A 210,006-nucleotide genomic window follows, 5' to 3' on the forward strand; every position below is an offset into this window, starting at 1 on the left:
ATGTTTCACACAGACAGGAAAAAAAAAAAACAAACTTTTTCCGCATAAAGGAACAATACAACTGGAAGTCAGATTGAGATGTTAAGTTCTGAAAACAGTAGTCAAATGAGAGTTTTCATTTCAGTGAATGAAAATGTCTTCACAGTACTGTCCAGAACTAAATTATGTTAGAAATAGAAAAATGCTCTGTGTCTAACACATATAGAAAAACCGCTATGGATATAAGGCCCACTTGTACTTTTCTCTATGAGATATACATATGTTAGAACATAAGAATACGGTTGACCAATATAGCCAACTCTAGAAAAATATTAACACACCTAAACTAGGTTACAGAAAACTAGCTGACATCTGGGACCATACGGGGTTAAGAAGACTGAAAAAGGAGATGTGAGAAAGGGAGAAGCAGGAGAGAAAATTTAGATGTTTTTCTGGCTTTTTTTTTAAGGTTAAAAAGTTGTTCCAAAATGTTTTGGACCCTACTACTCTCATAACACAGCTGGAATGATAATGGATTTTTTTAAAAGAAATTTCTCATATCCAGAAGACAGTATGCTCAAATAGCATACATTTCTTCTGGGATTTCAGTGTGCTTTAAATACAGTAACCAATTAATATAACTAAAATTACACGACTAAATATACACAGCTCCTTTACTATTCACAACACCGGCTGATAGGTATTATTACTTTCTGCCAGTAAAATGTTGGGTCCTGAAATTACCAGGATAATTCTCAGATTGACTGTCCCTAAAAGAAAAATCATAACCTTTTGAAACAGAAAAGGGTTGGGGGAAGAAGGGAGTACAGAGGAAACTGTGTAACATTCTTCAAAAAGAAACATAAACTTTTTCACAAATGAAACTTTTATCAGTGCCATGCAAATTTACAAGTCCTGAAGAAATTTCCCAGAGACATCTCTGAGTAGGGCAGCAATTATGTTTTTTGAAACCAGAGTGAATTACAACTAAATACCAAACAATAAATTCATGTAGTAAAATGCAGAACAGGAAAACATATAACCAAGTCTTACAGTATATGCTTAAAAAACTGCAATGCACTCCATTTTTTTTTTTGCAGGCAATCCATGTACAACAGAAGGCACTGTTATCCAAATATAAATCAACCAATTCTGCATGGCAAAAACCTGAGAAGTGCAATTCAATTCAAACCCACCTTAGTCAATCATCCTTTGGAGTATACAGTTGGTTTTTTAAGTCCAACATTTTTCTTTCTTAAAATTTCATACATTACTGTGGTTGTTTAAAATACTAGAAATAGGGTAAGGAGATAAAAGTGCTGCTTAAGGAAACTGGTAGAGCAGGCCACTTAAAAAGGAAAACTCCCCTCATTTCTTCCCCTTAACCCTCAAAAGTCAATAACCACTGTGAAATAAAATCTAATGATGAAATTCAGTCCTTGCATTTCTTTCTTCAATTGTTGCTAGGTACAGTCCCAAAGTTAAATGGTGAAAGCATGCCTTTATTATCAAAGGTGAAGGCTCCTTGTTCAATCTTCTTTGTCTCTAGAGTCAACAAAAAAAAGAAAGTAAAAAGAAAGTTGCAAAAATTGAAAATAACTTCCATATATTCTCTCCTCTTTTTAAAAATATTTTTTAAATACTTTATTCTTTTCCAATGACATAGAACTCATGAGGACTTCAAATGTTCTGGTGAATTTGACTTCTTTTTTAAAAAAAAAGTCCTATGCCAAAAAATTGACAATATACTACTTAACCTTGTAAAAAATATTTACTAAATGATGAGAAAAGTAAAAGCAAGTTTCAAAGTGGTTACACTAGATTTACTGTTTCTATTGCTGTGAAGAATAACATTAATAATGAACTATTGCTTAAATATTTTAGGAATCAATGATTTACAAAGCACTTTCCTTATATGGTCAATAAGGCATGACTATTAATGTCTATTAAATTCTAAGTTCTTATAAAGGATTGCATATTACACTTTGAAATTCGTCACTACTACAAGATATAACACCTAACACATACTATATATCCAATAAATGTTTATTTGGATGAATATGACACTTTCTAAAAAACTTCTTATAGATTAATAGGCCTCTAATCTTACTGAATAATTTAGTAAAAGAGGTACTTTTTTCAGACTAAAAAAAAAACAAAACAGTTTCCTAACTCTAAAGCCCAGGTTCCTATTTTCCTTTATGTTTTAAATTCTGAATAAGCATGCTTGTAGCTTGACTATTGTGCTTTTTCATTATAAAATAGTTCAGTAAAGTACTACTGCCTATTACTAACATTTTAGAATTATACTCTAATAACCTCAATATATATTTATTTCTCCAGTTCAAAAATCTACTTGTCAAGAAAATAACAATAAAAATTAAGCCCAAAGAACTAGACCATATTCTTGCATAAGACCCTGCACTTAAGAGTAATAAAAGTACTTTAACAACATATATATACTTCCAGAAATAACTTGTTACCCAGAGTTAACTTGCAGAACATCTAGCTCAGACTCTGCTTTATTCACAAAACAGAATACAAATTCTTTTGCCAATTCAGAATCAATCAGTCCACCAACAATCCTATCTTAGTGTACACACTTATAAATGATTTAACCACTTACCTGCAGCATTTCTCCGGTGTTCTGCCAAAGTGTAAATTTCCTGTAATGCTTTCTTCTGTTCTTCACTGAGTGGTGCTGTCAACAAATGGTACCAGGAAGCATCCCGTTGCTGCACATCTGTGAAATGGGTGTGGGGTGGGGGGTGGGGAAGGGGAGCCAGCCCCAAAAACAAAGTGATAAGTTATGTAACTGACAAATATTATTCCATGACTATAGCACCACAAGAAAATTATGATAGGAAATATTCTAAAAAGTAGTTAAAAGGTGCTAAACAACTACATGCTGGTGGCATTCAGGAAAACAATAAACCAATAAGTGCTTTTTATGTATCTAATCCATACCCAAAGATATAGGATAAGACTTTGCTAACTTACTTTTCCTCCCCTAACCCTATGTCCCCCTTGGCTGGCTATACTTCTTGCCTCTTAAATGGTAATGTTCCTCCAAGGTTTAGTACTTAGTCTTCTGTTCTTCTCTCTATATATACTCTCACCCTCAAAGATCTTACACTCAAAGCTTCAACCATAATCTCTACATAAAATAATTTGTAAATCTAAATTTATACCCCAAACCTCTGGTCTCATTGTCTCCAAATGCTTTTTCTACTTAGATGTTTTTGCATTAACTCAAACTAAATTTACCTACATTCAAATTCCTCACCTTCCCAATATGAGTTGCAGCCAATGAATTATTTGATTCATGATACCATTACTTTCTCAATCACCTTCTCTCAAATAACTGGCCTCATTTTCAAATTTTCCTTCTCCTTTGGATTTCACAGCTAATTAAACTATTCTTCCTCTGCAGTGTTTCTTAATCCACAGTTTAGTACCTGATTAATCAATCAACAAGCATTTATTAAGTGCTTATTATGGGCCAGGTACTGTGCTAAGTGATGAGGAAACAAAGAAAAGCAAAAATACAGACCCTAGCCTAAAGAAGCTAACATTCTAATGGAGGAAACAATATGTAAATAACTATGTACAAAGAAGATATATATAGTGTTTACAGAAGGTAATCTTAGAAGAAAGGTACTGGCAAGGAGGAGGACAAAGAAAGGCCTCTCGTATCAGGTGGGATTCAAGTTAAGTTTGGATGGAGGCCAGGAAATTGAAGAGGTAGAGATGATGGAGAACATTCTAGGTACAAGGAATGGCCACAGAAAAGGCTGGGAGACTGAGTGTCATATTTGAGGAGCAAGCAACCAGTATCATTGGAATTTACGGTATACCGAAGGGAGAAAAGCATAAAAAGACTGGAAAGGCAGGAGAGGGCAAGGTTGTGAAGGTCTTTAAATGCCAAATGAGCATTTCATATTTGATCTTGGAAACAACAGTGAGCCGCTGTATATAATACTGAGTGATATGGTCAGACCAGAGTTTGAGTCAAGACTATGTGAGTATAGATACAAATTTCAATCCCCAGTAATTAAAAAAAAAATCACATTTTTATTATATGCCTTTAAAAATCCAATATGATACTTTACTATAGAAATGAAAAGAGAATCAAATGCTCTTTGAGAACTGCAGTCTTAGTATAAATGCTCTATACAATGTTTACCATTTAATGGTATCTTTAAACATCTTTCAGAGAATCAAATTAAAATATGTACATATTATTTTGCTAATGATTCAAAACAAGAGGACATACTTAATAGGGCCTGTGTGAAAAATTGATATTCATCCACACTATCTTCGACATCAAGTGGAGTGCTGAATCCTTCAAGAGCAGTTTCTTCCAAAACATCTTCATCCCAATCATCATCATCTTCTTCCTCATCTTCATCTCGTCCTTCATTATTCTCATGCATTGCTTGATTAGTTTCATTTGTGTCTTCCTCATCACTTGGAATTTCCTCTGTAAACCCATTTAGTATTTAAAACAAAATTCACCCAAAATAAATGCATGACACACTGAACAATCTGAATAATGATGATTGTAATAATAACAAGAATAATAATAATTAACATTAATGTAGTACTTTAAAGTCTGCAAAGCACTTTATATATTATCTCATTTGAACCAAGCAACAATTTCAATAAATCAAATCCAGGGAGCCACTGTTCCATCATGGCTTATAGTAAAAACAATAAAAACCATTTTCAAAGAATGAGAATAGTATATAGCTTGTTAAAACTGTACACAAGAAATTATATAATCAATCTCTCAGGTAATTTTAAAAATAACTTTCCCCTCCTCCCCCAAGTTGTCAAACAACTCCTAAATCAGTGATCTATCTAGTTTGATGTTTCTACTTTTAACTTTCTATTGCTTCCTCATACTGATTACTGCAGGATTTCTTTTTAACAAGAGATTCTTTAATGAACTTCATTTGTCTTAAAAGAAACATGAAATGCTTGTGTTGTGCACTTTAAAGAATTAACTAATAATAACCACCATTTTTAACTGCATGCTATTTAACTACTAGCTAAGTTGTTCATGAACTGCCTGAAAATATTCAAATTAGGAGGTCACTACTACTACTAGAATGGTGAAAATACAAAAATTCGAAGAAAAAATAAAGTAGTTACCTTTGCGTGGGTTGAAAAGTTAAAAGCTGAATTGCATGTTACCATGGATTGGTTTCTGTTTTCAGTACCAGTCTGTTCATAGCAGTTAGACCAGTACTGTAACTAATAGGAAAGCAGCACTTCAGTCTCAACCTTCCATAAGGTATATAAAATACATATATGCAGTAAATGAACAACATGGACTATTGAAAAAAAAAAGCCCCACAATGAGAAAAAATCTGGAGATAACCCAAACTTCAAAGTACCAATTTTGAACCTAGCTCTAAAAATGCTACAGGAAGTACCCATGATATCTAATAAACTTAAGGGTAATTTTTGGTGTGAAGAAATCAACCAAAATAAGCTTGACCCAAATAATTAAAAATATGACACAGACACTAAAGAGTTTGCAACCAATACCTTCAACTATTATTTCTACTAAGAATATAAAATTAAGAAAAAGAAGCCTAAAAGTTACAAGTTACAGTATCTGTAGACAAAGAATGAATTGTAAAGAGGCTAAACAAAATCAGATCCAGAGAACTGTATACTGTAGTAAAAATAGCCTTCTCTGGCTTATAATGGTTTGCAATATTACTCAACTCAAAATATACTTTAAAGTAAAACTATATGACTACAAAATCATTATATAAGCAAGCTTAGGAAAATTTATCAATTAATAAGCACTTATTAAGCTTCTACTCTATGTCAAGCAATGTGGTAAGTACTAGGAAACAACAACAAAGATGGAACACTTCTTGCCTGCAAGGAGCTTGCATTCTATCAGAGGGAGTAAGACTTTTAAGAGGAGATGGATAGATAGATAGATAGATAGATAGATAGATAGATAGATAGATAGATAGATAGACAGATAGATACAAAGACTTTTTTGCATATGGAAGATAATCCAAAAAAATCTTCTTTAGGGAGTGGTACTTGACCTGAGCTTTGAAGGGAGCTGGGAATTCTAAGAAGGTGGTCATAAAGAAGGACAGCATTGTAGGCATGAGGGACAGCCTGTGTGAAGGCACAGAGACAGTAAATGAAACTGGTTCAGATAGTTCTTACTTTCCATACGTGAACTCTACAAAAAGTGATTTTTACAAAATGCGAATATGGTAAGGAAAGTGGGGTGGGGGAAGTAGGAAGGGAGCAGAATACCTTTGGAAGGAGGGTGTCAGCACACAGATCAAACACATGTTGGGGGCCAGGGACAGAGAAACAAGAGGAGAAGGAGGAATACTTTGGGACAGGGCCAGCCACCTGGGAGCCTGGCTGGAGCCAAGAGGAAGGGGTGAGAGTGGAGACACGTGGGGGCCAGACACACAGGATGGGTGAACAGAGCAAAGGTCTCTCCACAATGGAAGTCTCAAGGCAAACCAGGATCCAGAGGCAGTCTCTCTCACTCATCTGTTCTTCTGCTTTCACTTGCAGGGATTTTTTTGTTTAAAAGATTTTTGTTTATATGTTTGTTTGGGGAGTGGGGAGAGGAGAAAACCACACAGCACTGAGATAAAGGGTAGGAGCTAAATGAAAAAGCATGATACTATACAGTAAAGTTAATATATGTGGTTTCTTGGAAAGCTGTTTTCCTTTAGAATTCTTTATATGAACTCAAATTTACATAATGTGAATTTACATAAAGCAAGAACTGTCTGTATGAAGAAAACAGCAAGTAGACTAGATTAGAATGTAGAGTGTATGAAGGAGAGACAAAATCAAGCAGAAAAGATAGGTTGCAGCCATCCTGTGAAGGTTTTATGCCAAGTGGGAAAGTCTACTTCTGATCCTAGAAGTAACAGTAAGCTACAGAGCTCTTTGAGTAACATGGTTAAACCTGTGTTTGAGGACTATTACTCTGGCACCTATGTGGAGGATAAATTAAAGACAGAAAGTCTTTAGACAAATGTGAGAGATGTTGTGGAAGGAGAATCAGCAAAACTTGGCAATGAATGGACATGAAAGGTGAAGGAAAGGGAAGAGGTGATGATGATTACTCTAAGGTTGGAAAACTAGGTGGCGGCAAGACTGAAGTACCCTCAAAAGAAATAAGGAATTTAGGAAGATGAATAAATTTGGTATAAATAAACCAGGTGAAAGAGATGTGGTGTTTCTGAGAGATTATAGGTTAAACTCTTAGCACACTAATTCTTGGGATTTAAAACAACAAAAAAGTCTGTTTTCTGGAGTCACACTGATTATTCACAACCAGGAAAGAAAACGGAGCAGGGCTCCTCCTTGTTCTTACCCCAAAGAGCAAGCTCCCGAAAACTATGCTTTACAAAAAAGGCATCCTCATCTCTGCTGAGTACAATGCTGCCATTATTTCTCTATCCTCTATCCAACTGAAGGTTGTATCCAATATGGATAGTTTTCTTATCTCCCACAAAAGAGGACATAATAAGAATGGAAGGTCAACTCGTTTTAGATAAATGTGTCACTATATGACAATGAGCATGAGATCTCTAATTTGTATAATGAGGTTAAACTCTGAAATTCTGGGATTAAGTTCTATGGGAGAGTCAAACACCATTAGCTTAGAGAAAGAATTATTCAATTTCAGTATTAATGTGTGCCTTCAAATGTTTTCCTAGAAATGAATCTTAAAAAACTGATTCAGTTCGTTGTCTTTTATACCTATAATGATCTTATTCTATAGAGTCATGGTACTAATTAATCTCTCTTTTTTTAAACTATCTTCTCCCAAGTACTTAATCATTATAATTTGGTCCCAAATTCAAATTATACAAAGATAATAATCTTAATGATTCCCATTTATCAACTGTGAAGATGAGCTAGCCAATGTTAATTTAAAAAAAACAACAGGCATCTCTAGTAACTGCCATGTTGATGCTTTTGTTTTCAAAATAAGTACTCTGTCATCTCTAAAGATTTATTAAAGCAATCCAATTAGCAAAGTTCTAAAATATGTTGGTTTTCTGTTATTTACAAAAAAGCATTGCTTTGTTTATTATAAAAAATTCTAATAATTTAAAAATATTCAATAACTAAATTAATGAACTAGATATAAAAATAAATATTATAAGACTCAGTGAGACACATTTAATGGTGAGAAAGCCATTTGACTGATAACAAAGGTTCATGAGGTTAAAGGAAATTTACTCTATTTTAAGGTACCATGTGGATTAAAATTAAGATTGGAAGAAAATTTATGTTGAGTTGAAATTTAATTGTAGTAACAGGGTAAATTAGAGGAAATATGGAATTATAGCTTGAAAGCCAGCCTTGAACTCAGGAAGAATTGTGTTCAAATCCTACCTCTAATCCATACTGGCTCTATGACCCTGGATAAGTTGCTCAACTTCTCAGTGCCCTGAACAATAGTCTAAGACTCTAAGTCATAGAAAAAATTAGTCAACATACATTGGTAGAGGTAGTTTCATCACCAGTAGTTCCCTACATAACTGAATCCAAAAGTCCAGACCGAAAAACAAAAATGATGACTATCCTACAGTACAGTCAAAATGACTTTACCATTATCTTCTGCATCTGCCTTTTCCTCTTTAGAATGATCTCTTTGGTCAGTAAGTTGTCTAGTGGTACAGACTTGTTTGAGACCCAAGAAAAGGAAAAGGATTGAAGGAACTATTTGTCCAGCCACAGCATCTACTGCAGGAGGTCGATTTTGTAACTCCAGTAAGATGCTCAGTCCTATTATACACATCTTCCGGTCATGATGCCTAAAAAGAAACAAAATGATGGCATTAGCAATGATTTAGAAAACGAAATCATTAAAAATACTTTTAGGAAAAAAATTCATGAATGACAAAAAATGTCAAAGCTTTAAGCAATGCTTCACTTACCCAAAGAAAATGCCTCATATTATATAACAGATATATGTTGTTCCTTAAAAAGTCGCACATAACAAAACATTGGTTTTATAAACTGTGTTATATCTTTGATGTGCTAAAGAAGCTCACTATTTAAAGGAAACTTGTACCAAATCTTTTAATAATATTAATACTCAATTCATAAAGAATTTATGTGTTTGTATTTTGGCATAGTAATCATACTTGTATTTGAGACAATAAAATTTCTAGTACAATAGAAAGATATTTAGATAGTCTGCTGGAATTTGTTAAAATATGACTGATCTACATACAACCCAATCATATCCCTGTTCTGCATTTAATCTAAACACTCAAAGCTGTATCTTGGTTGTAATATGGGTACTAAGCACTGCTAACTAGCCTAGAGCAAATCTGAATTATCTGCCAATCTAAACATGAAAAATTTAACCCTGACAAAACAGTCGCACGAGATACAAAATACATGTTTTAAATTTTTAATTAAATTGGTATAAAACTATCAAAGACTAAAGGCTTATAAAATTAATACTCTCTATGGGGATGGGACAGAATTGGACTTGTACTCCTATTATTATAACTCTAGGTGAGGGAACTTCCCTTAACCAATGTAGATCAGCAATTCTTCTGCAACTAATAGTGAGAGCTGATTGGAGTACAGAGAGATTAAGTAATTTGGCCAAGGCCAATTATGTGTCAAAAGCCAAGGGCCATTGCCAGTCATCCTGACCTATGTCTTGCCACTAGATTCTGATGATTCTGAAGGAGAGAGTGGGACTGATGACTTTGCACAGCTCTAGCTCACTTAAATCCTATTCACTTTAAGAGAAGGAAAATTAAAACAAAATGTTTAAAGGGGAAAACTGGAGTGGCAGCTTCAAAAGGGAAAAACAGAATAAAACAGCTAATTAACTGAATATTAAAAGCTTCATTTATTATTCAATCGACTAATAAATATTTGTTAAATATCTAATATGTGCCAGGCACTGATCAACGTACCAGGAATTCAAGAACAAAGAAGGAAACAATGCCTACTCAAAGGGAAGCTAATGATGATATAAGACACCAAGAAATAAAACAAAATCAAAAAATGAAAATAGAAGATAATGTGAAACATCTCATCAGAAAAACAACTGACCTGGAGAACAGATCAAGGACAGAAAATATAAGAATAGTCAGACTACCTGAAAGTTACAACCATAAAAATGATCTTTACACAAGATTACAAAAAACTATTGAGAAAAATTACCCTGAAGTTTTAGAACAAGAAGGTAAAGCAGAAATAGAAAAGAAATCCACTGGTCACCACCTGAAAGAGACCCCAAGAGGAAAACTTACAGGATTATCATAGTCAAGTTTCAAAGCTCTCAGATTAAGGACAAAATATTACAGAAAACAAGAAAAAAAATGATTTAAATACCATGTAGCTACAATCCGGATCACACAACACCTAGCTGCTTCTACATTAAAAGACTATAGGTCTTAAAACACTATATTTCAAAGAGCAAAAAAGCTGCAGTGCAAAGAAAAATAATTTGCCCAGCAAAGGTAAGTATAATCCTGAATGAAAAAAAAAATGGATATTCAACAAACTGAAAGACTCTCTGGTATTTCTGATAAGATCAGAACTCAATGGAAAATTCAACATATATGATCCAGGAGAAATACAAGGTAAACATTAAAGACCAATTATAAGGGACTCAATAAGGTCAAACTGTTTACTTGTTATATGTGAAAATGTTACCAGTACTACCATCACTGTCATCATTACTTGGGTGGTTGTTAGGGCATGCAAAGTGGGATTTTTACTGTTTTTCCTTCTGGAATGCTTCTCAGCTCTAAGGCAATCAAGTGCTTTTGATTGAGTCTTGCCTTTGTAGGAAGGCCCATACACTTTTGCTAATTAGGTCACAAGAGGTGTGAAGCTCTCAGGCCCTGAAAAAGGGTATATATACTCTGAGGGTAGCCATTAAGCTAGAAATCTCAGAACTTTGGGAGGAGAGATTTTGCTTTGGGGGCTCACTCACTGGAAGAATGTCATGTGATTTGACCAGATGAGACTCTGGGTAGCTGTTAATGAGACCCCTGTCTTTGAAAAACCCAGATGTTGGTGCTTCTCTCTCTCTGGTAACTATGCATGTAATGTCTTGTTCAGACAACTAGAAGCCTGTTGATCTGTGTTATTTTGCTCTGTTTATTTAATTTCTGCTTGTAATTTCTGTTTCTGTTTTATCTGAAGTTCAGGATGCTGACTTTTCCCCTGGACTAAGTGAATGATATATGCATGTTTAATTGAAGTGAGATTGTAAACCCCTTAAAGTTGCTTTCCTTAGAAGAGCAGATCAAAGAACCTGTGCTAGCAGCCTTCCTGTGTGCTGGTGTTATTGGTCTTACACAGCCACAGTAGTGGCAAGTAGCATTGTTGTTATAGTAGTTTGAAAAAAGAAAGGCTTAAGCTGAGCTGAGTATGATGGGTTGATTCTAAAAAGTAAAAGTGGGTAGGGAAAGGTAAAAAGGAGCACACAAATGCCTCATACAAATGAGGCATGAAAGGAAGAACTGATACAGAAGAAACAAGTGGAGTGCTGGAAACTTACTCTCAAAGGAAAGGTGTTAAAGAGGGAACAACATATACATCTAGAAGGGTATAAAATTCTAAATTTATTTTTAAAATTAACCTTTTTATTTTATTATAAAGAAAATACACTTTTAGAAAGGTATAAAGAATTAGGAAGGTGGGAGAGAAGATAAGGGAGGGACTCTTAGAGGGGTAGGCAGATTAAAGTTGGGGGAAAAGATAAGGGATGGACTCTTAAATAGGTGGGTAGATTAAGGAACAGGAAGGCGAGGTAGAGGTTAGAAGTAAATTAGACATGTGAGGAGGGAGAAGGTATACAGGGCAAGAAGGATAGGAGGAAAAATAGGATAGAGGGAAATATACAACTAATAATTATAAGTTTGAGTGCAAATGGGATGAATTTTCCCATAAAATGGAAATGGATAGCAGAATGGATTAAAAATCTGAATTCAACAATATGTTGATACAGGAAATATATTAAAAAATGAGAGATACACACAGAGTTAAAAATAAGGGGCCTCCCCCTGAACTAAGTGAATGACACACACACGTGTGTGTGTGTGTGTGTGTGTGTGTGTGTGTATATACACGCATATATATATATGCATATGTCTGATTAAACTGAGATTATTAACCCCTTTAGTTGCTTTCTGTTTAAAAGCAGATCAAAGAACCTGTGTTAGCGGCCTTCTGTGTGCTGGTTGTTGTTTGTTTTACATAGCCACAGTAGCTGCTAGCAGATTGTTGCTACAAAATGGCATAGTTGTGCAGGATCTACAGATTAAAAGTATGGAGTTTTGGGGTACTGGGATGGTGGTTGAATGTTTCCCAGTTATTGGGTTGCTCTTTGCACTTGTGGTGACTATGGTTCTGTGGAGCCCCAAGAAGCCTGAAGAACAGGCAAGTGGCAGTGATGGGAGTGGTTTCCCAAGAGCCCAGAGCAAGGGCCCTGGGACATAACCTCTCCTTCCACCTCCCTGCCCCACTAGCACTCCAGAGGAGACAGGCCAGAGAAGAGGCTGTGGAGAACAAGTCGAGGCTTGGGGGAGGGTTGGATGGTTGCCAAGGGCTTGAGTCGATAAGCTTGGTTCTGGAGGACTGTGTTGAAAGGGTGAATATCTTGATATTGTATTGTATGTGGAGCTTTGAAACAGGAGTAGAGAATGGCCTTCGTGCAGATTTGGCAGGAGCGGCTGGTGAGGAGAGAGAAGAAGCAGACAGTCACTGCGAATATGTTAACCCAGACTGCTTGCATGAGAACTTTGGAAAGGTGAGAGCAGTGAGCTGCCTTCGAGCCAGCTTTAAGGTGAGACTTCAAGCCGATGGTGGCTGCTGACATACTGACAGCCTTCCTGAGAACTTTGGAAAGGAGAACAATTTGTAAAGAAACAAGAGACAGAAAGCATTGTGAATTGTAAAATGGATAATTTTGATTACATTAAATTTAAATGTTCTCATACAAATAAAATCAATGTGGCAAAGATTAGGGGGAAAGCAGAAAAATTGGGGGAGGGGGGTGGGAATTTCATAGACAATCTCTCAGATTGTATTGGTAATTAAGGTGGAACTTTTTTTACTGTTTTCTCTTTTGGAGCACTTAGGTAATCAAGTGCCTTTGATGAGTCTGGCCTTTGTTTCTTTGATTAAATCCAGGAGTCTTTGATGACCTGCTTAAGAAACAAGAAAGCCTAGTTCACAAAGGTTTGAGTCCCATGGTTGTGACACCCTTTGACCCTGAACAGGATATATAAATTCAGAGGTTAGCATTTTGTTTGGGGCTCTCACTTATTGGAAGAGTGTTTTGTGATTTAACCAGACAAGACTCTGGGTAGCCGCTGGTGCTTTTGTGGTAACTATGCATTGCTATGGATAGACTGGTTTGTGTTACTTGTTCTGTTTACATAACGTATGTTTGTAATTTCTGTTTATATTTGCTCCGAAGTTTAGGGTGCTGGCTTTTCCCCCTCAAACATATATGTATGTTTGATTAAAGTGAGGTTGTTAACTCCTTAAGGGTGCTTTCCTTAGAAAAACAGATCAAAGAACCTGTGCTGGTAGCTCTTCTGTGTGCTGGTGTTGTTGGTCTTACACAGCCACACCAGCGGCAAGCAGCAGTGTTCTTACACAGATAAAGGTCTCATTAATCAAATGAACAAACAACTTTTTCAATAAAAATACGAGTCATCCCCTAATTGTTAAGTGATTAAAGGATATGAACAGGAAGTTTTTCAATAAGAAATCAAAACTATATAGTTATATGAAAAAATGCTCTAAATCATTATTGATTGGAAAAATGCAAATCAAAACAACCTTTTGAGATCACCTTACACCTATGAGATTGGCTAAAATGATGGAGGCCCTTCAATTGGGGAATAGTTAAACAAGTTTAGTATACAATTGTGGATGGAATCCAACTGCGATATAAGAAATGATGAGCTGGTTGATTTTAGAAAAGCATAGAAGGACTTGGACCTATGAAGAAAGACACTTTCTACCTCCAGAGAAAGAACTGACAAATAGAAATATGTATAATATCGTCTTACCAACATGTATATGTGTGTATGTGTGTATATGTGTATATATATGTAAACATATACATATTCATATTTAATTCTAGCCTTCTCTAGGGTGGGGTAGGTAGGGAGGAATTAAAAAAAAAGTATACAGCAGAGAACAAAATAAAACTTAGAAGGACAGAAAAGCTTGCTTGCTTTGAAAACAATGTGCAGTATTTATTACATAGTTTTTCCAAAAAAAGTAAGTCTGAAATGGAAATATATGTTTTTATGTCGAATCCTCTCTTTATGTTCTGCTGTATACATGGAAATGTTTTTCCCCTCATTTTGTATTTAAGTTTAAGTGAATAAAAAATTTAAAAATAAAAACTAAATGATAGGACTCTATTATAGAGTGTAATACTATCCTAATGTCTATAAATCTATAAACTATGACAATCAGACTGTACTTTTGCACTCTCCTGACTCATTCTATCCCTATGTCAAGCATGTTGATCACAGCTTCTGATTGGATGAGCTAACTGTAGCAACTTCAGATTAGATGAGCTAACTGGAGAAACTTCAAACTGGATGAGCTGACTACAGCAGCTACAAGCCAACACTCATTCCTGGGGTCTCCAATTACCAACTCAAACCTTCAACCAATATCTGGTCCCAATTAGGAAACTTTCCTTCCTTCCACCCAAGGCTGGTATTGATAAGTGACCTGAAGAATTTCCCTACTACATCTGGTTCTGATTAGGAATGCCCCCTGCCACATCTGGTATATACTAACTGTTCTCAATGAAGCCCATTTTTAATGTATAAAAATCTCCCTGCTCAGAATCCATGTACTCTCAGCAAAATCTTTGCTACTGCTACTGTACAAGTCTCCTTCCCAGAGTGAGTGACCTGGCTCTGTTTAGTAGAACCTTTGTTTGGGGAGGGTGGGGGGTGGGGGGGGGAGCACATGCGTACTCCCCCCACCCCACTTACTGTGGCACACAGTAATAACACTTATGCTTCTGTCATGTACTAGCTTCTCAAGTACAATTTCCTGTCAATTTTTGAATGTAAGGCAGTATATTACAAATAGCTGATATAAAACATTCCTCCCAGACTCCCAGAAGTCAAAGGTATACTCAGAATACACAAATGTCTATGAAAATAGTGGGCTCAGACTTAAAGTATAGTAAGGTGCATATATTGAGTATGTATTGAGTAACGTATACAAACTCCTAACTTCTCACACTTTATTTTATTATTTATTTATTTTTTATTTTTAGTTTACAACACTCAGTTCCAAAAGTTCTTAAGCTCCAAATTTTCTCCTTCTCCCTCTCTTCCCCACTCCCCCCCAAGACGGCATGTAATCTGATAGAGGTTCTACATATACTCTCACATTGAACTTATTTACATAATAACAATAATAATAATAATTACAGTCTAGTTGTAAAGAAGAATCATAACCAATGGAATGAATCATGAGAAAGAAGAAATGCAACCAAAAAGAAGGAAAAAAGAAGAGCAAAGAGTTTGCCTCAATCTGCATTCAGATTCCACGATTCTTCCTCTGGATGTGCATAACTTTTTCCATCATGAGTCTCTTGGAGCTGTCTTTGAACATTGATGAGAAGAGCAAAGTCTATCAAAGTCAGTCCTTACAGATACAATGTGTCTGTAATTGTGTATAATGATCTACTGGCCAACCTGAATATCCTTTCTTGAATTCATAGATGATACTTTTCTCTGTTACATGGGAGAAAGGGTCAAGATCCTTGAAACCCCCTCCCCTCTTTGGGTGATTTTCTTTCCATAAACATTTGTCTTTATTATATGGCTCTACTCCCAGGTGAATATTCTCTTAGCCCAGTCTCTCTGATCCCAGTTGGTCTACTCCTGATACAATGACCAATGTTATCCACCAATGGTGCAAGCTGGGGAAAAGAGAGAGGACAGGAAAAGAGATAGAGAGAAATCCTTTCTTCCCTGCAAGAGAGATTTCCTCTCAAAAGCTTATCTCCAACTCTAAAACTGAAATTCTCAATTCTCAAACTTGCCCCTAGAATGGACCATCTCTTAACTGGCCATTATATTTGTTCAAAGGCCCAGTAGTGAGTCTGATTCTCTCAATCAAAAAATATGGCTGCTGTTTCATTTGCCTTTTATCCCAACTGCCAAACCCTTTTAATTGTCTCAAAATGACAGAGTACTTAATCACAGCTTTTTTGTTCACATTGTTAATTGATTCAAATGAGATGCTTGGGCCTTCCATAGATTACATACTAGGGTAGAGGTGAAACTTTTTCTTAACTTCTTAACTGTTTTACCTTTCCTTTCCTCCTATTCCAGTTAAGTAATCCCCTCCCCTCTCAAATTACCTTCATCTACTTTGTATATTCCTTGTCTGTACTTAGTCATGTTTGCTCTTCCATTACAACATGAGCTACTTGAGGACAGAAATTATTTTTAACTTTATATCCCCAGCATTTTACCACAGTGTCACACAGTAAAAGCTAAATAAATGTGTTGACTTATTTGCCTTAATAAAGCCAAAGTCATTAATCTCTTATTAAACATTAAACATAGCATGAAAACCATTCATATATGTTAGAAAAAACCCAACTCATACGTAGGTACGTAACTGATATTTTCTTTTAATTTCTTTTCAGATAAACTACATACAGAATGGTATAGTTAACAGGCAACAAGCCTCAATCAGGAAGATCAGTCTTTGACATATACTGGGTATGTGAGCCTGAGTTAGTCATTTAATTTCTCAGTACCCTGGGAAGTTCTCTAAGAGTCTAATTTTTAGGACATTGCCTTAGTAGAAAGTGTTTCCTCATTTGGAATTCTCCTGACCACTGAAATCAGACTCCAGGAACACTCACATAATCCTTCTCCCCAAATATAATAAAAAAAAACCCCATAATTTTATCCTTGTCATATTTTGAAACATTCAGCAGAAATGTCAGCAAAAAGTTTACATGAACTTATATACTATAACTTCATTACAATTAATTCGGTTAATTTTTAATTGACTATTTGTTATTGTTCAATCATTTGTAGTTCTGACTCTGTGACCCCATTAGAGGTTTTCTTGGCAAAGAAACTAGAGTGTTTTCCATTCCCTTCTCTAGTTCATTTTACAGATGAGGAAACAGCCAAACAGGGTTAAGTGACTTGCCCAAGGTTACACAACTAGTAAGTACCTAAGGCCAGATTTGAACTCAGGAAGTTGAGTCTGTCTGACTCCAGGGTCAACACTATTGACTGTGTCATCTACTTGCCCTCAGATGACTCTAAGGTTCTCTAAATGTACATCACATCACAAGCAAAAAGCAATAATTTTGTTATTTCCTTGCCTATAGTTACTCCCTCAATTTCTTTCTTATTAATTCTTTAGTTAGCTATGTCTACATCTGAAAAAGGTATGTTAATGCCGGCAGTACTATTAATTTATAATCTACTTCTCTCCCCAATTTAATTTTTTTTTGAGTTTAACTTTTTTAATTATTTAATATTTTCAGTTTTCAACATTGATTTCCCCAAGATTTTGAGTTACAAATTTTCTCCCCATTTCTACCTTCCCCTACACACCAAAATGGCATATATTCTGACTGCCCCTTTCCCTAGTCTGCCCACTCTTCTGTCACTCCACTCCACCAACAACAATCTCCTTTCCCCTTACTTTCTTGTAGGGCAAGATAAATTTCTATACCTCATTGCCTGTATATCTTATTTCCCAGTTGTATGTAAAAACTCTTTTACTTTTTTTGAGCATGTTTTTAGAACTTTGAGTTCCAAATTCTCTCCCTTCTTCCCTACCCACCCACCCTCCTTGAGAAGGCAAGCAATTCAACCTAAGCCATACATGTATCCTTATGCAAAACACTTCCATGACAGTCATGTTGTGAAAGAATAACTATATTTCCCTCCATCTTATTCCTGTCCCCCTTTATTCAACTTTCTCCCTTGACCCTGTCCCTTTGCAGAAGTGTTTGCTTTTGATTACCTACACCCCATGATCTGCCCTCCCTTCTATCATACCCCCTCTCTTATCCCCTCTCCCCCTACTTTCCTGAAAGTAGGTTAAGATACCCAGCTGAGTGTGTATGTCAAATCTCATGACAGCAAGATTCACTCATTCCCTTTAAACTGCCCCCTCTTCCCTTCCAACAGAACTGCTTTTTCTTGCCACCTTTATGTGAGATAATTTCCCCCATTCTATCTCTCCCTTTCTCTTTCTCCCAATATATTCCTGTCTCACCCCTTAATTTCACTTTATTTTTTTAGCTACCATCCCTTCATATTCAACTCACCCTGTGCCCTTTGTCTCTCTCTATATGTATATTCCCTTCAGCTACCCTAATACTGAGGCCTCATGAATTATACGCATCATCTTTTCAAGTAGGAATGTAACCGAAACAGCTCACCTTTAGTAACTCCCCTATGATTTCTCTTTCCTGTTTACCTTTTCATGCTTCTCTTGATTCTTGTGTATCTGAAAGTCAAATTTTACACTCAAGTCTGGTCTTTTCATTGGGAAATCTTGAAAGTCCTCTATTTGCTTGAAAAATCCATATTTTGACCTGAATTATTATACTCAGTTTTGCTGGGTAGGTGACTCTTGGTTTTAATCCTATCTCCTTTGACCTCTGGAGTATCATATTCCAAGCTCTTCGATCCCTTAATGTAGAAGTTGCTAGATCTTATATTATCCTGATTGTGTTTAGCCACTGCTCAAACTGTTTCTTTCTGGGGCAGCTAGGTGGCGCAGTGAGTAGTGCATGGGCCCTGGAATCAGGAGGACCTGAGTTCAAATGTGGCCCCAGACACTTGACACATATTCCAGCTGTGTGACCTTGGGCAAGTCACTTAACCCCAATTGCCCTGCCAAAAAACAAACAAAAAAAAACAAAACAAAAATTGTTTCTTTCTGGCTGCTTGCAATATTTTCTCCTTGATCTGGAAACTGGAATTTGGCGACAACATTCCTAGGAGTTTTCTTTTTGGGATCTTTTTCAAGAGGTGATTGGTGGATTCTCCCAATTTCTATTTTACCCTCTGGTTCTAGAATATCAGGGCAGTTTTCCTTGATAATTTCCTGAAAGATGATGTCTAGGATCTTTTTTTGATCATGGCTTTGAGGTGGTCCAATAATTTTTAAATTATCTCTCCTGGATCTATTCTCTAGATCAGTGGTTTTTCCAATGAGATATTTCACATTGTCTTCCACTTTTTCAATCTTTTGGTTCTATTTTATAATTTCTTGATTTCCCATAAAGTCACTAGCTTCCACTTGCTCCATTCTAATTTTTTTTTAAATAATTTATTTTTTGTCCTTTTGAATTTTATCATTTTTATTTAATATTTTAGTTTTCAACATTGATTTCCACAAGATTTTGAGTTACAAATTTTCTCCCCATTTCTACTCTCCCCCCCCATTCCAAGATGGCATATATTCTGATTGCCTCGTTCCCCAGTCAGCTTTCACTTCTGTCACTGCACTCCCCCCACCCCCATCTCGTTTCCCCTTACTTTCTTGTAGGGCAGAATAGATTTCTATGCTCCATTCCCTATACATCTTATTTCTCAGCAGCATGCAAAAAATAACTTTTTTTTGAGCATCTGCTTTTAAGACTTTGAGTTCCAAATATTCTCCCCTCTTCCCTTCCCAGCCACCCCCCCCTAGAAAGGCAAGAAATTCAACATAGATCACAGCTGTATCATTATGTAAAATACTTCTACAATGCTCATGCTGTGAAAGGCTAACTATATTTCCTTCTATCCTATCCTGTCCCCCTTTATTCAATTTTCTCCTTTGACCTTGTCCCTTTTCAAAAGTATTTGCTTTTCATTACCTCTTCTCCCTATCTGTCCTCCCTTCTATCATCCCCCCTTTTTTATCCCCTTCCCCTTACTTTCCTGTGGAGTAAGATACTCATTTGAGTGTGTATGTTATTCCCTCCTAAGGTTGAATATGATGAGAGTAAGATTCACTCATTCCCCCTCACCTGTCCCCTCTTCCCTTCCAACAGAACTGCTTGTTCTTGCCACTTTTATGTAAGATAATTTACCTCATTCTATCTCTGCCTTTCTCCCTCGCTCAATATATTCCTCTCTCACCCCTTAAGTTTATTTCATTTTCTTAGATATCATCCCTTCATACTCAACCCACCCATGTTGCGACAATCTGCTAGCAGCTGCTGAAGGGGGTAAGACCCACCAACAACCAGCACACAGAATGCTGCAAGCACAGGTTCTTTTGATCTGCTTTACTAAGGAAAGCAACGTTAAGGGGTTAACAATCTTACTTTAATCCAACATACAAATATCATTCACTCAGCTCAGGGGGAAAAGCCAGCACCCTGAGCTTCAGGGCAAATACAAACAGAGCAAATAAACATGAATCAACAGACAGATTTCTGTCTGACAAATTCACAATATACAGTTACCAGAGAAGCATCAATATCTGAGTTTTCTCCAAAGCCGGGGAGCTCATAACAATGGCTGGCCCATTTCAAGCGCCACTCCTGCTGTAGCTCAGAGCTCCAAAAGAGAAAGCCAACCTCTGGGTTTATATATCTTGTTCAGGGTCAAAGGTGAGTCACACATGCGACTCACCCACATGACCTAAAATCTTCAAAAAATGAGACTTAAACCCACGTGGTCCAAAAGCCTCTGATGTCACAAACATCACTCAAAACCAGGTAAACTAGGTTTTCCCTTGAGGCAAGTAGGTAGATCATCAACGACTCTTAATTTAATCAAGGAAACAAAGGCCAAACTCTTCAAGGGCAGTTGGTTGAATAAGTGCTAAGAGCCCATCTTGATTGCCAATACACCCTGTGCCCTCTGTCTATAAATATATGTGTGTATGTGTATACACACACACACACACACACACACACATTTCCTTCAACTACCCTAATACTGAGAAAGGTCTCATGAACTACACACATCATCCTTCCATGTAGGAATATAAACAAGACAGTTCAACTTTAGTAAGTCCCTTATGAATGCGTTTACTTTTTCATGCTTCTCTTGATTCTTGTGTTTGAAAGTCACATTTTCTATTCAGCTCTGGCCTTTTCACTGAGAAAGCTTGAAAGTCCTCTATTTTATTGAAAATCCATATTTTGCCTTGGAGCATTATACTCAGTTTTGATGGGTAGGTTTTAATCCTAGCTCCTTTGACCTCCAGAATATCATATTCCAAGCCCTTCAGTCCCTTAACGTAGAAGCTGCTAGATCTTGTGTTATCTTGATTATGATTCCACAATACTCAAATTGTTTCTTTCTGGCTGCTTGCACTATTTTCTCCTTGACCTAGGAACTCTGGAATTTGGCAACAATATTCCTAGGAGTTTTCTTTTGGGGATCTTTTTCAAGAGGTGATCAGTGGATTCTTCCAATTTCTATTTTACCCTCTGGTTCTAGAATATCAGGACAGTTTTCCTTGATAATTTCTTGAAAGATGATGTCTAGGCTCTTTTTTTTGATCAGGTAGTCCAATAATTTTAAAATTATCTCTCCTGGATCTATTCTCCAGGTCAGTGGTTTTTCCAATGAGATATTTCACCTTGTCTTCCATTTTTTCACACCTCGGGTTCTGTTTTACAGTATCTTGATTCTCATAAAGTCACTAGCTAACACTTGCTCCAATCTAATTTTTAAGGTGGTATTTTCTTCAGTGGTCTTTTGGACCTCCTTTTCCATTTGGCTAATTCTCTCTTTCAAGGCATTCTTCTCCTCATTGGCTTTTTGGAGCTCCTTTGACATTTGGGTTAGTCTATTCTTTAAGGTGGTATTTTCTTCAGTATTTTTTTGGGTCTCCTTTAGCAAGTCATTGACTTATTTTTCATGGTTTTCCCACATCACTCTCATTTCTCTTTCCAATTTTTCCTCTACTTCTCTTACTTGCTTTTCCAAATCCCTTTTGAGCTCTTCCATGGCCTGAGACCAATTCCTGTTTTACTTGGAGGCTTTTGATGTAGGCTCTTTGACTGTTTTCTTCTTATAGCTGTATGTTTTGATCTTCTTTGATCTTCTAGAATGTAAGTCCTTTTTTCCTGCCTGCTCATGTTCCCAGCCAACTAATTGACTCTTGAGCTTTTTGTCAGGGTATGACTGCCTTCAGAGTGGACAGTGCTTTGTCCCAAGCTTGAGGGGCCTTGCACCGCTCTTTTCAGAGCTACTTCTAAGCAACCACATGCTATACCACACCAGTTTCTTCCTCCTCCAAGAACTACCAACCAGGACCATGACCCAGATCCAAGCAGTATAATGCAAGAGAACCCTCTCTCTGTGCCAGCAAAGTGCTCCCTGCACTCCTGCTCTGATCCACCACTTGATTCCTCTCACCAGGTGGGCCACTGGCCAGGAAGCAGTCATAGCTGGAGCTCTGGAAGCAGCTCCAGGAGCTTTCTGCTGCTGCTGCCCTGCCACCTCTGCCACCCCCAGGGCTGGCACACTTCTCTAACCCATACCCAGCAGTTTTCCCACTGACCTGCTCCATGGTCTTTGGCGTTTGTGGGTTGAGATGCCTGTAATGGCTACAGCTCAGTGATTCATGGCCCTGATGCCTGCTCTGCCTGACTCCTAGTCTGTTTTGTTCTTGTGTGGCCCATGTTGGGCTGCGCTCCACTCCCAGTACAGTGTAATAGACCCTTCCCAGCCACCATGCAGGCCGTCCTGAGCTGGAGACCTGCTTCCCTCTGCTGTTTTGTGGGTTCTGTAACTCTAGAATCAGTTCAGAGCCACTTTTTACAGGTGTTTGGAAGGATCTGGGGGAGAGCTTGAGTGAGTCCCTGTTTTCCAGCTGCCATCTGGACTCCGCCCCCTCCCAATTTGATTTTCTTTAGATTTAGAAGCCATTCTATTTTCATATGTATGCATATATATATATGAATGTATTTAGATGCTATGTTATTAGGTACATAAATATTATATATTGGTAGTAATTTGTTATCTGTGGTGACTAAATATAATAATAATTCCCTGCTTATCTTTTATAGTAGTCCTTTTACACACAGTAATTCTATATACAACCAAACAAAACCAACCAAGAACAGCCAGATTTTCAGAATACATATGCTAGAAAATATTTGAGAGTTTAACCTCCAAGAATCATGCAAGGAATGTATGAATCAAACTATAAAACACTTTTTGCAGAAATAAAGACAGACCTAACACATTAATTGCTCAGGAGTAGATGAAGCTAATATGATAAAAATTACAACACTACCTAAATTAATTTACTTATTCAGTGTTGGTCCAAACCTCCAAAAGAGTATCTTATTAACTTAGGAAAAAAAAATAAAGTTCCTATAAAGAACAAAAGATCAAGAATTTCAAGGGTAATATAGAAAAAAAGAGGAAGAAGTGTAGGGGCCTGTCAAGAGCAGATTTCATACTACAAAGCTGCGACATTAATATGATTTGGTAACTAGACGTGGTAGTGACCTATTCCTATAATCATTGATTAGAGAAGGTGAAAGTGGTAGATCATTTGAATTTCAGAGTTCTGAGCTGTGGGCCAATAAAAAAAAATATGTCAATGTAATGTCTGCAATAAATCTGGCACAAGGAGCAGCCAGGTGGCATAGTGAGTAGAGCACCAGCCCTGGAGTCAGGAGGACCTGTGTTCAAATTCGGCCTCAGACACTTGACACACTTACTAGCTGTGTGACCTTGGGCAAGTCACTTAACCCCAAATTGCCCTGCCTTACCCCCTCCAAAAAAAAAATGTCTGGCACAAATGTAATGAGATTGCAGTAGTAAAGGGTCACCAGGATGCCAAAGGACAGATGAATCTATTCAGGCCTAAATAACACAAGTTAAAGCTTCCATGCCAGCAAGTATTGGGATCAGTCTTGTGACTGGCCACTGAACCTCCAACCTAAGCAAAACTGGGAAACCTAGTCACAAGAGAGATACAAAGAAAAACAGAAACAGAGAAATTTGGTACTGACTGAAAAGACAATAAACAGTTCAACTACACAATATATAGAAGTAAACAAATTAAGTAGCGTAATGCTTGATAAACCCAAAGACCCTAACTTGTGGGAGAAGAAGTCACTATTTGATGAAAACTGCTGGGAAACTGGATAGCAGTTTGGTAGAAATTAGGTTTAGAATAAATTCATATCATATACCAAAATAAACACCAAATGGATACATGACCCACATATAAAGTCATAATCATAAAAATCAGAGGAAAAAGGAAGAAATTACCTTTCACAACTATGGATAGGGGAAGAGTTCATGATTAAACAAGTGACAGAGAGAATCACATAAGATAAAATGAACAATCTTAATTATAAAAAATTGAAATATTTTCTACAAACAAAATCAAAGCAGGTAAAATTAGAAGAGAAACAGGTAACCGGGGGAAGTAGGGGAGGGCAGGGGCAGAGAAGAATCTCTGCAGCAAGTTTCTCTGATAAAGAAACCCTCTCATTTCCAAGATAAATAAGCAAGAGGTTAGCAATTCATCAATAGAAAAATTGTTAAAGAATATGAACAGGCAGTTTTCAAAAGAAATCCAAACCATGAACGATCATATAAAAATGCTCTAAATCATTAATAACTAGAGAAGTGCAAATTAAAAAAAATTTTACAAAATGATAAATATTAGAGGGGCTATGGAAAAATAGCTACAACAGTTTGCTGGGAACTGGAAACTATGGAACTATGCCCAGAAAGTTACCAAACTGAATACTTTTTGACCCAGCTCTACTGCTACTAGGCCTATCCTTGCAAGAAATTTTTAATAAGAGAAAAAGGAGGGGCAGCTAGGTGACACAGTGAGTAGAGCACTGGCTCTGGAGTCAGAAGGACCTGAGTTCAAATCTAACCCCAGACACTTGACATATTTACTAGCTGTGTGACCTTGGGCAAGTCACTTAACCCCAACTACCCTGTCTTCCACCCTCCAAAAAAAACAAATTTTAAAAAAAGAGAGAAAAAGGATCTACATGTACAAAAATATTTATAGCAGCTTTCTTTGTCATAGACAAAAGTCAGAAACTAAGGGGATATCCTACTGAGGAATGGCTGAACAAACTGTGGTATATGAATTTAATAGAATATTCCTGTGCTATAAGAAATGATGAAATACAAAATTTCAGAGGAAATTGAGATCCTTATGAATTGATATAGAGTCAAAGAGTTGAACTAGTAGAAAAATTCACAAAATGCTAATATTCAAGAAAAAAATCTGAAAGACTTTAGATCTCTGATCAATGCAATAATAAGCCACAAATCTAAAATGCAAAAATGAAACAAGCCACTCACTTCATCTCACTCAACTCCTGATAGAGGTGATAAATTTAAATCTAGAAAGAAACATAAATTTCTGGACCTGACTAATGTAAGAGGTTATATTTCCAAACTATGTAGTTATGAATTGAGGAATTTTCTAGAAACATATATGCTTAATGAAGAAAAAAAGGTTAATTGTAGCAACAGATTTTTTTTTAAACACTTTTTAAAACATTTTTTAAACACCTGTTAGCTGGAAAAATTTTTTTTTAAAAAGTAGGAGACCCCTAATTTTTTCATGTTCTAAGACTATCTCACATTTTTTCTGGCACTTATTCCTTTCAATGGGCTTTTTGCATATATATACATTATTTGATCTGTCCCTAGGGCCTAATCATGAAGCAAGAGTGAAATAAAATCAGCGTACCACCTGAATGCTCTGTTGGTTTAGGTCAAGAGACCTAGGAAAAGTCTCCAGCATGCTGAATGGACTCCTTATGGAAGCTTTATTGGAGGTCATGGAGTAGAGTCACATGATCAGAAGGTGTAGATGGTTTGTAACCAATATCATTTCATTTTTGCTTACCTTTGCAAATGTTTTCTTATAATGTGTTTAAATCTGCCTCTTTTCAACTTCTACCCACAAATTCTTGGTTCCACCCCTTAGGCAAAGCAGAATAAGTCTAATCCTTCTTCCACATGACAGCTTTTTAAACTAAATCTAGAAAGCCATCATGTCCTTCTTAAATATTCTCTTCTTCAGACAAACATTCTCAGTTCCTTAAACTAATCTTCATATAATATGGCTAATATTGGAATTTATTTTGCTTGCCTATGCACCTGTTACAAGGGTTTTGTTTTTCCTTTTTTTTATCACTGAAGTGAGGAGGTAGGTAAAGGTGAACAGGTAAGAGAGGGCCAGGTATATAATTCTATTTCCCCCAACCCCCCCCCCAAAAAAAGAAAAGAAGGAATGATAGAAGGAATTACAAAGAAACAACGCAGCTTTGAAGGTTATATTTTGAATATATCAATGATTAAAAAGTAAAATCAAGCTTTACGTAATGAATTTGCAGCTTTATGTACGTTTCCTATTCTACGACGTATGTGAAAATGCTTTTTACGTGGCACTGAAGTTCAGAATAAAAATTAAAATTAAGTTAAAAATATTTTTAGAAGAAAGTATTTAGAATTCTGTCTCCCCAAATCACTGAGCTGTACATAAACTTGCCCTGCAATATCAGTAATAATTATATAACACAAAGAGATCAAAGAGGAAAGGTACCTATACGTATAAGTATAAATACTAATACAGTACTTCTTTTTGTCGTAGCATAGAACTAGAAACAAATAGGGTGTCCATCTATAGTGGTATGACTGAAAAAATTATGTCTTATGAATATAATGAAATATTGCCACAGTTAGAAATGATGAAAGGGACGGTTTCAATAGGAACCTGGTAAGACTTGCATGAACTAATGAAGAGGGATGTGAAAAGAATCGAAAGAACAATTTAAATAATAATATTGTGAAGAAAAACATGTAGGAAAGATTTAAGAACTCTTATGATATGAGAATTTCTGGCTCAAGCTTCTTTGCTAAGAAAAACGCTTTCCAGTCTGTATCTTGAACTTCTAAACATTGTTGCCAAAACCTAGAAAGTCACACAACCTGCTGAAGTTTGCCAAAATCAAGCTTAGGATATAAACTACAGCTTCAGTTTTGACCTTGACCTTCCTGATACAGATAGAGCCTTATTTTCCCCTTCTGTTGTTTGTTTCCTAATGTGTAATCCTTTCCCTTTCCATTCTGCTTTCAGTAAAATTTCACCGTACCCTTTCATTCATTCTGAATTTCTAATGAAACTGTTGCTCTATGCTCAATGACTTTATGTACAGTGAAGACTTCTCTGAGCATAACAAAACTGCACCAACTACTTCTGCATCACTGATTCAGTGACTGACAACAGGACCTAATCAATGAATGCTCAGATAATTTTATCTCAATTATTGGTGACCCCAAATATGACAGACTAGGTTGGATCAAGACTGAGTTTTCCAATCTAGTAACTTCCAGCATGCAAAAGGTAGATTTTACCTAGGGAGATTTATAGGCAGAAAAAATAGACTGGCTGCGTAAGTTGTAATCTTATCTAGAAAACTGCAGAGACAGATTAGTGTTCCGTGTACTTGTCAATATCATCCTGTCTACTTCACCTGAATAATTTATTAGACAGAAACTACTGAACTCTGGAGTGACCAGTCTGGCCATCACTCCAATGCCCTGAGGAGTATGGCATTGGATCGAAAACAAGGGCTGGGCTGAGAGAGTTTGTGTCTTAACAGGAAGGCCTCTTGTTTCTTCATTTTTCTGATTAAATACTTGGGATAGGACTCAGATTCTTCTAAACCTTGTACTCTCACTGTTATTTCCTACAGGGAAATAAGAGACTTGTTTGTCATTTGTAATTACCGTATTGTCTTGGCTAAATGTATTGTCTTGTCTACTCTCCCTATCTAAATCCTAGGTAATGTTGGTCTGGACTGACATAAATCTTGAGTGGTCAAGAGGGTCCCTATACATCTGACACAAGTCTAAATTCTGTCCTAAATAGTCAGTGATCATTATAGGACCCCTCAGGTTCTGGTAACTCTGGTCTGGTTATGGTAATTCTAGTTTTTGGCAAGAGCCTATACATTTGGAAGCTAAATTACTCCTGGCTGAATCCATTCCCAATATGGAAACTCTGGTCTGGTTAAATTGTTTTAAAAAATATGTTTAGACTAGTTTAGGCCAAAAAACAATATTCTTGACCCCAGAGATGATTCTCCCCACCCCCACCCTGGGGCTTTTATTTCTTTATTTCTTTTTAGTTTTCAACATTCACATTTATAAGATTTTGAGTTCTAACTTTTCTCCTTCCTTCCCCACCACCATCCAAGACGGCATGCAACCTGACAGAGGCTATACATGTACAATTATATTAAACATATTTCCACACTAGTCATATTGTAAAGAAGAATCAGAACCAAAGGGAATAACCACAAGAAAGGAAAAAAAAGAGAAAATAGTATGCTTCAATTTGCATTCAGACTCTAGTTCTTTCTGTGGATATGGACAGCATTTTTCATGGTGAGTCTTTTGAAATTGTCTTAGATCACTGCATTGCTGAGAGGACCTAAGTCTATCAAAGTTGGTCATCACACAGTGTTGCTGTTACTATGTACAATGTTGTTCTGATTTTGATCACTTCACTTGGCATCAGTTCATGCACATCTTTCCAGATTTTTCTGAAATACACCTGCTCACTATTTCTTATGGAACAAGAGTATTCCATTACATTCATATACCACAACTTGTTCAGCCATTTGAGGGATGATCATTTAATTTTAAGATATTGGATACACTTAAGTTAATTGTTGAAACTTTATACCTAAAACAGTTCTGCCCAGTGTCTACAATTACTGCAATTCTGATGCAGTAATAAATATTGTTTATTTAAGACAATAAACAAAGAGCAACTCTTACCCTTTAATTAAATTTTTATTTCTTTTAATTCTTAATGTTATTGATTTATTTGAAAAGATACTTTATTTTATGATTTGCTTAAACCTTTAAACAAATTGCATATTAAAGGATTATAGATAATCCATTTTTGAATTCAAGTATACATCACTGTTTGTTACCATGCAGAGAGAATGTCATTGTATATAGTTTCTTATAACCTGTGATATATATTAAGTTGTATTTTTTATTAAAGTAATGAACCATATCAAGAGAATTTGTCTATATAGATGAACTAGGTATTTTCAGACACTATACCTCAGGGATTCTTGGAGACACCATTTAGTAAAGGTGGAGAGATTTGTACAGTATTGGACATGTGCAAGAGACTAGCATAATTAAATGGAAATGGTATATTCACAATAGAATGAAAACAGGCAAAAGTGGAGTTTCTGCTCTACATGAATCTACAGCCAATGTAGACACTGAGGGAAATGATAAACCCCCTAAACCAAGGCAACAGTTGGTACAATCCTTGGTAAAATGGAATGAGGGATATGATGGATTAACTGAAGAACAGAAAAAACATGTATGGTTTACTGATGAGACAGCAAAATATTTGGGCCATAAAAGACAATGGAAAGCAATAGCCTATAACCCATGTACTAAGTGGACTTTGGAAAGTACTGGGACAGGTGGAAGTAGTCAATATGCTGAACTTACGGTAGTACATCAATCTGTTAAAACACAAAAAGGAAGACAGTGTCATATATTCACTGATTCATGGGCAGTACCTAATGGGTTAGCTACAAGGATGCACATGTGGAAAAATCAAAACTGGGAAATTCATGGTATACAAGTTTGGGGCAAAGAATTATGTGAAGATATACGGGACATGTCTTTGGTTACTACTTTGTCAGTTTTTCATGTAGATGCTCAAGTGGCCCTCACTATCCCAGAATGTGAGTACAATGCACATGCTGTTTGACTAGCAAAGATTGCTATTCAACATACTGTTGCTGCTCTGACACCAACTAATGATCTGGTACTAGCAAAATGGATTCACCAAATGGCTGGCCATTTAGGGTTCCAGATCACATACTGGTGGGCACAAGATCAAAGTATTAATATCTCTCATTCATTGTTAAGGTAATAGAGGAATATCACATATGTCAATTGGCAAAAGAAAGAACTGTTCCTAGGGTAGTAACTGGGGAAATAGCAAAGGGAAAAGTTCCAGCCCAGATTTGGCAGATAGATTATATTGGACCACTACCCCAAGATAAAGGATGCAAATTTATATGTACTTGTGTTGACACCTATTCAGGTGTACTAGTAGCTTGCCCTTATAAGAATGCAACCCAGAAAAACACCTATAAAACTCTAGATATCATAAGTCTATATTATGGAACCCCAATGCAGAGTCAAAGTGACAATGGGTCACATTTCAAAGGTAATGAAGAGATACTGTATACTGAACAATATAGAGTGGATAGACCATATTCCATATTATCCAACAAGCATCTGGGTTAACAGAAAGAATGAATGGATTATTGAAAGAATAGCTAAGGAAGTTAAGTTCTAATAATTCATATCAACATTGGAAGGATAATTTGTTCACTTGTAGGGAGTTAGTGCTGACCCCGGGGCTGCTCGGACCCTAGCGCTTGGCCTGTTTCCTGGGTAAAACCAGACAGGCTTAGTAGGAGTTGGAACAGTAGGTGCCCGGAGGAAAGACTTCCGTCCCTAACAGCCCCCCCTCTTGCTCTGATAGCCATCCTTTCTCATGCAGGCAGAGTCCATCCACCAAAGACTCACAAAACCAGTAGGAGGAACACAGCTGGCCACTACCTAATGCTCTTGAACCAGTGCCTAACACAAACATGCTTTAATTAATGGGAACTTCTTTGATACTTTACAAGGGCATCCTGCCCCGTGCCTCACATAGCTCATACAGTTCTGATAATCAGTTTGTATCCTGCCCGAGCCTTCCCAGGCCTCCTTGGATACTGTAGAACAGCACTCCCCTCCTGTTCCCAGCCTTCCCTGTCACTGTAGAATAGCACTCCCCTCCTGTTCCCATACTCCTATGGAAACCACCTTACCACAGCCCTAGTTTTCCCATACGCTTGTAGGCAGCATAGTTTACAATAATCCAGATTCTTCCCACCAGATATCGCTACTAATCTAAGTGCAACAATACATTACTGAAGCACATCTCTTTTCCCATGCTTTCATTCCCTTGAACACCTCCTTCTGCTTATGTAGTGCAAAACCTATAAATATGGATAATAATAATCGGAGTTATAACCATCATTGCTCCTGCCTCATCATTGCGTACTGAGATAGGGCAACTTGCTGGTCAAGACCCTAGCATTCACTACTTTACGTAATTTGAATAATAGACCATTGGGAGGAAGTACACCTTTAGACAGAATGAAGACCTCAAATCTTCAAATTAAAAAACAGCAAAGATATTAGATCCCAAATACTGAACACTGAACTGTGAGGGAAGATGTCCTACTACCCAATCCAGGAACACATGGTTTGGAAGGATATGATTTACACTGTCGTACTGCTAATTAAGGTGGGACTTTTTTTTTACTGTTTTAGAATGCTAAATTAATTGAGTGTCTTTGATTGAGCCTTACTAAGTGCAACGCTCCAGGCCCATACCCTTTTGCTAACTAGGTGCTAAGCTCCAGGCTAACTAGGTGTAAATCCTCGAGCCCTGAACAGGGAATAAAAACCCAAAGGTTAGCATTCAGTCTGGGGCTCTCACTCATGGAGGAGTGTTGATGTGGAGACTCTAGGCAGCTGATGTTAAGAGCCCCCAGGCTTGTGAACCCAGATGTTGATGCTTTACTGGTAACTATGAGTTATGATTTGGTCTGTTTATATTGTATATGTTTGTAATCTGTTTGTACTTGCTCTGAAGTTCAGGGTCCTGGCTTTTCCTCCTGAACTAAGTGAGTTACATTTGTATGCTGGATTAAAGTAATTAAAGTTAACCCCTTAACATTACTTTCCTTAGTAAAACAGATAAAAAGAACCTGTGTTAGCGGCCTTCTGTGTGCTGGTTGTTGTTGGTTTTACACAGCCACAGTAGCTGCTAGCTGAATTGTTACTACAACTGTTTTCAGGACTTTTGGTTAGACAGAAAAGAAATAAGAAAAATCTCTACTGGAATGTTCATAAGAATTCCTAAGAATCATTTTGGACAGGTATTACGTAAATCAGAATTAGCAGCTCAGGGAATACATGTACTGGCTGGAGTGATAGATTCTAATTATCAAGGAGAAATTATTGTAACATTCCAAAATTTAGGTGAAGAATCTATACAGTTTTTAAAAAATGATAGAATAGTTCAAGTGATTATTATTTCTTGTGAAACAATACCCCTTATGAAAACTGACCCTCCTTCTGAAATAACTATCAGAGGAATTGAAGGGTTTTGTTCTGCTGATAGAATAAAATTGGGAGCTTAAATATGGGTAAAGCAGAAGCCAGACAATGTTGCAAGGGTTACAGAAATTATAAGACATGGGAACAATAACACTGTAACTGCTGTTTATTCAGGTGAAGATGATTACCAAATTGTACCTTTGATTCATGTATTCTGCTGTGAACGAGGCTATCATAATGGGTTCATGGACTCCAGAAGCACCCTGCTTCTGGTTATTGTCTTCTTGTTTCTTTCTGGCTTTTTGTCTGTTAAATTTGTTTGCTAGATTTGCTTCCTGCAGGCTTAGTACCATCCACCTGCAGACGCCTGATTGCTTAAGCTAGATGTCGTCCCCTGATGTCACCCCTGGACTTGGCATCAACCAAGCTCCAGATGCCAGGTAAAGAACTGACCTCTCGATTGGGACTCTTGACCTCTTGGGGCAGGGACAGCTCTATGTTCAATTTCAGCAGGAAGAAGCTATGGAGAATGAGACCATCGCCCCTTACCCCAAGAATATGAGCCCCATTCGTTCAAGGGGGGAATGATAATATTGTTTTATATGCATATTTTGTGTTATCCCTGTTATACTGTTGTAAACTTCTATTGACACCAGTTATCCCAAAACTCCTACTGACCTATGTAATGGATAAGCAAGATCCTGGGGCCAAACACTATGGTAATATAAATTTGAAGATCTTTCCCACCCATTAATAGGCCCATGTGACCTGCTTACATCACAGGAAGCCTTACTAAGTCACATGTGGTAGGAGGAGCTTGCTGAAGGAGAGGAACAGGAAAGGGTGGAGCACTGAGGTATTTGCCCTCAAATTTACAACCATGTAGAAAAACTAATAGTTTTTAACAATGCCACCTCCACTCAAACCTTCATCTTCACAGGAACCTTGAACTCTACCCTCAGAATTTCCTGGGCTATTACAGATGACTTCTTGGCCAGAACCTGGCCTGCATTATACTTCTTCACCACCAGCTCCAAATCACATAGTTTCACAAGTACCATCCAACCACCCCCTTTCCAGCTCTCTTTAATGTGACATCATAGCCCATTATAAAGTAACCTCTGTGAAGGCAGAGGCTTTCTTTCTTGCCTATATTTTGTATACATGGTACTTACCACCACTTAATACTATTTAATAAGCAGTTTATCTATCTCATGTAAATCAGTCATGGCTCCACTCTATATTCATGTGAGTATGACAATTATATCAAAAGATATTAATCAAGTTGATGAAAAGTCATAAGCATATACAACTCAAAGTTTATTAGTGTGATACAGTGGGACTGATTTTTTTCAGTCTTTTTTCATGTGTTCCACAACAGACATGTCCATCGTTTCTATCAATTTTTTTTAGTATATTTTAATTTTGGCTTCAGGTCTTCCTCTTATTCCTTTTCTCCAAACTCTTTTTTGCTCTTGTAAATTTCTTACCAATATTAATTCTTAATTAATTTCTTTAAGAATGCCTTGAGAACACTTTACTATTCCAGCCGTTTTTTTCTGTTACTTTGATTGTTTTAGTTGCTACATAATTTTTTTTGAAACTTCTGACACTTTTGGAAAAAATTCGGGGGTTTGTTTTGATGTAGTATTCTTTATTTTGACTGGAAAGTTCCATTTGTAATTCTTTAAAAACAAAACAAGAACAACCCTTAGTTATGATTACAACCAAAAAGACAACAAAATGAAGGAATTTAAAGGCTCTGTACATAAGAGGTACTTAATAAATATCTGTTGAATGAATGCACAGATGAAGAAATTAAAAAGCATTCTGAGAATTGTTAATGCAAATCAGAATGGTCTCTGGGAATTGAGGAAATTGAGTGAACCACACAGAATCCATCTTGTAACTCAACTCTAAATTTAGCTCAGTTCCTTTTCTATTGAATTGTGAGTATAGTCCAATTTTGTCCTATGAGAAAATTTTTTCTTCAATTGTGAGAATTGTGAGAAAACTGCAATGCATTGTTTGAAACCAGCCCTAAATGGCTGGGATGCTGGACCATTTCTGCTTGTTGCTTAGAGACCCTTGACAAAGGACTTAAGTTATATTGACCAGAAACCCAATCAGTTCTGAAGATTGATGCAAGGAGTTTTCTCACAATTATACATCTAAAGCAACTTATGTGTCTTATCTGAAGATTGGCCTTGTACTAGTCAATCAGTTACTGTTTACTAGTTCCTTTGACTGAATACAGATACTTGGCAGGAAGCAGGACACTTCTTTTCCTATTTAAGGGAATTCTACCTGTTCATTCTTCCCCTCCCAATTCGGAAAACCCCTAATCTTTCTTCCAATTAGAAGTCAGATTACCTAATCTTATATCCTGGCTTATGTCTTGTTAATATTTCCCCTTCATGCATAAAAATCTGTTTCAGGTCCAAAACCAAGCTGAGGACCAAGCCTAGTCCCCATTTGATATGCAATTGGCATGTATTGTTAAATAAATTGATATGCTTAGAAGCTCAAACCTTTGTTTCCTCAGTTATTTCAGATTTTACCTGTCACAGTTCCCTATGGAATTTCATTACCCCTAACTGTAATAACAATTTTGACAGAATCATCTAGCAAAACTCTCTCTTCTTAACAAAGCACTAAGAATGAGATCCTAAAGCTTCAATAATTACATTCTCAAAGCTGGTCTGGATTCTCATCAATTTGGATATCCCTGCCAATAATACATATCATAACCTACCCATGACAGTTTCTCATATGCCATTTATTTGTCAATTCCTCCCATAAGTTCACCACAGAAGTCCACCTCTGTGGTCACAGAAGGATTCCTGACTTTCATTGACATTATGAAGATTCCAATGGAGCAATTGGTCTATCAACCAGTTACACTCACCCTTGCCATATGATTAGCTTATCTTCTTTTTCTATCTTCTTTTTCTACCATACAATTCCTTGATACTTCCTGTTCTTTTAAGTTTCTCATTTGATTATGTTTTAACATGTTCACAATCATTACATACCTCTCCATGGTATCACTGTGATATTCAATTTCAATTCTTCAGAAACTATTGTATTCCATGTCTTGCAGTCATACAACAATGATTCAGCACCTGAGACTCTATCAGAAACCCTCTTTTCTCATATTTCTAAGGCTGGTCAGGCATGGATACAGGAATAGAGAAACAACAGCCCCAAGTAATTAACTTCTCAGATCTGTATTTCATACAACTGCAAGCCTGGTTGGTACCTTCATTAGGCACCAGTCAACATGGAATGCCTATATTTATAAACTTAATAAACTAAGAAGGGATTTAAATGCTTGTGAAGGATTTCCATAATATCAAATTTGTAAGTTTAATAAATTTTATATCCTAAGCAAAGAGATGAATTTTGTGCTAGCTTGTGTTCTCTCCATTAGACTATATTAAAGTACAATAAATACTATACCCTCTAAAAATATAAGATATTAATGGTGCATTAATAGAAATGCACATTATTTACTTGGCTGTTATGCTGAATAGTCAACAATATGCAATAAGATGCAAAAAATATAAAAATTAGAAAAATACTTACCCAAGAAAACAATCAGTATCATTCATCCACTGATTTATAAACTGTGCAGTTATAGGTCCAGGATTATGTGGAAAATGAAGGCGTTCTAAAGTATGCAAAAGCAGATCAGGATTGTAGTACAAGGCAGCAATAGCAACCTGGAGACACATGGTACGGAGCTCACTTGTTTTAACCCCTCTGGTTAATCTTTCCAGCACAACTTCTACAAACAGAGGAATGCACTAAATATAAAGTAGAAAATAAAAAATAACAGAGAATTTATTATAAATCCCCATAAAGAAATTAACATTTATATAGCATTTGAATGTGTGTAAAGTCTTTATATTACCTCATTTGAACCTCACAATAATACTGTGAAGTACGCATTAGTTAGCCATTTTACAGATGAAGAAACTAAGGCTGAGAGATTAGGTTATTTGCCAATCATCCCAAAGCCAGTAAGTAGCAGAGGTGAGATTTCAATCCAAGTCCTTCTAACTCCAAGTCCTGCATTCTATCCATTATACCTTTATAATGCCTTTTTAAGAATAAATACTATCATACAGGTAGTATCTATAATAAAGCATTTTTAACTTTATCATCTAACATATAACACTTTTTAATTTCTCACATCATTTGCATAACTTTAGCCTCTCTGTAAAATAGGGTTTATTTCACAATATTCTTTTGACAAATAAGAAAGCTGAGAAACAAAGAAGTCATTTGCCTTAGATCACATATTTAATTATCTTTTATTCCCCACCTAACTAATTATCAACAGAACAATGACTTTCATACTCCAGACCACAATGAGTAACAAAAGAAGTTACCTAAAATACAACAGGAAAGATAGGACAAAAAAAAGCTTATGTAAAAACAAGTAAGAGAAATAAATAATATATTTATATAGCCACTTGATACATACATACAGAAGTTTGGATATTCAGAAGAAGAAAGCTAAAACAGACAATTTTAGAAAAGTTTAATGTTGATAAGAACTAAATAGTATACTGAAGGTAGGAGAGACACAGAGTAGAGTTAACAAAACAGGCAACTGAAATCAACTAAAATGTTCTGAGAAGAGCTGTGATCAGATCAACTCAATCAAAGTAATTTGTTACTTTATAGAAAATTAATTTGCATTTATTAAGCACCTACCAGTTATAAGGCATTAGGTGATGGGATAAGACAAAGTGTGCATGCGCACCCTCTGCTCCTTCTTTTAGAAATATTAGGAAAGCATTTTCTTCAGTATGCTAGTCTATGCTAGTCAGTATGCTTTTGGACTAATTTGAATGTGAAATGCTATCACTCTTTAACTTCCAATTCCAAAACAATTACCTGAACTAAATTCATTTCTCTATAACCAAAGACCTCGTCACTTTCTTTGAAGAAAATGGGTTAAAAGTTCAGGGAAAAACTTTCTCCCCTTTTGACAGAATTAGGACAGTGACCAGTAAAAAATAAAGGATCATTGATTAATTTAACAAAGCACAGTATCTTGTTTCCCCAGGCACTGATCAGATTTAGGATAGTGATGTCTTTGGTCACTTCAGTTAATGGAATGATTTCTTGAGTTGACCTTTCACAAGCTGGAAAGGAGAATTTTTTAAAAGAACAGTTGAAGAGGAATTAAATGATTTTTGGAAAATCGTTCTCTAGGGGTATGCAGAAAGTTATATAACTATTGTCCTCCATAATGAAGCACACTCTCAACTGAACAAAACTCAACTTTTACTCTGAACTTTTTCTCAATCTTGACTGTGGAATTTCATGTATTATCTGGTAATGCTATAAATTCTACATATACAAGTCTTTAGATCTCCTTCCCTAAACAGAAATGTTAACAATAAGTTTAATCTAAATTAATAAAAATTGTTTCTGGAAGGTTTATGCTTAAAATGCAGAGCACGGTATTTTTTTCTTCCATATTGCCCTCAAGGAGATTATATTCTATGGTGGGAAGTGTGTGTATGTATGCATGTAAATATGTAATGGAAAATTGGCCAGTGAAGGTTTAGTCCTTACAGGGATTCACCCTTCACAAAGGGTTTTAGGGAGCTTGTATATAACATATATGCCTGCTGCCATACCAACATGTGGAATTATGGGGAGTCAGTTTTCTGTCAAGAATGACCGAGGGGCTAAAACTAAATGAAAATGAAGTCTGATGATGCAATGGAGGCTGAGCCATAATTGAGTATGCATACAAAAGGTTCAAGCAGGATCTTGTTCTTCACTGGCATTTTTCAAGTGAGTATCGCTATGAACTGCTAGGTTATACTTTCATGTGTCCATGGAAGTATAACATCAGTAGCTAAATTTGGTGAGGAGCCAGCCTTAAGGAGAATCCTGTCTGACTGGGCCCAGCAGCTAAAACACCAAATCCCACAAGAAGCTAGCCCAATGTGCAAGTGAGCAACTTATCCATTGCCCAGAAGTGAAGTCACTGAGACTCTGCAAAGAAAGAAGAGGATTCCCAGGGCCGGAAATTCAGTTTCCTAGAAGAATGCCTCATTACCTTTGTGCCTTAAGCTTAGGCTGACTCTTCCCAGGATGCAAGTTTGCTGAGAGGAGAGCACGAGTTTTTGTAACTTCTGTCCTTGCTATACCTTCTCAGAAAACATCTCTTTGTAAAAGTTAATTGATATCAAGTAATTAATCACTACTGGGGGAGTATACTAGATAAGGCCTCATAAACTTCATTAGAAGCCACAGTCCATCAGGGTTACTGACAGGATGAATAATTAGTGTTCTCTGGGAATCAAGCCTGCTAGTCTAAATTTGGATTGGGAGAGTGAGCCCAAGGGAAGAAAGGGGTGCTAGAAACACAGAGTAATTTTAGGAAGAACTGGAACTTAGAGGGTTTAGGAAAAGCCTCTCAAGCTCAGTATGTCCAAAACAGGATCATGTTTCCCTACAAACCCAACCCTCTTCCAAATTTTCCCTTTTCTTTTGAGTGTATCACCATCATACCAGTGGCCTAGGTTTGCAACTGAGGTACCACACGCCAATTGAGAAAGGCTTTAAATGCCAGAGTATTATGTATTTGATCCTATAGGCAATAGGGACCTCCTGAGTATCTCTGAGTAGTGGCATGTCAAAGTTGGACCTGAACTTTGGGAATATCAATTTGGCAAATTTATGAAAAGAGACAAAAATCTAGTCTATTACAAGGGTCCAGCCTCTATGCTACCTCTGTCTGAACACCTCATCTAAGTATTTGATGTCTCTATGTCCATAAGCCCACTAACCATTAATAGCCCCAAAGATTCTGTCCTAAACTGTCTTCTCTTTTCCTTCTACACTATGTCATTTGATGATCTAATCAGCTCCCATGGGTTCAATTATCATCCCTAAGCAAAAGATTCCCAGATCATCGCATATCTAGCCCTAGTCTTTCTCCTGAACTAGTAGTGTATCTCCAGTAGCTTTTTTAATATCTCAAACAGGATATCCCATAGGCATTCCAAACTAAACATGTCTAAAACAGATTTCATCATTGCCTGCAAACTTTTCTTACTTCTGAACTTTCCTATTACTATCAAGAGCACTGCTACTCTCCCAGCCACCCAGGCTCAAAACCAGTGTCGTATCGGACTTCTCAGTCTCATTCAAGCCACATAAACAATTTGTCATCAAATCCTGCCATTTCTACCTTCAAAAAAAACCTCATATATAAAAGTCTTCTTCTTTCTATTCAGACAGCCACAACTCTAGTTTAGCCCCTTTATAACCTCTTGCCTAGACTAATGCAGTGGTTTTAAGTGGTTTTACAGCCTGTGTTGTTAATGTATTTTTTGCTTGATGGGAAGATCTTTCCCATCCATTAACAGGCCCATGTGACCTGCTTAAGTCACATAGAAGCCCAGGTCACGAGGGTTGTGATGCCCTCTAACCCTAAAGAAGTGTATATGTACTCTCAGTATGTACTCTCTATACATTTTTGCATGGGGCTCACTCATGGGAAGAGTGTTCATGTGATGTAGCCAGATGAGTAGCCATTAAAGAGCCACCCCCTGCCCTAGCTTTGAAAACCCAGTATTGGTGCTTCTCTCTCTCTCTCGTAACTATCAGCAAACGGTTAGAAGCCCTGTCTGCTGATTTGTGTTATTTGTTCTGTTTAATATAATTTCTGCTTATAATTTCTGTTTGTATTTGCTCTGAAGTTCAGGGTGTTGACTTTTCCCCTAAACTAACTGAATGATATATATGTTTGATTAAAGTAAGATTGTTGACCCCTTTAAAGTTGCTTTCCTTTAGAAAAGCAGATCGAAGGACCTATGCTGGCAGCCCTCCTGTTACTAGTCTTACACCCCCACAGCAGCTGCAAGCAACATTATTGTTACACTGCCTCAAGTGTGTCCCTATTCCAATCCATACTCCATTAAGCTGCCAAAGTGTCTTTCTCTTTCAGATTACTTTTATTTAAACTGTATGTCCACATCTATACATCTATATTGATATCTATTTATGTCTTATATGTACAGCTGGTACCAATTAGTATGAATAATGAATCTCCTGAAGTGACTAATGAATCCCATTATTCAAATTCATGCTGCATATTTCCAGTGGGCTAGAACCAACAACAATATTTTACATAATTATAATTTTAATAGTGTGAATTCAAATACCTGAGATCATTTCACAAAATTCATTAATCTCACTAACAAGAACCTAGCTGTATCTAGTTATTTACATGTTGTTTTTCCTAACAGAATGGAAGGTTCCCAAAGTTTCTATCCTAAACATTCTTTTTCTTCTATACCCATTTTACTTGGTGATCTCATCGACTCCCATGGATTCAATTATCTTCTCTTTGCAAAGGATTCCCAGATCATCATATATCCACCCTAGTCTTTCTCCTGAGCTATAATCATATATCTCCGATAGCATTTTTAAAAATCTCAGACTAAATATCCCATAGGTTAAATATCCCAACATGTCCAAAACATACTTCATCTTTCCCAGCAAACTTCCACTACTTCTGAATTTCCCTGTTACTATCACGAGCACTGCTATCCTCCTAGTCTACCCAGGTTCAAAATCACTGTCATCTTTGACTCCCCACTCTCCACTCTCATTCAATTTACATATGTTTGAGGAAAAGGACTATTTTCTTCTTGTTTTATTTTACTTACTCTGTATCACTCAGCATTTAGCATAGTGCCTAGCACTGTAAGCAAGTGCTTAATAAATGCCTGTTGACTTAGGTAGAAAGAGACACAGATGGGAGAAATGGTATGGAGGGTATTTGATTTTTTAAAAAGAAAACTGTAACCAACTGAATATGTGGGATAAAGTAAAATAAAAAGTTGGAGATGGCACTGAGGATGAAAACCTGGGTAACTGGGGAAATTGTGGCACTAGCAACAGAAATGTGAAAGCTGAAAAAGATAAATATTCTTTTGGAGATAATGAGTTTGAGGTAACTACAGGACATCCAATAGGTAATGTCCAACAGACAGATGGTGATGTGGGACAGGACCTCAGGACAGAATATGTTCAGATGTACAGAAAGAGGGTACAGAACAACTACTGCAACACGAACCACTTCATTTGTTAATAATACGAAAATGTTAGGAAGTAACTTCATTGACAATTATTGTCTTTTACCTACCTCTCTAAATGCCTCAACCAAACAAACATTTAATGATGTCAGAAGTTTTGAAATACTACCAATGAAAATCTGTACTTTAGATGAGGAAAAAAAAGGAGAGGAGAAAAAAAGACAACTATTTGCAACTAAAATTCCAGTTTTGTCATAACATGGGAAAATTTCTTATGTGCTTATAAAAACAATTTTAGCAGAAGAAAATGTAAACATTTCAAGATGAAGAACTTCAAATTTGTTTTAGAAAACCATGTTTAATCCTGTGCAATGAAAACTGAATACTTAATGTAAAAATGCATTTTGAATTTGATTTTTAATGAGGTCAATTTATAAATTCACTAGCAATAACTGAACTGCTAATAATTAAATACAGAAAAAAATTCTTGGCTAGCTTTGATCCTTAAGATATTCAACTGCTTAAGAGTAGGGTTTTGCAAAGAGTGACCATAGCTTCAATGTGAATAACTTCCAACTTCCTCTATATTTTCTGATAGACTAGTTATTATTTCCTGACCTCAGGAAATTATCAATTTCCTGAATAACAATTTTTTATTATTGTCTATTTCATGACACAGCACACATGATCTATCTAGATCAAATTGATTCTTACTGCCCAGTACTTGCAGGTTAATAAAAGCCACATACATCTGTATACAGAATTGGAAAAAGTTTTTGAAAAGCCTTAAAACAGAATTGGATATAATTGATATAAATCAATCAACAAGAATTCAAAAGTTATCTATTATGTGTAAGACTATGAGCAAAGTACTATAAGGGAAATATAGTATTATTTATTATTATAGTATTATATTATATATTGTATATTATTATATATAATATGTATAGCATATTATATATAGTATTATTATTATTGTATTATATTACCATCATTGCTGCAATCTAATAGCTAGATGTTACATAGACAAAAGGCAAAATATCCAAAACTGAACCTTTTTTTTCCTTCTTGCCACAACCAAACCTTCCCCTCTTGCTAATGTCCCTATTACTATTAAATTACTATACTCCCAGTAATTTAGGCTCACAAGCCAGATGTCATCCTTGATTCCTCACTTTCACTCTATATATCCAATCAATTGCCAAGTCCTCCTGTTTCTACCTTTGTAACATCTCTTATATATACCCTCTTCTTTCCTCAGGCAAGGACACTGTCATGGTGAAGGCCCTCATAACCTCACCTCATGCCTGGATATTATAGTAACATGTTTCTGTACCACAAGTTTCAGCTCAATACAGTCCATCTTCCATTCAGCTGTCAGGAATATTACAGGCAAATTTCAGAGTTCCCAGGTCAAGGAGAAAATATCGCAAGCAGTCAGAAAAAAACAATTCCAGTATGGTGAGACCACAGTCAGGGTAACACAAGATTTAGCAGCTTCTACATTAAAGGATTGGAGGGTTTGGAATATGATATTCCAGAGGTCAAAGGATCTAGGATTAAAATCAAAAATTAAAGCCAAGAACCCAGAAAAACTAAGCAAAATCAATGTGGGGAAAAAAATGACATTCAATGACGTAGAGGAATTTAATGCAATCTTGAGAAAAAAAAACAGAGCTAAATAGAAAATTTGACTTTCAAATATAAGACTCAAGAGAAGCATGAAAAGGTAAACAGAAAAGAGAAATCATAAGGAACTTGTTACAGTTGAAGTGTTTACATTCCTACATGGAAAGATGATATTTATAATTCACGAGACCTTTCTCATTATTAGGGTAGCTAGCAGGAATATATATATAGACAGAGGACATGGGGTGAGTTGAATATGAAGGGATGATACCTAAAAAATAAAACAAATAGTCTCTTCACCCCCTTTCAGGATCCTGATCATCATCACTTAGTCCTTTAGAACTATTCAAACTAGTTTTCTTTCTTATTTTCTTTAGTCCATTTTCTTTGCATTTCAAAGATTCACATCCAACTATGGCTATCTCAAATGGAACACATGGAAGTCATCAATTCTGTTAAGAAATCTTCCCCCCGAACGATAGAAAGGAGGGCAGATAGGGGGAGGAGGTAATCAAAAACACACACTTTCAAAAAGGGACAGGGTCAAGGGAGAAAATTCAATAAAGGGGGATAGGATAGGAAGGAGCAAAACATAGTTAGTCTTTCACAACATGAGTATCGTGGAAGGGTTTTACATAATGATATGCACGTGGCCTATGCTGAATTGATTGCCTTCTTAGGGAGGGTAGGCAGGGAGGGAAGAGGGGAGAGAATTTGGAACTCAAAGTTTTAAAAACAGATGTTCAAAAATGAAAAAAAAAAAAGTTTTTGCATGCAACTAGGAAATAAGATACACAGGCAATGGGGCACAGAAATTTATCTTGCCCTACAAGAGAAGAAGGGAAAAAGGGATGGGAGGGGAGTGGAGGGACAGAAGGGAGGGCTGACTGAGGAACGGGGCAACCAGAATATACGCCATCTTGGAGTGGGCGGGAGGGTAGAAATGGGGAGAAAATTTGTAATTCAAACTCTTGTGAAAATCAATGCTGAAAACTAAATATAATTAAATTTTAAAAATTTTTAAAAATTAAAAAAAAAAGAAATCTTCCCCCCACCCCCAGAGGAAATAAACTCAACTTTGAAAAACAAATTTACTCTTCAATATAAGCATTTTCCTTTGCTTCCTAATTTCTCTTTTCACTTATTTTTTATGCTATATAATTCTGGGTAATTCTGAATGAAGATCCTTGGTCTGCCTGCCTAGTCTCACCATTATCAGTCCATCCTCCACAATGGTACTAAGGTGATTTTCCTTAAGCACAAATCTGACCAGGTCATTCCCCTAACTCCATAAACTTCAGTAGCTTCCTATTGCCTCTAGAATAAAATATAAACTTCTCTTTTTAGTTATTATAGTCCTTGCAACCTGTTTCCAACCTATCTTTCTAGAATCATTGTATATTATGCTCCCTTCTCCACTCTGCAATCCAGCAAATAGGCTTTCTACCTCCTTGACTTTTGTACCATCAGTCCCCTATGCCTGGAATGAACTCAATCCTCACCTGCTTGTCTGTTTCCTATCACCCTTCCTTCTGTTCGCTTATTTACATGAAAAAAAATTCATCAATGATATTCTTTTCTTTTGCTTTTTTGGCTATCCTATAGGGTAGCCTCACATCTTCAAATCCAAAAATTGAATGAAAAAAAAAGCCTTGTAACAAATATCATAATCAAGCAAAACAAATTCCCTCATTGACTGTGTCCAAAAATGTATTTCTAATTCTGCACTTGGAGTTCTTTTATGATTTCTTAAAATGTGGCATCTTACTTTCTTATTGATTGTGTCCCTCCCCCCCCCCGCCCTTTTTTGATTCATTTAAGTGACTTGCCAGGGTCATACAGCTAGTATGTGTTTGAGACTGGATTTGAACGCAGGTCCTCATGACTCCAGGGCTGGTCCTCTATCCACTGTTCCACATAGCTGCCCCAGATCGTTCACATTATTTATCTATCTATCAATCTATTTATTTATTTAAAGCCAGGAAAGCTCTTATTTTATTTTACTTTCTTGCAAAGGGGTAACCCTCTAAGGGAGGACACTTGTTAAGACAAATACAAGGCGAAAAGAATTCAGATTCCATGATACAGCAAGACATATTAGTACAAAATGAAAAAGGCTGAGAAGACTGGAAGAACTTGTTGGATACCTACTATAAAAAAATCTGACCCGGAAGACAGTCAAGTAGAGAGAGACTTCTTTTTTGATGGGGAGAGAGACTTTAAGAATCATCATAGCCAGTTCAGTGAGGGGAGAGAAGAGGGCAGGAAACAATTTGGAACTCAAACATTTAAAATATGAATATTAAAAATTGTTTTTACATGTAATTGGAAAAAAATAAAATAAAATATTTTTAAATAAAAACAGGTGCATTTACTGAGCAAGTCACTTAAACGAATCAGAAAAGGATGGGGGGAGGGGCACAATCAATAAGAAAGTAAGAAGTCAAAAAGGTTTTTCAAATTAGTCATGAAGGATGTTTTAAGAATAGGAATTATTTTCAATTCAACCTAGAAAATTAGACGCTAAGATAAAAATAATAAAGGAAAGATCAGTTGAAGAATGTGAAGACTAGGAATATTGAATATGAAGAAAATATACTTTTTATAAGAATCCTAATCAAAACAATCAATACTTGAATCTCCTCTATAATTTTTCATTAATAACCTCTAAAAAGCATTATAAAATTCTCCATCTATCGTTTCCTGACTAGCATATAAGAAAATATTCCAAAATTACCATAACTGTTTTCAACACTATATTGAACAGGACTTACTACCAGTTGATCCAAAGAATAGAAAACCTTTTCTACTACTTTTAAAAACAAGTATTTGTTAAGCATGTGATTTTATGTTAAAATAATAAAAAGGCTGCTTTTATAACATTCTTTACCTGATCAATTCCTCTTCCTCTGCACTGAAGAACAATTACTTCTAACAGTTTGGCTGCATGACATTCTGCATCTTCTCCTGCATCACCAGTCAATACCTATAATTATTTGCTACAAATTAGCGTATCAAGAGATAATGTGACATTTCAATTAAAACTTGCTTTGAAACTAAAACCATTGCTTTGCTGCTATTTAAAGTTTACCTTCCAACCAAAGGAAGGAGATAAACCAGTAAACGCACCTGTTTTCTTTTTCTATTCTGCAGAATCACACAAAATATTAGCAGACATTTTATATAGCAAATTATATACATTATCTAATCTGATCTGATCTTTGTAACAACACCATGAGGTGAGCAGGGCAAATTATTTTATCTCATTATTTAGATAAGGAAATTTAGGTGTGAGAAAGATTTAAATGACTTACCCATGATCATGTAGTTAGTAAAATAGTAAATGAAAAAGCTGGGATTCAAACCCAGGTCTTCTAATTCCACTGCTCTATCCACAGCTGTTTAACCCAGAAAAATACAGTAATCCCCTTCTCACACAGATCAAGAAATGACATACAAGTGAATTTTCCAAAGTAGTTTATCCCTTTTAGTACCAAAATTTCTGTTTTAAACATTTTTATGGAGCTATTTCTAAGATGTATTATATATTTGTCTTATTAATTAAAAGTCAGTATCTTCTGAATTATAAATGATGAGTTATAAAAATAAATTTTTGTACAAGCCAGTGATATAAATATGGTTACTGCAGGTAGCAGAGCTTAGTTTGCTTTATTTTTCCAAGTAATTGTGCTTTCTAGTCAATCCTACTCTCTTACCTCCCTTGTTTGCTAGGTGTATAACCTGAGAAGAACTGAAGGTAGCCAAGGTCATTCAGAATAACCAAGAGATCATAGAATTCAGGGTAATACAGAGATCACAGAATTGCAAGGATGGAGTACACATAATCTAATACACTCATCCATTTTATAGATGATAAAAGAGCATGAGGAACTTACCCAAGGTAGCTAATTAGCTGCAAACCTAGAATTTAAACTAGAACTGGCTCCTGATTTCAAGTTCAAATACTGATCAACCAACAAGCATTTATTAAAACACCTACTAGGTGTCTGGTACTGTGCTAGGTACTGAGAATTCAAAGACAAAACAAAAACACTCTCTATCCTCCAAAAGTTTGCATTCTATCAGAGTAGACAACATGTACAAAAGTATATGAACATATATACAAAATAAAGATAAGGAGTAAGTGGAGAAGAGTGGCACTAGTACAAGAGATCCAAAAAGACTTTCACGTAGAAGATGGAAGTTGGCTAGTAGAGCTCTGAAACAAATGAAGGATACTATAAAGCAGAGGTGAGCAGAGAGACTCCAGGAATGACAAACAGTCTGTGTAAAGGCACAGATGGGAGAAGGAATACTGAGTGTTAAAAACAACAAACAGTTTGGCTAGAACATAAAGTGAGTGAAGGAGAGAAATGTATAATAAGCTATAAAAGAAGACAGGAGCCAGATTGTGAAGAACTTTAAAGTCCAGATGAAAGAGTTTATATTTGATACTGAACATAATAAAGCAGCGGTGTTTATGAGCAGAGGGAGTCACATGGTTAGACCTACACTTAATGGAAAGAAATGAGGCAGTGAGAGCAATCTGGAGACTATTTTACTAGTCCAAATAAAAGGCAGCGACAATCTGAATTAAAGTAATGGCTGTGTGATTAGCGAGAAGGTATCAGATATGAGAGAGACTATAAAGAGAATCAACTAATTATATGCGAGGGGTGAGAGAGAGTGAGAAGTCAAGGATGACACCAAGATTGCAATCTAGTTCACTAAAAAAGAACCTACAGAAATAGGTAAGTTCAGAAGAGAGGTAGGTTTAAAGTGAAAGATAAATTCTGTTTTCAATATGTTTAGTTTTAGATGTCCAGAAGATATATATTTTGAAATCCTTAATAGGTAATACAGGACTAGCATTCAGGGCTAGATGTATATAAATATGGGAGTCATATGTGTAAAGATGATCATAAAATACATGGAGAACTGATGAGGTCCCAAAGAGAAAAAAAGGTTAGAGAGGTTTTCTTTGAGTGTGTTTGTTCTATATGCAATTTTAAATAAATAGCTCTTGATTCAAACCTTCTTTATGGAATTAAGTGTCAGTCTCCTGAATGTTCAGAATGGTTGCAAAAATTAAAACTGATTTCTAACCTGCAGGTGCACGATATTATATGTGTATGAATGCGTATTTTGTATAATTTATACACATATACATATGCACACATATGCATATACAAAAACACGTACACACATTTACATAGAATATAAACAAGAGAAGCAAAAGTCCCTGCAATGGTTCTAAGAAGGCCCTACTAGAGAACCAAGCAAAAGCTCAAACTATACAACTGGAGACAATATGAATATAACCTTTTATAATTTAGCATAAATTTAACATCTTATCATATATAGAGTTCTTTAACTGTGTAGTAATTTCTGCCTCACCCTATAAACACTTGTGTATCACATTTGCCTTCAATTTAGATACAGCTGATTTTTTAAAAAAGTATTCATCCATGATTTTGAAGCTAAGATGATAGCTACAGTTGTTTTTCACCTGGTACTGCACTATCAATATAAATTTTCCAAATTATGAAAACAAATAACGTTTTATGATTTGAAGATACAAACTGATGAATACATGAGCTGCATAAACTGCCAATGCTAAGGATATTTTCAAATAACTAAATATATTTAAGGGGAAAAAGTTTAGAAAGATTACTATAATAAGGAACAGAACTGCCTATAATCAATTATACATTGGACACTACAACTAATACAAAAAATAAGAAAGGACATTCTTACCTTTCTACACATTGTGTAAATTATCTCTAAATGCTTAGGATTGGATAGTAAAGTAACCGTATCTATAGTAACATAATTGTGTAGGAGAGGCATCATGTCTGGAAAAAAAGGATATGTCAAAGTCTTACATTAGAACAGAATATTAACAAATATTCAGATATAACACACTTTCATTTTACTTGCTCATTATTATCTTTCCTTAGAATCATATCATTTTAAACTTGAAAAAGGGCTTAGAAATAATCTTACAGTTGAGATAACTGAAGCCAAAGGAACTATTAGTACCACAAAGTTAAGCTCCAAGAAGACCTAAGGATAGTCAGTACTGAGGATATTTTAAAGAAACAATATAGTCCCTATAATGCTCACATTCCTGGGACTATACACCCTACTTCTAAAGCTCACCAAACCATTTGCCAATAGAAAAGATGAGGGGTTTGGCATCAGAGCTACTAGAATGAATTACATCTTTTGTCTTCGTTTTGTTTCTTTCAAACTGCTGTTTGGACTTCACATATATAGGAATATTAAATTACAAAATAGCAGCAGGAAGAAGTAGTTTACCTGCAAAGTATTCAAAGCAATCCTGCTGAAAAACTTCAAACAATATACCTAACAGCTGCCACATTTGAGGTGAAACCATCTGGCAAGTCAAACTATATGCCAATGAAAGAATTTCTTCATAAAATTCTGGAAGAGATATGATTAGACAATTTAAAAACAGCAAAAGCCAAATTATTAAAGCAACAGCAGAGAATTTTGGAAATAAAACATTAATCCAACTGCCCACATCTTTACATATGCAATATCTGTGAATATTTCATTTTGTAATTCTCTCAAGTTTCCTTGGACAGTTTTCTTAGGCTAAACCAAAATATTCTGCATTTCAAACAGTCCTACAGGAATACAATAATAATACAGTTACATATTGCAGTTGTTTTATTTCAACATTTTCCAGTTGACTTTAAAAATATATTTCATTGTTGTAGAGCATATTCTATTAGGACACAAATTCCCATGAGGTTTCTCAGTGTTCTGAGAGCTCTACATATAGTTATTGCTTTTACCACCAATCAAGGGGCATTATCTAAATATACAGATAGAAAGCAATAAAGCTAAATCTAACATAGTTCCATCTGTGTCACCTAAAATGTCATTAAAAGAGAATTCCCACTGCAACAAATTGAATTAAATTTTCCTCTTTCCAGGTGGAGCCAGTTACTCTAGAAATTAGTACAAGTCTTCAAATTCTCATATAATTTAATGCCAGAATTTGTACAAAGGCTAATACTAAATTGATATTAGCCCCCCAAAATGCTAATTTTGCTCCAAATAGCAAAATGAGACCAACCTAAGTGTTGGAAAAATAATTTGCTACCAAAGATTCTAATCATCACAAATCTCTCTTACGGAATACACACACACACACACACACACACACACACACTCTCTCTCTTTCTCTCTCTCTCTCTCTCTTTCTCTCTGAAAGGATTAGTTACCATTCATATTTAAATTAAATAATTTCGAATTTGGATGTACAATACCCAATAATTATAATTCAACTAAGGAATATGTTACTTGGTTGGAACCTACTATATCAAGATGCTCTCAGATAAGTTAAAACAGAATATTAATTTATTACCACATTCACCAGGAATGAGACTGAAAAACTAAAACTTGTAGCACTAAAATGTTAATAAGCAAAACATGAAATAAGCAAAATAGAAAAACTATTGCCTATCACATTAATTAGAATGTAATTTCTACAATGAATTTCTAATACTTTCCCTCATCTGCTTTCATTTTATTTAATTATATTTTTTTCTATCTAAAAAGATTCACCTTTTTTCCCTTCTCTCCAAACCTCCCCTTCTACATTGAAAAAGAAAGAAAAATAAAAACCATCTTAAACAGGTATAGTCAAGCAAAACAAATTTCACGTTGGACATGTCCAAAAAAAATGTTCATTCTGCTCTCCAAGTCCTTCACCTCTCTGTCAGGAGGTAGGTAGCATATGTCATCATTAGACTTCTGGAATTATGGTTGGTCATTACACAGATAAGAGTTCTTAATTCTTTCAAATTTGTTTGCGTTACCACAGCTGTCATCGTATAAACTGTTCTGGTTGTTTGCTTTACTCTGCATCAGTTCATATGTCTTTCCAAGTTTCTCTGAAATCATCCTCTTTCATGCAACAGAATTCTATTACATTCATTTACCATAACTTGGTCAGCTATTTTCCAATTAATGGGCATACCCTAAGATTCTCATGGTTTATACTCAAAACAAAGCTATAAATACCTATAGATATCTTTCCTACAGACTTAAGGTTTGTTTTGCTTAGGAAAAATCCCTTCTTTAATCTATCCTCCCTCTAATTTCTCTTTCTTCTTTCTCCCCTTTCTTTTCTATTTCCCTGTTGAGTGAAACATTTTTATACTCAACTGTGTGTATGTATGTTTTCCCTCCTTTGAACAATTCAGAGGAGAATGAGATTCAAGTGTCATCCATTTTCCCCCAGATGCTTCATCCTTATTTGTAGAGATGTCCTATTGCAAACCACAACTATGTGAGATAATTTTCCCTAACCTTTCTTCCCTCTCTACCCCGAGTGTATTTTTCTTCCCCTCCCTTTCCATTCTTCTTTTAAGATTATCAAGACATAACAGAAGCATTCACAAACCTTCTGTCTAATTAGATTTCTCTCTATGAACCCTGATGATGATAGGGTTCATAGGGTCCATGGATCATCTCCTCATATTAGAATGTAAGTGGTTTATCCTTGTTTGTTCCTTTATCATCACTGTTCTTTTATGTTTACCTTTTTATGTTTCTCTGAAAACCTGTGTTTGAACTACAAAGTTTCTATACAGCTCTGATCTTTTCATCAGGAATGCTTAGAAGCCCTCTATTTCATTAAAAATATGTTTTTAGGGCTGCTAAACTATGTATGATCCTGACTGGTTCTTCAGTACTTGAATTCTTTACTTCTGGCTGCTTGCAGTATATTTCTCTTTTAGTTATGATGTTCCTCAGAATTTTCAACTTGAGGTTTCTTTCAAGAAATGACTGGTAAATTCCTTTTACCCACCTTGCCCTCTGTTTCAAAGAGATCTGGAAAGTTTTCTTTTAAGATTTCTTGAAATATGATATTTAGGCTTTTGTTTTGGTCATAGCGTTTAGTTATAGACAGTCCTCATTTTATGTAAGTGGATGTTCTGCAGGCCCCTACATAAAATGAGTTTTACATAATGCAAATTTGCCCAAGGACATGGAGAAGTGAGGAACACAGGAAGGAGGCCCCTGCCCCAAGAACATGCAAGAGCAGAGGACAGAGAAGAGACAGCAGGAGAAGAAACACAGTTCAAGGACACATGGGGACAGGGCAGAGAAGCAAGAATGGGAAGAACACATGAAGCAGACATTTAGAAGCTGGATATAGACAGCAGAGTATGGGCAACACACAGGGGCCAGGAGCAGACATATAGTACCCAAGTGTGGAAGGACTGAAGAAAAATTAGCAGGAAGACACAGGGGAGGCAGCAGCAGGAGGTGGGGGTGCAGGAGGGAATGAAGCAGGGCACCAGTCTTCTTTCTCAGCACTGAAAGTCTCAAGCAAAGCCCACACCTAGTGGCAGTAGTTGTGGTCTCCTCCACTCATTCTTCTGCTTTCACTTTTTTAGGGTGTTGTTTTTTTTTAGGTGGGAAGTAGGAGGCTGAGGAACGCCCCAAAGAGGGGCAGGGGTGGAGAGAGAGAGTACAATACTGTAAAGTTAATAGTTTTTTTGGAATGCAAATTTCTTTCAGAATTCTTTACATGAAGTCTATTTTGCATAATGCAAATTTACTTCAAGGGAATACTGTTTGTAATCCAATGATTACTAATATTTTTCCCTCAATCTTTTTCCCAGGTCAGTTGTTTTTGCTATGATATATCTTTTATTTTCTTCCATTTTTTTTTCTGTCTTTTGACTTTGCTTTAAGAGTTCTTAATTGTCTCATGGAGTGATTCGTGGGCTTCTATTTGGCCCATCCTAATTTTCAGGGAGTTCACTACTTGGGTTAGGTTTTATACCACTTGTGCCAAGGTATTACTTCCTTTCCAATTCTTTCTTCCAAAGCTTTCATTTCTTTTGTACTTTTTTCCCTTGAGTACCCTATTCCATTAACAAAAACATTTAAAATCTCACTACACCTCTTCTAGGAATTGCAGCTGAATTTGTACCCAAGTTCCGTTTTTCTTTGAAGGTTTGTTTGTAGATGTTTTGGAGTCACTAACGTCTTCTAGGTTTATGTCTTGAATATCCCTGCCATCATAACGTTTCCTGGTGGGATTCTTTTTCTTGTTTGCTTGCTCAGTCTTCTAGTCTACTCCCTGACTTTGAACTTGACATTAGGACTGGGTGATGAGCGCTTCCTTCCTGGTGCTGTTTCCTTGGGTGACAATTATCATGTAGTTCCAGGATCTCAGAGACAGGTCAGGCTGAACCAGGGAAAAGTCTGATTGTTGCCGCCCTTGGCAAACTACTGCTGGACTCAGTCCGTGTTAGCTAGGTGGGAAGCTCTGCTATTTCAGAGTGAGAGAACTGCAAACACCACTTCAGTCTGGGATTCCCATCCTGGTTACTCCTCTTCAGCATCAGACTGAGCTGGCAGATGGGACTCCATACAACACTCTGTCCTCGGGTCTGACCCATACCACTGCTACTTCTTTCTGAACTTGTTCCTCTCTCAATATACTTCCTGAGACTATTGGGGGGAAGGGGGAGGGGAGTAATGGGGCAATGTATGCAAGGAGTGAACTCCCCTACAGGTATAGGTCTCCCTCTCAGTACATCCTGGATCTGTGACCCAGAAATTGGTAAGGGGGGAGAAAGCTACCAATTTGCACCTATCCCTCTTGTGGTGCCCCGTTATGAATCTGGGACTGCCCTGGTATGTGAATGGGACCTCTTCCTGTCCTGATTCACAACCTCTCCTTGGGTGCTGTATGTTCTGCACACAACCCTGTCCCCAGTTTATTCAGACCTCTCTGGCTGTCTCCCTGTGTTGGTCTGGGTTGGAAAAATTACTCACTATTACTTCATCTTGGATTTCTCCATCAGGATTCAATCTGCCAATGTTTTCTTCATAAACCTGTACTTTGGACCATGTGTATATATAACAAAATATTACCAGTAATAAATACAAAAACACCATTAAGCAAATATTTTTACTATGTACAATTTTTATACACTACAATTTTTCAATAAGAAGAATTTTCCAGACTATCAACAAACATATTTTAAAATCCTCCAAATTAATAGTAATTAGAGAAATTTGCATTAAAGCACCTGTGAGGCTTCACTGCACAGATCAGATTGGCAAAGATACAGAAAAAGAACATAACAATTGTTGGAGGGGTTGTGGGAAAGCAGGCACACTAACTTACTGTTAATAAAACTATGAATTGGTTCATGTCACTCTAAAAACTAATTTCAATTTAACCCAGCCAGGACATTTCTAGGCCTATCCCCAAAGATCAAAGAAAGAGGAAAAGGAAATGTGTAGAAAAATATTGATAGCAGTTTTTTTTTTGTAGTGGCAAAGAAATGCTAACTAAGGAGTCACTCCTGTTGGATGGTATATGAATCTACTCTAATATCAATGTGCCATAAGAAACAACAAAACAGATGGTTTCAGAGAAAGTTGGAAAGGTTATTCAGAGTGAACTGAGCAGAACTAGCAGAACAATTTATATAATAACAATGTTATGACACCTGGAAAGACTTGAGAACTCTGATCAAGGCAATAACTAACCATGATTTGAAAAAACTAATGATTAAGTATATTACTAGCTCTTTAAAAAGGTGACAGATTCAAGACACAGAATAAGATGTGTATTTTCAGACACAAGCAATGTAGAAATTTGTCTTGTTTAACTTCGCATATTTTTAAAGTTATTTTGTACCCCTATCCCCAATGGGAGGAGAAGGAAGAGAAAAAGAGAAAGGAATAGAGTAGCCAAAAATTAAAAAGAAAGAGAAAAGAATAATTGAGGCATCTTTTTTTTTTAAATGAAAAGAAGGAATACCAGAAAGAAATATAAGCAGGACAACTCTGAAAGCAAAAAATCCATACTTTAAAAGAAAAGCAAGCTGTATATAAGAGATCTGCAGTTTCATGTACAATATTCATTTTCTGTTATTATTTATATAAAGACATATGTAAACAAACATTTTGCTTTATATGAAAATAAAATAGCAATGTTACCAGTTTTTTAAAAATTGCTACTTTAATTTTGGACATAGCATAATATTCTACCTTTGTACAAATTTTCATGGCTTTGGAAATAAATTTACCATCCAGAAAGTTAGGATACCACTATGTGAAATGTTACTTAATTCAATTTTTCCTTTATACTTACTTTGCTAAAGGCATTTTTTTCTGTTGTAAAATTTATATGTAATTTACTTGGTTTTGCTAACATCTACTGGAATTATAAGAAAATAAACAAAACTTCTCATCCATTTAAAAATAAATACACACACACACATACACACACACACACATACACACACTGGATAAAGGACTGGGTGTGGAATCTGGAAGACCTGAATTCAAATCCAGCCTTGACACTTACTAGCTGCGTTACCTTGAGCATGTTATGTAGCTTCTTTGTTTGATATAGTTTCCTCAAGTGTGGGAATGGGAATAATAACTGAGAATAATAATAGTACCTATCTCGCAGGGTTGTTGTGAGGATCAAATAAGATAATATTTTTAAAGCTCTTAGCACAATATAAATACTAGATGTTATTATTGCTGCTGTTATTAGAAATGTTTGTTTTATTTGGTGTTAAGATTGAAATAAAAAGTACTTTTAAATGACCCAAATAACTAGGTGGACAGTAGGAGAGACCAAATCACATTAATTAATTAGTTGAGTTATGAGTGCCCAGACTTTCAAAATTATTTGGAAGGCTGTTAAAAACTAACAAATATTCCATTCTGACTATTTGGTAAGAGAACAGTAGTAGAGGTAGTAAGAATGTGCATTCCAGACACAGGCAACAGCTAGTGCAAAGGAATGGAGATGGGAGACAGCATATCATTTGTGAGGTTCAGCAAAGTCAATCTGGCCGGACCACAGAGAGCAGGAAAGGAAATAATGAATAACAAAAGGTAGGAGGAGATTGGACTGTAAAAAACCAAGATGAGAATTTTATATTGATCTTAAAGGTAACAGGAAGCCACTGAAGATTATTCAGTAGAAAAATTAGTACAGTAGAAAAAACTGCACTTTAAAAAAAAATCATTTTGGCAATTATATAGAAGATAGAATCGAATGGGGAAAGGAGCAATTTGGAGGCTATTACAATAGCAAGGGCAGCAGGTAATAAGGTCATTAAGTAATGAGTAGAAGCAGGAAGAAGATGTAAAAGATGTTACACAAGTAGAAATGACAAGATTTAGCATATGGAAAATGAAGGGGAAAAAAGAGTTAAAATAATACCAGAGTTTCAAATCTGGACAGTGGTGAGATTGACATAAATTGCTAAGTCTATAAAAGGGCTGGGTTTGAGGAGAAAAGTGAATTCTGATTTGAACATGCTGAGTTCAAGATGCCTGATGAACAACCAGTTTGAATTGTATGACTGGAACTCAGGAGACATTTAGGCATGGATATATGAATGAAGAAATTAATGAATGAATGAGTGAGTGAGTGAATAAATGAATGAACTATCTGTTAAGTCCTTACTATGTACAAAACAATGGGCTAAGCACTGGAAACACAAAAAAGAAAAGTAAGGCAGTCTTTGCTCTCAAGGAACTCCCATTCTAATGGGGGAGACAACATACACAGAAGATTTCCACTTCAAATCAGATGGAAAGGTTTCGTGGTCCCTAGGGTACAGTGGCAAAGTATATCATAATGCCTTTTTTTAATGTTAATTCTACTGAAAAAAAAAATCATACCAGTTTCTGATATTGAACCATTTGACAACACCAACAACTTCGGTAACAAGAACTTTTTTTTATAGATCTTCAGTAGCTGTGGCTGCAGGACCAATTGCCAGGCTTCTTCTCCACAGGAGTTGCTTCCCTGGTTAATGGCTGTAACCACTGGGCAAGAAATCATCACTTCTCCAAAGGCTCTTGGATTCAGGGTCCTGGGGTGTTTCCACAGGAGTATGAAGAGAGATGGTGGTTAGGGTGGTAGTGGTGTTTTGATTTGCCTGGCACATGCTGGTTCCTGTTTCTTCCTCAGAATGCCTTGCTGCTTCAGCTAGGTTGGCTTGACTACCCTGTGGGTGGCAACTGGTCGGCAGTTGATGGAGATGGATGGCCCATTCCCTAAAAGAGTTGTCTCCCTAGGTGATTGCTATGAGGAATGGGATTGAAGCAGGACCAATGGACTGGGGCGGGGGAGGGGGGGGGGGGGATGAGGTGGAACTGGGGCTGCTATTCCCAGGGGTCCTATGCCTATGTGCTTTCTGGTGTTGAAGGGTCAGCAGTTTTTTGTAGTAGTGTTAAGAAAGATGGGCCCCTTTTCCACAAGGATTTCTCCTCTCAATGGTGCCAGCAGGGCCTGGACTGGAAGTAGGTCTGGTAGTTTGGAGTACATTGTAATTTCCAAGGCTCTTGAGCTCAGGATCCTAGGATATCTCCAACAGGGTCTGAGTGGAAACAGCGGTCAACATAGTAGTGATGGTTTGATTTGCCTGGCACTTGTTGCCTCCCTTCTCTACCTGCTGCTTTAGCTGGCCTTACTTCCCTGCACTGTGGGTAGAAATTGTTGGGGATGATTAGCTCCTTTTACATAAAAACCAGTTCCTAGGATGATGGCTGTGACAACTGGGCTTAAAAACAGGACCAGTGTTGTGGGAGGTGATGCCACACCTAGGGTTCTTATATTTATCTACTTGGTGGCAGTTGGTCAGCTGTTAATGTTGATAGTGGTATATCTTTATGTATGTATACATGTATAGAATATATATGTATATACATACATAGATGTATGCAGATTATGTATGTATGGGGTTACATATACAATACATTGGTATCTAGATAGAGATGGTAATTAAAGCCATGGGAGCTTATGTGAGCACCAAATGAGAGATACAGAAGGAGAAGAGAAGGAGACCCAGGGCTGAGCCCTGAGTTACATCCATAGTGGGAACAAGTGATATAGGTAATGAACTAGCAAAGAAAGACTAAAGGAACAATCAGACAGGACGATGGAGATCTAAGAAATAAACCAGAAATCCAGAGAGCAAGGAGTTCCTCTCCAACACTTCATTTAAGGAAACACCAACCCCAGACATCATTTATGCTCTGTTCAAACTCAGACCAATCCATGACTCTCCAGACAACCTTTCCATCTCTGCATTGGTGGCCTTTTTACACTGGCAATGCATCCATTCTTACAGCCTCTTCCTCTAAGAGTTTCTTCCCAAATTTCTATTTGAGGAAGCAATCAATGACAGTCATATTGCTCTCTTCAGACTTAGATGAGCCCACGACACCTCAGATCCACTTTTCAGTTCCCTTTTAGGTGTTGTCTTTTTAAATTTATTTGTATTCCCAGAGTCTAGCAGAGTGCCTGACATAAAGTAAGCATTTAACAAATTCTCTAGCTAGCTAGCTACTTACCTATCTAAAGAGGTCTAGAAGGATTAGGATGGAGAAAAAGTAATCAGACTTGGCAATTAAAAGATTATTGGTAATTTCAGAAAGAGTTATAGCAGTAGAACAGCAAAATTAGAAATCAGTTTATAAAAGCCTGAGCCACAAGTGAGAAAACAAAGTAGAGGGCTAATAAGATTTTGTATTGTTCTGTTTTTTAGAATAGTTAAGACTTGGAATCTAATCTATATCACGATTACTGAAAAACAGGCAATTGACACTCCTGTTTTCCTAAACCCTTGCCCTACTCTTATATTTCATTAGCTAAAGACTAATTTCCTTAGAACATCTCATCTGTGTCCCTGATTCTATGGTAAAATAGTCTACCCTCCAAAATTCCAACTCATAAAATCCAGCAAGAACTCCTGCGTTTATTCAGACAGACACAAAGGCAAGTTAAAAAGTTCTTGTCTGCCAATAAAGCAACCAAGCAAATAGTTCATTTTCACAGAGCTGGAAAGAAATGTGTCTGGCATCTAGTCTCTCACAGTTTTTGAATCCTTATGACAGTTACTTTCAATCTAAACATGTAAGTCTATTAAAATGTGTCTAAAAATTTCACTCAAATTTTACAATTACTTCAATTAATATGTTATCCTATTACCTTTAAATGGCAAGGTATATTTTAATATCAGAGATCCAATCAGAAAAGCGATTAGGAAATTGAATGGAGAACAAATTTCCTTTTGTTGAAAGAATGAGACTAATAAAAAGGTACATAAAATGTATTATGTTAAATTCAAAAACAGAATTCAGAAGAGCTTCCCAAGTATATAAAGAATCTAACTTCTTTTATGCAATCCTTGAACATACCTATCACATGCCTTTGCAAAACAAGACCAATGATCCGAAGACAAATGCACTCCAACTGCTGAGTTATCTAAAAGGAATAATAAAATAATGTATTTTACAATTTGCATATGGGTATGCTCATGAACATAAATATACTTACAGAATGTACAGATATAACTGATCTATGCCTAATATGTGCATCGTCCTTTAGGATCCCCCACCCTTCCCCCCCAAAAAAGATCTTATTAATATTCCCTTTCTAACAGTTAAAATTTCAATAACTCTGGACTAGAAAGGCATAGAACTAGGTTCTATAAATTCTCTGGGCCTCAATTTCCTCACCTATAAAATGAGGAGGCTTGCTAGTGATTAGAGAATAGCTAAATACTTTATGATATGTGGATGCAATGGAATATTACTGCTCAGGAAGAAGTGGTAACTATGAAAACTACAGAGAAGCATAAGAAGATATATGAATTAATGCAAAATGAAGAAATTAGAAAACGGAAAACAATATCTGCAATGACAACAACATAAATGAAAAGAACAAAACAAAAGTGAAATTAAACCCTATTCTAAACCCAATTGGGCTCTGAAGAAGAAAGAATAAAATGCACCCTCTTTTTTTTTCTGGCAGAGGTAAGGAACTATGGGTATGAAACTCTACATATACTGTCAAACAAAGGTGATATCTTAGTTTTGTTCAACTGCTTTTTCTCCTCTTTTTTATTCCTTGTAACAATGGATGGCTCTTTGAGGAGAGGAAGAAAAATATGTATCTAGAAATGAAAGTAATGTAAAATCAAAAGACATCAAAAAAAACTTTAAAACGAGGGGACTTGAACTGGATGATTGACATTCAAAACATATAAATTCTTGTGTTATTCAGGGTAATAAATTTTGGAAAGACTGAGTATCTTTTAAAACGGTTTAAATATAATTTTTTCCAGATTTCATTTTTTTTAATTTGTTAAAATGTTTATTTTCCGTTCCAAATTCTCCCCCTCCCCTCACCCACCAACTGGAAAAGTAAGAAATACGATACCTATCATATATCATATATACTTTCAGTAAGGAAAAACATAAAATAATGAATCACCAAACTTCTCTATTACTATAGAGGATACCATCATGTTCTCAGCAATCCTTGACTCCTCACTCTTCTTCATCGCCTATATAAATTTTATTGCCAAGGCCAGTCAATTTTACCTTCTTATATCTCTCCCATATTCCCCCTTCTCTCCTCTCCTCCACCATCCAGGTGAAGGTCCTTATCATTTCACACCTGGACTATGGCCACAGCCTGCTGACTGGTCTGCAGGCCTCAAATTTCTTTATACTGAACTCCATCTTCCACTCCAATGTGATCTTCCTAAAGCTCTGACCACGTCATCTCCCCTACTCAATAAATTTCTTTTTTTTATTTTATTTTTTTTTATCCTTTCATCTTTTTTTAAAATTTAATTTATTGAATATATTTAGTTTTCAGCATCGATTTTCACAAGAGTTTGAATTACAAATTTTCTCCCCATTTCTAACCTCCCCCACACTCCAAGACGGCATATATTCTGGTTGCCCTGTTCCCCAGTCAGCCCCCCTTTCTGTCACCCCACTCCCCTACCATCCCCTTTTCCCTTCCTTTCTTGTAGGGCAAGATAAATTTCTAAGCCCCATTGCCTGTGTATCTTATTTTCTAGTTGCATGCAAAAACTTTTTTTTGTTGTTTTTGAACATCTGTTTTTAAAACTTTGAGTTCCAAATTCTCTCCCCTCTTCCCTTTCCACCCACCCTCCCCAAGAAGTCAAGCAATTCAACATAGGCCACAAGCATATCATTATGTAAAACCCTTCCACATTACTCATGTTGTGAAAGACTAACCATATTTTGCCCCTTCCTAACCTATCCCCCTTTATTCAATTTTCTCCCTTGACCCTGTCCCTTTTTGAAAGTGTTTGTTTTTGATTATCTCCTCCCCCATCTGCCCTCCCTTCTATCATCCCCCCTTTTTTATCTTCTTCCTCCTTCTTTCCTGTGGGGTAAGATACCCAAATGAGTATGTATGGTACTCCCTCTTCAGGTCAAATCCGAGAGCAAGATTCACTCATTCCCCCTCACCTGCTCCCTCTTCCCTTCCTACAGAACTGCTTTTTCTTGCCACTTTTATGTGAGATAATTCATCCCATTCGATTATCTCTCCCTTTCTCCCTCTCTCAATATAATCCTTTCTCACCCCTTAACTTGATTTTATTTCTTTTAGATATCATCCCTTCATCTTCAACTCACCCTGTGCCTTCTCTCATTCTCTCTCTCTCTCTCTCTCTCTCTATATATATATATATACACACACACATGCACATATACATACACACACACATATATATACATACACACATATATATATTTATATATATATTTATATATATATATTTATATATATATATATATATTTTTTTTTATATATATATATGCATATTCCTTTCAGCTACTATGATAATGAGGTCTCATGAATCATACACATCATCTTTCCATGTAGGAATGTAAACAAAACAGTTCAACTTTAGTAAGTCCCTTGTGCTTTCTTTTTCTTGTTCTTTTGCTTGATTACCTTTTCATGCTTCTCTTGATTCTTGTGTTTGAAAGTCAAATTTTCTATTCAGCTCTGGTCTTTTCACTGAGAAAGCTTGAAAGTCCTCTATTTTATTGAAAATTCATATTTTGCCTTGGAGCATGATACTCAGTTTTGCTGGGTAGGTGATTCGGGGTTTTAATCCTAGCTCCATTGACCTCTGGAATATCATATTCCAAGCCCTTCAATCTCTTAATGTAGAAGTTGCTAGATCTTAGGTTATTCTGATTGTGTCTCCACAATACTCAAATTGTTTCTTTCTGGCTGCTTGCAGTATTTTCTCCTTGATCTGGGAGCTCTGGAATTTGGCAACAATATTCCTAGGAGATTTCTTTTTGGGATCTATTTGAGGAGGCGATGCGTGGATTCTTTCAATTTCTATTTTGCCCTGTGGCTCTAGAATATCAAGGCAGTTCTCCTTGATAATTTCTTGAAAGATGATATTTAGGCTCTTTTTTTGATCATGGCTTTCAGGTAGTCCAATAATTTTTAAATTCTCTCTCCTGGATCTATTTTCCAGGTCAGTGGTTTTTCCAATGAGATATTTCACATTGTCTTCCATTTTTTCATTCCTTTGCTTCTGTTTTATAGTATCTTGATTTCTCATCAAGTAACTAGCTTCCACTTGCTCCAATCTAATTTTTAAGGTAGTATTTTCTTCAGTGGTCTTTTGGACCTCCTTTTCCATTTCGCTAATTCTGCCTTTCAAAGCATTCTTCTCCTCATTGGCTTTTTGGAGCTCTTTTGCCATTTGAGTTAGTCTATTTTTTAAGGTGGTGTTTTCTTCAGTATATTTTTCAGTATTTTTTTGGGTCTCCTTTAGCAAGTCATTGACTTGTTTTTCATGGTTTTCTTGCATCCTTCTCATTTCTCTTCCCAATTTTTCCTCTACTTCTCTAACTTGCTTTTCCAAATCCTTTTTGAGCTCTTCCATGGCCTGAGACCAGTTCATGTTTTTCTTGGAGGCTTTTGTTGTAGGCTCTTTGACTTTGTTGACTTCTTCTGGCTTTATGGTTTGGTCTTCTTTGTCATCAAAGAAAGATTCCAAAGTCTGAAACTGAATCTGGGTGCATTTTCACTGCCTGGCCATGTTCCAGTCAACTTACTTGACCCTTGAGTTTTTCAGCAGGGTATGACTGCTTGTAGAATAAAGAGTACTTTGTTCCAGACTTGAGGGGATGTGCCAGCTCTGCCACACCAGCACTCCTCCTTCCCCAAGAATCCCCAACCTGGACTGGACTCAGATCTTCAGCAGGCTCTGCACTCCTGCTCTGATCTGCCACTTAATTCCTCCCACCAGGTGGGCCTGGGCCAAAAGCAACTGCAGCTGTAGTTCTGTAACTGCCCCACCTCTGCTGACCCTGGGGCGGTAGCTGAACCAGGAACTCTATCACCCTGTCCCCAGCAGGTTTTCCCACTAACCTTCTCTGCTGTCTTTGGTGTTTGTAGTTTGAGAAGTCTGGTAACTGCTGCAGCTCACTGATTTAGGGCACTAGGGCCCGCTCTGCCCGGCTCCTGGTCTGGTTGGTCCACGCGGCCCATGCTGGGCTCTGTTCCACTCCCAGCTCCATGCGGGATAGACCTCATCCAGCAACCATCCAGGCTGTCCTGGGCTGGAGCCCTGCTTCCCTCTGCTATTTTGTGGGTTCTGCAGTTCTAGAATTGGTTCAGAGCCATTTTTTATAGGTTTTTGGAAGGACTTGGCGGGGAGCTCATGCTAGTCCCTACTTTCCAGTCACCATCTTCGACTCTGAGCCCCTACTCAATAAATTTCAATGGTCTCCTATCACCTATAGGAACAAATATAACCTAGTCTACCCCAATCTTTCCAGTCTTCTTACACATCACACCTCAATTCCATGTATTCTGCAATCTGATGACAATGGCCTCCATTTTCTAACTATAGGTATTTTGACTGGCTGTCCAATACAAGTGGAATGCTCTCCCCCCACCCATCACCACCTCCTGGCTCCCCTGGCTTCCTTCAAGTTCCAGCTAAAATCATACTTTCTACAGGAAACCTTTCCGTATTCCTCTTAATTCTACTGACTTTTCCTCTGCTGATTATTTCTAAATTATCATTTATTTGTACATAGTTGTTAGCAAGTTGTCCCTCCCATTAGACTGAGAGTATTTGAAAGCAGAGGACTATCTTTTACATTTCTTTGTATCATCAGAACATAAGCAGAGTGCCTGCACATAGTAGGCACTTAATAAATATTTATTGTTTGAATGGCATCACAAAGAGAAGACCTTATCAAGAGACTAAAACAACCATTGAATTCTATTTGTCCTATTTGCTTACAATTTGTTTTAATAAGTATTAGATGGGACTTCAGCATATAAACAGGCCAAATCATTATTTCAAAAGTGAAAACAAATGAAAATAATTTGTAACTGATCTTTATTCCTCTTGTTTTTGTTTTTTAAAGTACACTACTACTCTTCTATGAACACAAATTTTATCTGAGAGAAATCTTGGGAAGATCTAATATTAAAATAAGGTTCTGAATTTAATGTACATTCTTATTAACATTTTTATCTCTTCTTTCAATTTATGTAAAATTTTAACATAGTAATAAAACAAAATGATTTAAATTTGATTTGAGAAAACACACCTCTTTATGATCTTCCACAACTGTCAAAATAGTGTCAATTGTATGTAAAATTCCCATAGCCATAACAGTTTTGTCCTCTACTTCTTCATATTCATCACTATGAAGAACTTTGCCAAATATCTCAGCCTGTAAAGTAAAAATATATTTAGTTACTATTTTAATATTTTTCTTGTAAAAGATTACATATAAAAGACATCTGTTATATGAAGACACATGAGGAAGTACTCTTCAAAATGTTAAGTCTAGACTCTGTCCATCGAACCATACTGTTTCCTATAGTTACAGCAACCTATCAGATTTTAAATGTGGCCAATATTTTATTATCTGTATCCATAGGGAATATCAGCACTCTATGAAAAACAAATACTACAAACAAAAACAAAACTTCTTTCACCCAAAACATTAACCAGAGTTAAGAAATGAACTTTAAACTTTTTAAAGCTTCCACAAGAGTGAGTAAGTACAGAAAAAGCAAGGAACGTAGTGGAAATGGAGGAGAAATAAATGAATTTGCGATTATCCACAAACTTAATAATCAGCCCCAAATAATGAAGTTAATAGCAATTAATGTCATTTACAAACATTTTAAACAATGCCAGAATTTATGATAGTCTTTATTTCTTTAAAAAAAAAACCCAACTTATTTTAGTGTTACATAAAAGCCCCTCCAAATCAAGTAGTCATTGGGAAGGTCTAGAAGCTTAATGAATACGTAATTTCAAAATTTTATTACAAGGGTAGTAAAAAATTTCAAAATCATAAAAAAACACAAGACTAATTTAGCCTAACATTAGAAAAAAAATGGCATCATTTTCCAGCACAATGAGGGTACAACACAGCATTCCAATTCTAGTTCTATAAACTATCTGTTTAAAACTGGAAACCTTGCAAGTTAGAGAAAAAGATCCTGACATGAGAGGTTAACACTATACCAAGCAATCATTTCTATAGTGACTTTGTTTCTCATTCAATTACATCCACAGCTATGACTAAACTACAAATTTAGGAACTTTATTCATATTTAGCAGGGCTTATTCTAAAACAATAGAAAATCAGGTTCTTGCTTTTAGTCTTGAGTGGAGTTCTGCTATCTTACCAAATGCTGGGTCATGTCCACAGCGAAAGTAGCCACCTCTTGACTGTACTCACAGATCATCTTCTGGATAACGTTAGTAACATCATCATTTTCTGTCTCTCTAACAATGTGTAATAGTTCCTGCATGACGGGCCTCACATGTGGCTTCACATACTCTTTGGCTAATTCAATTAGACAACAAACAAAATTAGTAAAATCAAAAAATTCAAAAGGAGGATGAGGCAAAGTTATTAGTCGTGAAGCAAACAGAAACATTAATTTTATTTCAAAGTATATACTAAGAATATTACACTTCTAGATTCAAACAGAAAAACAGTAACTAGATGAAATTTTCATTATGCTTTCCAAGTTATGTTTACCAGCACACTCCAATAATCAACTGGGGGGAGACAGGGATGTAAATTAGAGAAGGAAGAATATGGATGTTCTGGCAACAGTATGTATGTATACAACACAATATCAGCATATCCTTATTTCAAATTATTAAGGATTTTCTCTACCAATCTTACTACCACCTTTCTCCGTAGTTCTAGCCCAACACTAAGTCAATGCCCCACAGCTAACATCAGTAAAGGGGCCAAAGCTAGATTCTAGTGCCTTTAAATAGATAAGGCAGAAAATGTATAAAGTTGAAGTTGATTTCAAAGGTTTCTTACAAATGGAACAATAAGCATTCATCTATTTTTTAAGAGTTCTCTTCTCTTTCTTTAAATATGCCATTCACTATCTAGAGATATCAAAAAATCATACTGGAAGGGACAGCTAACACAGTGAGGATGGCAGAATCAGAATCCAAAAAGATCTTAACAAGACAGAAAACTGGGCTGAATGAAATCCAGTATGAAATTTAATAAACATAAATGTAAAATCTTACGCTTAGATTAAAAAAATCATCTTCAAGTCTACATAATAGAGAGCAGCTCATCTGACAAAGATCTTGACAAAATAAGTCAACAGTTTGGATATAAGAGCCAAAAATGTGGTCTTGTTGTTGTTGTTATTCACCCCTAGTTTGTTAAAGACTTGGGAAGCAATACTCCCTCTGTGCCCTGCCCTGGCTAGAGCTCATTTGGAGAAATAAATTTAGTTCTAGGCACCAAATTTTAAGAAACATCAATAGGATAAAGAGTATCCAAAGGAGAGTGACCACAGTGGAAATCCTGAGATCATAGCATATGACAACTGGCTGAAGAGAAGTTTAGTACAGAGAATAAAAGACTCAAGGGGCACATGATAGTAGCTTTTACATATCTGAAAATCTTCTACATGGAAGGAGGAGACTTGTTCTGCTTAGATCCAGATAGAAAAACCTGGAGCAAAGAGTAGACATTTCATAAAAACGAAAAAATGGCCCTGATATAAGGAAAATCTTCCTAATAATTAAAAGTAACCAAAAGTGGAAGAAGCTGCCTCAAGGGATCAGCTACCCTAGCCTGAAGCTCTTCAAACAAAAATTAGATGACTTTTTGTTGGGTGTATTGTAGAGGATGTTTGTTCAAGTATGGATTAGACGAGGTGGTCTTCTAGCTCTGAAACTGTGTAATTAAATAATAACTGAATTTTAGAACTGAAGGATTCCTTAGAGATTATATATGCCAACTTCTTCATTTCACAAATAAGAAAAATGTAGTCCAGAGAGATAAAGTCACTTAACCTAGGTAACACAGCTAATTAATGGCACGGCTGAGGCTAGAATTCAGGTCTCCTGCCCCACAACCCAGTATTCTTTCCACAACATACTCCATGGAAGCACTGAATAGCATGTTCCACCACAACAAACACAAAATTCATTCTAACATCCTACAGGCTCAAAGTTTTCCTAACTTTTCCTCAGGTATCTTTGGCTACAATGAGTTATCAAGATGAGAGACCAGGATTCATTTCTCAATCCTGAGGTTGGACCCTAAGACAAGGGACCCTTTTGGGAGACAAAAGAAAGTATATTAAGAAAATAATTTAAGGGGGAACAGAGGTAGACAAGTACCATTTAACAGATTTTGATCTTACCTTGTTCTTGATTACAAATTAATGACTGAAGAGCAATTGCAGCCTCCACCTTGACAGGCATTTCCTTGTCTTCGATTAGGCTTTTTTTTGTTAGTTCAACTGCATTTCTTAGGTTGAGTTCATTATGGAATTTCAAAGTGCTGAATGAATGAAGAACCCAACAGGACTGTAGTATAAGAAAGGAAATGGGAAGCAATTATAATTAATCAGTAATATATGTGAAAATTACCTATGCAATAAAACAACCTAGTTGGGGGAAGGGGACAGTTCAGGGGAAAAGGTAGTCTTATTTGGTGAACTATTAGAGAATACCTTTAAAGAAATGTAATTTCAGTCCTTTCAAAATGCTAGATGCAATAACTATTTAAATAGGACAGGGTAGACAGGTTATCTGTCTTAAAGCAAATTAGTTATAAGTGGTTGTGCCACAAAAAGATTCCTGGTGATGAACTGCATACGCTTTTCAGTCCCAGGCTAATTCCCCTATGCCCTACTTTGTTCCACCTGAGCCTTGCTCACCTGCTACATTGGTTATCATGGCCACCACCCTGATCTACCCTGGTTCCTCCCTTTGCAGAAAAGGATTCAATTCCCAAGTATTACCCTCTTTTGCTGCTATCTGTGAAATAGGTACACCACTTACTTTAGGTTACCTATGATGTTTTACTGCTAGCAACTATATTGTTTTAAATCTGTTTCCCCAAATAAAAGGAGCAAGTCACACCACTATAAGAAGTTCCAAAAGTTAATGTTCATCTTCAGCAAACTGTAAAATGGAGCTGTCTAAAAATTCTTGGCAACTCTTCACTTCCACTGATACTTTTTATTTAAGGATTAAACCTCAAACCACTCTTGGAGAGAATGGTGGCTAAATCAAACTCTAAGGATTCCACACCAAAGTAGGCTGCCATGGCCAATTTGCACTGAAAAATCTGCTTCATGATTTTATTTCTAGGTATGGGGATCATGACGGAAGAAAGTAATTTTCAACCTGATTCTGACCTAGGTTAATTCCATTCTTCATTCTCCCTGGAAATCTATCCTTCCCCCTCTCAGAAGTTCTATCCATACCCTTATCTAAGAATTCATTCATTGACAACCCTCTCATCTGAAGACCTTGCTCTATACTTCTTCGAAAATAACTGAAGCCATTCCTAAGAGCTCCCTCTCCTTCCCACCACCTGAACATCATTCAGATGTCTTTCCCCACTATTTCTTCCTTCACCCATACTTATTACAAAGAGGTGACCCTTCTCTTTGCCAAGGTAAATCTCTATATGTAACCTTGATTCCATTCTATTCCTTCTTCTCCAGTAGACTGCCCCCTCTATCATCCTATATGTTTCAGGTCTGTCCAATACAACTTCTATTCAGCTTTTGAAATAATCTTCCTAAAGTATGGGTCTAACAATGTCATCACTACCACTACTCAATAAACTCCAGTGGCTCTTTGCTACTGCCAGGGTCAAATATAAAATCCTCTACAACTTCGCCCCTTCCTACCTTTCTGGTATTCTCACATTTTATTTGCCTCCACCTAATCTATGATTCAACAATACCAGTCTTCTAGCTATTCCTCTCACACAACACTCCTTCTCCTAACTGGACTTTTTTATGGTTTTTCTCTCATGCCTGGAATGTTCTCCCTCCTCTCCTCCACCTTCTGAATTTCCTGGCTTTCCTCAAAGGTCAGCTCAAATTCTACCTTATTCAGGAAGTCTTTCCAAGTCCCAACCTTAAATCTGCTAGTGCCTTCTCTCTGAGATTATCTTCCAAACATACTGCCTATGTTTTCTACCAGGGCTGTCCGAAATGTGGCCTGGGCCACCTGCAGTGCAACTTATGCAATCTACCTACAAGCATAGAAATTTACATAAATGCTTTAGGAAACTAAGCCTAACTACCCCAGAGCTCTCACTAAAAGGGCAAATCAAAATATAGTGTCTATTGTTTCAATAAAAACCTAACGTTGTACAGCCCTGTTTTAATACATAGAGTTTTTGCAATTACAATATAAGACCCTTGAGGGCAGGGGTTGCACTATTGTCTTTCTTTTTATTTCCAGCACTCATCACAGTTACTGGAACATACATGCTTAATAAATAATTGATTAACTACAAAAGTACTATATAAAAAATAGAAAGTAACTGTACAGGAGTAGTACTAAATTCTACAATGGAGCTAAGAAACTACTACAATGTATGGAATAGGGATTGATTGTGTCCAGAATAAAGAATTAATCTGCCCAACTACATATCATCCAATCCAAACCTCTCTTCTTATCAACAAGAACACCAAATATACTATGTCTACAACATTTGAGTAATTTAATAGTCTAGTAACCCTACCAAGAAAAGAAAAAAAGGGAAGTTCACTTTGTTATGACATGTCCTTAGCAAACCCATTCTGGTACCTGGTGATGATCACTTCTTTTTTCATAGACTTAAAAGATATTAACTAATTTTTGAAAATTGTTTTCTATGTGGTTTAATTTAATTACCGGTATTATTTTTTTTTCATTTAAAAAATTCAATCTAGAAAAAAGTCTGAAAAACTAGGAAAAATATCACCAAAATGAAGTATAAAACTTACTAAAAATGGATACAAAGGAAAATTTGGGTACTGTATTTTTTTTTATTCCTCTAAATAATTGCTTGGGAGGGTGGAGCCAACATGGCAGCTGGAAAGCAGGGACTTGCTTAAGCTCTCCCCCAAATCGCTCCAAACACCTGTAAAAAATGGCTTGGAACAAATTCTAGAGCTGCAGAATCCACGAAATAGCACAGGGAAGCAGGTCTCCAAAACCGGACGACCTGGATGGTCGCTGGGAAGGGTCTATTGCACGGTGCTGGGAATGGAGCACAGCCCAGCTCAGGCCACGGCAGGACAGACCAGACAGGGAGTCACCTGGAGCAGGCTATAGGGCCATGAATCATAGAGCTGTGGCAGTTACCAGACTTCTCAACCCACAAACACCAAAGACCACGGAGCAGGTTAGTGGGCAAATTGTTAGATCGGGTTAGAGAGCGGTCCAGCCACCAGCCCTGGGGGTGCCGCAGGTGGTGAGGCGGTGGAGCTCCTGTGTCAGCTGCTTCCGGAGTCCCTGGCTCACACAGTGGGAGAAATCAAGTGGCAAACCAGAGCAGGAGTGCAGGGCTTGCTTTGCCCTGCTTGGATCTGGGTCACAATCCTGGTTGGCGATTCTTGGGGGAGCAGGAGTACTGCTATGGCACAGCTTGCGGTGACAGTGGAGTAGAAGTAGCTCTGAAAACAGCAGCATAGCCCCTAAAGCTTGGGACAAAGCACTCTCTACTCTACAAGCAGTCATACCCTGATGAAAAGCTCAAAAGTCAAGCAGTTCTCTGGAAACACAGCCAGGCAGTGAAAAAAGGACACAGACTCAGACTCAGACTCTAAAATCTTTTTTTGGTGACAAAGATCAAAACATATAGCCAGAACAAGTCAAAAAAGTCAAAGAGCCTACAAAAAAAGCCTCCAAGAAAAATATGAATTGGTATCAGATCATGGAAAAGCTTAAAAAGGATTTGGAAAACCAAGTAAGAGAAGCAGAGGAAAGATTGAGAAGAGAAATGAAAGGGATGCAAGAAAACCATGAAAAACAAGTCAATAACTTGCTAAAGGAAACCCCAAAAAATACTGAAGAAAATAACACCTTAAAAAAATAGACTAACCCAAATGGCAAAAGAGCTCCAAAAAGCCAATGAGGAGAAAGCCTTATAAGGCAGAATTAGCCAAATGGAAAAGGAGGTCCAAAAGATCGCTGAAGAAAATGCCACCTTAAAAATTAAGACTGGAGCAAGTGGAAGCTAGGGACTTTATGAGAAATCAAGATATTATAAAACAAAGGAATGAAAAAGTGGAAGACAATGTGAAATATCTCATTGGAAAAACCACTGACCCAGAAAATATATCCAGGAGAGATAATTTAAAAATCACTGGACTACCTGAAAGCCATGATCAAAAAAACAGCCCAGACATCATCTTTCAAGAAATTATCAGGGAGAACTGCCCTGATATTCTAGAGCAAGAAGGTAAAATAGAAATTGAAAGAATCCACAGACTGCTTCCTCAAAAATCCCCAAAAGAAAACTCCTAGGAACCTTGTCACCAAGTTCCAGAGCTCCCAAATCAAGGAGAAAATATTGCAAGCAGCCAGAAAGAAACAATTTGAATATTGTGGAAAAACAATCAGGATAACACAGGATCTAGCAGCTTCCACATTAAGGGATGGAAGGGCTTGGAATATGAAGTTCCAGAGGTCAATGGAGCTAGGATTAAAACCAAGAATCACCTACTCAGCAAAACTGAGTATACTGCTCCAAGGTAAAATATGGACATTCGATAAAACAGAGGACTTTCAAGCTTTCTCAATGAAAAGATCAGAGCTGAATAGAAAATTTGACTTTCAAACACAAGAATCAAGAGAAGCATGAAAAGGTAAACAAGAAAGAGAAATCATAAGGGACTTAGTAAAGTTGAACTGTTTTGTTTACATTCCTACATGGAAAGATGATGTGCATGATTCATGAGACCTCAATATCATAGTAGCTGAAAGGAATATGCATATACACATGTGTATGCATACATATACACATGTATGTGTCTATGTACATATATATGCAGGTGTATATATATAGACAGAGGGCACAGGGTGAGTAGAATACGAAGGGATGATATCTAAAAAAAAATCAAATTAAGGGATAAGAGAGGAATATATTGAGAGAGGGAGAAAGGGAGACATAGAATGGGGTAAATTATCTCGCATAAAAGTGGCAAGAAAAAGTGGTTCTCTAGGAAGGGGAGAGGGGGCAGGTGAGGAGGAATGAGGAAATCTTGCTCTCATCACATTTGACCTGAGGAGGGAATACCATACACACTCAACTGGGTATCTTACCCCACTGGAAAGAAGGAGGAAGAAGATTAAAAAGGGGGAATGATAGAAGGGAGGGCAGACAGGGGGAGGAGATAAAGACAAACATTTTCAAAAAGGGACAGGGTCAAGGAAGAAATTCAATAAAGGGGGATAGGTTAGGAAGGGGCAAAACATAGTTAATCTTTCACAACATGAGTACTGTGGAAGAGTTTTACATAATGATATGCATGTGGCCTATGTTGAATTGCTTGCCTTCTTAGGGAGGGTGGGTGGGGAGGGAAGAGGGAAGAGAATTTGGAACTCAAAGTTTTAAAAATAGATGTTCAAAACAACAACAAAAAAAAAAGTTTTTGCACGCAACTAGGAAATAAGATACACGGGCAATGGGGCATAGAAATTTATCTTGCCCTACAAGAGAAGAAGGGAAAGGGGGATGGGAGGGGAGTGGGGTGACAGATGGGAGGGCTGACTGGGGAACGGGGCAACCAGAATATACACCATCTTCCAGTGGGCGGGAGGGTAGAAATGGGGAGAAAATCTGTAATTCAAACTTGTGTGAAAATCAATGCTGAAAACTAAATATATTAAATAAATTAAATATTAAAATTAAAAAAAAAACAGAACCACAGAAATGAAAAGTAAAACCACTGACCTGGAGAATAGATCCAGGAGAGATAATTTAAAAATTATTGGACTACTTGAAAGCCATGATCAAAAAAACAGCCCGGACATCATCTTTCAAGAAATTATCAAGGAAAACTGCCCTGATATCCTAGAGCCAGAGGGTAAAATAGAAATGGAAAGAACCCACCTATCGCCTCTTGAAAAAAGATCCCAAAAAGAAATCTCCTAGGAATATTGTCACCAAATTCCAGAGTTTCCAGGTCAAGGAGAAAATACTGCAAGCAGCCAGAAAGAAACAATTTGAGTATTGTGGAAACACAATCAGGATAACACAAGATCTAGCAGCATCTACATTAAGGGATCAAAGGGCTTTGAATATGATGTTCCAGAGGTCAATGGAGCTAGGATTAAAACCAAGAATCACTTACTCAGCAAAACTGAGTATCATGCTCCAAGGCAAAATACGGACTTTCAATAAAATAGAGGACTTTCAAGCTTTCTCAGTGAAAAGACCAGAGCTGAATAGAAAATTTGACTTTCAAACACAAGAATCAAGAGAAGCATGAAAAGGTAAACAAGAGAAATCATAAGGGACTTAGTAAAGTTGAACTGTTTTGTTTACATTCCTACATGGAAAGATGATGTGTATGATTCATGAGACCTTTCTCAATATTAAGGAAGTTGAAGGGACTATACATATATACATACATACACACACACACACACACACACACACACACACACACATATATATATATACAGATGGCACAGAGTGAGTTGAATATGAAGGGGTGATATCTAAAAAAAAAATCAAATTAAGGGATGAGAAAGGAATATACTGAGAGAGGGAGAAAGGGAGAGATAGAATAGGGTAAATTATCTCACATAAAAGTGGCAAGAAAAAGCAGCTCTGCTGGAAGAGAAGAGGGGGCAGGTGAGGGGGAATGAGTGAATCTTGCTCTCATCGGATTTGACCTGAGGAGGAATAACATATGCACTCAATTGGATATCTTACCCCAAAGGAAAGTAGGGGGAAGGGGATAAAAAAGGGGAGATGATAGATGGGAGGGCAGATGGGGGGAAGAGGTAATAAAAAACATACACTTTTGAAAAGGGACAGGGTGAAGGGAGAAAATTGAATAAAGCGGACAGGATAGGATGGAGGGAAATATAATTAGTCTTTCACAACATGAGTATTGTGGAAGTGTTTTACATAATGATACATGTGTGGCCTATGTTGAATTGCTTGCCTTTTTCGGGAGTGTGGGTGGGAAGGGAAGAAGGGAGAGAATTTGGAATTCAAAGTTTTAAAAACAGATGCTCAAAAAAAAAAAGGTTGGTTTTGCATGCAACTGAGAAATAAGATATATAAGGAATGGGGCATAGAAATCTATCCTACCCTACAAGAAAGCAAGGGGAAAGGGAATGGTGGGGAGTGTGATGACAGAAGGGAGGGCTGACTGGGGAATGGGGCAATCGAATATAAGCAGGGAGGGTAGAAATGGGGAGAAAATTTGTAACTCAAAGTCTTGTGGAAATCAATGTTGAAAACTAAAATATCAAATAATAAAATAATTGTTAAGAGAACTAGAAAAAAAATTGCTTGGTAGACTTAATTACGAAAATGATATAATAGTTTCAAAAAAGGGTAATCATAACAAGGTTTTCACACTTATCTAATATGTAACACGGCATTACGTTACTAAATAGTAATCACTTATTAATGCAATACTGTATCGGTAACAATATATTGGACATTAATAAGCATATAATTAACTTACTTTTATATCCATATCTTGCATGATATGTCATGCAAGCATGGTTAGAATTAGATAAGAAATTAAAATTGCTAGAATTAAAACTCATTATTTTCCAGCTTATGGTTTTGGAAGCCTCTAATAATACCTTTTACTTGCTCTTGATTTTTGTCTTTTCATATTTGAAAAATCCCTCAGTAGAAGAACAGGTCTACGTATGCATTTTAGGAAAATAGTCTTAAGATACAAATTTTAGATCTAGCACTACCACGATGAAATGGAGTTGAAATTAGCACATTTTAAGCCTAGTAAAATACTCTTTCAAAAGAAAAAGAAACATAGTTCAGCATTCTGCACTTAGAAGGGGGTTCTAAACAAGTCAAAAATACAACTATAAACTTACTCTTGCTCTGAGGTAACCCAGGTTAGACAAAAACAGTGGAAATACATGATTCTGCAGCATTAATTCCATTTGGTCCTTGAATATACTTTTCTGTAGAAAGGAAAAATATAACTTCCATCATCCCATTTCATATTTATTTGTATGAACCACTTTTGAGGGATTCAATTAGGTGAATGAATACTAGGTTGCAATTGGTGAAATCAAAACAAATTGTACAATTTTTAAATTTAAAAATTAAATATTATCTCAAATGAATTTAATTAGTTTTTTTAAGAAAACACTAGATTTCATAGCTGAAAGTCTCTTTTAGTACCCTTCTTTTGGGAATAATAATTTCCTAACGAAAGACAAATACACATCATTAAGAAATTGAGATTTTTTTCATAGAGAAATAGTGTTTATTCTACTACATAATAATTTTCAAAATATCTTTTACTATATACCACACTATAAAATTCCTATGGGGAGAAATTAAAGAAGAGAAGTCTTTGAGGGCATCAGTAACTACCTACTGAAAAATCATCTATAATACAATAAATATTCATCAATTGTTAAAGTTTATGTACTGTGATTTATTAAAATTAGCAGCAAAAAAGAAAGACTTAGTGGCCATGAAAATTTACTAAAAATTTGTAAAATGAGGTACTTAGACCAATTGGTCTCTGAGGTTTCTTCTCTCAATCTATAAGACTCTTCTTTTCTGGATTTCTTAAGATAGATTTTTACAGCTTCCTGACACATATTACACAAGAAATAAAATTTATAGAGAGAAAGATTGAAATTCTTGTTTAAAATAAACATTCATTGACAAATTTGCTCCATCACCATAGATAATCAATACTCACCCTAAAAACTGCTTAGGTGTCAGACAAAGGTTGACTTTTGTTTTTAAGTCATGTTTTAAAGTGTTCCACAAACCACATTTGGTTGAAAAACACACCAAGTAACAAGAATATAGCCACCATTGCTCATAATTTTTCAAAAAGAAATAAAAGAATCTTTTGCCCTATAAAAAGTTTCAACCTACCAAACCATCTTATTCACCCTCCAACCAAAATAAGAGAAAACCCTATTAAATGTTATATTAAGAGTATTAAATTTAAGATCTTAACCTTTAATAAAATATCAGCTAGGGAGCCTATCACATGTAATGCTCCATCTTTCTTCCTAGGGTCAAAGTTCGGTTCTGTAAGGATTTGATAACAGAAGGACATCATTTTGGGCAACACCTAAAGAGAAGAATTATATCAATTTTAGTCAACATGAATTCTAAAATGCCTCCTCATTTTAACATTATTTTCGAAAACCAAAGTTTAAAAGCAATTTTCTAAAAATAAATATATTACTAAGTATTACTAAACATTTGTAAATCTAATACAGATGATACAATGTGCTAAGGAATATAACAAAATAATACAAAATAATACAAAAACACTCTCAAGTAACTGGCTTCAAACAATATTTTTCTTTTGCCAAAAGAATAATGTTTTAAAATGAATAAATTGCATACCTCTTTTCTTTTCTTTGCTGCAGTATATAACAGATTCTGAGCTGCTGTTGTTGGAGATGCATAATCTTCAAAAACATCTAAGATTTCAGATAATTAAACTGTTACTAAAATAACTTTTTTCATTATAGATTTAAAGGCCTTATACAATTACTTCTTAATTTACAACATAATAAAAGTAAAATTTATTCTACTATACAAGATACTTGTTTTTATAAAGAAAAATTTAAGTACACAGAGGTCTTTCAGTGCAAATGTAACTATTTACTGAAAAAAAATCTGTAACACAACAGATGTTTATTTATAAAGCTGACCTGCAGTGATTTCTTAAAATTATCATAAACAGGGAAGCATAGCAGTCATGAAGATTTACTTGAAATTTAATAAAGGTCATAAAATTCTTGTTACAAAGAATTCTGGCACAAGACATTCAGTTAGGGTACCTTCTATAAGAAAATATCTAACAAATTTGAAAGTATTTGAAAATGTCCATTATTGTACGTAAAGATACTGATCTCAGTCTTTAATGTAAAATAAGTAAAATTTAAATATCTGTAGAATTCAAAAGCAATCATTTATAGCAAGCCACTATTGAACACTGGAGGGCTTTTTTCAAACAAATTATTATAATTTATAGTAGAAATATAAACACAATCCTCCCTAGCTGATAAATACGCCAATTATTCTTCACTACAATTAGCTCAACTAAAAGTAAAAATCTATGTAAAATCATGATGACTACAAATTAGCCATAAAGAATGGAAATAAAGAAGGAAGAAGAATTTTAACCATAAGTAATATATTTATGGTATACTGGAGAGGTCCAGACCTGGCAAGAGAAAGATAGGCTTTCAAATCCTGCCCTTGAGTCATACTAGCTCTGTGAACATGAGTAAATCACCTAAACTCTCAGCATCCCAAACCACTCTCTATGACTTTAAATTAAAATCAAGTTGCTATTCTAGATTAATGGAAAGAAGTTCTACCCAGGAGTGCCCCATACTGATGAAATCAGAAGTTCAGACAAAATAAGTATATATCTATACTTCTAAAACATGATTGACAAAATGTCAGTCAAATAACATAAAATTCACATATAGCTTCTAAATACATAATTTGAAAAAATAATTTAGTGATATCATTGCTGAATAATAATGGTATCACTAAGGATAAATTAATATGGTGAGGACATATGAGAAAAAACAAATACATGCTAACAATATAAATACACTGTTTTAACCCAGCTTAAATAGCGCATTCCAAAGAGATTTTGGATACTGATGATATTATACCTTTAAAAGGACCACAGAAAATTGGAAAAGTTTTACTACAGGAAAGAAAAAAACTCAAACTGCCAATTAACTGCCATGGGAGAAAAGAGGCTGTAATGTACTTTGACAAAAATCAAATGAAATTTGGGAAATTTCTAAGGATAACTGAGAAAATGTTTTGGAGGAAGATTTTTTACTCAGAGACAAAGAGATAAGCACCTGGACTTGTAAATGCATGGCAGAAATAACTAGAATAGAAAGCAGGCTGAATTAGCTGTTTACAGAAATCCACTAACCATTTTCACCTTTCACAGAGAAGATCTGGCAATGATCTCTATCATAAGCAATATATTACTTGATAAATCTCATCATCAATAACAAAATTATTTGTTAAAGTCTTTAAGTTGGGGGTATGAAATTGAAAGGGGAGAGATTTCATAGAATTTCTTTTGTTTCACGTAATTTTGAAAGACTTAAGAACTCTGATCAAGACAATGACCAGACATAATTGTAGAGGACCAATGATGATGCATGCTAACTTCACCCTGATCATCTGAAAAGTGATGGTCTCAGGACAGAATAAGAAATATAATTTTGGACACAGCCAATGTAGAAATTCATTTTGCTTGACTACACATATTTGTAACAAGAGTTTTCCTTTTTTTCCCTCCCAATTTGGGGGTGGATGGGAGAGAAATAGTAGGGCTAGAGATAAAGGAGCAAAAAGGACCACTGAAGCATTTTTCTAACATACAAAAATGAAAAGAAGGAAGTTCAGAAAGAAATACAAACAAGCAAGAGAGCTTTGAAATTCAGACACTGAATTTACTTTCTTTTTATAAAGGAAGCTTAAACATAACAGAAACTCACAATTTTGTTTACAACTGTTATTTTCTGTTATTTAGTAAATGCCAATTTTATTTGGCATTTATTAAAATCAAATTTTTTTTAAATTCACAAAGGAGTAATCATGGAAAGAAAGTAAAAAAGAGATTGTCATTCAAAAAGCCATTTCAATCTTTATCAGCAAAAAAAGAGTGACACAAGAACAAAAGAGAGAGAGAAAGCTTGGGGAAACAAGGATATTTACCTGTCTCTAAGCCTTAAAGGGGAAGAAGAGGAAAAAAGACCATAATCAAAGGGTCATTTTTCATAACTTTGAATTATTTGGAGGTTTGACTTTATTTTTTCTCAATTACATGTAAACAAAAATTTTTCAACACTCTTTTTTAAAATTTTGAGTTCTGAATTTCTTTTCTCCCTCTCCACCCCACTCCTTGAGAATGTAAGCAGTTTGATACAGATTATGCATGTGCAGTCAAGCAAAACATTTTCACACGAGACATACTGCAAAAGAAAACACAAATCCAAAAAATCCCAAGAATGATAAAGTTTAAAAAGTATGCTTCAATCTGCATTCTCACTTCATCAGTTCTTTCTCTGGAGGTAGATAGCATTTTTCATCGTAAGTCCTTCAAAATTATATAGATTATCTTTAAAAGAACATCTTCACTTGTCAAAAAAAGGCATTATAACAGTTTAAAAAAAAATCCTACCAATTTAGCATAAATGTCAATTGGTAAGGAAACTACCCTAAATTAAAGATCTGTCAAAGAATATCCTCAGCACACCTTGTGCAATGCATAGTTTAGAGCTCAGATCTAAAATAACTAGTAGATATCATGGGGGTCTGCTCTTGAGCCAACCAGGCCCCCAAAATATATTTCTAGGCAATTCATTATTAAAAAAAAAGTTCAAATATACAAAGTCTTGTTAAGATTCTGAACTACTCTTTTAGTGGTGGCAAAGAATGGAAATTGAAGTGATGTCCATTAATTGGGAAATGGCTGAACAAACTGTTGCATATGATTGTGATGGAATACTATTGTGCCATAAGAAATGACAATCAGGATGATTTCAGGAAAACCTGGAGAGACATACATGAACTGATGCAAAGTGAAATGAGCAAAACCAGATAAACATTATATACAATAACAGCAATATTATGTAATGATCAACTGTGAATGACTTAGCTATTTTCAGCAATAGAACTTATGATAAAAAATGCTATCCAAGAAAAAACTGATGGAGTTTGAATGCAGATTGAAGCATACTTTTTCTTTACTTTATTTTTCTTGGAGTTTTTTGTTTGTATTTTCTTTCACAACATGACTAACCTGGAGATACATTTTGTATGACTGTACATGAATAACATATCAAATTGCTTGTCTTCTCTATGTGGGGGGGGGGGGGTGAGGGAGGGGCAAGAGAGAATTTGGAACTCGAAATTTTTTTTAAATGAATGTTAATTGTTTTTACAAGTGATTGCAGGTGGGGGTGGGGTGGGAATAAAATATTAAATTTTTTAAAAAGAAAGATTCTGAGCTACTCAGGGTGGTGCAGACCAAAAGAAACCTCTGACACCACTCTAAAACAGTTGAAGCCAATAAGAATCTTCCAAACAAAGAACCATTCAATTAAGAAGAGACTATTCTATGTAGGGATGCAAAAGTCTTAAGCAAGGCAGTAGAAAAAAGTTCTCACCACAAAGTTTCCAAGTCTAAGCTAAGTCAGTGCCCACTGTCACACAAATATAACTTTGGTAATAAAATATGTAACATGAATTCTATATAATGCAATTTTTTGTGCATAGCTAAACAGATCTCTAAATTGAAATAATTTTAATAATAACATCAATAGGTGAGAAACAAAGCCATCTCAATTACCAAACTTCATTCGTATATATTCATATGGATCCTCTTGCCATAGCTCTTCATCCTCATCTTTATAACACATCACAGTGAAAATCACATCTTCACATATATTCTAAGAGCAAGGAAACCCAAAACAAAAGAATGTAGGCTTGTCTACATTTTAGCAGTATCATTATCATTTTAACATTTATTTAAAGTCTTTAGTCCACAATGATTCCATTTAAAAAAAAAAAGACATTTGTATTCACTAAAAGAAGAAAAAGGATTTGTATTCATCCACTGACCAAAGGAAAAAAGGCTCAAAAAAGTGGCACAAAAGTAAAAAGGCTTTTAAAGAGAGATATAAAATATTAAATTAAACCAAGAGGGCACTGGCTTTAGACAGGGTACCTGGTTTCAAATCCCACCTCTGACATTTGCTCCTTGTGTCACCTAGAAAAAGTTACTTAACCTTCCTTGGCCTTACTTAACCTTCCTTGGCCTCGTTTCAATATTTAAAAATAAAAGGGTGAACTAGATGGTTTCTGATATCCCTGCCAGCTCCAGATCTATGATTCCAAAGGCCAAAGAGTCTCAAAACTGCACCAGAGTCTTGCAAAACATACTTCTATAGGGTATCAAAATTTTTTTTTTATAACTTGAGTCAAATTGAGGCAACATATCACCTCAACTCTGCAATTAAATACTAAAAACTTATTATCTTCATTGTGAGAGGTAAAAAGAATGTTACACAAATTAAAAATATCTTTTTTCTCTCTTGCAAGAAAATATCATTCCTTCAGTAGAACAAATGGGTAAATTTATAGTATGATACAATACAGCATAATGTAAAAAAAAATTTTAAAAGTCTAATATAACTGCAGCTATGCAGATGTGAATTTCATCTCAAAAAGCATAGCAAAAACAATTTTCCTCGAACACTTACGAAATCACTTTTTGTGGTTATCAGATTGAAGATCCAGAAAATTTTATGGATTTGTCCAATGTTTCAAATTAAGAAAAAAAAATTTCATCCATTAACTAAGTTCTTAAAATCTCTTCCAATTACCCAAGTTATTTATATAAAAATGAGGATTTGTTCAGAATCTGCCTTAAAGTTGTGACACAAAGCAATAACTTTAAATACTAGCATTAAGATGAACACCAAACATTAAAAACTTGCAACTGAAATTACAGAATCACACAATCTAAAAGGGGAAAGAACTTGCAAACAGAACATGAAATATTATAGTACCCTCTAAGAAACTTCACTATTATATAAATTATAGATACATTTGTTAAGCAGTTTTCAAAGTGCTTTCATGACATACCACATTTGATCCTCCTAACAACACAGTAAAGTAGACTAGGAAGACAGTATCATTTGGTCCATGTTGAAACCAAAATTCAGAAAAGTTAAATAACTTGTTCAAGGTCATTCAAATGGTAAAATCTGAAACTAAAAGAAAGATCTTCTGACTCTTGCTCCAGCCCTCTTACTATGACACCACCAATGGTCTCAATTTTCCTCCCAATCACATCAAACTATCCCATTTATTTTTGACATAATTATGCATTTAAGGGTATTGAAAATATCTCATATTGTACTTAACATTATCTTGTTTGGAAGTTCTAATTTAAGCAGAAAACAAATTTTGAAGAATTTTAGGTTGACACTGACCTGTATATGTGGCTTCATCTGTTTCCAGGTTATAGAATGAATTACCCCTTGGTTAAGATAGTTCAATGTTTGCTGAAGAACACGTGGAGCTACATATTCTTTCTGTCTATATTGGTTTAAAATTTTTAAAAGTACCTAAGAAAAGTTTTCATGGAAAAAAAAAGCATTACAAACATAGACTACAGTCACAGAATTTTAGAGCTGGAAGCAATTTCAGAGACAAGCTATACCAATCACTCCAATTTATAGATGACAAAACTGGTATTCAATGAGATTCAGTGAGCAGCAGCCCAAGTTCGGAGAATTCAGAACATATTCAGGTTTTCTAACTCTTAGAAGTAGAATGCTCTTTGTATTACACTAACCAAATTACTATTGAATTGGCTAAATAAAATAACGTACCCTTAACATAAATGTAGTATGTAAATAGGTGGTATGGGTGTCAAGTCAAAAAAACATTTCTTAGGGGTTACTATGTGTCAGGCACTGTGCTAAGGGCTCAGATATAAATACAAGACAAGACAAGACAGGACAGGACTGGAAGAGAAAAGAAAAGAAAAAGACAGTCTCTGCCCTCAAGGAGCTTTCAATCTAATAAGGGAAGAAAACATCTAAAAGGAAACTGAAGGTAAGATGGGGAAGAAAAGGTGAGCAGGGAAAAGAGGGGAGCCTACAGAGGAATGAAAGTGTTAAAGTAGTTGGCTTGGGCATTTTCCTTAAAACCGAGGTTCTAAGGATCTGACTGACCAATCCAGGTAAGGAGCTGAAGGGGCACAGTACAATTTATAATCAAATTGATTTATGAATCAAGGAGTGAATTTAGTTCATATTATCTTAAATTCTAGGTTTACAAAATCTGTCAGTGAACCAGTCAGCTTCAAGACCCAGGTGTGTTCTACTGCAGGACTAGTTTAAAAATAAGTGTAATCATAAAAGTGTATTTTATTCTTGAAAATAAAATATAGCTCTTTCCAATCTGAGTTCATGAATATGAAAGAATTATGATGTTTTAATCGGAATTTATTTGAAATTTTGTAAACATACAAATTAAAGGACCAAGATAAGAATTTATAGTGTCAGATACACTGACATTAAAATATTTAGAGCTATAAAAATAAATATGTAGAAGTGAGACTGGTAAAATTCCATTATAATAAACTTCAAACAGGTATACATTTTGTCAATTCAACAGCCTGCTACAGTTGAAACAGCAGGGAACATATTTCATGATCATAATCTCCAAATTCCATGCTGACTTTCTGTAAGAAGAATGTCACTAATGGCGTTGCTCATAATGAAATCACATATTGTATGTACAAATTAACATCATAGGAAACTATGACAGAAAATATCTTTTAGAAAGCATTCTCTTCGGATGGATGGATATGAATGCAATTTTCATAAAAGAAAATGTTTCTGTCATAAGACAAAAGACTTCCAAATTATTCAGCTTAACACACAAAATGAACTGAGATGGGAATAAAAAGAGCCTTTTTTTTAAGCTACACTGGAATAAGAGGGAAATCAAAGAAGGGAGAAGAGCAGTGCTTAGAGTGGATAGAATAATTGCTAACAACAGAGAGAAGGCAGAGATACTTAGTTTTATTTTGCTTCTGTTTTTTCTGCAAAAGAGATTATGTTTGAAACGAGAACACAAAAAAATATAATCGGAAAGTAGATAGGCAAGATAAGTAATAAGATAGCAAGAGAGTACCGAATTGTCCTTATGAATTCAAGTTACTAGGCCCACAGAAATTATATCTTTGGGTACTAGAAGAACTAACAAATGTAACTATTGAGCCACTGTAAATTATATATGAAAGACTAGAAAATGGGAAAATTAGCACAGGCCTGAAGAAGGGCAAATTTTCAAGAAAGGAAGAGGGAAAAAAAGTCTGCAAACTATAGGGCAGTAAGAATGATTTACAGCCCTAGGAAAATACTAAGATGGTCATGAAAGAGGTTGTAAATATCTTTAAAATGAAGCATTGTTAACAAAGAGCTAACAATGAGTCATCAAGGGCAGGTTATGCACACACCTGTCCATTGTGGGAATTTGATTAATTTGAAAATATATCTATATTACAATAATTCTTTCCCTTTTTTTCTTCCTTTCTTTTTTCTCCCTTCCTTCCTTCCTTCCTTTCTTCTTTTTCCAATTAGGGAGGAGGGAGAGAAAATGATAGGTCTAGGATTATCAAAAAAAAAATAATAATAAAGATCACTGTAGCATAGAAAAGGAAGGATAAAAGGAAACATAAACAAGACTGCTCTGAAAGTTACACATTGAATTTATTATATATTTAACAAGAAAGAGAGGCAGCAGTCATACTAGATAGTTTGCCCTGAAGACCGAAAGAACTGGGGTCAAGTTCCATCTCTGACATATATGGGTTGTGTGACTTTAGACAAATCACTTAACTTACTAGTGCTAAAGGCAACACTTTCAGTTCCAGAGAAGATGCCAATCTGAATTAGTAAAGGGGGGTTTCCTCTCCCAAAAGTTCCCTATATCAATTAAATTGCAGGTCCTTCTTTAAAAGGAACAGCAACTACATGTAATGGCTATTCGTTATTTCATATACATTCTTTCCTTTTCCTTTCTACTTTGTCTATTGAAATATGCTTTTCATTTGGTCTTCGTTAAGTTCAGAAGAAAAAAATGAAATTTAAAAAAAGGACAGGTAACAAATACGACATTAACTTCATTTCCTTTTTTGACAGTGTTACTAAACTGAGGGAAATGTTTGCCCAAATTTTAACAAAGCATTTGACAAAGTGTATCATACTATTCTTGTAAGAAAAGATGAGAGGGGCAGATCAGTCAATAATTGTGTTGGTAAGCAAAATGGGCTCCTTAGCACTTAGTTCAACAAGTGCCCTTGAAGAGTCTGGCTTTTGTTTGCTTTGAGTAATTCAGTGTATTTCATTGAGTCTTACTAAGTGCTAAGCCCCAGGCCCAAACCCCTATTAGGCTTAAAACCTATGTGGGTGTGGATTGGCAACTAAGGTGGGGCCCAAGGTGGGGCTAACTCCAGGGAGGGCCTAGTTTACATTTCTGGGACAGCAGAGGCTCTGTTAGACCACGATGGATTTAAGTCGCCTCTTGGTGACGATTTTAGGTCGCATGTGTGACTCACCCCTGATGCTGAAAAAGATATAAAACCAGGGGTTGGCCTCCTCTTCCTTGGAGCTCATTCCCGAAGCAGTGGTGGCGTGCGTGACTCTGGGCCAGCCCTTGTTCTGAGCTCCCGGGCTGAACCTAGATGTTGGTAACTATGAATCTGTATTGGGTCTGTTGATGTTTGTAATTTGTTTGTATTTTGTTCTGAAGTCCAGTGTGCTGGTCTTTTCCCTTGAACTAAGTGAATGATATTTGTATGCTGAATTAAAGTAAGCTTGTCAACCCCTTCACGTAGCTTTCCTTAGTTAAGCAGATCAAAAGAACCTGTGCTTTGGCAGCTTTCTGGGTGCTGGCTGTTGGTGGGTCCTACACCCCCACAACAGTTGCTTGCCGGATTGTTGAAACAATAATATAATTAGATAGATTCAGAACTGGTTGAGTGGCTGGACTCAAAGAGTATTTATTAATGTATCAAGGTCAATGTGGCAGAAAGCCTCCAGGGAAGTACCTTTGGTAACTTAGGCTTCACTCTGTGCTATAGTATAGTATATTCATATATATATATGTAGTATAGTATATTCATTAAATTTGCAAATGACACAAAGCTAAAAGAGATGTCAAGGTTAGGATCTCAAAAGATCTTGGAAAGCTAAAGCAAAGGTCTGAATCTAAGAAGACAAAATTCAGAAGAAACTGATGTATTCTTACAATTAGGTTAAAAAAATTAACTTCACAAGTACAAGATGTTAGTTTATATGAAAAGAATATGAGGGATTTAGTGGACCAGAAGCTAAATATAAGTGAGCAGTGTGATGTAGTGGCCAAAAAACTAAGACAACCTTAGGTTGTATTAAGAGAGGAAAGCTTCCAAGAATAAAAAGGCAATAGTCAGTAAATAAGCATCTATCAAGTACCTACTATGTGCCAGGCACCAGGCTAAGTTCTGGGGATACAAAGAAAGGTGAAAGATAATCCTTTCCCCCGAGTAGTTCACAATCTAATATAGGAGCAACAACATGCAAACAGATATGTACAAACTAATTACATACAGGACAAATAGGAGATAATTAACAGAGGGAAAGATTTCCTGTAGAAAGTAGGATTTTAGATAGAACTTCAAAGAAGACATCTTGTTAGTGGAATAGGAATAAGGACAGTGTTACTGTATTGCCATGTATATGAGGGGGTATAAGACGATTGGAGAGGTGAGAAGAGGGCTAGAATTATAAAGGGCTCTAACATCAAATGGATTTTGTATTTTATCCCGAGGAAATAGGGAACCACTGAAGTTTACTGAATGGTCACGCAGGTGCTTTAGGAAAATCACTTTGGTGGCTCAATAGAAGGTAGACGAGACTGCGGAAAGATTTGTGGCACAGATACCAACCATCAGGGTACTGCAATAGCTCAGGAGTGAGGTGATAGGGCTTGCACCAGAGTGGTAGTAGTACCAGAGGAAAGAAGGGGACATATTCAAGAAATGTTTCACAGGTGAAATCAAGAGGCTTTGACAACAGATTGGATATTGAGAGGGGTAGGGGTTAGAGACAGTGAGAAGAGTCAAGTACTATACTTTGTATAGTAAGTAGTACATCAGTATTCTGCCCTAGTCTGAATACATTGAAATTATCATGTTCAATTCTGGGTGTCACCAGTAATGGATAATTGATGAGCTGGAGAGAACTCAGAGAATGACAACTAATGCCTTGAATCCATGTCCATGTCATGAGCAACTAAGGGAGAAACCAGACAAGAAGCAGTCAAGGAAGGGGAATGATAACATCTCCAACTAGTTGAAGTATGCAGGAGAGAGTAAACTGGCAGATGATTTTATATGGGGAAAAAAGGCAGAAGAAAGGAACTCTCCAGCTATAGTAATGCTGTTGTCTGAATCCAGCCAGTGAAATTCTATGTAAAACTTGTTCAGCCAAGTAGTATATGTAGGTGGTACTAGCTATTCTTGTTCTGTGCCACTGGTGAGTGAAGATATGTGGGCCTTTGCTGAGAAGAAACAAATACAAAGGGAAGAATTCATCCAACCTCTGCCTAAAACTGACCTGCCTCCTCTTCCTTTCCTTTTCTCTCACACTGAAATGTAGAGGTATGTAGATTGGAGTGATCTTTTAAGGGGACAGAAGGGCTTTTTGCTTCCTTTCTAACTATAAGGTCTGTGGGGGGAATACTTTATTGAACTGACACAAGTTAACATGACTTCCATAGAGGCAAAGGGTACACTTATTCCATATCCTTTTTAATTAGAAGTTGTATTATTTTGGATTTGTTCCCAAGATGGCAGCCAGAAAGCAGGAACTAGTGTGAGCTCCCTGCTGAGTCTCTCCAAAAACCTATAAAAAATGGCTCTGAACCAATTCTAGAATGGCAGAACCCACAAAACAGCAGAGGGAAGCAGGGCTCCAGCCCAGGACAGCCTGGATGGTCTCTGGGTGAGGTCTATCCCACACGGAGCTAGGAGTTGGGAGCTCGGAGCTGGGAGCGGAGACCAGTGTGAGCAGCTCAGACCAACCAGACCAGGAGCCGGGCGGAATGTGCCCTACTACCCTGAATCAGTGAGCTGCAGCAGTCATCAGACTTCTCAACCCACAAACACCAAAGACAGCAGAGAAGGTTAGCGGGAAAAGCTGGAGGAGTGGAAGGAGTTCGCAGTTCGGCTACCATCCCTGGGGGCAGCGGAGGTGGGGCAGCTACAGCTGCAGTTGCTTCTGGCCCCAGACCCACCTGGTGGGAGGAATTAAGTGGCAGATCAGAGCAGGAGTGCACAGCCTGCTGAAGATTTAAGCCCAGTCCGGGTTGGGGGTTCTTGGGGAAGGAGGAGTGCTGGGGTGACAGAGCTGGCACCTCCCCCCCAAACGTGGAACATAGAACTCTCTAGTCTACAAGCAGTCATACCCCACTGAAAAACTCAAGGGTCAAGTTAGTTGGTTGGGAATATGGCCAGGCAGTGAAAACGCACCCAGATAAAGTCTCAGACTTTGGATTCTTTCGTTGGTGACAAAGAAGACCAAAACATACAGACAGAAGAAGTTAACAAAGTCAAAGAGCCTACAACAGAAACCTCCAAGAGAAACATGAACTGGTCCCAGGCCATGAAAGAGCTCAAAAAGGATTTGGAAAAGCAAGTTAGAGAAGTAGAGGAAAAATTGGGAAGAGAAATGAGAAGGATACGAGAAAACCATGAAAAACAAGTCAATGACTTGCTAAAGGAAACCCAAAAAAATACTGAAAAATACACTGAAGAAAACAACACCTTAAAAAATAGACTAACTCAAATGGCAAAAGAGCTCCAAAAAGCCAATGAGGAGAAGAATGCCTTGAAAGGCAGAATTAGCCAAATGGAAAAGGAGGTCCAAAAGACCACTGAAGAAAATACTACCTTAAAAATGAGATTGGAGCAAGTGGAAGCTAGTGACTTGATGAGAAATCAAGATATTATAAAAGAGAACCAAAGGAATGAAAAAATGGAAGACAATGTGAAATATCTCATTGGAAAAACCACTGACCTGGAAAATAGATCCAGGAGAGAGAATTTAAAAATTATTGGAGTACCTGAAAGCTATGATCAAAAAAAGAGCCTAAATATCATCTTTCAAGAAATTATCAAGGAGAACTACCCTGATATTCTAGAGCCACAGGGCAAAATAGAAATTGAAAGAATCCACAAATCGCCTCCTCAAATGGATCCCAAAAAGAAATCTCCTAGGAATATTGTCGCCAAATTCCAGAGCTCCCAGATCAAGGAGAAAATACTGCAAGCAGCCAGAAAGAAACAATTTGAGTATTGTGGAAACACAATCAGAATAACCCAAGATCTGGCAGCTTCTACATTAAGAGATCGAAGGGCTTGGAATACGATATTCCGGAGGTCAATGGAGCTAGGATTAAAACCTAGAATCACCTACCCAGCAAAACTGAGTATCATGCTCCAGGGCAAAATATGGATTTTCAATAAAATAGAGGACTTTCAAGCTTTCTCAGTGAAAAGACCAGAACTGAATAGAAAATCTGACTTTCAAACACAAGAATCAAGAGAAGCATGAAAAGGTAATCAAGAAAAACAACAAAAAAAGAAATTGCAAGGGACTTACCAAAGTTGAACTGTTTTGTTTACATTCCTACATGGAAAGATGACATGTATGATTCATGAGACCTCACTATTAGGGTAGCTGAAGGGAATATGCATATATATATGTTTATGTATATATATATATATAAGTGAATGTGTATGTATGTATACATCTATGTGTATGTATATATATATACGTATATATATATATATATAGAGAGAGAGAGAGAGAGAGAGAGAGTGAGGACACTGTGAGTTGAAGATGAAGGAAAGATATCTAAAAGAAATAAAATCAAATTAAGGGATGAGAGAAGGAGATAGGGGGAGATAGAATGGGGTAAATTATCTCACATAAAGGGGGCAAGAGGAAGCAGTTCTGTGGGAGGAGGGGAGAGGGCAGGTGAGGGGGGAATGAGTGAATCTTGCTCTCATCAGATTAGGCCTGAGGAGAGAATACCATACATACCCAACTGGGTATCTTACCCCACAGGAAAGAAGAAGGAAGAAGATAAAAAAAGGGGGGTTGATGGAGGGGAGGGCAGATGGGGGTGGAGGTAATCAAAAATAAACACTTTCAAAAGGGGACAGGATCAAGGGAGAAAATTCAATAAAGGGAGATGGGTTGGGAAGGAGCAAAATATAGTTAGTCTTTCACAACATGAATATTGTGGAAGGGTTATACATGATGATATACATGTGGCCTATGTTGAATTGCTTGACTTCTTAGGGAGGGTGGGTGGGAAGGGAAGAGGGGAGAGAATTTGGAACTCAAAGTTTTAAAAACAGATGTTCAAAAACAACAAAAAAAAAGTTTTTGCATGCAACTAGAAAATAAGATACACAGGCAAAGGGGAATAGAAATTTATCTTGCCCTACAAGAAAGGAAGGGAAAAGGGGATGGGAGGGGAGTGGGGTGACAGAGGGGATGGCTGACTGGGGAACCAGAATATATGCCATCTTGGAGTGGGGGGGAGGGTAGAAACGGGGAGAAAATTTGTAATTCAAACTCTTGTGAAAATCAATGCTGAAAACTAAATATGTTAAATAAATAAATTTAAATTAAAAAGAAGTTGTATTATTTTAATTTCTTGTGAAGAGCAAAGTTGTTTTTGTTGAATGTTACTGTCTACAAGTGTCTCAGTATATTTTATCTCCTGAGACTGAATCACCATTTTGGCTTAGGTAAATTCTGGCCTAAAATAGTTGGCTTTGATATTAAACTTTATTTTGGGGTGGGGGAAGTGTTATGGAAGAAAGGAAGTCCTTGGAAGCAGATAACCAGACACATCACCCTGATTTTCTATAGCTAAAGTACTGTAAAAGACTTATGGGTGGTCTTTTCAATAGAATAACTGGAAAGCTCCCATTCAACCTGTGGAAATGGTGAGTTAAATGCTTGAGGAGCTTGATAGGGAAACTAAACATAGGGCAGAATCAATTATCCTACTGTTCTTAGTGACAAGCTTTGGAAAAGCAGCTTTGCCAACTCAAGGAGAGTAAAGATAGATTGTTATTTTTTACTATATCAGAGGCACTGGGCAAATGAGCTTTTGACCCTTAAAGATCATATCTTGAAAGTGTAAACACAATTAATATATCTAATAATTGTACAAGAGAAAAACGCAAAATTAATGGAATAAGAGATTAATAGGTTTCTGGTAAAAAGTATAATAAATTCTCAGATGAATGTATTAAAAATGCTTTGAAATGCTGCCAAGACTGGTGCTGTAGGGAGAAAAATAGGAGCAGGGATGATAGGTAGAGAGCATAGCAGATGTTTAAGAAAGCCTTGGTTAACAAAAGCTCCAATTTGCCCTATTAATTACTGTTGCTTCTATTACAACCCAGGCTACTACTTCTCAGGGAGAGACTTCATTTAGAGGGGATTAAGAGAGTAGGAATGTGTGCAGCTGAAGGAGAAACTTAAAAAGTCAGTCAATAAATCACCAGAATGACAGAGGTTATGATGTAATAGTAACAATTCAAAGTATCTGTCAACTACAAGTTTCATCAAAGCAGAAAGCTTACAGATGATTTACTCTTACAAAGTAAGTTCAATCAACTGCAGCCCCTTTATCTCTTTTTAGGTGGATAAAACTGGAAGTTCTGAATAACTGGCCCCATGAAAATAAATTTCCTCTAAAGCCATTTCTCCAGTGGAGGTCAACAAGGGAAGAAGTTAAATTTTGAAAAAGAAATAGGTTTGAAAAAGAAATGAAGATCTTGTCAACTGGTCAGATTACTTTCTGGCAAATAAAGAGGGAAGAAATGGAAGAAGTAGTGTCAGATTTTATATTCTTGGGCTCAAAGGTCACTGCAGATGGCAACTTGAGCCATGAAATTAAGACACTTTGTCCTTGGAAGGAAAGCTATGACAAATATGGACAGCATATTAAAAAGCAGAGGCACAAACTTGCCAACAAAGGTCTGTATAGTTAAAGCCATAGTTTTTCTAGTAGTAATGTATGGCTGTGAGAGTGTGACTACAAAGGAAAGCAGATCACCATAGAATCAATGCTTTCAAACTGCAGTGCTAGAGAAGATTTTTTAAAGGCCTTTCGACAACAAAGAGATCAAGTCAGTCAATACTTAATGAATTTAATTCAGACTACTCACTGGAAGGTAAGATACCGAAGGTGAAGCTCAAATACCCTGGCCACATAATGAGAATACAGTACTCACTAGAAAAGATCCTGATGTTGGGAAAGATTGAAGGCAAAAGTAGAATAGGACAGCAGAATATGAGTTGGATAATTAGTATCATGGAAGCAACAAATATGAGCTTGGTATAAACTCCAGGAGATACTGAAGGACAAAAGTGGTTGGCATGCTATGACGCATGGGGTTACATGTGTGACAAGACTGAACGAATGAACAATAACAACAGGCTGGATTTATATCCCTTCCCCACAACCTTCTACCCCTACCCAATTCCTATGACTAGTGTGCTTCAGGTAAATCAGGTCCTGCATTTTGGACACAGTCCTACCTGAATGGCATCAGACTTTAGCTGTGTACCTTCCCTATAAGACCACCATAGAGGCTTGCACAGATTAACTGATAAAACCAAATTAAAGTAGCTAAGAGTTCACAAACCTCTTACATGCAACTTTTACCAGGACCTGTACCCTGGAATAGAGTCTGCAGATAGTAAGATTTGACCTACATCATACCTATTCAGGATTCCCAGGCCTACCAGCCAAAATCTCCCCAACCCGTCCACTAAGGAAGAGGATAATATTAACCTTTGGTCCCTGCAGAAATGTCTATTGAAGAGTGACCACCTTCTTCTATGGGGATTGGATAAAAACTGTTTCACCTTTAAATTACCATCAAATAGGCCAAAGGATCTACTTTCCTCCAAGTAAACTTCTAGTCACTTCAATTATAAAAAATTAATTTTACCTTCCCTACACCATGAAAAAGCAAAGCCATTCCCAGTAATTCTACCCCTTGGTCCTCCAAACCCTTTCTGGGAAGGAGCTGTCAAAACCATTCAGGGGAAAAGAAACCTATCAATTACAGGAACTTGAACCATTGCATGAAATGTTCTGAAGAGACAAAAACCTCCAGGCCTGGTCAATCCTGCACAGAGGATGGAAACAAAGAGGCCAGAGAGAGTTAACTGGGACTATATTCAAAATGTAGTCCATCTTGGTAGGACAAGTCCTCCCGAAGGTAGGATCCAAAGAACTACTGGAAGGAAGAGCCCTACCCCTTCTTAGATTTGTGCTAATTTATCAAAGACATAGCCTCTGAAAGAGATGCCCTCTAACTCTGATAATGAGGAGTATGACAATCCTTTGCTTTAAAAGTACATTCCATGATATCCCCTGCCTAGGGATGTTATAGAAAACAGAAAACTCAGCAAATATGGTGACCACAGGCCCAACCCTGAACCTTTCATGGAATAAAATAGGGATCCTGACCAGAGTCAATTGTACAGGAAAATAAGATATGTTCACCAATATAATGATTTTGACAATAAGAGGCAGGCTGAGAATCATCTGGTATTATACCATACTGATCCTTAAAAGGTAGACACACAGAATGATATGAAGAACATCACTGTGCAGAAGTAACCGTGTCATCCTTGGTGATGATGGGTCATATGGATGACAAGGAACATATGAATCCACAGCCACCATTACACAGCATCATGATTCCCCTGTCCAGATTGATGATGAACTCAATCCCTAGTCTCAGTTGTTCTTATGAAGGTATTAACCTATTCAGTTTGGGAGAAGACTCATAATGTACCTGATGGGCACTAACATGTCCCAAAAACAAATAAATGTATGCCATAAGAAGCATCAGCAAAATTCTTCCATCAATCCTGATAAATGAATAACTGATCAATAAAGAACCTTTAATTGTCAAATTATGTTCTAGTCTCTAGGTCCCAGAACACTCAGCCAGTGCCCTGGAATCAATATAAATTAAAATTATATTTGTTCCATACCTCAAAGGTCTCTATGGCCAACCATGCTAAGCCGACTAGGAAGCACTGACAGGATCCATAACCTCAGGGTATCCTAATCACTAGTTTAATAGCTGCTAAAATCCATTTTCATATACTTTTCTCATAATGAGCAGAACCATCAGTATAACCAAACAATGTTCTAGGTGATCATAGTCAGGAGCCCACCAGTCTCATGGAAGGGGTAAAGCACTGGGGCTAGGAAGGGAAGCCTCAATTGCCAAAAATGTTACAATAATGTTACCTGTGCTTGATGGGCACAGGTGCGCATGATGTTGGATATACCATTTCTAGTTAACAATAGAAAGTTTCTTATTAAAGGATCTATCTAGTATTACCCTCGGAAATGATAGACAATTCTGCATGAAAGGTAATCATGAGACCATACAACATACATTCAGTAAGCACCCAGAGTCCAATAACATGAAAACAATTTCCTCAAATATAATAAGACAAGTGGCCATCTCAGAGAAGTAACACCTGCAGAAGCTCAATAGTCATTTAATCTGGCCACTATCCCTTGATGCCTATCAGAGACTCTACTCAGCCTGGTCCATATGAAAAGAGAACTTCAGGAACACAGATACCACAGGATAATGGTCCAAGAGGAGAGACGGCTGGACGGCCTATATTAAATGTTCCGTGGCTACAGCCTGTTCTGGTCCTCACTCAAAATAGTCAGATTCAGGAATTACAAATTCTCAGGTGTAGAATGTAGTTTCCTTACAAAACCCAAGTGACCAAAGCAGGAACTGTGGAACAAGAGTAGACCAGGATCATGATCTAAGCATCCAAAGACTCCACCTAGGCTAACAGCACAAGGATGCCTAGAACTAATCACAGGGTTAGCCCACAGACAAGATTAATAGTGAAGGATCTTCCAAAGGGGTAGTAAGCAGATTGTGGACCCAGTCCCCTACCCTAGATAGCAGCACCAGTCCGTCTCCTAAAGAGCCCAGGAAGACAGATTTAGTCTCTGGAGCTCACAGGTAGGGCAACATCATAGGGTTACCTGAAGCAGATTATTGGAAGAATAACTAAATAACAGAAAGAGACAGAGAACAGAGAGAGACTGAGAGAAAGATACAAAATGATAGACAGAGATTACAAGTACAAGGATGTTCAAGACACAATCCCAGAATAGGAACATGACTCCAAAATGAAATGAGAGTGGGGAAAAAAAACTGAAAAGAAATGAGAACAATGGAGGTGAGACTTGGAAAAAAAATTCATAGTTATCCCAAGTATACTTCTCCTCCCCCTCCTAGAAAGCCATGCCATATAATAGAAGTTTTAGAGAGGAGGAAAAAAATCAGCAAAACTGATCAATACGCTGCAAAAGTTCAAAACTATGTCCAATTTGTACATCTGTGGATCTCCTGCCTCCAGGAAGGGATAGGTTAAGGGCTGTCCGTTCATATCTCTTCACTTAAATTATGTTTGATCTTCATTGTTTTCTTTTTACATTTTACATTTATTTGGGGGTTTTTGGTGTGTAGTTATTAGTTGAATTTACATAGGTGTAGTAACTATGCATATTGTTCTCTTAGCTCTGCTTACTTTATTCTGAAATAATGCCTATAGATACTTCCATACTTCTGGTTATTTATCACACCCACATCATTTCCTACAGCAGAGCAATATTCCATTATATTCACAAAATACAGTTTGATTAGCTATTCTCCAATTGATGGGCTATTCTTTCCTATCACAAAAAGTGGTACTAGAAATACTCTGGTGAATATAATAAAAATAACAATTTCACCTAAATTAATTTACTTCTTTAGTGCCATACCAATTAAACTACCAAAAAATTATCTTATAGAGCTAGATAAAATAGCTAAATTCATCTGGAAGAACAAAACATCCAGATTATCAAGGGAATTAATGAAAAGAAGTGCTAGGGAAGGTGGCCTAGCCATACGAGATCTTCAACTATATCATATAACACCAGTCATTAAAATTACTTGGTACTAGCTAAGAAATAGAGTGGTGGATCAGTGGACTAGGTTAGGTACACAAGACACAGTAGTCAATGACTATAGTAATCTACTGTTTGATACACCCAAAGATGCCAACTTCTGGGATAAAAACTCACTATCTGACAAAAACTGCTGGAAAAACTGGAAAATTATATGGCAGAAACTGGGAATATATCACTCTCTCATACTATATACCAAAATAAAGTCAAAATGCGTTCATGATTTAGATATAAAGGCTGATACTATAAGTAATCTAGGAGAACAAAGAATAGCTTACCTTATGGAGAAGGGAAGAATTTGTGACCAAATGAGAGATAACGTTATAGATAAATGGATGATTTTGATTACATTAAATTGAAAAGTTTTTGTACAAACAAAGCCAATGCAAGCAAGATTAGAGGGGAAGAAGAAAATTGGGAAAGAATTTTTATAACCAGTGTCTCTGATAAAGGCCTTACTTCTAAAATAAACAGAGCACTGAGTCAAATTTATAAGAATACAAGTCATTCCCCAATTGAGAAATGGTCAAAGGATATGGACAGGCAGTTTTCTGAGGAAGAAATGAAAGATACCTATAGTCATATGAAAAAATGCTCTAAATCACCATTGATTAGAGAAACGCAAATCAAAACAACTCTTAGGTACCACATCTCTCCTGTAAGATTGGCTTAACAGGACAAAACAGGAAAATCTTAAATGCTGGAGAGGATGTGGGAAAATTGGAACACTAATGCATTGTTGATGGAGTTGTGAACTGATCCAACTATTCTGGAGAGCAATTTGGAACTATGCCCAAAGGGCTATAAAGATGTGCATACCCTTTTACCCAGCAATACCATTTCTAGGGCTATATCCCAAAGAAATCATACAAGTGGGGAAAGGACCTATATGTTCAAAAATATTCATAGTAGCTCTTTTTGTGGTGGCAGAGAATTGGAAATCAAGAGGATGCCCATCAACTGTGGAATGGCTAAGCAAGTTGTGGTATATGAATGTAATGGAATACTATTGTGCTATAAGAAATGAGGAGCAGACAGACTTCATAATAACCTTGGAAAGACTTATATGATCTGATGCTGACTGAGGGGAGCAGAACCAGGAGAACATTATACACAGTTACAGATACACGGTATCACATATGACTAACTTTGATAAAGTTGGCTCTTCTCAGCAATGCAAGGTTCTAAGACAACTCCAAAAGGCTCAGGATAGAAAAAGCGATTCACATCCAGAGAAAGAATTACGGAGTCTGAATGCATATTGAAGCAAACTATTTGCTCTCTTTTTTTGTTTGTTTTTGTTTCTTCTTTCTCGCAGTTCATTCCATTGGTTGTAGTTCTTCTTTACAACTTGACTATTGTGAAAATACATTTAGTGTGAAGGTATGTGTAGAGCCCATATCACATTGCATGCTGTCTTGGGTGGGGAGGGGAGAAGAAAGGGAGAGGGAGAAAATTTGAAATTCAAAAACTTGAGGAACTGAATGTTGTAAACTAAAAATAAAAATTAATTAATTTTAAAAAAATTTTTAAACAAGAAATACTCTGGTGTATATGGGGACTTTTCACGATGGCTTCCTTTGGGCATCAGCTCAGTAATGGAGTTGCCAGTTGAAAGGGTATGGATGCTTTTTGTCATATTATTTGCATAATCCCAAATTGCTTTCCAAAATGGTCATACCACTTTACAGCTCCATTGACAATGTGCGCCGTGGGAAAACTTTATTGTATTGTTTGAACCTAACCCTATATGGCTGGAAAACTAGACCTGCTGCTTAAGAGAACAGATTTATTTAATGTTTAACTCCTGACCTAGATTATGCTGACCAGAAAACCAGCCAGAAGTGAAGACTGATTTAAGGAATGTAAGGAGTTTTCTCCCACTATATATCTCAAGCAACCCATAGGCCATATCTCGAAACTGCCTCCATGCTGGCCAATCAGTTATTGTTTCCCCGTTCCTCTGTTTGAAACCTATGTAAAGTGTTACCCTTTTTCAGATCTCCTTTCCATTGGACAGAATAAATAGATAAACATCTTTCTAAATTATTCCAGTTTAGGAATCTTTTATTCTGAGCTAACAAATTGCTATCAGAAGTAGGATCTTTTATGGCAGACCCAAGAGGTAGGAAAGGACCTAGAAAATATCACCCTGTACAGTAAAAACCCAATGAGTACCCCCATGGTTCAAGTAGAACAGTCAAGTCACTCCAGACTAAGTCTTAGAACTAAGGCCTCTGGGTGTTCAAAAAAGCTAGAAGGCTGTGTAACTCCTTGCAAGCTAGCCTAACCACCCTTTTGCACAAATGAGTAGTCTTCTTGGACTAATAAAACAAGAGTTGGCCAGTGGGGGCAGGAAGCAGAGGAGTAGTGGGGAGGGGTGGGGCACCATCCATTAATTCGGCAAGTCTTCCAGTAGGTCTTTCTTTTTTCTTTATCTTTCCTTGTCTTTCTCTTCCTGTACTTCTCTTACCTCCCCAAGACTCTTAGAAAATAAAGTGGATACCCCATCTGTGACCATATAATAAAGATAGCAAATTCACGGGCCATCAGTTGAACCATGTGACCTGCTAAGCGAGAATTCTTTATTCATTTACTTGATTGAGTCACTGAGAAAAACTGGTCACCTAACATCAGTCCTACAATCATTCACTTAACCCCAGATTAATGAGGGAAACTCATACCTGTGTTAGTCAAAATGGGCTGAATGCTTAACTACTAAGTTTGTTCAACTTTTACGATATTGAATAAAACATGGAATTTTAAGTTTTTGTTGTTATTTTCACCAAACGGTGAAACTTGTAACCATATGTGTTCTTTCAAAGCCTGGGAAATCTTCCTACATTGAGCAGTACGCTTGTTTCCTGGTACCAGTCTAAGTTCTCTGACTTACAGCCCTGACACCCAATTTGATCCCTCTGACTATGAGTTGCCATGAATTTGGTCTGTATTAATCCTTAAAGGAATTCTATCAATCCTTTAAAAAGATGAGCAGTTAAGGAGATCTCTCCACAGATTCGGGTTACTTTAAACTATAGCCTAGCTATCTGCTTCTATAATTGTGATTCTACTAGATAGGAATGTTCAGCTTAAAGCCCAAAAGTAGGAAAATTGTGCAGAAACCTTACTGCATTGTTTGAACCTAGCCCTTCAAGGCTGGGAAACTAAACCTGCTGCCTAATAGAATAGATTCCTTTAATGCTTAACTCATGACCCAGGTTATACTGACCAGAAACCTAGTCAGCTCTGAAGACTGATCAAAGTAATGCAATATTTGTCCTACTACACATCTCCAGCAACACAAGTGTCTTATTTGGAAACTGCCTCTATGCTGGCAAATCAATTTCTTTGTTATTTTGTTGGAATCCTATATAAAGTGTAATTACAGACACTCAAGAGGAATGAGTCATCTTCTTTCAGCTCTCCTCTCTGCTGGAAGACATAATAAACTTCTTTCTAAATTATTCCAGTTTAGGAAAGTCTTATTCTAAGCTAATAGTTATCCTATACTCCCTCCAACAGGGACTATAACAATTTATTGTCATTTTTGCACATTTTCAGGGTGTGAGGTAAAATCTCAGGGTTAATGTGATTTACATTTCTCTTAGTGATTTGGGGCATACATGTGGTTGTGCAGCCTTCGAGTCTTTTCTGGAGGTGATCTGTGAATTCTTTCAACTAGTATTTCACTTTCTGTGTTCAGAAGTTCTGGGCATTTCTCTTCTACTATTTGTTACATTGTAGTGTTAAAGGTTTTTGTGGGGAGACTTAAGATCTTTAGGTTATTCTTACATATCCTATCTTTGGGATTAGTATGTTTTACTCCCATAGTAAGCATATTTTCTTTTAAAGTGATTGTTGGGGTTTTTTTACTTCTCTTCTAAATCAGTCTTCATTTCTGTATATTTGCATTCCCAATCTATTGTTCTCTCATTTGTTTCTTTGGTAAGAGGTGCTATCCCAGCTCCCAGTTTTTCTATTCTGCTCATCATGTTTTGTCATAAATTCTGCTCTTATAATTCTCATTTCTCTTCTGAACCACTCAGTAACAGTATGTTGTAGTTCCATATTCTCTTCACATTCAACAGCATCCTCTGTCTCAAGTGTTGTTATTTTCTTTATAGTAATTATTCACATAGCTCATTTATGAATTCTAGGGGCCATATTTCCTTCTGTTGCTAATATTTTCCCTGTTGACTTATCTGCTTATGTTCAAAGTCTTTGAGTTTCTTTCTTCCTGAAATCTTTAGTACTTTCAGTCTTTTTTTCCTGATTTTCCCCTATTACCTTTCTGAAGGTCCTCTCTGATGGTAGTTATGTTGGGGGATGTAAGTCAAAGCATCTCAGCCACCTCCCACACTAAGTAATTCAAAGTTCACTAGTCTAGGTATCTGCAATGATTGAATGACTTTTGGGTGATCAGAACAGTGCTCTTTCCTTCAGCCTTCACACACACACACACACACACACACACACACACACACACACACAGAGTGGGTGTCCTATCCTGTGTTCTTATCCCATTTCCTCTGACAAGTTTAGAGGTGCCTTGCTGGTCCTGTGATGATAATTCAGAGCTTTGCAGTGCTAAAGCGACATAAGTTTTTTTGCTCTAGCAAGTTTTTGCTCCTGAAAGGTGTCAACAGGAAATCACACCTTCATGGAACTTACATGAAAACTAGATTTATTACAAGAGGAATGAATATACATGTGGAAATCAAAGCCAGAACAAAACACAGTCCTTATAGAAGTTTTCATTTTTATAATAGCAGGACAAAGGGAAAAGAAGATGCAAGGAAGGGGCATGAAATGGGAGGGGCAACAGGGCCGCAAAAGTAGGGAAAAAAGACAAGACTACTCTCCACAGGGAGGAGCAAGGTGATGGCAAAAGCTGTATTCTTTTTTCCCTTGGGAACTGCTAGACCATGAAGATAGGAGGGTCCACTTATCTGCAAAGGATCCCAGCTGCACAAGTGCTATCCCAGTCTGGCATAGACTGGCTGGTGCCTGCTTTGCCTCCCAAAGACACACAGGGAGTCCAGCTTGGGGTGCAACAACAAATTATGTCAGCTCAGGGGGTGCTTCATCCTTGGCACATTCAGAGTCTCCTGCATATTCTGGGTATAGTGCTTCTGGAAAATATGGTAACTCCACAGGTTAAGTTGGATTCAGAGGAAGGGCAGCCATGAGAGATGGGGGAGGTTACTAAGTGATCTCAGAGTCAATTAGTGGCCGTCCATGGGAGGGATTTTCTTTGCTTATTTGTTTTAATTTTTGGATTCTAGGTGTTCTACACCATAGAGACATGTGAAATTGTTTTATCTCTGGTGCATAGTTTCTCTTTCAGACAGGTTTTGAGAGGTTGTGAGGATCAGAGAAAATGTCTAGCCCTCCACTACCCACAAGTCTACTTCATTGCATTTTAACCCTCAAGACTAAACAGTGACACTAGTCTAAATTAGTCTTTGATCAAAAATAATCTAAATTGAATAGTTACTGCTGCTAGAATCTGATCAATGAACTGAACTCCTTTATTTGGCACAATTGCCTTCAAAACTTATATATGCTTCCCAAGTGTGGTCAAGAAAAAGGAGCCTGCCTAGTTGGATCTATGAAGCTTCTACCTAAAAGTCAGCAATGGTGAAAGGTTCCTATGGCTACTTTCAATTTAATTAAACTCAACAAGCATTTGTTAAACTTTTACTATGTGCCAGGAACTGTGCTAAGTGTTAGGGATAAAAAGACAAAAAAATGAAAAATAAAAACAGTGCCTATTCACAAGGAGTGCACAGTCTGAAGAAGACAATATGCAAACAACAATGTACAAACAAGATACACACAGGATAAATTGGAGATAATCTAAAAGGAAAAGCACTGGCACTATAGGAGATCAGAAAAGGCTTCTTTGCAGAAGAGTGGGATATTAAGGAAGCCCGAAAAGATATGAGAAGCCATGAGGAAAGAGAGAAACCCAGGAACGGGGGACAGCCAGTGAAAGTACCCAGGGTCAGGAGATTGGAAACACAGGAAATTACAAGGTGATGAAGGGCTCTGAATACCTAACAGGATTTTATATTTTATCCTAGAAATGATAGGAAGCCATGGACTTTGTTAAATAGGTAGATTACATGGTCAGATCTGGGCTTCAGGAAGATCTTTTTGACAGCTGAGTGGAGAATGGACTAGAATGTGGAAAGACTTGAGGCAAGGAAGCCAACCAGAAGGCTAGTGCAATAGTACAGGCATGAGGTAACAAGGGCCTGCATCAGCAGGGTGGTAATGAAAGGAGGAGGGAAACTGAGCATACAAGAAGTGTTAAAAAAAAAAAATACAAAACTTGACAACCGATTAGATGGAGGCAGGTGAGAGAGAATGAGAAGATGAGGATGACTTAAATTCTGGGCTTGGGGTGACTTTGGGGCAATAAAAATGGGAAGGATAAAGGGATAGGACACCATTGGGTATCAAAGTACTATAATACACAAGACTAATTCCAGGGAAAATATGTTGACATAGAAAGGAGAAAAAAATTAGTATCAAAGAAATAAACTAAACAAGACTCCAACCTAACAATGGATTAAATATAGCCTCAAATGTAAAAGGATTAAGCAGTCCAATCAAATCAAATAGAATGGCAAAATGGATAAGAAAACAAAGCCCAATGATTTGCTGCATGAAAGAATCACATCTAAATAGAGAATGAAAAATATACAAAGAGGAAAAGGAACAAAATTTACTAGACAACAGATGATTACAAAATGCAGCAGTCAGAATTATGCTATCACACAAAGCAAATTAAAATTCACAATGACAAGAGATAAACAGGAATACATTATGCTTAAAGATACCATGGACAATAAAACAATATCAATAGGATTATAAGACCATAGATATAAAGCTGGAAAGGACTTTAAAAGCTATTTAATCTAACCTCCTCCAATTTATAGACTTCAAGAATTGTGTCGGGCCTTCTACCTCTTCTTAGAAACTCCTTATCTATCCTTTTTTTTTCCCTACCACTTTCAACAAAAGTCATTTTTGCTACCACATGGTAGTTCTTCTTGTCCTGGTACCCCTATATGTCTAACCAGAAACTCTGATGGCAACAAAGGGCTGATAGGAGGAAAGGGGATTCAACCTCCAAACAATGAGAAAAATTCCTATTCCAAAAGGAATAGGTTGCCTTGAGAAGTGATAGTTTCATCTTACTGGAGGTTGTGAAGCTGAGATAAATTACCCCTTGCCAATGCCTTTCAAATTCTGTGAATCTTTGATATCAATATTCCCAGTTTTTCTACCCAAGGCTAGAAATTTCCTTATTAGTAATAGCACCTAACTCTATAGAGTTCAGGTCCATAAAGCTTTTCCCACATTTAACAAGCATTTTTTACACTGTTATGTAAAAGGGAGGCAGTATCATGAAATATCTATAGTGCTGGTGTTGCAGTTTAGGGTGCTGGGAACCCTGATGATGTGGTTTGGGGTTGGCTGCTGGGAACCCTGAAATATAACAGTACAGGGCCAGTCTGCGTGTAAAGAATTCAAACATTCAAGCCTTCTTTCAGTCAGGCAGGGCAGTTTATATGATATTCTTAGGGATTCTGTGACTAAATGTGAGATTGGTACTTACATACAAAAAAAATCTGGGAGAAGATCTGGAGAGGATTAAGGAGGTGTAAATAGCCTGGGGTGGCCCAGGTGAGACAGTAAAAGGAATTAAGAGGTCAGAATTAAGTGGTGGAGAGCCAAAGTGAAAGGACTATTGAGTATCTAAGTGGGCTGGGCTGGGCCAGATGCCTGAGTGAGAGGCAGGGACTGGGTTGCTTTCAAAGACGTAGTCTTTTCCTTTTAGGGATCCAGGTCCCATCATGGAATTAAAGTCAAAGGACCTGGGGTTAGATTTTTGGCTGAGCCAACTATGTGACCTTGGGCAGGTCATTTCACCTCTCTGGGCCTCAGTATTCTCTTTGGGGACTGAACTAGAGAGCCTCTGACATTCCTTGTTATTCTAAATATATCAGCTACAATCTTAGATAATCTTCATGATAGCCCTGTAATGCAAGTACTACAGGTACTCCTATAGCTCTTCTACAAAACAGGAAATTGAAACAGAAAAAGATTATGTAATTTCTCTACAGATGTCCAACTGTTCCGTGTCTGAGGTGGGATGTGAACCTACATCACTCTTGAATTCTTTATATTCTCTTATATACAAGAGGAAAAATTACCAAGACAACAATTAGGAATAAACAAATGCAATAAAATTCAAATATAGATATTGTCCCTCAAAACTATCACATGCTTGCTTTGTGCAGATCTAAAACAAAATACTAACAATATCTAACATGTGCATAGATTTTGCCTCAAATTAGGACTCCTGATTTTTTCAGCAACATATTTTCCCTCCTATACCCCTATAGACCTTTTAAGACTCTGTCCTCTTCAACACACCTCAATCAGTGCTAAACTATAGGTGATACAAAAGACATATGACTCAGAGACAAAGAAACTGACTTATACAAGGTACAAGGGAGAAGGGAGAATTAATGTTAAGTTAGAACTAGTGACAGTTTGGCTCACTCTTTTCTTAAAATTAGTCAGATTATAAGCAAGCCCTGAGCATTTTAGTCCAAAGTCCAGAATTCCTTGAAGGCAGAATGCCCAAGGGGCCTAGTCATAAAATTGACTATCCTGTATTAAAGATATGACTCTCATTTGTAAAGAAAAGATGTTACTCTAGTATTCATAAATATTTACAGATTCTTAATACCTACTTCCTAGGTTTATTGTGAAGAAAGGATATTATAAACTTTAAAGTACTATGCAAACGTGAGTCATTTTTTTTAATTGATAACAAACTCAAAGTCTACAACAAAAATATCCTTCAATTTAAAAAGTAGAAAGTTTATATTTACCTGTTGGATTCCTACTGCATAAGTTTTCAAAAAGAATTCTGAAAATTCAAAGTATTCCTTGGTCACATTTCCAGGGCTTCCATATCTTAAAATACACACAGAGAAAGGATTTTAATACTTGAATTTTTAAAATAAAGCAAGCATAAGAACTTAATGAGAACAGTGTCTTACGCACAAAAAGACATCAGTAAATATTTGTTAAATGAATAAGCAGCTTCTATACATAAATTTAAGGCTGGTCCTAAGTATAGGTAAAGGTGGACACCAACATAAATCTGATGCTTTTGTCATAAGAAACAAAAACGCTAAGATCTGTCCACAAACTACAAGGATGAAAAAAAGCCCTCTCTCTCCTGGTTGCTATCTACTATTTATTAACTCCAGGTTATTCTCTCAATTTCCTAGATGACTTTACCATCTCAGGGTCTCTCTCCAACCTATCCCCTGACATAATCCTAGAGAATTCAATATAAATACTGATGACAAAGATGCCTTTAATTTAATCTCTTCAACTTTCATAGTAACTATCTAGATCCCTTCACTTCAAACCTCCTCTAAGACTTTTCCTTTCTATAACTTATTTCTCAATCTCTCCAGAATCTTCCATTTCTCTTTATACTAGGCTCCTTCCCATCTGCCTACAAACATGCTCAGCTATGCCCAGCTGTAAATCTTTCCTAACCCTTCCTCTGCCATCAGGCCATCTCCAATTTATCTTTTCTTACATATACCTTACTTCTTGAAAAAGTAATCTATACATAATGTTTCTACTTTCTCACTACCTACTCAGCTCTTCAACATCTTGCAATCTTCTTTTTGTTCCCCTCACCCTAATGAAACTACTTCTTAAGAACTCATTGTTGACCTCCTTTATCAACAAATCTAAATGCCTTTTTTTCTTCAGTTCTCTTTGACCTTTCTGGGGTTCCTGACACCTACTTAATTCTACCTTATAGACACAGTTTCTTCCAAAACACCATATTCTCTAGGATCTCCTCTTACTTCTCTAACTCTTCTTTTGCCTGCACTTTTTTTCCTATTCTTGATTACCTAATAAAGTGTTCCCCAAGGTTCTATCATTGGTTCCTTTTGCTTCTCAAAACTCCTTTGGTGACTGAGCACATAACAGTCATTTTATCACTCCTACAGAAATCTAAATCTCCAATAGTGATCCTTCTTCAGAGCCTTCACACCAACAACACTACAGGATATCTTTACTTAAATGTTCTACTCGAACTTCAAATTGAATATGTCTGAAACCATAGCTATCATATTTCCCCGAAAACCTCAATCTTCCTTCTTCTCTATTCCTATGAGTGGCAAGAGTGTTTACCCAGTCGCTCTTGTCTGGAACTTAAGAATTACCTTATAGTCTCCTCTCTCCATCGCTCCCCATTTTCAATCAATTATGAGGTTTTAATATTTCTAGCTCAGCAATTTCTCACACATCCATTATTTCCTGTCAATTCCCACTGTCACAACATAATGGCCGTAATTACCACCTGCCATTCAAAAATGACCATTACCACCTTGAACACTGTATGACACTAGGTTTGCACCTTTCTTATATTTTTTGCATTATATTTATTTGTATGTTTTTATCTCCCTACCTATATTGGATTATGGGTTCTATGAGGGGAAGGATTATCTTACAGAATCATCTCCTCCAGGACCTAGCACAGTGTTCTACACATTGTAAGTGCTCAAAAAAAAGTCTTCTTAAATTGTATTTCAAATAAAATTAGCAAATCCTTTTTAAACTGACAAAGATAAGAAAGAAGCTAAGTCCTAGACTTACATTTGAAGTTCAAATAGTTTTTTTCAAGCTAAATATCCTTAAGTGATCTCAGGAATTTTTTTTTCTTTGAAGCAACTCTAGATGTATAGTATTTTAAATTGCAATGAGGTCTCCCCTTCTAAAGGTTCTATTTCTCCTTTTTTAAAATCACCCTTCTCCAAGAATATTTCCTCTTATACAAATAGTTATTTGCCATATCTGCTCACAGCACATTTCTGGAACTAAGACATGTTTTTTAAAAAAGAGAGTTTTGAATAAAACTTCTGAGGACCACCTTCAAAAGGTTATGAAGTAAACAGATCATTTACAAACTCTAGCATGGAAAAAGGAATTCTGCTCTTGCTTTCTGAAAACTCCTTGGCTACATTCCAAGAAGCATAGCAATGTTATTTCTATCATATGAGATATATGTAGAAGTGTCTGAAATAAACTGCTGAAGGTCATCAAGTCAAAACCTATCTACTCTCATAAACACAAGCCTGTTTAGGGGAAAAAACTAAAAGTTACTTTTCCTGAGACTCCAAGTGACATATAACCTTATGCTCTATAGCCCTGAAAGGGAAGAATCCCACAATGAAGGAAATACTAAAAGATGTAAATATAATAAACATTAGAATATTACCGTTCAAAAAGACGAGATACAATGTGTAATGCCCACTTCTTACATTTCCACCATACCAGTTCTGGTCTATCATCTTCATCAATCTGTAAAGTCTCCTAAAAGAACAAATATAAATCAATGGACATCAATGAATTAATTGTTAAGTACCCATGTGCCAGGCCCTGTAGCTAGAGATATAAAGACAAAGTCAAAAAATCATAAGCATAGGTAACAACATAAAAAACTGTTAAAGGTTAAAGTGTTAAAGGGAGTAACATCAAACTAAAATCTATTTTGTTTTTGTTTCACAGATCACAATAGCTAGATATATACAAAGGTATCACCTGGAACCCCCTTGAACTCTTCTTGAATCTTCTCACTGGATCTGGCATTCGCCTGAGGCTATAAGCCTTTCATTATTGCTATGCCCAATTCTCTGTTACCCTAAACCAAGCCTAGCCCTTCATTGTCTATTATCTTTGGATGCCTTCAGCTACTTCTTACCCTAAATCCTATCTAAAACCCCATTCTCTAGGTTCCTGGCTTCTGACCACTGGTCACCCCAGCCTACTGGCCAATCCCATCAAGTCTCTAAACCCCTCCTCTAGTCACCCCAGACTACCTGGCCAACCCTAGATCCCACCCACAGTCTTTCTGTATGTAAGATCCATCTCAGCCTCCCAGTAGGTGCTCAGATTCAATCTGGCCTGCTTGTCAATGCAAGGATTACAAATGCTCAAATTCCTTAAGTGTCTAGCCAATGTTCAGTTTCCTTAAGAGTCTAGTAAACGCTCAGATTTCTTAAGAGTCAGGGCAATATGACTTTAATAAACTTTGGGTTTTTTTGGCTGAATCAAGGCTTGAGTGGAATTCATTCAAGCAGGACCCGAGTGTCACCATTTTGGGGTCCCAGCACCCCTAAACCTCAACAGCTTCAGCCTACTTCTCCAGAATTATTACATATTTTCTTTCACATACTCTATGATCCAGCTAGCTTAGTTGTTGTCATTCACATACAACATTATATGTTTTATCTCCATATCTCTGTACAGGCTGTCGTCTCCCACACCTAGAACGAGCTTCCTCCTCACCTCTGCCTCTTAGAATCCCCAGCACTCTTCAAAGTTTAGTTTAAGTAGCACTTATCCACCCAAGGCTAGTGACCCCATCCCCAAATTATTTTGTATATAATATGTATTTACTTGTTTGTGCACATGTTGTTTCTCATCAACGGATTCTAAGTTCCTTAAGTGCAGGTACTGTACCTGGCACATTAAAAAAAATCACTGTTGACTAATTTCCTCCCATATTCAAAAGGTATTTTTCCAATCTTTTAGCTACAATGACACAATGCCAAAAACACAATATCAGAACCAATAAACAGCATTATATCTAATAGGAACTGACAATCATTTAATATCAATTTAGTAACTTCAATAAGGGCCAGAGCCTGAACTGATTAACCAGAAGAGTCTGAACCTAACAACCTCTTTGTTCTCTGAGCAAACTCAGGGAATACCTCTTCCTATGTCAACAAAGCCAGATGGGGCTGACTTAAGAGCGTCCTTTCCTCTTTCCATCTCATCTTCTGTTAAGGAGACCCTTTAACCTGAGACACTATTTTTAATAATGTGACTTCTTTTATGGCATATACTACGTTATGGCAATGTTAATGGTAAATTAAACACAGAAACGTTGGATTATAGTTTCAATTGACCCTTGTCAACCCTCTTATCTTATTCTATTTACTACCTATTCAATTTAGAAAGTCCTTTCTTGTATCATGGTTAAACATATATGGAGATCAGACATGCTGAGTTGTGATTGTTCTAAAAATGTATTTAAACCTTCTCATTCTTCTGTTCAGGCAGTCAGATTTTGTCTGGCTCCATACATGTATGTATCCGCTAGCTTTAAGGGAATAAACAATATGAATTTACATATCACCTAGCAAACTTTCAGGTCAACAGAACAAACTGGAGGCCTTCACAATATAAACAAGGATAAAGTAAAGATATCCATTATCACTACAATTATTTGGCATAGTGTAGTATTGAAATTATGTATGTGTGTACATATATATTTAGATGTGTGCATTCATACATGTATATATTATAAATATAAATATGTATACATATGTATACATAGTTGTTCAGTCATGTTCAACTCTTCATGACCCCACAGACCACGCCACACAAATACTGTCCATAGGGTTTACTTCAGAAAGATGTTGGAGTGGTTTGCCATTTTCTTCTAAAGAGAGAGGAAGTGAATTGCCCAGGGTCACATAGCCAGTAAGTGATGGAGGCCACATTTGAACTTAGGTCTTCCTGACTCCAGACCCAGTACTCTGACCATCAAGTCATCTAGCTGTGCATATTATATATAAAATAAGCATAAGCAAAGGAAAAACAAAATTATCAGTTATTAGAGATGAAATGAACATTTACTTAGAGGACCTAGAAAGCCAACTAAAATATTAATGGAAACATTTAAACTTTACCAAAGTTAGAAGATATAAAATAAATCTACATAAATCATCAGAATTTCTGTATATCACCCACAAAATCCAGCAGGAAGAGATAAGTTCCATTCAAAATAACTATAGAACATATAAAATAGTCTACCTACCAAGACATTCACTATAAATACAACTATAAAACACTCTTTACAAAAACAGACAAATAAATATTGATTATTCATGGAGATCCTGAGGCAACATAATAAAAATAACAATACTGCTTAAATTAATTACCTCACTGAGTGTCATACCAGTTAAACTACCAAAGGATTACTTTATAGAGGTAGTAAAAATAATGAAATCTACCTGCAGGAACAAAAGGTCAAAAATCTCAAAGGAAATAATGAAAAAACTGGGAATAAAGGAAGCCTAGCTGGACCAAATCTCAAAAAAGAAAGCAATAACTACAAAGCAGTTATCATTAAAATTTCTGGTGCTGGTAGAGAGGAGTGAGAGGAAGAAAGCAGATGTGAGGAAATAACTGTCTTACCAAAAACTTCACCTGGCCATAAGCAAATTGAGGAAAAAAGATTTTTATTTTACATCCTTTCGGATGGGTAACCTCTAAGAAAAAGTCACATCAAGAACTGGGCTTAGCCAACTTTTAAATTCCCCTTCTCAACTGCCAGGTCCCTCCCTTGTTCCCCATTGGTGGGATACAACTTCCTGAATTGCCTATTGAAGGTTCTTCTAGGTTTGTTCCCCCCTCCCTTATCATGCATCACATATGCATTTAAATTAGTTTGCTCCACCCTGGGGGGTGTGTGGTTAATATTAAACAACTCCTTAAGCATAGACAAGCTTCTGACCTTTTACCTGATCAGAAGTCTGGTTCTGCTAGGTCACAGCTCTGGTTGGAACTGGTACTTCTGACTTACTTATTATCTTTCCTGCAAAGCTGGGAATGTGCGTAGGTGTCAGTCCTGTGGAAACAGAACTCCTGTTTCTCACAGCACAGAAAGCAGATTTGTGAGTGTGTGTGTGTGTGTGTGTGTGTGTGTGTGTGTGTGTGGCGGGGGGGGGGGGGGGGGGAGGAGACCTTTACAGCCAGTTAAAACATAGACTGATAAGCAGAACAGATTAGGTACACAAAATACAGAAGCAAACAGCAATAGATAAACCCAAGACCCCAAATATGGACATAAGGAGTCATTATTAAAAAACAAAAAACTGTTCAGAAAACTACAAAGTAATCTGGGAAACTTCAGTCAGGTAATGACCAACATTTCACAACAAAATTTTTGTTTTTTCTTCCTTAAGGACCATCCTTAATCTCAAACTACTCTGGCTCTCCTTGACTGGCTAACAACAAGTCCCAGCCAAGTCCTACCAGGTCACTGTTTGGGCCCAGACTGGCACAGAATGAATGTAAATAGCAATTGTTTTTGTTTTGGCCAGAAACCCTGAGAGTCTTCCCCTCTCAGATGGATTTTTTTTCTTTTCTTTTTTTAAATTTATTTTATCAGAACACAAATACAGAATAGAGAAAAGAAAAAAAATATCATAAATTTAAATGTTGAAACTTAAATACAAAGAAAGAAAAAAAAACATGTTATGTGCATAGCAGAACATGAGAGAGGATTCAAAATATGTAACAATAAATTTTCATTTCAAAAAACCCTGTATGATAAATAATATACCTTGGGTTGAGAATTGTTCATCTTTCCTTTGCTTCCTTGTGTCTTCTTTTGTTCTCTGCTGTGCACTTTTTAACTTTGTTCTTCGCCCCCCCCCCCATCTCCCCAGAAGGCTACAATATAGTTTGATATGTTTCTCAATATATACATACACATACAGATATATACATACACTTATACATATATAATGCGTATATAGACATATGCTTTCCCAAAGACACTCTACTCCTGATCCTTGTTTTTATGTTTGTACATATCTCGTTTCCTATCCCTCCTTCCTCCTCTACTTTACTTTACCTGCTACCTTGTCCTCCTATTACTTGCCTACCCCCCTGCTCTACCAACTTGCCCTATTACTTGCCTTCCCCCCTCCAAGAATCCTTCCCCTATCCTCCCATTCCCATTCACCTAAACACCCTTCTATACCCCCGTTTACCTATTCCCTCATTCTCCCCTCTAAAGATCTCTCCCTTGTCCTCTCCCCCCTCTCTATGCCTCTACCATTTTATTTCTTCTAAATTTAGAAGACTCTTATACTCTTCTAAATATATATGTATTGTTCCCTCTTAAACCCATTCCCAATGAATGTAGGTTACCAGAACTACCAGCCCTCCTCCCCCATATAATTCCTCTGTATCCTTTCTTCCTCTTGCACCTCATTTGTATAAAATAGTTACTCTTTTTAGCTGTTCCTAAATGGTTTTACTTTTTAAAATTCATATCATAGGTTTATCCCAATCTTTCTTATGAGCTCACCAGTGATTAATAAGAATCTTAGACATACATTTTACATTATATAAAAGGTAAACATTCTGTCCTCATGAATCCCTTATAATTAGTCTTTGGTATATACTTTATGTTTCTCTTGGTTTACGTATGTCAAATCTTCTATTAAGTTGAGGATATTTTTAAAAAGTCTTGAAAGTCTGAGAGTTTATCACATGTCCATTGTTTTTCATTCAAAATAATACTTAGCTTTGCAGGGTATGATATTTTTGGCCGGAGCTCCAGGTCTTTTGCTCTTCAATATACTGTGTTCCAAGACCTACAGTCCATTAACGTCTCTGCTGCTAGGTCTTGTGTAATTCTGACTGTGGCACCCTCAAATTTAAATTGTTTTAATCTTGATGCTTTTAATATTTTAATATTTTATCCTTGAGCTGGGGGTTTCAAAATTTGATTATGACATTCCTATGAGTTTTCCTCATAGGATCTCTTTTAAGTGGTGATCGAGGGATTTTCTCTACTTCTACTTCCCCACCTTGTTCTAATGCTTCAGGACAATTTTCTTTAATTATTTCTTGTATTATTGTATCAAGATTCTTTTTTGATCATAACTTCCAGTTAGTCCAATTATATTTTCTCTTCTTGACCTACATCCAAATCTGTTATTTTTTATGAGATGCTTCACTTTTTCTTCTATTTTTTCATTACTCATATTTTGTTTAATTATTTCTTGATCTCTTATAATTTCACTGGCTTCACTTTGCCCAATTTAAATTTTCAAGATGTCGTTTTCCTCCTTAAGATTCTGGATCTCCTTTTCTAATTGGTTAACTTTCCTTTCACAACCTTCTTGTTTTTCTTGGATTATCTTTTTTTTTTTTTTTAGTTTTTCCTTCATCTCTGTCATTTGATTTTTAAAGTGTTTTTTAAGATCCTCTATAAATTCTGGCAGGTGACCATCTAACATTACTCTTTGGGGGTTTCTTTACTTCAATATCTTCCTCTGAAGATGAACCCTGGTCATCTCTATTCCCATATTAGGTTTCTATGGCTGGATTGTTTCTCCTTTGCCTGTGAATTTTTTGCAAACTTGATTTTTGTAATCACCTCTAACCCTGGGGCACGGGAAATGGTGCCTCTTGCCCCAGATCTTCAGTTCTCCCCTCTAGCCTGGACCAAAGCCAAACCTCCAACCTCCTGTATGTGCCCAGAGCCAGGGGCTTTCTGCCCCACTGCTTCTACACTCACTGGGCCTGTGGTGGTTCCTTCCCCAAGCCCCTCTCCCCTCTCCCCTCTCCCCTCCCCTGCAGCTCTTCACAGCACAGCTGGGTCTGGCATTCCTCGTCAGCAAAGGTTCCCTCAATCTTCCTGGGCTCAAATGCCCAACTCCCATCACTATCCCAGGGCAAAAAGTTCCTGTGGCTGGGTCTGAGGCAGCCTCTCAAACTAACTGACCCCAGGACTTGCAGCTTGTTGTTAAAACACAACCGAGCCTGGAGGTGGCTCACTCTTCAAGGGACCTAACCTTGATTTTCTCAAACTGTCCCAGGAAGATCCTGGTTGTATCCCTATTCTTCTTTGTCTCCACCCACACTTTGTTCACCCTAAGGTGCTATTTTAACTCTTTTGTGGGAGAAAATCTTGAGAGCTTGGAATTTTCTGACCTACTCCACCATCAGATGGATTCTTTTTAACTAGGTAAAGAGGCCATTCTCTACCTCATTTCTTATTAAGCCTTAATCTCTGGAAAAGGCATTACCTCAGTCAACCTAAGACCTGTTAAAGACCTTTGCTTGAAAAGGCCAAATTCCCCACTGCATCATGGGCCATCTCCAGTTGTCCCTGATCTATATCTAGCCACTGGACCTAGATGGCTACAGAGGAGAAAGTGAGGCTGGTGACCCTGCACAGTCCTCCCTCACTTAAATCCAATTCACTTGCATTTCATGGCATCACCTTTCTGATGTCATGGTCTTCTTTGAGAACAAAGGACAAACAACAACATCTCAGAACATACACCAAGAAGAGCTCCAGGGGCAGCTAGGCAGCACAGCGAATAGAGCATCATTCTTGGAGTCAGGAGGACCTGAGTTCAAATCCGACCTCAGACACTTGACATTTACTAGCTGCATGATCTTGGGCAAGTCACTTAACCCCAACTGCCTCACCTCCCCCCTCCAAAAAAAAAAACAACTGTGACAACAATGCTACTAGCAGCTGCTGTGGAGGTGTAAGACCAACAACAAGACCAACAACACCAGCACACGGGAGGGCTGCTAGTGCAGGTTCTTTGATCTGCTTTTCTAAGGAAAGCAACTTTAAGGGGTTTGCAATCTCACTTTAATTAAACATACATATATCATTCACTCAGTTCAGGGGAAAAAGTCAGCACCCTGAACTTCAGAGAAAACACAAACAGAAATTACAAGCAGAAATTATATAAACAGAGCAAATAACACAAAGCAGCAGACAGGGCTTCTAACCATCTGTCCATAGCAATACATGCATAGTTACCAGAGAGAGAGAAGTACCAACAAGTGGGTTTTCAAAGTAGCAGTGGGATCCTTAATAGCTACCCAGAGTCTCATCTGGCCAAATCACACCAACAGTCTTCCAATGACTCAGCCCCCAAAGCAAAATGCTAAGCTCAGAGTGTATATATATATATACTTCTTCAGCATCAGAGGGCATCATGACCATGCGACTCAAACTCATGTGACTTAAGCAGGTCATTAAAGATTCTTGATTCAATCAAAGGCAAGGTTCAATCAAAGGCGCTTGATTACCTTAGTGCTAGGAAGCACTCCAAAAGAAAAAACAGTGAAGAAAAGTCCCACTTTGCTTGCCATTATACCCACTAGATACAGGACTTGGCTTGGCTTCCACTTCATGGAAAAAATGCCTCCTCCCACCCCCCAATACGCTGATCAACTGAAATCTCATCATCATGTATGTACTAGACTCTGATTTTGATACTCAACACCTCAACTCACCCTCAGTTGCTGCTCTCCTCTCTGCAGGACCAGAAGGAGAAGCACTAAACTCCTCCCAAAATCTTCCTTTATTAGGAGGCTTACAACTTTTCTGGTAACTCCATTTTCCAACAGCAGCTCTGTTTGGCTTTGATTCCACGGAAAAACATGCCTCCAGCTAAGAACCCCTTAGTGTCTTACACACACACACACACACACACACACACACACACACACACCCCACTACCACCTCCACCTCCACCACCACCACCACCACCACCACCGCCACCATCACCACTTTAAAGCTTCTTTTTGTGTGTTGTCTTCCTCTACTAGACATTATTAGGTCCTTGAGGGTGTCCGCTGGCACTTAGTAGGAGTTAATAAATGTTTATTTGATTGAATATGAAAGGTCCTATCATAAACAAGTTAGGATGTGAAAAATTATTTTTCTTAGTAATCATTATCTTGGAGACTCAGAGCTTCCCCTCATCCATCTTTCTTCCAAAGTTCAGTTTCTTCTTCAGAGTGATATTAAGGTCTAATCTAAAGGGTCTATTCCTGTTTACTGTGCTGCCCAGAAAGGTCCGGGAAAATACTGATCCCTCCCTATTGTAAGACAGGTGATATGGAAATTAATGTCTCTTTGACAAAGATTAAATGACATAAGTAGTATACCCTCATTTTTAAGCCCACCTCCCAGTGTGCTGACCAATCAGAGCTGACTGGTACACCTTGGGAACATATAAATCTCTGAACCCCCAACCCCCAAATGAAGCCAGTTCTGGACTGCAACTCCCATGTAATGCATGTATGTTGCCAGCTTGAAAGAAATTAAAAACATGGACACAACCTAATTCCATTTGTCTTTCTTAGATCAAACTCTGTGATATTGATAGTGGATACTTAATAAGTAAAATAATACTTATTTGATTGAATATTAAAGGTCATACCATAAAAAAAATAAGGATCAGGGAAGAAATGTTTGTCTTTCCAAACTATTGACAGAGAAAGAATTCACAATCAAAGAAGAAATGAAAGGATCAGAGATAAAGATAAAAGGGACAACTTAGATTACATAAAATTTAAAAGTTTGAACAAATAAAACTAAAGCAGTTAATATTAGAAGGGAAACAACCAGGAGGAGGGAGAGAATCTTTGTATAAAGTTTCTCCAGTAAATATAACTAAGATACAAAAGGAACTTATTCAAATATATAACAAGAACCATTCCCTAATAGATTTGATCAAAGGATGTGAAAAGACAGTTTTCAAAGAAAGAAATTCAAGTTATCAAGAGCCATAGTAAAAAAAATTCTAAATCATTAAAAGAAAAATGCAAATTAAAGCAACTCTATGGTTGTAACTCATATCCATGAGATTGGCAAAAATGACCAAAAAAGGGAGATGACAATTTTTGAAAGGGCTGCCACTTTAATGTGCTGCCTGTGGAGCTATGAATTCGTCAAGTCAATCTGGAAATCAATTTAGAACTATGCCCAGGAAAGGTACTAAATTCTCTGATGCAACCTGACCCCTACTAGGCCAATACTCCAAAGGGATCAAATAAAGACAGTAGGTACTGTAACCAGAATGGCCTTTGTTTTCTTTGAATGACTCAGCTTACTTCATTAAGCCTCTGGATGCTGTGGCTTGCTCTTCCAGGGCAGGAAGCCCAGAGAGCATGTCAGGAAGCAGAAAACTTCCTGTGTGATGAGTCATGGGGCTGGCTGAGGGGAGGTGTTAACGTCTACACTAGGGGGAGGGGCCAAGTCAAGAACCAATCGGCTCTGGTCATTCAGGCGGTGCTTGATGATGTCAAAAACTCTATAAGAGGGGAGAGGACAGCTTGATGCTCTCATTTTTCCTCTTCCGGTTGGTGTGGGAGCAGCGGCAAGCAAGCATGACTCTGGGCCAGCCCTTGCTCTCAGGCCGAGCCCAGATGTTGGTAACTATGAATTGTATTGGGTCTGTCTGTTGATATTTGTAATTTGTTTGTATTTTGGTTTTGAGGTTCGGGGTGCTGGTTTGTTTTTCCCCCGAACTAAATGAATGTTTTGAGCCTCAGGGTGCTGGTTTTTTTTTCCCCTGAAGTAAGTCAGTGAATCTGTATTTGGTCTGTCTCTTGATGCTTGTCTGTATGCTCCCCTGAACTAACTGAATGCTAACTGAATGCTGGCGTTTTCCCCTGAACTAAATGAATGTTGTCTGTATGCTAACTGAATGCTGGATTAAAGTAAGCTGGTCAACCCCTTCACCGTGCTTTCCTTGTTTAAGCAGATAAAAAGAACCTGTGCTTTCCCGGCAGCCTCCTGGGTCCCAGCAGCCCCCTGGGTGCTGGCTGTGGGGGAGGGATCTTACGCCCCCATGGAAGCTGCTAGCTGGGTTGTTAAAACAGGTACCCATCTCTATAAAAATATTTATAGCACCTCTTTTGGTAGTGACAAAGAACTGGAAATCAATGGTGTGTCAATCAATTGGGGAATAGTTGAGTAAATTATGGTATATGAATATATTACGCAAAGTAAAAAACTGATGAGAGGAACAATTTCAGAAAAACCTGAGATGATGATTTGTATGAGCTGATGTCTTGTGAAGGAGCAGAACTAGAAAAACAATTTAAATACCAACACTGTAAAAAATTAACTTTAAAAAACCTAAGAACTCTGATGAAAGCAATGACCAACCACTACCCACCTATGGACAGAGACCGGAAACAAGTACTAGACTAAAGATGCAGAATAAGAAATACATTTTTGGATACAGCCAATGTTTTGCTTGGCATGCATATTTCCTTGTAACATCTATGTGTTACAAGGGTTTTTTTTTTCCTTTTTCTTATTTAAGATGGTAAGAGGCAATGGGAGGAAGAGTAGGACTAGGCATACAGTTCCCCCACTCCAAAAACAGAAAAGAACAAAAGGGAGACCAGAAGGAATCACAGATGAGCAGAATAGCTAAGAAAATTACATGACGAATTTATATAGTTAAAAAGAAAAGGAAGCTCTAATGCAATAGATTCACAATTTTCACATACATACTCTCCTTATATTTTACAATGATATTTGTTAAGATCAGAATAAGATTATGATAAAATGGAAAACAAAAACACAATACCAGACTTTATAACACAAAATAGTGTGTCATAGGCACATGGGTGCATGGGCACAATCATCTTTGAACAAGTTCAAATTTAAAATCAATACAAAGATTTTTCACTCAACCAAAATCTGTACTCAGCAAGCACCCCAATCCCCAAATGTAACTAATTTTCCTCAAGTTAAAATCAGCCTTTACTTACAGGGGGAACTATTCTATCAATAATAGTGCGGAAGATCTCCATCCAGTGCATCATAGTTTGGTTGTTCACCAACTGAAGTGGTAATGCATACTAGGAAAGAAGAGAATGAAAAAATACCTAAGTTAATGTTTTGTTATGAAACATTACATTTCACTTAAACACAGTAAAAGTTCATTACACAACATCAATAAAGAATAATGTACTCCACAAAAGCAAATTTTCCAGATAATAAGGTAAAAGTTTTAGGTAACCTTTTTTTATTATATTGTTTACTGTAAATCTTACTAAATAGTATTTTACCCTGCACTTCTTTTTAAAATAGGGTAGGCCAGATATAACTTTTTAATGATGCTTTGGGTCTGTATAGTGCTGATGCCTTACTTTTCCCAGTCATTATGCCTGCTTCTTGCAGTCTTTTCCAAAAATTTGTTGCAATACAAAAATTCAGACAATGAAGATTTTTAGAACTGTGAGGAAGTTAAGAGTCAAAACTCAGTGCTGGTTATTCCTAAAAATCACAGCATATAAAAATTCAACACAGGATATGGCAATGACAATTTTGCCTACTAAAAAAGTCTTAAAAAAAAACCTTATTTCTTGGTTCTCTATTAGGCTACTCACTATTGTGGAAAAGTCGAAATTCCTGAGAGGAAGCACTATGGTACACTTAGAAGTGAAACATACTTTGACAAAAATACATTTTTGTCCAGGGTAAAAGATCCCTAAAGAGATGACAAGAGGAAAAATGTACCAAATAACAAATATGCAAGGCTATGTTCCATAACACACATAGTATTTATGTATTGTATATTTATATCATACATATATACACATGTACATACATACATCCCACTTTCCTCAACAATCGCCTTTTCTACCCAAAAGATACAAAATCTGAAACTACAACAACTGGGGCTTTCTTTCTCAGACTGCTATAAGGGCAATGAGACAGAAATATTCTGCAACTTGTTCAAAATTACTTGTCATGCATGAAGTCAGGAACAGAAAGAACCCAACTCTCCTGGCTTAAGACATTCTCCTCGCTAGGATTTAAATGACCAAGCACAGTCAAAACAAAACTTGCAAATGACAGTGTGAGAAAGAGGCCATTGATAAACTCCATTTTTGTCCAAAATCCACTCAGATCCCTGAAAATCCTCTAAGAACAATCACTGTACAAACCCCTTACCCATCAATATGCATTCTACCTTTTCCCTGATGACTTCCTCATTATTTTTTTTAAGATTCCAATATCCCTATCATCTTGTTCTAGATAGAACTCTCTTATAATAGACCAAAAGAAAGGGCACTGTTTTAAAGAGGAGAAAATCAGAACAATGACATTCTGGATCCTTTACTGTGGTAACTTTAATTTTGAACCAAATACATTTTTCTATTCATTGTCACTTTTTTTCTCTTTCTCTTTCTCTAACCAAGATACCCAAGACAGGTTGGGGGATATGGGTATAGGAGAGAGGAAGATAGTGAATAGAGCTGGTCAGGTGGTCAGGGCTCATGACAGTAAACTAATCTGGTTGTGCCCCCAAGATTTCATGTAAGAAAAAAAAGACCATGCCAATGACCAACTACACTGTCTTTCCTTTTCTCTTGCAAAATAAATTATCACACCAAAAAATACTTTCTTTGTGTTATTAGGTATCTCAAGTAAAACTATCCTGACCAGACCATAAGACCCTTGAGAGCATGTCTTATTTAAACATTTATTTTTTTCAGGACTGTGAGCTCTACATGGTTAATGCCTAATAAATTTTTACTCATGTTTTACTGATCTGTTCTAGTAAACACATTTATGAAGTGCAAACATTATGCCTGGATTCAAATATCAAAAGACCAGCCAGTCAACATATGTTACTCAAGACCTCCAGCTTCTGTTCTCTCTTCTGACACATTTCATATGTGTTGTCTCCCCTATTAAAATGTGAACTCCCTGAGAGCAGGTATTGTTTTCTTTTCTATTTGTACCCCAGTGCTTAGCCCAGTGTTTTGCACATACTGTTTAATAAATGCTTCCTTCATCTATCCATTCATTCATGGATCTGACCTCTGGGTAAGAAGACTCTTTTTCTCAAATATTTCACACAACGGTAATTTATAGTAAAACAATACAATACAGAATACAAGTGAAAGAGCAAAGCACAAGAACAGTATTAAAAGACATTCAAAGAGGTTTAAAAGCATCAGAAAACAGGGAGGAGGGTCAAGAAGGACTTTGAATGTCAAACAGGATTTTATATTTGATCCTGGAGGTAACAGGGAGCCACTGGAGTTTACTGATTGGGAGATAAGGAGGAAGTGACATGGTCAGACCTGTTCTTTAGAAAGGTCACTGACAGCTGAATGGAGGATGAGATCTGGAGTGGGGAGAGACTTGTGGCAGGCAGAACTACCAGAAGGCTATTGCAATGGTCTAGGCACAAGTTTATGAGAGCTTGTAGTAGAGTTATGGCAATGTCAAACAAGAGAAGGAGACCTATGCGAGAATTTTATGAAGACAGAAAGGACAGGACTTGGCAACACATTGGATATGAGTGGTAAACAATTAAGGATGAAACCTAAGTTGTGAGTTTCAGTAACTATAAGGATAGTGGTGCACTCAATAGCAACAGGGAAGTCAGGAAAAGGGTAGGATTTAGGTTCTGGGGAGAAAGATAATGAATTCGGTTTTGGACATGTTGAGTTAAGATGTCTATAGGACATCCAGTTTAGATGCCCAGTAGGCAGTTGGGAGGTGAGATGAAACTGAAAGTCAACAGAGAGAACAGAACGAGATAAGCAGATTTGAAAATCATCAGCTTAGAGATGATAACTGAATTCATGGCAGCAAATGAGATCACCAAATGGTAGAGAAAGAGAAAAGAAGAGGCCCCAGGACAGAGAACTGGGGGATAACCAAAATTTTTAGGAAGTTTTTTCTGACATCAAACTTTTCCTCTTCTCCAGGTTAAATATTCCCAGTTGTGTCAAAGCAGTCCTCACAAGTGGCATGATCTCAAGGACCTTCACTATATTGGCTACCCATCTCTGGATGCTCTTATTTCCTAAAATGTGGCACCAAGAACAGAACACAATATTCCAGGTGTGGTCTAACAAGTTCAGGGTACAATGAGAAGATCACCTCCTTACTTCTAGACACTATGACTAATGCAGCCCAAGTTTGCATTCATTTTTATTCTTCGTTTTTTGGGGGCCATACCACACCACCAACCAGTGTTGAGTGTTTGGTCCACTCAAATCTACAACACTCTTTTAGAAAAACTGATCACTGGCCAAAGTTACCCCATTCCTAAGTAGCAAGATACCCTGAGAAGAAGATAAGAGGTAGCATATGACCAGGGGTTCGAAATATTGCTATCAACTCAAGTACCACCTCCTCTTAATACCTAATGGCAGCATCACAAAACCCATAAGCCATTTTTCAACACAGACCTTTGTGACCCAGGGGAACAAACCCCATGGAGATCTAGCCTGGCAACTGTCTTTGCCAGTCATGCAGCCCTGCCTCCTCAGGAGCCAAAGCTACTGGAGATCTGCAAAAGAAAATTTTCAGTACTCAAGTGATTAGCACTGTGAAATCAATCATTCAACCAATACGCATTTGTTGAGTGTTTGGTATGTGAGAGATAGAATGCTAAATGCTAAGGGTAGAAATATAAAGAATGAAACAGCGAGAATGAACTTTGAGGTTCAACATCAGAAATAAGAATGATTTTATCAATGGAAATAATACTTAAGAAGATGCTTTGCAGCTACATACTAAAAACCACTAGTCCTTTGTAGATGTCCTGTAGCTGAACCCTCCTATATGTGTTTTTGTTGTTTAATCATTTTTCAGTCATATCTGACTCTTAACCACCTCTTTTGGGGTTTTCTTGAAGGCAAAGATACTGGAGTAGTTCGCCATTTCCTGCTCCAGCTCATTTTACAGATGAGTAAACTAAGGCAAATAGGGTTAAATAACTTGCCCAGGATCATACAGTAGTATCTGAGGCCAGATTTGAACTCAGGAAGAGGAGCCTTCTGGATCCAGGCTCAGAGTTCTCATCCACTGCATCACCTAGCTGCTCTCTCTATATATATCAGCTCTTTGAGGGGAGGGGCTGTATCACTTTTCTATTTGTATCCACTTATTTACAGACTAAACCCTTAACAATTATATTTTATTTATTTAGTGATTCGTCCATTCATTTTTCAATTTCTAGCTGCAAAACCAATTTTTATTAACCCAACCGTAAGATTTTATGTTACCATTAAATTTCATCATAGCAGATACTGAATACTAAATTTCAACCACAGTGGACATAGAATTAACCTCAAACCCAGAATAACTTGTGTTCAAGTTAAGCCTTTGACACATTTCCAGCTGATACCTGGCCAACTTACTTCTCAGTTGCCTAGTCACTCATTAAGAACTGCTAAGTGGAAGAAAAGATGTCGACAGGGATTGGTAGGAGGAATTATAACAATGAAATCACAGGTTCTATTCCTATGCCCTAAATTTAATCTTATTGAATTTGTTACAAGGTTATCAACCATGAAAATCTTTTTTGTGAATCTTGATTATCATTCAGTGGGTCAGCTATCCCACCATGCTTCATGTTAATACACATTTGATTAGCATGCCATTTACACCATTATCCAAGGTATATTGGTATATACAAGGTATATCCAAATATATTAAACAACACAGCAGCAAACAAAGCATTTGAAGCAGTACCTGAAAGACCTCCTGCCAAGCTGACCTCACACGCTTAAAGACTACTAATGGAGCGTGTCAATTTGCCAACTTCTAAACGCTTATCTCTACATCATTTCCACAATGAGATAATTTATTAAACTCTCTGCTAAAATCTAGGTAAACTGGAACTGAAATAGTCTCCTAATCTACCAGTTTAGTGACTGCGATAAGAACACTATCCTAAGAATTCATCCCAGGCAAGGCATACTAGTTTTGCAACCATCCTTGAGGTTATATTGGCTCAGATGACTAACTCTCAGACTGTGGATATAGCTTACTGGCATCCTGAGTATAAAAAGAACAGAGCAACAGGCCAAGAACTCTCCCTTGTGGCTTTGGATAGCAAAATGGCAGAATGATTAACACAAAAAAGCAGCATTCAACATCATTAACGTCATAGTCAATAATCCCTTCCTGCTCTGCTATGGATGCCCTTCCTCTATTATGGCTAAATAAATCTCTTTTCTCTAACCAGTAAAAGGAAAGGACTATAAGTATTATATTTTATTCCAATTTTGAACCTGAGATACCTAATCAGCCTGGTCAAATGTGAACTCTCTTACTCAGCACTGGTCTATGATGAAAACCCTGTCAAAAAAAAGAAATGAGGCTAGTGTGGTGAGACTCATTTTTGAGAAGTCATTTCAGCCCTTTTCTAGTTTTTCATCATCCATCTCTTTATTATATGCTATAATTCTGATGACAATTTAAGTCAAGCACACTGGTCGATTCTTTGCAGATTGTTTTCCAACATTTAAAAAAAATTATGCAGTAGCTCTCCTTTCCCTGAGATCTTTCAAAGATCGCTGACAATGACTCAATAATCACATCTGCCACTTCTTTCAACATCCATGACAGGCAGAGCCAATATGGCAGAGAAAAGCCAGGAAGTTGCCTTAGTTCTCCCCCTAGTTTCCCTCAGAAACAACATTAAATCAAGCCTCTTAACAAGTTCTAGAGTGACAGAACCTACAAAAAGACGGAGTAAAACAATTTTCCAGCACAGAATAACTTGGAAGGATTTAGGAAAGGCCTGTCTCACTTAGGTAAGAGGGAAGCACAGCATAGCGCAGGTGGTATCCTGGCAAGCCAGCAGGAGGCTCCTAACCAAAAGCACAGATCAGGCACCAAGGCCCCACAGTCCTGAGGAACAGTAGGCCAGCTGTGAGGCTTCCAGACCCAGGACAGCAAGCAAACTGACAGCCCTGGAATCCTAGGCACAACAGGCAAGACTAGGCTAGGCCAATCTAGGGCAGTAGGCAAGCCACCAACCTCAGAGGGCCTGTTACAGAAAGCCAGTAACCAGGCCCTTGGCCCTCACTAGAAGAAGCTTGGGAAAAGTACCCTCAGTATCCCAGGAACAGAGCTTGACTTTACATAAACAAAATATAGATTATATTATGAAAATGTAAAATTTCCTGGAAAATATCCATATTTCAATAAAATGAGGACATTTTAAATAACTTCTGTGTTACATTATGTCTTACTTGAATAAGGTAAAAAATGAAGAAATGAATTACTTTTCAACTAACCAAATCCTATGTCCAAAGTTAAGAGGAAACCTTGAACTGTTACCAAAAGATGGACCAGTCCTGTGGTGTTTGAATATTGTTTCTCTTTCATCATATTTACCTAATAAAGCTCCTTGATTGGGGACAGGCTTAACTCCGGTACCTTGAAGAAAAATGCCTTTTTTTTTTTTTTTTTTTTTTTTGCTACTGCTGCTGCTTTAAGAAAAATGTAGTTTGGTCAAAGCTAAGAGTAGCAAATTTCCAGTTTGACGTAGGAAGACTACCAGGGCAAGCAAGGCCTTTCAATAAAGGAGTAGCTACTGCTTCTAAGGGACTGTATGACTGGCAGGCTACCTGTTGCTTGCATTCCAATGACATTATTTGTCTCCTTTTCTTGATTTTTCTGAGAGGACAGCTTTCTACAAACAGCAGGATTCTCTTCTTCAAGAGTTAGAGTATATTCCTCTTTGCTTTGCATTCTGGATTCTTCTTTTTGGCTATCATCCATAATAATTTGAGGTTCTGACAAGATGGTCATACATTTGTTTCCCTGAATGATAAAGTTGCTCAAAGGATCCAAATCATCCTCATATTTTCTACCAGGTTCAAAAGATGCATTATGACTTACTGATGAAGTGTATGTTTCAATAGTTAATGCTTTGTAGTCTAGTGATTCATAAGTATCTTTCTTTTCTCCCTCTTTGACTATTATAGAAACTAGTTCTTCTGGTTTACTCTTTGTCTTTTCTTCTTCTTGTTGGTTTTTCAACAGGAAAACAGGTATGTCATAGACTTTTTCAAACACTCTTTTGAACAAGTGAGAAATTACCGTTTGTAGGTTTCTCTGTAGGAGCCATACAAGGAGGACAGATTTTGAGTTTAACAACAGTATTACTTTTTTGTTCAAGACACCACTCTACCTGAAGTGGTTTTACAGCAATATCTCCATTTGAGTTGGAAGCAGGTTGTGATAACACAAATCTGGAGTCAGATGTTCCAAGGTATCTGTCATTATCATGCTTAGTCCCTCCTGTTTCCATCATCCTTATTTTAATGAGTAAAGCATAAGGATTTCGACCTCAACCGAAAACATTCTTTTCAAATCTGTAATTGAATAGTGAATTACAGGCTCTTCGATTTGTGGCACTGCAAGTAAAAGAGTCCAGGAAACTTCAATAGTCTTCTAACCACAGCTCCACCCCACATTTCTTAGTATAATTTTCAGCTGAAGTAAAATTACTCTTTCAAAGAGCTCTTCATTTCCAACTATATGACTGATTATTTCTCTAGTTAATTTTAGGGACTTCTTAAGTTCTGAGGATGTTTGTATATCTGTTCTTTCTTGGAGGCAGGCAGGTTTCAATAATTCACATTTAATTGGCAAAATCAAGTGTTTTTCATCTTTGAACAGCTCCTTAATCATATATAATTCTCCTTTCTCATGAACTTCGAAATTGCTTTGAAATGGGGAATATTCCCTGAAATGGTCAGCTTCTATGAAGAAGATCGATCGTTGCTTTTTGAAATATAAACAAGGATCTTTTAACAAAAACACTTTTAGTCTACTCAAGGGGGTATACAAAGTAGTTAGTTGCTTTTTTTATTCCACCACGCTATCTATAAAAATTATTTCATCCTGTGGTCTCCAGTCAGTCCAAGAAGCAGTACTTGAACACAGGTCTCACTGGTTTTTAGGTCAACTCTTTATCCACTCTGCCACACTGCCTCTCACCAGCGAATCATCAGAGACTCACAAAACATGAAGGAAATTGCTCCAGCGTTTCATCTAAGCTCCCACACTGCCCTCAGAGCTCAACTTTAAAAGTCACAAAAGAGGCTAGAAAATGAGCAAAAACAAAAAAGAGCCCTCACCATAGAAAGCAACTATGCCAACATGGAAGATGAAAACACAAACTCAGAAGAAGACAGCAATATCAAAATGCCTACCGGCAAAGCCTCAAAGAGAAATATGAATTGGTCTCAAACCCAAAAAGTCTTCTTGGAAGAGCTCAAAAATGACTTTAAAAATCAGAGAGGTAGAGGAAAATTTGGGGGTGGGGGGAGAATGAGAGTTATGCAAGAGACTCATGAAAAAAAGAATCTACAGCTAGAAAAGGAAGGACAAAAACTGATTGAAGAAAACAACTCCTTAAAAAAATTGAGTAGGCAAATGGGGAAAAAAAAAGACCAACTGAAGAAAAAAGCTCCTTAAAAAACTGAAGTGGCCAAATGGAAAAGGAAGTACAAAAGCTAGCTGAAGAAAACAATTAGTTAAAAAATTAGAATTGGGCAAGTGGAAGCTAATGACTCTATGAGACATTAAGAATCAGTCAAATAAAAATCAAAAGAATGAAAAAAATATGAGAAAATGTAAAATACCTCATTAGAAAAACAACTGACCTGGAAAAATAGATCCAGGGAAGATAATTTTTTTTAAATTTTTCTTTAAGCTTATCATCTTTATTTAATATTTCAGTTTTCAACATTGATTTCCACAAGATTTTGAGTTACAAATTTTCTCCCCATTTCTACCCTCCCCCCCATTCCAAGATAGCATATATTCTGATTGCCTTGTTCCCCACTCAGCCCTCCCTTCTTTCACCCCACTCCCCACCTCATCCCCTTACCCCTTACTTTCTTGTAGGGCAGAATAGATTTCTATGCCCCATTCCCTATATATCTTGTTTCCCAGCTGTATGCAAAAAACAACTCTTTTTTTTAAGCATCTGCTCTTAAAACTTTGGGTTCCAAATTCTCTCCCCTCTTCCCTTCCCACCCACCCTCCCTAGGAAGGCAAGAAATTCAACATAGATCACACATGTATCATTATGTAAAACACTTCCACAATGCTCATGTTCTGAAAGGCTATGTTTCTTTCCATCCTATCCTGTCCCCCTTTATTGAACATTCTCCCTTGAGCCTGTCCCTTTTCAAAAGTGTTTGCTTTTGATTACCTCCTCCCCCTATCTGCCCTCCCTTCATCATCCTGCCCCCCCCCCAATTTTTATCCCCTTCCCCTTACTTTCCTGTGGAGTAAGATACCCAATTGAGTGTGTATGTTGTTCCTTCCTCAAGTTGAATCCAATGAGAGTAAGATTCACTCATTCCCCCTTACCTGCCCCTCTTCCCTTCCAACAGAACTGCTTTTTCTTGCCACTTTTATGTGAGATAATTGACCCCATTCTATCTCTCCCTTTCTCCCTCTCTCAATATATTCCTCTCTCAACCCTTAATTTGATTTCATTTTTTTAGATATCATCCCTTCATATTCAACTCATCCTGTGCCCTGTCTATATTCCCTTCAACTCCCCTAATACTGAGAAAGGTCTCATGAATTACACATATCATCTTTCCATGTAGGAATGTAAACAAAACAGTTCAACTTTAGTAAGTCCCTTGCAATTTCTTTTTCTTGTTCTTTTTCTTGATTACCATTTCGTGCTTCTCTTGATTCTTGTGTATGAAAGTCAAATTTTCTATTCAGCTCTGGTCTTTTCACTGAGAAAGCTTGAAAGTCTTCTATTTTGTTGAAAATCCATATTTTGCCTTGGAGCATGATACTCAGTTTTGCTGGGTAGGTGATTCTTGGTTTTAATCCTAGCTCCACTGACCTCTGGAATATCGTATTCGAAGTCCTTCAATCCCTTAATGTAGAAGCTGCCAGATCTTGTATTATCCTGATTGTGTTTCCACAATATTCAAATTGTTTCTTTCTGGCTGCTTGCAGTATTTTCTCCTTGATCTGGGAGCTCTGGAATTTGGTGACAATGTTCCTAGGAGTTTTCTTTTGGGGATCTTTTTGAGGAGGCAAACTATGCATTCTTTCAATTTCTATTTTACCCTCTGGCTCTAGAATATCAGGGCAGTTCTCCTAGATATTTTCTTGGAAGATGATATCTAGGCTCTTTTTTTGTTCATGGCTTTCAGGTAGTCCAATAATTTTTAAATTATCTCTCCTGGATCTATTTTCCAGGTCAGTGGTTATTCCAATGAGATATTTCACACTGTCTTCCATTTTTTCATTCCTTTGCTTCTGTTTTATAATATCTTGATTTCTCATAAAGTCACCAGCTTCCACTTGCTCCAATCTAATTTTGAAGGTGGTATTTTCTTCAGTGGTCCTTTGTACCTCCTTTTCCATTTCGGTAATTCTGCCTTTCAGGGCATTCTTCTCCTCATTGGCTTTTTGGAGCTCTTTTGACATTTGGGTTAGTCTATTCTTTAAGGTGTTATTTTCTTCAGTATTTTTTTGGGTCTCCTTTAGCAAGTCATTGACTTGTTTTTCATGGTTTTCTTGCATTACTCTCATTTCTCTTCCCAATTTTTCCTCTACTTCTCTCACTTGCTTTTCCAAATCCTTTTTGAGCTCTTCCATGGCCTGAGACCAGTCCATATTTTTCTTGGAGGCTTTTGATGTAGGCTCTTTGACTTTGTTGACTTCTTCTGGCTGCATGTTTTGCTCTTCTTTGTTACCAAAAAAGGAATCTAGAGTTTGAGTTTGAGTTGGGTTTGAGTGTGAGTTCGTTTTCGCTGCCTGTTCATGTTCCCAGCTAACTACCTGACCCTTGAGCTTTCTGTCAGGATATGACTGCTTGTAGAATAGAGAGTACTTTGTCCCAAGCTTTAGGGTCCAAGCACTGCCGTTTTCAGAGCTACTTCTACTCTATCATCAGCTGAGGCTCTGTCACAGCAGGGCTCCTCCTCCCCCAAGAACTGCCAACCAGGACTGCAAGACAGATCCAAGCAGGGCACAGCAAGAGAATCTTCCTTTGTGCCCACAAAGGGCTCCTTGCACTCCCGCTCTGATTTGCTGCTAGATTCCTCCCACCATGTGACCCAAGGACTCAGAAAGTAGCTGACGCTGGAGCTCTGGAGGCAGTCTCAGGACCTTCCTGCTGCTGCCACCACCACTGCTGCACCACCTCCGCCACCCCCAGGGCTGGTGGCCGGTCTGCTCTGAACTCAATCCCGCAGTTTTCCTCTAACATGCTCTTTGGCGTCTGTGGGTTGAGAAATCTGGTAACTGCCACAGCTCACTGATTTATGGCCCCAAGGCCTGTTCCTTGGCTGGCTGACTCCAGGTCTGGTGCTCTACTCCCAGCACCGTGTGATAAGACCTTTCCCAGCGACCATCCAGGCTCTCCTGGGCTGGAGACCTGTTTCCCTCTGCTATTTCGTGGGTTCTGCAGCTCTAGAATTTATTCAGAGCCATTTTTACAGGTGTTTGGAGGGATTTGGGGGACAGCTTAAGCAAGTCCCTGTTTTCCAGCCACCATTCTGGCTCTGCCCCTTCCAGGAGAGATCATTTAAGAATTACTGGACTACCTAAAAGCCAAGACGAAAAAAAGAGAGAGCCTGAACAGCATCTTTCAAGAAGTTACCAAGGAAAACCACCCTGATATCTTTAGAACCAGAAAATAAAATAGAAATTGAAAGAATCCACCAATCATTTCTTGAAAGAGATCCCATAATGAAAACACCAAGGATTATTGTAGACAAATTCTAGAACTATCAGCTCAAGGAGAAAATATTGTAAGGCAGCCAGGAAGAAATAATTCAAATATCAAGGAGCCACAGTCAGGATTACACAGCACTTAGCAGCTTCTACATTAAACAATTAGAAGTCTTGACATATGATATTCCAGAAGGCAAAGGAACTTGGATTAGGACCAAGAAATCAACTACCCAGCAACATTGAGCATAATCTTTCACAGGGAAAAATGGACATTCAATGAAAGAGGGGACTTTCAAACTTTGATGATGAAAAGACCAGGTTTTCAAATACAAGACTCAAGAGAAGTATAAAAAGGTAAATAGGAAAGAAAAAAAATGTTATTTAATAAGGTTACACTTTTTACACCCCTACATGGGAATACTTACCACTCTTAAGAAGTGTATCTCTATTAGGGAAGTTAGAAGAAGTATACAGAGACAAGAGGGTATGGGTATAAGTTGACTTTAATGCTACTATACTGGGAGAAGGCAAAAGGAAAGGTAGAATGGGGTAAATTATATCACATGATGAGAGAAGAAAGACCAATTATAACAGAGGATAAGACAAGAGGGATGAGAACTGTTTGAACCTTAATCTCAACAGATATGGCTCAGAGAGGAAATAATATACGTACTCAATTGGGTATAGCAATCTAAGAGAGAAACTAATTGGAAACTAAATAATCTAATCCTGAATAATGAGTGGGTCAAACAACAAATTATAGAAACAATTGACTTTTTTCCATTATATTTGAATTTTTTAAACAAATAAAACTGAAAGAAAACTATCCAACTAGTAAATAAAACTAAGAGCTGCTTTTATGAAAAAAATAACAAAATAGATAAACTTTGGGTTAATTTGAAAAAAACCAACATACTAGCATCAAAACAGAAAAGGGTGAATTTATCATCAATGAAGACAAAATTAAAGCAATAATTAAGAGCTATTTTGTTCAACTCTAAGTGAAATGGATGAATAGTTACAAAAGCATAAATTGCCCAGATTAACAGAAAAGAAAATACCTACCCCCATTTTAGAGAAATTGAATGAGCCTTCAATATTCCCTAAGAAAAAAAATATCTAGGGCCAGAAGGATTTATAATTGAATTCTACCAAACATTTAAAGAACAATTAGTTCCAATACTTACAAACTATTTGGAAAAATAGGTGAAAAAGGAGTCCTACAAAATTACTTTTATCATGCAAATATGGTGCTGACACATAAACAGCAATTTATCATACCAATCAAACTACCAAAAATTATTTTAAAGAGCCAGAAAAAATAACAAAATTCATCTGGGAAAAAGTTCAAGAATATGGAGGTAATTAATGAAAAAAATGCAAAGGAAGGTGGCTTACCCATACCACATCTAAAACTATATTATAAAGTGGCAATCATCAAAAATTATTTGGTACTGGCTAAGAAATAGAGTCGTGGATCAGTGGAACAGATTACGTACACAAGACATAGTAGTGAATGACTATCGTAATATACTGTTTGATAAACCCAAAGACTTTGGCTTCTGGAGTAAGAACTCACTATTTCACAAAAACTGCAGCAATCATCAAAACTATTTGGTACTGGCTAAGAAACAGAGTGGTGGATCAGTGGAATGGATTAGGTACACAAGACATAGTAGTGAATGACTATCGTAATATACTGTTCGATAAACCCAAAGACTTTAGCTTCTGGAATAAAAACTCACTATTTGACAAAAACTGTTGGGAAAACTGGAAAATAGTATGGTAGAAACTAGGGATAGACCATAGGTTCCCAAAATGGGCAATACTGCCCTTGGGGGGGGGGGGGGAGGGGGACCCTGCAGTAAAAGCCTCAGGTGCAACTGAGGGGTATTGAATAAAAATAAGGGTTAACCTAACCTAACCCTGAGAAATATTTTTTGGAAGAGGGGGTGGGCCAAATAAGTTTGGGAACCTCTGCATAGACCAATATTTCACATCATATAGCAAGATAAGGTCAAAATGGGTACAAGATTTAGACATAAAGGTTGATACCATAAGTAAATGAGGAGAGCAATACAATGATCCAAGACAATTCCAAAAGACTCATGATGGAAAATGCTATCCACATCCGGAGAAAAAGCTATGGAATCTGAATGCACATTAAAACATACTATTTTCACTGGGGTTTTTTTGTGTGTGGTTTTTCTCTTTTGTTTTGTTTCTTCTTTCATAACATGACTAATTTGGAAATATGTTTAACATGACTGTACATGTATAACCTATATCAGAGTGCTACCATGGGGAGGTGGGAAGTGGGAGGGAGAAAAAATTTGGAACTCAAAATCTTATAAAAAATGAATGTTGAAAACTATATATGTAATTGGAAAAAATAAAATCCTATTTGCAAAAAATATATATCCATGCATGTAGTATGCCTGAGCCAAGTGACTTGAATTCCACCAAGTGATCTCTTATTATCTCTTTATTTATCTTGTGTAGCAAGCCTATAAATTACAGATTTATCAGTGTATTCTATCCCCTATTAGACTATAAGTTTCATAAGGTGAAGCCCTGACATCTAAATTTTGCATTTTCCCCAAAGCCTAACAGAGTGCTCTGTAAACATTAGGGCTTAATAATCAGTAGAAAGACTAGGCGCTTAATAAATATTTGAATTTAATCATTCTCTGAATTAGAGCCCTACCTGAACAAGTGCATAAAAAATTTTAAGAATCTGTTTCTGTAGTAGTACAGAGTAATGGGATGGATCAGGAAGAAGCTGGATAATTTGCTGCTGAATTCGAGGTAAAAATACTTGCATTGCTGCTATTAGAGGTTCTCTTTCCTCCGACTTCTTGTATCTATATGAATACAAAAAGGGAAGGAATGAAAAAATACCAGAAATTTTAAACAGAATCCAAGATAAGTATGATTGTTTAAATAAAAAGAAGAAAAGAGAAAAATACTGCCCCAACATCTCTAAATATCTTCTAAGAATATCAACATTAATTATTTATTACAACTTTCCTTTTTGTAAAGATAAAAAAAATTCAGCTGATATTCAAAAGGCTTATTATTTCTCTCCTTGATTCTTGAGGTGATACAGCAAATAGATAACTGGATCTAGACTCAGGAATGACCTGAGTTCAAATCCTGCCTCAGACTCTTATTAGCTATATGACTCTAGGCAAATCACTTACCATCTGTCTGCCTCAATTTCCTCATCTATAAATTGGGGATAATAATAGCACCTCTGTCACAGGATCATTGTGAGGATAAAATGAGACATTTGTAAACTGCTCTGCAAACTTTGAAGCACCATATATAAATGCTAGCTATTATTGTTATAATCTTTATTGTTGTTGAAAATAAAAATATTTTAAGTGAAACATTGAAAGCATTCAGTGGATAGACTGCCAGAACTGGAGTTAGGAAGACCTGAGTTCAAATACAGCTTCAGATACTTAGGAGCTGTGTGACCCTGGGAAAGTCACTTAATCTGTTTACCTCAGTTTCCTCATCTGTAAAATGGAGATAATAATACTACCTCCCAGGTAGTTTTCAAGATCAAATGAGATAATAATTGTAAAGCGTTTAACACAGTGCTTAGCACATAGTAAGCACTATGTAAAGGTTAGCTATTCAGCTATTATATTATTATTCAAAATCTTGGCTTATGTTCTCCAACATGATCTTGAAAGAACTTTCAGACATGTTCTTCCTATCCCTAGGTATAACTACATCTTTTATACAGATATTTATCCTTTACCTCAAGGAATTTTTTTTATGTTTTTTTTTATGTTTGTTAAGTTCAAAATATAAAAAGAAAAATTTTAATAAAAAAAAGGTATCATGGGGATGTTATTTCATAATTTATCTACAGAAGCCTTTAAAAGGACTTATCCTTTTCCTAGGAATAGGGTTTGGATCTGTAATTTCAATGGCATAGGGAATTACCAAGTGAGGAAACTCTATCAATGCAGGCCAATACCTTTTAAGAGATCTTAGAGAAATACCTAAAGTACTATGAGGATAAGCAACTGGCCTGGGGTCACAAAGCTAAAATGCATAAGAGGTAGCACTTCCTAGCTTTAAGTCCCTCTTCCTTTCCAACCTTTAATGTGCCATTAAGTATCCTTAAATGACAGAAAATTATTCTTTCATCTTACCTAGAGTCCATTATCATATAATAAAAACCCAGACAAATGTAGTTTTCATGAAATACCAAGATATTTAAATTGTACAAATCATACATTTCAATGTTCTCAAGAATAACCTACTTTCTAATAATTTCTGTATAAATCCAACCTATCTTGCTTTAAATATAGAAGGGAAGTTAGCCACCATTATCACCATCTCATAGGTTCATAGATTTAGAGCTGTAAGAGACTTGAGGTTATCGATTCCAATCTCCAATGGCAGAGCCTCTAATTTCAAATTCTATTCTATTTTCACTGTATTATACTACCTTGCATCTTTTATTTACAAATTTAAGAAGCTTTAAATATGAAAAACGCTCTCAATTTCCAGGACTCGGTTTTAATTTAAATAAAAAAAAAGGAAGTAGGATTGAGAAACCTTTTATTTTCTGCACTTATCTCCTCACTTTTGCAATACGTATATGCTGTTCTGCTGACATGATTTCAAATGCTCTATAAAACAACTTTGGGAGGCACTGTGGCATAGTAGTTAGAAAGCCAGCCTCAAAGCCATGAAGATCTAGGTTCAAGAACCACGTAGGGCGGAGTGAACCTGAGCAAGTGCTTTAAGGATCTAGACATTCTCTCAGAATTTCCTCAACTAGAAGTTTCCTAAATTAATGAAATCACAAGTCTAATCTCTATCTCTATCTCCCCTCTATTCTTATAAAAAGCCTTACAGAAAAAAGGTTATCCATCCTGACTAGATAGAAAATGTGTCTTTTTCAGTTTATTTTGCATCTAAAAAAATTCTAATAGTTCATTTACACAAAGGAATGAACTTATCTAAAGAGAATGATAAAACTCAATTTTCTAATCACCCTTATTAAATATTCTTTAAACATCAATTGAACAGATCCCTGTAACCTTCTACAGAAAAATCTCTACTTACTCATATGTCTTCACAAGCTGGTATAGACATAATAAGCTGCCAAGCCAACTCCCACTGCTTTGAGATTGTAAGTAATAGCCTATCTTGTCTACCACCGCAGTCCAGTGACCAGGAAAGTCATGCTTGATGATGGCACGGAGACACATTGTTAACTGGACCCTAGAAGGTAAAACAAAAAAACAACCATAAAAAATACACCACCACAAATTTAATTATACTTGCCATATTTCAGAGATGTCTACTGTTTTACAAAAAGACAGTATTCAAGTTCTCACATAATCTTTTTCTATGGGGATAACTCTGGAGTGAAAACAGGACTACTTTTAAGACAGCCTCAACAACATGACTTCCTGAAAATGAGCACCATATATTGGAAGCAAATTCCAAGGAAAAAACATTTTACACTGTCCATCTGCCTTATAAATTTATTTGACAATGCATTAATGCATAAAAATTCTAACAAATAACATCAGATACCATATGGAGCAATAACAAAATACCACCCGAGCAATGGCAAGTCATTTTTCCCCTGTTTGTGTACCTAAGTACATTAATGTGGTATGATTAGGAAAATCTAAGGAAGAGAGTAGTTTGCTCAGAACAAATATAGACTAAGAAGTTTAAGAAGTAGTTCAGACAACAAAAATTAACATATGTTAGGACATCTTAACATGCAGAAACTATAGACCTGTCCTACTTAGGTAATGCACACAGGAATGCTTTATTGTGTTGCACCCTGCAAAGCTGTAGCAAAAAAGCTACAAAAAAAAAAATTCTGACTTAAATATGAAGAATAAGTATTTTGGCAATTCCTAAAGACAATGAGGAGGATAAGAAGAAAAGGCTTTTCAGGAAAGTCTTAAAATGTCTAAGAGTAAGGGAATTGATAGGGAATCCCACTCAAATAAAACTACAAATTGGGGAGGAGGTTTATAATTGCCTAAAGTAAAAATGGACAGGTCAATAATCATTTTCTTAAGGTAAAAAATGCAGGAGTAATATAAAAGGTGTAATTGAAAAAAATCTCTCCTCTATAAGTAATCAGTATTGATCAAATATATACTTACATGCTTACCTTTGAAAAAAAGAAATGCTTATATAAAATAATAGCAGAAAGACTCTAGCAGCTTGATTAGAGTCCATTCAATATCCCCTACCATCACCAACTCTGGGAATTCTTCTACAATATTCTTCAAAATAATAATTAACATTTTATACTGCACTCTTAAGGTTTGCAAAGTGCTTTGTGTATCTCATTTATCTATGTGGTAGGTGCTGTTATTATCCCCATTTTACAGATGGAGAAACTAAATGAGAGGTTTAATGACTTGCCTAGGGGTCACAAAGCTAATAAATATCAGAGATACTACTCAAATTCAGGTCTTTCTAACTCGAAAGTCTAACACTCTATCCACATTACACCACCTAGCTGCCTTGAAAGGGGAATATAGCATTATTAGGAAAAATCACTGGATTTGGAGTTGGGGACCTAGATTTGAATCTCAGATTTATTACTTTTTGCTTATGTGACCTCGTGAAGGTTACTTAACCTTTTTGGGTATCAGTTTCCTCATCTGTAAAATTCCATCTGAAAGTATTATGCTATTCTAGAAGTGGGTTAGGACATATTTTTCTGAGGGGCAGCTAGGTGGCATACTGGAAAGAGTACCAAGTACTGAGTCAACTAGATTCATCTTCTTGAGTTTAAATCTGGCCTCAAACACTTGCTAGCTGTGTGATCCTGAGCAAGTTACTTAAAAATTGTTTGTTTCAGTTTCCTCATCCATAAAATGAGCTGGAGAAGAAAATGGCAAACCACTCTACTATCATTGCCAAGAAAACCTCAAATGGGGTCATGAAGAGTTGGACTTGACTGAAACAACTAAACAACAACAAAAACAGGAAAGTTTGAGGGGGTACCAGATCAGTGGTACAAAAGAGATCTAAACTGTTACTAAGTGGGAAAGGCATCCCCCCAAACATTATATTATCTACTCACCTATTCTCATCCTATCTCTCATCAAATCAGTTATATTTGATGTTTTATATTGAGATTTTTTTTTTCTACTACTATTACCGCCTCCATGCTGCCACTCCCTAGTACTTCTTATCTTGGGCTAAGCAAAGTTCTCTGCCAAAAGAACTACATTTCTATACACAATGAAGTCATATCACTTTCCTGTTCTACTTCTCACCGTGTTGCAGGTTGCGTATATGAGATGTATGAGACTGTGGATTACTTCTGGGATATGTCAGAATAAAAAAGCTAAACTCTATGCTACAAAAAAAATGGTAAATAATTCATGGCACTTAAGGTAGCAGTCTCTCACTAACTAATTTAAACAGTCTTTCTCTCCTTCCTCTTCTCGTATTCTTATTTCTATTCTTGTATTCTTATTTCTATTCTCGTATTCTTATTTCTTCCTCTGTTTCTTTTCTCTGATTATACTTCATTTACTACACAAAGTAATGCTTTGTATTTGGAAGTACTACTCAGGATTAAGGTAAACTCTTGGTTTTAGATAGTTTAGAATAGCTTTTCTATAGTACTACGCTATCTTGAATTTCTCTGGCTTCTCCACTCTGCTCCCAGTAATAATCTGAAAATCTTAGCATCTTGTAAGAGCCAATCAGATTCATCAGTACCCTCTGCCCTCTGATTAGAGGGTAGAGACACAAACTCCTCCATTTAAGGAGAGAGGAAAGAACAGACATCCCCTGAAATATATCATTTCCTACCCAGTTGTACTCCTTTTGGACTTCTTCACCATGTCCTCAGGACTGGTCCTTCTTCCTCCTCTAATTTTTCAGCTTTCTTTTGCATATCTTCCCCATTAGAGTGCAAGTGTTTTCTTTACTTTTTGTCACCTGTATCCCCAGCATTTAGCATAGTACCTGGCACATAGCAGGCACTAAATAAATGTTTATTGGCTATCATTAACTATCCCTAACTCCCTTGATAGTCTCACTTCTCCAAGAGAAACCTAGTCTTACATATTACTGAGCTGTCCTTACAAAGGAATGGAAATTGAGCTCAGATATACATATATAAAAATACACACATACACCTATGAGTTAAATGACAGGTTTAGTGCCCTAGGAGTAAATTTCCCTGTAATGGAGAAGATAAAAGAAAAAAATAAGGTAAAAATAGAATGGTACAAAGTTAAGCGAGATCAACTAAAGCAAAATAAGTTATTTGCATATTTGGACTTCCCACGATTTTATCTAATCAAGAAGGCCTTTTGCTTTAACTTTCTTGATAAGAAAAAAAAAGATAAAGAGGTAAAAATAAACAAAAGATAGAAGATTACCTGAGATATAAGAAAGCAATTAACAAAAAATGAGTCCTTATTCATTATATTGTTTCTTTTGAAAACCAAAAATCATAATCTTTATAACTAGATTTTCCCCCTTATAAAAACCAAATATTTTATATCTCTTATTAATGTATATATAGATAGTATAATGTACCTCACTAAATCTGGAGACCGAATTATTCCTTCCACAATGTTATCTCGAATCTGCTGGCGATCATTTTCATGAATGTTGAATGGAAATATTGCTTCTCCAGGAGGGGGTTCTCGATCTGGCCAGTACTGTGTCACCATGTTCTTCAGGTAAATGGCAGCTGAGTTACAGAAAAAATCCTAACATAGCACCATGGAAAGGATGGATTGATTTAATTCAACTTTACAAAGTGTGAAAGGCTACGCCATAATGTGCCGAACATGAAGCACAGTGAAGATGGCAAGGAATATAGTTCTAGGCAAGCAACCAACGGATGGGAAAATGTATAAAAACCAAAGACTTCTCTTTTAGCAATTAAGGTACATTTTAGTTAAAAGCATCCTGTCAATCAAGACTAAGATTTTCAATGACCAAAAAACCTATAATATCAAATGTGTGCCTTAGACTGAACATAAGGTAGTCTAAATTAAAACTGGCAAAATATATCTCTATCATGAGAGTCACACTGCTCACAAAAGACAATAATGAAATGGCAATAAACCAAAAACTGAATTTTCATTTTCCAAGACAGTTGTGTTAGTTCTCTTTACATTATTTAAATAACTCTTTTAAATAGATACAAGTAAATTTTTTATTATTGTAATTCCAACTTAACAAATCCCTCACAGATTGAATAAGTATCAATTTTCAGACATTTCAAAAGATTTAATAGAAATGCCTTGTAAAAATTAAAGGCTTTTTTGTACCTTTTAAATCTTCTATAGTCATTCAGTTCAATGTTTATTAGAAAGAAGTCTTAAAGCATATTTTTAAAAAAGAAATGTAACCGGCTTAATAATACTGTCACATCAGAAGTCTAGCATTCTTTAGGTAGACTGTGAAAGCTTCTTAGTCTTTAAAGAGTTTAATAAGTAAATATTAAAAGACATTTTAAGTACATAAGCCAGTTTATAAGATAATTCATGTGTTTTATGGGAATACGAATATGAATGGTAAGACCATCAGTATTCCCTAATCCACAGTTTAGCCATGAAATTAAATAATACAAAATGTACAAATATCTGCTTTATAGAAGAGCTATTTTTATCTTTCTTACTAATATCAACCTCCTCTAACATTCCATTGATTTATATAGACTTGGCATAGGTTTATATAGCTCCTCCATTCCTTTTGACCTCCCCACTTTGAAAGTCTGTTCCACCTATGAATTCAATTTGTTTTGATAGAAACACAAATAAAAGAACATTTTATTAAAATGGCCATATGGGAAGTGGATGAAGTGTCTTCTTTTACCCCAGCATGGTTCTGATTATGTTATTCACAGTTGTATGATATAAAATATCATATGGGGTAATATGGCAAACAATATGTCAGCCTATTTGAACGATGTAAGGAACTAATTAGCTTTCTAAAGTGAATATAGGCAAAAACCAAAAATATCATTATAGGCTTATTTTTTATAATTAATCAACTCGCCTTTGTAATAACTAAGAGTCAAAAAACAAAACCTATGAACAAATATTTTTATATGGTTTACAGCACTGGTTCACAAAGGGTGTCATAGCACACTAGTGCAAATATATGAGTTTCCTGAGTCTCACACAGTATGACACTTCAGCAAAAAGAGCTTGAGAACTACTGTTCTATAGTATAATACGATCAGCATATACAAAAGACACATTGACTAGCAAATGATTAAATAAATCGCTAATAAATAACTTTCCAAAACTTATCTCTTACGCATAATGGTCATATGACTTCAGACAAGTCACTTTCAGTGGTCAAGGCAATTTCCTAAAAGTTAAAGTTAGCACTTTCTCAAAGTGTTAATCCATATTGTGAGGTGTTTCCTTAACAAGAGCACCCTACACCTATAAAATTACAGGTCCTGTTCAAAAATGAACTCAATATAATACTATGAGACAACTGTTCATTAAAGCTATTGTAAAAATAATGGAAATTGAAAATCCACCAATCATCTAATAATCTCCTTCTGTCCAAATGTCCATATTAATATTCATTTGTCAGGAATCATTCAGGAATGAGGTGGAACTATTCCACATAACTGAATTCTCATGATACCTCAAATAAATAAATCTTATCAGTTTCAGAGTTCTCTCAAACAATGTAGCAACCTATCTATGCCACTATGTGCAACTCTTATCCATGTCTCCACACAAGTTCACCATAAAAGTCCCTTCTAACATACTCAAGGGCTTCCTGACTTTCTTCTGACATCATGAGAATACTAGGGAAACACTATGGCTGCTGAACTGTCATCTCACAACCTCACCATATGTAATGGTAATTTAAATTTGAAGATCTTTCCCACCCATTAACAGGCCCATGTGACCTGCTTACATCACAGAAAGCCTAAGTCACATGTGGCCTGAGGAGCTTGCTGAACAAGAGGAACTGGAAAGGGTGGAGCAGGAAATGCCCAGATTGGTTAGAGCTAAGGAAGAAAGCAGACATGTGCTAGCTGTGCTGTGAGTGTTTATTGGTGGCAAGGCCCCAGCAGGGGTGGGAATGGTTTTGAGATGGAATTGTTCTCTGCTGTGATAATGTGTATTAATTTCTTTGCCACTATGATGGATTAGACTTATTGGTTTTGCTATCTGGTTCTCTGATATCTGAATAAATGGTTTACTTCTTCTACCTTCTATATAGAGAATCTCTTATATTTTGCGATACAGAATTACATAGGCATATTAACAAGTATCGTCTATATTGTGATTATTGCCTTGCAAATACACCATAAGACCAGGCTGTCATCTCTCTAATGGCATCCTTCACTTGGTAATATGCTGCATCTTCTTCATACTCACTATAAATCTCTTCACTGCTATGTGATAGTCATTTTAAATTTTAATCACTTATACAAAGACAAAAATTAAACTGTTCTTGCCCTTTAAAGAGCTTACATTCTATCAGAGGATACAACATGCACATAAATAAGTAAACAGAAAAATGACAAAGTAAATTTTTGAGGGAGGGGCATTAGCAGCTGGGGTGGGGGAGGACCAGGAATGATATTATATAGATGTTACTTAAGCAAAATATCTTCAGTGACTATTGTATTCCATGTCTCACTGACGCACAGCAATGCCAGTAGAATGTTGTTATTAAAAAGATAAGTCTTTATACAAGACGCAGTAGTAAATGACCATAATTACCCGCTATTTGATAAGCCTCAAAACCCCAGCCACTGAGATAAGAACTCACTATTTGACAAAAACTGCTGGGAAAACTGAAAAACAATAGGGCACAAACCAGATCTAGACCAACATCCACACCCTATACCAAGATAAGTTCAAAATGGATACATGATTTAGACATAAAGGGTGATACAATAAAACAAATGAGAAGAGCAAAGAATAGCCTACCTGTCAGCTCTATGGAGAAGGGAAAAATTCATGACCAAACAAGAGATAGAGAACATTACAAAATTTAAAATAGATAATTTGATTACATTAAATTAAAAAGCTTTTACACAAACAACACCACTGCAACCAAAATTAGAAGAAAAACAGAAAGCTGGGAAACAATCTTTACAGCAAGCATATCTGAAAAAGGCCTCATTTCTCAAATATACAGAGAATTGAGTCAAATTTATAAGAAGACAAGCTATTCCACAATTGATATATGATCAAAAGATATGAAGAGGCAGTTTTCAGCTGAAGAAATCAAAGCTATCTGTAGATATATGAAGAAGTACTCTAAATTACTTTTGACTACAGAAAGGCAAATTAAAACAACTCTGAGGTACCAACTCACACCTATCAGACTGGCTAATACGACAAAAAAGGAAAATGATAAATGTTGAAGAGGATGTGGAAAATTGGGACACTGATGCAATGTTGCGGAAGTTGGGGGAGTGAAATGATCCAGTCATTCTGGGGAACAATTTGGAACTATGTCTAAAGTGTTATCAAACTGTGCATACTCTTTGAACCAGCAATACCACTACTTGGTCTGTATTCCAAAGAGATTATAAAAAAGGGAAAAGGACCCACATGTACAAAAATATTTACAGCAGCCAGCCTTTTTCATGGTGGAAAAATATTGGAAATTGAGGAAATACCCATCAATGAACAAGTTGTTGTATATGTATGTAATGGAATACTATTGTGCAACAGGAAATGATGAGCAGGCAGATTTCAGAAAAACCTGGAAAGACTTGTACGAACGCATGCAAAGTGAAATGAGCAGAACCAGGAAGACATTGTACATAGTATCAGCAACAGTGTGTGATGATCAACAGTTATAGACTTAGCTCTTCTCAGTAACAGAATAATCCAAGACAACTACAAAGGACTCATGACAGAAAATTCCATGTACATCCAGAAAAAGGCTCAAAATGCAGATAGAAGCATACCATTTTCACTTAATTTTTTTCATATTTTTTTTTCTTTAGGTCAGTTTTTTCTTTCACAATTGTGAGTAATATGGAAATGTTTTACATGATTGCACATACATAACCTAAATCAAATTGCATACCACTTTGAAAAGAGAGGAAGGGAGGGAGGGAGAAAAATTTGGGATTCAAATTCTTGTAAAAGTGAATGCTAAAAACTGTCTTTACATATAATTAGGGAAAAAATACTACTAAAAAAAGATTTAAAAAAATTTTTTTAAAAAGATAAGTCTTATTTTCATACAAAGCTTGGGATATTAAAGGAGCTTTGCATTTACTGAAGGCAATCAGCCTACTCTACTTTCAACTTAGTTTCACAGACAATCTGTTTACAGGTATTTTCTGTCCCAAATCACATTGATGGACCAGCTCTATAGTTTGTCTATCCAATTCATGTCTTGATTTAAGTAATAGATATTTCTCATCTGTTTGGCCTTTTCAGTGTGATTAGTCAAATCCAACTTTGAGGTCATTGTAGTTCTCTTCTAGGAAGCTTTCCAATGTTCCAGGGCTTAATAAAAACAGCACAATGTCATCTACACATAGGAGTTACCAGAAGACCTCACCATCCATAGAGAAACCATTCATCAATTTGGAATCTGCATTAGTTTTCCTATCACAAAAACACCTTTAACAATCATATGTCTTACTATTTTCTGCCTCACCTAATGTTTATGAACATAGGGTGATTGTTCAATAAAGTTATTTTTCATTATCGTGTCTTTTTAAGAAATCATGAATTATTCTGATTACATATGAACAAGTGACAAATTGTTGAAAAAGAGTCTTTGAAAGAGGTTGTTGGAAAAGGCGGTGCTTTGCGCTACTCAATTAAACGCTTTTTTTTCATAATCAATGAACAATAAACACAATGGGATCTTATATGATTTATATTTTTCAATCATCTGTGAAATGTTAAAGATGCAGTCCACTGTTGAGTATTGTTTGAAAAAGTTCTACTCATTTCCTACTGATACACTCATATAGGATGTCCCTAATGTGTATATACGTGAGTACAATGAACATGCTGATCAACAAGCAAAGACTACTGCTACTCAACATATCATCCCTGCTCTGAAATTAACTGATAACCCAGTACTAGCAAAATGGGTCCATCAAACGGCCAACCAGTGGGCACAAGATTGAGGTATTAGTATGTCTCGTTGACTGTTAAAACAAGTAGCAGAGGAATGTTATATATGTCAATTGGAAAAGGAATGAACTGTTCCTTAGGTAGTAACTAGAGAAATAGCAAGGGGAAAAGTTCCAGCCCAAATCTGGCAGATAGATTATATTGGCCCCCTACCTCAAAATAAAGGATTAAAATTTACACGTGCTTGTGTTGACACCTATTCAGGTGTACTTGTAGCTTGTTCTTACAAGAATGCGACCCAGAGGGGCAGCTAGGAGGAATAGTGAGTAGAGTCAGGAGAACCTGAGTTCAAATCCGGCCTCAGATGCTTGACATACTTACTACCTGTGCGACCTTGGTCAAGTCACTTAACCCCAACTACCCTGCCTTCCTCCTCAAAAAAAAAAAAAGAAAAGAATGCAACCCAGAAAAACACCTGTAAAACTCTTAGATATCTTAAGTCTATATTATGGAACCCCTATGCAGATTCAAAGCAACATTGGGTCACATTTCAAAGGTAATGAAATGAAAAGATATTGTATATTAAAAAATACAGAATGGACATTACCTAAATCAAGATTAGCAGCTCAGGTTAATGTAGGGAGTTAGTGCCGACCCCGGGGCTGCTCGGACCCTAGCGCTTGGCCTGTTTCTTGGGTAATACCAGACAGGCTTAGTAGGAGTTCGAACGGTAGGCACCCGGAGGAAAGACTTCCGTCCCTAACAGCCCCCCTTAACAGCACCCCCCTCTTGCTCTGATAGCCATCCTTTCTCATGCAGGCAGAGTCCATCCACCAAGGACTCACAAGTCCAGTAGGAGGAACACAGCTGGCCACTACCTAATGCTCTTGAACCAGTGCCTAACACAAACATGCTTTAATTAATGGGAACTTCTTTGATACTTTACAAGGGCATCCTGCCCCGTGCCTCACATAGCTCATACAGTTCTGATAATCAGTTTGTATCCTGCCCAAGCCTTCCCAGGCCTCTTTAGATACTGTAGAACAGCAGCACTCCCCTACTGTTCCCAGCCTTCCCTGTCACTGTAGAATAGCACTCCCCTCCTGTTCCCATACTCCTATGGAAACCACCTTACCACAGCCCTAGTTTTCCCATACGCTTGTAGGCAGCATAGTTTACAATAATCCAGATTCTTCCCACCAGATATCGCTACTAATCTAAGTGCAACAATACATTACTGAAGCACATCTCTTTTCCCATGCTTTCATCCCCTTGAACACCTGCTTCTGCTTATGTAGTGCAAAACCCTATAAAACTGGATAATGTCTGACAATAAATCAGAGTTATAACCATCATCGCTCCCACCTCATCACTGCATACTGAGATAGGGCAACTTGCTGGTCAAGACCCTAGCAGGTTAACACATGTATTGGCTGGAGTGACAGATTCTAATTATCAAGGAGAAATTATTGTGGTATTCCAAAATTTAAGTGAAGAACCCATACAGTTTTATAAAAATGATAGAATAGTTCAAGTGATTATTATTCCTTGTGAAACAATACCCCTTGTGAAAACTGACCCTCCTTCTGAAATAACTATCAGAGGAAGTGAAGGGTTTGGTTCTACTGATAGAATAAAATTGGGAGCTAAAGTATGGGTAAAACAAAAGCCAGACGATGTTCCAGAGGCTGCAGAAATTATAGCACATGGGAAGGATAATACTATAATTGTTGTTTATTCGGGAGAAGATGATTACCAAATTGTACCCTTAACTCATATTCTACCATGAATGAGGCTAGGATGGTGGGTTCATGTACTCCAAAAGCACGACTGACCATGCTTCTGATTATTGTCTCCTTGTTTCTTTTTGGCTTCTTGCCTGTTAAACTTGTTTGCTCTGTATGCTAGCTAAAGAACTGACCTCTCAAATGGGACCTCTCAAAGCAGGGACAGCTCTAGATCCAATTTCAGCAGGAAGTAGCTATGGAAGAAAAGATCTTCCCCCCTCACCCCAAGATTTTGGGCCCCATTCATTCGAGGGGGGAATGATGGGGTGCTTCTGCTCAAGACCCACCCCAAGATATTGTGTATGTGCTTATTTTGTGTTATCCCTGTTATATTGTTGTCAGGTTCTGTTGACACCAGCTGCCCTATTGATCTATGTAATGGATAAGATCTTGGGGCCGAATGTATTGTTAATATATTTTTGCTTAATTTAAAGATCTTCTCATCCATTAATAGGCCCATGTGACCTATCTAAGTCACATGGAAGCCTAAGTCACATAAATCTGTGGTGGAAGGAGCTTGCTGAACAGGTAGAACAGGAAAGGGTGGAGCAGGGAAAGTGGAACAGAATGGAGGAAGTTGGTCAGAGCACTTAGAGGAAGCAGCTAGCCATGAGTTTTTGTTTGTGGGAAGGCCTGAGCAGGGGGAAGGCTTTGGGATAGTGGTGCCCCCTGCATTGTTATTGTGTATGGATTTCTTTGTTGCTGTGATGGATTGGGCTTTCTGGTATTTGAATAAATGTGTTGGTTCTGTCTTCCATATAGAGAGTTCATTATATTTTGCAATTCAGAACTATGCCAGCATATTCATAATCGCCATCAGCACTGTGAATATTGCCTTGGCAATATACAAGGCCATCTAAAATTGGTGACTCCTCTCTCTTCCTAATTCTTACTCTCTTCCTAAGTGTCTCAAGTCTGGCTTCTGACTTCATCATTTAACTAAAACTGTTCTTTCCAAAATTACCAATGATCTTTCAAATTGCCAAATCTAATGGTCCTTTCTCAATCTCTGCAGTCTTTTACACTGTCAACTACCCTTATCTCCATATGTTGTTCTCTCTAGGTTTTCACAATACTGCTCTCTCCTCCTCCCTGAATTTTTCTTCTGTCTCCTTTACTGAAACTTTATGGTGTTTTTCTTTATAGTTATGTAGTCATTATATGGGGCAACTAAGTGGCACAAAGGTTAGAGCACTGGGCCTGAAAACAGAAAGACTCATCTTCCTGAATTCAAATCTGGCCACAGATACTTACTAGTTCGGTGATGCTGGGAGTCACTTAACCCTCTTTGCCTCAGATCCTCCCCTATAAAACAAGCTGGAGAAAGAAATGGCAAACTATTCCTGTACCTTTGCCTAAAAAACCCCAAATGGAGTGACAAAGAGTCTGACATGACTAAAATGACTGAATCAACAATATCATAAAGAAAATCAATGTCAAAAGACTTAGGTCATCGCAATGACCATCCACTACTCTAGATAAGTTATAATGTAACAGGCTACCTACCTCCAGATAGAGGTGATGGATTCAGAATGGATATTAAGACATAAATTTTTTGGAAAAGGGCATGTGGGAATTTGTTTTTCTTGATGATACATTATGGAACAGGTTTGGTTTTTGTTTCTGTTTGGCTTTCTTAATTAAGGGAAAGGAAGTAAAAAGGAGAGAAAGCGAATCTGTCTAAAAAAATTTAAAAATTTAAATTGTTCTCCTGATTCTGCTGATGTCATTCTATATCAGTTCATACAAGTGCTCCTAGATGTCTAGGAATCCATTCATTTCATCATTTCTTATTGCTTTTTACTTGTTTAAATAATGGTTTCAACTATACATTTTTTTTCATTATTATTTTTATTTTTACTAATTCAGCTCTTTTCCTGACAAATAGGTGATCTGACTACACAGAGTGTGCTGATGCAGGGATAACTTCTCTATCAATAACAACAATTTTCCTGTTTGTTAAAATATAAAATATTATTTGTCATGTTATGTGGTACTTATGTTAGATGCCTACCAATCCTTTCTTGAAGAAAATGTTTATGAGGAAAATGAGACATCTATGCAGTTTATAAGTCCTTGGTCTCTCTCATACCTTTTTCCTTAACATATTTCTCATCACTTTTACCTTTACATACCATGAAAGTCAACAAGTATCAAACAGAGAGAGACAGAACCTGAGAAAAATAGTTAGATGAGAGAGAGAGAGAGAAAGAGAGAGAGACAGGGGGAGGGAGGGAGGGGAGGGAAGAAAAAAGGATTTATTAAATCCTTCTAATGTGCCAGATACTGTGCTGGAGATTAAAAAAGAATAGATTAAAAAATAAGCAAGACAACTGCTATCTTGAAGAGATTATGCTCAGAAGACAACATGATCACTGGGGAAGACAACAAACATAGAAGTACTGAAAAGCTGGGGAGGAAGGAGGCCCTATCCAAGTGAGGGAATGAAAAGAAGGAAGATTCAGGAGAAAGTCAAGAGGAGAATGAGTCCTTCCTAAAGTGATGGCCCCAGGGAAAAGCAACCAGTAAGAGAAGGACTCAGGGAGTAAATTTCCGCAATACAAAATGACAAGATATCCCTTGAAATAATGTTTCTTGACCCATATGTACAAAAATATTTATAGCAGCTCTTTTGGTGGGTAGCAAAGAATTGGAAATCAAGGGGATGCCCATTAATTGGGGAATGGCTAAACAAGTTGTGATATATGAATGTAATGGAATACTACTGTGCTATATGAAATGGGGAAGATACAGACTTCATAATAACCTCGAAAGACCTACATGACATGATGCTAAGTGAGAGAAGCAGAACCAGGAGAACACTGTACACCACCGCAGATATATTGATTCTGTGATAACTGACTTTGATAGACTTGGCTCTTCTCAGCAATACAAGGTTCAAAGACAACTCCAAAGGTCTCCTGATGGAAAGAGCTATCTACATCCAGAGAAAGAACTATGGAGTCTGAATGCAGACTGAGGCAAACTACTTGCTCTCTTTTTTCTTCTTTTCTCTCTTTTTTTTTTTTTGGTTTTGTTTCTTCTTTCTCATGATTCCATTGGTCATAATTCTTCTTTACAACTTGACTATTGTGTAAATAAATTTAATGTGAAGCTATATGTAGAAGATATATAGGATTCCACGCTGTCTTGGAGGGGAGGGGAGGGAGGGGGAGAAAATCTGGAACTCAAAGACATGCAGAGCTGAGTGTTGTAAACTAAAAATAAAAAATCTTAATTTAAAAAAAAATTAAAAAGAAATAATGTTTCTTATTGCTTTAGAGTATATCCAACTTCTCTCTTTAGTTCTCTAAAGGACAGAATTTTAAAGTATTATAAAGTAACAGCTTTGCTGTTAGCCACTATTCTATTTAACAGAAACTTCCTTCTCCCTTCTTGTTTCATTTATAGCATTATGATCATTCATTTGGTCCCTGGACAAGGATCTCACATTTGGAGTACCAAAAGTCATTTTAAAGTTTAAAGTGCCCTAAAAATTAATTTTTAGCATTATCCTGCACCCTCTTCTGAAATTCTGCTACTGTCACTACAGAAGTGGAAGATGACACACGACTAAGGGCCATTTTGTATTTTTCTTTGTTTCATGGAACGCTGTGACCAAAAAATTCACTATCAACTGGCCACTATGCTAGTGATGAGTCTCTTCATACTTAACTGACCTAATCCTCAGAAACTGGATTCAGTCTGTTGCCAGGACTAAACTCAAAGCCTCTTCAACATTTATAACTTGCCAGAACTTACATTATACCCACTGCATAGCCTTCAAGAATTCAGAGTCATGCCAGGATAAGGCATTGGGGTTGAACTTTATGGAGGCTGGGATGAAATCTTGTTTAAATGCACTGCATATTTCTCTGGCTTCTTAAGTAGAAGATATTAAACTGAACTTAACATATTCCCTTGTTTTTCTTGACAATTCAGTGTATTTATTATAAATGTCAATTACTGTACCCTAATTTAGTGGATTGCTTAGGTATATAGGATTGTCCCTGATGCTCAGTAATACCTTATTTCTATGTGTTCAGGTGTTTTGTGCTTTACTGTTGCTGTCACTTTAACGACATCCTTTGCCGTCATTAGTAAGCACGCTAGCAACTTGATTACTACTTCTCATTTTTCTCCTTCTTTCTCTTCTTTATTCTATTTCTCCAGAGTTTTCAGAAGTAACTTAACTAACCTGGTTATAATTGTAATTTAAACAAACATAAACTCACAAGGATCTAAAAGGTTGTTCTAGAAATAAATATCATGAAATTTGTGCCATCAATTTTGATTGCTAAGGGTCCTATTATTCTTACTTTCAGTTTTCATTTGTATTCTTAAGAAGGAAAATAGGTAGATAAATAAATTGTTACTGCAAACCGATCATGTTAAACTCAAATAGAAACAAATCCCAGCTGGCAGCATGCTGACTTAGAAAGCCAAAAATAAAAATTAAGTAGGTTTTATTGTATTTTTATCTATTTTGTTAAACATTTCCCAAATACATTTCAATCTGGTTTTGATGGGCTGTACTTTGGAGTTCTGCAGATTGCTTATAGTCATGAGTTTAACATCTCTGCTGTAAACTTCTGCTAGAAGTATTAAAAGGCAGGCAAATAAGCAAAAGGAAGGCAGAGAAAAGGAAGATATTAAACCCCCAACTCTGGTCCCAAGTTAACAGAACCTATGATTGAAAATACAAATTACTCTTTTTCATTTAAAACTACTGTAACAGAAAGTATACTTCTACATACAAGTGTCTTTTCACCTAATCCATCCAACCTCAATCTTATACATATTCTCACAAAAGCTTCCCTTGGTATGATGGTAAGAACAGCAAACTGTAAACAGTAAACGGTAAAGTGACTCAAATGAGATTCCAAAACCATTTATCTATTTCATTCTGTCATCCTATTCTCTTCATATTAATAGAAATAGTCAAATCCTGGTCGTCCATACTACAAGAAGCTGAGGGGTAGACAATCCTAAAAAGTTCACCTCTACTTGGGTCAAAAAATGTATGACAAGACTATAATTAGTGTTATTTATAAGACCTACAAACCTTTCTAATATTAAAATTAGATCATTTTAATTTAATTTAATCCAATATTAAAATTGTATTCACCGAGTGAATAATAGGAGAGAAATGGATGAGAACAACAGTAATTTGTTGGTTAGTTATTCAGTAGGTGAAAACTTAAGCATGATATATTTTGCAGAATATGCCTACCGAAGAGCAAGAAAACTAGATGGTTCAGTAGACAGAGCACTAGGCCTGGAATCAGGAAGACCTGAATTCAAATTGGACCTCACCTACTAGATATATGACCCTAGGTAAGTCACTTAATCTCAGTTTGCCTTGGAGGCAGCCATGTGACTCAGAGGGTAAGCACTGGGCCTTGATTCAGGAAGACATGAGTTTAAATCTGGGCTCAGATTAGCTGTATGACCCTGGGCAAGTCACTTAACTTCTGTTTGCCTTAATCCACCGAAAAAGGAAATGGCAAACCAATTCAGTATCTTTGCCAAGAAAACCCCATGGACAATTTTACTTGGGTCACAGAGTTAGACACAACTGAACAATATGCATTTCTGCTTAGTATTTTCACAGCATTGCTTCATACAAATGATTCCCCATAATTTTCAAGCTATCCTTTTCGAAATACCAGATAGCAGGGGTGGAGAACCTACGACCTCAAGGCCACATGTGGCCCTCTAGGTCTTCAAGTGCCACCCATTGTTCTGTAAAACTTGAACTCAGTCAAAAGGCTGTACCCAAGGACCTAGAAAGCCACATGTGGCCTCGAGGTGACAAATTCCCCACTCTTGCCATATACTATGCTAAAAGTACAAATAATGTGTTTACCCAGGTATACAAATGTACTTTTGTGCAGTTTTTATAACTTTGTTGCCATCATATTTACAACTTATCTACATGTTGTAATTAAAAGCAAACATAAAAGTTTACAAGAATTACAGAGATACAGGACATAGTGGAAAGAACACTGGGCTCAGAGTCTTAAGATCCAAGTATGAGTTACCCCTCCAAAAGCTACTAGGTCCATTACCCTATATATGTCAATTAATTTCTCTGGGCCTCAATCTGCTACCTCACAATTGTGACGAAAATGCTTTTTTAAACATTCAAGCACTACATAAATCAGAATTAAACTTATTTCAGATCCTGTGACAAAGGTAAAAAACCTCATTCTGGTAAGAAAGTTGTAATCAAGCTAGAAAAAAAATAACTACAAAGATGGCATCTTATAGCTAGTAAAAAATGAACTGCAAGTAAAAAAAGTAAAATTGCTATTTGTCATCCCTACAACTTAATTTTATTAAAGCTTTAAAATTTAAAATAAATAAGGATTTTGAGAACCCTATTTATTTGCACAATGCTAAAACTGAACATTATGTATCTTTTTCAAAAGCCAACTTGGAATAAACTACTCTATCATGTTATCAGCGGTTTCTATAGCTCCATTCTTGGCTTTTGAGTTCTATGGAAATGAATCACATGCTCTCACAGGCACTAAATTGCATTTCGTTATCACTTATAAGGACTCAGCAATCTTAGAGGCAAGTCTCATATAACCAGAAAAGCATTAGGTTCCAGCTCTTTGATCACCCACTTATGACTCACATTTGTTACATATTAAAGATTTTATATTTAAGGACAAGACTTTAACCAATTTCATATTGCAAAGCCAAAGTATATGTGTATGCACACACATACATGTAATGTGGAATTATTGCACACATATATAAATATATATAGGATAACTTATATACATGTATAAAATCACCTCATTCTATTCCATGCATTCAATTTAATTTGCCACGTAGAGAATGTGACTGGAAAGGATTATAAAACGGGACAGCTAGAGAAGAGAGTGGCAGAGATATAGAGCCACAGAAAATTCAAAAGGGGAAACAGGATTGTTAGGGGGAGATGTAATCATTAGTGACATGATTCTGACACTAACAACAACATGTTCCTGCCCCAAATTTTGAGTATTGTCTGGTACCTTTCCATATGTTCCACTGAAAAGAAAAGTGAGCTGTTAAGCTAACAGGACTATTTCAGAGTTGCTTCTTATTTTCCTAGAAAAAAATAGAAACTAAGAAGTTAAAATGCCATTTTTAGCTCATTTTCACCTGTATAAAGGCACTTTAATGATTTGTAAACAGAAAAAAAAAGAATATAAAACTCACCTGCTTGACGTACTGGGAATTCAACTTGGTCTGAGACTATAATCTGAAGTAGACTGGGAGCAAAATTGATAATCTTGTAGGACTGAAATTACAAAAGAAAGATCACATTAAGAACATTAAACAATACAATTAAATGGCTAACAATTATTACCATGTTTTCTGATTATTACTTTTCTAATATAATTAAAAAGAGTATAAAAGACAATTTTAACATGTGGGCAGAGGGCATTATGAATCACAGTTTTAAGATCATCACATAGCAACATGCTTAACTCTTGTGATCACTGTACAATACTCAAAAAGTTGATACACAATAGCCGATAAAATTGAACCATATGCAATACTGGTCCCCTAAGTGAAATCAAAAGACATAAAGAAGTGAGTAAATGGAAAGGTGGCTCAGGTTCTCTGTAGAGAGACAAATAAAGAAACCGGTTTCATTAGGCACTCAAAGCACTTGCCTTGGACTGCTCATGAGAAACATAAGCAGACCACTGTGAGAACTCTATTAGCTAGAGTTTAACAAATGTAAATATTCACCACAATGAAAAACTGAAAGAGCCTAAAAATTGCCCTAGCCAACAAATTCTTTTATCTCCTTGCTAGGAAAAGAACTGGTGGCAGCCACTCTAAACAACAGTTTAGAGTAAAAAACTCGTTTGCAAAAACATTATAGAAAATGACAGATCAACTTCGAAAGCCAACATAAGAGTCAACAGTTAAGAAAATGATTACATAAAGTGTTTAGCTCAGATTCTGCAAAAACACATTATCCCAAGAACATTTAGTGCCCAGAAGGCATGGAGACAACAAAGATGTACAAAATGAAAGCTAACAGTGATCCATTCTTGCTGTCAATGATACTGGGACAATCCTATTTTGACACTGTTTGACACTGTACCACATATACTTAAAGGAACTCAGGGACTGAGTCTCAAGAACTCTCAAATAAGGCACTATAAAAAAAAAAGCCAAAAATTATGAAAGGTAGGCACTTTTACAAAAACAAAACAGAAAGGTCTATGCTGTGACATTAATTTTGATACCCCCTACGCAAATCAATCAGCATTTACTCAGTTTATTGTGATTTGATGGGTATCAATAACTGTATTAGCAAATTAGGCAGAATAGGATCAAGTATAAGTTAGTTATTTATGTGAATGCTGTTAAGATAGTTATATATGTTAGGACCAAATAACCTCTTATGTATTGTTGATATCATTGTAGATTATAGGATAAAATCATATGACTGTCTGTTATAGAAAAACACATTACATTTAACCCTTAAATTTGCTGATTGCACCATCAACGCCCCTCATCACTATGATTCACTGTGACTGTTCCATTGTGACCTTTCCTTTCACCCACCAATTCCTTATTTCTTATGACACCACTAACCAAAACACTGGATATTTGATTTCCTATTAAAACCTCCACTAAGGTGGCAGGTGGAATGCCTTTACCAGCAAAAATCTGTAGTTAACGACTCAAAAGCCTGCTTACAAAGTGGTTAGGATTGAGGAACACAAGCCTCAACCACTCATGAAGTTTTCTGTTTCTAGTGTTAACCAAACATGAAACTGAATTGTCTCATTCTATTTTTAGTGCTCTCCCATGTGCATAAAAGTAGGTAGCACCAAAGGAAAGGGGTAGCAGATCGTGAGGAAGATCTTGGACCCAACTGACTAGGGAACCCCACAATTCCTAATAAACTGAAAATGCTTGAGTGTCCTTTTTGTTGCATGTTGGATTAGAATTTTAGGGTTACAACATGGAGATAACTAAACCTATGTGAAATTAACCAACTATACACAGCAATAATTAAAATAATAACAACTTACATTTCTGTAGCATTTTAAGATTCTTACAAAGGGCTCTGCTCACAATAACATTCTGAGGTCAGCAGTATTATAAGAAAGACTCCAATTTATATTGCGCTTTAAGATTAACAACAGCAGTAGCTAACATTTGTATAGCACCTACAATGTGCCAGATACTGTGCTAAACACTTTATAATTCTTATGTCATCTGATCCTCACAACCATGGGAGGTAGTTGCTATTATTACCACCATTTTACAGACAAACGGACTAAGTGACTTGCCCAAGGTCACACAGGATATAAGTATCTGAAGCCAAGTCTGAACTCAGATCTTCCTAACTTCAGACCTTGTGTTCCATCCCTTGTGCCACCAGCTGTATTTACCACCTTGGACAAATCACTTCACCTCCCTCAGCTTCAGCTTCCCCATATGTGAAATGAAGGAACTGAACGAGATGCCTTCTAAAGGTCTTTCCAGCTCAAAATATGTGATTCTATAGGAAAACAGCAGATACATATCCCAAGTGCCTGCCTTCACCTCAATAAAATCTTTTTTAAACAATTTTTCATTGATATTTTCTGTTACTTACATCACCAAAATATCCCATGTATGCCTCCTTTTTTCCTCCATAATAGCCATCCCAAATGACAAATAGTTGTTTTTTTTTTTTGAGAGAGAGAGGGAAAAAAATGTCAGCACAACTGAGTGACACACTAAGAAAGTCTGAAAATGTACGATGTGTAATACCCATAGGCCTCCCACCTACACATAGGGGGAGTTGAGGATGTCTTTTCATATCTCTTCATTTAAGTCCCATTTGATCTTTGATTTTGTTAGATTTACTTTTGATTTTTTTTGGTGTATCACTGTTCTTTCCATTTAAACTGTTGTAGTTACTGTGCATATTGCTTTCTTCGCTAGGCTTACTTCATTTTGCATCAGTACACATAGATCTTCCCATGCTTCTCTGTATCCATCATACACATCATTTCTAATAGCACAGAAGTATCCATAACATTCAGATGCCACAATTGGTTTAGCCATCCCCCAACCAACAGGCATCTACATTGTTTCCAATTCTTAGCTATTACAAAAAGTGCTGCTATAAACATTTTGGAGTATATGAGGACTTTTTTCTCATCAATAGCCCAGTCTGGTTCCAAGGGTATGAGTATTTTAGTGATTTTATTTGCATAATTCCAAATTACTTTCCAAAATGGTTATACCATTTCACAACTCCATCAACAATATATCAGTGTGCTATCTTCTCATAATCCCCCCAACATCAACTGTTGCCATTTTTCTGTCTTTTTTGGCAATCTGCAGGGCATATGTCTCAATAGAATCTTTATGATTTATGTACTCACTAAAGGTTATCTTCAAGAAAAACATGAGGAGGGTCCCAACTCTAAATGCAACATCATTAACAGGTAAATTTAAATGCTTAGGTACAGCCTAGTACATAAAAATATTAATTACTCTCAACACAAGCTAAGGTAGCATAGAAAAGTCACTGGCTTGGGAGTCATGAGACATGGGTTTTAGTTTTAGCTCTGCAAATTAACTTTCCATGTGACCTTGTACAATTTACTCAACCTCTCTGGACCTCAGTTTCCTTAAAACAAAAAGTAAAGGTTGATCTAATGTGCACTTCTTAAACTATGGTCAGGTCACGACCCACAGTTTAAGAAGCACAAAAGAGATTGAGAGTGGAAAAAGTTTAAGAAGTCCTAGTCTCAATGATCTCAAAATTGGAAAAGAGGTAGTGAATAAATAAGATATCTTCAATCTCTTTCACCCATCAACATCTAATTTATGGCCAAGGCCTATCAACTTTACCTTTGTAACACCTCCCCAACACCCCCCAGTTCTCTACTCTGACACTGCCAGCACCCTGGTGAAGGCACTCATCATCTAACACCCGGCCAAATGCAGTAGACTGCTGCTTGGTATCCCTGCCAAAAGTCTCTCTTCTCTGAGTCCATCCTCTGACTCAATTGTCAAAAGGATGTTCCCAAAGCACAGGTTTGCCCATGCCATTCCTCCTACGCAGTAAACTCCACCGGCTCTCTATCACCTTCCAGGATCAAGGATAAAATCTGCTGGTGTTGAAAACCCTTCATAACCTGAACACCACTCCCACCCTCCTTCACCTTTCCAATCTTATTAGTACTCACATTCTCCTACTTATTCTGTAATCCAGTGAAACTCACCTCCTTGCTGTTCCTCAAACAAGACATTCTATCTCCCAATTCTAGGCATTTTCAGTGACTGTTTCTCATGTCTGAAAATCTCTCCCTCCTCACCTCTGGTTACCTTCCAGTCCACCTTTTACAGGAAGCGTTTTCCAATTGTCTTTCATTCTAGTGTCTTCCCTCTGTTGAATATTTCCAATTTATCCTATATGAAGTTTATTTGTATATAGTTATTTGTATGTTGCCTCCTCCACTAGCTAATAATATTAGCTAGCATTTTTATACTGCCTACTATGTGCCAGCCCCATGCTAAGCTCCTTATAAATAAAAATCTCACTGGATCATTACAACAACCTTGTGAGGTAGGTACTATTATCCCCATTTTACAGTAGAGGAAACTGAGGCAGTGTCTGAGGGTGAATTTGAACTCAAGTATTCTGGACTCCAGGCTCAGCACTCTATCCACTGTGCCAACTTAGCTGCCTGTGAGCTCCCTGATATCAGGAAGTGGTTTATGCCTTTCTTTGTATCCCCAATGTTTAACACAGGGTCTGGCACACAGAAGGCACTTAAAATGTTTACCAACTGACTGAAATAAGAAAATGACCAAAATAGAGAAAACAAAAGAAACTGAATATTATATTTGAGAAAAGAAAATTTTCAAAAATTTGTCAAAATAGCCAGAGAAATACAAATAGAAAGAATATGAAAAGCCTTAACAAGAACGTAAGTTTTTGTTGTTTGTTTAAATGTATTGACACATTTTGTTTTGACTCAAGATACTTCCCAACAGATAACTAAGCTCCTTTACAAAGCACTTTCTCAGGGGGAATAAAGTTAAAATATCCATTTCTCAAAGAAAAGGACATACGTCCTTGAATTCCAACATTACGGTGTCATAACAGGGTGTAGGGTATATTCAGGGAGGACTGGTACCTCAGGTGTGATGGCTGCTGAGCCCTTTTCAGGGCTGCTATCCACCTCTGGTGTTCACCCGTTTCACTCAACCCTCACCTGTAGCTCCAAGAAGCTGTAGCATGCACTGTGGCCACACCCTGGTAAACTGTTTCAGCAGATGGCTAAAACATGTTGAGGGTAACCAAGGGGTGTCAAACCCATTGGCAAGTTAGGGGGGTATCTACCCCAAGCATGTGAAGACTTCCCCTGGTGGAATGGGCAGATGAAAACAATTTGTTCCAATGGCCAAGAAGGCAGTGGAGCACTTAGAGCTTGGTTAGATATCGAAGATGCCAAGGTCATCCATTGCATCTTAAGCCATCACCAGTCATCTTGATTCTGTCCTTCCACTGGACTGTGATGACTCTGAAGTTGAAAGTGAGGCCAATAACTTCCTACAACTCTGCCTCACTTAAATCCGATTTACGCATGAATCAAAACATCACTTATACTATTTTACCATTATATCTATCTCAAAGTCCTATGGCAACAGGCAAGTGATGAAGCAGCAGGTCCAGATACACTGGGAGCTGCAGTCACAATCCTGCATACAGGTAGCCCAGGCAATAGGGTCATTTCTCACTGGAAACGGCAGTGGGATTCGGCAGCCCCCTGGGTATCTGAGCAGCCTTTTAAGGATCACACTGCTCACCTCCTGGTGTGACGAAAGGTCTAGAAAAGATGCCCTAAAAATTGTCTGCTTACCCAACCTGGCCTGATTACTGTGGCAGGCAGGGAATCCCACTCTGCAGTCCAAACACAAAAAAAATGTACAAAAATGTCTGCAAAGATGATTACACTCACCATTGGCACATGGAACACGCACACAATTATAGACAATACAAATTCCTGTAAACCTGAAAGACAAACAGCTCTTGTTGCAAAAGAACTCAGTAGGTATTGCATCCAAATAGCAGCCCTGTGTGAAACAAGGCTGGCAAATGAAGGCCAGCTTATTGAAGTTGGAGCTGGATACACATTTTTTTGGAGAGGCCACAGTAAAGGGGAGTGCAGTGAAGCTGGCATAGGTTTTGCAATCAAAACTAATCTAGTCAACAAGCTTGTATGCCTGCCAAAAGGAATGAATGACAGGCTCATGACAATGAGACTGCCACTTGCAGGAAAATGTCACACCACCTTCATCAATGCCTTTGCTCCCACCATAACAAACCCTGATGAGATCAAAGAAAAATTTTATGAAGACTTAGAGACCTTTATGATCAATGTGCCAAAAGAAAACAAGCTTATAATTCTGGGTGACTTTAATGCTAGAGTAGTCTCAGACTACCAGACTTGGCAGGGAGTCCTAGGGAGGAATGGAGTTGGAAACAGCAACAGCAATGGTCACTTACTATTGAAAACTTGTGTATCTCATGACCTTCTTATCACCAACACTGTCTTCTGTTTACCTAAATGCAATAAAATTCATGGATGCATCCTCACAGCAAACAATGGTATTTAATAGACTATGTGATTGTAAGGAGAAGAGACAAACAGGATGTGAGAGTAACAAAGGCAATGTGTGGTGCAGAGTGCTGGACTGATAATAGACTTATCCTTTCCAAGCTAAATATTCGCATTCAACAAAAGCAGTGCCCCCAAGACAAAATGACTACCAGAAGAATTAATGTCAACAAATTAAAGCTCTTCTCTGAGTGGAAGAGTTTGTTGCTAACTTAGAGGAAAAGTTGAGCCAACACACAGTTGGCAACAGTGGAGCAGAAAAGGAGTGGGCAGCTTTCAGAGATTTGGTATATAGCACTGCATTTGTTCATCTGGGTCAGAACACTCACAAACACCAAGACTGGTTTGATGAAAATGATGGGGGAAATTCAGAAGCTGCTAGATGAAAAACAAGGGTTTACCCACAAGATAGTTCATCTATCTCTAAGAAAGCAGCATCTAATTTCATTGAAAGTCAATTACAAGCAAAGCTTAGAGAGAAGCAGGATTCTTGGCTCAGTAAGAAGGCAGATGAAATTCAATTTTATGCTGATAGTAATAATCCAAAGTGCTTTTATGGTGTCCAGAAGGCTATTTATGGGCCAAAGACCTATAGTACATCTCAACTACTCAGTGCTGATGGAGCCACATTAATTAGTGATAAGGACATGACCCCTAAGAGAGATGGGCTGAACACTTCCATAGTGTTCTCAACAGACCATCATCAATCAATGCTGAGGACACTGACCATTTACCTCAGGTTGAAGTCAATCTCTCCCTAGCTAAAGCTCCAACTGAAAAAGAGGTTTTGAATGCCACTAGGCTCCTTTCCTGTGGCAAAGTAACTGGTGCTGATTCTACTCCAGCTAAGATTTACAAGGTAGGGTGTTCATCGCTCATACAAAAGCTCACTGAAATTTTACAGGTTGTATGGCAAGAGAAGGTTATCCCCTAGGAGTTCAAGGATGCCTCCATTGTCCATTTCTATAAAGGTAAAGAAATTGATTGTCCTGTGACAATCATGGGGGGTTCGCTCTCTTAGTCACTGCTGGCAAGATTCTTGCCAGAGTCCTCCTTAATAGGCTGATTCTTCACCTGGAAGATGGTCATCTACCTGAGAGCCATTGTAGCTTCAGAAAGGGCCAAGGAACAGTTGATATGGTGCTTGCTACCCAACTACTCCAGGAAAAATGCCAAGAACAGAACAGAGGTCTGTATAGAACAAAGACCAAGGCCTTTGATACTGTTAGTCGTGAGGGCTTATGGAAAATTATGTCAAAATTTGGTTGCCCAGAGAAGTTCATCAGCATTGTACATCAATTTCATGATGGCATTTAGATAGCAAATAGAGAAGTTTTGAATGCTGTGGATAAGTTCACTTACCTTGGTAGTGTACTTTCCAGAGATGTACACATTGATAATGAGGTTGGCTCACACACTGCCATAGCTAGCTCAGTGTTTGGGAGGCTCCAAAGGAAAGTATGGAAGAGAAGAAGTATTAGACTGATTACCAAATGGAAGGTTTACAGAGCCATTGTGCTGACCTCATTGTTGTATGCCTGTGAAACCTAGACAATCTACCAGTACAATGCCAGGAAACTGAATCACTTCCATTTGAATTGTCTTAGGAAGATTCTGAAGATCACCTGGCAGGATAAAGTCCTTACTCGAACTAAATTGCCAAGCATTCAGACTCTGCTTCAGAGAGCACAACTCATACGGGCTGGCCACATTGTTCAAATGCAAAACATATGCTTGCCAAAAAGACTATTTTATCAAGAACTCACACACGGCTAGTGTTCACGTGGTGGTCAGAAGAAGTGGTACAAGAATGCTCTCAAAGTCTCTCTCAAGAACTTTGGAATTGATTGTGTGACATGGGAGACACTCACACAGGACCGCTCAGCATAGTGCTCCCACATCAGAGAAGGTGCTCTGCTCTATGAGCAAAGCAGAAATGAAACAGCTCAAAGGAAAAGCAGGATGCACAAATTTTAGAATATCCACCCCAAATGTCCTCATGGACTATTTGTGCCTGACCTGTGGTAGAGCATTCTGAGCTCATGCTGGTCTGATCAACCACAGACAGACATACTGAAACTTGACTAGAATAGTGATATCATTTTGGTCCTCCTCAAGAACAAAGGACAACAACCAACCAACTATAGTACTAACACCACTGTTTTTGAATAGTTTTGTGCTACTGCATGATGACTTTACTTTAGTCATTGTATACTGTTCTTTTAACTGTTTTGTTTATTCTGTATCACTTCATATGCCCCTTCTCATATTTCTCTAAATCATTCATGCTATTCTTTATAGATCAGTAACATGTGTTACATTTACCTGCCTAAATTGAGACAGACTACCCAGCTTCTGCATGCACCATCAAAAACCTGAAAGTGGTACCAAACTTAAAGAAGATCAAAAAATCCAATGAGAAACTACACAAGTGACTTATTCTACTTCAGATACACAAAAAGGCAGCCAAAAGCCCACAAGAAATAGGTAATAGTGCTGCCAGCAAAGCCAGGGTAAACACAGGCAAACAAACCGGCAGCCTACCAATCTGACCAGGGACAAGTATAGTCTAGCTAGATGCCCAGAGGTGCTAAGACTGAAATTAGCAAAAGCTGTGTAAGCCTTCTGACAAGCAAGCTTCCCTTAATGGGCTCCACATGAGGCCTACTGATGGGCAGGGAAGATCTTATTCCCCATTAACTTTATACTAGCCCACTTCTTGCTCATGTGATCCAGAAGTCCAGGTGATCTCTTTAAATGAAGGATCTGGGAGGAAGCCTCCATGGCCCATCTTTCACTCCAAGAGGAGGTGTTAATTTCCGGGGTTATGTAATGTTACAGGACAATGAGATTCTAATGAAGTTTAGAACACAGGAGACAATGTTGAACTACCTATTTCTTGAATAAATTTTATTAATTTAGTTAATTAAATTGGTCTCTAGTTTTCCTCCTATGTTTTATCCCTAGTTTAAGACTTAGGATTTTATTTGTCTCATAAAAGGATTCTGGAAGGCTGCTTTCTTTCTCAATTTTTTAAATTTCTAATCTTTTAAATAATTAATTTATTTTTAGTTTTCAACATTTTCTTCCAAAAGATTCTGAGTTCCAAATTTTCTCCTCATTTCTCCCCTCCCCCCATCCCAAGATGGTATGCATTCTGATTACCCCTTTCCCCAATCTGCCCTCCCTTCTATCAACCCCCACCCCACAGTTCTCTTATCCCCTTCCTTGCTATCTTCCTATGAGGCAAGATAGATTTCTATACCCCATTGCCTGTACATCTTATGTCCCAGTTGCATGTAAAAACAATTTTTAACATTCATTTTTAAAACTTTGAGTTCCACTCCTCCCTCCTCACCCACCCTCATTGCAAGCAAGTGCAAGCAATTTGCTATAGGTTATACATATGTAGTCATGCAAAACACTTCCATAATAGTCATGTTGTGAAGGACTAACTACAATTCCCTCCATCCTAACCCCATTTATTCTGCCCTCCCTTCTGTCATCCCCCTCCTCTCTTATCCCCTTCCCCCCTACTTTCCTGTAAGGTAAGATAGATTTCCATACCCAACTGAATGTGTGTTATTCTCTCCTTCAGCCAAATCCAATAAGAGTAAAGTTCACTCATTTCCTCTTATCTCCCCCCTCTTCCTCTCCACTGTAAAAGCAATTTTTGCCTCTTTTATTTACCCTATTCTACCTCTCCCTTTCTCCTTCTCCCAGTATATTCCTCTCTCCTTATTTTTATTTTTTAGATATTATCCCTTTATATTTAGCTCACCCTGAGCCCTCTGTATATGTGTGTGTGTATATATATATATACACACACACACATATACATATATATGTATATATACATATGTGTATGTGTAGTCTCTCCAACTATAGTTACAAATATCATCTTTCCATGTAGGAATGTAAACAGTTCAACTTTAATAAGTCCCTTATGACTGTTTACCTTTTTATGCTTCTCTTGAATCTTGTATTTGAAAGTCAAATTTTCTATTCAGCTCTAGTCTTTTCATCAAGAATGCTTGAAAGGCCTGTATTTCACTGAATATCCATTTTTTCCCTGAAGGATTTTTCTGCTGGGTGGTTCTTGGTTTTAATCCTTTGACCTCCAGAAAATCATATTCCAAGCCCTCAAATCCCTTAACGTGGAAGCTGCTAAATCTTGTGTTGTCTTGACTGTGGCTCTACCATACTTAAATTGTTTCTTTCTGGCTGCCTGCAATACTTTCTCCATGAAATTCCTCTTGAATTTGACTATAATAATCCAAGGAGTCTTCCTTTTGGGATCTCTTTCAGGAGGTGATCAGTGGATTCTTTCAATTTCTATTTTACCCTTTGGTTCTAGAATATCAGGGCAGTTTTTCTTGATAATTTCTTGAAAGATGATGTTTAGACTCTTTTTTTTTTTTGATCATGGCTTTCAAGTTGTCCAATAATTTTTTTAATTATCTATCCTGGACCTATTTTCCAGGTCAGTTGTTTTTGCAATGAGCTACCTCACATTGTCTTCTATTTTTTCATTCTTTTGGTATTGTCTTACAATTTCTTGATTTCTCATTGAGTCGTTAGCTTCCATTTGCTCCATTCTAATTTTTAAGGAATTATTTTCTTCAGTGAGCTTTTGGACCTCCTTTTCCATTTGGCCAATTCTGCTTTTTAAGGCATTCTTCTCCTCATTGGCTTTTTGGACCACTTTTGCCATTTGGGTTACTTTATTTTTTAAGGTATTATTTTCTTCAGTATTTTGGGGCTCTCCTTTAGCAAGCTGTTGATTCGTTTTTCACAATTTTCTTTCATTACTTTCATTTCTCTTCCCAATTTTTCCTCTACTTCTCTTACTCAATTTTCAAAATCCTTTTTGAGTTCTTCCATCTCAATTATTGAGAATAATTTGTACAGTGGGTATTAACTATAAAAGTTTGATAAAAAGTTGTGATGAATCCATCAGGACATTCATTTATGCTAAAAACTCACAAAAAGAATCTATCTAAATCCAAAAGCAAGGATGTATAAATACAGGGATACTACATATATATGGATTCTAGTATCTTTACAACAGGACTAGACACAACATAATAGAACTAAAACTCCCAATAAGCATGGGAGCTGCACAATGCTAGCAATAGCAATTAGAGAACGAAATTAAAGGCATAAGAGACAATAAAACTATCCCTATTTACTCTATGATTGACAATCCTAGAGAGTAAGCAAAGATATCAAATGAGACAACGAGATAATCAAAGTTGAAGGCTACAAAATAAACCCTAAAAAATTACTTGTAATATGTCTCAATACAAATAACTATAAAATGCACTAAGCATCTAGGAAATCAATCTATATTAAGGATATAGATAGATAGATATAGATATATGATATATGTACAAAATGCTCCTTAAAGACATAGAGAACAATTTAAATAGGAACAATTTAAAGTGCTTATGGTTTAGCCATGCCAATATGATAAAAATGACAATACCACCAAAGTTAACTTATAATTAGAACACTATATCAATCAAATTATGAAAGAACTTGATAAAATAATAACAAAATTCATTTGGGAAAAAAAAAGAACTAGAATGTCAAGAGAAACAAGATAGGGATGATAGGTGAATAGCACTTCTAAATCTCAAACTATAAAGCAGCAGTCATTAACACCATCTGGGATTTGGTTTTAAAAATACAAAGAAAAATAGAATAATGTAATAGCAATTTAGATTTGAAGATCTTTCCCACCCATTAATAGGCCATGTGACCTGCCTATGTCACAGAAAGCCTAAGTCACATGTGGTGGGAAGAGCTTACTGAGAGGAAAAGGAACTTATGTCACAGGAAATGCCGAGAGAGCTGTTATGGCTGTCAATGGCAGTTATATATATCAATAATTAAGGTGGGACTTTCTTTTACTGTTATCCATTTTAGCACTTATTTAATCAAGTGCCCTTGAAGAGTCTTGCCTTTGTTTCTTTGATTAAATCAGGAGTCTTTGATGACCTACTTGCCTCAAGAGAAAGCCTAGGTCACGTGGGTTTAAGTCACATGTTTGTGACGCTTTTAGGTCACGTGGGTAAGTCACATGTTGTGACACCCTTTGACCCTGAACAGAATATATAAACTCAAGAGGTTGGCATCTTCCCTGAGGGCTCTCTTGGAAGAGTGGCATGTGACTTGAAGACACTCTAGGCAGCTATTAAGAGCCCCCCAGCTTGTAAACACAAATGTTGGAACTTCGTTAAACCCTGGTAACTATGCATTGGGATTTGAATCAGACAAGGTCCGTCTGTTGATGCTTGTAATTTATTTGTATTTGCTCTGAAGTTCAGGTTGCTGGCTTTTCCTCTTGAATTAAGTGAATGATATTTGTATGTTGGATTAAAGTGAGGTTGTTAACCCCTTAAAGTTACTTTCCCTAGTAAAACGGATCAAGAGAACCTACATTGGTGGCCTTCTGTGTACTGGTTGTTGTTAGTCTTACCACATAATCGTTACATCATGATAGAGCTGAGTCAGCCTGTGATAGCTGAGCAGATTGTGACAGCTGTACTGTGAGTTTGTTTTTTGGGAAGACCCCCCCCAGCAGGGTGGGTCAGGGAGGTTTTGGGATGGTGAGGCTCCATGTTGTGATATTATGTTTTAAGTTCCTTGCTGTTATGATAAAGTGGACTAACTGGTTGTGGGAGCTGAACATTTGGTTTGGAATATGGTTATCTGGTGTCTGAATAAATGTTTTACTTCTTCTACCTTCTATATGGAGAGTCTCTGATACTTTGCAATACAGAACTACATAGGCATATTCACAATTATCATTGATGTTTTTTATTGCCTTACTGATACATTATTTGGCATCACGAACAGGATTGCAAGGTATGAGATCTCCGTTTAGAGGTAGAAGAGCTTTAGAGGAAGAAATGGTTATCCAAGGATGGGAGGAGATAACTTATTCTTCCCTAGCAAGGAAATGATCTAAAGGCATCAGTTTGTATGAGGAATGGAAACAGAAGCAACAGAGGGGAGAATCTAGAGATTTGGAAAGATGTCTGAAAGAAGCTACAGTCAAGTCAGGAAGGGAATTGTCAATAGAAGTCTCTATTCAAGGCTGGGTTTTACTCAAAGTGTATCGTATTATATGTGAAAGCAGGGACAGACTAGTACAAGAGAGAACTCAGACTCAGAAAGTTACTAAAATGTCTGTTAACTCAAACCAGAATACTTCTTCTATATCACAGCAAGATGGGGAGTCTCAGTGGTCAAACAACAGATTATTGTTTAGGAATCTACTGATTTTGCTGTAAATTCAGCTAGAAGGCAGAGGGAGCCAAGGAGGTCTAGAGTGTACCTCAGTTCAGCACAGGTCGAGTCTAGCAGCCAGTCTGGTTATCATGGTGACAGGGAGAGAGAATATAGGCAGAAGAATACATCAGTAGCTGGGGCACAAGATGATACTTTGTTGCATGGTGCTCCTCACATAGAGAATGATACATTGTTAGACCCTCAGCCAGAAGTGCTCCCCATACAGCAAAGGAGGCAAGAAACACAAGATAATAATACAGTGTTCAGAGAGACATTGGAGGATTTTACACAGCAGGAAATCACTGATATCTTGAGTAGGTTCACCCAGAGAATGGGAGAATCATTAATATCTTGGATGGTGAGAATCAGTGATGAAGGGGCCACAGGAGTATCTGTAGATACTGCGGATTTTATAAGATTCATAAGTATTACTCAGAATCCTTTTGTACAGCAAGTTTTTAGGGATTATCATTTGCAAGGAGTTAACAAAACAACCAATCTGGTAGCTATCTGTTGTAAGAGACAATATCCTGCTGATACTATGTGACCCACTGCAAATAGACCCTGGTATTCAATTAGGGACCGTATGAGAAAGTTAAAGGAGAAAGTAACGAAGACTGCTATTACTATAGGGAACGCCAAAGTTTATTATGAAACTCCCTTAGGAGTCTCTCATAGAAATTTGATAGTTAAAACGGCACCCCCCACTTATAAACATGTAATTCTGACTCTGCTAATTACAGAAGTAGGGAACCCTCTTTCAGAGGTGCTGGATAAGATTTCACAGTTAAGTGACTTAGGAGACTGGGGAAATGAGAAGGGTAAATCCAGGAATACCTGGTTTAGCAAGATATAATTTACATTATTTAGAGGACTTTTGGTTGGATAGAAAAGACAGAAGAAAAATCTCTACTGGGATATGTATGAGAATCCCTAAGAATCATTTTGGACAGATATTACCTAAATTAGGATTAGCAGTTGAGGGAATACATGCATTGGCTGGAGTGATGTATTCTAGTTATCAATGGGAAATTATTGTAACACTCCAGAATTTGGGTGAAGAACCTATACAGTTTTGTAAAAATGATAGAATAGTTCAAGTGATTATTATTCCTTGTGAAACAATACCCCTTGTGAAAACTGACTCACCTTCCAACATAACTAGCAGAGGAAAGGAAGGATTTCTACTGATAGAATAAAATTGGGAGCTAAAGTATGGGTAAAGCGGAAGCTGGGAGATTTTCCAAGGGCTGCAGAAATTAGCACATAGTAAAGATATTAATGTAGCAGTGGTTTACCCAAGAGAAAATAATTATGAAACTGAATCCTTGACTCATGTATTCTATCATGAATGAGGCTATGATAGTCTCTTTGTTTCTTTTTGGCTTTTGTCTGTTAAATTTGTTTGACAGATTTGTTTCCTGCAGGCTTAGTACCATCCAGCTGCAGATGCCTGATCGCTTAACCCAGATGTCACCCTCTGATGTGTTAGGATGTCACCTCTCAACCTGTCCATTACTGTGATGTGAGGGTCTAACAATGTATCATTCTCTATGTGAGGAGCACCATGCAACAAAGCACTTGATTGCCTTATGAGTTAGAAAAAAAAGCAACAAAATTCATCTGGAAGAACAAAGGGTCAAGAATATGAAGGGAATTAACGAAAAAAGAATGCAAAGGAAAGGGGCCTACCAGTACCAGTTCTCAAACTATATTGTAGAGGGACAACCGGCTAAACTATCTGGTACTGGCTAAGAAATAGAGTGGTGGGATCAGTGGAATTGGTACACAAGACACTAGTAAATAACCAGAGTAAACTTAGTGTTTCATTAAACACAAAGACCCCCAGCTTCTGGAATAAGGACTCACTATTCGACAAAAACTGCTGGGAAAACTGGAAAATCATATGGCAGAAACTAGGTATAGACCAACATCTTACCATACACCATATACCAAGATAATGTCAAAATAGGTATATGATTTAGACATAAAGGATGATGCCATGAAGCAAATTAGGAGAGCAAAGAACAGTTTACCTGTCAGATCTATTGAGAAGGGAAAAATTCATGACCAGACAAGAAACAGATAGCATTAAAAAATGTAAAATAGATAATTTTGATTACAGTAAGTCAAAAAAATTTTGAACAAACAAAACCAATGCAACCAAAATTAGAAGGAAAGCAGAAAGCTGGGAAACAATCTTTACAGCAAATTTATCTGATAAGGGCCTCATTTCTCAAATGTACAAAGAACTGAGTCAAGTGTATAAGAAGAAAAGCCATTCCCCAATTAATAAATGGTCAAAGGATATGAACAAGCAGTTTTCAGATAAAGAAATCCAAGCTATCTATAATGACATGAAAAAGAGCTCTAAATTACTTTTGATTAGAGAAATGCAAATTAAAACAACTCTGAGGTATCACCTTACATCTATCAGGATTGGCTAATATGACAAAAAAGGAAAATGATGAATGTTGGAGAGGATGTGGGAAACTTGGGACAGTAATGCACTGTTAGAATTGCAAACTGATCCAATCATTCTAGAAAGCAAATTGGAACTATGCCCAAAGCACAATCAAACTATGTATACCCTTTGATCCAGCAATACTACTACTAGGTCTTTATCCCAAAGAGATCATAAAAAAGGGAAAAGGAGCCACATGTACAAAAATATTTATAGCAGTTCTTTTTGTGGTGGCAAAAAATTAGAAACTGAGGGGATGCCCATCAATGAGGGAATACTTGAACAAGCTGTGGTATATGAATGCAATGGAATACTATTGTGCTATAAGAAATGATGAACAGGCTGATTTCAGAAAAACCTGGAAAGACTTACATGAACTGATGCAAAGCAGAACCAGGAGAACATTGTACACAGTAACAACAACATTATGTGATGTCCAACCATGAATGACTTAGTTCCTTTCAGCAATACAATGATCAGTCATTCCAAAGGATTCATGATGGAAAAGGCTGTACACATCCAAAGAAAGAACTAATGTACTCAGATGCTTTCCTTATTTCTTTTGTTTTTTTTTTCCTTTTGGTCTGTTTCTTCTTTCACAATATGACTACTATGGAAATATGTTTTACATGATTGCACATGTATAAACTATATCAAACTGCTTACCATTTTAGGAAGAAGGGGAGAGAGGAAGAGAGAAAGATTTGGAATTCAAAATTTTGTGAAAATGAATATTAAAAGATCATCTTTACATATAATTGGAAAAAATAAAATACTTTTAAAGTTTTTAGCAAAGAAAGAAAGAAAATCCTGAAAAAAGAGTCAACAGCTTGGTAAAGGAGGTACAAAAAATACTGAAGAAAATAACATTAAAAATAGAGTAGATCCAATGGTAAAAGAAGCACAAAAATTCACTGAAGAAAAGAACTCCTTAATAAGTAGAATTGGCCAAATGAAAAAGGAGGCAGAAAACCTCACTGAAGAAAATAATTCCTTAAAAATTAAATTTGGATAATTGGAAACTAATGACAACATTAAACATCAAGAAACAATACAACAAAATCAAAAGGATGAAAAAATAGAAGAAAGTATGAAATATCTCATTGGAAAAACAACCTGAAAATAGATTGAGGAGAGATAATTTTTAAATTGTTGGAAAAACCTGAAAGCCATGATCAAAAAAAGAGGGTAAAATAGAAATTGAAAGAATCCACCAATCACCTCCTGAAAGTGATTCCACAATGAAAACTCACAGGAATATTATAGTCAAATTCCAGAACTTCCAAGGCAAGGAGAAAATGCTGCAAACAACCAAAAAGAAACAATTTGGATATCATGGAGCCAGTCAGGATAATACAAGATTTAGCAGCTTCCACATTAAAAGATCAGGGGACTTGGAATATGACATTCTGGAGGGAAAAGGAGCTAGGATTATAAACAAGAACCACATACCCAGCAAAACTGAGTATAATCCCTAAGGTGGGAAAATGGACATTCAATAAAACAAAAGACTTTCAAGTACTCCTGATGAAAAGATAAGAACTGAAGAGAAAATCTCACTTTCAAATACAAGACTTAAGAGAAGCATTAAAAGGTAAACAGGAAAGAGAAATCATAAGGAATCCAATAAGGTTAAACTATTTACATTCCTGCATGGGAAGATGATACTTGCAACCCCCAAGAACTATCATTATTAGGGCAGTTTGAAGAATACATACATAGACAGAGGGCACAGGTGTGAGTTGAATATAAAATCACATCTAAAAAATAAAATTAAGGTGTGAAAGAGTAATGTATTGGGAAAAGGGAGAGGTAGAATGGAGCATATTATCTCACATAAAAGAGATGTTAAAGAGCTTTTACAGTGGAAGGGAAGATGAAGGCTGTTTGCAAGGAGGGGTTGGGAATGTTCTTGAACCCTACTCTTATCAGAAATGGCTCAAAGAGGAAGTAACACACATACTCAGTTGGATATAGAAATCTATCTTACAGGGCAGATTAGGAGAGGCAGTGAATAATCTTAACTGTGAAAAAAAATTCACAGCAAGTTTCTCTAATAAATGCCTCATTTCTCAAATATATGGAGAAATGAGTCAAATTAGTGAAACTAAGAGTCATTCTCCAATTAATAAAATGGTCAAAGGTTATGAATAGGCAGCTTTCAGGCAAAATAATTAAAGCTATCTGTAATTACATGAAAAAATACTCTACATCACTACTGATTAATCCACTACATACTGATTGGCCCCCTCATTATGTGAATTTGAGCTCCCTGAAGCCTGTAACTTCAGTTGTCTATTGTAAAATTTGAAAATTGATGTTCTTTGATGATTAATTAATCTGGTAATAAGATATTTGCCCACCAAGGGACTTTCCAAGGGAGACAAATCAATCTGGTCATAAGATTTTTGCCCACCAAGGAACTTTACAAAGAATTTTAGGGGACACTAGTCCACCTGGTGAAGAACTGATGTAGAAGAGTATCAATCAATCAATCAGGAGTGAAATGCATCTGTATAGTTACTGTGTAATTGCTATGAGAGCTGCTCTGCCATATACATCCTTGACTATGGAGGAGTTTGGGATCCAATTTATTGGTATTTGCTAGCCACACTAATAAATTGATCATGCTTGGATCTTTGTGCCTCAGTTTCTCTTTGTCACAGATTTTTATCATGCCATATCCACACCTAGGAATTGTGATATCACTATAAAAGGGAATTCCCTAGTGAGGCAATTTCCTCTACCAATGCAGAACAGTAAACGTTCTGCAACTTTACAGTTATCCCAATCAATGAGTTAAGTAATTTAATCAAAGCCACAAACCCAGAATGTGTCAGAGATGGGACTTCAAGTAAAAGCCTCCTGTTTCAGGGGTAGCTTTCTATTCACTATATCATCCTGTTTCTCATCACTAATGAACACTGATACAAAATTTTTAAATTGAAATCAAACAGGAAGACATAAAGAAATATATCCAAAAAACTACTCACTATATTCTAGGGATGCAAAAAGGTGATTCTACATTAGGAAAATAATCATATTAAAAAACAAAAGTAATATGATGAATAGATGCAGAAAAAACCTTGATAAAATCCAACATTCATTTATACTAAAAACCTTAAAAAGCATGGGCAGATAGACGATTTTAACATGACAAATGCATATATCTAAAAGTTAGCATAATTTTAAATAGACAAAAAGCAGAAGTTTTCCCAATAAATATGCTCATTCTCCTCACTATTGTTAAACATAATTCTACATATGCTAGGGATAACAATAAGACAAAAGAAAAAACACAAGCAAAGATGATGGTTTGCTTAGAAAATACTATAGAGGGGGCGGAGCCAAGATGGCAGCTGGTAAGCAGGAACTAGTATGAGCTCCGTACGGAGTACCTCCAAAAACCTATAAAAAATGGCTCTGAACCAATTCTAGAACGGCAGAACCCACAAAACAGCAGAGGTAAGCAGGGCTCCAGCCCAGGACAGCCTGGATGGTCTCTGGGTGAGGTCTATCCCACACAGAGCTGGGAGCTGGGAGCTGGGAGCTGGGAACGGAGTGGAGCAGAGTCCAGCGTGGGCAGCGTGGACCATCCAGACCAGAAGCCGGACGGAGGGGGCCCTAGCGCCCTGAATCAGTGAGCTGTGGCAGTTACCAGACTCCTTAACCCACAAACACCAAAGACTGCGGAGAAGGTTAGTGGGAAAAGCTGCGGGAGTAGAAAGATTTCACGGTTCAGCTTCCAGGCCCAGGGGCAGCGGAGGTGGGGCAGCTACAGCTGTTGTTACTTCCGGCTCCAGGCCCACCTGGTGGGAGGAATTAAGTGGCAGATCAGAGCAGGAGTGCAAGGCCTGCTGAAGATCTAAGCCCAGTCTGGGTTGGGGGTTGGGTAAGGAGCAGTGCTGGTGTGGCAGAGCTGGCACCTCCCCCCCAAACGTGGAACATAGAACTCTCTAGTCTACAAGCAGTCATACCCCACTGAAAAACTCAAAGGTCAAGTTAGTTGGCTGGGAATATGGCCAGGCAGCGAAAACGCACCGAGATTCAGTCTCAGAATTTGCATTCTTTCTTTGCTGACAAAGAAGACCAAAACATACAGCCTAAAGAAGTCAATAAAGTGCAAGAGCCTACACCAAAAGCCTCCAAGAAAAACAGGAACTGGTCCCAGGCCATGGAAGAGCTCAAAAAGGATTTGGAAAAGCAAGTTAGAGAAGTAGAGGAAAAATTGGGAAGAGAAATGAGAAGGATGCAAGAAAACCAGGAAAACAAGTCAATGACTTGCTAAAGGAGACCCAAAAAAAATACTGAAAAATACACTGAAGAAAACAACACCTTAAAAAACAGACTAACTCAAATGGCAAAAGAGCTCCAAAAAGCCAATGAGGAGAAGAATGCCTTGAAAGGCAGAATTAGCCAAATGGAAAAGGAGGTCCAAAAGACCACTGAAGAAAATACTACTTTAAAAATTAGACTGGAGCAAGTGGAAGCTAGTGATTTTATGAGAAATCAAGATATTATAAAACAGAACCAAAGGAATGAAAAAATGGAAGATAATGTGAAATATCTCATTGGAAAAACCACTGACCTGGAAAATAGATCCAGGAGAGAGAATTTAAAAATTATTGGACTACCTGAAAGCCATGATCAAAAAAAGAGCCTAGATATCATCTTTCAAGAAATTATCAAGGAGAACTGCCTTGATATTCTAGAGCCACAGGGCAAAATAGAAATTGAAAGAATCCATCGATCACCTCCTCAAGTAGATCCCAAAAAGAAATCTCCCAGGAATACTGTCACCAAATTCCAGAGCTCCCAGATCAAGGAGAAAATACTGAAAGCAGCCAGAAAGAAACAATTTGAGTATTGTGGAAACCCAATCAGAATAACCCAAGATCTGGCAGCCTCTACATTAAGAGATCGAAGGGCTTGGAATACGATATTCCGGAGGTCAATGGAGCTAGGATTAAAACCTAGAATCACCTACCCAGCAAAACTGAGTATCATGCTCCAAGGCAAAATATGGACTTTCAATAAAATAGAGGACTTTCAAGCTTTCTCAGTGAAAAGACCAGAACTGAATAGAAAATTTGACTTTCAAACACAAGAATCAAGAGAAACATGAAAAGGTAATCAAGAAAAAGAACAAGAAAAAGAAATTGCAAGGGACTTACTAAAGGTGAACTGTTTTGTTGACATTCCTACATGGAAAGATGATGTGTATGATTCATGAGACCTCAGTATTAGGGTAGCTGAAAGGAATATGCATACATATATGTTTATGTATATATAGGGGTGAATGTGTATGTATGTATATATCTACGTGTGTATGTGTGTGTATATATATATATATATATACAGAGAGAGAGAGAGAGAGAGAGAGAAAGAGAGAGAGAGGGAGAGAGAGCAGACACAGGGTGAGTTGAAGATGAAGGGAAGATATCTAAAAGAAATAAAATCAAATTAAGGGATGAGAGAGGAACATACTGAGAGAGGGAGATAAGGAGAGATAGAATGGGATGGATTATCTCCCATAAAGGTAGCAAGAGGAAGCAGTTCTGTGGGGGGAGGGGAGAGGGTGGATGAGGGGGGAATGAGTGAACATTGCTCTCATCAGATTTGGCCTAAGGAGGGAATACCATACATACCCAATTGGAAATCTTACCCCACAGGAAAGAAGAGGGAGGAAGATAAAAAAAAAACGGGGGGGATGATGGAGGGGAGGGCAGATGGGGGTGGAGGTAGTCAAAAACAAACACTTTCGAAAGGGGACAGGGTCAAGGGAGAAAATTCAATAAAGGGGGATGGGTTGGGAAGGAGCAAAATATAGTTAGTCTTTCACAACATGAGTATTGTGGAAGGGTTATACATAATGATACACATGTGGCCTATGTTGAATTGCTTGACTTCTTAGGGAGGGTGGGTGGGAAGGGAAGAGGGGAGAGAATTTGGAACTCAAAGTTTTAAAAACAGATGTTCAAAAACAAACATAAATGTTTTTGCATGCAACAAGAAAATAAGATACACAGGCAATGGGGCGTAAAAATTTATCTTGCCCTACAAGAAAGGAAGGGAAAAGGGATGGGAGGGGAGTGGGGTGACAGAGGGGAGCGCTGACTGGGGAACAGGGCAACCAGAATATATGCCATCTTGGAGTGGGGGGGAGGGTAGAAATGGGGAGAAAATTTGTAATCCAAACTTTTGTGAAAATCAATGCTGAAAACGAAATATGTTAAATAAATTAAAAAAAAACTAAAATATTAAATAAAAATGGTAAAATTTAAAAAAAAAGAAAGAAAATACTATAGAACAAGGAAAGAAACTGAAGAAATTAATACCTTCAGTAGTCAGAAAAAAAAACCACAAAAATCATCAGCATTTCTATACAACAAAAACAAAATCCTTAAAGAAATAATACAAAGAGAAATCCCATTCAAAATAATTTCAAAAATACATAAAACACCCAAAAGACAATCTACCAAGACTAAAAATTTGCGAAAATTTATGAAAATTCTTTATAGAAATAATGACAAGTGGAGGGATGCTCACTGCTCATGATTTTGCTTTACCAATACAATAAATATGATATTAAATTAATTTACAGATTTAGCCCTTTACCTTCAAACTACCAAAGAGAAGTACATACTTCATAGAATTAGGGGGAAAAAAGAGCAAAATTTACCTGAAGTCTACAATGTCATGGAAAATCATAAAGAAAGAAAGCAAACCCTGAATTACATTTCAAAGTAGTAATTATGTATACTAGAATCAATACTAGTTAAGTAATAACTTAAGTAAGAATCAATACTAGTTAAGTAATAGAAAAGTAGAAAAATGGATTTTGTTGGTGTTGTTCAGTCATTTTCAGTTGTGTCAGGCTCTTCCTGATGCCATTTGGGATTTTCTAGACAAGGATACTGCAGTGGTTTCCCATTTCCTTCTCCAGCTCATTTTACAAATGAGGAAACAGAGGCAAGCAGGATTAACTGACTTGCCCAGGGTCACAGAGTTAGCAAATGTGGCCTGGAAAATCCAGACTAGAATTGAGAAACATGAATCATCCTGACTCCAGGCCTGGCACTCTATCCACTGAACCACCTAGCTGCCCCAGAACAGACTAGAAAAAGAAGAATCATAAAGAAATAAACTCAATAACTACAAAATCAGGCAAGATAAAATAGAACTTCTATCAAAAGCTACATGGAAAATGTTTCAAATCACAAACAGAAATGCAAAGTAAAGCAACTCCAAAGTTCCACCTCACCTCCATCAAACTGTGAGATGTCACTTAAAGAAAGTGGCAATTGTTAGAAGGAGTATAGGAAGACAAGCTACTCATACATCATTGGTGGATCTCCAAATAGTTCCAACCATTCTGGCAAGCTAACTATTTATACCTTTTGACCCAATGATGCCACTACTAGGCATTATTTGACCCAAAGAGGTCAAAGAAAGGAAAATGACCCACGTGTACAAAAAGTAGCACTTTCTATTGCACCAAAGAACTGGAAACAAAGAAGGATGGTCATCGAGAGAAATGGCTGAAAAAACTGAAAAACTGATATAATTAAATGTTATTGAACTATAAGAAACAACCTAAAAGGATGGATTCAGAAAACTCTGGGAAGATTTATAATGAACTGACATATAACCACAAAAATGCAAAAGAAAACAACTCTCAAAAACTTCAGAGTTCTGATCAAGGCTCTGAACAATCATGCCTTCAGAAGACAAAACCTGTTTCCCCACATCTTTTGGGAACAGAAAATGGGCTAGAGGTTCAGAATGAGATATATTTAGAGGCAAAGTCAATATGTTGATTTGTTTTGCTTGACTATACCTTTTGATTAGAAAAGTGGGGTGAAGATGAAAAAGAAGAAAGAAAAGAGCATCAATGAAGCATTTTAAAAGTACACAGAAAAAAGCAATAAAATTCAAAAGGGAAGACAGGGCAACTTTGTTATCATGTTAAATATAATATGTACTTTTCAAAGTATATATGACAGAAACAATCCTTTTTTCTGTTTTTTTATTAAAGTTTTGATGTTTCATGATGTTTATAAGTTCATAATAATAAAATAATTAAGCTATCAAATGAATCTGTGGTCTTACTGATTTGGGAGTTGTCTTCAGAGAGAAAATCATAACTGTTTGCCCATGCCCAAGCACCTCAGGGACTATGATATTAGGATCCAAGCGTGGTGATTCTACTACCCTTGACGAAAAAAAAAGGTTTGCTATAACACTTTTTACCTTTCCCTTTTTCTTCTGTGTGTAGCACTCTTCCCATATTCATCCTTGAATTACTTTACTTAGATATCTTGCCAAGTTTTCTTTTGACAGGTTTGAACTTCCACTGCTTCTCTCTGCTTTATAATACTGCTCATAATCATCCATCATCATGCTTTGCTAGATTACACAGCCAAGTTTATAGTCTGATCTAATGTTGTTACCTTTGATGGCCAACTCTCTCTGCTTGACAAGGGAAGCCTCAAGTTTTCTAAGGTGCTTTCTAGGCGTTTTTTGTCACCTAATTGTATCAGTTAGTTCACATTGATTTAAGTTCCTAACTAAATTATTATAGTTGTTCTCAAGGTCACTTCTGTTGCCAACTTCCCATTTTTAAAATTTTCAATAGCTTTTGAAATAATTCAGAGTTAAATCTTCTGAACAGTAAGCCATATGCTTTTCTCATTTTTATTCTTTGTTCTTGCTTATTATAACTTCTGATCTCAGTTTGGATGAGTCAAATGTTATAACAAAATTTAATAATAGAAAGCTTTTTAAAATACCTAATTGACAACTTTTGAGAAAATTTAAAAGCAGCAGGAAAGAATTATGTTTAGGCCAATAGCTTATAAGACCAAATCTTCTACCACATACCACACAATAAATATGGAATGACTATGACACATCAATACAAAAGATCACACCAAAAAATATACAGAGAGAACACAAGCAGGTACCTTTCAAAGCTATGGCTAAGAGAAAAATTCTTACCAAAAGAAGAGATAGAGGCAATCATAAAGGATGAAAGTTTCAACTACATAAAATTAGAAAACTTTTATATACACAAAATCAATGCAGATAGGAGAAACTGATAACTAGGCAAAAAATCCTTCTACCAAATACTTCTAATACTTCAAATATATAATCAAAGTGTATAGAACCTTGGTGTTTTTCCTTCTAAGGATATTTTAATTAAAAAGTAGTGGGGGGGGGACCCTGAAAAAAATCACATTTCAGAAATGACTGAATAAGTACATACATACACAAATGCTTGTTGACATCCCTCAATCCTTTAGCAAAGTAATCAAAGGATATGAATAAATTGTTCTCAAAAGAATTCTAAACTATTAACAACATAATGCTATAAGAAATGCAAATTAAAATAACTGAGGTTTCATTCCACACCAAACAAATTGGCAAAGATTACAAAAGACGGAAATAGTCAATGATGGAGCACTATAACAACAATTCGGCTAGCAGCAGCTGTTGAGGCATAAGACCCAACAAGACTAGCAACAAGAAGGCTGCTAGCACAGGTTCTTTGATCTGCTTTACTAAGGAAAGCAATCTCATTTAATCACACATACGTATATCATTAACTTAGTTCAGGGGGAAAAGCCAGCACCCTAAACATAAGAGCAAATACAAATGAATTACAAACAGAGACAATATAAACAGACCAAATCACAATTCAGTTACCAGGGAAGAACCAATGGGTCTGGGTTAGAAAAGCCAGAGGGTAGTTACAACGGCTTGCCCAGAGTCACACACCACTCTTCCAGTGAGTGAGAGACCCCAAAGGAAAAATGCCAACTTCTGAGTTTATATACTCCATTCAGGGTCAAAGGACATCACAACATGCAACTCAAACCCACTTGGCCTAAAAGCTTCTGGTGTCACAAACATGTGACTCAAACCCATGTAAACTAGGCTTTCCCTTGAGGCAAGGAGGTCATCAAAGACTCCTAATTTTATCAAAGAAACAAAGGCTGGACTTATCAAGGGCACCTGATCAAATAAGTGCTCCAAAAGAGTAAACAGTAAAAATAAAAAAAGTCCCACCTTAATTAATATTACAAGCACACAGTCCCAGTGGGCACTTATTAAATGCTAGCTGCTGATACGACCAAAGGGCTATAAAACTGTGCATACCCTTTGATCCAGCAATACCACTACTAGCTCTGTATCCCAAAGAGATCATAAAAAAAGGGGAAAGGGCCCACATAAACAAAAACATTTATAGCAGCTCTTTTTGTGGTGGCAAAGAATTAGAAATTGAGGGGATGCTCATCAACTGGAGAATGGCTGAACAAGTTGAGGTATACAAATGTAATAGAATAATATTGTGCTATAAGAAATGATAAGCAGCAGGCAGCTTTCAGAAAAACCTGGGAAGACTTATATGAACTGATACTAAGTGAAGTAAACAGAACCAAAAGAACATTATATACAGTAACAGTAATACTGTGTGATGATCAACTATGATTAACTTGGCTCTTCTAAGCAATACAATGATCCAAGACAATTCCAAAAGACTCATGATGCAAAATGCTATCCACATCCAGAGAACTGATGGAATCTGAATGCAGATCAGAAGCATACTATTTTCACTTTTGGGGGGTTTTGTTTACTTTGTGGTTTTTTTCCTTTTGTTCTGTTTCTTCTTTTACAACATGACTAATGTGGTGAGATGTTTTACATTACTGCACATGTATAACCAGCATCAGATTCCTTGCTCTCTTGAGAAGGGTGGAAGACAGGGAGGAAGGGAAAAAAATTTGGAACTCAAAAATCTTTCAAAAAATGAATACTGAAAATTGTCTTTATACGGAATTGGAAAAAATAAAATACTATTTAAAAAAGAAAAGAAAGAAAATGAATTCTCCCCTTACAACTAAGTCTTCTGCATGAAATCTGGACAGACCAAAAGTACAAAAACCCAGAAGGCTTCTCTTTTTCACAAATTTTCCTGCTGGTATCTATTTGGCTATCCATGCTACTTTAATGATTTTTCTCCATGGCTTTTTCTCCTTAAATTTCCAAAGGTTGCATTTTCACTATGCCAGACTTAACTGTATTCATTCTGTCTTCTCTTCTCTGAATGTTACTGACACCCTCATCCTCATTCTTTAGTCTCTCTGATTCCATCATCTGGGATTAAGTCAAGATTGGAAAACATATCATTTTATTTTCTGGCTCATATCACTAAAACATTTTGTCCTTGGTGTTTTTCCTTCTAAGGATATTTTTATTAAAAGTAGTGGGGGGGACCCTGAAAAAAAAAATCACATTTCAGAAATGACTGAATAAATACATACATACATAAATGCTTGTTGACATCATGACTGACCTCCAATCCCTCAATCCTTTAGAACTATCCCAAGGGAAAGGATTCTAGGAAGATGGCAGAGTAGGTCAGAAAACTTTGAGCTCTCAAGATTTTCCACAAAAGAGATAAAATAGCACCTCAGGGAGAACACAGAGGAGTGAAAATAAATAAGCACAGGGTTAGAATAGGGGTCCTTCTAAACATCTGGAGAAGATCTAAAGAAAAATCCCTGGACTAGGTTTCCTCCCAGTGAAGAATAAACACCCCTAGGCTAGGGACCTTAAACAACAAGCAGCAAGCCCTGGGGCTATCTGGGTTGAGAGGCTGCCTCTGCCCCAGCCACAGGAACTTTCACCCCGGAACAGTGAGAGGAGTTGGGTGTCTGGGCTGGCGAAGATCTAGGGAACCTCTGCTGAAAAGGAATGCCAGATCCAGCTGTGCTGTGGAGAGCAGAGGGGATGAAAAGGAACCAGCACATGCTGGATAAGTGCAGAAGCAGCGGGGCAGAACACTGATGGCTGTGAGCAATTACAGCAGACTAGAGGTCTTGGTGTGAGTTCAAGGTCTGAGGGGAGAACTGAAGTGGATTTGAGACCAGAGGTATCATACCCCAGGAACAGAGATGATTATAAAAACTAAACTATTACCCAAAAAACGCACAGGCAAAAGAAAATAGAGAACACCCTGTTTGTCTTCAGAGAAGGATAACAAAGCAAAGAAACCCTCTTGTACCCCAAAGAGTAATGTCAAATGGTCACCTGCCCAAAAAGAAATTCATTGAAGAACTTAAAAAAGACTAAACATCAAATTAGAGAGATTGAGGAAAAACCAAAAAGAAAAATAGGAATAATCAACAAAAAGATTATGAAAAAGAACTGGGCAAGGGGAAGACAGAGAAGTTATGAGATGAAGAAATTTTAAAAACCAAAATATAAAGAATGAAAAATAGAAGAGAATATGAAAACATCTCAGGCAGTTTTCAGAGGAAGAAATTAAAGATATCTATAGGCATATGAAAAAATGCTCTAAATCACTATTGATTAGGGAAATGCAAATCAAAACAACTCTTAGATACCACATCTCTCCTGTCAGATTGGCTAAAATAACAAAACAGGAAAATGATACATGCTGGAGAGGATGTGGGAAAGTTGGAGCATTGTTGCATTGCTGGTGGAGTTGTGAACTGATCCAGCCATTTTGGAGAGCAATTTGGAACTATGCCCAAAGGGCTATGGAAATGTTCATACCCTTTGACCCTGCAATACCACTTCTAGGGTTGTATCCCAAAGAAATCACACAAGCAGGAAAGGGACCCATATGTAAAAAAATATTTATAGCGGCTCTTTCTGTGGTAGCTAAGAGTTGGAAATCAAAGGGATGGCCATCAATTGGGGAATGGCTGAACAAGCTGTGGTATATGAAGGTAATGGAATGCTATTGTGCTATAAGAAATGGGGATGATACGGACTTCATAACAACCTGGAAAAACCTACACGACATAATGCTGAGTGAGCGGAGCAGAGCCAAGAGAACATTATACACAACCACAGATGTATGGATTCCGTGAGGACCAACCCTGACAGACTTCGCTCTTCTCAACAACACAAGGTACAAAGACAACTCCAAAGGACTCACGATGGAGAATGCTATCTACATCCTGAAAAAGAACTATGAAGTATGAATGCAGATTGAGCCTTTCCCCCCCGCCCCCTTTTTTTCCTTTTTCACTCTTTTGTTTTTGTTTTTGGGTTGGGTTTTTTTTGGTCCTGTTTCTTCTTTCGCATGACTCATTTCATTGATCGCAGTTCTTCTCCATAACTTGACTAGTGTGTAAAGTAATTCAATGCAAAGTTATACGTGGAAGCTATATGGGATTCCATGCCATCTTGGGGAGGGAAAGGGAGAGGAAGGGAAGAAAATCTGGAACTCAAAATTACGTAGAACCAAGTGTTGTAAACGAAAAATTTTTTAAAAAAAATGCCATCAAAAAAAAAAAAGTCATACATGAGCAGATATCAAAGGTAGACTGGTGGCACAGTAAAGAGAGGGCTAGGCCTGGAGTCAGTGCAAGGGGAAGCAAAGTGGGGCTTTTTACTGTTTTTGTTTCTTTTGGAGTGATTCTCAGCATTGAGGCAATCACTTGATTCAGCCTTTGACTGAATCTTGCCTTTGTTTGTAGGAAGGCCCACACCCTTTTGCTAACTAGGCCATGAGAGGTGTGAAGCCCTCAGGCGCTGAAAAGGGGCATATATACTCTGAGGGGAGCCCTTAAACTAGAACTCTCAGATTTGTGGGAGGAGAGGTTTTGCTTTTGGGGGCTCACTCACTGGAAGAGTGTCATGTGATTTGACCAGAGGAGACTCTGGGTAGTCACTGGAGTCCCCTGGCTTTGAAAAACCCAGATGTTGGTGCTTCTGTCTCTGGTAACTATGTATATAATGTCTTCGAGAGACAGCTAGAAGTCTGTCTGCTGATTTGTGTTATTTTGCTCTGTTTATATAATTTCTGCTTGTAATTTCTGTTTGTGTTTTCTCTGAAGTTGAGGGTGCTGACTTTTCCCCCTGAACTAAGTGAATGATGTATGTATGTTTAATTAAAGTGAGATTATAAACCAAAAAAAAGAAAAGAAAAGAAAAGAAAAATAACTGATCTGGAGAACAGATCAAGAAGAGAAAACATGGGGGTGGGGCCAAGATGGCAGCTGGAAAACAGGGACCTGCTTAAGCTCTCCCCCACATCCCTCCAAACACCTGTAAAAAATAGCTCCGAACAAATTCTAGAACTACAAAACCCACAAAATAACAGAGGGAAACAAGTCTCCAGCCCAAAACGGACTGGATGGTCCCTGGCGTGCTGGTGGGGAGCGCAGCCCAATGTGGGCCACACCAGGACAGACCAGACCAGGAGTCACGTGAAGCAGGCTTTAGAGCCATGAATTACTGAGCTGTGGCAGTTACCAGACTTCTCAACCCACAAATGCCAAAGACAATGGAGCAGGTTAGTGGGAAAACTGCTCAATCTGGGTGAGAGAAGTACGCAGTCCAGTCCCAGCCCGGGGCTGGGGGGAGGGGGGGGGGGGCGCGGCGGCAGCAGGAAGCTCCTGCGGCTGCTTCCAGAGCTCCAGTGTCAGCTGCTTCCAGAGTCCCTGGCCCACACAGTGGGAGGAATCAAACGGTGGATTCGAGAGAGGGAGTGCAGGGAGCTCTTTGCTGGCATGGAGGCAAGGTTCTATTGCTTTGCCCTGCTTGGATCTGGGTCATGGTCCTGGTTGGCGGTTCTTGGGGGAGAAAGAGCACTGGTGTGACAGAGCTTGAAGTGACTGGAGTAGAAGTAGCTCTGAAAACAGCAGCACAGCCCCTAAACCTTGGGACAAAGCACTCTCCTCTAAAAGCAGTCATACCCTGACCAAAAGCTCAAGCATCAAGTAGTTGGCTGAGAATGTGGGTAGGCAGTAAAAAAGGACTCAGACTCAGATTACAGAACCTTTTTTTGGTGGCAAAGAAGATCAAAACATACAGCCAAAAAAAAGTCAACAAAGTCAAAGAGCCTACATCAGAAGCTTCTAAGAAAAACATGAACTGGTCTCAGGCCATAGAACAGCTCAAAAAGGATTTGGAAAATCAAGTAAGAGAAGTAGAGGAAAAATTGAGAAGAGAAATGAGAATGATGCAAGAAAATCATGAAAAACAAGTCAATGACTTGGTAAAATAGACCCAAAAAAATACTGTAGAAAATAACACCTTAAAAAATAGACTAACTCAAATGGCAAAAGAGCTCCAAAAAGCCAATGAGGAGAAGAATGCCTCGAAAGGCAGAACTGGCCAAATGGCAAAGGAGGTTCAAAAGACCACTGAAGAAAATACTACCTTAAAAATTAGATTGGAGCAAATAGAAGCTAGTGACTTTATGAGAAATCAAGATATTATAAAACAGAACCAAAGGAATGAAAAAATGGAAGACAATGTGAAATATCTCATTCGAAAAACTACTGACCTGGAAATAGATCCAGGAGAGACAATTTAAAAATTAAATGGACTACCTGAAAACCATGATGAAAAACAGAGCCTAGATAACATCTTTCAAGAAATTATCAAGGAGAACTGCCCTGATATTCTAGAGCCAGAGGGTAAAACAGAAATTGAAAGAAACCACCAATCGCCTCCTGAAAAAGATCCCAAAAAGAAAACTCCTAGGAATATTATTGCCAAATTCCAGAGCTCCCAGATCAAGGAGAAAATGATGCAAGCAGCCAGAAAGGAACAATTTGAGTATTGTGGAAACATAATCAGGATAACACAAGATCTAGCAGCTTCTACATTAAGGGATTGAAGGGCTTGAAATATGATATGCCAGAGGTATCGGAGCTAGGATTAAAACCAAGAATCACCTACCCAGCAAAACTGAGATAATGCTACAAGGCAAAATATGGATTTTCAATAAAATAAAGGACTTTCAAGCTTTCTCAGTGAAAAGACCAGAGCTGAATAGAAAATCTGACTTTCGAACTCAAGAATTAAGAGAAGCATGAACAGGTAAACAAGAAAAAGAAATCATAAGGGACTTACTAAAGTTGAACTGTTTTGTTCACATTCCTATATGGAAAGATGATGTGTATAATTCATGAGACCTCAGTATTAGGGTAGCTGAAGGGAATATACATATAAATGTGTGTGTGTATATATATATATATGTAGGCAGAGGGCACAGGGTAAGTTGAATATGAAGGGATGATATCTAAAAAAAAACAAATTAAAGGATGAGAGAGGAATATATTGAGAGAGGAAGAAAGGGAGAGATAGAATGGGGTAAATTATCTCACATAAAAGTGGCAAGAAAGAGCAGTTCTGTAGGAAGGGAAGAGGGGGCAGGTGAGGGGAAATGAGTGAATCTTGTGCTCATCAGATTTGACTTGAGGAGGGAATAACATACACACTCAATTGGATATCTTACCCCACAGGAAAGGAGGGGGAAGGGGGTAAAAAAGGGGGTACAATAGAAGGGTGGGCAGATAGGGGGAGGAGGTAATCAAAAAAAAACACTTTCAAAAAGGGACAGGGTCAAGGGAGAAAACTGAATAAAGGGAGACTGGATAGGAGGGAGCAAAATATAGTTAGTCTTTCACAACATGAGTATTGTGGAAGGGTTTTACATAATGACACACATGTGACCTATGTTGAATTGCTTGTCTTCTTAGGGAGGGTGGGTGGGGAGGGGAGAGGGGAGAGAATTTGGAACTCAAAGTTTTAAAAGCAAATGTTAAAAAAAAAAAAGGTTGGTTTTACATGCAACTGGGAAATAAGATATACTGGCAATGGGGAATAGAAATCTATCTTGCCCTACAAGAAAGTAAGGGAAAAGGGGATGGGGGGGAGTGGGGTGACAGAAGGAAGGGCTGACTGGGGAACAGGGCAATCAGAATATATGCCATCTTGGAGTGGGGGGGGAGGGTAGAAATGGGGAGAAAATTTGTACTTCAAAATCTTGTGGAAATCAATGCTGAAAACTAAAAATATTAAATAAATAATAATAATTTAAAAATAAAAAAATTAGATTGGAGCAAGTGGAAGCTAGTGATCTTGTGAGAAATCAAGAAATTATAAAATAGAAGCAAAAGAATGAAAAAATGGAAGACAATGTGAAATATCTCATTGGAAAAACCACTGACCTGGAGAATAGATCCAGGAGATTTAAAAATTATTGGACTACCTGAAAACCATGACCAAAAAAGGAGCCTAGATATCATCTTTCAAGAAATTATCAGGAAAACTGCCCTGATATTCTAGAACCAGAGGGTAAAATAGAAATTGAAAGAATCCGCCTCTTGAAAAAGATCCCAAAAAGAAAACACCTAGGAATATCAATAAGGGCAGCAACCCCTGCAGGGAAGGGACCTGCCAACCCTGCCACTATTAACAACCACTAACCAACTGCCAACGAGCAGGTAAGCCCAAGAGCCCCCGGAAAGTAATACTCAGCTACCTAAGACCCCTAGCTTTGCTTATAGAACTGCCCTTGCATCCACTGTTCAGAAAAACAACCTGTTTGCAGATTTAACCTGGTGATTAACTCTGAACGTGCTGCAGCGCCACAGCTTCTTTGACTTAAAAAAGGTTCTTACCACCAAAGTCCTCAGCAATGTTAAGTGGCTCAAAATAAAAAACTGGTACGATTTTATAAATGGAAACGTTATCAAAGAAGATACATTACTATCTGCTTAGCCCAAGCATCCTAAAGATCTTTAGGTCTTTCCACATGACTTGCAGCTGAAACTTCCTATACATGCTATATATCTCTATTAGAATGCGAACTACTTAAGAGCAGAGAACTAGCTTACTTTTCTATTTGTATCACCAGTGCTTAGGAAGAAGGCAAGCAGCCAGCACTTATTATTTACTACCCAGATATTATGATAAGCACTAGGTATATAAAATATAAGCAAAAATACAGTCCCTGCCCTTAAAGAGTTTATATTCTCATAGAAAGCAGTGTAGAGATATTAAGTAACTTGACCAAAGTCACCTCTGTAGTATTAAAAAGAGAAAAGATTCAAACCAAGGTCCTCTGAGTCCATGGGAAAATATGAACAATATTAGCACAGGATGAAAAGCATGGATAAGTTACAATCTGGAACCAGACAGATCCTTGCAAGAACCAAAGTTTACACTCTGGAGATACAGTCCTACAATTCACAACACTTTTTTACAGAATGAAGTATTCTGTCACACAAAAGTCAGCCAACAAGCATTTATAAAATGCCACCTACTACCACTATTACTACTACTGTTACACCTAGCTAATATGTAGTGCTTTAAGGCTTGCAAGGTGTTTTACATGTTGACCCATTTAACATCCTCACAGCAACCCTACTGTGAAGTAGGTGCTATTATTCTTCCCATTTTTACAGATGAGACACAGAGAGCTTAAGTGACTTGCCCAGTATGTGTCTGAAAGCAGATTCTTACTCACATCTTCCTCACTCAAGTTCCCAGCTCAATCCACAACAATAGCTATTTGTGTCACAGGACAGGTGAGCAGTACTCATGCCTCTCCTTGGACCATGCCAGGTTCCAAGAACTGAGGGCTTGCAGACCCCTAGAACTAGCTCTGGAAAAAAAAAAAAGCACCTAGCAGGAATGAAAGTCTCTCTTGGAGAATGGTGGGGGAAGATGAGACTAGAAATGTGTCTGTTCTGCCTCCCATGCAGCCAGACACAACTACAGTTCCTTGCTACATATGGTCCTCCTCTCCACTAGGGGCACTATATCCTTACATATGGGTGTTTTGTCCATGGGAATATAATTTTCGGTTGCTTATATTTTTTAACGTATTTGGGGGTTTAGGGACTAGATTTTTTTCTAAAAGCTGGAACAATTTACTTTTTGTCTTGTATAATTTTCATTTATGATTTCTTGAAATATAGATCTGAAAAAACAGGCTTTTAAAATAATTGGTTTAAAAGGAGTCCAAAGCCCATTTTGTTTCAAATGCAGCTACCTTGACTAATACTTTAAGTCCAAATCACTGTGGCTTTCATTGAATGGCCAACAATTGTTTGTCATTGCTTTAGAAGAGGATCAATGACATCACCTGAGGATGTCTTGCCTGTGAAATGCACTTAAGTGAGGCAGAGTTGCACAAAGTGGTCCAAGAAGTCACTGAATGTCAGTAGCAAGACAAAAGTCAGGATGCAGCAGAAGACCTTGGCATCTTTGATGTCTGATCAAGCTCTAAGCACTCCACACCACCTTCTTTAGCCACCATAAAGCTGAACAAATTAGAACAAATAGTCACTGGGGGAAGTGTTCAAGCTTGGGATAGACATCCTCCTAACTCACCAAATGGTTTGACGCCTGAGCCCCCAGCCCAAGACTCAATGGCTCATTGTTTAGGTTCTAATGGCTTAGAATGAGTGACAATAGCTATGGTTTTTTGTTCTGGGGAGAAACTTTGCAGGCCTCCCCCTGTCAGATTTTTCTGTGATGGTAAATTAGGCCACCTTCTGTCTCAATTCTTACCTAGCTCTTAGTCATGAACTGGGTTGCCTCAGACAAACTGAGAATTAAAGCCAAGGTCATCCACTGCATCCCAGGCCCTTGACTTTTGTCTTACCACTGGACGTAGATGACTCTGGAAAAGTGAGGATGACGACTTTTCACAGCTCTGCCTCACTTACATCCAATTCACTAGCAAAGTCAAGAAATCACTCTCATGATGTTATTGGTCCTCTTCAAGAACGAAGGTCAAGCTACAACAAACAAGATGGTATACAGAATAAAACTGGAGATAATCTGAGGGAAGGCAATAACATTAAGAAGGATGTTGAAAGTCATTTTGCAAAAGGTAAAGTTTTAGCCAAGATTAGAGAGAAGTCAGGATACAAACATAAGAATCAAAGGAAATACAGGCATGGAGGACAACAGCCAGTGAAAATGCCCAAAGTCAAGTTGTAGAGCATCTTGTACAGGGACAGCAAGGAGGCCAGTGTCACTGATTCACTAACGGAGGTGTAAGGAAGTAGTAAAGTATAGAAAGTAAGTAGCAGTAAGTTAGGAAGTAAAGTGTAAGAAGACTGGAAAGGTAGGAGTGTCAAGTTATGAAGAGCTTTAAAAGCCCAGCAGATGATTTTATATTTGATCCTGGACATTAACGGGAGCAACTGGTGTTTACTGAATAAGGAAATGACATGGTGAGACCTTTAGGAAGATCAATTTGATGACTGACAGGAAAATGGACTGGAATGGGGAAATTTAAGGTAGAGAGGCAAACCAACAGGCTATTGCAAGACTTCAGGATAATATCATAGGAGTGAAGATGCGGCCTGGGGTAGAAGAGAGATGTTAGTAAGGTAAAAATGACAGAACTTGGCCACAGATTGGTTTGAGGGGGAACAAGGTGAGACAGAGTGAGGATCTGAGGATGACACTGGTGGTGTGAGCTTTGGTAATTAGGCAGATGAAGATGTCCTCAAATGAAATAGTGAAGTTCTAAAAAGGGGAAGATTTTAGGGAAAAAGAAAATGGGCTCAGTTTTGGATGTGTTCAGTTTAACATGTCTACAAAACATCCAGTTCTATAAGGTAGTTGGTGATCAGAAGTGGAGGTCAGGAAAAGAGGATAGGGTAGGAAAAATTCGTCCGAGATTCATCTGCATAGAGATAATTGAATCCATGGGAATACAGGAAGGAAAAAGAGAAGGCCCAGTAGAGAGGACTGGGGAGACAACCTGGGTTAGCATAAATAAAAAGCAAGCAAAGGAGTATAAGAAGGTTATTTGGTATAGTAATCTTTAAGAGATATCTAGAAGGTGGTGAGAAAAACACAACCGGAGTTTGGTAATCTAAAAAATTTTGAGGAAAGGTAACTCTGAATTTAAATCCTTCTTTGGGAAATGGCCAAGGCCATTCAGGATAAGCAAGAAGCAAAAGAAAACACACTTGTGGAGTACAGAATACAGACTACTGAAAGAAGTCTATAGAAGGAATATATTAGAAGTCTACAGGAAAAAAAAAGTCTACACGAAACTCCATCAAACAAATCAGATTACTTGATCAACACCTATACTCCCCTAACAGGCCATACTGTTTGGGGGAAAAAAATCCTTTTCTGTCCCTGGAACATTTCTCAAGGTTCAAGCAAAACTCGGTTAATCGGCGACATACTACCCCAAAGCAGCAGCGGGTGAGTGGGCAAGGTTGTCCCAAACAACACCTAGAAAGGGCAGGGCCTGGAGACCAGAAGCTGGACTGAGATTTGTGTTTTATTTCTCCACCCATACTCCCTGGTTGGAGAAGTGGGATGGGCAAAAACTGCAGCTGCTAAACACTTCGAGGTTTGGAAAAAGCTTCTTTTGGCTTGACCTACAGACTGGAGGAGACAAACCAGGCGGCGGGAGGGGCAAAGGAAAGGGAAAGGAAAGACAGAGAGCCCAGGACGGCCGGACAGGTGCATCAGCACCCTCCCTCTCCAAACACTGGGAGGGGGGACCCCCGAAGTCCGAGCCGAGGGAGGGAGGCGGTAGGGGTACAAGGAGGTCCAGCCGAGCGACGAGAAAGGGGAGCGCCTCAGGAGGGCCCCGTCCTCACCTGGTTAAGCTCATTCTCGGCCGCGATCCGCAGTTTGGGATCGATGGTGCCTTTCAGCGCCTGGATGATCCGGTTGGGATCCATCTTCCTTGCTCAAGAAGCGAGGGCTCCACTGCCACCTTCTCTGCAGGCCTGGGCGACGGAGGTACTGGTAACTTCGCTTTAATAACCTCCTGCCTCCTCCCCCTTTTGTCCGGTCTACCTGAGGCCCAGCTTCTGGCTCCCGGCTCCGGCCGCCGCCGCCACCAGAAACTCCTAGCAGCACGGCGCTGACTTGCTAAACCCCTTCTTTCCTCCCTCCCCCCACTCCCTCAACTCCCTCTCCATTCACCGGTTTGCGACAGCCGTGAGGGCCAGGGGAGGGGGTGGGAGAGGAAGGAAAGGAAGAGCTGCCTTCCTTTACGGCAGCTGCTCTCTGCTTCTCCCTTCCTCCTCCTCCTCCAAGGGGTTGGTACCACGCAGACAGGGAGCAGCCATCTTGTTGTACGGAAAAGAGCTTCCCGCTAGGAAGGGAGCTCAAGCTCCGGGAGATGTCCCCTACATCCATCCAGCCACAGCTTCTTCATTCATTTCCTGCAGGCTAAATTTCAAGTGGGGCACGTCTTGGGTTCATTTAATGGGAGAAGTGCAGCTGCCCCAGTTGTGTCTAGGAGTTAAAAAAGAGGAAAGGGAAAACAGCATTGCGTCCCTTTCTGAGTTTTAACAGTGGCCACGAATTGTTTTTCCTGACTATAGTTGGCAGCTTGAAGTATCCAAGACTCCGCTTGCCTCTTATCTAAAGACCCTAAAGGTATTCTGGTAAATATTTAACGACCAGTTGAGAGCATTTAGAGGCGTAGATGCTCACTGAGAAAATTTAACAACCAGCTCTCCTGAGCCAATCCGAGCTGGCTCCAGCACCATCCCTCCTCTCTCCTGATAGAACGTGTGAAAAATCCCTGCATCCCCTCGGATAAAAATGCGAAGTGTAGGAGCCAGTTCCGAAACTTTACTGTCTTTGTGAAAACCAGATCAGACTCAAAAGTAAAGGAAAAAAAAAAAGGCAGAATCCCAGTGAAGTAATTAGCAAGAAAGAGGAGACCATTTAATGAAATATCTATTCAGGGGTGGGGAACCTGCGGCCCTGAGACCACATGTGGCCTTCTAAATCCTTGGATTCAGCCTTTAGACCGAGTCCAAATTTTATAGAGCAAATCCTTTTATTGAGGGGATTTGTTCTGTGAAGTTTGGATTCCGTCAAAGGGTGGCATTTGAGGACCTAGAGAGCCACATGTGGCCTTGAGGCCGCAGGTTCCCCACCCCTCAGATCCTATAGATTTGGTTAATCAGATTTGGGTACAATCCTGACTAGATAAGAGAAGCTGCTATATATAGAAAAATTAATATGCTTGATGAATTATTTGGTTCTTTTCCGTCCTACTTTTTATTTAATGATTGATTAAAAGTTTGTGTGATTTAAATAATTTAAATTTGCTGCATATTCTTAACAATCACCTCCATTAGGATCTCCTGAGTTTAATAAAACTGGTAGTCTCTGTTCACTTTAGTACAATTTCCACCTGTCAGTAAAGAAAATTAATTTTAATGTTGTATCATTTGATTATTAACATTAATTTGTAATATTCCCTTCTCTGTTCAAAAGGCCATCTCTTATACTAGTTTACAGAGAAAACGCACTCAGTCTAGTCTAACTGAGGAAATGTCATTCCTATCTCTTCCAAGGAAGATGCTGGGCCTTTCTGTTTGCCCAGTAAAACAGAAACTAAACTGAGCTGGTCAAAAGCTATCAAGAGCTACTCATGTGACCTTGTTCCCTACGTTAGAGTTTGGGGTACTCTAGCTCACAAAGGAGAAAAACAAGCAGAGAGGTTCGAATCAGGGTGGCTTTCTTTGCCCAGACTGCTGGAGGCCGCTAAATCTCAAGACCAGGCCTTGTTCCTCAGCTGACCTTACCTTCCACCCTGCCCATGATGAAGTAATCAAAAGGCACTGAGATCACTTAGCCCACCTCTTCATTAAATATCCACCGTTCAGGGTTGCTATTCACTTGTCAGGGGAAGTCCCTATTAGAGGGCGACACATGGAGATTTGAGGTGACACAAGTCACTACCTTTTTGTCTTTGGTCACCAAGAGAGAACACTGACAATCAATTTATATTGGCTGGCCTAATCAATAAATTGATTTGTAATACCCAGAACTTTGTCTCTCAGGATTTTATTTGTGACACCCTGTCAATAAACATTTACTAAGTGCCTACTATGTGCTAGGCACTATACTATACCCTGGGGATACAAAGGTAAAATGCAGTTCTTGCTCTCAAGAAGATCAATCTAATTGGGAAGACAAAATACAAACAATAAATGAGCCGTATATATGAAATAAATTGGAAATAATGAACAGAGGGAAGGAGCTAGAATTAAGGACTACCATGTAAGGCTTCAAGTGGTTGGCTCCCCCATCCTTCATTGTGAAAAGTTCATTATAAAATTTCTTCAGATCTTTTTCATTTTTCTTCTTTTTGTTGTCTTTACATTTTCGTGCTTAAATGCCACTTGAATGACTTTTCTTGTTTAGGTCTCTTGTAAAACCAATATTTATTAAATGCTTATTATGTAGCAGGCACTGCGCCCGAGTGCTGGGAGTTCAGAAAAAGGCAAAAACAGTCCCAGCCCCCACATACAAACAAGATATTTCCAGGACAAATAGGAAATACTCTCAGAGAGAAAGCTAACATTAATGTAAAAGGGCCTGCCTGGGCATGACCAGTTCTCCTAACATGGAGACTCCCATTATCTCCCACCATGTGTATTGGTGTAGTCTCCTTTAATTCACTACCTAGCCAGAAAGGCTATGTCTTTAAAACTGGCCAGGCTGGACAGTCTGTCTCCTGTGAGGTCCTTCCTACAGACTCCATAGGATGAAGATCACACTTCATCCATAGTATGGGATTCATGGGGTTCATGACTGAACCAAAGAGAGAAAAAGAATATCTTTCCCTTTCTCCCTCTTTTACTCTACTCCAAGAGATGGTCCTAGGAGTATTTGTTTCTGTTTTGTTTTGTTTGTCCTTCTCAGTTTAGGTGCCAGTAGTCATTCCCACTGGACCCAGAAGTTTCAGCCTTGGCAACCTTGGAGCCAGGATTGCGGGAGGAATGTTGTATCAAGTCAGCCAGACCAAAGGAAAGCCTGGAGAAATCAGAATACCTGAGGTGGAGTTGAACATGAAACTAGGACTGTGTGTTCTGTGGTAGTGGTATCAAATAGAAAAGGGACCACTAAACCTCACCTAAGGATCCCTGCCCATTGCCCACTCATTGACTTAGAAAACTACATATTAAGAGTATGTCTGTATATATGTGTATATGCATATGTACATCTTTGTGAGTATATGTGTACATATGTATAAATGTTTATATGTATGTATATGTATACGTATATATATATATAATATACACACGCACATACACACAGTATGTGTGTATATATATATATATATGTATATATATTGACAATCCTTTCAGATTATTTGAACCTCAATAAGATCCAATGCCTTATTTAATCAACCAAACTGCTTTGCTTTACTCTCAACTTCAAAGACCAGATAAGATTGACAAGGGGTATCTTTCCTGTTGGTGACCCATGTCTGCAACCAGAACAGTGGGATTTCTCTTATCTTGATATTCTATGGACATTTGCATCTTGGGATCATAATCTCTGAATGACACTGCCTTGTCAACTGTCTTGTCTTACTGTATTTACGATTCATTCAGCTTTCTTATGATATGGAGACCCTAAACTGGGGTTGGGATTGTTCCAAAGTGTACTTATACCTTGACATTCTTCTGTCAATCAATCAGAAGTTTGCTTTTTATTCCATGATCATGTGTCTGCTAGCTCTAAGGGAATAAACAATATGAATTTATAAATCACCCAGCCTGTTTGCCTCCTTTAACCAAACTTTCGGGTAGACAGTTATGGTGCCATAAACTGTGGATGGAACTGATGGAATGACAGAACAGCACCCCAACCTCACTGACACTAGACTCAGGTGTCTCAGGATTCATTTTTCCTGGAGTCTTAACCTTGACAGGGCTGGGTAAGCTCCCCCTATTCCCAGCTTCCAAAGGACCCCCACTAGTTTGGTTGAAGTCCAAAATTTCCCTTTAAAGCTAAATCTGCAGTCAAATGCTCTGTATAGATCCCCTGGAAGTAATGATTGATCTCAGGAAAATTAACACAAATATTGCCAGCACTAGTGTCAGTTAACTAAAGATAGCCCAAATTATGTTGGCCACAATAGGGCTCTTTTGGATGGTCAAAGTTATTTTATCTTAAAATCAAATTAAGTTTAAAAGGCAAACAAAACATCTACCCAGGGGTGGGAATGTTTTCACTATGGGTTTGCTGAAATGGCTGAGTGAGAACAAAAGGTAGAGGCCTCTCCCCTTAAGTCTTGCAAAGCTGCTTCAGCATCACCCCCAGTGTTGACTAATTCCCTCCACCTCACTCTCCCCTCTTGTCCAACAACCCCAGCCATAGCTGTTCCTCCACTCCTTCTGTCCTATGCCTTGCCTCCTTCCTCCCTCCCTTCCCTTAAAGGCTCTGATTCTGGGAAGGATAACTACACTTTGTTGTTACCCCCTCCCTCCTTGCCTTCCCTTACCTGCCCTAGCCCTAAAGAGGATACCTTTGTTCCACAACTGTTGCCTCCTCCCCTCGCCTTACCCCCTTCCCTTAAGAACTCTGTTCTTGAGGAGGAAAACCACACTCTGAATGTAGGTTATGGAAAGTCAGAAACATTGGGGATGCCAAGGCTCTCCCCCAAAGACCATAGAGGTGCTCCTAGCAAAGGTTGCAGGATCTGACCCCCATCCACTCCTACCCTGTCAGGTCTTAGATCCTTGCAAATTCCCCAACCCCATTTCCTCGGAATAATAATAGCCAATTCATGATGGGGATTTCTAGCAAGCCTCTAATTCCCTCTCTCTCTGTCAATTAATTGTGAGCTCTGTTTGTATTTGTCCTGTCGTTAATTGTCAATTTGTCTGTCAGTGTATGCCTGTGTCTGTATCTTGTGTGCTGTGAGTGAATCTATTCAGATTATAGGATTAATCATTTAAAAGTTGGGAAACTGATTAGTTGGAATTAGGGGAGAAAACTCCTGAGACTGTAGGTAACTCCAGGAACTCACTTGTGCTAAAACACCTCCTCCCAAATCCTGATTGCTCAGCATTCTCCACTTCCTCCCCAGATCAGATGAAGAGAAGAGAATGCTGGAGAACTGTAGGGAAAACTTAAATCACCCTTCCCCACCTGGCAAAAAGAGGGGAGGGGCAGCAATTCGAAGACTGGCAGTAACTCTGTGCCCCTGGGCACCTTGTAACTCACCCTTCTCAGCAAAACTTGGAATTGTCACCCAGGTCCTATACATTCTGCCTACCCTGCCCCAGCAACTGCAAACCACCCCAGGCTCAGTAAATTCTGTAGTTGTGGGGGAAAGGAGAGGTAGATAGATTGGGCCTGTGCATTCCCTAAGCCCTGCCTCCAAGAATTATCACCACTGGGATGCCAGCTTCTGCTCTTGGTAAACTTCACACTTCTCTGTTCCAATTGGAAAAATGTATTTTATCTCTGTTTGATCCATTTCCTGATTTGTAAAGGGAAAATAATAATGGTTGTTGTTATGGGATCAAAATTGATATAATGATTGTAAAATGCTTAAAATAATGACTGGTATATGTTAGACACATTATTATTATCTCTCTTTAATTTAATGTAGTTGTTAACTTTGAAGTGGTTTTTAAATACCAAAAGTAATAAGTTGAATAATTTCTATATGTGATAATCTGGAAATGCAATTGATGTCATCTAAATTTTATTGTTTCCGTATTTTATATGAATTGAGTTTTTAAAGGGATGTGATAAAAATGTGATAATTTGAAATTGTTATATTTGGTTATAAACAAGTAGCAATAACACTGCTGATATTTGCTATGATAGCAGATTTTCCATTTGAAATCTTGTCTATTATATATATATGTGGTGGTTTAAAGTTATAGCTTCAACATACTAATGATAAGATAAATGATTCTCTGTGCAAGGAGATTTAGAAATGCATTCACCTAATTTGATAATGGGTAGTGTCAAATTTTACATACATAATAATAACATAGACCATTATTCTATGGTCTAAATGTTGTCAGAATTGTATTGTCTGAGAAAAATGATGAATGGGTTAAGAAGCTGGACCAGTGTTGTAACTTAAGAAATGTTAAGGTGATCAGTAAATGAGAAGCTCTTTCCCGCCCATCTGAATAGGCTTAAGGTGGGGCCCCAGGTGGGGCCAACTACGGGAGTGGGGCCAACTAAGGAAGGTCTGATCAGATTTGCTCCTAAGTTTGCCCCAAACCCCTAATTACTAGTTGCTAAGCCCATGTGGGCATGAAGCTCCCAGGTCCTAAGGCGCGGTGCTAAGAGCAGAGCCAATCATAGGAGCGTAAGTTCTGGTCGCTCAGACGACGTTTGATGATGTCTGAAACTGTATAAAAAGAGAGAACACAGCTTGGAGACTGAGACGTGTCAAAGGCAGGAAAAGCAGCAGCAGCATCAACAGCGGCAGCAACAGCCGGCAGCAACGGCCGAAGCAGAAGGAGCTGAAGCAGCAGGTGCTGCTGGTAGCAGGGCTGACCTGAGTTTGGACTGAGGAGTGCTGAGCAAGGGCTTGAGGCCAGTGGGTGATCTTCTTACCAGAAGCACAGATATGATTTGGTTTAACGTCATCATGTTTTTCTGTAACCTCCTGGTTACTCTTGTGAGGTGGACTTATTGGGCCTGGAAGCTTTTGGCCAGGATATTGAATTGGGGACACTGGTTTGTGGATCTGCTACTTTGGAGCTTGAATAAATGCTTTAATTCTTCTGCCTTCTACTTAGAGAATTCCTTATATCCTGCGGTTCTGAACCATTCAGGCATATATATGATTTTCTTTGAAATCATGAATTCTGCCTTCATGATATATTATAAATTATATATTATATAATATATTATAATATTATATAATTATAAACTTCCAAGTTTTGTCTTTATTTAAAAGGAAGTTTCAGTTAAAATCGCTTTTGCTATAAATCAAGTATTTACACAAAGGCCTTGTTTGGGATCTCCTCTTGTGATTTTTATCAATTGTGTACAAGAGATTTTAGGAATAGAAAATTTGGGAACTTTGTGATATCTAAAAATTCTGTAATAACAAGGAATTTAGTTGTTATAATACTTTGGGAATTTGTGAAAAAGCAATTTCTCTTATAATCTAGATGTTAGTCGAAGAATTGTGCAAATATATATATGTATATATATACATACATATATAAAATGAAGAATGAATAAATTAGGATAGACTTCTAAACTTTGTCTATATTTTAAGTTCTTATAAACTTTGTGCAAAAGGTTTATATGTTGTAGAATTCTTATTGAGCAAATGAGAATCATTGGAAAAATATAGGATTGTGATTTTCAAGCCTGTATATATATTTATGTATGTTAATCTGGAGGTTTATGGACTAATTTGTGATGGCACTTTGGGAATTTGTGAATGAATCTCAATGTTTAAAGGTTTATTTTTGCTTTCTTTAAGGAAGAGAGAGGCACATATCATTTTAGAGCTGTCCAACTGATTTTCTTCATGAAAGTTTAGTGACTATTCCTCTTAATATCAGGATAAATTTTCAAGATAATTTATTAGTAAATTTATTTTTTTAGTCAGAGGAAGGCATTTATTACACTCCTTGAGAGAGCGGGCACAGTACTCATTGGGAACACTCATACCCATACAGAAGCAGGAGTGAGGGTAACCGGCTCCTGCACCCCTGTTTGAGTTATGGTTAGTTTACATTCTTTACCTTTTTACGTATTTTTCTTAAGTTATACAGTTTACATAGGTAGGATAATAAGGATATAGAAGCAAAAGTGAAGTTAATTAGTTCTATCTTCCTTGTCTGAGGATTAATCTACATTCTTTATTTCCCTACCTTCCCTCTTTAACATATGAATTATGCAAATCAGTAGGCCTGGACCCTTGACCAAGACCAGACCCTTGAACTGACATGGTAAGCTTCAACTGGTTCAACTGGTTTGGCCTCTCTAGTTTCCCTGACACCAGGATGGCCATTGTCTTGACAAGTAAGTGTTTAACTCAGCTATATGGATAGCTTCTGTGGGAGCAAAACCAGATACCATACTGTCTTTTCTTACAATTTCTTCCCTTTCCTTTTTAATAGGATTTTTACTTCCCACACTTCCTATTCATCACTTCTAGTCTCAAATTGTTTTAACGTTAATTCACATTCTTCATCATTTTTCCCATCATCTGTTTTTACAATAATCATTTTTACATTTCCTCCTCTACTAAAATGCAGCCCCCTGCCCCATATCCTGAATGGCACCATACAGTTCTGGTAACCAATTGTATGATACAGGGTATACATAGAGGTAACAAGATTAGACTACATAATGCTAGTAGGAAGACTCCAGTAATTTGTCTCTACCAGAAACCATTGAACCAATCAAACCAAGAAGGATTGAATGGACTGGTCCATGTCTGGATTGGACATGTGCTAGTTTCCTGATACTATTAGTGATCTCTTTTACAGCCCGTCCATTATCATCTATTTTTATGCAACAGCTAGAGAGGTTGAGCTTCCCACAAACACCTCCCTCTTCTGCTAGCAAATAATCAAGAACCAATCTATGTTGCAGTACAGCCTCCCAGGTTTGGGTAGCCTGATCAGCCAGTAGGTCCAATGCCTCAGCAGTCTGGTTGGTGATAATCTCTACTACAGTTTGTAATCTTATAAGCCTGTTGAGGATATAGATTGGAGTTCGGTATCCCCAACTCCCATCCTGGGCCCATGTAGTAGGCCCATAGGTTGAATAATTCTTTGTGGGGGCCACTCATCTCCCCACACATTGGCATCCCCGCTGACTGTTAGGGAAGTATCTATCCCCTGCCTGACCCTCTCATGGTGGGTGGGGGGGCACTAGGTCATCATATAACTGTATTCCCAATTTGTCCCCTTCTTGTCCTGCTAAGGAGAAAAATTTTGGTCTAACCAACCCCACAGAGCACACTCCTGTCCAATTTATAGGGAGATGGGTATAGGCCGTATGGCCACAAATCCAATAATGTCCTTTTAGGGCTGGTTGCTCAGTCTTGTGTATTTTGGAAGCATTCCAAAGAAAGGGATAATATTGCTTATCTTGAGACTCCAGTGGTCCTCCTTTATAAGACCAGGTTCCATTTCTTCGATATTGGCAACTCCACAGCTGCTGTTTCCTTCTCCAATCACACTTTTCTATTCGGGAGCTACTTGTTTCATTCTTTTTACTCCAAAAAGTACCAAAATGTCCAAAGTAAGAACCATTATCCCACCCCCACTGTTTATAAGGATCCAGGATTATTCCACTAGTTTTTCTTTCTACTTGACACTTTGCTATGGCTACTCAGTTCCAAAAATTCTGGCCCCTATCACTCTCACTCATAATAAGCATTATACAGCAAGAGGTCATTAGGTTTGGTATGGTAGAGTTACACCAGACTCAAATCCCATTACTATATTGGGCATGGGTGGAATTCCACTTCCTTTCGTAAGCTGCACAATTATACCTCTTTGTAACTGGTTTCCCCTTACAGGTCCACATTTGCTCTCTCCCAGATTTTCTCCTTGTCCTGTCTGGTTTAGACAGTATTGACCTTGAACTGACTCTGTCAAATGCCACTGATGTTTCTCATGACTGGACCAGAACCCAGTACAATAATGTACTTCTGACTGGTTACTAAGGATCCAGGCTGGACTCGGGGCCAATTCTCTAATTGTTGTGGGCCCCCACAGATCCAACAATAGGTCACATTAAAAGTTTTGCCAATGACTTCCATCAGTTGAGTGAACTTATTCTCCTCCTTCCACGGAAGGGAAACAGGGACTCCGATGGTCAGAGTGATCCAAGTAACCAGGACAATGGGAGTGTATCTGGATCTCATTTTCTTGCCTAATTTTAATTCACTATCTTTCTTCCTTTTCAGAAGAAGTAAGCCTGTGATTTCCCTTAGGCCTCTATTCTTTTCAGGAAGAAAGGAGAGAAGAAAAAAATTAATGAAATCCCTGCCATCCCCACTATTCCTAATTCTCAACTAGTGGAATAATCTCTCCATCCTTCATTGAAGCTGGTATACACTGAATGATTGGCCACAAGATAACAGAAACAATAATATTAATATAAAGGTTATTAGTCCGTTTTCTTCTGATGTCCCTCTCTCTTCTAGTGTAGAATAATATTCAAGGGGTCAGAACAGTCCCTTCTTGGGATTCCCCTACAGGTCCTTTTACCGTGGTGTAATAAGTCCACCCTTTCTCAGGAGTTCATATAGCAGTCTTTGTAGTCAGAAGTTCCTGGAACAGTCTCCTCCCAGCTGGGCTGAAGCTTAGTTTCTTTCTAGGATTTAATCAGCACCCAGTCTGTGCAGACCACAGGACTCCCAGAGGAAGACCAAGTGGTAGACCCCCTTCTAACTGTGGGGATCACAGGGCTTCCTAGGGGTTAGACCCTAAGGAAGACCCAGGCAATTGGTCCCTTAGGATGGTGGTAAGATCACAAGGCTCCCAAGACAGGGCTGGAAGACCCAAGTGATGGCCCCTTAGGAAGGCTGCGCAGACCACAGGGTTCTCTGAGGAAGTCCCAAGTGGTAGCCCCTTTAACACCACTGTGGGGATGACAGGACTCCCCAAGGCAGGGTCAGGAAGTAAGCCCAAGACATGGTTCCACACTCATTGCTTTCCTGGTAGCACAACCTTAGGAAGATCCATGTGATTTGCCATTCACATTCAAAGAACTCAGGACAAGAGTGGGAAGAGGAAGGTGTTTATTACTCTCCTTGAGAGAGCAGGTGCAGTGCCCACTAGGAACACTCACCTATTACTAAATTAATGTAATGACTTGTAAAGCACAAGAGAACTTGCAGTCTTGATCTGAATTTGTAGCTATTCCATGGCCTAGGCAAGGGTTAAAACTAGTGTTTGAACTTATCATATGTAAAAGTTTGATTCCTGAAGTATCTCTTTCTCCCAGACTGAGTATAATTAGTAAAGGGTAAACAAGCTTGAGAAACAATATGTGTATCTATTCAGTAGTGAGAACAAAGTCAGGAACCTCTTTTGTTTAAGGCAGAGAAGAAGGTTTGGGGACAAATGGGGGTTATCCAAGCCCCTTCTGTCCCTAGATAGTTGTTCAAGTATGTTGAGAGACTATGAGGACGTATTTTTTTAGAAGACAGAAAATTATGTAACTTCATTCAATAATTAATATTCAAATTTGAGATGACCCTGTCTGAAGAATACCAGCCCATATTTATTTGCTATGTAACACTTTATGGGATTGCAATTTACTATTGTTTTAAGCTCTGATTACAGGAATAGTTGTCATAAAGCCAATAGTAGGATGGCATGTACTGCAGACTGGGAACTGCTAAAGGTGGATGTCTGTGCCTGGAAAGAACTTTGAAGACAACCTTGGACGCAGCATAGGTGGGAGCTTCCTAACTCTGTTTCCCCACTGTGCTATTTCCCTTCTGAAAAAGGAAAATTCCCCACCTGGTTACTCCTAAGCCCTGCTTTCAGCATCTAGTGACTAGATGACTGGCTGTCAGATATGCCTCATGCCTGGAATCAAACGGAGCTAAGGAAGTTCTTTCCTTCTGGTAAGATACATGACATTGTCCTTTCTTTTATACGTTACAATTTTATATTATCAAGAAGTTTTGTAAAGTCCAATGCTGTATCTACTGGGTAAAAGAAGGATACTAAGACATCCCTGAGTTACTATAATAGAATGCAAGAATGAATAGCTTACAATTTTAACCTATATTCATGGCCAAATAAATATAAGATAGAGATAACATCCTCCAAAATGGGGAAATGATTAGGCAAAGTAATAAGATAGGTGTCTAATTAAATAGGATAGCAAATTTTGAGAAAAGCAATAGGATCAGACTGATTTCTCTAATAATTATATACAGATATATATGATTGGCTTCCAAAATTTAAGCATGTTTTGGGAAATAGATCTCAAATTTGGATTTTTGCAAAAAAATTCCACTAGTTGAGAATAAGATAGTGGTAAAAGTGAAATTATTTCTCCTTTATCAAGGTATCTGTCTTATCATTTTAAAAGGCAGATGAGCTCATTTTATGGTTGGACCTTCACATTTTAAAAGATTCTTCTACTAGGTACAAGATTTAGGTAAGGATAGAAACAGCAGATGATATAAAACTGAAATTCTCTAAAATTTCAAAAATGGAGAGCCAAATTTAAGTGATTGTACTAATTTATATTATCAGAATTATCTGGGAACTTCTAGACCTGAACCAGAGAAGCAGAACTCCCTTTTTGAACTGTCCTAAGAATAAAATTTATTGTAAAGAAAGGATATCTAGGGACCAGATAGCTACATCAGGCATCTGGGATTCAAAAAGTACTGCTTAAATGGACACTGGGAATAGGTAACTGGGATACAAAGAATTTAATATTAGTTAACATTGTTAATAGTGATTGAATTGCTTTGTATGGTTCATGTTTAAGTTTTCTTGGTTATCTAATGTGTAAATGTAAACATGTGACATGTAAATCTTCTAAGTAGATTAATCTGTACCTGACTTAATGTAATTATGCAATTTTGTGAATTGTGAGAAAAACTTTATTGTATTGTTTGATCCTAGCCCTGCATGGCTGGGAAACTGAACTTAGCCATGTTACCTATGTTGTACAGTTTCCTCTCAATTATCATATGTCTTCTGGAAGCCCTGTCAGGTCTGTATGACTGCCCCCATAACTGCCAAACTGTGGATATGTACTCTTTGATCCCTCTGTCACATCTAAAGATTGCCCTTGTTCCCGAGTGGCCATCTGAGCCCATAGGAGAACTCACCCTCCAGTTTCCAAGGGGCCTGAAAAAGACAACATCAGACATAGACAGCTTTCCCAAGTGCCTGGACCAGGCCCTCACAAAGCAAAGCTCCCTCCCCAACTGAAGCCGCTTTCCCAGGATGGGCAGCATGCTACTTTCTGCTGCTGGGATGTTTACCATACTTGCTCTCCCTTTGCTAAAGAATCTGACTAGGGCTGACTTTGGCTCACAAATGTTTCACCACTTCGGTAAACAAAATAATGCTGTCCATGGTTGTTTTCCTTCCATCTGCAGGGCCCACCCCAGACGCAGAGATTAGCTTGTGTCCTTATCAACAAAGGAAGGATTTTTTTCAGAACTTCCTTTCTCATTCCCTGAAGAAGAGTAAGTTTTTTTTCTTCCCATGCCTTCCTTGGTCTACAGGTTATTACCTTCGCTCACCTTTGACCAAAAGGAGGAAATGACAATCCTTTCAGATTATTTGAACCCCAATAAGATCCAAAGCCTGATTTAATCAACCAAACTGCTTTGCTTTACTCTCAACTTCAAAGACCAGATAAGATTGACAAGGGGTATCATCTGTTGGTGACCCATGTCTGCAACCAAAACAGTGGGATTTCTCTTATCTTGATATTCTAGGGACATTTGCATCTTGGGATCATAATCTCTAAATGATACTGCCTTGGCAATTGTCTTGTCTTACTGTATTTATGACTCATTCAGCTAAGAAACTTCCTTTCTTATGATATGGAGACCCTAAACTGGAGTTGCGATTGTTCTACAGTGTACTTATGGTGACATTCTTCTGTCAATCAATCAGAAGTTTCCTTCTGATTCCATAGTCACGTGTCTGCTAGCTTTAAGGGAATAAACAATATGAATTTATGAATCACCCAGCCTGTTTGCCTTCTTTAATGAAACTTTCAGGTCAAATATGTGTGTGTGTGTGTGTGTGTGTGTGTATACATACTTAATTGTACCTTCTTTTTAAAAATATTATTTAATATTTTTAGTTTTCAACATTGATTTCTACAGTATTTTGAGTTACAATTTTTCTCCCCATTTCTACCCTCCCCCCCCACTTCAAGATGGCATATATTCTGATTGCCCCTTTCCCCAGTCTGCCCTCCCTTCTGTCACCCCACTCCCCTCCCTTATCCTCTTTCCTCTTACTTTCTTGTAGGGGAAGATAGATTTCTATACCCCATTGCCTATATATCTTATTTCCCAGTTGCATGTAAAAACAACTTTTTTTGAGCATTTGTTTTTAGAACTTTTGAGTTCCAAATTCTCTCCCCTCTTCCCCCCCTACCCACCCTCCTTGATAAGGCAAGCAATTCAACATAGGCCACATATGTATCATTATGCAAAACATTTCCATAACAATCATGTTGTGAAAGACTATATTTCCCTCCATCCTATCCTGTCCCCCTTTATTCAGTTTTCTCCCTTGACCCTGTCCCTTTTCAAAAGTGTTTGCTTTGATTACCTCCTCCCCCAATCTGCCTTCCCTTCTTTCATCCCCCGTCTCTTATCCCCTGTAACCAGAATGGCCTTTGTTTTCTTTGAGTGACTCAATTTATCTCAGTGGGCTTTACTAGGTGCTAAGCCCCAGGCCCAAACCTCATTAGGTATTAACATAATCCATGTGGATATGAACCTCCCAGGGTCCTAAGGGGAGGGGCCAACTCAAGAACCAATCACCAGACCCTGAGTTCTGGTGATTCAGAAGAACCTGTGCTGTTGGCAGCTTTCTGGGTGCTGGCTATTGGTGAATCTTATACCCCCACAGAAGCTTCTAGACAGATTGTTGACACATCCCTTCCCCCCTACTTTCCTGTAGGGTAAGATACCCAATTGAGTGTGTATGTTATTCCCTCAAGTCAAATCCAATGAGAACAAGATTCACTCATTCCCTATAACCTGCCCCCTCTCCCCTTGCAATAGAACTGCTTTTTCTTGTCATTTTTATGTGAGTTAGTTTACCCCATTCTATCTCTCCCTTTTTCCTTCTCCCAATATATTCCTCTCTTACTCCTTAATTTTATATTTTTAGATATCATCCCTTCATATTCAACTTACCCTGTGCCCTCTGTCTATATATATGTAGGTATGTATGGATTTTATATATATATGTATATATGTGTATATGTGTATATATGTATGTATATATATATATATATATATATGTATATGTATATATGTATATTCCCTTCCACTACCCTAATACTGAGAAAGGTTTCATGAGTTACAAATATCATCTTTCCATGTAGGAATGTAAACAAAACAGTTCAACTTTAGTAGGCCCCTTATGATTTCTCTTTCCTGTTTATCTTTTCATGCTTCTCTTGATTCTTGTATCTGAAAGTCAAATTTTCTATTGAGCTCTGGTCTTTTCACTGAGCAAGCTTAAAAGTCCTCTATTTTATTGAAAATCCATATTTTGCCCTGGAGTATTATACTCAGTTTTGCTGGGTAGTTGATTCTTGGTTTTAATCCTAGCTTCACTGACCTCTGGAATATCATATTCCAAGCCTTTCGATCCCTTAATGTAGAAGCTGCTAGATCTTGTATTATCCTGATTGTGTTTCCACAATACTAAAATTGTTTCATTCTGGCTGCTTGCAATATTTTCTCCTTGACCTGGGAACTCTGGAATTTGGCTACAATATTCCTAGGAGTTTTCTTTTGGGGATTTTTTTCAAGAGGTGATTGGTGGATTCTTTCCATTTCTATTTTACCATCTGGTTCTAGAATATCAGGGCAGTTTTCCTTGATAATATTTTGAAAGATGATATCTAGGCTCTTTTTTTGATCATGGCTTTCAGGTACTCCAATAATTTTTAAATTATCTCTCCTGGATCTATTCTCCAGGTCAGTGGTTTTTCCAATGAGATATTTCACATTGTCTTCCATTTTTTCATTCCTTTGGTTCTGTTTTATAGTATCTTAATTTCTTATAAAGTCACTAGCTTCCACTTGCTCCAATCTAATTTTTAAGGTAGTATTTTCTTCAGTGGTCGTTTGAACCTCCTTTTCCATTTGGCTAATTCTGCCTTTCAAGGCATTCTTCTCCTCATTGGCTTTTTGGAGCTCTTTTGCCATTTGGGTTAGTTTATTTTTTAAGGTGTCATTTTCTTCAGTGTTTTTTTGGGTCTCCTTTAGCAAGTCATTGATTTCCTAAACTTTTGTTTAAAACTTTTGTTTTTCTTGCATCACTCTCATTTCTCTTCTCAATTTTTCCTCTACTTCTCTTACTTGATTTTCCAAATCCTTTGTGAGCTCTTCCATGGTCTGAGACCAATTCATATTTTTCTTGGAGGCTTTTGATGTATGCTTTTTGACTTTGTTGGCTTCTTCTGGCTGTATGTTTTGATCTTCCTCATCACCAAAAAAGTAATCTATAGTCTGAGTCTGAGTCCTTTTCTGCTGCCTGCCCATGTTCCCAGCCAACTACGTGACGCTTGAGCTTTCTGTCAGGGTATGACTGCTTTTAGAGTAGAGAGTGCTTTGTCCCAAGGCTTAGGGGCTGTGCTGCTGTTTTCAGAGCTACTTCTACTCCAGTCACTGCACGCTCTGTCACACCAGTGCTCTTTCTCCCCCAAGAACTGCCAACCAGGACCATGACCCAATCCAAGCAGGGCAAAGCCAGAGAACCCTGCCTCCACACCAGCAAAGCACTCCCACTGTGATCCTCCCACTCTGATCCACTGTTTGATTCTTCCCACCATGTGGGCCAGGGACTCTGGTAGCAGTCGAAGGAGCTTCCTGTTGCTGCCACCACCACACAATCTCCACCACCCCCAGGGCTGGGGCTGGGGCTGAACTGTGCACTTCTCTCACCCAGATTCAGCAGTTTTCCCACGAACCTGCTCAGTTGTATTTGGCATTTGTGGGTTGAGAAATCTGGTAACTGCCACAGCTCAGTGTAACAACAATTTGGCTAGCAGCTGCTGTTGAGGTGTAAGACCCAACAAGACCAGTAATAAAGCTGCCAACACAGGTTCTTTGATCTGTTTTACTAAGGAAAGCAACTTTTAGGGGTTAACAATCTTACTTTAATCACACATGCAAATACAACTCACTTAATTCAGGAGGAAAAGCCAGCAACCTGAACTTCAGAGCAAATACAAACAAACAGAAACCATATAAACAGACCAAATCACAAATCATAGTTACCAAAGAACCAATGGGTCTGGGTTAGCAAAGCTGGGAGGCAGTTACAATGGTTTGCCCAGAGTCTCAACACTCCTTCCATGAGTGAGCCCCAAAACAAAACATCTGGGTTTCTTCAAAGTCATGGGGCTCTTAACAATGGCTACCCAGAGTCTCTGCATCAACACTCTTCCAGTGAGTGAGAGCCCCCAAACAAAATGTTAACCTCTGAATTTTTATATTCTGTTCAGGGCCCAAAGGATTCACGTCTAATCAGCAAAAGGGTGTGAGCCTGGGGCTTTACACCTAGTTAGCAAAAGGGTGTGTGCCTGAAGCTTTGCACCTAGTAAGACTTAATCAAAGGCACTTAATTAATTTAGCATTCTAAAACAGTAAAAAAAAAGTCCCACCTTAATTACCAATACACTCAGTGATTCAGGGCCCTAAGGCCTGCTCTGCCCTACTCCTGGTCTGGGGTCCTCGCGAAGCCCCACACTGGGCTGTCTTGTGCTGGAGACTTGTTTCCCTCTGCTATTTTGTGGGTTCTGTAGCTCTAGAATTTGTTCAGAGCCATTTTTACAGGTGTTTGGAGGGATTTGGGGGAGAGCTTAAGCAAGCCCCTGTTTTCCAGCCACCATCTTGGCTCTGCTCCCTCTTAATTGTACCTTCTTGGGGGAAGGGGAATAGGAAGGGGGAAAAAAAAAGGACAAAGTAAAAAGTGCACAGCAGAGAACAAAAGAAAATTTACAAGGAAGCAAAGATGGACAGATCTGAACATGAGTAGTATTTATTATATAGGTTTTCTCGAAATGGAAATTTATTGCTGTATATTTTGAATCATCTCAAGTTCTGCTGTGCACATGGCAATGCTTTTTTTCTTTTCTTATTCTGTATTTAAATTTAAAATAAATTAATTTTTTAAAAAAGAAAACTATGTATTAACATTATCTATGTTTTATTATATTTTATCTTGTTAAATGTTTCCCAATTACATTTAAGTAACATCAGGCAGCACTTGGGAGTGTTGTGGCCCCATGTTTGATACCTCTGCTCTATAGGCTAACGAGCTAAACTATGCACCTAATCCCCTTCCCTTTTCCAGAGGCTGAGGTGTGGTATACAGTTGTGGGGGGTGGAAGGGAAGGGAGCAAAGGGATTATGCCTTCCACATTGCTGGGGAGTGAATTTGTACATTTGTGATTTTGAAGTAAATATTCCTTCGAAAAGCTAAATCATGTTAGTGATTAAATGGAACTGGAACTTGGGTGCAGGAAACCACCATTGGTGGAGGCTAGAACTATTTGGAGAGAGCCTTCATACACTGGATCCTCCTTAAAGGTACTTGAGAACCCTAGGGGAGCAGTGAGATGTAACCTACCAGGCTTTCAGGAAGAGGGGACCCGGGTAGTCAGTGGTATATTTAAAAAGGACCAGAAAAGGTTTCTTATAACAGGAAGCTAGGAGGGAGAATGAGGAGGGAGATCACTTCATGTATGAGAGGTCAGCTGGTCAGAATTCCCAGTTTTTTTCAAGGAACAACAAAGAGGCCAGAGATACCAGAACAGAGAGTACACAAAGCGGAATAAGGTATAAGAACGGAAAGGTAGGAGTGGGGGCAGGTTATGAATGGCTTTGAAAGCCAAACAAGATTTTATATTTGATCCTGGGGGTGAAAGGGAGCTACTAGAGTTTACTGGGGGAACAGGATGTGACATTGTTAAACCGGTTCTTTTTTTTAATTAATATATTTATTTTTAGTTTTCAACATTCACTTCCATAAGATTTTGAGTTTCAAATTTTCTCCCCCTCTCTCTCCTCCCACCTCCCCAAGATGGTATGCAAGCTGATATAGGCTCTACTTATGCATTCATATTAAAAATATTTTCACATTAGTCATGATGTAAGGAAGAATTAGAATTAATGCGCAGGACCACGAGAAAGAAGAAACAAAACAAAACAACAGAAGAAAAGGGGAGCAAATAGTATGCTTCTATCTGCATTCAAACTCCAAAGTTCTTTCTCTGGATGTGGATAGCATTTTCTAT

At 37.4% G+C, this 210,006-nt stretch overlaps 1 protein-coding gene across 3 annotated transcripts; it reads right to left on the bottom strand.

The window, feature by feature from the left end:
- Positions 1–847: 847 nt before the first annotated feature.
- Positions 848–191,267, bottom strand: IPO8 (importin 8). 3 transcript variants are annotated; one of them, XM_036759719.1, is made up of 25 exons: positions 190,854–191,199; positions 153,235–153,316; positions 138,723–138,879; positions 135,249–135,407; positions 132,862–133,018; positions 118,433–118,522; positions 107,298–107,392; positions 104,878–104,962; positions 82,297–82,431; positions 80,649–80,748; positions 76,655–76,731; positions 76,257–76,373; positions 75,145–75,234; positions 67,467–67,632; positions 65,460–65,620; positions 64,364–64,489; positions 59,141–59,207; positions 49,223–49,348; positions 48,659–48,756; positions 45,792–45,887; positions 35,784–36,004; positions 8,611–8,816; positions 4,256–4,462; positions 2,606–2,722; positions 848–1,524 (listed from the first exon to the last, which is right to left on the bottom strand). In XM_036759719.1, the coding sequence occupies exons 1-25, from the start codon at positions 190,935–190,937 to the stop codon at positions 1,433–1,435; spliced, it is 3,111 nt and encodes a 1,036-aa protein (XP_036615614.1). In that variant the 5' UTR covers positions 190,938–191,199; the 3' UTR covers positions 848–1,432. The 3 variants fall into 3 exon arrangements, with proteins under 3 accessions (XP_036615614.1, XP_036615615.1, XP_036615616.1); XM_036759720.1 differs by lacking the exons at positions 848–1,524; positions 2,606–2,722; positions 4,256–4,462 and adding an exon at positions 5,116–5,238; XM_036759721.1 differs by lacking the exons at positions 848–1,524; positions 2,606–2,722; positions 4,256–4,462; positions 8,611–8,816 and adding an exon at positions 33,539–33,880 and having other exon boundaries at positions 190,854–191,267.
- Positions 191,268–210,006: the final 18,739 nt, after the last annotated feature.

This window comes from Trichosurus vulpecula, chromosome 5, assembly GCF_011100635.1.
Source record: "Trichosurus vulpecula isolate mTriVul1 chromosome 5, mTriVul1.pri, whole genome shotgun sequence".
NCBI lineage: Eukaryota > Metazoa > Chordata > Mammalia > Diprotodontia > Phalangeridae > Trichosurus > Trichosurus vulpecula.

Coding starts and splice junctions, on each gene's coding strand:
- IPO8 (XM_036759719.1), bottom strand. CDS start 190,937: ATGGATCCCAACCGGATCATCCAGGCGCTGAAAGGCACCATCGATCCC. Junction 118,523..132,861: donor TTTTTTATGCACTTGTTCAG/GTAGGGCTCTAA, acceptor CTTCTTTCCTAG/TATGCATTACCACTTCAGTT. Junction 4,463..8,610: donor GGCAGATGCAGAAGATAATG/GTAAAGTCATTT, acceptor ATGGGTTTACAG/AGGAAATTCCAAGTGATGAG.